The sequence below is a fragment of the Haliotis rufescens genome, unplaced genomic scaffold (genome assembly GCF_023055435.1).
Source record: "Haliotis rufescens isolate VD_foot unplaced genomic scaffold, xgHalRufe1.0.p SCAF_18, whole genome shotgun sequence".
Lineage (NCBI taxonomy): Eukaryota > Metazoa > Mollusca > Gastropoda > Lepetellida > Haliotidae > Haliotis > Haliotis rufescens.
In genome coordinates, this window is record NW_025963868.1 from 2260050 (window position 1) to 2548407 (window position 288358).

General features: G+C 41.8%; 7 protein-coding genes across 14 annotated transcripts; 3 read left to right on the forward strand and 4 right to left on the reverse strand.

Annotated features, from left to right (window-relative positions):
- Positions 1-2546: 2546 nt before the first annotated feature.
- Positions 2547-18197, forward strand: LOC124120159. 2 transcript variants are annotated; one of them, XM_046482894.2, is made up of 5 exons: positions 2547-2612; positions 8511-9787; positions 10257-10379; positions 10944-11052; positions 15031-18197. In XM_046482894.2, exons 2-5 carry the CDS (start codon positions 8635-8637, stop codon positions 15164-15166), a joined length of 1521 nt encoding a protein of 506 aa, XP_046338850.2. In that variant the 5' UTR covers positions 2547-2612; positions 8511-8634; the 3' UTR covers positions 15167-18197. The 2 variants fall into 2 exon arrangements, with proteins under 2 accessions (XP_046338850.2, XP_046338849.2); XM_046482893.2 differs by lacking the exon at positions 2547-2612 and adding an exon at positions 2626-2935.
- Positions 18198-18348: 151 nt separating this feature from the next.
- On the forward strand, positions 18349-48778 carry LOC124120168. 2 transcript variants are annotated; one of them, XR_007221826.1, is made up of 10 exons: positions 18349-18455; positions 20672-20989; positions 22687-22740; positions 25144-25355; positions 26841-26930; positions 42512-42833; positions 45838-46005; positions 46573-46742; positions 47109-47226; positions 48475-48613. XR_007221826.1 is itself a non-coding variant. In XM_046482900.2 (10 exons), the coding sequence occupies exons 1-10, from the start codon at positions 18446-18448 to the stop codon at positions 48728-48730; spliced, it is 1677 nt and encodes a 558-aa protein (XP_046338856.2). In that variant the 5' UTR covers positions 18349-18445; the 3' UTR covers positions 48731-48778. The 2 variants fall into 2 exon arrangements, 1 of the variants encoding a protein (XP_046338856.2); XM_046482900.2 differs by having other exon boundaries at positions 46573-46701; positions 48475-48778.
- A 9523-nt stretch (positions 48779-58301) lies between these two features.
- Positions 58302-116616, reverse strand: LOC124120171 (fibrous sheath CABYR-binding protein-like). Of its 6 annotated transcripts, none has more exons than XM_048398125.1 (5): positions 116501-116616; positions 113847-114086; positions 108932-109048; positions 60834-61549; positions 58302-60359 (listed from the first exon to the last, which is right to left on the reverse strand). In XM_048398125.1, the coding sequence occupies exons 2-5, from the start codon at positions 114076-114078 to the stop codon at positions 58749-58751; spliced, it is 2676 nt and encodes an 891-aa protein (XP_048254082.1). In that variant the 5' UTR covers positions 114079-114086; positions 116501-116616; the 3' UTR covers positions 58302-58748. The 6 variants fall into 6 exon arrangements, with proteins under 6 accessions (XP_048254082.1, XP_048254081.1, XP_048254080.1 ...); XM_048398124.1 differs by having other exon boundaries at positions 58302-60525; positions 60688-61549; XM_048398123.1 differs by having other exon boundaries at positions 58302-60515; positions 60555-61549.
- A 156-nt stretch (positions 116617-116772) lies between these two features.
- Positions 116773-133472, forward strand: LOC124120160 (TLC domain-containing protein 5-like). The gene is made up of 4 exons (XM_046482895.2): positions 116773-116865; positions 125290-125487; positions 129370-129465; positions 131044-133472. The coding sequence occupies exons 2-4, from the start codon at positions 125298-125300 to the stop codon at positions 131724-131726; spliced, it is 969 nt and encodes a 322-aa protein (XP_046338851.2). The 5' UTR covers positions 116773-116865; positions 125290-125297; the 3' UTR covers positions 131727-133472.
- A 9257-nt stretch (positions 133473-142729) lies between these two features.
- Positions 142730-158814, reverse strand: LOC124120152 (omega-amidase NIT2-like). The gene is made up of 9 exons (XM_046482886.2): positions 158658-158814; positions 155248-155366; positions 153370-153490; positions 152586-152674; positions 151696-151789; positions 150312-150386; positions 146947-147124; positions 146449-146504; positions 142730-145686 (listed from the first exon to the last, which is right to left on the reverse strand). The coding sequence occupies exons 1-9, from the start codon at positions 158674-158676 to the stop codon at positions 145580-145582; spliced, it is 858 nt and encodes a 285-aa protein (XP_046338842.1). The 5' UTR covers positions 158677-158814; the 3' UTR covers positions 142730-145579.
- Positions 158815-167551: 8737 nt separating this feature from the next.
- On the reverse strand, positions 167552-179956 carry LOC124125052. The gene is made up of 4 exons (XM_048398634.1): positions 179780-179956; positions 172585-172785; positions 170581-170811; positions 167552-167916 (listed from the first exon to the last, which is right to left on the reverse strand). The coding sequence occupies exons 1-4, from the start codon at positions 179883-179885 to the stop codon at positions 167552-167554; spliced, it is 903 nt and encodes a 300-aa protein (XP_048254591.1). The 5' UTR covers positions 179886-179956.
- Positions 179957-242088: 62132 nt separating this feature from the next.
- Positions 242089-246366, reverse strand: LOC124126599. The gene is made up of 2 exons (XM_048398028.1): positions 246147-246366; positions 242089-242794 (listed from the first exon to the last, which is right to left on the reverse strand). The coding sequence occupies exons 1-2, from the start codon at positions 246346-246348 to the stop codon at positions 242403-242405; spliced, it is 594 nt and encodes a 197-aa protein (XP_048253985.1). The 5' UTR covers positions 246349-246366; the 3' UTR covers positions 242089-242402.
- Between the last annotated feature and the right edge of the window lie 41992 nt (positions 246367-288358).

Sequence of the window (288358 nt, forward strand, 5' to 3'; positions counted from 1 at the left end):
GTTAGAGTTGGCCTTGGGCAACCGCTGCTTGTCGTAAGAGGCGACTGACGGGATCGGGTGGTCAGGGTCGCTGACTTGATTGATGCATGTCATCGATATCGTATCCAAATTGCGTAGATCGGAGCTCATAATGTCAGTCACTGGATTGTCTGGTCCAGCCTCGATTCTTTACAGACCGCTGTCGTGGAGCTTGAATATTGCTGATATTGCGTTAAACAACAAACAAACAAACAAACACCATTCATTACACTTGCTTGCTGGTGCCAATGGGAAATACTGTCGTCACGTGATCAGGATGCGTTTAATTCCGCGTTTCAGAAGCAGATTGTGTGCGAGATGCTCAATGCATGTCGTCACAGGTGACGAAAATTAGAAGCGCGGCCTAAAACAATATTCAAGCACCATTCACAGAATTTTAGCGCTTATTATTCGAAGATGAGTCAATGCCAGGTGGGAGCTTGGTCGCCTGGTTAGTGAACACACGACTCCATATGTGGCCTTGCAAACAGTTATAGTCTGTTTAACACAAAAACATGTTTTCACAACCTCAAGACGTGACGTAAATTTAACCAGTGAGTGACTGAGTGGGCGGGCAGGCAGGTGAGCTTCTGGGTGAGTGAGCAGGCAGGTGAGCTTGTGGGTGGGTGAGCAGGTGGGTGAGCTTGTGGGTGAGTGAGCAGGCAGGTGAGCTTGTGGGTGAGTGAGCAGGTGGGTGAGCTTGTGGGTGAGTGAGCAGGTGGTTTAGCTTGTGGGTGAGTGAGCAGGTGGGTGAGCTTGTGGGTGAGTGAGCAGGTGGGTGAGCTTGTGGGTGGGTGAGCAGGTGGGTGAGCTTGTGGGTGGGTGAGCAGGCAGGTGAGCTTGTGGGTGGGCGGGCAGGCAGGTGAGCTTGTGGGTGGGCGGGCAGGCAGGTGAGCTTGTGGGTGGGCGGGCAGGCAGGTGAGATTGTGGGTGGGCGGGCAGGCAGTTGAGCTTGTGGATGGGCGGGCAGGCAGGTGAGCTTGTGGGTGGGCGGGCAGGCAGTTGAGCTTGTGGGTGGGCGGGCAGGCAGGTGAGCTTGTGGGTGGGCGGGCAGGCAGGTGAGCTTGTGGGTGGGCGGGGTATATTGCAAGTTGTCGGTGAGATAGATTCGTTGCAGCAGTATCACGAGAGGGAGACGTGGTTTTATGTGTCCCGCGTTAGGTTTTATACCAAGAGCCTGAGGTTTATAATATCTGGCCTTATTATCCCATGCACTGAACAAATATATAATTATGAGACTCGAACCGGTAGTCCAAGGGACGCAACTCTGGGCAGTGCATGCTTTGCGTGAGTGAGTGAGTGGTGTTTGAGAGGTTGAGTGAGTGGGTGGGTGGGTGTTTGAGTGAGTGAGTGAGTGAGTGAGTGAGTGGGTGGGTGGATGGGTGAGTGAGTGAGTGGCCAGGCTCGCTGACTTGGTAAATGCATGTCATCGATCCCAATTGGGTGGATCGATGCTCATGATCGCAATCACTGGACTGTCTGGTCCAGAGTCGTGGATTTACAGACCGCCGTCATATAGCTGGAATATTGCTGAGTGCGGCGTTAAACAACAAACAAACAAATGCCCCAGAGTCGATTATTTACAGACCGCCGTCATATAGCTTGACTATTGCTTACTGCGGCGTTAAACAACAAACAAATACACAAAAACATGACGTAATAAGGGGGGGACATTCGTGCATCTAGAGGTAGAGAATATATCACTTCATAAATAGGGCGACAGCCATACGTCGTGAGGTGCTTATGCTATCAATCACTGGTTATAATGGTCACGTTTCGATTATTTATACATATAGCCGTAATAAGGAGAGAATAAACCTGAATGTTTTATTGTTTTCACAAGCGTCGTGATATAGCTGTAGATTGATTCAGCTAAAGGGAGTGAGTGAGTTGGGTTTAACGCCGCTTTTAACATTATTCCAGTTATATCACGGCGTGTCAGCTTAATGTGGGAGGAAAGCCCGAAGTGATGCAGGTCTCAGACCTTTACCACTTCGGTGAAACCCACGAGCACGGGAATGGTGCTGACAAACCTAGAAACAAAATCGGGGCGAACCGGGATTCGAACCCACAATCATAGGTTTCTGGCTAGCCCAATGGTCGCAACTCTGCACAGCGAATCGCGGCGCCTCAGACGACTGGGCCACCCGTGCCCCCGATACCGCTAAGTGCGGCGTAGAGCAAGACAGACGCATAGAACACCTAACTGTGCGTCTGAGCTGGTAACCACAGAAACAGCCAGTCCACGATAGCTTCACTGTCTGGAAAACCCGGTTGTTTCGATAGAATCACGGTGTGACGTCACGGCAGTTCCAGGAAGTGTTGTGTATTTTGTCTATTCACTCTTGAAACGAAAATACGTCATATCAATATTGCCTACAAAGGATTATCAATTTACTTATAGCAAAATAAACATGAACTATGTAGAAATGCAGTCACTGCACTGTTTTTCTTAATCATACACATATTTAGTGTAATTGAGTTCCCGACTGCTTGAAAGTTTCGTCAAAACGCATGCCGGGTTTTCCCCCAATCAGGTTACGTTACAGTTCCTGCATAACATCAGTCGACCGGGAGCCCATCGCTGTGATCAGGTAGGTTTTGTGTGGTTTTATTGCGAGTTATAGACCTGCCTTCCTCATGACTTGGTAGTAGCAGCATCGTGCATCTCACAACATCACCGTGTCGCCGCCTCACAAGCCTGCAGCACCGCATTGTCAGAAGCACTGTCGCTCACACGGCTAGGTCACGTCGCCACACTTGCATCGTTCGATAGGTAGAACTGGTGTACTGCTGTTGACTCTTGACAGCAGTGGCCGTGTGCTCGCTGGAGTTCGCAGACCAGGTTTGTTTACTGTACATGTACGAAAACGTCGCATCTCCCTCTATGTGCCATCTACCTTTGTGTGAAGTCTATGTAAGTATAAGATATACGAGTAATACTACAATGTGTGTGTGTGTGTGTGTGTGTGTGTCTGTGTGTGTCTCTCTGTGTGTGTTTGTGTGTCTGTGTGTGTGTCTGTGTGTGTGTGTTTTGTGTGTGTGTGTGTTTTGTGTGTATGTGTATGTCTCTCTGTGTGTGATTGGTGCGTATGTGTGTGTGTGTGCGTGCGTGTGTGTGTGTGTCTGTGTGTTTGTGTGTCTGTGTGTGTCTCTCTGTGTGTGTTTGTGTGTGTGTGTGTCTGTGTGTGTGTGTGTGTGTGTTTTGTGTGTCTGTGTGTTTTGTGTGTATGTGTCTGTCTCTCTGTGTGTGATTGGTGCGTATGTGTGTGTGTGTGCGTGCGTGTGTGTGTGTGTGTGTGTGTGTGTGTGTGTGTGTGTGTGTGTGATTCAAAGGATGTTCTGTAACCATAAGAAGCTATGCACCTTTACTCGTAAATACCCATCTCCGTAATGCTTTACAAGTACATGTATATGTAAACTTATATACAATAAAGCTGATTGGTAATATTTTTCAGAGATTGATCACGGATAGAATAATTTGTAGGTATGTAGCTATATCTGCGGTTATACAACGAACAACGAAGTGAAATCAGTGAAATCCAGATAATTCAGGAAGTTAAATTAGGATATGGTATATCTCTACGTCTTTTTATTATTTGTTTCTAATTTGACAACAGTATCATATCTACTAACTTTGACTGTCGAGTAGCAGATATTACAGATTGTGTAGCTGGATGCCGAGTTTTTTTTCTGACGTACATTTTCCTGAGATCGGAAAGGTGAAGGGTGTGCGAGAATTGCGCTCACGCGGCACTGGATCTACGTCCGGCTATAAATTACGCAGAGATGGAGAATATTAAATTTCCTATCTGGTGGTGTAAATTTAACTGCAAATATTAAACCGGTTTTAGGAAAAGACACTGCTAAGTGTTGACCGAGAATTTATTCCGCGTTGAAAAACAAGAAATTTCTCCGCTTTTTATCGTACACCCATAGAAGTACAGTGCGACGAAATACTGCCTAATATCTGAACGACATAGCCAAATAACTTTTTTTGACAGGGGGGGGGGGGGGGGGGGGAGCAAATATTTGTTCAATATCACTTGTCCCCAAATTGATTCAAATACAACTGTTGTCTATAAAAAAAATCCAGGGGGGGCAGCTGGCTATTACACTCCAAAGAAATATGTATACATGCTGCAGTTACATTTACATTTAATCTTGTATCACTTGTCCAAAGGAAAGAAATATCGTATACGACACTATAAACTTATCAATTTCTTACGTTAACAATATTCAAACAAACAGGAGATTATCAAAGGGTCATACATGTTGTGGCCTATATCTACGTATGATATCATATTGAACATTGACAAATATCCAAAGTGAAATTATTTGTGGGAAAAAATGTTTAAAAGATATGCAAAATCTACATCATAATTGAAACTGTAAATAGCAATACTTTCATAATGATTACTATATCTGGTGGGTTATGAAATAATTTGTATTAATTGATGTTGATAGCATTTAACAAAATATAGAAATAGAACATTTGAGCAGACTTTAGAAAGGGAAAGATCAATAAAAATGTTCACGAGTGCAATATTATACAAAAGCATACGTCGATTTCAAGGCAACAGCTGCAGCTTCATTATTCAAAGATAATCAGGATAATGTGCAAACTGTATAAATACGCGTAGCGGATTCTTACAAAAGTTTGCACATCGGTTTACGATTCATACCTCAATGTACCGAAAAAATACACAGTCAATGCTTATAATTAAATTCGACAACGTAAAACTTGTTTTATCTACAATAGTTTAACCAAAAACAGTTGTATATATCAAAACAGACAAAAATGACGAGATTGATAAACATTCCAGGTGAAGGAATACATACTGTGGCGTGACATGAATCAGGTGATCGTTTAATTTATGTACATATAACTTGACACGCCTACACAGTCAGTAGCCAATCAACGGAGAGTAGGATCAAAACAATGTTCATTGGACCTGTCAATTAAGGCAAGACGCGAAAAGAACTGCAACAGTCAGATTGTAACGAACCGGAAGAAATATGTCCGGGAGAAGGCGGCTGTTTCAGATAACATGGTCATATACTGCGTGATTCAAACATTACTTCCCTGATTACGGTAAAACACAGTTGGAAAAATGCCAGTTAGAAATGAAACCCGAAGACATGAAAGTTGAACCGAGGCGAGCGGGAAAAAAACAGGCGAGCGAGCCTGCACGTTTGCTGTTTCATTCATTCTCGGCCTTCGGATTCAAAGGGTAGTTTAGACAATGAATATGCATGAAAGTCGCTAAATGTCCTGTGCATGACGATACACGTGAGGAGAAAGGGAATTCCCTCGACTGTAAAATTGGGATTCCCCGACATTCCGCAGTAATAAAAGTAGTGCGCCGCGGTGGGCGTGGCTTAATTTTTTTACATTCAGTGGGAAATGAATGCAATAACACGTGACCAATTCAGCTAATCAGAATGCAGGAATTTCCATGAACACAACGAAAATTTTATTATATAAAAATTGTTGTAAAAAACCTTGTGGCATCGGTTTCTTGATTGTGTAATCAATTCCCAGAATGATGAGTACACAGCTGATGACAGGATCAGAATAACCAATGTGATCTAACAATATAGGGGCGGTGGGGTGGCCTAGTGGTGAAAGTGTTTGCTCATCACGCCGAGGGCCCGGGTTCGATTCCCCGCATGGATACAATATGTGAAGCCCATTTCTGATTTTGCTAAAAGCGGCGTAAAACCATACTCATTCACTCACTCGATCACTCACTCGAATATTTCAATGAATCATTACACTACCTTTTCATTTAACTCTGTTATACTTTAAACTGGGAGATACGCTGACGTTCGACGAAGTGAGTGAGTGAGTATAGTTTTACGCCGCTTTTAGCAATATTCCAGATATATCACTGCGGGGGACACCAGAAATGGGTTTCACCACGCATTGTACCCATGTCGGGAATCGAACCAGGGTCTTCGGCGTTACTAGCGAACGCTTTAACCACTAGGCTACCCGATCGCCCCTTCCACCAAGTTAAAGTGAGTGAGTGAGTGAGTATGATTTTACGCCGCTAATTAGCAATATTCCAGCAATATCACGGCGGGGGACACCAGAAATGGGCTTCACACATTGTACAAATGTCGGGAATCGAACCCGGGTCTTCGGCGTGACGTGCGAACGCTTTAACCACTAGGCTACCCAACCGCCCCTTCCACCAAGCGAAAGGCTATGCTTTGTAATTGAAGATGGAGAAGAAGAAGACGAATATCACGTCTTGTTAGTCCACTCTTGTTTTGTTTGTGTTTGTTTGTTTGTTGTTTAACGCCGCACTCAGCAATATTCCAGCTATATGACGGTGGTCTGTAAATAATCGAGTTTTGACCAGACAATCCAGTGATTGACATCATGAGCATCGTTCCACGCAACTGGGATACGATGACATGCATCAACCAAGTCAGCGAGCCTGACCACCCGATCCCGTTAGTCGCCTCTTACGACAAGCATAGTTGCCTTTTATGGCAAGCATGTGTTGCTGAAGATCTATTCTACCCCGTAATACATCATTTACCCTAATCATTTACCCCAGAAACAGTATCTGTACCCTAAAATCATGACTCTAATCTCCCTATGTGATGTGATTAGGTATTCAGCTATTTATGTATACCAGTCAATGATATACAAACGGAAAAAAGTAACTGCTTCATATAAAGTTCAATAAAAATATATTTATTCTGAAATTAAATAATGCATCTTTCTATACATATTCATGAAGACGTCTCCTCGATTTAACGACGTAATTCACAATTTGCACGTGCATGTTTATGGTCAGCGCACAATTTGGATGTTTGTGTGTTTGTTGGCACTCATTATACTACTACTACTACTACTACTACTACTACTACTACTACTACTACTAGTTGTTTTAACTGCATTCGTCTAAGGCGCCGCGATTCGCATTGCAGAGTTGCGTCCCTTGGACACGCCAGAAACCTATGATTGTGGGTTCGAATCCCGGTTCGCCCCGATTATGTTTCTAGGTTTATCAGCACCATACCCGAGCTCGTGGGTTTCAGTGGTAAACGTCTGAGACCTGCATCACTTCGGGCTTTCCTCCCACATTAAGCTGACACGCCGCGATATAACAGGAATACTGTTAAAAGCGGCCTTAAACCCAACACACTCACTCACTCCCTATTGCACGAGGGTTTTGAATGTGAACAGCACACAATGTTTGTTTAGCTATCCGATGCTCATAAAAAAAACATTTTTGTAAATACTTACCGTAAATAACGCTTACGCAATGGTACGGCATTGGTTCATCCTGGGAATTGATACCAGACCGCCACATAAACAGCTCGGACAATTCCTGGGTTGATACAAATTAGTGGCAGAACCGTGCGCAAATTGTTGAGGGAGCAAAACATCCGACCCCGACGTCCAGCGATACGCACAATTTTGTTTCAACGTCACCGTCCGGCACGCCTAGCTTGGTGTAAACAGCATCTGAGGTTCCTAAGACAAGACTGTGAGAGTAGACTGGTCCCAGGTGTGTCCTGGTTTCATCTAGGCAGCTCTGAGGTCGTGCAAGGGTCTACAGTCGTCCAGGAGAGACCCGTGAAGATCCGGGGTAGAATAGGTCTTCAGCAACCCATGCTTGCCGTAAAAGGCGACTATGCTTGTCGTAAAAGGCGTCATACCAGCAGACGTTAAAAGATGGTACTTGTTGTTACCCTGTCTGGCGCTCGGCACATCGGGGCTCAAACAAGGACTGGTCGGCTCGGAGTCAGTATACTGTGTCTGAGTGATGTATTCATGTTAAACTGCGGCATGGTATCTCAGTGAGCTAGCACTATAAATCGGCATCAGTCCAGACTAGTACAAGCAGCCACACGCATACATACACGTGAATGCACGTCGCTATATAAGTGCAATAATCTTGGACGTGACGTTAAACCCCATTTCACCTCACCTCACCTCTGTTAGGGCGCCGCGTTCTGTCTCTTAATACCACGTGTGGGTTTTATCAATCAATCTGTTAAGACGAATAACCAAATATCATGTTAATTTCCATCACATAACATTGACATCAATGTATGTTATGTTCTCTGTTCACAGACACTTTAATCAAGCAGGGAATATTTGACTATCTTATAAGTCGCCTTCACGGGGTTGTAAAGTGACAACTAAGTCGTACGGTTAAACGAGGGCACATCAGTGGTACGGTTAAACGAGGGAATTCTCGATTTTTTTTTGACGGACGTATTTTCGTTCATGTTTAAAAATGGGTCAGTGTGTCATACAGTGAGATGTATAAATGTGATGTAAATTAGAGTTTCTCCTGAGTACGAATCGTTGTCTTTATTTTGACCTAGTTTCTCACCGATTGAAAAGGCCTTGAATTTGCGCACCGTTGTATAGCATTAACATATGTTCAACAGTAAGTGTAAATTGTCTGCTTATGATGCGAATCGCCACGTCATGCTCCCATTCCCCTTTGATATTTCAGTTAAGGCCATGTCGAGCCACAAGGCCATCAAGGCCATTTCATTACGCTAAAGCCCTAGCTTCAGAGGATACCCGCCATCACCGAGAGCTTTACTGCGGACTGCGTCCTCCGCCACGCCCAATCAATGTCTGAGGAAACACGATCCAAAGTCATCTCTTACTCTCCTTCAAACCGTATGGTACGTCACGCCCAATCAATGTCGTCGGAGGAGACACGGCCTAAAACCTTACCTGACCTTCCGAACCGCCTTCCACATCACACCCCACCCATATCTGGGACAAGAGGACTCTCAGCCATTGCTGACTTTCAACCAAACCGCTCCCCATACCACACCCAATCAACGTCTTCAGTGGCTACAAATCCAACAGCCATGGCTGTGTATTCGCCTTCGATTCACCTCCCACGTCACATCAAAACGTCTTCAGAGGAAACACTACCCAAAGCCGTTTCCAAGTGTCCTCCAAACCTCTTTCCACATCACACTCAATCACCGTGGGAAGAGACATGCCCAAAAGATATATCTATGTTGCCTATAACCAATAACTCGATGTCTTCAGACACACGCCCACTATCCGTGGCCGCGAGTCCTCCCCCACGCCACGCTACAGCTACGCCGACAGAAGGACGCCCAACCGTCACTGACATCCCAGCCAAGGGACGTGGACGACTCACCCGCGCTGAGTCCATACAACTAGGTGACCATAACGATATATACAAGATTGCTCAGATGACAGACTTTAAGGATGCCAATATCAACAAAGTCGAAATAAACAATCATTATTATCAAGCTTACCGCAGTAAAAGCGATGGCATCTATAAATATGTGAATACAGAATCGGACTCCAGGATTGAAGTGACCAACAGATATGGTACTGCAACTGACTGTGATGATGATGATGGTGATGGTGGTGGTGGTGGTGGTGGTGGTGATGGTTCTGCTGCTGATGCTGGTTCATACAGAGGGAGACTGGGAAGGAGAGGGTGTGCGGAAGACCTGGAACACGACAGCTACGGGCCGATGAAGAAGCACAAGGCAGACCCGACGGAAACATCCCTCTTCACAACATCTGATCGTTGGCAGAAGGGTCCCGAGAGAAACATTAGGATGGGGTCCTCAACGTTCTGGGCTGACGGGACCGGTCAGTTTGGTTCTGTCAACGATGACTTTATGCATTCCCAGTGTCAACGATCACGTGATGGCTTCCTGCTACAAAGTAGCTATGAGAAACGTGAGATGACGTCAACATCAGATGGTGGTACCGTCACTCTGCAGAAATGTATGTAATAACTTGTGACCAATCTGGGTATTATTAGTTATACATAACAGTCGAGTGAGTGAGTGAGTATGGTTTGATGCCGCTTTTAGCAATATACCAGCAATATCACGGCGGGGGACACCAGAAATGGGCTTCACACAATATACCCATGTCGGGAATCGAACCCGAGTCTTCAGCGTGACGAGCGAACTCTTTAACCACTAGGCTACCCGACCGCCCCCATAACAGTCGAACCACGTAGGGTTCTGGGTTAGAATTGGACCCTAGCAACGGCGGGTATCGTTGCTCATAATATTAATCACTGGTTTGTCTGGCCCACACTCGATTATTTACAGATATCTGGAATATTGAAGAGTTGGGCGTTAAACAGCCAACAAATACATTATATATGATTCTCACAGGTTTCTTTTTTTAATTTAACGCCTACATATTCCTGGTGATTCACGATTACGCTCATTGTTGGTTCCAGGTTCCGAGTCGATCGTTTGCATAACAGACAGCGTGAAGATATTCGACAGTGATGGCGAGATGGTGCGGGAGGGGGATGTGCTGTACATAGAGTGCAAGGGAGGGTATTACGGCGTGTATGTTGGTATGTGGACCTCCAGGGAGGGTATTACGGCGTGTATGTTGGTATATGGAATTACAGGAAGGGTATTATGGCGTGTTTGTTGGTATGTTGAAAGTTTATGGAATCTAATGCGGCGTGTATGTTGGTATATGGAATTACAGGGAGGGTATTACGGCGTGTATGTTGGTATATGGAATTACAGGGAGGGTATTACGGCGTGTATGTTGTATGTGGAAAGTTTATGGAATCTAATGCGGCGTGTATGTTGGTATATGGAATTACAGGAAGGGTATTACGGCGTGTATGTTGTATGTGGAAAGTTTATGAATCTAATGCGGCGTGTATGTTGGTATATAGAATTTCAGGGAGGGTATTACGGCGTGTATGCTGGTATATGGAACAACATGGGAGGGTATTACAGCGTATGGCAAGGGCTATTCTGTAGACAGCTCGTTTTTCACTCTCTCTTGTCTCAAAATATATAGAACAATTTCACATTGTTAAGTTATCGTATATTTCTTAATTTGATAATGTTTCTTTTATGTTAACATAATTATTGCTCACAATGTTTATCAACTGCTGTAGGTCATGGCGCGGTGACGTTCGTTGAAGCAGATGGCAGGGTCACCACCAAGAGATTGGATGGAAATTTGACGTCACCAATAGCAACAGAGGGGCTTGATGGAGTTGCAGGGTAGGGGGTCTTTGTTTCTTGTTGTGCAATACTCCCGCTACACAAACCGAATTCCGGCCTTGAACACTTACCCAGCAACACATGCTGGAGGTATGAGGCGACACAATAGATCGGATCGTCGGATTGTCGAATGCATGTCATCGCACCCCAACGTCATGGATCGTTGCACATAATATCAATCACAGGTTTTCTGGTCCAGACTCGATGGTTTAAAGACCGCCGTCATAAAGCTAAAATACTGTTCGGTTAAACAAAAAACAAACAAAAACAAACGATCCAGCAGGCGAGTTGATGGCTATTTTAACACACTCAATTCTGTGTGTAACCTTGTTTTATTTATAATACCCATAAAGAATATCGCTTGTGGAAACGCTACCCTATCTACTTTACTTTTATTATTATAATGCTTGTTTTCATACAATCTGTTTTTTCTTGCAAACATTAAAAACATTCAATTCAGTAGGTTTTGAGTGAGTGGGTGAGTTGGGTTTAACGCCGCTTTTAACAGTATTACAGTTATATCAAGGCGTGTCAGCTTGATGTGGAAGGAAAGCCCGAAGTGATGCAAGTCTCAGACGTTTACCACTTCGGTGAAACCCACGAGCACGGGTATGGTGCTGACAAACCTAGAAACATAATTGGGGCGAACCGGGATACGAACCCACAATCATAGGTTTCTGGCGTGCCAAAGGGACGCAACTCAGCACAGCGAATCGCGGCGCCTTAGACGACTGGGCCACCCATGCCCCCATTAGGTTTTGAACTAATGTAAGTTGTAAATAACCACCTTGGCCAAAAAAACAGAGCAAAACAATCTAGCTACACACGGAGGTCGGATAATAATCGAATCTGGGTTTATAGCATGCTCAGCGCCATCTTGGTATGATGACATTCAGCCAGGCTGGCAGAGAGCTTGACCACCCGATCCCCACTGCTTCTCACAACTAGCACTGGTACTGTCTGAACTGACCATCTAAAGTTAGCGTCGAAAGCGATTTTCAGAAACCACTAGGCCCACAGCGTTGAAATTTTCTGATAACGGCAATACCATAATTTGACGTGGATTTGTTAATGGCATAATCAGATGATCATGTTTAGCTTTTAAATTGAACTAAAGATGCGGAGGCATCACCTCAGAAACAAAAAGGTATCGAGAGATGATATTTGTAGTAGCACGTGCTGCTCTACGAAGGGCAGGGGTCTAATTATGGTATGCAGATTTAAGTGTCAAGTGTTTAAGAATATCACATCAATCCAGCTTAAACTGTGTATGTGTATAGGTCAATGGTTTCTTTAACAACCATCATCTGGCCATTGTCGATGAGATTAACATTAATTACATTCTAGTAGTTGCTTGATCAATACGGTTTGTAGCAAATAACACAGTTTATAACATAACAGTTTTTACACAACAGAGTTAAAAGCAACAGTTGTTACACAATACAGTTAATAACATAACAGTTGTTACACAACACAGTTAATAACATAACAGTGACACAACACAGTTAATAACATAACAGTTGTTACACAACACAATTAATAACATAACAGTTGTTACACAATACAGTTAATAACATAACAGTTGTTACACAACACAGTTAATAACATAACAGTTGTTACACAATACAGTTAATAACATAACAGTTGTTAGACAACACAATTAATAACATAACAGTTGTTACACAATACAGTTAATAACATAACAGTTGTTACACAACACAGTTAATAACATAACATTTGTTAGACAACAAAGTTAATAACATAACAGTTGTTACACAACACAATTAATAACATAACAGTTGTTACACAACACAGTTAATAACATAACAGTTGTTAGACAACACAGTTAATAACATAACAGTTGTTACACAACACAATTAATAACATAACAGTTGTTACACAACACAATTAATAACATAACAGTTGTTACACAACATAGTTAATAACATAACAGTTGTTACACAACACAGTTAATAACATAACAGTTGTTACACAACACAATTAATAACATAACAGTTGTTACACAACACAGTTAATAACATAACAGTTGTTAGACAACACAGTTAATAACAAGACGGTTGTTACACAACACAGTTAATAACATAACAGTTGTTACACAACACAGTTAATAACATAACAGTTGTTACACAATACAGTTAATAACATAACAGTTGTTACACAATACAGTTAATAACATAACAGTTGTTAGACAACACAGTTAATAACATAACAGTTGTTAGACAACACAGTTAATAACATAACATTTGTTAGACAACAAAGTTAATAACATAACAGTGACACAACACAGTTAATAACATAACAGTTGTTACACAACACAGTTAATAACATAACAGTTGTTACACAACACAGTTAATAACATAACAGTTGTTAGACAACACAGTTAATAACATAACAGTTGTTACACAACACAATTAATAACATAACAGTTGTTACACAACACAGTTAATAACATAACAGTTGTTACACAATACAGTTAATAACATAACAGTTGTTACACAACACAGTTAATAACAAGACGGTTGTTACACAACACAGTTAATAACATAACAGTTGTTACACAACACAGTTAATAACATAACAGTTGTTAGACAACACAGTTAATAACATAACAGTTGTTAGACAACACAGTTAATAACAAGACGGTTGTTACACAACACAGTTAATAACATAACAGTTGTTACACAACACAGTTAATAACATATAACATTGGACATGCTGGACGTTCATAAAAAATGTGGAATACGAGGAAAAATATCTGCCACACATTGAACCCCCACTCCACTCAGAAGCCGAACCCAAGTGGAGTCTCTATGTATTTTGACACAACGAGTTGTAAATAGGTGCCGCGATAGACCTGTGAAGATACGGGGTAGAATAGGTCTTCAGCAACCCATACTTGCAGTAAAATGCGACTCTGCTTGTCGTAAGAGGCGACTAACGGGATCGGGTGGTCAGGCTCGCTGACTTGGTTGATGCATGTCATCGATCCCAATTGCGTGTATCGATTCTTATGATGTCAATCACTGGATTGTGTGGTCAAAACTCGATTATTTACAGACCACCGTCATATAGCTGGAATGTTGCTGAGTGCAGCGTTAAACAACAAACAAACAAACAAACAAACAACCAAACCATATGATGGTCCTCCTGGTTCCCGGGACATTGTCGCGCCATCATCTCTCATCAAACAGCCAGAGTGTGACTTCAAATTCACAACCACACTTTCATTACGCCAAACTTGTCACAACAAGTTCTTTGTATCCAATGACATATTAAGATGCACATATCAATGTTAGATATATGTTGTTTGTTTGTCTGTTGTTTGACGCCGCACTCAGCAATATTCCAGCTATATGACGGCGGTCTGTAAATATTCGAGTCTGGACCAGACAATCCAGTGATTAACATCATGAGCATCGAACCATGCAATTGAGGTCGATGACATGCATCAACCAAGTCAGCGAGCCTGATCACCCGATCCTAGGTATATGTACATTGTTTACACTGAGTAAACTGAATCTGAATCTACACTGAATCTAACATGTCACTACATCTAACCTTCAAGGGAGCACGGGTGGCCCAGTCGTCTAAGGCGCCGCGTTTCGCTGTGCTGAGTTGCGTCCCTTGGGCACGCCAGAAACCTATGATTGTTGGTTCGAATCCCGGTTTGCCCCGATTATGTTTCTAGGTTTGTCTGCACCATACCCGTGCTCGTGGGTTTCACCGAAGTGGTAAACATCTGAGACCTGCATCACTTCGGGCTCCATCACCTCGGGCTTTCCTCCCACATTAAGCTAACACGCCGTGATGTAACTGGAATAATGTTAAAAGCGGCGTTAAAACCAACTCACTCACTCACTCACTCACTCTAACCTTCAGCTCACTTTAAAGACAACTGGTGAGCTACAGTACCTTGGCGGTGTCTATGTTTTCTGACAACGTGTTGCTGTGTTGTAGCTATCATCGGCTGAAGCCACTCCAACGGTCGGAGACATCGCGGCGAGCAAAGGAGTTGATTGGTCACTATTACCAAGGAAGTGGTGAAGACTTCGTTTGGTTCTGTCGTTATAACGTCCCACTCGTTCCCAGGTAAACTGAGGTCGACGACGTTGACGAACACCTGTACATATAAGAACTACTTATGTTAATTCTATAACAGTAAAACACCGCATGTTACCTTATGTTTTTTAAATGTCTAACAAGATGACTTGCCAACCCGACACCGTATTGGATGGATTTCTGAATGGACGGTTGTTGTGTCGTCTTTCGTTTACGTGTATGTAAATAAACCTGTTTGTTAACCCCTTTTCATACGCGTTTGGTATCATATTGGAAATAAACAGTAGCATACCGTTCTGGCGCAAAGACGTTTGTCAAAAACATCTTTTTTTGGCGATGACTCCTGAGATCCATGCACTCTCTTGTCCAACTCGTGAAGTGGTTCCATGAAGCCGAAGCGACTAAAATGTGGATCGTGTGGTCACAATGGCTGTTGCTGAGTGGTTATGGCCTGGTTGGCAACCAGGGAGGATGTTCACGTGATCTAGTACTTACGTTCCATGCTGACCAAAGTTCTTCACCTGTATATTCGGCCTGACTATACACAGACGTTGTGTTTTATTTGTTTAACTGCCACATTGTTTGGCAGCAATAATGCAATCTGTGCTTCCATCCGCCCGCCCTTACGGCCCAAGCCTCCTGGATGATGACACACCTCCATGAAATATATATATCAAATATGTAAATGAATAATGAACTAAGGAAACCCAGAGATTAAAGGATATTTATTTAAAATCTTGGACAGCATCATCGACTCTAACAAACAAGTGCTTTTATTACAAAATGTTTAAATCAGAAATAATTATGGAAGATTATTTATCAAAAGTTAATGTTAAAAATTTCTAACGGCTCTTTCACGTTTTAGATGTTATTTTCACGACCTTTTAACAGAAACAGGGCGCTATGTAAACATTCCTCGTGAAGAAGGAATCTGTAATCTATGTAGTTTAAACTAAGTAGAAGATGAATTTCATTTCTTACTAGTATGTCCAGTGTATTTACACCTTAGAGAAAAATACCTGCAAGCTTATTATTACAGGTACCCTAATATTATTAAATTTGTTACACTGCTGTCAAACACAGAAAGAAGTATCTTACAAAATGTTTCCATGTACTTATATTATGCCTCTTTATACCAACAGAACCTTATGAAAGAATAATCTTATCTGCTTGGTATTAGGAAACTATTGTGTATATACATTAAGTACATATTTATAGATATTTGCCTTATGAATAAACTACAAACAAAAGAGTTAGAAATGGTATTAAACTACTAGGCTGTCATATGATATTGTGGGACGTGATATTACAAATGGTTTAGTATAGTTATATGTATATGAAATGATATGATGTGACATGACATGATGTGATATGATATGATAAGTGTTGTGGTGTGATATGATACATGAGGGGATATGATGCAATATGTGATGTGTATTATAGAAATTGTGTAAATACTGTTCTTTTAGTGTACATATTTTATGGCTTGCGGTCTTCCAGTGTTGAATAAATATTGATTGATTTATATGAAATAAATTGGCATGGAATGACATGGCATTATATGGTATGATATGATAAGATATGATGGGACAAGCTATGAAATTGCTAATGTGTTGTGTGATATGACATGTTGAAATGTGATATAATATAGGTGCTATATATGGTACGATGGTATGTATGGTATGTTATGATATGATAATGGTATATGAAATAATACTATATAGTATGATCTTATAATAATGATACAATATGATATGGTGTTATAGAACATGTTGTATGATATAACAAGTTGTGATATGGTAAAATAGAAATTATGAAATTACAGGGTATGGTATTGTTCTGTATGTGTGAAATTATGTGACTGCGTTGAGATGCGAGGTGGAATGACGTGAGGTGATTTGGTGAGATATGTACATAAATTGTATAAAATTGTATATTCTTCAAATTGTACTATAGGCCTGTGGCCTCTTCAGTATGTGAAATAAAGATTGAACTAAGGAAAATAACCAAATTCTTCCAAAACATAAATATACAAACACAATCAGACAAAATGTCCTACAGTAGTGAATTGTGAAAAAACAATCTTTACAGCGGCACACAATATGCCTTACTTTCCTCATCTCAATAAATGTCTTCTAAAAGCTAAACTGATTTCATCGTAAACGGCCACTCACCAAGCCACCTGACGCTACTATAGTGACTGAAGCGTTTCTAAAATAGTTACCAAGCGTCCTCCGAATATGCTTACTGAAAGACCAATCAGGAACAAAGAAACCATTGGAGACCACGTGAGCCTAAATGTGAGCTCTACGGTCATTCCAAAATGAGGGTCCTCACCTCGTCACACCAGCTGTCCAACGCTTTGTCGTTGACGTAGTTCCGAACGACTACAACCCGATGGTCTAATAGCGCCTCACCCGATCCAACGCACTTGCCATCTTCCCCGGGCAAGGGAGTTAACTGACTATAAAAGTCCAGTTTCCCCCTGCCGAACTCGGCTGCAATTATGGCTGGACTAACGAGTCTATGCATCGTCCAATCAAAATCGCGTAATGAAATAGACATCCGGTTCGTAAACAAAATGAATTTCAACGTTCAGACTTCGGTCGACTGCAGGATTTGCAAAGCATGTATACCGCCAACTGGGCGTCGACAGATATTTTTTCAAATTCTTTCATGCTTTTTAATCAAGGTGGTCACGTGATTTGATGCACTTCGCGGGATAAGACCCGTTTTATTACAATATAGATTTTGATTTTCGAGCAAACCAAACAGAATACGCGGATGACTTCAAGTACTTTGGTCAATAATATTTTGGTCAGGTATAATGACATTGTTTCAAGTTAACAACAGACAACCTCTCCACCATCACTGGCCTAACCCATTCTTGACCAACTCGTGTTATTCAGGGACAAGTCGAATAGTGGTGATGTTGGTGCTGGTGGTGCTGGAGGTAATAGTATATTTAGTCCTATTTCTTGTAGAGTTACATCCCTTAGAAGAACCAGGATTCACGAGCTAGAATCACCAACTGCCACAATCATTATCCTTGGGGTGTCAGCAACATACCAGTGTCTGTCAATTTCCCTATGGTGATAAAGACGTCAAATTGCGCTAGTTTTAATTTACCTAAAGGCTAAGCCTATCTTATCTTGAATACCAAAGTTTAATGTTCCTTTCAAGGACTAGGTTTAGGAACAAAGGTGTCACGTGGGTCACATGTGACAGGTGCGATCGTCTCATGAAAACCTGACGCCACATGCACACGTATATATAGCAAGAATGACTGCAAGGCCTTCGCAAGCCTGCTAGAATGCTGCCGGGTAAGTGATGTGTTATCAGACAGACAGACGGACAAACAGACAGACATTTAATGCAGTAAGAATAAGAATAATACAGACAATAGTTGATTGCATGAACTACGCAAGCCAAGGAAGTAATCGATTTAAGTTTCTCTTAGCCGTTGGACTTTATATAGATATAAACATGTGTTATATACAACATCAAAGTTTTCTGATAAAATAATTTCAGTAAAAGATGTTACAGTTTGAAACTTGATATACTGTTTAAGATACATATTTCTTAGCGCTGAATAACGCTCACATACAAGTAAAATATGAGATTCATCTTCAATAAAAGATATACCATTTTCTACACAATATTTACATAATCGTTCAGTGTATGGGACATGTGTGTATCTCCCCAAGTCAACTGCAAGTTTAAACTTGCTACATCTGAAACGAGTCATACATATTCTCAGATGTACTGGTATGGGGAGTGTAAAATATTTTTCTACATTTAACAGGGATTTAGAATGTTTATAATAAAAGGTATCAGATATACTGTTGATAGAACTACACCATGATTGTTGAAGGTTATCAAAAAATCTTTGCTTGATGAATAAATATCTTCACATTGCCAACATCTTGTGTTAACCACGTGTTATCTATCTGTAGCAATAAAATAGAAATATTGTTTTATATTATCACGAATTGAAACATATTAACACTTGGCCAACGTGTATTTATTTGTGAACAAATCACAACAAAACTCTTGAAATAACGTGGTAGTCCGTTGGTTAACGCGTTTGCTCGTTGAGCCGAAGACCCGAGTTTGGTTCCCAATATGAGGAGGATATGTGAAGCCCACGTCTGGTGTTCCCCGCCGTGGTGTCGCTTGAACGTTGCTAAGAGCGGTGTAAAAACCCAAAACTCACTCAATCCCAAAATCTGCCGCAAATGAAATATGTGGACTTATGTTAACATATACTTTTAAGTATATTTTTAAGTTTAATTACACTGGTGTTAAAGTTCTGAATTTACTGACAAATCATTTTCAGAAATTTCACCACAATTGACCGCCGCTAGTACGAGTATAGTTATTCCAGAACGTTTGGTTTGAGAAATTCAGGGATGTCACTTTAAAACTGTAGCGCTGTCGTCAAGTCAACGGCAAAGAGCGGGTCTTTAATCTATACTGGTTCAGTTTGAACCCAATAGGCATAACCCCGACTCCAGAAATGTAGGTCACGTGATGCAGTGAGAACCCCGACCCGTGAAGATCCGGGGTAGAATAGGTCTTCAACAACCCACGCTTGCCGTAAAACGGGATCGGGTGGTCAGGCTCGCTGACTTGGTTGATACATGTCATCGATCCCAATTGCGTGGATCGATGCTCATGATATTTATCACTGGATTGTCTGGTCCAGACTCGATTATTTACAGACCACCGTCATATAGCTGGAATATTGCTGAGTGCGGCGTTAAACAACAAACCAAACAACCAAGTGAGAACCTAATCTAAACACTCCAACGCCAGGAATGTAGGTCACGTGGTGCAGTGATAACCCAATATAGACTATCCCACGCCAGGAATGTAGGTCACTTGGTGCAATGAGAACCCAATGTACACCATCCCAAGCCAGGAATGTAGGTCAAGTGGTGCAGTGAGAACCTAATGTACACCATCCCACGCCAGGAATGTAGGTCACGTGGTGCAGTGAGAACCCAATGTACACCATCACCATCCCACGCCAGGAATGTAGGTCACGTGGCGCAATGAGAACCCTTGTACACCATCCCACGCGAGGAATGTAGGTCAAGTGGTGCAGTGATAACCCAATGTACACCATCACCATCCCACGCCGGGAATGTAGGTCACGTGGCGCAATGAGAACCCTTGTACACCATCCCACGCCAGGAATGTAGTTCACGGGGTGCATTGAGAACCCAATGTACACCATCCCACGCCAGGAATGTAGGTCACGGGGTGCATTGAGAACCCAATGTACACCATCCAACGCCAGGCATGTAGGTCACGGGGTGCCTAGTGGAGTGTGTGGGGTTGGGGTATCTCTGTGTGGTTCACACTACACCTACATTTCTTGAGTATGACTGCTGCACCACGTTTCACAAAGATATCCACATCTTCACATCAGGCACCTGAGACAGGCATGCATATAGATACAAACATATTGCTCGCTGATGCAAAGCCAGCAGTGCCTTAAAATAACATTAATGAAGCAGTTTTGTTTCCATAGCGTCCACGATGTTAGCGCTGTTTGTGGCGCCCCTGGTGGTGGTGCTGGCTTCTGCAGTCACCGTCGACCTGACCGCGATGCAGTTCGTGGGAATTGGCTACAACCTGTTGAAGGCCAACCCCGAGGGGGAGGACACGGTGCCGCGAGGGGGGATAGACCCGGGCCTTCTTCTGACCAGGAACATCTTGAAACTGACCGGGAAGGATCCACCGGAAGCCGAATTCGTTCAAGGACGTAATGTCAACGCGTCGGAGGAACATATCTACTATGGCCAGAAGTCCTACCAATCCATGCTGTCGCGCCGAGTAGACACTTCCTGTGAGAACCAGCGTAGCGACAAGCGTGATGGAGTGATAGATGATGTAGTGATGTAGCGATGTTGTGATGTAGTAACTGAGTGATACCTGAATGCGAGTGACTGAAAGGCGTGTCTGAATGCGTGTGTATGAAGAGGTATAATTCAATGTTGTGTATGAAGAGGTATATTTCAATGCGTGTGACTGAAGAGATGTATGTGAATGCGTTTGTTTTGAGAAATGTATCTGAATGCGAGTGTCTTAAGAGGCGTGTCTGAATGCGTGTGTCTGAAGGGGTGTATCTCAATACATGTCTGAAAAGGTGTATCTCAATACGTTTGTCTTAATAGGTGTATGTGAATGCATGTGTCCGAAGAGATGTATCCAAATGAGTGTTTCTGAAGAGATGTATCTCAATTTGTGTGTCTGAAGAGGCGTGTCTGAATGCGTGTTTCTGAGAGGAGTATCTGAATGCGTGTGTCGTAAGAAATGTATCCGAATGCGTGTGTCTGTACGAGATGTATCTCAATTTGTGTGTCTGAAGAGGCGTGTCTGAATACGAGTGTCTTAAGTGGTGTGTCTAAATGCATGTGTTTGAAGAGGTGTATCTCAATACGTTTGTCTTGATAGGTGTATCTGAATGCATGTGTCTGAAGTGTTGTATATGAATGCGTGTGTGGGGAGTGGTGTGTCGGAATGCGAGTGTCTGAAGAGATGTATCTAAATGCGTGTGTCTGAAGAGATGTCTCTAAATGCATGTGTCTGAAGAGGTGTGTCTGATTGCATGTGTCTTAAGTGTTGCGTCTCAATTTGTGTGTCTGAAGAGGTGTGTATGAATGCATGTGTCTGAATTGTTGTATCTCAATTTGTGTCTGAAGAGGTGTGTCTGAATGCGTGTATCTGAAGAGATGTACCTGAATGTATGTGTCTGAAGAGGTGCGTCTGAATGCATGTGTCTGGAGGTGTATCTCAATACGTGTGTCTCAAGAGGTGTGTCTGAATGCGAGTGTCTGAAGAGATGTATCCGAATGCGTGTTTCTGAAGAGATGCGTCTGAATGCATGTGTCTGAATGCATGTGTCTGGAGGTGTATCTCAATACGTGTGTCTCGAGAGGTGTGTCTGAATGCGAGTGTCTGAAGAGATGTATCCGAAGCGTGTTTCTGAAGAGATGTATCTGAATGCATGTGTCTGAAGAGGTGCGTCTGAATGCATGTGTCTGGAGGTGTATCTCAATACGTGTGTCTCAAGAGGTGTCTGAAGGGGTGATATACCCACACTCCAGTGTCTCAACTTTTATATATTATCTATCAATGACAGAACACGGCGGGCACGGGGGGCCCAGTCGTCCAAGGCGCCGCGATTTGCTGTGCAGAGTTGCGTCCCTTGGGCACGTCAGAAACCTATGATTGTGGGTTCGAATCCCGGTTCGCCCCGATTATGTTTCTAGGTTTGTCAACACCATACCCGTGCTCGTGGGTTTCACCGAAGTGGTAAACGTCTGAGACTTGCATCACTTCGAGCTTTCCACCCACATTAAGCTGACACGCCGTGATATAACTGGAATAATGTTAAAAGCGGCGTTAAAATCCAACTCACTCACTCACTCAGAACACGACGTTCATCAAATATTCATGTAAGTTGATTAACACTCTTAAAAAATTATGATAAATCAGCCTTCTTTGGCTCACTCGCAGTGCAGCAGTTTTGTCTTCTTGCAGTTGGTGGCGCAATAGGCAAGTTCCTCGCAGGCTTCTCCTTCAGCATGAGCGCAAGTAAGTACAGCTACACAGGTCCTACCTGCCTATGTAGAGGACTTTATACACCGGAGTAGTACTACAACAGACAGGTAGCTCTGTCTAACACATCGGCTACTACCACAACAGACAGGTAGCTCTGTCTAACACATCGGGTGGTACCGCAACAGACAGGTAGCTCTGTCCAACACATCGGGTAGTACCACAATAGACAGATAGCTCTGTCTAACACATCGGGTAGTGCCACACCAGACAGGTAGCTCTGTCTGACACATCGGGTAGTGCCACAACAGACAGGTAGATCTGTCTAACACATCGGGTAGTGCCACACCAGACAGGTAGCTCTGTCTGACACATCGGGTAGTGCCACAACAGACAGGTAGCTCTGTCTAACACATCGGGTAGTATCACAACAGACAGGTAGCTCTAACACATCGGGTAGTGCCACACCAGACAGGTAGCTCTGTCTAACACATCGGGTAGTGCCACACCAGACAGGTAGCTCTATCTAACACATCGGGTAGTGCCACAATAGACAGATAGCTCTGTCTAACACATCAGGGTAGTGCCACACCAGACAGGTAGCTCTGTCTAACACATCGGGTAGTGCCACACCAGACAGGTAGCTCTGTCTAACACATCGGGTAGTGCCACACCAGACAGATAGCTCTGTCTAACACATCAGGGTAGTGCCACACCAGACAGGTAGATCTGTCTAACACATCAGGTAGTATCACAACAGACAGGTAGCTCTGTCTAACACATCGGGTAGTACCACACCAGACAGGTAGCTCTGTCTAACACATCGGTAGTGCCACAACAGACAGGTAGCTCTGTCTAACACATCGGCTACTACCACAACAGACAGGTAGCTCTGTCTAACACATCGGGTAGTACCACAATAGACAGGTAGCTCTGTCTAACACATCAGGTAGTATCACAACAGACAGGTAGCTCTGTCTAACACATCGGGTAGTACCACACCAGACAGATAGCTCTGTCTAACACATCGGGTAGTATCACAACAGACAGGTAGCTCTGTCTAACACATCGGGTAGTGCGACACCAGACACATAGCTCTGTCTAACACATCGGGTAGTATCACAACAGACAGGTAGCTCTGTCTAACACATCGGGTAGTGCCACACCAGACAGATAGCTCTGTCTAACACATCGGGTAGTATCACAACAGACAGGTAGCTCTGTCTAACACATCGGGTAGTGCCACACCAGACAGGTAGCTCTGTCTAACACATCGGGGTAGTACCACAATAGACAGGTAGCTCTGTCTAACACATCGGGTAGTATCACAATAGACAGGTAGATCTGTCTCACACATCGGGGTAGTACCACAATAGACAGGTAGATCTGTCTAACACATCGGGTAGTACCACAATAGACATGTAGATCTGTCTAACACATCGGTGTAGTACCACGATAGACAGGTAGATCTGTCTAACATATCGTGTAGTAACACACCAGACAGGTAGCTCTGTCTAACACATCGGGTAGTACCACAATAGACAGATAGCTCTGTCTAAAACATCGGGTAGTATCACAATAGACAGGTAGATCTGTCTAACACATCGGGGTAGTACCACAATAGACAGGTAGATCTGTCTAACACATCGGGGTAGTACCACAATAGACAGGTAGATCTGTCTAAAACATCGGGTAGTACCACAATAGACAGATAGCTCTGTCTAACACATCAGGGAGGTACCACGATAGACAGGTAGATCTGTCTAACACATCGGGTAGTGCCACAATAGACAGGTAGATCTGTCTAACACATCGGGTAGTACCACGATAGACAGGTAGATCTGTCTAACACATCGGGTAGTGCCACAATAGACAGGTAGATCTGTCTAACACACCGGAGTAGTACCACAACAGACAGGTAGCTCTGTCTAACACAACGGGTAGTGCCACAATAGACAAGTAGCTCTGTCTAACACAACGGGTAGTGCCACAATAGACAGGTAGATCTGTCCAACACATCGGGTAGTGCCACACCTGACAGGTAGCTCTGTCCAACACATCGGGTAGTGCCACACCAGACAGGTAACTCTGTCTAATACATCGGGTAGTGCCACAATAGACAGGTAGCTCTGTCTAATACATCGGGTAGTGCCACACCAGACAGGTAGCTCTGTCTAATACATCGGGTAGTGCCACACCAGACAGGTAGATCTGTCTAATACATCGGGTAGTGCCACAATAGACAGGTAGCTCGAACACATCGGGGAGTATCCACAATAGACAGGTTGCTCTGTCCAACACATCGAGTAGTGCCACACCAGACAGGTAGCTCTGTCTAACACATCGGATCTGTGCTCTGACTACAGGGCGGTTTATCGTACACTATAGAGAACTGTATCACATTCCATGTTTATATCTTCGATCATGCCCTGGTACCAGGCTCACAGCACGCCACGGCGGAGACCAATGTGCAGAAGAACGTGTTTTACCAGAAGCAGTCGGTGTGCAACATGGGCCAGGTGCGCTATCTGGACGAGCTGGCGCAGACACACAACTTCTCAGTGACGGAGAACTTCGCGGCCGCTGTGTGTGCCCTGCCCGACACCTACAACGCCGCTGTATACATGAAATTTCTTGACACCTGGGGCACGGTAAGATGGCGCTTCCGTAACCGCGCTTTGTAACCATTGGTGAGTTAGTTTCACGCCGGTTTGTCGGCTTGATGGAGAGCAAAGGCCCATTGTGATGGAGGTCTGAGACGCCTGCTGAAACACACGGGTACGAGTATGGTGCTGACAAATCTAGACACCTAATCTGTGCGATCTGTGGCTACCCACGGATATAGATCTCCAGCACGCCCATGGCACGCAGCTCTGCAAAGCTAATTGTGTCTCGTTAGTCGACTAGGTCACCCGCACCCCATGAAGCCAAAACTTGGAGTGTCGTCAACAAACTGATTGTGATGAAGAAGACTATTCAAGACGATTCTTTGCGTATGAATACTTACCATGATCACTCCTACGAGTGAGAAAGTTGTGTTTAACACCACTAGAATGGAATTTCACTCATAACACTAGGTGTTATGACACTGTGGAAAACCTGAAGAATACTGAAACGAAATACGGGCTAGATAAACATTGTATAGCAAAGGCGTGTCTATTAAACGAATTTATGACTGGGCAAAACATCCTAACCAATCAATACCCCGCCAACAAACTGGCGTCCAATGAGATATCAATTGATGTGATACCCTGTCCCTCGATTGGCGATCAATGCGAGATCAATAAATATGATACCCCACCCTATGAATGGCAACCAATGAGAGAACATTTTGTGTGATACCCCGCCCTCCGAATGGGGACCAGTAAGGGATCAATAAATTGGATACCCTGCCCCCCTATTGGTGACCAATTACAGATCAATTGATGTAATACCATGCCCTCCGAGGTGCGACCAATCAGTGATTAAATAATATGATTCCCCGCCCTCCGAATGGCGACCAATGAGAGATAAATTAATGTGATACCCTGCCCTCCGTATGGCGACCAATGAGAGATCAATTAATGTGATACCCTGCCCTCCGAAGGGCGACCAACGAGAGATCAATTAATGTGATACCCCGCCCTCCGAAGAGCGACCAATGAGAGATCAATTAATGTGAAAATCCCGCCCTCCGAAGGGCGACCAATGAGAGATCAATTAATGTGATAACATGCCCTCCGTATGGCGCCCAATGAGAGATCAATTAATGTGATACTCCGCCCTCTGAATGGCGACCATTGATAGATCAATTAATGTGATACACCGCCCTCCGTATGGCGACCAATTAAAGATCAACTTATGTGTTACCCCTCCCTCTGACTTGGCGAGCACTGTTGCCCTCCCAAAGGCCATGATCAACTACAAAAGACTACAGTATCTGCATGTACAATACTATTCTTGCAGCATTAGGGGCGGTCGGGTAGCCGAGTGGTTAAAGCGTTCGTTCGTCACGACGAAGACTCGGGTTCGATTCCCAACATAGGTACAATGTGTGAAGCCCATTTTTCGAGTCCCTCGCCGTGATATTGCTGGAATATTGCTAATAGCGGCGTAAAACCATACTCACTCACTCACTCACTCACTCACTCTTGCAGCATGTGATAACCAAGACTGACATCGGGTACCGAACCATCACCCGGTACAAGAGTACCCTTTCAAACTTCGTTCAACACGTCATGAAGCAGGTAGGTCACAGCTACTTACTGGTGGTGTCGTAGTGGACGCAGAAGCCGTAGTCGAGCTGGTGGTCGTTTAAACACAGCGAAGATGTTGTTGTGTAGTGTGCGTTGTGTAGGTTAAGTGGATCGGTTGTGTAGATGTGGTGAGTACATAGCGTAGATGTAGTGTATAGATAGTGTAGATGTAGTGTATACATAGTGCAGACGTAGTGAGTACATAGTGTAGACGTAGTGTATACATAGGGTAGATGTAGTGTAGATGTAGTGTAGACGTAGTGTATACATAGGGTAGATGTAGTGTAGATGTAGTGTAGATGTAGTGTATACATAGGGTAGATGTAGTGTAGATGTAGTGTAGACGTAGTGTATACATAGGGTAGATGTAGTGTAGATGTAGTGTATACATAATGTAGATGTAGTGTATACATAGTGTAGATGTAGTGAGTACACAGTGTAGACGTAGTGTATACATAGGGTAGATGTAGTGTAGATGTAGTGTATACATAGTGTATACATAGTGTAGATGAAGTGTATACATAGTGTAGATGTAGTGTATACATAGTGTAGATGTAGTGTATACATAGTGTAGATGTAGTGTATACATAGTGGAGATGTAGTGTATACATAGTGTATACATAGTGTAGATGAAGTGTATACATAGTGTAGATGTAGTGTATACATAGTGTAGATGTAGTGTATACATAGTGTAGATGTAGTGTAGATGTAGTGTATACATAGTGTAGATGTAGTGTATACATAGTGTAGATGTAGTGTATACATAGTGTAGATGTAGTGTATACATAGTGTAGATGTAGTGTATACATAGTGGAGATGTAGTGAGTACATAGTGTATACATAGTGTAGATGTAGTGTATACATAGTGTATACATAGTGTAGATGAAGTGTATACATAGTGGAGATGTAGTGTATACATAGTGTATACATAGTGTAGATGAAGTGTATACATAGTGTAGATGTAGTGTATACATAGTGTAGATGTAGTGTATACATAGTGTAGATGTAGTGTAGATGTAGTGAGTACATAGTGTATACATAGTGTAGACGCAGTGTATACATAGTGTAGATGTAGTGTATACATAGTGGAGATGTAGTGTATACATAGTGTATACATAGTGTAGATGTAGTGTATACATAGTGTATACATAGTGTAGAGGTACTGTATACATAGTGTAGACATAGTGTAGAGGTAGTGTATACATAGTGTAGATGAAGTGTATACATAGTGTAGACATAGTGTAGAGGTAGTGTATACATAGTGTAGATGAAGTGTATACATAGTGTAGACATAGTGTAGAGGTAGTGTATACATAGTGTAGAGGTAGTGTATACATAGTGTAGACATAGTGTAGAGGTAGTGTATACATAGTGTAGATGTAGTGTATACATAGTGTAGATGTAGTGTATACATAGTGTAGATGTAGTGTATACATAGTGTAGATGTAGTGAGTACATAGTGTAGAGGTAGTGTATACATAGTGGAGATGTAGTGTATACATAGTGTATACATAGTGTAGAGGTAGTGTATACATAGTGTATACATAGTGTAGAGGTAGTGTAGACATAGTGTAGATGTAGTGTATACATAGTGTAGATGTAGTGTATACATAGTGTAGATGTAGTGAGTACATAGTGTAGAGGTAGTGTATACATAGTGTATACATAGTGGAGATGTAGTGTATACATAGTGTATACATAGTGTAGAGGTAGTGTATACATAGTGTATACATAGTGTAGAGGTAGTGTAGACATAGTGTAGATGTAGTGTATACATAGTGTATACATAGTGTAGATGTAGTGTATACATAGTGTATACATAGTGTAGAGGTAGTGTATACATAGTGTAGACATAGTGTAGAGGTAGTGTATACATAGTGTAGATGAAGTGTATACATAGTGTAGATGTAGTGTATACATAGTGTAGATGTAGTGTATACATAGTGGAGATGTAGTGTATACATAGTGTAGATGTAGTGTATACATAGTGTAGATGTAGTGTATACATAGTGGAGACGTAGTGTATACATAGTGTATACATAGTGTAGAGGTAGTGTATACATAGTGTAGACATAGTGTAGAGGTAGTGTATACATAGTGTAGATGAAGTGTATACATAGTGTAGATGTAGTGTATACATAGTGTAGATGTAGTGTATACATAGTGTAGATGTAGTGGATACATAGTGTAGACGTAGTGTATACATAGTGTAGACATAGTGTAGATGTAGTGTATACATAGTGTAGATGTAGTGAGTACATAGTGTAGATGTAGTGTATACATAGTGTAGATGTAGTGAGTACATAGTGTAGATGTAGTGTATACATAGTGTAGACATAGTGTAGAGGTAGTGTATACATAGTGTAGATGTAGTGTAGACATAGTGTAGATGTAGTGTATACATAGTGTAGATGTAGTGTATACATAGTGTAGATGTAGTGAGTACATAGTGTAGATGTAGTGTATACATAGTGTAGACATAGTGTAGAGGTAGTGTATACATAGTGTAGATGTAGTGTATACATAGTGTAGATGTAGTGTAGACATAGTGTAGATGTAGTGTATACATAGTGGAGACGTAGTGTATACATAGTGTAGATGTAGTGTATACATAGTGGAGACGTAGTGTATACATAGTGTATACATAGTGTAGAGGTAGTGTATACATAGTGTAGACATAGTGTAGAGGTAGTGTATACATAGTGTAGATGAAGTGTATACATAGTGTAGATGTAGTGTATACATAGTGTAGATGTAGTGTATACATAGTGTAGATGTAGTGTATACATAGTGTAGATGTAGTGAGTACATAGTGTAGAGGTAGTGTATACATAGTGTATACATAGTGTAGAGGTAGTGTATACATAGTGTAGACATAGTGTAGAGGTAGTGTATACATAGTGTAGATGAAGTGTATACATAGTGTAGATGTAGTGTATACATAGTGTAGATGTAGTGTATACATAGTGGAGACGTAGTGTATACATAGTGTATACATAGTGTAGATGTAGTGTATACATAGTGTATACATAGTGTAGAGGTAGTGTAGACATAGTGTAGATGTAGTGTATACATAGTGTATACATAGTGTAGATGTAGTGTATACATAGTGTATACATAGTGTAGAGGTAGTGTATACATAGTGTAGACATAGTGTAGAGGTAGTGTATACATAGTGTAGATGAAGTGTATACATAGTGTAGATGTAGTGTATACATAGTGTAGATGTAGTGTATACATAGTGTAGATGTAGTGTATACATAGTGTAGATGTAGTGAGTACATAGTGTAGAGGTAGTGTATACATAGTGTATACATAGTGTAGAGGTAGTGTATACATAGTGTAGACATAGTGTAGAGGTAGTGTATACATAGTGTAGATGAAGTGTATACATAGTGTAGATGTAGTGTATACATAGTGTAGACATAGTGTAGAGGTAGTGTATACATAGTGTAGATGTAGTGTATACATAGTGTAGATGAAGTGTATACATAGTGTAGAAGTGGTGTATACATAGTGTATACATAGTGTAGATGTAGTGTATACATAGTGTATACATAGTGTAGATGTAGTGTATACATAGTGTATACATAGTGTAGATGTAGTGTATACATAGTGTAGATGTAGTGTATACATAGTGTATACATAGTGTAGATGTAGTGAATACATAGTGTAGTTGTAGTGTATACATAGTGTAGATGTAGTGTATACATAGTGTATACATAGTGTAGATGTAGTGTATACATAGTGTAGATGTAGTGTATACATAGTGTAGATGTAGTGAATACATAGTGCATACATAGTGTAGATGTAGTGTATACATAGTGTATACATAGTGTAGAGGTAGTGTATACATAGTGTAGACATAGTGTAGAGGTAGTGTATACATAGTGTAGACATAGTGGAGATGTAGTGTATACATAGTGTATACATAGTGTATACATAGTGTATACATAGTGTATACATAGTGTAGACATAGTGTAGATGTAGTGTATACATAGTGTATACATAGTGTAGAGGTAGTGTAGACATAGTGTAGATGTAGTGTATACATAGTGTATATATAGTGTAGATGTAGTGTATACATAGTGTATACATAGTGTAGAGGTAGTGTATACATAGTGTAGACATAGTGTAGAGGTAGTGTATACATAGTGTAGATGAAGTGTATACATAGTGTAGATGTAGTGTATACATAGTGTAGATGTAGTGTATACATAGTGTAGATGTAGTGTATACATAGTGTAGATGTAGTGAGTACATAGTGTAGAGGTAGTGTATACATAGTGTATACATAGTGTAGAGGTAGTGTATACATAGTGTAGACATAGTGTAGAGGTAGTGTATACATAGTGTAGATGAAGTGTATACATAGTGTAGATGTAGTGTATACATAGTGTAGACATAGTGTAGAGGTAGTGTATACATAGTGTAGATGTAGTGTATACATAGTGTAGATGTAGTGTATACATAGTGTAGAAGTGGTGTATACATAGTGTATACATAGTGTAGATGTAGTGTATACATAGTGTATACATAGTGTAGATGTAGTGTATACATAGTGTATACATAGTGTAGATGTAGTGTATACATAGTGTAGATGTAGTGTATACATAGTGTATACATAGTGTAGATGTAGTGAATACATAGTGTAGTTGTAGTGTATACATAGTGTAGATGTAGTGTATACATAGTGTATACATAGTGTAGATGTAGTGTATACATAGTGTAGATGTAGTGTATACATAGTGTAGATGTAGTGAATACATAGTGCATACATAGTGTAGATGTAGTGTATACATAGTGTATACATAGTGTAGAGGTAGTGTATACATAGTGTAGACATAGTGTAGAGGTAGTGTATACATAGTGTAGACATAGTGGAGATGTAGTGTATACATAGTGTATACATAGTGTATACATAGTGTATACATAGTGTATACATAGTGTAGACATAGTGTAGATGTAGTGTATACATAGTGTAGACATAGTGTAGATGTAGTGTATACATAGTGTAGACATAGGGTAGATGTAGTGTATACATAGTGTAGACATAGTGCAGAGGTAGTGTATACATAGTGTATACATAGTGTAGACGTAGTGTATACATAGTGTAGATGTAGTGTATACATAGTGTAGATGTAGTGGATACATAGTGTAGATGTAGTGTATACATAGTGTAGATGTAGTGGATACATAGTGTAGATGTAGTGTATACATAGTGTATACATAGTGTAGACGTAGTGTATACATAGTGTAGATGTAGTGTATACATAGTGCAGACGTAGTGTATACATAGTGTAGATGTAGTGTATACATAGTGCAGACGTAGTGTATACATAGTGTAGATGTAGTGGATACATAGTGTAGATGTAGTGTATACATAGTGTAGATGTAGTGGATACATAGTGTAGACGTAGTGTATACATAGTGTAGACATAGTGTAGATGTAGTGTATACATAGTGTAGATGTAGTGAGTACATAGTGTAGATGTAGTGTATACATAGTGTAGATGTAGTGAGTACATAGTGTAGATGTAGTGTATACATAGTGTAGACATAGTGTAGAGGTAGTGTATACATAGTGTAGATGTAGTGTAGACATAGTGTAGATGTAGTGTATACATAGTGTAGATGTAGTGTATACATAGTGTAGATGTAGTGAGTACATAGTGTAGATGTAGTGTATACATAGTGTAGACATAGTGTAGAGGTAGTGTATACATAGTGTAGATGTAGTGTATACATAGTGTAGATGTAGTGTAGACATAGTGTAGATGTAGTGTATACATAGTGGAGACGTAGTGTATACATAGTGTAGATGTAGTGTATACATAGTGGAGACGTAGTGTATACATAGTGTATACATAGTGTAGAGGTAGTGTATACATAGTGTAGACATAGTGTAGAGGTAGTGTATACATAGTGTAGATGAAGTGTATACATAGTGTAGATGTAGTGTATACATAGTGTAGATGTAGTGTATACATAGTGTAGATGTAGTGTATACATAGTGTAGATGTAGTGAGTACATAGTGTAGAGGTAGTGTATACATAGTGTATACATAGTGTAGAGGTAGTGTATACATAGTGTAGACATAGTGTAGAGGTAGTGTATACATAGTGTAGATGAAGTGTATACATAGTGTAGATGTAGTGTATACATAGTGTAGATGTAGTGTATACATAGTGGAGACGTAGTGTATACATAGTGTATACATAGTGTAGATGTAGTGTATACATAGTGTATACATAGTGTAGAGGTAGTGTAGACATAGTGTAGATGTAGTGTATACATAGTGTATACATAGTGTAGATGTAGTGTATACATAGTGTATACATAGTGTAGAGGTAGTGTATACATAGTGTAGACATAGTGTAGAGGTAGTGTATACATAGTGTAGATGAAGTGTATACATAGTGTAGATGTAGTGTATACATAGTGTAGATGTAGTGTATACATAGTGTAGATGTAGTGAGTACATAGTGTAGAGGTAGTGTATACATAGTGTATACATAGTGTAGAGGTAGTGTATACATAGTGTAGACATAGTGTAGAGGTAGTGTATACATAGTGTAGATGAAGTGTATACATAGTGTAGATGTAGTGTATACATAGTGTAGACATAGTGTAGAGGTAGTGTATACATAGTGTAGATGTAGTGTATACATAGTGTAGATGTAGTGTATACATAGTGTAGAAGTGGTGTATACATAGTGCAGACATAGTGTAGATGTAGTGTATACATAGTGTATACATAGTGTAGATGTAGTGTATACATAGTGTAGATGTAGTGTATACATAGTGTATACATAGTGTAGATGTAGTGAGTACATAGTGTAGAGGTAGTGTATACATAGTGTATACATAGTGTAGAGGTAGTGTATACATAGTGTAGACATAGTGTAGAGGTAGTGTATACATAGTGTAGATGAAGTGTATACATAGTGTAGATGTAGTGTATACATAGTGTAGATGTAGTGAGTACATAGTGTAGAGGTAGTGTATACATAGTGTATACATAGTGTAGAGGTAGTGTATACATAGTGTAGACATAGTGTAGAGGTAGTGTATACATAGTGTAGATGAAGTGTATACATAGTGTAGATGTAGTGTATACATAGTGTAGATGTAGTGTATACATAGTGGAGACGTAGTGTATACATAGTGTATACATAGTGTAGATGTAGTGTATACATAGTGTATACATAGTGTAGAGGTAGTGTAGACATAGTGTAGATGTAGTGTATACATAGTGTATACATAGTGTAGATGTAGTGTATACATAGTGTATACATAGTGTAGAGGTAGTGTATACATAGTGTAGACATAGTGTAGAGGTAGTGTATACATAGTGTAGATGAAGTGTATACATAGTGTAGATGTAGTGTATACATAGTGTAGATGTAGTGTATACATAGTGTAGATGTAGTGAGTACATAGTGTAGAGGTAGTGTATACATAGTGTATACATAGTGTAGAGGTAGTGTATACATAGTGTAGACATAGTGTAGAGGTAGTGTATACATAGTGTAGATGAAGTGTATACATAGTGTAGATGTAGTGTATACATAGTGTAGACATAGTGTAGAGGTAGTGTATACATAGTGTAGATGTAGTGTATACATAGTGTAGATGTAGTGTATACATAGTGTAGAAGTGGTGTATACATAGTGCAGACATAGTGTAGATGTAGTGTATACATAGTGTATACATAGTGTAGATGTAGTGTATACATAGTGTAGATGTAGTGTATACATAGTGTATACATAGTGTAGATGTAGTGAATACATAGTGTAGTTGTAGTGTATACATAGTGTAGATGTAGTGTATACATAGTGTATACATAGTGTAGATGTAGTGTATACATAGTGTAGATGTAGTGTATACATAGTGTAGATGTAGTGTATACATAGTGTAGATGTAGTGAATACATAGTGTAGATGTAGTGTATACATAGTGTAGATGTAGTGTATACATAGTGTAGATGTAGTGTATACATAGTGTAGATGTAGTGAATACATAGTGCATACATAGTGTAGATGTAGTGTATACATAGTGTAGATGTAGTGTATACACAGTGTAGATGTAGTGTATACATAGTGTAGATGTAGTGTATACACAGTGTAGATGAAGTGTATACATAGTGTAGATGTAGTGTATACACAGTGTAGATGTAGTGTATACATAGTGTAGATGTAGTGTATACATAGTGTATACATAGTGTAGATGAAGTGTATACATAGTGTAGAAGTAGTGTATACATAGTGTAGATGTAGTGTATACACAGTGTAGATGTAGTGGATACATAGTGTAGATGTAGTGTATACATAGTGTAGATGTAGTGTATACATAGTGTAGATGTAGTGTATACACAGTGTAGATGTAGTGTATACATAGTGTAGATGTAGTGTATACATAGTGTATACATAGTGTAGATGTAGTGTATACACAGTGTAGATGTAGTGTATACATAGTATAGATGTAGTGTATACATAGTATAGATGTAGTGTATACATAGTATAGATGTAGTGTATACATAGTGTAGATGTAGTGTATACACAGTGTAGATGTAGTGTATACATATTGTAGATGTAGTGTATACACAGTGTAGATGAAGTGTATACATAGTGTAGATGTAGTGTATACACAGTGTAGATGTAGTGTATACATAGTGTAGATGTAGTGTATACATAGTGTATACATAGTGTAGATGTAGTGTATACACAGTGTAGATGTAGTGTATACATAGTATAGATGTAGTGTATACATAGTATAGATGTAGTGTATACATAGTATAGATGTAGTGTATACATAGTGTAGATGTAGTGTATACACAGTGTAGATGTAGTGTATACACAGTGTAGATGTAGTGTATACATAGTGTAGATGTAGTGTATACACAGTGTAGATGTAGTGTATACACAGTGTAGATGAAGTGTATACATAGTGTAGATGTAGTGTATACACAGTGTAGATGTAGTGTATACATAGTGTAGATGTAGTGTATACATAGTGTATACATAGTGTAGATGTAGTGTATAAACAGTGTAGATGTAGTGTATACATAGTATAGATGTAGTGTATACATAGTATAGATGTAGTGTATACATAGTATAGATGTAGTGTATACATAGTGTAGATGTAGTGTATACACAGTGTAGATGTAGTGTATACATAGTGTAGATGTAGTGTATACATAGTGTATACATATTGTAGATGTAGTGTATACACAGTGTAGATGAAGTGTATACATAGTGTAGATGTAGTGTATACACAGTGTAGATGTAGTGTATACATAGTGTAGATGTAGTGTATACATAGTGTATACATAGTGTAGATGAAGTGTATACATAGTGTAGAAGTAGTGTATACACAGTGTAGATGTAGTGTATACATATTGTAGATGTAGTGTATACACAGTGTAGAAGAAGTGTATACATAGTGTAGATGTAGTGTATACACAGTGTAGATGTAGTGTATACATAGTGTAGATGTAGTGTATACACAGTGTAGATGAAGTGTATACATAGTGTAGATGTAGTGTATACATAGTGTAGATGTAGTGTATACATAGTGTAGATGTAGTGTATACATAGTGTATACATAGTGTAGATGTAGTGTATACATAGTGTATACATAGTGTAGATGTAGTGTATACATAGTGTAGATGTAGTGTATACATAGTGTATACATAGTGTAGATGTAGTGAATACATAGTGTAGTTGTAGTGTATACATAGTGTAGATGTAGTGTATACATAGTGTATACATAGTGTAGATGTAGTGTATACATAGTGTAGATGTAGTGTATACATAGTGTAGATGTAGTGTATACATAGTGTAGATGTAGTGAATACATAGTGCATACATAGTGTAGATGTAGTGTATACATAGTGTATACATAGTGTAGAGGTAGTGTATACATAGTGTAGACATAGTGTAGAGGTAGTGTATACATAGTGTAGACATAGTGGAGATGTAGTGTATACATAGTGTATACATAGTGTATACATAGTGTATACATAGTGTATACATAGTGTAGACATAGTGTAGATGTAGTGTATACATAGTGTAGACATAGTGTAGATGTAGTGTATACATAGTGTAGACATAGGGTAGATGTAGTGTATACATAGTGTAGACATAGTGCAGAGGTAGTGTATACATAGTGTATACGTAGTGTAGACGTAGTGTATACATAGTGTAGATGTAGTGTATACATAGTGTAGATGTAGTGGATACATAGTGTAGATGTAGTGTATACATAGTGTAGATGTAGTGGATACATAGTGTAGATGTAGTGTATACATAGTGTATACATAGTGTAGACGTAGTGTATACATAGTGTAGATGTAGTGTATACATAGTGCAGACGTAGTGTATACATAGTGTAGATGTAGTGTATACATAGTGCAGACGTAGTGTATACATAGTGTAGATGTAGTGGATACATAGTGTAGATGTAGTGTATACATAGTGTAGACGTAGTGTATACATAGTGTAGATGTAGTGGATACATAGTGGAGATGTAGTTTATACATAGTGTATACATAGTGTAGACGTAGTGTATACATAGTGTAGATGTAGTGTATACATAGTGCAGACGTAGTGTATACATAGTGTAGATGTAGTGTATACATAGTGTATACATAGTGTAGACGTAGTGTATACATAGTGTAGATGTAGTGTATACATAGTGCAGACGTAGTGTATACATAGTGTAGATGTAGTGTATACATAGTGTATACATAGTGTAGACGTAGTGTATACATAGTGTAGATGTAGTGTATACATAGTGTAGATGTAGTGGATACATAGTGTAGATGTAGTTTATACATAGTGTATACATAGTGTAGACGTAGTGTATACATAGTGTAGATGTAGTGTATACATAGTGCAGACGTAGTGTATACATAGTGTAGATGTAGTGTATACATAGTGTATACATAGTGTATACATAGTGTATACATAGTGTAGATGTAGTGTATACATAGTGCAGACGTAGTGTATACATAGTGTAGATGTAGTGTATACATAGTGTATACATAGTGTAGATGTAGTGTATACATAGTGTAGATGTAGTGAGTACATAGTGTATACATAGTGTAGACGTAGTGTATACATAGTGTAGATGTAGTGGATACATAGTGTAGATGTAGTGTATACATACTGTATACATAGTGTAGATGTAGTGTATACATAGTGGAGATGTAGTGTATACATAGTGTAGACGTAGTGTATACATAGTGTAGATGTAGTGTATACATAGTGTAGATGTAGTGGATACATAGTGCAGACGTAGTGTATACATAGTGCAGACGTAGTGGATACATAGTGTAGATGTAGTGGATACATAGTGTAGACGTAGTGTATACATAGTGCAGACGTAGTGTATACATAGTGTAGATGTAGTGTATACATAGTGGAGATGTAGTGTATACATAGTGTAGATGTAGTGTATACATAGTGTAGACATAGTGTAGAGGTAGTGTATACATAGTGGAGATGTAGTGTATACATAGTGTAGATGTAGTGTATACATAGTGTAGACATAGTGTAGAGGTAGTGTATACATAGTGTAGATGAAGTGTATACATAGTGTAGATGTAGTGTATACATAGTGTAGATGTAGTGGATACATAGTGCAGACGTAGTGTATACATAGTGTAGATGTAGTGGATACATAGTGTAGACGTAGTGTATACATAGTGTAGATGTAGTGTATACATAGTGGAGATGTAGTGTATACATAGTGTAGACATAGTGTAGAGGTAGTGTATACATAGTGTATACATAGTGTAGACGTAGTGTATACATAGTGTAGATGTAGTGTATACATAGTGTAGAGGTAATGTATACATAGTGTAGATGTTGTGTATACATAGTGTAGATGTTGTGTATACATAGTGTAGATGTAGTGTATACATAGTGTAGATGTAGTGTATACATAGTGTATACATAGTGTAGACGTAGTGTATACATAGTGTAGATGTAGTGTATACATAGTGCAGACGTAGTGTATACATAGTGTAGATGTAGTGTATACATAGTGTATACATAGTGTAGATGTAGTGTATACATAGTGTAGATGTAGTGAGTACATAGTGTATACATAGTGTAGATGTTGTGTATACATAGTGTAGATGTTGTGTATACATAGTGTAGATGTTCTGTATACATAGTGTAGATGTAGTGTATACATAGTGTAGATGTAGTGTATACATAGTGTATACATAGTGTAGACGTAGTGTATACATAGTGTAGATGTAGTGTATACATAGTGTAGAGGTAATGTATACATAGTGTAGATGTTGTGTATACATAGTGTAGATGTTGTGTATACATAGTGTAGATGTAGTGTATACATAGTGTAGATGTAGTGTATACATAGTGTATACATAGTGTAGACGTAGTGTATACATAGTGTAGATGTAGTGTATACATAGTGCAGACGTAGTGTATACATAGTGTAGATGTAGTGTATACATAGTGTATACATAGTGTAGATGTAGTGTATACATAGTGTAGATGTAGTGAGTACATAGTGTATACATAGTGTAGACGTAGTGTATACATAGTGTAGATGTAGTGTATACATAGTGCAGACGTAGTGTATACATAGTGTAGATGTAGTGAGTACATAGTGTATACATAGTGTAGATGTAGTGAATACATAGTGGAGATGTAGTGTATACATAGTGTATACATAGTGTAGACGTAGTGTATACATAGTGTAGATGTAGTGTATACATAGTGTAGATGTAGTGGATACATAGTGCAGACGTAGTGTATACATAGTGTAGATGTAGTGGATACATAGTGCAGACGTAGTGGATACATAGTGTAGATGTAGTGCAGACGTAGTGTATACATAGTGTAGATGTAGTGTATACATAGTGTAGATGTAGTGTATACATAGTGTAGATGTAGTGGATACATAGTGCAGACGTAGTGTATACATAGTGTAGATGTAGTGGATACATAGTGTAGACGTAGTGGATACATAGTGCAGACGTAGTGTATACATAGTGTAGATGTAGTGTATACATAGTGTAGATGTAGTGTATACATAGTGTAGACATAGTGAAGAGGTAGTGTATACATAGTGTAGATGTAATGTATACATAGTGTAGATGTTGTGTATACATAGTGTAGATGTTGTGTATACATAGTGTAGATGTAGTGTATACATAGTGTAGATGTAGTGTATACATAGTGTATACATAGTGGAGATGTAGTGTATACATAGTGTATACATAGTGGAGACGTAGTGTATACATAGTGTATACATAGTGGAGATGTAGTGTATACATAGTGTAGATGTAGTGTATACATAGTGTAGACATAGTGTAGAGGTAGTGTATACATAGTGTAGAGGTAATGTATACATAGTGTAGATGTTGTGTATACATAGTGTAGATGTTGTGTATACATAGTGTAGATGTAGTGTATACATAGTGTAGATGTAGTGTATACATAGTGTAGATGTAGTGTATACATAGTGTAGATGAAGTGTATACATAGTGTAGACATAGTGTAGAGGTAGTGTATACATAGTGGAGATGTAGTGTAGACGCAGTGTATATATAGTGTAGATGTAGTGTATACATAGTGTAGATGTAGTGTATACATAGTGTAGATGTAGTGTAGACGCAGTGTATATATAGTGTAGATGTAGTGTATGCATAGTGTAGATGTAGTGTATACATAGTGTAGATGTAGTGTAGACGCAGTGTATATATAGTGTAGATGTAGTGTATGCATAGTGTAGATGTAGTGTATACATAGTGTAGATGTAGTGTAGACGCAGTGTATATATAGTGTAGATGTAGTGTATACATAGTGTAGAAGTGGTGTATACATAGTGTAGAAGTGGTGTATACATAATGTAGAAGTGGTGTATACATAGTGTAGAAGTGGTGTATACATAGTGTAGAAGTGGTGTATACATAGTGTAGATGTAGTGTAGACGCAGTGTATATATAGTGTAGATGTAGTGTATACATAGTGTAGAAGTGGTGTATACATAGTGTAGAAGTGGTGTATACATAATGTAGAAGTGATGTATACATAGTGTAGAAGTGGTGTATACATAGTGTAGAAGTGGTGTATACATAATGTAGAAGTGGTGTATACATAATGTAGATGTAGTGTATACATAGTGTAAATGTAGTGTATACATAGTGTAGATGTAGTGAGTACATAGTGTAGACGGAGTGTATACATACTGTGACGTAGTGTAGATGTAGTGGATACATAGTGTAGATGTAGTGTAGATGTGGTGTAGATGTAGTGTAGATGTGGTGTAGATGTAGTGTAGATGTAGTGAGTACATAGTGTAGACGTAGTGTATGCATAATGTAGACATAGGGTATACATAGTGTAGAGGTAGTGCATACATAGTGTACATGCAGTGCATACGTAGTGTAGATGCAGTGTAGATGTAGTGTATACATAGTGTAGATGTATGAAGTGTATACATAGTGTAGATGTATGAAGTGTATACATAGTGTAGATGCAGTGAGTACATAGTGTAGATGTAGTGTATACATAGTGTAGAAGTGGTGTATACATAGTGTAGATGTAGTGTAGATGTAGTGAGTACATAGTGTATACATAGTGTAGATGTAGTGTATACATAGTGTAGATGTAGTGTATACATAGTGTAGAAGTGGTGTATTCATAATGTAGAAGTGGTGTATACATAGTGTAGAAGTGGTGTATACATAGTGTAGAAGTGGTGTATACATAGTGTAGATGTAGTGTATACATAGTGTAGATGTAGTGTATATATAGTGTAGATGTAGTGTATATATAGAGTAGATGTAGTGTATACATAGTGTAGATGTTGTGTAGACGCAGTGTATATATAGTGTAGATGTAGTGTATATATAATGAAGATGTTGTGTATACATAGTGTAGATGAAGTGTATACATTGTGTAGATGTAGTGTATACATAGTGTAGATGTAGTGTATATATAGTGTAGATCTAGTGTATATATAGTGTAGATGTAGTGTATATATAGTGTAGATGTAGTGTATATATAGTGTAGATGTAGTGTATATATAGTGTAGATGTAGTGTATATATAGTGTATGCATAATGAACATGTAGAGTCTACAGAGTAGATGTAGTGTATATATAGTGTAGATGTAGTGTATATATAGTGTAGATGTAGTGTATATATAGTGTATGCATATTGAAGATGTAGAGTCTACAAAGTAAATGGAGTGAATGTGTACTGTAGATGTAGTGTATATATAGTGTAGATGTAGTGTATATATAGTGTAGATGTAGTGTATATATAGTGTAGATGTAGTGTATATATAGTGTATGCATAATGAACATGTAGAGTCTACAGAGTAGATATAGTGTATATATAGTGTAGACGTAGTGTAGATATACTGTAGATGTAGTGTATATATAGTGTGTGCATATTGAAGATGTAGAGTCTACAAAGTAAATGGAGTGAATGTGTACTGTAGATGTAGTGTATATATAGTGTAGATGTAGTGTATATATAGTGTAGATGTAGTGTACACGACGTAAGGGTTTGTTTCTGTGTTAGTCCGCGTCATCCATCACCTTTGGGGGCCACTACAATCAGTACAGCGCTTCTATCGGTGTCGACTTCGACAAGTTCTGGCTAAGTGACAATTCCAGCACACAGTTCGGCAGCTTACAGTACACCTTTAACATCGGGACCTCTGCGAGCCCAGAACCTTTGTGGTTTGAAGTGCGACCGATGGACTTTGCCTTGACCGCCGACTACTGGAAGGTCTACTCATCCTGTGGCGGCAACACCCAGCTCTCTCTCACCAAGAAGAAAACCGCCCTCCTCACAGCACTTAACGCTTACCCTACTCTCAAGAAGCAACAGATAGGCAAAGGTAGGCTATATTACACAATCTCATCCGTACAGTAAGGTGGCCCATACCCGCCACTGCTGAGATCATTTTTCACTGTATGCCTGTATATTTTATCTGGCTCAATCCATTAAAGCTCAATCTTACGGACCTGTCGATTGCCAGGGCACTGATCTGGAAGTAATTCTGGTCACACGTGGTATGCCAATTTGAAACGGAAAGTATCTGGCAAAATATAGAGGCATACAGTGAAAAAATGATCTCACCAGCGGCGGGTATGGGCCACCGTTGTACAGATCTCACCCATGAACTGTTCGTACAGATCTCACCCATGAATTATCCGGACAGGTCTTACTCATAAACAGTCCGAACAAATCTCACCCATAAATAATTCCTTCATATCTCACCCATAAATAACCCGTACATATTACACTTATAAAGAGTGCACTCATTAAAGGATTTACCAATGCAGAGGATAAGCAAGCAGATCTCGTTCAACCCATAACATTCGCTACATCTTCACTACATCGTCACTACATCGTCACTACATATTCACAACATCTTCACTACAGTATGTGTGCAAGCAGACTACAACCATACCCTACATAGCTCTACCCGTGAAGATCCGGGGTAGAATAGGTCTTCAGCAACCCATGCTTGCCGTAAGAGGCGACTATGCTTGTCGTAAAAGGCGACTATCCTTGTCGTAAGAGGCGACTATCCTTGTCGTAAAAGGCGACTATCCTTGTTGTAAAAGGCGACTATCCTTGTCGTAAAAGGCGACTATCCTTGTCGTAGAAGGCGACAAACGGGTTCGGGTGGTCAGGCTCGCTGACTTGGTTGATACATGTCATCGATCCCAATTGCGTGGGTCGATGCTCATGATGTCAATCACTGGATTGTCGGGTCCAGACTCGATTTTTTACAGACTGCCGTCATATAGCTGGAATATTGCTGAGTGCGGCGTTTACGAACGAGAAAAATCCCATATAACTTAACATACAGATCTCACCCAAACAGATCTCACCCAGATATATGTCAGCAAGAAAGAGTTCACCCATACTGTTCTTGCCCATACATACTTCACACATACAGATTTCAACCAAAATATATCTCACCAAAACATATCTCACCCATACAGTCAGTCATATAGATCTCACCCATACAGTCAGTCATATAGATCTCACCCATACAGTCAGTCATATAGATCTCACCCATACAGTCAGTCATATAGATCTCACCCATAAAGAATTCACCAGAAGCTCACAAAATATTGTCAATAATTAGTACGTATCTCAGTGTGAATTGTACCCTCAAACAGTATTTAATGTCAGAGGAAGGAACAGTTATCCCATCAAACCTGTCACATGTCAGCCATTGGATCCCGTTGTAATAATATTCCAATATTTTGGGACACTATTCCGATACTTTTGCGAGAGTTCGCTATTCAACATGACGATGGCTACCTTGCCTGGCCTGCAGTCAGGAGCTTCCCAGTGAAAGAACGGATGGGCTGTTTTCAGCTCTGTTTATAGCTCCTATTAGAGCCGTTTACTTCTCTATTTATAGCTCTGTTTACATCTCTATTTATAGCTCGGTTTACAGTTGTTTACAGCTCTATTTATAGCTCTGTTTACAGCTCTATTTATAGTTCGGTTTACAGCTGTTTACAGCTCTATTTATAGCTCTGTTTACAGCTGGTTACAACTCTATTTATAGCCCCTTTTACAGCTGTATACAGCTCTATTTAAAGCTCATTTTACAGCTGTTTACAGCTATTTTAACAGCTATTTTACAGCTCTATTAATAGCTCTGTTTATAGAACTGTTTACACCTCTGTTTACACCTCTCTTTACCGATATGTTTAAGCTTTGTTTACAGCTCTGTTTACGGATCTTTTAATCTCTGTTTATAGCACTGTTTACAGCTGTTTGCATCTCTGTTTACAGCTCCGTTTCCGTCTTTGTTTATAGCCGCGTTTTCTGTTTATAGCTCTGTTGACATCTTTATCTATAACGACTTACAGCTGTTTACACCTCTGTATACAGCTCTGTTTACAGATATGTTTAAGCTTTGTTTACATCTCTGTTCACAGATCTCTTAAAGTTCTGTTTATAGCACTGTTTACAGCTGTTTGCATCTCTCTGTTTATGGCTGTGTTTTCACCTCTGTTTATAGCTCTGTTTCCGTCTCTGTTTATGGCTGTGTTTTCACCTCTGTTTATAGCTCTGTTGACATCTATGTTTATTACTGTTAACATCTGTTTACACCTCTGTATACAGCTTTGTTAACGTCTCTGATTATATCTCTGTTTGCAGCTTTGTTTGCGTCTCTGTTTATGGCTGTTTACGGCTTTGTTTATAGCTTTGTTTTAATATGGGTTTATAGCTATGTTTACATCTCTGTTTATAGCTGTTTGCATCCCTGTTTATAGCTCTGTTAACATCTCTGTTTATAGCTGTCTACAGCTCTGTTTACATATCTGTTTATAGCTCTGTCTACATCTGTTATTACAGCTATGTTTACATCTCTGTTTATAGCTGTTTGCATCCCTGTTTGTGGCTCTGTTAACATCTCTGTTTATAGCTGTCTACAGCTCTGTTTACATATCTGTTTATAGCTCTGTCTACAGCTCTGTTTACAGCTATATTTACATCTCTGTTTGCAGCTATGTTTACGTCTCTGTTTGCAGCTATGTTTACGTCTCTATTTATTGCTGTTTACAGCTCTCTTTATGGCTCTGTTCACATATCTGTTTATAGCTGTGTACATCTCTGTTTACATATCAGTTTATAGCTCTGTCTACATCTCTGTTTACAGCTATGTTTACATCTCTGTTTACGTCTCTATTTATATAGCTCTGTTTACAGCCACATTTCAGTTTACAGCTATAGTTACGGGTCTGTTTATAGCTCTATTTACAGCTCTGTTCACTCTGTCGCCGCTATGTAAGTGTAATACCTTGAACGTGACTTCAAACCCAATTTAACCTGTCTCAAGGTTAGTTGTGTGTCTTTGACTCTGACAGATATCGACCTGAGAATACCGCTGATTTGGCCCCTGGGGACATACGGCTTGATGCAGCCCAAGACTGGCTGCCCCACCGGTGGAGCATCATGGGCCGAGGGCTGGAACTATGAAGACTTGGAAAACACCTTAACCTTAAACCACGCCTCCTCCGGCATACACCTCAGAGGTGAGGGCGACGTCCGTGCTTGTAACGTTGTTCCTTTAACTAGTTAAGAGTGAGTGAGTTGAGTTTAACGCCGCTTTTATCAGTATTCCAGTTATATCACAGCGTGTCAGCTTAATGTGTGAGGAAAGCCCGAAGTGATGCAAGTCTCAGACGTTAACCACTTCGGTGAAACCCACGAGCACAGCTAATCGCGGCGCCTTAAACGACTGGGCCACCCGTGCCCCCTTAACTAGTAAAGAACACACAGCAATTGATAGCTTTTTCTTGTCTAATAACATGACTCCGCAACACTGTTATTTTCATTTTCGGCGCAGCAACGGTGCGAATTATATATTATGAGCGATACGTGACGGTTAAATACGACTTAATGATAATTATTCTTGTTTATCACATAATGATATAACCGAAGGCCATGTCAAAATGTACAGATAACTTAAATAAAAATGAAAACTCGTTGTATCAAAGCTCATTTGCTCATTGTCACTCCTCCATGTTCGAGATAACTGGATACAGGTGAATTTCTGTACCTCTGGTAGACGGGTTTCATGTTGATAACACATGTTCCAGGAAGCTTTCCTGACAAAGGGAATTTCAAGTACTACTTCTGTATGAAGGGCAAGCCGAAGGTCAGTGACTGGGACATGGACTGGCCATCCGGGGACTACTGCATTCTCAAGTATGGGAACTGTCCTTCAGGTAGATATACTGCATTCTCAAGTATGGGATCTGTCCTTCAGGTAGATATACTGCATTCTCAAGTATGGGGATTGTTCTTCAGGTAGATATACTGCATCCTCAGGTATTGGTAGTATTGGAACTGTCTACCAGTAGACATACTGCATTCTCAAGTATGGGGACTGTTCTTCGGGTAAAGAAACTGCATTCTAAAGTATTGGTAGTTTTGGAAATGTCTACCAGGCAGACATACTGCATTCTCAAGTATCAAGTATCAAGTAAACAGAGTGGTTTATCTAGGACAAAGGACATGGATAACTATAAACAGAGGGGTTTATCTAGGACAAAGGACATGGGTCACTATAAATAGATGCGTTTATTAAGGACAAAGGAGATGGCTAAAAATATTGTTTCCATACATGACGCAGGTTTCAAAGATGGCTACATCCAGCTTGACGACAATGACGTTCCCAACATAAACAAACATGGCGGCACACTGCCCGATGGCAGTTTTGGCAAGAACACGCGGATCGACTTTTGTTGCAGGTAAAAATCATTCTTAACTGTCTGAGCTCTGGTCGCGTCTCAAAGATAAAAAGTTCAATGCAAACCGAGAACACCCTGACTGCAGGGGGTTAACTCCACACACTACACCAGGACCATGCACTGCACCAGGACCATGCATCAATCTTTATTGTTCTTTACGTCATGCGCAATGCACTGGAACGAGCGCAATATAAGCGATTAATTCTTTTTTGTTTCATTCGGCATGCGCAATGCACTGGAACGAGCGCAATATTAACGATCAATTCTTTATTGTGCAGAGTTGCGTCCCTTGGGCACGCAAGAAACCTGTGATTGTGGGTTCGATTCCCGGTTGGCCCCAATTATGTGTCTGGTTTTGTTTGGGAATAATGTTGCAGGCTGGCAGGAATTCAATTCACACTTGACAAGTAGATAAGAAACAAGTCAGGTCGTAAAAGGCATCGAATCTCCCTAGTGTCGCTCTTGTATAGGTACGGGGCGGTCGGGTAGCCTAGTGGTTAAAGCGTTCGCTCGTCACGCCGAAGACCCGGGTTCGATTCCCGACATGGGTATAATGTGTGAAGCCCAATTCTGGTGTCCCCCGCAATGATATTGCTGGAATATTGCTAAAAGCATACTCACGCACTCACTTGTATAGGTACGGCCAGACTTCTAGAAACTGTCGCATCACAAAACTTCTCAAACTGGCGTGGGTCAAAAACCTGTCGTGTGTGTCCTAAGTTGCAGATACCATCTGCATGTCCCCCTGTTTTCCCCTTTGTTGCCCACTGCTCAGGGGGCACGGGTTGTCCGGCCGTCGCAATTCACGGTGCAGAGTTTTGTCAGAACTCAGTTACGCCAGAAACGTATGACAGTGGGTTCGAATCCCGGTTCGCTCCGATTATGTTTCTAGGTTTGTCAGCACCATACCACTGCTCGTGGGTTTCACTGAAGTGGTAACGTCTGTGACCTGCATCACGTCAACTGCATCATACTCCCACGTCAAGCTGACAGGCGTGATATAACTGGAATACTGTTAAAAGTGGGGATAAACCCACCTCACTCACTCTCTCATGTTTCATGTTCTTCAGAGACGGGGGCGGTCGGGTAGCCTAGTGGTTAAAGCGTTATCTCGTCACGCCGAAGACCCGGGTTCGATTCCCGACATGGGTACAATGTGTGAAGCCCTTTTCTGGTCTCCCCCGCCGTGATATTGCTGGAATATTGCTAAAAGCGGCGTAAAACCATACTCACTCACTCACTCTTCAGAGACGACGCGTTGCCAACCAACCCGATGTACTTGCCCACAGAGAAGCCCTTCTTCCTGTTTCTGTACAACCGGGAATGCCAGAAGGTGCAGGGCATGACGCTCAGGCAGGAGTTCCTCATCTACGACACCGAGGACACCACAACTCGTGACCACTACGGCGGTGCTCACCCCGCCATCTTCTATACAGGGCGCAAGCCTGGGGTCCACTTCTGTTACTACTCTCCCCCACACTACAGCGGCCCCATCATCGGGTGAACGGCTGTGACAGAACATGATCCTGTGGAATAAATGCTTATATTGGAAGCAAACCTGGACTCCATTTTTGGTGTCACCCACCACTGGGTGGTAGCGATGGATAAATTATGGAATACTGTAAGGGACATTCTCGCGATCTCGCATTCTCGCGATCTCGACCTTTGGAAACGAGCTTAATATACCCAAAACACGAGAATGCGAGAGCGCGAGATTAGGCCAAAATGTAGAAACCATCGGAGAATGTCCCTTACAGTATTCCATAATAAATAGAGGGTATTAAATGAGTGCTCGTGTCATTCTATGTTTACGAGACGAGTGTCTATATTGCGGTATCTCCCGAGCGAGAACGGTGATGTGAGGTGAAATTGGGTTAAACGTCGCGTTCAAGATTATTGCACTTATGTAGCGACGTGCATGCACGTGTGTGTGTGTGTGTGGCTGCTTGTACTCGTCCGGACTGATGCCGATTAATTGTGCTAGCTCACTGGGATACCGTGTCGCTGTTTAACATGAATACCCCACTCAGACACAGTATACTGACTCCGAGCCGACCAGTCCTTCTTTTAGCCCCTTAATGCCGAGCGCCAGACAGGGTAACAACAAGTACCATCTTTTAACGTCTTTTGGGATGACGCGACAGGGGATCGAAACCCGGACCTTCCGCTCTCCTGGCGGACGCTCTACCACAAGACCACGGAGGCGGTCCGAGCGAGAACGAGTGTCGTAGACATAGTATGACATGAACACTAAATAAAAAATTCTATTTATTACCAAAGATGTCTAGATACAGAGACGAATTTTAGTGTTTACCTATAAGGACAGCAAGTCGCAACAGCCTCGTAACCACAATTTGTCGAATGTTTCCGTCATCCGGACGGCATTGTTGACGTCAATGGAATCTTGCTGTGACGTGAGGTCGGAATGACATCACACTAAACACGTCATAGCTGAAGATTGTTGACGTCATTTGACAATTATTGTTTTTTTAAGAAGGCGGTCGTGATCAGTGCATTTTTTCTGAAGGGGTGATCAAAGGGATTAAGAAATAATGGGTAATAAAGAAATTATTACACTAGCTTCTGTGTCATTCGGATTTTACGAAGCTCGTGTAAGAATTCATGTATGACCCTTGTTCTCCCCCGGGAAATACAAGAATTCTGACACTCGTTTCGTAAAATCAGCATGACATACTTGCTCGTATAATAATCTCTATAAATTAAAAACTGCCGGGCAAAAGAGAGTATATACCACCTGACCACACCGACCCCCGATGGTGATGTATTTTATATGGTTTCCAAGGAACCCATGGAGATCCGGGGTAGAATAGGTCTTCAGCAACCCATGCTTGCCGTAAAAGGTGACTAACGGGGTCGGGTGGTCAGGCTCGCTGACTTGGTTGATGCATGTCGTCGATTCCAATTGCGTGGATCGATGCTCATGATATTACTCACTGGATTGTCTGGTCCAGACTCGATTATTTACAGACCGCCGTCATATAGCTGGAATATTGCTGAGTGCGGCGTAAAACAACAAACAAACAAATGGTATCCAAGGTGATATTTCATGCATCATATCAAAGAATATCTCACAACCTGCGACAATTTTGAACCCAGTAACGTTTGTAATTTCTTGGTCAAATCCTGTTTTCAGTGCATACGTGCATATGTCTACTCACCAATTTCTTTAAGCTACAGTGTCAGGTGTACGTAAATTTAATTTGTTATCAAAAACACAATATGCCATTAATTCCTAGAGCATGGTACCAAATCAACACTTTACCAAACGCCGAGGATCGCCTTTGTCATTACTTTTTTTATGTTATGCAGGTTTGAGACAACAGAAAAACGTCAGGTAATGATACAATGTTTACAATGGTATAAAATAACTGGTGACATTCTATTCACGAGTACGATTTAACGCCGCTTCACGCATTGTGGGGAATTGAACCCGGGCCTTGGTCGTGACGAGCGAACGCTTTAACTACTACGCTACCTCAAATATAAAGAGGGGCGGTCGGGTAGCCTAGTGGTTAAAGCGTTCGCTCGTCACGACGAAGGCCCGGGTTCGAATCCCGACATGGGTACAATGTGTGAAGCCCATTTCTGGTGTCCCCCGCCGTGATATTGCTGGAATATTGCTAAAAGCGGCGTAAAACCAAACTCACTCACTCACTCACATATAAAGATGCTAACTCAAGACATGTCCGGAAAGTAGAACTACTTCACTTACTGATGGCAACACCACTGTCCCTCCATCGTAGGTGTAGGTTCTTGTGCAGAGTTGCATCCCTTTGTTGCTAGGATCTGTCAGGCGAGGGTTCGAATCCTGATTTAACCCTGATTCCGATGTTTGGTGTGACAGTACCATGCCATTGTTCGACGGTCTCCTAATGTGTGAACGCGTGTGACGTGACACAGTTGATAACTGATAAAAACCTATAAACCCACTAAGGAAGTCACAAAATACAATGATCATCGACGCTTTTTTGACCTACAGATACGCAACCTTGTTATCACTGCACGAATGTCAAAACACTATCAGTCCATTCAATTACTATGGGGGCGTGACAAGTCATTGCGTCTGGACCTGGTAGATCTCCACAAGTTTGGCGTGTACCCTAGTCGCAGTTACTCAGTCTACCCCAAATAATATGGCAGAATAATTACTTGATCAGTTGTGGGATTCGAACCGGGATTCGAACCCACAATCATAGGTTTCTGTCGTTTCTGCACAGCGAATTGCGGCGCCTGAGAAATTAAGTAGATGCAATCTAAAACATACAGATACATTGGCGTGTCGACTGTCTAAAACATACAGATATATTGGCGTGTCGACTGTCTAAAACATACAGATATATTGGCGTGTCGACTGTCTAAAACATACAGATATATTGGCGTGTCGACTGTCTTAAACATACAGATATATTGGCGTGTCGACTGTCTAAAACATACAGATATATTGGCGTGTCGACTGTCTAAAACATACAGATATATTGGCGTGTCGACTGTCTAAAACATACAGATATATTGGCGTGTCGACTGTCTAAAGCATACAGATATATTGACGTGTCGACTGTCTAAAACATACAGATATATTGACATGTGGACTGTCTAAAACATACAGATATATTGATATGTGGACTGTCCAAAACATAAGGAAATATAGACATGTGGACTGTCTAAAACATACAGATATATTGACATGTGGACTGTCTAAAACATACAGATATATTGACATGTGGACTGTCTAAAACATACAGATATATTGACGTCTGGACTGTCTAACGTTTGAACTATCCCCATGTTAATACATTTTAGGGGAGTTTGATTCAACTCGACGTAAAGTACGGCGTCAGTGACAGTTAACACATAGAAGTAGCGGAGTCGTGCTTTCTCTCAAGCAATAGCATTGGGTAATATTTTCGCCGAAAGAAGCGTTCTTACAATCCCTGTTATAAACACATTTTCAACAAATATTCCGACGAGTTGGAGGACAAGCTTTGGTGACTCCTGTTGTGTGGAAATAGTGAGTGAGTTGGGGATAACGCCGCTTTTAACGGTATTCAAGTTATATCACGGCGCTGACAAACCTAGAAACATAATCGGGGCGTACCGGGATTCGAACCCACAATCATAGGTTTCTGGCGTGCCCAGGGGACGCAACTCTGCACAGCGAATCGCGGCGCCCTAGACGACTGGGCCACCCGTGTCCCCAGTTGTGTGGAAGAATCACATCATCTTCAGGCTGAAATTAACCGCGTGATCAAAAGATTTAGACGTTTATCGCTAGGAAAAAGGAAAATCCTAGAGAAGCGCAGTTTGCAAGCTCTGTGTATACTGTCAGTTATATTCATTTTCGCCGGAATGACTTGTTCTCAGTAGAACACTTGTAGCTATCTCCGTTAGTTAATCATTGCGATATTTCTTGATTCTGTATATAGTGGCGAGGACAACAGATGAATATTTTAACGATTGCTTAAGATACACAAGGACAGGCGAAGACTGCAGACACCAAGAAGGAGAAAGGAAAACATCCGCTTCCCCCTCCAGCTGGGACGCGAGGAACTTGTAGAATTAGTGATGACAGGTATTTGACATTGAGAATTAAAAACAATATAATAAGTGGTCTTTTCAACACTTACATGATAAGGGAATTTAGGCTAAAATGTACCAAAACATTATCCTGGAGGTTTTCATGAAGCATTCTTTTAATATTTGAAGATAAGGAAATATTTGAACCCAGCTTATTTACTTTAATGTGTGGATGTGGTCATATATTGCAGGTAATAGAAAGAAAATAAGCCAATTCTCAGTCCCAGGAAAATGTCCAACAATTTTTCAAAGTCTTTTCTTAAAGTCCATTTTATGCACATGTGGGTATTTCCCGCATATTCTCACAATCCTCACTTCGATTACCTGTACCTTTTCTCCCAATGCCGTCATATCTTTCCCGCTGTTTGATGCGATCCTACACCGCGAGATCTGACTTGGTTGTTGTTCAGGGAAATTTGACAGCAAATCACGACATGAAACAAATTCTTCAACCTAAACTTCTTCCAATCGTTGACCTGTTTCAACAGGACAACGTTCCATCGCACACAGCTCGTGTCACGGTAGGCTACCCTCATAATGCCAACATCAACGGTTTGCCCTGGCCGTCGAGATCTCCAGATCTCAACCCGAACGAACACCGCTGGGATGAACTCGATCGACGTGTACGTCAAGTCGGACAACTTCTTCTTGTCGGTTATGGGTGCACGGGTGGCCCAGTCGTCTCAGGCGACGCGATTCGCCGTGCAGAGTTGCGTCCCTTGGGCACGCCAAAAATCTATGATTGTGGGTCCGAATCCCGGTTCGCCCCGATTATGTTTCAAGGTTTGTCAGCACCGTGCTCGTGGGTTTCACTGAAGTGTTAAACGTCTGAAACCTGCGTCACTTTGGGCTTTCCTCCCACATTAAGCTGACACGCCACGATATAACAGGAATACTGTTAAGAGCGGCGCTAAACCAAACTCACTCACTCTTGTGATTTATAAAATAGACAAATACAATTACTGACACAAATATGTCGAGCGGAAATTCCAACTCAACTACTACGAGTCACGTCCAGCAAGCAGGCGTATCCTGCTCGCGGCGGTTCATACAGGTGCAGTCGTAAAAACAAGATTGACTTACAGTTCTTATTGCTCTTATGTCGCCTCTGCTTCGGCAATTGCGGCTTCTCGGCCCATCTGTGGGCCTCAGGAGTGTGAGTAGAGTACATATACCTATGGGAGTCAATCTCATTAAAATCAGATCTCAGTTCTCGCTACCGCTAAACAAAGATCTGAGGACATCCCATCCCTTTCATCCGACCAATCAGAGCGACGCTTACCAATCATGAAAGTGACAGTCGGAATGTGATTTCTAATCAAGCAGGCTCGATAACTGTAAAACGGGGTATTCCGAACCATAGTTACGGGCTTAACGACTAAATCTAAACGATCTAGACCTTATATTAGCCATTCGAGAATGTTCTTTTGTTCAGGTTTCAAATTTTTAAGCGAGAATTTGTCAAAATATGTTTCGAATCGTAGTCGCCAGTATGAAATTAGTTCTGTAAAGAACGAGAAAGCTGCCTTCTGATTTGCTAATGTCGACTTCTTGTCAGTAATTTCATTGGTCGGTCAGAGTTCGCGAAAGGTCGTTCTGACGTGACCCGCAATGGGATGTCCTCAGATCGTTGTTTAGCGGTTGCGAGAACTAAGATCTGATTTTAATGAGATTGATTGGGAGATTTAGTGTTGATAATTATATATTGTATGTATTGATAAGATTTCCATTTTCGTATTGACATGATTTGTTTTTTTGTTTTCTTGAATTGATAGAATTTCTGTGGCTGCCCTGTTAATATGGGTTCAAGTAGCTGCTGACCTTCTCTCCCAGTTAGTTTGGCCTTCGCTATTGCATCTCTTGGTTTTAGGAGATCTACCACAGATAGCGGATCTAACTGCAATCCTTATTTTTTAACGAGCCCGGGCTTGACATTCCACAAACAAGTGAGCAGTGGATTCAGGGTGATTGCAAGATGGGCATACTTTGTCATAGTGCTTCTTGTGACCGAGTCTGAGGCGTGAGATGCCTGCTTCAACTGTCCTTTTATTTGAGTATGAGTTTGGGTTGAATTTGGTAAAGCCATCTGCCGATCTTACTTGCGTCCCAATTGGTTTGCCACTTTTGGTCTATGGAGGCTTAAAATGTTAATGTTGCTTTTTATATCTAGTTTACCGAAGGGAATGGCTGTATCTCTGCTTTGTCTAGAGCTGGAATCGCCAATGTGTCTGCTTTTTTCATTTCCATAAATATCTATGTGAGACGGGATCCAACACAGCTCCACCTGTTGCCCTTGTTCCGATAGTTTTGTATTTTCGCTTTGAATATTATTGACTGTGTTTTGGCTAGAGTTTGAGACTCTGCCGCTGATGACTTGAAGTGCATTTAGCAAGTCTGATAGGGTGAATGCCTTTGCTGCCGGTAGTCCCGGTATATTGCTTGATGAACTGCCTCCAATATCAGCATTGACTACTGACTGGCCATCGTGCAGGTGGACCGAATGGGCTTGACGTATGGCTCTATGGATATGGAAACAGCAGTGTTGTTGAAAGGATTCTTGGATCCATCAGTGTATGTGTGTGTACTCTAAGCACTTTTAAAACCCAAATAGAAAGTAATCATAAATTTACCCCTTCTTATATTCCCTGAATCGAAGTACAATACAGTGTTTTAAAAATTACGCCACTTATTATTTTAGCTCAAGTATAACTTATTTCTAAAAGGTTTCATTATAGACACCCCAAACTGTCGCTGTAGTTTTCAGTGTGAAAATGTGTATCACTACTTTAGAGAATGTGCATTTTTTCAAACTGCAAGAAATATAATGTTTAATAGCATAACTGAAATTTGTATAAAAGCTAGTTCCTGATATGTCGATGTTGTTATACGGGATGTAGTTGTTTCACTCTGTCCATAAGTATATGGACTGGACTAAACTGTGTAAGTACATAGAAGACCGTTTTCTGCTGCTTCTCCCTATACATACCCTGTCTGTTGTACATAACTCAGTTGTGTTATTATATAACGCCGACCATGTTATTATTTTGGGAGCGGGATACATAAGTTGTGAAAACGTGTGCCAGCCCTTTTCCTTCGGAATAACATGGTGATGACAAAGAGACGGGAATTTGATATTCTGGGGCAGGGGAAATCTTTCATTGTATCGAACACAAATTGCTCCCAAACATTCTTTAAAAGTTGATTGTTTCAGAGTGTTGAAAAAAAAGAAATTGCATGCCACAAAAATTACATTGTTGCGGGTGTTTTTCTTGAAAAAAATCAGGCTGATAGTTGTAAGTTAAAACAAATGTAGCTGAAAAAATATCTAATCTGGATACCAAATTCCAGCCCCTCCTCCCCTCAAATATCCAATGGTTGGCCCCTACATTGCCCTTAGCATGAAACTGCTGAAACAGTTTATTTTGCATATCACCTGACCGGACTTTGCTCGTTTGTAAACAAACGCGCTTATTCTGCAGAGCAAGTTATCCTTGTGGAAGCCGTTCAGTGCCTTTTGCATGGTTATATAGATATATTAGATATGCCATTACAGTGATCGTATCGCTTTCTCGCCATGGGGCTTCAACGACCAACGGAAGCACAGGCTGAATTCGCAAATGGAAATAGTTATTCACGTCTTTGGATATTTTTTCAATGAAAGCCAACCATTTTGATACATTGTGTAGTCTCTTTAAAAACGAAACAGATGCACAATATATGTAATGTGTTGAATGGACTTTCTTCCGTCATTTTCTTTCTTAAAATGTCAATGAGTAATATGTAGAAGAGATTGCCGGGCCAAGGAAATGTCGGGTAATACTAAAAATGGATTGCAGAATCATAAAACGAAACGTGCGTATCTGGGCAAATATATTACAAGTAGAAACAAAAACTTCGACACATACATTGAATTTTAGATCAAAACTAATAAACAATGACTAAAGCGTAACATAAAAAGTGTGACCTAGCTGATTTTGTGTTATCGTTTACTGATGATGAGAGTTGTGGAACTTGTATAGTAAAAAGACTGCAGTATTTACAGGCTGCCGTGCTACAGCTGTAATATTACTGATTGTGACGTAACATATTCCCTCATTCGCATCACACAAATTCAACCTCAGCCCACGACGACATCCTACCCAACATTCACTTTGTTGGTCATGACAGGTGAGGTGAAATTGGGTTTTAACGTCGCGTCGAAGATTATTGCACTTATACAGCGACGTGCATGTACGTGTGTGTATGTGTGTGGCTGCTTGTACTAGTCCGGACCGATGCCGATTTATAGTGCTAGCTCACTGAGATACCATGCCGCAGTTTAACATGAATACCCCACTCAGACACAGTATACTGACTCCGAGCCGACCAGTCCTTGTTTTAGCCCCTTAATGCCGAGCGCCAGACAGGGTAACAACAAGTACCATTTTTTAACGTCTTTTGGTATGACGCGGCCGGGGATCGAACCCCGGACCTTCCGCTCTCCGGGCGGACGCTCTACCATTAGACCACGGAGGCGGTCTCGGTCATGACAGAGATCATCAGGTGCTAAGGAGCTCCTGTCAGGCTGGCGCAACACCATGTAGAGTGTGTTGTAGAGGAGTGTCAAGGGGACTTCGGGGAGCGAATAATTCAATCACTCTGCTGAAGGCAAATCTATTCCTACAGCTCAAGTCTTCTGGGGAAAACCCATTTATAAGAAGTACGATGAAGTGATGCTGAATACTTTGACTGGCCAGTCGGTCAGTTCGTTATGTTGGTGTTGTGATACATGATAGTCTCAACACCAAGGACGAGACAGGAAAATGTCCCCTTTAGGTCCACAAGATCTGAATAGCCCACAAAATCAGTGAAGCCTTTAGCAATCGTTACAGGTTAAATGCATGGGAGAATCTTTGGAGATATAGTTGGAGTCCAACAGTCATGACGAGTCAAGGACTAACTGAATGTCCATTCATTGTAGACATTATTATGGACATTCTCGTACCAGAGGTCCATGGCCTCCAAGTGTAGGGCTGAAAAGGGTCTGTTAGCCACCTGAACATGTCTGATAATTTCAATTATAGCAATCGATCAAATATTTTTTAAACGTATTTTTCACATTTCCTGTGGGGGCACGGGTGGCCCAGTCGTCGCTATTCGATGTGCAGAGTTGCGTCCCCTGGACACGCCAGAAACCTATGATTGTGGGTTCGAATCCCGGTTCACCCCGATTATGTTTCTATGTCTGTCAGCACCATACTCGTGCTCGAGGATTTTCCCAGAAGTGCTATACGTCTGAGACCTGCATCACTTCGGGCTTCCCTCCAACATTAAGCTTAAACTGGAATAATGTTAAAGGCGGCGTTAAAACCCAACTCTTACTGATGTAATCGCGTTTACAGTGCTACCTGTACAAGAGAATCCCTAAAGTCCTTGTTTCAACGTCCCTGGATAATGAATGATGCATAATGTGTGGCAACACAGTGTCGACCAAAACAGAATCAAGTATATACAGGTTATTTATTGTACACAAGCATACATTCCGATTTTCGCCATTCATTCAATATACATTCACATCGGTTATACAGTTTCATGTCACTGAACGTGATGCATTTTTGTTTCCTGAAGGATGTACAGGCATGTTGGCATACAACTTCAGGTTGAAAAAAAACAAACATATTTACAATTATCTGAAGCTTGTACGCGGCTACCTTAAACAAGGAGACAACTCTGGTGTTCAGTGCTACAGATAGGGTTTCGTGGCAAAATTAATAACAGATCACATTACTTTAACCGTAGCAAAAGTATCACCTTCAACAAATCCCATATTTTAACGATCTTAAGGAATAACATGCTTAAACGAAACAAGAGACAATTTGGAAAGGAGTCTGTGAGAGAAAGAGATTGTAATACTGAAGATTTTCACATGTTCACAGCTTGTGTGTAGTTCATCCCTGTTCAGCGGCAGGAGCCTGTTCAGCTGCTGGAGCCTGTTCTGCCTGGACTGTTTGTTCACTCTCAGGTTTGCTCTCTTCTACTGCTGGTGCGGGTGCGGGTGCGGGTGCGGATTCAGTTACAGGTGTTTCCTCTGCTGCCGGCGCAGGTGCTTCTTCTGCTGCTGGTGCAGGTGTTTCCTCTGCTGCCGGTGCAGGTGTTTCCTCTGCTGCTGGTGCGGGTGCTTCCTCTGTTGCAGGTGCAGGTGTTTCCTCTGCTGCCGGTGCGGGTGTTTCCTCTGCTGCAGGTGCAGGTGTTTCCTCTGCTGCCGGTGCGGGTGTTTCTTCTGCTGCCGGTGCAAGTGCTTCCTCTGCTGCCGGTGCAGGTGCTTCCTCTGCTGCCGGTGCAGGTGCTTCCTCTGCTGCCGGCGCAGGTGCTTCCTCTGCTGCTGGTGCAGGTGCCTCCTCTACTGCCGGTGCAGGTGCTTCCTCTACTGCTGGTGCAGGTGCTTCCTCTGCTACCGGTGTAGGTGCTTCCTCTGCTGCCGGCGCAGGTGCTTCCTCTGCTGCTGCTGGTGCAGGTGCTTCCTCTGCTGCGGGTGCTTCCGCTACTGCTGATGCAGGTTCTTCCTCTGCTGCCGGTGCGGGTGCTTCCTCTGCTGCTGGTGCAGGTGCTTCCTCTGCTGCCGGTGCGGGTGCTTCCTCTGCTGCTGGTGCAGGTGCTTCCTCTGCTGCCGGTGCGGGTGCTTCCTCTGCTGCTGGTGCAGGTGCTTCCTCTGCTGCCGGTGCGGGTGCTTCCTCTGCTGCCGGTGCAGGTGCATCCTCAGCGGGTTTATCCTCAGTCACTGGTGCTTGTTCAGCAGCAGGTGCTTCAGCTGCCTGTTCTGATGGTGTTTCCTTAACTGCAGGTGCTTCTTCTGCTGGTGTTTGTTCAGCTGCAGGTGCTTCCTCAACGGCTTGTGCAGGTGCTTCCGTGGCTGAAAGTGTTTCTTCTGATGCTGCTGCTTCCTCGGCAGGTTTCTGTTCAGCTGCGGGTGCTTCTTCAGATGGCTTTTCCTCAGCTGGTGCTGGTGCTTCTTCAACTGCAGCTGCGGGTGCTTCCTCTGCTGCAGGTGTGGACTCTACTGGTGCTGCCTCTTCTGCCTTTATTTCTTCCTGGACTGCAGGAGCTTCCTCTGCTGCAGGTGCGGGTGCTTCCTCTGCTGCAGGTTTGTCCTCAGCAGCAGGTGCTGGTACCTCCTCAGCAGCAGGTGCTTCCTCAGCTTTAGGTGCAGGTGCCTCCTCAGCTGCCGGTGCAGATGCCTCCTCAGCTGGTTTCTCTTCAGCTGCTGGTGCAGGTGCTTCCTCAGCTGGTTTCTCTTCAGCTGCTGGTGCAGGTGCTTCCTCAGCTGGTTTCTCTTCAGCTGCTGGTGCAGGTGCTTCCTCAGGTGCAGCAGGTGCCTCTTCTTGAGCTGCAGGTTCTGAAGTTTGTGCAGGAGCCTTTGTCACTTTGCAGGTGCAGATTTCACATACAGATTTCTCTTCAGCTGCTGGTGCAGGTGCTTCTTCCTCAGCTGGTTTCTCTTCAGCTGCTGGTGCAGGTGCTTCCTCAGCTGGTTTCTCTTCAGCTGCAGATACTGGCGCTTCCTCAGCTGGTTTCTCTTCAGCTGCTGGTGCAGGTGCTTCCTCAGCTGGTTTCTCTTCAGCTGCTGGTGCAGGTGCTTCCTCAGCTGGTTTCTCTTCAGCTGCTGGTGCAGGTGCTTCCTCAGCTGGTTTCTCTTCAGCTGCTGGTGCAGGTGCTTCCTCAGCTGGTTTCTCTTCAGCTGCTGGTGCAGGGGCTTCCTCAGCTGGTTTCTCTTCAGCTGCTGGTGCAGGTGCTTCCTCAGGTGCAGCAGGTGCCTCTTCTTGAGCTGCAGGTTCTGAAGTTTGTGCAGGAGCCTTTGTCACTTTGCAGGTGCAGATTGCACATACAGATTTCTCTTCAGCTGCTGGTGCAGGTGCTTCCTCAGCTGGTTTCTCTTCAGCTGCTGGTGCAGGTGCTTCCTCAGCTGGTTTCTCTTCAGCTGCTGGTGCAGGTGCTTCCTCAGCTGGTTTCTCTTCAGCTGCAGATACTGGCGCTTCCTCTGCTGCAGGTGCAGGTGCTTCTGCTTGTTTTTCTTCTGTTTGTTGGACAGATTCTACAGGAGCTGCCTCTTCTGCCTTTATTTCTTCTTGTACAGCAGGTTCAGCTGGAGCACTTTCCTCTTTCTGCTCAGTTTGTGTTTGAGCTTCAGCTGTTGGTTCTGATGGTGCAGCTGTTGGCTCTGCAGCAGGTGTTTCTGTTGCAGCTGGTTCTTCGGCCTTTTGTTCCTCTGTAGATTCTGCTGGCTTCTCTTCAGCAGCAGGTGCCTCTACCTTAGCTTCTTCCTGAGCTGGTTCTGCTGGTGCCTGTGCAGCAGGTGCCTCTTCTTGAGCTGCAGGTTCTGAAGTTTGTGCAGGAGCTTTTGTCTTTTTGCAGGTGCAGATTGCAGGTACAGATTCTGCTTTTGACTCCTCTGTAGGTGCCTCTCCGGCAGGCTCAGCCGCTTGTTCTTGAGAAGCAGGTGCCTCAGCACTTTCAGTTCTTTGAGCAGAGTCTAATGATGCAGCAACAACATCATCGGTAACTTCACGTACACCTAGAGGAGTAGACAGATCACGTCCTTCTGTCAGTAAAGGTGCTGACTCTACTGCTGTAGCCATTGCGACACAGGATTTAGGGTATGCCGTGTGTGATGTAGTTTCCTCAGATACAATCAGGTTAAGAGCACTTTTTGGCTTGTCTTCCACGGCAACGTCCTCTGCGACTACAACAGGTTCTGAAAAAAAAAGATGTCGTTTCATACATCAAAGATCAATCAACCAATAAAAATAATAGATCAATGGCAGTGTATTTTTTATTACAACAAACTATTTTAAAGTGATTAATCTTATACAATGATCACACTTGCGTTGATCTAAATAGTCAACAATGTTTTAATGTAAAAGTGCATCATTTTTCAAACCTTAAAATTCAAATGTCTCGTTTGGTTTGGTTTGTTTCTTTGTTGTTGTTTAACGCTGCACTCAGCAATACTGCAGCTATATGACTGCGGTCTGTAAATAATCAAGTCTGGACCAGACAATCAAGTCATCACAAGAATCGGTCCACGCAATTGGGATACGATGACAACCAAGTCATCGAGTCTGACCACCCGATCCCTTAGGTCGCCTCTTACGACAAGCAGTCTGTTGGGAACTTGTTTAGTTTCTTTCACTGGGCCACCCGTGCCCCCGACGGCCTGCGAACCCAAACGTGCGGGACACTGCGCACCAGTACGGAAGTATTACATTTCATCCAGGTTTCATATGGAATGGTATATGTGACTTCATTACTTAACATTTCTTCTAGGTTTGATAAGGGATGGCTTATGTCAATGTGACTAGTTTTGAAGTATTACATTAATTACGTTTAGGTTCCAGTATGTAAGTATTACATTATGTCTGACCCGTGAAGATCCGGGGTGGAATAGGTCAACCCATGCTTGCCGTAAAAAGGCGAGTAAGCTTGACGTAAGAGGCGACTAACGGGATCGGGCGGTCAGGTATTGACTTGGTTGATGCATGTCATCTTATCCCAATTGCGTGGATCGATGCTCATGCTCAATCACTGGAGGGTCTGATCCAGACTCGCTTATTTACAGACCGCCGTCATAAAGCTGGAATATGGCTGAGTGCGGCGTTAAACAACAAACAAACAAACAAACAACAGTACGTCTAAGTTTGATGAGGAATGACTTATGTCCATGTGAATACTATGGACCTATTACAGTACGTCTAGGTTTGACAAAGAATGAATTCTGTCTCTTTGACTAATTGCGCAACGTGTAAACGTTGGTTGTTGACTACCATAACAGAGGCACAAGTTCAAATACACAATTCTCCCACTGGAACAAAGACGTAGTTAATGAAGAACGGACGATGGCTTCTTCATTGTAAATTATTAATACACAGCAACCAAAATTCTACAAAACTTTGGGTTGTTATGAACTCACGACTAATGAAAGGTCATTGTAATGCATACTAAATATTCCCCCAACACAAAAGTATGGACGTTTGCCAAACACATTATGTAAAAATCAAACGTTCCAAAGCCGAACTCGCCCTGCCTGTTCTAATGCCCGTGTATACATGCCAAACTGTAAGGTAAAACGCATCAACGCGATATGTCAATCGTTTCCCCAAGTCTGCAATGCATATACATGCACTTCTTAATGGTAATCGGTGAAAGGAAACGGGCTATTTCACAGAAAACGGATCTTTATTAACTTAACACCCTAACTTGATACCCAGACTAAATATTTTCTACGTTCATCTCATTATTCCAGCTGCACCCACTCCCGGTGGAACGTGTGTGAGAATCAAGCAGTTAATGCTTTCTGGAATATGACCTGACTGACTGACTGATATAGGAGATTTAACGTGCGCTTTCCGACTGTAGCGTATTTCGCACACGGGCCTGGCCGGGCCATTTAGTGTATTCCGAAAAGGGTGAAAGTGGTGTGTGCAACCCAAGAGGGGTCTTTTAGGGGTTGCTTATATTGAATTTTTTGAATTTTTAAATTTGGAATAAATGCCGAAGTGGGTGGAGGAGGGAACTAAGGGTGAGGTGTGTGGTTGTATGTTTATTGGATTTTGCATTGGTAGGTTAATGAGTTTTTAGATGCGCTTAATTAGATCTGTTTTGATTAGGAATACGCCTAGGGCCTTGAAGTTTTCTGGTTTATGGAATATGACCAAATCTGGTAGATAGATATAGGAATGATTAAGCTCTGAAATGAGAGCGGCTCTGGGACGAAGGTCAGATCCCCGTCTCATTCCTTGACTACTCGTTGGAAAGGGCAAAGTAACAACACACGGCGGTGGCGTCGTCAATACAAACCAACATCGCCGTCAGCATCTGTAAATAGCATCTCAAGTGTTATTTCAGGCTTGGCGAGATGCTGGAGTTACGTCTGATAGCGTACAAACTTCACATTCCACAAAAGCCCAACGCTTTGTTGTTATCTTTTTGTTCAACAGTCAGGTCTACATGATATCATGTGACACATCTGGAGAACGCGGGTCACAGTGACTTCGGATATGTACACTTGTGTCCTGGGATGCGTGTGGACATGACACTGAGGGTCAGCGCGCAGGATATGAGTCAACGCTATCACATGCCAAGCTGGATGGGCAGGAAGTATGTCCCAGCCTCCTTGTTCGTTTGTTTGTTTGTTTGTCTGTTGTTTAACGCCGCACTCATCAATATTCCAGTTATATGACTACGGTCTGCAAATAATCGAGTCTGGTCCAGACAATCCAGTGAAGGGAATGAGCATCGATCCACGCAATTGGGATACGATGACATGCATCAACTAAGTCAGCGAGACTGACCACCTGATCCCGTTAGTAGCCTTTTACGACAAGCATAGTCGCCTTTAACGGCAAGCATGGGTTCCTGAAGACCTATTCTACTCCGTTTTTCACTGTTCAATTCAGTCAGACACGCATGTTATTCACCAACAGTAGCTGGTGAAATATCTGGGAAGCATTGCAGAGAATACAGCTGACAAACTTGGCATAAATAATCTACAATGTACTTATTATTTCCGGATCTATCAGTGTGGGGTGTGAAACAAACAATTCAATCAGTATAACTTAGTAGGCCTCTCAGTCCGTATTCTCAGTACAAGCAGCTTATGTGATAAATAATTATACATAATCGTAATTGCCTTTACAAAAGTGTATAAACAAAATACAACGCACTGCTAACCTCTCGTCAGTAGCCTATAACTTGTCTCTAGTGATTACATAACATAAGGCGTTCATGTATAATTAATTAATTTATCCTTTTGACTTAAATATCGACTATTCCAAAAGCTGAATCTACAATTCAGATAGATAAATAAAGAATAGCCTTTGTGTATCAAAACAAATCAAAATAATTCATCTTTCTTCAAAATTTGAAACAAAAAGAAGTAATTGTTGACAAAGTTCAGCTGTTTTAAAATGTTTTGTTTAGAGAGTACTCAACAGAGGTAAATTACGATATCACATGCCGTTATCAGTTATCAATGACCGACCGACCGACATTCCCGTATACCACTTGAGGCAAGGAGCGCTCTTTATCGCCTCAAGTGTACGCATCGCACATTGTGGCTTCGAGACTACCAGTGACGTCACAGTCACGTGGCTAGGTCCCGCCCCTCTACACCTTTAGTTGTGAATGAACTGCGTCGTTTCAATCGTCAATGTTCATAACATAGAAGTATATCAAATACTTCTCTATTAACGAAACCAATTGCCCGTGTGGTAACTGTCACCAAGTAAACTACGTCTAAATATTCACGGACATCTTACAAGTAGTTCACCACTTGTATTAAGTTGAAATTACCAAAGTCTTAGCAATAACAGGTCTGGTACATAATTAACATTTTTTAGGATTGTGTGATCTTCACAGAGCCATGTGCATACCAAAGGTTCGCGTTAACTATTACAAGGAGCTTCAAATAGCTGACTGAGAACTATCAGCCCCACGACAGGTTACCCCTGTTCTGGGCCACCCTGCCCCGAGAGGCGATCTATCTATATTCCCAGCTTCGGGAGAACTACCAGCTAGACGGGATACATTTTCGCAGAACATCTCCGTGTACTTGATAACACATATCTTCTCTGATTGTACCAGAATGTAGTAGATTTAATTGCAAGGGTTTATCTATGTTCACTGGTATACTAGCGCCTCTGAGACCTGCTCCTGTCCCAGGGCTGGGGTTAAAAGCTATAACAGGGGCACTAGGGGAGTATTATATACATGACTTATCTTACATCAAAGTCGGACACAACCATGAAATAAGTGACGACTCGCGCACATACCATGCCGCTTTCTAACGTGTCTGTTAATGGTAAGACTGATATGTAAGCGCACACGCTTGCCAAGAACGTACAAAAAAAAAAAATACATGGAAACAATCATCAATAAAACTTAATTTGAAAATATAAAGTTTCGGTGTTAAATGATAATTAAATGCATATAATCATACAATCAGATTTAGAATAGTGCATGTCCAAATCTTTAGAATACATTTGCATCAAACATGTTCATTCTTGGGTCGTTGCAAAGCATCCCCGACTGCACCCAACACATCAATAGTGGAGAGCAATCATACAGAAATGTAAGTGAAGGTTATATTTATAAAAAGAAGTATCAGCAATTCTTAGTCAGAGAGTAACAGCTGCGGAATGTGAATCTGATATACGCGAGGAATTTATTGCCGCATCGATATCAAAGGCGATAACGTTTCCAGCATACTTGAACAAGCACAAGCATCATTGGAAAACGCGTAAATAGTTTGTTCATAGCCAAAAAATAAAATTGAAATTAAAAAACAAGATCTAATGGTAATATCCAGGATTTGTGTGGAGTTTCTACATACCTAACAATCAATAAGAAATACTTTTAAAAAGTTAACTAAGAATGCACCAATCAAACATCAAATAAGTCCTATAAAGATACAAAGTTACTTATTAAAGTGAAATTTCTACAATAAAATGGAATAAGAAAGTTAAGCAACGTACCTTCTAGCACAAGATGTCTGTAGCCTGAACTATGAGAGCCCTAAAAGTAGCGTAGTTACTAAAGTCACACAAACTGGGGCTGACAAGTCACAAAGTGGACAGCACAAATCCCAAACACTGAAATGAATCGGCGAGGTTTCTGATAGACTCAAACCTACTCCTTATTATATGTTTCACAGCGGCAAGGTAAATCTCATCTCAGTTCCGGCGTGTTGCACGACCTTGTCCAGGTGAATTAAACACTCAGTGCTCTTCTAGGTTTAGCTCTCAACTGTTTGACAGTGAGACCGTACGAGCTTATATACCTGAAATTATGCATCTACGTATCGCATAAATTGTCTTTGGCAAATTAAAAGATGGCACACAGGCGTCGCGCACTTGCCTGTTCTCCCTGTCGATAAAAGTGGACTGGTCCAGCAGTCGCGTGCCACCTGTCCAATTTAGCTACCTAACCCCTCCCTCTCTAAAGTGCTCCGTTATCGAACACAATCGTGACCCACTTTAAACAATAACTATTAGATCGTATAGTTGTAATTGTCATTCATAAGGGCAGAGCAGTTTCCTGCCATATTTAAGCAATTGTAGGCTGGACAAGTGGGAATTGTTTTCTAATGTAGGTGCGACTGGCCCCCATGTAAAACGTATGAGGGACACGGGTGACAGGTTATGTTGTGACGGCCTGCTGCCTTCTAGGTTTGGCGTGACGGTGTCATGCACACTGCCTAACGTGCCGCTGGGGTACGGCCGCTGGGGAAGGGTTCCGAAGGGGCGGGGGAGATGTGTTTGGGCTACAAGTCTTTACCAGGTGTAATGAAAGTCGGTCACGTAGGGAACTTGGTACAAGGGCTGTTTACAACATGTTCCTCGCGTTGCTATTTCACAGCACACTGGTAAAATCGTGCAGAGTCGCCGTGCTTTCCTTGGAACTGCCGGCGTAACTGCACTTAATCTGTTGTTTAAATATACTCGCCATCTTTTTGACAAGCTCTCTACATCAACATTATAACACCACAGGATGTCAAAACAGTTATTTATACACAAATATGTTGTTTATTTTTAAATGATACTTAAATCCACCACAAACAATCAAAGTACTCGAGAGACGAGTAATGATACGACAGCAAAAAAACTATTTACCGTAACGAGACACAAAATGTACCGCTCGGAAAACAAGCACTCATGCAGGACAGGGTAATTGAAAAGTTAGTGAGATTTTTCATGAAACATTTACTTGGCAATTAGAAGCTTTAGTGTCAAGGAAGACGAGGCTGACGCGGATTTCAACTATGTTCTGTCAGTATGGCGTTACGGCACAGGTGCTGGTACTTTCATCAAGCAACGCATTGTTTTTGACATATAATGTGACCAACCATGAGATAGCGGGCCTTACGGGTGAACAATAACATTTTTACTTTTCATTATATCTTAAAAATACAGTATCTTCGGAACACAAAAATACTATCCACAAACTTAAATTCATAGTTATTACAGAGATACATGACATCAAATGGCGATCTCAACTGAAGTTGACGTGAAACGTCTTTATGCCGTCATGGCACAATTGTATTCAAACACTCATAAGGTCCCTTGAGTGAGTATTAATGAAAGGTAATCTCAGAAAATATTGCCTGATACAGTGTGCTACTCCAATGTTTATGCCATGTATTTACTAGTTGTTGTTATACACGTCCTCTCTCTCGCCTATCTCGTGTGTCGTAGCTTATTCTTTACACTGGAAGGTGGGGTGAGGTGAAATTCGGTTTAACGTCGCGTCCAAGATTATTGCACTTATATAGCGACGTGCATGCACGCGTGTGTGTGTGGCTGCTTGTACTAGTCCGGACTGATGTCGATTTATAGTGCTAGCACACTGAGATACCATGCCGCAGTTTAACATGAATACCCCACTCAGACACAGTATAGTGACTCCGAGCCGACCAGTCCTTGTTTTAGCCCCTTAATGCCGAGTGCCAGACAGGGTAACAACAAGTACCATATTTTAACGTCTTTTGGTATGACGCAGCCGGGGATCGAACCCCGGACCTTCCGCTCTCCGGGCGGACGCTCTACCACTAGACCACGGAGGCGGTCCTTACACTGGAAGGCATTCTGGCAGTCGAAAATAAACACGTAGTTTATGGTATAAAATAAACCAAATGTCCTTTTACACGATAACAGATTATACTTTCCCAACAACTATTTACACCATACAACTGGACGTGTTGTATCCCGAAATTTCACTTAATCTGATCCTTGTGGAAGAAACAAACTGTTCGGGTTTTTTGGAGCGTGTGCAACCCAGATACGTTCACACTTATGATGAAACGTCAGGTGACACCGAAGTGTGGTGTGTGGTGTGTGTAAATGTGACTTGGGCTTAGGTCTTCATAAATGCATAAATCGGAGAAGAAATAATTACTACAGCCTACACACACCTGTAGCACCAACACGAACATACACACTCGCGTTCAAAGTGGTAAATTATAACATAAATGGTTCAAATCTATCCCATCGCCTTGAACACCTGCCCGAGTAAGCACAGAAGGTCTTTAAGAAGACTCTAAATGCATTCTCGCAATGTTTATAAATTAATATTACCATACATCGAACCGAATTAATTTGGATAATAATGACAGCTCCTATATTGACGCGGGAGATGGTAGGTGTATGTAATTTCACCTACACACCACCGCGTGATGAAGGCAGAGGCAGCAGCAGCAGCAGCTATCTGTATGACTCACTCTGTGGATGTCGCTGACAGTGATATCAGGCTGCTCCCACCCCAACACGGATATGTAATAGTCCGTCGTATATCGGTCAATCTATGTACAATCAAGGAGACTTTATCAATGAGGCGAACCAGCTAAGACCGGCCAGTTGAGGACGAGACCAGTCCAGTGTTGTGTATCTCGTCGTAAGTGTGGCAGCGCAGTTTAAATAAACAAGGTCAAACGTAAACCTATCTACGCATTTGTACCCCGCTGTAAAAGTGGGTCGAGGTATGACATTCAGAAAACATAGACGGTTACTGTGTCTCTCTACGTATTCATTTCACCAAACTTTGCTTGGCGGGAAACTATATGGCAAGTAAAACGAAAACCTATACAAATTTAATGGTTTCTCTCAAACAAACGTTCTTGCTAAATACAATCATATAAAATATTTGGTAAATGTACATCGCTGGCTCTCCTTATGAAAGTGGGAGATGGGTGAACGTTGTTTTACGCCGCTAAGAATTTCAACTCTGTCACGTCGGTTTGTGACCAGCGAGGTTCTATATACACCGGACCTAGCTCTCATAACAAACAGACCAGAGAAGATCCGAGGTAGACTAGGTCTTCGTGCAGCAACCCATGCTTGTCGTAAAAGGCGACTAACGGGATCGGGTGGTCAGGCTCGCTGACCTGGTTGATGTACGTAATCGTATACCAAATGCGTGGATCGATGCTCATGATGTCTATCACGGGATTGTCTGGTCCAGACTCGATTATTTACCGACCGCCGTCATATAGCTGGAATATTGTTGAGTGCGGCATAAAACAACAAACAAACCAACAATTATAACAAACATGGGGCAGCGAGGCTCTATACGCAGGTCACATGTCCAGGGTTCCTTGGACTCAAAGTCAAGCACATTTTAAGCACTTTTGAAGGAAAAATGTTTGTTTTCAAGGACAACTTTTATTCATCAAAAGTACACCCTGAAAGCACAATAGCACACAAGTGGGTTATATTTAGCATTTTAACTGTAGTTTAGCAATAAAATCTCAACATAAACACATAAATTATGAAGCCGACTTTCTGTCCTTATTCCGTAACGGGTCAGGGGGTGGGGTCGGGGGGTGGGGTGATATAACATTTATGACTTTGTTTCGTATTTGGGCCCTTCTATGTTAAAACGAGTGAGTGAGTTGGGTTTAACGCTGCTTTTAACAGTATTCCGGTTATATCACGGCGTGTCAGCTTAATGTTGGAGGAAAAGCCCGAAGTGATGCAGGTCTTAGACGTTTACCACTTCGGTGAAACCCACGAGCACGGGTATGGTGCTGACAAAACCTAGAAACATAATATGGGCGAACCGGGATTCGAACCCACAATTAGAGATTTCTAGCGTGATGTGAAAACGACAGAATAAAGCACTTTTGATCAGACATGGTTCAATTCAAGCACTTTTCAAATCTGTGCGAACCCTGCATATCGCAACAACCCGTCCTCATTCATGTCGGCCTGTGTAACAAGCATAGTGGACAGGGGGGTCCATTGTGTCTCTTATTCACCACAGGGATTTAATGACATGAGCTCTTCCACTGCTCAATCAAAACTGATCAATCCGACTTCGTAAGAAAACAATGAAACGTCGTGTCGTGAAATCAATCAATGACTGTCAACGCCAATCATTCTTTAAGACACAACGCCCGAGGTGAGAAATGCCAACGACGGTAAGAGAGTGATGCTGCACGGTGCTGACGCGGCCCGGACTCACCCACGGGAATTTAGGAGCGGGGTGAGATGAGCGTGGGAGTCTGGTGACACAATCGTACATCTAGTACAAGAGTACTTCATCTTAGCCTTCACGTTACAGAAAAAATGACGACTGAGTTATGTGATGTCGCATAGAGATTGCGAGTTTATGTACACAGTCAAAGACGCTTAACACATACCAACAACCAAGTGACAATTACCACTGATCAGCGTCAACACTGCCCGACAAATTTCTCCAAGAGTCAAGGTGTTTTCGGTTTAGAGATCAGTTTAAGACAAATTAGTTTAAGTTATATTTACAGCGAAGATAGACAAAACAAAATATCTGACCGAGTTAACATGTTTCATTAATTGTGAAGAGGTGCTGATGCACCAAGATGCATTTGTCAATGTCCCCGCACATGACTGCTGAATGTCTGTCTGTTATTTGTTTATTGTTGTTCAACTACGTCATATTCCAGCTATATGACAGCAATCTGTAAATAATCGCATCTGGACAAGACAATCAAGTGATTGGTATCACGAGCAAAGATCCACGCAAATGGGATACAATGACATGCATCAACCAAGTCAGCGAGCCTATCCACCCGAACCCGTTGTAACATTGTCGCCTCTTACAACAAGCATGGGTTGCTGAAGACCTATTCTAACCTGGATAAACACACGTCTGACCGAGTTTATTTCATTAATTGAGAACAGGTGTTGATGCACCAAAAGTCGATGTGAGTATCTGCACAGAACTGCTAAGCAGGAGACATTAAGTGAGTGAGTGAGTCAGTGAGTCAGTGATATCACGGCGTGGCAGGTGAGAAAATTCAAGAGTGACCCAGACGACCACTTTCGTTAAAGCCAAGAGCCAATAGTTTAGTGCCAAAAAAACAATACCTAAACATCAATACGAATCTAGGAATTTAACCCACAATCAACTGATCCTGGCATGACTAAGGGGCAAAACTCTACACCGCCCGAGGGATAACTTCAGCTCAATTAGATAAAGACATAAAAAGACAGTGATGACGAATGCCCTACTCGTACCTTTACCTGTCACGTTATGCGTACACTTGACTTGACACTTCACATGAATTATGCAATCATCAGTCGATAGCAATAGTGACACAGTACTGGAACAAGTGGGTCATCTGTCCGCCACTGAGTCGTGGAGTTCACCACCCGCCAAGAATACATCACAGAGGCTGCATTCAAGGGCCTGAGAAAGTTCCCGTGGCCCGTGGTTTATGGACAGTGTACAGTGTACAGATAAGCTGCGTATTTGCGTAAAATAAAATTTAAAAAAATAAAATTAAATAAATAAATAAATAAATAAATAAATAAATAAACCCAATTACTTTCAATTAACTTGCGTACAGAATTGATGCATTAAATGAAAAACCAAAATGTATAGAAACAGCATGCGGAAATATCCAATGAAGCTTTTTCAGCATGCGTACAATGGAGCTAATTTCCGAAACACAATTACGAGCTAATTTACTTTCCGAGTCAAGCCTAAAGTTAAAACCCTTATATACATCTAAAAGTAAAACATTATTTATTTTTCTTTTGAAATCTAAAAATGTTAGTTCATTTTGGGAAAAACCCAATAGAGTGGTGAATAGATAGTGAACAAATATTGGTTACCCAATGAAAATGCAATAACCCAATTAAAATAGAAACCTTCGAGTATTGTTCCAAAAAGTTATCTGGAGCTCTGTCAGTACACTGAATGTTCACTGGCCATCAAACAACATGCACTTGCAAGATCCGGGTTAGAACAGGTCTTCAGCAGCCCATTCTAGCCGTAAAAGGCGACTATGCTTGTCGTAAGAGGCGACTAACGGGATCGGGTGGTCAGGCTCGCTGACTTGGTTGATGCATGTCATCGCATTCTAATTGTGAGGATCGATGCTCATGTTGTCAATCACTGGATTGTCTGGTCCAGACTCGATAATTTACAGTCCGCCGTCACATAGCTGGAATACTCCTGAGTGTGGCGTTAAACAACAAACAAACATACACTTGCCTAAATCTCTTGTTGTTAAAATATACATGGACGCTATCCAACCCTCAATGCTGTACATGTCGCTGTGCTCTGTTGCCTCACGTTCAGTACAATAGTCTGCTTGTCCTAAACATTATAATATATATAAGAGAGAAACCGCACACATGTAGTTCAAATAAATGTGTCGAGTAATGATGGTCGGTTGGTTGTTTTACGCCGCACTCAGCAATATTCCAGCTATATGACGGCGGTCTGTAAATAATCGAGTCTGGACGACAATCCAATGATTGATATTATGTGCATCGATCCACGCAATTAGGATCGATGACATGCATCAACCAAGTCAGCGAGCCTGACCACCCGATCCCGTTAGTCGCCTCTTACGACAAGCATAGTCGCCTTTTACGGCAAGCATGTGTTGCTGAAGACCTATTTTACCCCGGATCTTCACGGGTCGAGTAATGATGGAAAAAATCTCTTTCTCTATATTAATAAATGCACGGATGATACACTGTGACAGTCAACCCCCGGCTATTAACTTGCTTGTCCGACATGTAATTCTACCGTACACAGGCTTCAGACACTTGTTGCTTAATTTGAATTCCTGCTGGCGAACTATTATACAGCAGAGAGTTCATCGACGAGGTGGCTTACTTGAGGCCATCACCGAAATACTACTTCCTCCAAGCCTGCTAAACGTAGGGAAATAAGACTTGGAAAGGTTTGTCAGGCTGTGCCCTGGGCCCACTTGCATAAAGCGATCTTAACGCTGAGATGATCGTAACTCCCATACTTTAACCTAGGCTTACGATAGTCGCAGCGCTAAGATCGCTTTGTGTAAGGGGCCCTGTTCTATAAGTGCACTTCGATGCAACGGAAGAATAACCTCATAACAGTTGAAAACAAATAATTCACGTAATGTTAACGAAATTTTGTTCCATATGAATTAGATCCATCACTTGATTAAAACACCCAAACACAAATGTTGGGGTCTTTTGCGTCAGTATCCTCTCATCGGTGTTTGTGAAACGAGTCGTAGAAAATCTGTTTGTCTTAAAAGCATGGGTAATGAGTGAGTGAGTGAGTATGGTTTTACGCCGCTTTTAGCAATATACCAGCAATATCACGGCGGGGGACAACAGAAATTGGCTTCACACATTGTACCCATGTCGGGAATCGAACCCGGGTCTTCGGCGTGATGAGCGAACGCTTTAACCACTAGGCTACCCAACCGCCCCTCATGGGTAATGTGGGGTTTGTGGAACTTACAGGTCAAAGTGTTCGTTAGCAAGGGGAAAGGCAGGTATTCTATTTCGAACAATTTAGACTAACATGTAACCCCCGAAATAAACCTATTTGTGAGTGAGTATGGTTTTACGCCACTGTTAGAAATATTCCAGCAAAATCCCAGTTGGGGACACCAGAAATGGGCTTTACATATTCTACCCATGTCGGGAATCGAACCCGGGTCTTCAGCGTGACGAGCGAACGCTTTAACCACTAGGCTACCCCACCGCCCAAAATATACTTATGTGTAAGCTTAGATACAAGTGATGCTACAAAGGAACCATCGAGTACATAGTAGCTCTCAAGACTGAAAGGAGGGTTGAGGTCAGGGTGGGTTTGGGCCCTGGGTGGGGTTGACGAGAGGTGGGGTTGACGAGAGGTGGGGTTGACGTCTGGGCGGCGTTTCGGTCTTGGTGTTGTAGAGGTCAGGGTTGGGTTGAGGTCGGGTGGGTTGAGAAGGGGTGGACATAAAGTCTGGGCGGCGTTTGGGTCTTGGTGTTCTTGAGGTCAGGGTCGGGTTGAGGTCGGGTGGGGTTGAGAAGGCATTGGTCCGGTGGCGCTAAGGTCATGTGAGTTTCATTCATGTCAGTCTGCTGGTCCATTACACAACACAGGTCCGCCAACTACGTGCGTTGTCAGGATCATCATATAATCAATGTGGATGAATCAGAGCAACTCGGCGGTGGCGGCAGTAACTTTAGCCAGGCTGATAGTATACTGCATGTTTCATGTCATGTATATCCGTCGGTTACCATTGATTCATATCAACATCATAAATTGTTCTGGCCCAAAACAAGCTCGATAAAACATGTTTAACAATACCAATCCACACACAAGCTATGTGACACGAGTAATTACAAACAAGACCTCCACCTCCCCACAAAATACTTGCTGCTCGTACCAATAAACACACATACATTTATTTCTTTTCACGAACACAGGTACAATTTATGTACAAGCTTGTAGTTACCTTCGCAAAAACATTCTTGATGTCATTAAATTTCCAATAAGAGGCACATCCAAATTGAGACATGTGACAAACAACTGACAGTTCAATAGGCCTGAGTATCATAAAGTACATAGATTCAAGGCAAGTCTCGTTGATTCATCTTGCTTGCTCCATTGGATCACTGCCATTTGAGGTCAGAGTCAAATCTCAAAGCAATACCTCGTCAAAGGCCATTTGTACGCTGCTATGCAAACATGCGAGGTGAAATGGTGTTTATGGCACCTATATAGCGACTGCATGTACGTGTGTGTGTTTGTGTGGCTGCATGTACTAGTTCAAACCAAAGTTGCAAAGTACATCTCAATCACGAAATACTCTTAAACTTAAATAGGCATTGATAGAACTATGACCATATTAACAACTCACAGAGAGCTTGCATGACCACTAAATGAACATAAACTAGTGACACTTCTTCCACAACCTGTCAGAGCTGTCGCCAATTGTCAGCCACACTCAACACTTGACATGCAGTTGTTAACGTGCTGTTGTTAACGTGCAGTTGTTAACGTGCGCAGAGTAAACGGGAGGATTTGGGGAATGACCTTTAAATAACCAGCCACATAAAATAATCTTGACAAAAATGTGTTAAAGCGCAAGGTTTAATAAACAGAAGCCCGAGTTTGTAACCTGATCAAACTGCACAGTGAGCTGGTATAGTGCCTTGTCTGTACCAGCCAGCATGGACACCTTCAAAGTGGTGAACTACAAGCATGTTCTCGCTAGGCTTCTGACAGAAATAAACAAATGACTAACAAATCATGACGTCATGTTTCCTCCAATCCATGTTATGTTGTTAATTTTCACATTTCTTAAACAGGAAATGTGTGACCATTAGTGTCGAAATGTGAATATTCATCACATATGTGCTTGACATGGCCGTTTCCTGGTATGGAAATTTGTGAAAATTGTTAAAAAATTTCGATCGAACATATTTGACACTATAGTTCACAAACGGCTGATGACACTTGTGTCGAACTATGTTGCCAATTGGGTAATGGTAATGATAATGATGATGATGATGATTATGATCATTTAATACAGCTTGCAATTACGTGTCACGGTAACATATACGCATAATCTAAGCCATATGCATATATCCATACACAGACCACATTGACGGCAGGTGAACAGATCCAATATAATGAGATTGAGCAATATGTTTTATAAATATAAGTATCTATATAAATTGCAAAACAATATGCAAGCGATAGGTGTAAGTGAAACACCAATCGATTTCATTTATCTCGCTCAGAGCACGCAATTGCGTCATAACATGTAAACATCCCCTAATTTCGTGGCAAGCATGTCGACATGCCTTCAATCCCATCCCAGAAATCTGACCATGTACCGACAACGAAACATAAGTGACCTGCGTCAGCCAACCAGTCTCAACAACAGACTAACCCGAATGTTGTGTCGCATCGACGACGCCAGGTTTTTGCTTGGATAGGAGTCCGCCCATTTTGGTCGTTTCTGGATCGGTAAATGCTCAGATGAAGTCGGCTGTGCTACGTCACTGAGCGCTGTACATCGCGGGAAGGGTAGAAGTCGGGTATGATTGCACGCTCTCTCCACACGACCTTCGCTATAGTGCTGTGTAGTCGGATCAGACAGATAGATACATGCATGTGCAGGAAACACAACCCTCCAGTAACAGCTGGCTCCTAATGATTAATCGCTCTACAGCAGACTGCGGAATACCGTCTATAACTGGGATAAGAACACTTCTAATGATCCCGTCATAAGACGATGATTTCATAGCTTTATAACAAGGCAATCGGCAAATGCAGATGATTTGAGTAAAGGTTAGTTCGTAAGAAAACAGCGTCTGGGCCCTGACGCAATCGTGCAAGTATGGCGAGAAGGCGATTGTTAGGAGTGCAGTATAGATCACTGATAGGGCTATGAGTCAACAATGTCTGGTATGTCTACGTTTGCTTCATACCATTCCGAATCATATCCACATCTGTACCAGTGCAACAATTAAGTTAGTGTGGGATTCAACACATAGCTACTTTAATAGATAAACGATAACTATAATAACCCCAGGTCTACAAATGACACTGAGGCACATTGCGCATGAGAATTGCTGGGAAAAGTCGTGAAATAAAAGTATAACCAAAAAAATATGATCGGGTGAGGTCATTGTAAAGATAAATATGATGAGGATGATGAGGAGGATGATGGTGATGATGATGAGGATGATGATGAGGAGGATGAGGATGATGGTGATGATGTGGAGAAGAATGATGTTGACGATGATGATGATGATGATGATAACGGTGGTGGTGAATATATGAATGACATTCTGACAATATTACTTCTATATTGAACAACATGGCTGCATGTCGCCGATGAGCCAGACATACATGCACACTGACACGCCAGTAGACAAATACTCATTGTTAATATATTATATCATCGTCAATAAATTATATTTTTTTCGTGAGCAGGTCAACCCCTCGAAGAGTGAATGATTCACTTAGTGAGATTAATATGTTGCGACGCATACATGTCGCCTGCAGACAGGATTCGCACGAGACAGCTGCCTCATTCAAGGTAGCTCCGGGGGTCACCTGTGTCACAGTAGGTTTTTAAAGTAGCACATATCGGCGGGATTGTCAGTGAGTCACGTGCATGTTGTGATTTGTCATTACATTAGACAGTGACGAATTCAAATTAAGGTTAGCAGTGAGCTGTGTGACTAAAAGCTATAACCGTTACATTTGCATATGTAGCTTAGGGTAGTTACCGTTAGACTATACAGCAATATAGGTTGAATGGCAAACAGTATTGTAATGCTTACTTAGTACATTTTTATTTTTTAAACTATTTAGGCAGTATTATATAATCACGAATGTCTAGTACCTTACGGACCGACCATTTCATATGTTTTTGGGTTAGGGGTTAGACGTGAAAAAGAAATGTCCCTGAAATGCTTGGAAAAAGTAATTATGTTTCATACTGTTGAAGAATTTATATATATTATCTGCCACAAAAGTATATAGTTGCAAGATATAGTTGTTTATAAAGAAAATAAACTATTTAGGCTCATAGGTTTTGATTTAAAAAACAAAGGTTTTGCAGCTGTAGTCTCAAAACAAAGTTGATACAGCACACTGTAGCTACATAGCTTTTCCGGTACTGATACATGACCAAACAAATTATTTGTTTGAACAGCCTACAGAAAATTGCGTCTAGTCCAGACCATACCAGGTATGTCGTCCAAGTGCATGTTCACACAACGTCTGATGACAATATCGGGCTTGAGATTCACACAGCCAAATATTCCAGAACAGAACCATTACATGCCCATTCCAGGTCTGACGTTTTACGCGTGACCTTGCCTAGTCTGACGTTCACACACGTGACTACACCAGGCCTGACGTTCTTACAAGTGACTGCATCATGTCCGACGTTCCTTCAAGTGACTATACCAGGCCTGACGTTAACGCACGTGACAGTACCAGGACTGTGGTTCACACACGTGACTACACCAGGCCTGACGTTCTTACAAGTGACTGCATCATGTCCGACGTTCTTACAAGTGACTGCATCATGTCCGACGTTCCTTCAAGTGACTATACCAGGCCTGACGTTAACGCACGTGACAGTACCAGGACTGCCGTTCACACGCGTGACTACACCAGGCCTGACGTTCTTACAAGTGACTGCATCATGTTCGACGTTCCTTCAAGTGTCTATACCAGGCCTGACGTTAACGCACGTGACAGTACCAGGACTGACGTTCACACGCGTGACTACACCAGGCCTGACGTTCTTACAAGTGACTGCATCATGTTCGACGTTCCTTCAAGTGTCTACACCAGGCCTGACGTTAACGCACGTGACAGTACCAGGACTGCCGTTCACACGCGTGACTACACCAGGCCTGACGTTCTTACAAGTGACTGCATCATGTTCGACGTTCCTTCAAGTGTCTATACCAGGCCTGACGTTAACGCACGTGACAGTACCAGGACTGACGTTCACACGCGTGACTACACCAGCCTGACGTTCTTACAAGTGACTGCATCATGTTCGACGTTCCTTCAAGTGTCTATACCAGGCCTGACGTTAACGCACGTGACAGTACCAGGACTGCCGTTCACACGCGTGACTACACCAGGCCTGACGTTCTTACAAGTGACTGCATCATGTTCGACGTTCCTTCAAGTGTCTATACCAGGCCTGACGTTAACGCACGTGACAGTACCAGGACTGACGTTCACACGCGTGACTACACCAGGCCTTACGTTCATACATGCGATTATACCAGGCCCAGTGTTCATACACGTGGGGTACCAAGGGGTCCATATGAAGGCTTAGGTTTGACACATCGGGACATAATAATCCGAAGTTTCCTACACGGAGTCAATAGTGCCATGCCAGACGGCCACACGCATTACCACATCAGACCTGACAACCCTGCAGGGACATGCGATAACACAGGCACTCAGTGATCCCTGTGCTACCACTAGTGTACGACTGTATGTGGTAATAACTAGTCGTACTGTTGGACGGATACCAGTCCTGTCGTCAATCACCTACGTCAGCTATGCCTACAGGTTGTGTATATACACTGCCACGCCGGGACAATCAAGAACGACATGAAGAGGTTTATCTGACAATGTTCTCTACAGAAAGTAAACACTTACACGAGGCGTATGCTCATATCACAGGGGGCGTGTTATCATAGCTACTTCGGTTGTGTCAATACTCCACCATAAATAAAGACAGACCAATGCGAATGATTCCCTGCCTCAAAACTGAAGGGATATTTCATTAACCTCTGACAAACCATCCATCAATGCGAGGAAAGTTGAGATCAGGGCCCCTTTCCACAAAAGCCATCAGTGCGACCCGACTGTCTCAAGTAGGTGTTTAAGTATGGGAGGTACGTACGTCTGACCGCCAAGATCACTTTGCGTAACGATCCGTGAAGATTCCCATGCTTGCCGTAAAAGGTGACTATGCTTGTCGTAAAATGTGACTAACGGGATCGGGTGGTCAGGCTCGCTGACTTGGTTGATACATGTCATCGATCCCAATTGCGTGGATCGATGCTCATGATGTCGATCACTGGATTGTCTGGTCCAGACTGGATTATTTTACAGACCGCCGTCATATAGCTGAAATATTGCTGAGTGCGGCGTTAAACAACAAACAAACTTTGCGTAACTCCAGGGCAACTCCATCATTGCTGTAGTATACTACGTTCAAGTGTCACTGACTATTCGGGTCTGGATATGTGTAATCTCAGTCTTTATGTCCCTGGCCGGCACTGTTACATGCCCCAGCATCTACTGGCTCACCCTTCCTGTTGGAATACATTACAATTCGCATAAAGAGGAGGAAAAAAAACACTGACTAGACAGAAAGCAAAGCCGAAATCGGACATCGGTAACGGAAACATCCCTCATAAATAACTAACTTGGATGCACAAGGTCGTACAAGGTCGAAAGTGGCCATGATCTTAAGCTTTCCGTATTTTCTTATGATCATTTCTGTGCATTGGTCCCCGGTTCTACCAACTGCCTAGCATCATAGGCCATGCTTCAATCATTACGTATGTAGCTTCCTTAGCCATTGAATTGATAGTCCAGTCATAATACATATTCACAAATACAATGTACCTATAACATAGGGCAAACATATAGGAATCGGTTCTAAAATCAATTCCTCATGAATATGAATAACGCCCCTGCCCTGCCATCTGTTGAACTGCTTCTTACAATCACAACCCGCAAGGTCAATCGACCCGTGAAGATCCGGGGTAGAATAGGTCTTCAGCAACCCATGCTTGCCGTAAAAGGCGACTATGCTTGTCGTAAAAGGCGACTAACGGGATCGGGTGGTCAGGCTCGCTGACTTGGTTGATGCATGTCATCGATCCCAATTGCGTGGATCGATGCACATAATATCAATCATTGGATTGTCTGGTCCAGACTCGAATATTTTCAGACCGCCGTCATATAGCTGGAATATTGCTGAGTGCGGCGTTAAACAACAAACCAACCAACCAATTCAAGGTCAATCATTACTTGGGCTGAGAAAAAATCTCTTCAGCTGCACCCCAGAAAAGTGTTATTTAATTCCCTCAGTCAATATGAGAACTCCGAACAGTATATATGTGATTAATGTACGGTGTGGTTGATGCCAGGGGTTACCCAGATGATTAAATACACAGCAGCTGGGGCTCAAGCAAAGTCACATCTAGGAAGTAGGTAAACATTGAGCCCTCCTGTATCGATGAGGAGACTTGTAGCTGCCATGATTTATTAGAATTAGTGGATGGGTTGGCCTGACCCGTTGTGTTGGGAGGAGGGGACATAGTGTCCCCGGGTGTGTGTCGAGAGACGCAGGTGGCACAAGCCAGACTTGGCCACCGTGTTTATAAACTGTTAAGTCAAACACTCCGACGATCTGCCTTCAGTTTGTCACGCAGTGAAGCTTTGGCTTCGATTAGCGGCAAATTCTGTCGGTGCGTGTCTCGTCGGCGCATGGTGCAATGTGCATGATGCACTTTTTTATGAATATTCTTGGCGTCTCCGAGGCACACGAAGTCATCTTTCGTTTCAGCACTGTTTTGGATCCGTTACACTTGATGCAACCAGTTGTAGCAGATCGTCTTCGTGTTTCATATATATATTCAGATAACAACCTGTTGCCACTTTGATCGAATATTCCTGTTTACATCTGATGGGTCTGTGTCGCTAACATTTTAACACAGAAAAATGTAACTTGAGAGATCGATGTAGGGACTTCGCGAAGGATGGTCCACACAGTCTGGACCTTCCAGAAATGCTCTGCAAGTGTGCCATTTTCTTTCGATTATTGCTTCAGCATTTGGGAGTGAATTTGTTTTAAATCGCAGACAGTAATATTCAAGCTGTTATGCAGCCACCGTGATGTACATAGCCGATTTGGGATCAGGCAAGTACGATCAGTGAGTGACAGTGAGTCACGCCGAAGACCCGGGTTCGAATCCCGACATGGGTACAATGGTTTTACGCCGCTTTTAGCAATATTTCAGCAATATCACGGCGTGGGACACCAGAAATCGGCTTCACACATTGTCCCATGTCGGGAATCGAACCCGGGTCTTCGGCGTGACTAGCGAACGCTTTAACCATAAGGCTACCCGACCGCCCCCTTTCCGTTGTAGAGAAATCACTCGAATCTGTTGATTCCGAAAGTAGAATCAAATTATCTCCTTCGGAGCGGAGCTCGTTGTTTCTACTACCGGAATCAACAGATTCGAGAGATTTCGCCATTACGGAATGCCCAAGGGAACGTCCGTATGCTATAACGAACACGGACATTGACGTTACTGATCACTCCGACATAGAACTGTAGCGCAAGCACGTTCCACTCATAGAACGAAGGAACAGACGACCTGACAAAGCTGACATGACACGTCACTTGATGAGACAAACATGTTATTTGACACAAGGGGACACACGCTGTGTATTTTGTATTATCTTATTTTCCAAGAAAAAAACCAAATATCCTCTATATATTTCAAACTTCATCGGTAATATTCAGCAAATATCTTACTAGCTACGAGGAATAACAGATTTTCTGTCTCGGTGAAAAAATGTGTAAATCCTGAATATTTTTTAAGTCATTTAGTGACAAGGGTCTGCTAATCCGGAAGTCCGAGGTCCAGTAGTTCATCCTATAATATCCCATATTCGATATTCTAAGAAGAAAGATCGTGCCTAATAACTTTCCGATATTTACCCATATGCATTTTTGCAATTTTTAGCACTGATTGTCAGTTGATTGGTTGTTTAAAGCCGCACTCAGCAATATTCCAGCAATATGACGGTGGTCTGTAAATACTCGAGTCTCGACCAGACAATCCTGTTATTGATATAATAAGCATCGATCTACGCAATTGGGATACGATGACCTGCATCAACCAAGTCAGCGAGTCTGACCGAACGATCCCGTTAGTCGCCTCTCGCAACAAGCATAGTCGCCTCTTACGACTGTTGGAGACCAATTCTCATCCGGCTCTTCGCGGATGTTATGTTATAATTGCATGTCCTTGAACATAATAACAATGAACAAGAAGTTTATATACCCATATTACAATCCTAACCTTAAAACGACACTACACGAAGAGGACGTCCAGGGGGGAATAATTAAATATCATCTACGGATACCGCCACATGGCGATGACATTGTTCTGCAACAAACCAGAGAGCCGGCCCTAGATCCCCGCTACAGAACCCAGTCCTACATGTATACATACACACGGTGATGCAACACGTACCACGCAGACCAGTGAATCATACAACAACCTATACGTCCTTGGTAGGTACGGTAATTGGACCTTGGATGTGAACATGTCAGTTTCGATGTCAGTACATGAGCGATCCCGTCATCTGTTGTTGTACGGCTATCATATATCCACATGACTAACACCCACATCTGACGTTTCAACAGTCTCTGCACACAAACTGACACCGATTTGTGGATCAGGAACACTGTTATGTCATGGATGTCTGGTTGGTTGGTTGGTTGGTTTGTTGTTAAACGCCGCACTCAGCACTATTCCAGCTATATGACAGCGGTCGGTGAATAATCGAGTCGTGACCAGACAATCCAGTGATTGACATAATGAGCATCGATCCACGCAATTGGGATCGATGACATGCATCAACCAAGTCAGCGAGCCTCACCACCCGATCCCGTTAGTCGCCTTTTACGACAAGGATAGTCGGGCCCTCGCTAAAAAAGCACGACCATGTGTTCTGTGATATCCAGGACACTCTAGTTTCTGTTTGTCTCCGTTTCGTGTTGTTTATTGCCGCACTCAGCACTATTCCAGCTATATGACAGCGGTCGGTGAATAATCGAGTCGTGACCAGACAATCCAGTGATTAACATAATGAGCATCGATCCACGCATGGGATCGATGACATGCATCAACCAAGTCAGCGAGCCTGACCACCCGATCCTGTTAGTCGCCTCTTGCGTACGGACATGGGGTAGACCTATTCTACCCCGGATCTTCACGGGTATCCAGTTTCTGGCTGCATCACGACTATTATCAATTCTTGCGTACTACACGCGTTTGGGATTCTGACGATACGTACTGACAGAACTGATCATTCCTCCTATGAAAGTTACAATAACCATATGTATTTCGTTTTTATTGATGTAATACTATCTTTGGCCTAAAGCAAAATCGATATTTCACCGTCCCCATTGCTGTTTGTTTCACCGAGATACATCAGTAGGACAATACTTACTAAAAAGAGGATAGAGTGAGTGAGTGAGTGATTTGGGTTTAACGCCGCTTTAAGCAATATTCCAGCAATATCACGGCGGGGGACACTAGAAATGGGCTTCACAGCTTTGTACCCATGTCGGGAATCGAACCCGTGTCTTCAGCGTGACGAGCGAAGGCTTTAACCACTAGGCAACCCCACCTCCCCTCAAAAAAAGAGGATAGAATTGAGCCACTGGCACTCTAGAAAATATCAACTTTTACAAGTGGCCTTATGAGACAAATGTGTTCAGTGACAAGAAAGGTCAAATATCCGTACAGTTTAGCTGATGTAATAATATTAATGCGTGTACTTCTATTGCGCCGGACTCCACACTCACAACACATGCTCAGAGCGCTGACAGTATTACCCCGTAGGTCAATGGATCAGTGTGGACTTGATTACAATTCTCAGGACCCGTGAAGATCCGGGGTAGAACAGGTCTTCAGCAACCCATGGGTTCGGTGGTCAGGCTCGCTGACTTGGTTGATGCATATCATCGATCCCAATTGCGTGGATCGATGCTCATGATATGAATCACTGGATTATCTGGTCCAGACTCGAGTGCGGCGTTAAACAACCAACCAACCATTCTCAGCTCCCCGGGAAGTATACAACTCAAGCTGCCAATGAGGCGTCAGAAGGTTGACTGCCACATTACAATATGTAATCGTTGTAATCTTTGCGTTACAATGTGGAGTAGCTGTAAATGGTAAGCACATCCGTCCAACTTCCTCCATCCTACTGGACGTGTAACAAAAGGTACCCTGAGACAAGCTACTTGCATGCAGATGACCTGCGTCTCAGAATGCATCGTGACTTTTCTACGCATCAATGGCAAAGGGATATTCAGCGTTTCAGTTTGATAGTCATAATAAGTCGCATTACGGGATTAAAAACCTTGTTGGTACAAATTTATATGATGAAACCATCCTTCATTGAAGCCAAAATGCTTGTCCTGTGAAACATGAGATCGACTGTTTTAGTTCATAATGCGGGAAACACTTGTTACATGTGGTTTTGAAACAATTCTTTTTTGATGTGTTTGTATGCAATGAAGGAAACACGTGCGTCAGAGAGAGATAGAGAGAGAGAGAAAGAGAGAGAGAGAGAGAGAAAAAAAAAGAGAGAGCTAGAGAGAGAGAAAAAAGAGAGAGAAAGGAGAGAGAGAGAGAGAGAGAGAGAGAGAGAGAGAGAGAGAGAGAGAGAGAGAGAGAAAAGAGAGAGAGAGAGAGACTTATCATAAATGATTGCAGACATCCTGCTTGCCAAATATTCATCAGCACTGGTGATAAACCAGGAACTATATAAGTACTCAATTGTTGACATGAAAGCTGTCCTGAAAGTAACACTTTTCTATTCGAAACAATGGAGCCTCTCGCCGGGCTAACGCAATGCTTGACAACATAACATAAGGTCGGTTTCGTGACAAATTTCACCACTCGGGCAATTCAACTTGAAACGTGTTTTTTAACCATTGCAGTGTCAGCGAGAATGGCAAATATGATTTTCCCAAAGTCAGCACTTCTTGCAGCTGGGTAACGGAGTGCTACGGTGGGGATTGAATGGGGTGACCCCGCGACGTGCAAGTTCCCGTGAGGGTGCCCAGGTAGGTGGATGTTTATCGGGGCAAGTCGGTTAATGGGTGACATAAGGCTACACTTGCCCGGCACGAGCACACATGTGTCTCCGTCGTTACCACACACAAAAACAATGCCTGACAATATACAATACGTATGTAATGTGTGTCAAGGTCTAGGGCTATTTGTTCACTGGAGGCAGACACTTGGGACAGAGCGTGGCGATTACTCAACCCAGAGCGCGCCATTAAGAAGTTGACATCAAATAATGCCTTCACGCCTTCTTTCATACAAACATGTTCATTTTGCAGCGTTTCATAATGCGGACTGTCAGTACAGTTCTGAATGTAAATATGCCGGACCTTCGGGTCGGATTCGCCAAAGATTGTCATAGATTTTTAGAAATGTGCATGAAACCTTATATAATCAGTAAAGAGTGAAGGGCAGTTGGTCATGTTAACTTCTGCTACAGCCTGCACACCCTACCAGCCGGCACACATCTCGACTGTCAATGACTTTATCATCCCCCTGTTCACAGACACGCTGATCAAACAACATTATATATTGAAAGGACAAGACATGGTAAGGCCTGTGTGGACCATCAGATATGCACAAATAAAGAAATCACTGTAAAAGTTCTCAGATGTGGTCGTATGAATAAGAATCAGACCTTGTTCATTTCAAATATTGCACTTTTGGACTCACTGTGTAAGTAAGTGAGTGAGTGAGTGAGTCGGGTTTAACGCCGCTATTAACAGTATTCCAGTTATATCACGGCGTGTCAGCTTAATGTGGGAGGAAAGCCCGAAGTGATGCAGGTCTCAGACGTTTACCACTTCGGTGAAACCTACGAGCACGGATATGGTGCTGACAAACCTAGAAACATAATCGTGGCGAACCGGGATTCGAACCCACAATCATAGGTTTCTGGCGTGCCCAAGGGACGCAACTCTGCACAGCGAATCGCGGCGCCTCAGACGAGTGAGCCACCTGTGTCCCCGTGTAAGTAAGGCCAATATGTATCAATAACGTTGAATTAAAGGATTTAAGGAACAATTTTCTAATATTTGAACATGGACTAGTCTTTGACCCAAGCTGATTTTCTAAGATGTACATACAACAGTGCAAACATAATTACAAATTCAAACTTAGATGTTCTTTTGAGGCCCATTTCACTCATTTTAGACATTGATATGTATCTGGTCATGTCCAAAACTTGCAAGTTCAAGAAAGACAAATGCTAGCGTCAGTCATTTGACTATGCGTGTCAGATCATTTTCATACATATACTTCCAGTTGACCAAAAGGTTTTTGTCCGAATTTATTCTTTAAAAACGTTTACACGGGTGATATAGCTGAAAAGAGCTATGTACTAAACTTATCTACCAGATGAACAGATGTATGTATATTGTTTATTGTTAAACTGCTGATGGCTCTGTTGGGATTCCGGTTCAGGGTGCCGTTGTACAAGCGATCTTACGACACTGGGCCCCGTTCCTCAAAGCGATCTTAGCGCTACGACGATCGTAAGCCTATGTTAAAGTATGGGACTTAAGATCACCTTAGCGCTAAGATCGCTTTGAGGAACGGGGCCCTGGTGATCCTAACTCCCACACCTTAACACAGACTTAGCGCTAAGGTTGTTTTTAACAACGGCGCCCAGGGCCTCGTTCCACTAAGCGACCTTAGCTCAACGACTACCATGGGTTTTTGTTAAAGTATGGGAGTTAGGATCATCTTAGCACTAAGATCGTTCTGTGGAACGGGGACCAGAGCTCGTGCCCATGTAGTACTCTATGTATGTCGCAAGAGGGAACTAACGAGGATTGGGTGGTTAAGTATGTAATCTGTCTGACAATGTCACCGTGCCCCCGACGGCATCGACCGTTGTTCGTGCTGTCAACTACTGGTTTGCCTGGCCTGGGCCCCGTTCCACAAAGAGATCTTAGCGCGAAGTGGATCGTAAGCCCCATACTTTAACATAGACTTACGGCAGTCGTAGCGCTAAGATCGTTTTGCGGAACGGGACCGTGGGCTTAATTATTTACAGACCGTTGGTACAGCTGGTGTACTCTTGACTGGTGGCGTAAAACAATATTCACTCACTCAGATCTAGCACACGAGAAATACGGTGTGTTTAATTACATTTTTTCATATTGCAACATACATATTGGCAAAGGTTGATCTGCTGAAGAAAAGGAATAACATCAATTGTTTTGAGGTTTTTTCATACTGAGTGAGTCACATTATGGAAAGGTTGCATAGTAATGTACTCAAAACATTGAGAGCAGGTGTCTGGGCCATATATCATCCTTGCAAAGTAGGTAGTGATAAGCGGTCCCATTCATACACGTTAAATCTAAGTCAAGTTGATTAACCGTTGGTAGGTTTTTGAAACAGCCATTGAATATAATCATGAATAAGAGGTCTCCTGACTTTCAAAATGACATGAGGTCAGACGGGCTGCAATATCTCATAGACACGTCATTTTGTCAGGTACAGAACGTGTTCAGTCTAGGTCAGGCTACAGTTTCCTCTAGACATGTCATTTTGACAGTCTAGGTCAATCAGACAGGCTACACTATCCTCTAGATACGTGATTCTGTCAGTCTTGGTCAATCAGACAGGCTACAGTATCCTCTAGACACGTGATTCTGTCAGTCTACGTCAATCAGACAGGCTACAGTATCCTCTAGACACGTGATTCTATCAGTCTAGGTCAATCAGACAGGCTACAGTATCCTCTAGATACGTCATTCTGTCAGTCTACGTCAATCAGATAGGCTACAGTTTCCTCTAGATACGTGATTCTGTCAGTCTACGTCAATCAGATAAGCTACACTATCCTCTAGATACGTGATTCTGTCAGTCTACGTCAATCAGACAGGCTACAGTATCCTCTAGATACGTCATTCTGTCAGTCTACGTCAATCAGACAGGCTACAGTATCCTCTAGATACGTCATTCTGTCAGTCTACGTCAATCAGACAGGCTACAGTTTCCTCTAGATACGTGATTCTGTCAGTCTACGTCAATCAGACAAGCTACAGTGTCCTCTAGATACGTGATTCTGTCAGTCTACGTCAATCAGACAGGCTACAGTATCCTCTAAACACGTGATTCTGTCAGTCTACGTCAATCAGACAGGCTACACTATCCTCTAGACATGTCATTTTGACAGTCTAGGTCAATCAGACAGGCTACACTATCCTCTAAACACGTGATTCTGTCAAGTCTAAGTCAATCAGACAGGCTACAGAATTTCCAAGACACATCATTTTGTCAGGTACAGAACGTGTTAGTCTAGGTCAGGCTACAGTATTTCCAAGACACGCACTCAGTAATATTCCAGCTATATTCAGTGAGTATCATCCAGCTCTTGCGTTTGCTGTCGGGCTTGACTTTGCCGTGATGACAAGTCGGCCCTTGTCACCTCGTCTCATATACATATTTTGGTTTGGTTTGTTGTTTAACGCCGCACACTGTGGCGGTCTGTAAATAATCGAGTCTGGACCAGACAATCCAGTGATTAATATCATGGACATCGATCCACGCAATTTGGATCGATGACATGCATCAACCAAGTCAGCGAGCCTGACCACCAGATCCCGTTAGTCGCCTCTTACGACAAGCATGGGTTGCTGAATACCTATTCTACTCCGGATCTTCAAACAATATCAGCTATTCATAGCATGAGCCACAATCCACTCTACCAGGTAAGGTGCAACACTATCACCCATCAGTTGTACCATTGTCACGCATACCTTGACAAGGCCCAAAGCAGGGAGCTGAGGTTATGTGGCTGGAGAGCGAGTGAGTGACTTGGGTTTAACGCCGCTTTTAGCAGTATTCCAGTTATATCACGGCGTGTCAGCTTGATGTGGGAGGAAAGCCCGAAGTGATGCAGGTCTCAGACGTTTACCACTTTGGTGAAACCCACGAGCACGGGTATGGTGCTGACAGACCTAGAAACATAATCGGGGTGAACCGGGATTCGAACTCATAGGTTTCTGGCGTGTCCAGGAGACGCAACTCTGCACAGCGAATCGCGGCGCCTTAGACGACTGGGCCACCCGTGCCCCCTGGCTGGAGGGGAACACGTCGAGTCTGTACATGATTAAGTGTATGTATAATTTCACTTTATTCTGAGATAATAAATTCGACATATCAATGTCAAGTATAGGTTTCGAAAGCTGTCTGCACTTGACATATTTGTTCCACCTACGGAGAATAACAGTATGCATGGTGTGTTTCTACTGTCAACAAACAATCAATCACCGGTAACAGATAGCACGATGGATAACGCATGTCATACAGAATGCTGCAAACATGGGGTGCTAAATATTTACTTTTCTGATCAAAGAATATATTAATATATTTTGGGGCTGCATTGTTGTGCATTAAATTCAATGAACATTGACTTCTATTTCTGTTTTATTTTTGACGTCTTGCACCCATGTCTTTGACAACAGAGTTGACGTTATACCGCATGGTTCACTGAATCTCGAACTTCACAACACCCACTTGTTCTGAAGTGATTAACTAGTTATAAACCGATGTTTATTTCAGTTGATGATTGTTACACAGTGGTTATGGGTGAGTGAGTGAGTTGGGTTTAACGCTGCTTTAAACAGTTATTCCAGTTATATCGCGGCGTGTCAGCTTAATGTGGGAGGAAAGCCCGAAGTGATGCAGGTCTCAGACGTTTTGGTGAAACCCACGAGCACGGGTATGGTGCTGACAAACCTAGAAACATAATCGGGGCGAACCGGGACTCGAACCCACAATCATAAGTTTCTGGCGTGCCCAAGGGACGCAACTCTGCACAACGAATCGCGGCGAGTGGACGCCTGGGACACCCGTGTCATCCAGTGGTTATGGAAGCTGGTGGGAACGCATCTTAAACATTTTATATTGAAGCAGTAAACGGAAACTTCACTTCGATATGTATGTCAGTTCAGACCCGTGAAGATCCGGGATAGAATAGGTCTTCAGCAATGCCGTAAAAGGCGACTATGCTTGTCGTAAAAGGCGACTAACGGGATCGGGTGGTCAGGCTCGCTGACTGGGTTGATGCATGTCATCGATCCCAATTGCGTGGATCGATGTTCATGATATCAATCACTGGACTGTCTGGTCCAGACTCGATTATTTACAGACCACCATCATAAAGCTGGAATATTGCTGAGTGCGGCGTTAAACAACCAACCAGCCAACCATAAGATCGTGTTAACCATAAGTGATTTTGTCCTATCCTGCCCGGTGTAGGACCTACAGTGTAAGGTACATTATCATAGATAATGTATCACCTTTATTTACTTTACCCCTACAACACCTAGCAGACACTGTGTAGACAGCTAACCCACATTATAAGTCAGCAACACCCAGTAAACATGCAAGACGCAATAACTCGTTACGAATTTGAGACGCAATAATAAAAACCTGACAGAATGTTCTACTTGGCACACACGGCAGAAAATAACACCAGCCCCAGCAGTAACCCATCTAAACATCATTCCAATACACGGCAGAGATGCGGTGAACAGTTCTCGCTCACAATCACGCATTTTACCAAGGTAGAAGCTCATTGCTTAGTTCTTGCCAACAACACACCTTAATACTCTCAACAGAATTATTTCTGGATGAAAGACGTAAGAACAATTTCCCCACTATTTTATCTCGCGTCCCACCTCCGACTATGCAGGGTCCGTTGTTCTAGACATTATAGCTATTGCTTTCTTCTCCTCTGGATGCTCGACGGTGCGGCCATGAATGTTGCGACCAGATGTAGTGTAACCCGCTTCCAGGCAGCGGACCTTAATATTGTTACGAATGTTTATTGACCATTGTTTCCACGGTCGGGAGTGCTTTTTGACACAAACAAGGTCTGTATTGTTTTACAGAAGATATAGGCCCTGGCTCCGTCCGACCATTTGAAGATAAATGCACCCACCTTAATGCGCTGGTACCCACTGAGCTTAATCAACAACACTGACATATCAAACGGGAGTTGCAGGTAATTAGCCTCAACTTTAATTAGAGACAGAAATATTCCAGCTGTATGACGGCGGTCTGTAAATAATCGCATCTGGACAAGACAATCCAGTGATAAACATCATGAGCATCGATCTACGCAGTTGGGATACGATGACATGCATCAACCAGGTCAGCGAGTCTGACCATCCGATCACGTTCATCGCCTCTTACGACAAGCATAGTCGCCTTTTACGTACAGTGTGTTCGAGTGCAACGTTGGGACGTCGCGTTGGTCATATTGAAACATGATCTATCATATAACCTTTATACTTTACAACAAGTTGAGAGTGTGTGTATTTGTACGTGTTTGACACTACTGAAGTACTTTCACATGATTTTCTCTCGCAGTAATGTTTACACACAGAATATCAAGTATGATGTTTGCCCACAATGTCTGCCGACAAGCTACAAGAACAAATCACTACAGATGTAGAGTACAGAGTACAGGCTATAGGAGAACATATTACTTCTTCAAGCCAAACAAAAAGTACTTCGAATCATCGCTCAAGCAGATTTCATCTGTTATTCCCAGCCTGCAAAACACACCGAGTAAAACATGCATACAGTGTTGTTGCACGACAAGTACCAACTCGAAACACTTTTTTATTATATGTTTCTAATCACATTCTGCATCCTAGGATACTTATTTTGAATCATGAGACGTGCGTTGCACTAATCAATTACGTTTATTGTTGGTCTTATCATTCACATGGATGAAGAAAATGGCGTTACAAGATTAAGTAAACACTCTTCAGTTTAGAAGGAAACACTAGTCTGCCTATTCGCGGGCATTCAGTGAGTATCATCCAGCTCTTGTGTTTGCTGTCGGACTTGACTTTGCCGTGATAACGAGTCGGCCCTTGTCACCTCGTCTCACACACATATTTTGGTTTGGTTTGTTGTTTAACGCCGCACTCAGCAATATTCCAGCTATATGATGGCGGTCTGTAAATAATCGAGTCTGGGCCAGACAATCCAGTGATTGTCATGGGCATCGATCCACGCAATTGGGATCGATGACATGCTTCAACCAAGTCAGCGAGCCTGACCACCCGATCCCGTTAGTCGCCTCTTACGACAAGCATAGTCGCCTTTTACGGCAAGCATGGGTTGCTGAAGACCTATTCTACCCCGGATCTTCACGGGTCCCGAGTAATTATGGATTATCAGTTAAGAGTTCATAAACTGTGTTCCGAGCTAACATTCAACATTAATTCACGATGGAAAGAGATGAACGGTAATTCCGAGTAGATTATTCTGTATATTACCATCAGTATACATCACTCTCAAGCGAGTGAGAAAACAACAGAACTCATACTATAGAAGCACGAAGTGAAAGGACATTCTATTTCAGTTTCTCGCGTAAGGTTCGTGAAGAAAAAGGCATGTTTATATGATATTTAGATTTACAAGGTTGTAACTCGAGATCATGAAGGTGCGAGGGAAGACTGCATGGAAAAAGACATTGACAGCACAACTTAAACAGTGGTGGTTATCTCATCAACGAGAACCGAGCCGCATGCTGAAACAGATAGAACGTCACATACGTAAGCTCCGAGTGTTGGCATAAGCCTGTATGGAAGTTATCAAGCCACGTGTTGCGCGCTGGACTGGTCTCAACAATAATACACCCATCTTGATTTCGTATCAAAGGCCAGTCTATTTGGAAAATTAGCCCAAAGGCCAAGCTCGTCTTGATGACTTGCAGGCGAAGTCCTACGGTCGGGGAGGCTGATATTACCCTACCTTGCTTTCCTCGGGGATTGGCGGGGAGACCCTGTCACCACTTATCTCGTACAGATGAAAATGTCTTATTCACGTAATCCACATTTTGAGGAGATAGACTGATTTATCATTTGTGTATCTGAAAAACTGTTTGCTATCAGTATCCTAGCAGGTTCGGGTCTGAAATCTAAATTAGTTTTTTTCCTTAAAATGAAGCCAAGCTGTCTTCGGTAATGATGATATTGCTATCCCAAGAGCTTGACACAGAGAAATGTGTAAAATAGCACATGGAGACTATTTTAGAAGTACATGTAGGATATATTAGCAGGAAAATCGCTCCTGGAATTTGTGATGCAGGAACATGACTTGTGTCTCACTCTGATGACGAGCCTATAAGATTGTGTTATGGGATGAAGTTATGTCGCCATTAACCAGCCTGCACTCTGTACAGGTTTAGATATCCGGCATGTGGACGTGGTTGAGCCACTGAGTAGAGACAGGACAATGCGGAGACTGGTGTATCAATGGTGGTTAGTTTTAAAGTTCACTGTCTCACTCAGTGTCAGACTGACCTGTGTGTGGATGTCACGCCTTATACACCGACCAGTTCACAAACAGGGCCAGTAGTAGACATTATAATAACACCATGAACGCAACAGAGTAGAAGGGAAGTTTTACTAACCATGTGGATTTAATTTGGTTATATACACTAATTTTACCGCTCGGGAATGTTGTGTCAGAAACTTGGGTAATTCAGGTGTATTTTCCTGCAGTTTTATGACATCAAAGTACGACAATCTTCTTACAGGTCCAAGATCAGATTTAGTGTATTCGTTGATTTAGGCCTTCAGCCTCAGTACTCCAGTCAAACCAATGGTTGATAGTAGCATGGTCGACGTGCTCTGTTAGTCGGCTCTTTCCGCAGGCGTCGTGTATTTGTGGCCTATTCTGGCCCGAAATGTTCTCAGAGGGATTTATATTTGATACAAATAAAAACAAGTCCCCAAGTATCCCGTCGTGTATACAAAGATACGAGATGGTGAATAAAAAGGAACCCCGCGCGGACTTTCGTCTGGCAAAAGATTCAGAGGAATTTATAGCATGATGACGTGCACATCTTCCAGAATGCTATCAATTAGAGAAGGGCCCTGGTACAATGTTTGGCAATCGTTATGCCGCAGGTAGGAACCCGGATCTAGCCCTGCGAGAGATAGGGAAATATGTGCACACACAAGTCATGACCAATGGTGCCAGTCATTACAACGGAGCACTCAAGTTGAAGATTCCCTGCGGGTATGCAAAAGACAAACAATATGGAGTTGGTAGACGAAATTCATCAATATCAGAAAATGCAGCTGGAGTAGGGTCGCCTTGTGCTTGAAGCGTTCACTCGTCACCCGAAGATCCGTGTTCGATTTCCATATGGGTACCATGTGAATATCTCATTGTATTAGTAGCCCTGTTGTCATATGTCTGATATTGCTAAAAGTGGCGCCAATCCACATTTGCGTATCAGAACACGCATGCGCGCGCACACACAGAAAAACAACATAGATTTTCTGATGCACAATTACTACACGCCTCGAACACATCTGTATACCCGTGAAGATCCCGGGTAGAATAGGTATTTAGCAACCCAAGCTTGCTGTAAAGGGCGACTATGCAAACAAACAAGCATAATTACTCGGAGCTCGAAAGTTAATCTAAAAAAAAAAAGGAATTTATCGGCCCCAAACCAGATGAAAATGACAGTACAAATTCCCAACTTGAATTACAAAATTCCCAATTCCTCAGACTTCATAAAATACGAATATTAAGAAAAGTGAAGTTCTAAAAATATCACATTATTTTCCCAGTTTGCCTGCCAAGGGCACTGAGTTTGGAATTATATATATATTCCTGCTCTAAATATTTCACGTCATCAGTTTATAGTAGCCTATAAAGAAAGATCATTGAGTCAAAAGTCAAGGTACTGCATCGCCAACAACATATATGAACAGCCTTTACACGGTCACGAGGCGTCCTTCCACGTACTCCAGATTACAACACAGCGTGATGTATTGAAGGACTTATTTGAAAAGGTCTAAAAGGTCTATTTGATAGTGATTCATAATCACATGCTCTTGATATAGTCGGAATCGCACAATCGACTGTTTTTAGCAAAGATTTCTTATGAAAATGGAAATTATCTCTTTTATTCATAGAAAGTGACCTTGTGGTCAGTGAAACGTTTTTCCCATAGCCAGTAAAGCCAGCCGACGTCCATGTAAGCTACCACACGTTCCCTGACTCCGTGCCGTCACATACTGCCTTGTGGCCCAGTCACGGGGAATGCTGAATCAAATGTCAGGTTGCTCGCCTTCGTTCATCCTCGATTATACTGTGTACTTATCATAAACACCCTGGTTTTATTCGCTGCCATATCATTTGGGTCCAATTCAAATGGCGCGGTGCTAAAAACAGCACTCCAATCAAACTACTCATGAGAGAGATACCTTCAGTGGCAAGTTACTGATAAGAGACATAGAGGTGGTGACGTCACTTCCAAAACAAAGCTACGGTGGTGAGAGGGTGCAGGGTCTGTACCATAATGGAATGGAGACATAGAATCCATTGACCAGAGTCCTAGATTTATCACTGCATCAGGAATTAGTACACGAGCGTACAATGAACACAGTGATTTAGCCGCTAAGGTCCATCTTTAACTTCTTGCCAGTACCAGTTGGGACCGCATCCGTGGTCCAGTGGATAGAGCGTACGTACCGTATTTCCTCTAATAGACGCCGAGCCTCCAATAGACGCCGGGCCTCTAATTGACGCCGGGTCAAAGGCCTGTCCGAAATAAATAGAAGCCCGGGCGTCTAATAGAGGAAATACGGTATATCCGGTGAGAGGAAGGTCGGTGGTGGTTCGATCCCCAGCAGCGTCATATCAAAAGACGTTACAAAAGATGACACTTGTTACCCTGCCTGGCTCTCAACAAAGACTGGTTGGCTCGTAGTTAGTGTACTGTGCCTGAGTTGGGTATGATACCCTGGTATCCATGTTAAATTGCAGCACGGCATCTTAGTGGGCTAGCAGTAAAAAAACACACAAAAAACACGCCGCTAAATATGTGCAATAATCTTGAACGCAAAACTAAACTCCATTTTACCCCACTAAGTACCAGTTGAACATGTCATTACAAATTACTTACAGAAGCTAGTTATTATCATGGACCTATGACTGGTACACATGGTACAGATGATATTTGTTTTTATCCCGTAATAAGAAATTAAATTACTGATAAGATAACTATGAAAACGGGTTATCTATTGTTAAGATGAAGTTCCACTATCTGTGATCACTCTTATCAACATATCGATTACACCGCTCCCTGGAATTATTCGAATAGTATTCAACATAGATAGCTCGCGCGTGCAGAACTGTTACAACATGTCGAGGTATCCTCTCAATATTACACTCCAGACTCGGACTCTGCTGAACTTTGTGTGGGTAATTAAACACCGGTGTGCGCCAAGGCAAGACTGTGTCATCTCCCCGGGGCTAATGTCACACGGTCACTAGGCAGCCAAGTGACCCAGTGTGTTGACTTAAACGATATACTGGAGGGTATGATAAATCGATAATGTGGACTATACCCGTCCCCGACCATCAATGGTGTTGGTGCAGCAGTCAAAGCCGAACATACATTCACATAGAAGTTTCAAATACAGGAAACCTTCATGGACAGAGAACACACACACACATATCATACATACAGAGAACACACTACACAGGGAACAGGTGGACACAGAACATACAAACACGGGGAACACGCGTACACAGAGAACATACATACACAGTGAACCATGCCGACTGTACCAATATGTTGGCCGGATGTGGGACATACAGGGAAAACAGCGATCTCATTTTGTATATAATATTATATAACCCTCATCCCTGACTCATTCTATTCCGGCGACAATGACAAATTACTGGAGCAGGGCGGCATGTTACCAGTTTACATTACGTATATCAAGAATGATGCATCATAGTTTTAAAGAATCATCCATCGATCATAGTTTTTATGAATAAAGGGTTTCTCTGTGAAGTGCATTTGTTATAAAACAATCTTCAACTCCACATTATATGATCGCCCAGATATACAATATTTATTAACAATTTCAGTGTAGTTAGTAATTGAACTTGTATCAGTTGTCCTGGATGGACATTACTTCACAAGTCACAGTTTCTTCTGAACACATTACTCAATCCAGTGATTGTCATACAGTACACACATTTACCTCCTGGCCACGTAGACACATTGCAAAACGACGATATCTTTTTTTTATGACGAGATTTCTACGAAGACTGTTATCGGCAACAGTTAAGTACAAACACAACGTGTGATTCGAAACGTATACAGTTAGTATCGTGTTGAATCATACACAATCAAATTCACAAGGTCAGCGCAGCTCCAGGACCTCGTGGGCACTGCATGTATCATATACAGGCTGAAGACCCGTGAAGATCCGGGGTGGAATAGGTCTTCAGCAACCCATGCTTGCCGTAAAAGGTGACTATGCTTGTCGTAAAAGGCGACTAACGGGATCGGGTGGTCAGGCTCGCTGACTTACCTGATGCATGTCATCAATCCCAATAGCGTGGATTGATGCTCATGATATTAATCACTGGATTGTCGGGTCCAGACTCGATTATTTACAGACCGCCGTCATATAGCTGGAATATTGCTGAGTGCGGCGTTAAACAACAAACCAACCAACCAACAGGCTGAAACATGGTGCGTCATAAACGCATTTCCACCCGGACACCGCGTGTATCAAAAAGTACATACTAATAAATGACACCGCTGTTCGGCTACGTAGCTGGTGTAAGGGAGAAATGTCAAGCAGCACTGTTCTGTTTGTGTACCCCAGCGTCCAGCTATCTACAACCGACTGCTATATGATTCATGTTGTTAGATGAGCGAGTCTCACATGAGCGTTCCAAAACAAATGTCATGTAAATGGCAGCGGGCTGTAGCTAGATGCAATCAGTGTTGTAGCGTATGCTCTGTCCCTGACACTTCTACATGTTCAACATGCCCAGCGCCACGCTGAATGAAACATTAGAAGTGTCTGTCTGTGGGTGCAAGGCTTATGGCATCTATAGATTGGTACAGTTCCAGCCTTGGTCAGGATGCTCTAGACAAACTGGCAAGAGCGGCTCTCAAACTCAAAATCAGTTGTTTATGCCCGAAATCTGTTAACACACATACCGTATTCGACGTAATAAGCGCCCCGCTCTAAAAAGCGCCCACGGCGATATTTGCAAATATATTGACTCGTGAACAATCCCAATTAGCACCCTTTCCGATTGATCAATGTACACAATACTTATTTATTCGCGGATAATTAAATTCTGGAAAAGTATATCTCTCGTATATAAACATTTCAGGCTGTCAGCATAAACCACGAAATTTATCTTTCAACTCTGTTTTTTTTTCAAAAACATAATATTCTGATAAGAGCCGCCTATTACTAATTTTGAGAGCGCCCTGGGCGCTTATTACGTCGAATACGGTATTGGTATTTATTACCTCTCCGGTGGTTGAGAATTTGGTTTGGTAAACACATCGCGCCCTGTGTTACATGTACTTAATCGAGTCTGGGACCCGTGAAGATCCGGGGTAGAATAGGTCTTCAGCAACCAATGTTTGTCGTAAAAGGTGACTATGCTTGTCGTAAGGGGCGACTAACGGGGTCGGGTGGTCAGGCTCGCTAACATGGTTGATGCATGTCTCCGTATCCCAATTGCGTAGATTGATGCTCATGTCAATCACTGGATTGTCTTGTCAAGACTCGATTATTTACAGACCGCCGTCAAGAGCTGGAATATTGCTGAGTGCGGCGTTAAACAACACAAATAAACAAACTAATCGAGTTTGGGTGGTGGGTAGCGTGGCCACAGAGGGCCAAACACGCAAATTCAGGGCCCCGTTCCACAAAGCGATCGTAGCACTGCGACATTCGTATGTCTATGATTAAGTTTGCGAGTTACGATCAACTTGGCCATACGATCGCTTTGGGGAACCGGGCCTTGGAGATCTTTTATTTATATAACATTTTTCACGCAACCTTCTAAAATGAACAACTATGTTGCACATGCTTAGCTGTTGAAAAAACATGGCGAACAATTGGTTAAAAGAAGAAATCATCGGAAGTTGTCCTTTCAGGGACATCTGAATTTCATCTTTTAAACGTCCAAAAAAGTGTGGAAACATTGTGACAAAACCGAAATGTGTTATAATCAGCCTTGAACCGCAATCTTTGAACTCACTCACTCTAACTAACTGCATGTGTCGAAACGATGTAAGGCTACAGTCTAATGTTTGCTACAATTTTAAGCGTATTATCTGTAACTCTTCAAACACCACGAACAGGTGACCTTTCACAGAAAATCAGCATCGCATTGTCTTCAACATTCCGCCGCAGCCAAAGATAGGAATAGTAGGTGGTGAAAAATAGCGGTGGGTGTTTTTTTCTAAGTAGTTGGATACAATCGCAATAGGCCCACAACGTATAATAGCAGACCAAGTATCGGTTGCTAAACAGGACCCCTGGCCAACCCTTGGATTTTACGACTGCTTCTGTAAAAACGTTGATCACCCAAACTCGCTCATCTGTTCCAATTTACTAACAAATTATCACTTCAGCGAATTTTCTTCAGCCACATTTATCAGTAGACATTATATCAAACCAATATGTCTATGGTGAACTCCTCTCTGCAACCTCCTCTATTAAATGCCATCTGACAGAATAAACAGGAGCCAGAGGTTAATGTGCCATTGTATTGTTTAAGCTGAATGCATGATACAACCACAGCCATGCTCTGGCAGATGTGTTAAACCCAACCGTAATGGCATCCATCTGCATCGCCTTGCGGTCCGGTGCAATATTCCTACCACAGCTCATTGATAAAACAGAGCCCTCACTCTAACTGGGTGACATGGTTTATGCATCAGAATGACTCAACCCCCAAATTGTATAGGTTTACAGTTATTTCAATAACCTATTACTTCTATATGAAGGCCGCATTATCAATTTCAGCAAGGTGGGAAGACAGCTGTGCTGTGAGTCATGTGGTTTATTAGACCTTGTTTATTATCAATAATATGTTTGTGTGAGCAGGAAAATAGGACACACCAGGCAACTAGGATACAAAGCAGATAAGTCAATAAATACACAATAAAGACAAACGCTTACTTGGGAAGCAATAATTAGTCAGTGTGCAGGGGTTGAGTGAATGTTATTTTATGCCTCAGTCAGAAAAGTTCAGGTGAATATAATAGAATATCATAATTATCAATAGAGGCACACACATAGATGATTTTTTTTCAGTAATTCTCACTGAGCATTTAAACGCTTACTAATGCTAATTGGCTGGCTTGTCCCAAACGTTTTCATTTATTGCAGAGTCCGAAAGTCCCATAGTAACATGACATCATAAATGAAGATGAAGTCATCTACTGTTGAAAAGGTCTTCAGCAACCCATGCTTGCCTTAAAAGGCGACTATGCTTGTAGTAAGAGGTGACTTACGGGATCGGGTGGTCAGGCTTGCTGACTTGGCTGATACCTATCATCGATCCCAAATGCGTGGATCGATGCTCATGATATTAATCACTGGATTGTTTGGTTCAGACTCGATTATTTACAGACCGGCGTCACAGAGCTGGAATATTGCTGAGTGCAGCATTTAACAACAAACCAACCAACCAACCAATAATGTAATGTCAGGTTGTTCCAACAACTGGTCAACTATGCTGTTCCGTTTCCACTCCGGTCAGGAAACCCACATCTCTCTTCATCTTCTCAGAAGAAATTGGTGATGTAAATTATAAAGAATAACCAACTCGCAACTCAGAATTACAGATTATCTGTTACTCTTGAATAAATGCTGAATGTTCCTCAGTAATTGTCCCAGAAATGCTTGAAAAAAATATGCATGTATTAGGGCTGGGACGAGTCCAAATGTACTACCCGGGTACCTGCTGTTGGTCTCAAGAAATAGGTACAAATGACCGATTGGGAATAGTTTGACCGTAGCCATGGCAAAAGGTATTTAGATACTCCTATACAACGATCTGGTCATGCATACACTGAAGTTGACTGGAGTTTTATGTCTATTCAAACATATAAAGTCAGAAGGAATGCGTGTATAGTCAGAGAGAAATGCGAACATTAGTCACTTATAGTGTAAGTACTAACCATGGGTTTGGGTAGTCATGTGGGTACTGGGTACTGCTTAGGAACCACCCGACCCGAGTACCCGAGTACCCGAGTTACCTGTCCCAGCCCTTGTATGTATACATCAGAAAGTTGAAAATGTAGTGTATCTGCCACAGTGTAGTGCCACAAAAAATACATTGGTGCAAGGTCAGTTTTTTTTCTAAAAAAGAAATATTAACGCCCATAATTTTAATTTAAAAAATATCTGATTTTGCAGGTGTAGCTGAAAAAATATCTAGACTCAACATTTCATCTGTGATAAACGTGACCGTAGTACGTACCCATGAATTTGTTTATCCCGAATTTTGTTAATACAGACAACTTTATTGGGAACTCTACTGTCCAGATTAATGAGGTCTCACTGTATAAACAAAAGACATTAAGTCTATCAACATTGCAACAATGGTTGACAAGCATGTGTCTCTGACCTTATATGGTGTGTCACATAGTGTTTCATAGCCCAAACCCACGTTTTGGCACTGTTTTCAAAAGATGTTAGTGTTAATATATAATCTATTGTCAGCTGAGCTGACTGAAAGAATCAAGCCTAAGTCTCCGACTGTTGCAAATACAAAAGTTCAGTTAATTTCCAATAGCATTCTGTCAGTGTGCTCTAACAGTAACATGAACGATGCCTCATTAGAATGTAACATCAAGGATATAGATTACCTCTGTGGAATTATTCAGATATCTATGGAAGCAGAGCTACAGAAAAGCAGCGTATTTGCATAAAATACCCCTTAAAAATATTGAAAACCCAATTACTTTCAATTAACTTGCGTACAGAAACGCATGCATTAAATGAAAAACTAAAATGTATATAAAAACAGCTTGGGTAAATACCAAATGAAGCTTTTTCAGCATGCCTACAAAGGAGCTAATTTCCGAAACAATTACGAGCTAATTTACTTTCCGAGTCAAGCCTATATATACAGTTATATACATCTAAAACATTTCATTTTTTTTAAATCTTAAAATCTTCACTAATTTTGGGAAAAACCCAATAGAGTGATGAATTGATGAGTGAGAAAATATTGGTTACCCAAAGAAAATATAATAACCCAATTAAAATAGAAACCTTAGAGTAAAAACTCTATTGCTCAAAAACTTATCTGGAGCTCTGTACGGAAGCAATGATACTACTCACATCTACGTAGAAGATACTCACATCTACGTCTATGATATTATAATCTAGGTAGAAGACAGTATCATCTACTAATACGGTACATCAAATTATCGACTTGTGTAACAATATTTTCTCGAGTAACTAACAGTCTCAGGTTAGTTGTACATAATCTCTGGCTTCATTAGTCACGACCAACTTGTTTGACTTCCTTCCTTGAAATGTCTGTATTCGGGTACTATCTAAACTTTGAATAAAGTAAATCTACATTTCAATGTGTCGAAGATAATTAAAGAAGGACACACGCCGCACTCTCTCACAACCATAATAAAGAGAGGAGAGCACAAAATGTTCTCCAAACTACAAACAATCAACTATAGGTCATTATTCAAAACTTTAGCAAAATTATATATCAACCTTAACATGGTTTAAGTCGGAGGAATAACTCGATTGTGTTGATTCTCATGATTTCTCCATTACAGAAATTATTAGAGGTAAGAGGTAAAACGTGACGATGAAGGGGTGAGAATCACTCAAACTATAACAAATTTGAGAAACTAATACTCGCGATTGTCCTATGAATCACTGAGCGTCATTGTGCAGTCGTTTTAATTTAAGTGCTGAAATTTGAAATTTGAAATGAACTCAGTATGTTGCAAAAGGCCAAATGAAAATAGATGGCCAACATTCTCCCTAACATTTAATCAAATTAACAGTTTTTAAGTTGGTTGGTTGGTTTGTTCTTTTACGCCGCACTCAGCAATATTCCAGCTATAAATAAATAATCGAGTCTGGACCAGACAATCCAGTGATTGACATCATGAGCATCGATCCATGCAATAGGGATCGATGAAATGCATCAATCAAGTCACCGAGCCTGACCACCCAATCCCGTTAGTCGCCTCTTAGGACAAGCAGTTTTTTAGCAATCACCTTCATTCATAGATGAAAGTATTGTCTAAGTAGATAATTTCCTTTTAGACTGTGGCACTAATACACTTCCATAGAAATGTATGAATCATTTTTCTGCAACTTTTTATTAATCAAATCGAATACACCAGATCCATCCTCCGGTTGTAGTGACCTGGCCAGTTTTGTGTGACACTGACCTCATAAATATCGACAGATTTTGCTGACTATGAAACCGGATCTGTGTTTCCATGACATATATATTTAAGTACTGATTGATTGTCAATATTGATCCAAAATCTACATCTAATGTTGAAAACATGAAAGAGGATATGCTTGCATGGATGTGTATCAGACCCACAAAAATGGACTGACTTACATATACTTCTGATCCCCAGCCCCGTTCCACAAAGCGATCATAGAGTCTATGCTAAATAATGGGAGTTAAGATCACATTAGCGCTACAATCGCTTTATGGAACAGGGTCAAGTTCCAAATATTTTGGATATATAACTATAACAAGTAGTACAAGTAGTAGTCGCCCCGTGAAGATTCCGGGGTAGAATAGGTCTTCAGCAACCCATGCTTGCCTTAAAAGCCGACTATGCTTGTCGTAAAAGGCGACTAATGGGTGGTCAGGCTCGCTGACATGGTTGATACATGTCATCGATCCCAATATCGATGCTCATGATATTAATCACTGGATTGTCTGGTCCTGACTCGATTATTTACAGACCGCCACCATATAGCTGGAATATTGCTGAGTACGGGTTAAACAACAAACCAACCAACCAACAAGTAGTAGACAATTACATACACGACAGATATATTTTCCCCAGAATTTAAATTCCCGTGTTTAAGGGTGCATATAACCCACGTGTGCGTATTATACACGAGTAAATAAGTCTTGTGTACATTGATCAATTGGAAGGGTGCTAATTGGTTTTGTTAACTAGCTAATATATTAGCAAATATCGCCGTGGGTGCTTATTAGAGCGGAGTGCTTATTACGTCGAATACGGTAACCATAGTCTTATTTCTGAGAAAAGGTACAAAAATGTTGGTTCCTTTATAGCAATTGGAGACATCACTCAGTGAGCCTATCGTTGACATAATGTCACATAAACTTAAAAGAGTTTGTGACATTTGAACAATTGAAGTATCTTCAAATATTTGTCCCTGTCCCCAAAAAATCGAACAACTGGACTGAGCTAGCCAAGCAGCATGGTTCAATAGGGATAACTCTCAATGAGACCTCTCAGAGATGTAATAAACTGTGTAATCAAGGATAGGGTTGAACAGACATATTTCTGAAAGTAAGACACTTGTCATTCCAGTATCGTAAATCACCTTATCATACCTCCATGTCAGAATGATGAGGTCTGATTGATTCAGGTCATCTTGATAAAATACCATGTATCCTGCCTTGGAGGTAAATACATTTCTCAGTGGGAGATTAAACCTCTTATACCCCGCCATGAACAAGACAGGCTGCCTGTGGATTTCTCAGCGGGAAAATAAATCCCTTACACCCCACTTCAAAGCAAAAAGTCAAATGCTTTTTCCGAGTCAATGAAAGTTATGTGCCATAGCACAAGTTAACCTAAGCTCAATTGAACAGCTGTTTTTCTATCAAGTTTTAATTTGTATTAATTTTTTTAGAATGCAGACTAAAACATGTTAGTAAGAAAAATTAGTTGTAGCAGTATCAATCGGGGTACATGTGGTTTTATGCGTCGTGCCTCTGGAGGCGTGTGGTATGTACCCCCAGGGATACTGCAACAACTTAAAATAATAGTTACCGTATTCGATGTAATAAGCGCCAAGGGCGCTCTCAAAATTAGAAATAAGGGGCTCTTATTAGAATATTATTTTGGTGAAAAAAAGCTGAAAGACAAATTTTGTGGTTTATGCTGACAGCCTGAAATCTTTATATACGACGGATATATTTTTCCAAAATTTAATTGCCCATAATTAAGGGTGCATATAACACACGAATGCGTATTATACACGAATAAATAAGTCTTGTGTACATTGGTCAATCGGAAGGAGTGCTAATTGGGATTGTTCACGAGCCAATATATTAGCAAATATTGCCGTGGGTGCTTATTATAGCGGGGCGCTTATTATGTTGAATACGGTATATTACAAGATTTCATCCTGCATCTCAGATGCCATAAGCTACTGGTAATAAGGGCGAAATTAGGATGATAAATTGAGTTAATCAGATTGAAGTGTATTTCCGGGAGCAGGGTATTAGTCATCCAAAATATTGACACTGACTCCACAAACACGACTATTTCTAAGAAGAAGCACAGCTGCTATACATGTACATATTGATATCAATCATTATGTTCTGGCTGTTAACTTGGGTGCTGACACCACTCTAGCACAGTGATACATGTAAACATACAGGATCAGATTCAAGGGCACGCTCACAGTTGTAACTTAGCCCTACATCTGTATTTCCATGGTTAGCATTTGACCCTCTCTCTTACCCAGAGTTCCATGCAGCCAGCATAGTACTTCTGCCGCAGGCCAGCGCCATGTGACGATGTGTCACATCATACACCGTCCATTCAAGATATTGCATATGTTTTTAATCTGTTTTATTTTTGACAAGTCTCATATCTAGATAAACATATGTCCAAAAATGGTTAACTTTCATTGAGAAAATATCCTAAATCGTGAAAAACTATTTCTATTTGCGTAGTTATCCTATGTTTACATTGCTTGTACGGCTCCACATACTGTCATCGAAGCCCTACGGAGAGCTAGCTATACGGTCACTTTGATGAATAAATATGTATTGTCATGCAACTCACTGTCGCAGTTGTAGTAGCATATCTATATAATTATGCAAAACAATATGTCAAGTGCCCCTAAATACTTGCATTAGTCTGTTCTATTCTAATATCTGAAAAAGCGGGTTTGTTTACAACAAGAGAAAAGTCCGGTCACGTGATATGCAAATTAGCCTGTGGCAGTGGTGTTATGCTAAGTCACCACTGCACCGGAGTGTGCATTTGACCCTCACCTCTCAAACAAAATGAGTAAATGAGTGATTTGAGCTTAAACAATACTTTTGAACGATACTTCTTGTGAACTTAATGTTGGAGAATACCTGAAGTGATGCATGGGCTGACAGACCTAGAATCATATACCCGTTCACATGCCCCTCTATACATATGTGTGTAGAAATACATACCGTATTTGACGTAATAAGCGCCCCGCTCTAATACGCGCCCACGGCGATATTTGCTAATATATTGGCCAGTGAACAATCCCAAATAGCACCCTTTTCGATTCATCAATGTACACAAGACTTATTTATTCGCGTATAATACACACTTGTGCACCCTTAATTATGGGCAATTAAATTCTGGAAAAAATATATCTGTCGTACATAAACATTTCAGGCTGTCAGCATAAACCACGAAATTAAATTTATCCTTCAATTCTGTTTTTTCCCACCAAAATAATATTTTAATAGGAGCCCCCTATTTCTTATTTTGAGAGCGCCCTGGGCGCTTATTACGTCGAATACGGTATGTGAGTATACTTGTCATGTGAACGCATTTACTCATGTGTGTATATTTACACCAGGAACAAATTTGCAACATGTCTGGAGCAGGTGCAAAAGTAAATATAAATTTGCACTGTGTGTATGTGTTGCAATGTGAACATAAGAGGATGATCTAATTAATATCTGTTCTTTTGCCGACACAAAACAAATTGTCAACTTTTATGTGTATATACAGAGTTGAGCAGACAGTGTTTTCTTCTGGTTTCAATGAGTCATAACTTTGTGTACAAATTAAATCAAACACATGTTGCTTCATGCGAATATTTTCTGTGAAACAACTCTCTTCTCACTCAACTTTGATTGGAAAACAACCTGTTTTGTGTTGAAAGTTGTAAACAGACTGACGAATACATATGCCTTACCAAATTTACAACTTCATTTTCACACCTAAGTTGATTTCCATGTGAACGCATAGTAAATTTACTCATACACACGTATGTATAGTTACACATGTAGAAAATTTCTTAAGTAAGTAAATTTGTGCATGTGAACTAGGTTATACTGTAAATCCTGAAATTAATGCGTCTCCAAAGAATGCGACCACTGGACCCTAGCTAAAAATGCGACTCAATATGAATGCGACACCCCCTCCTCTCAAGCATCAGTGGATATCTATCTAAAGATGTCCTCAGTCAGGTTTAGAATCCTCACCTTAATCCAACCTTACATTAATCCAATCACACACCAAATAGCACCGCTTATTAGCGCTGAGTAGAGTACTTCCACAAAAACAATACATGCGTGCTGGCTCGTGTCGGCCTTTGACGCAGTCGCAAAGAACAAAGGGTAGCGTCTGTCTGGACTTGCAGGTGTGATCAGTGATGACATAAGTGAGTAGAACTCTTGTCTTGACCCCAGCAGTGACAATTCACAGGACGTAATTAGTGTTTGAATGACATGGTTTATATACTTTATATACAAGTGCTGCTCAATAAACAGTGGTGTGGAATACATCAGCGTATGTCTAAATTGGTATTTTTGCAATCCAAAATGTCTTATTGTTGATGTAAATGTGATTTTTCGCATTTAATTCACGCTCGCGTTAATTTCAAGATTTACAGTATATAAACAAGTGTGAATCCTGGATTAGGGCGAGTTCCACAAAGGGATCTTAGCACTCCATTGTCGTAAGTGTATGTTAATATATGGGAGTTACGATCGTCTGAGCGCTGTGGAACAGGGCCCTGACCCCATGATCAAACAATTCCTAAAGGTGCAACTCTTCACAGTGAGATGATCAAAGCATTTGCCTATAACTGTAAGCTTGTCTGTACACCAGGAGGTTGGTGGCGTGGAAGATAATGTGTGTTTCTCACCTGTCTGTTGGAGAGCTCCCTCCCCCTCACTGACGTCATCTTGTTCTGACGGTGGAGGGGCATGTTTCTCCTTCAGTCTGTCAAAGTAGGTAACATCAGGCAGCCGCTGGATCTCAGCTGAAGGATGAGAAACATATCTAGTTGTGTGCATGTTGTGTGGGAAGGATGAGAAACATATCTAGTTGTGTGCATGTTGTGTGGGAAGGATGAGAAACATATCTAGTTGTGTGCATGTTGTGTGGGAAGGATGAGAAACATATCTAGTTGTGTGCATGTTGTGTGGGAAGGATGAGAAACATATCTAGCTGTGTGCATGTTGCGTGGGAAGGATGAGAATCATATCTAGTTGTGTGCTTGTTGTGTGGGAAGGATGAGAAACATATCTAGTTGTGTGCATGTTGTGTGGGAAGGATGAGAAACATATCTAGTTGTGTGCATGTTGTGTGGGAAGGATGAGAAACATATCTAGTTGTGTGCATGTTGTGTGGGAAGGATGAGAAACATATCTAGCTGTGTGCATGTTGCGTGGGAAGGATGAGAATCATATCTAGTTGTGTGCTTGTTGTGTGGGAAGGATGAGAAACATATCTAGTTGTGTGCATGTTGTGTGGGAAGGATGAGAAACATATCTAGCTGTGTGCATGTTGCGTGGGAAGGATGAGAATCATATCTAGTTGTGTGCTTGTTGTGTGGGAAGGATGAGAAACATATCTAGTTGTGTGGCGGAAGGATGAGAAACATATCTAGTTGTGTGCATGTTGTGTGGGAAGGATGAGAAACATATCTAGTTGTGTGCATGTTGTGTGGGAAGGATGAGAAACATATCTAGTTGTGTGCATGTTGTGTGGGAAGGATGAGAAACATATCTAGCTGTGTGCATGTTGCGTGGGAAGGATGAGAATCATATCTAGTTGTGTGCTTGTTGTGTGGGAAGGATGAGAAACATATCTAGTTGTGTGGCGGAAGGATGAGAAACATATCTAGTTGTGTGCATGTTGTGTGGGAAGGATGAGAAACATATCTAGCTGTGTGCATGTTGTGTGGGAAGGATGAGAAACATATCTAGTTGTGTGGCGGAAGGATGAGAATCATATCTAGTTGTGTGCTTGTTGTGTGGGAAGGATGAGAAACATATCTAGTTGTGTGGCGGAAGGATGAGAAACATATCTAGCTGTGTGCATGTTGTGTGGGAAGGATGAGAAACATATCTAGTTGTGTGGCGGAAGGATGAGAAACATATCTAGTTGTGTGCATGTTGTGTGGGAAGGATGAGAAACATATCTAGTTGTGTGCTTGTTGTGTGGGAAGGATGAGAAACATATCTAGTTGTGTGCTTGTTGTGTGGGAAGGATGAGAAACATATCTAGTTGTGTGCTTGTTGTGTGGGAAGGATGAGAAACATATCTAGTTGTGTGCTTGTTGTGTGGGAAGGATGAGAAACATATCTAGTTGTGTGCTTGTTGTGTGGGAAGGATGAGAAACATATCTAGTTGTGTGCTTGTTGTGTGGGAAGGATGAGAAACATATCTAGTTGTGTGCATGTTGTGTGGGAAGGATGAGAAACATATCTAGTTGTGTGCTTGTTGTGTGGGAAGGATGAGAAACATATCTAGTTGTGTGCTTGTTGTGTGGGAAGGATGAGAAACATATCTAGTTGTGTGCATGTTGTGTGGGAAGGATGAGAAACATATCTAGTTGTGTGTTTGCTGTGTGGGAAGGATGAGAAACATATCTAGTTGTGTGCTTGTTGTGTGGGAAGGATGAGAAACATATCTAGTTGTGTGCTTGTTGTGTGGGAAGGATGAGAAACATATCTAGTTGTGTGCTTGTTGTGTGGGAAGGATGAGAAACATATCTAGTTGTGTGCTTGTTGTGTGGGAAGGATGAGAAACATATCTAGTTGTGTGGCGGAAGGATGAGAAACATATCTAGCTGTGTGGTGGAAGGATGAGAAACATATCTAGTTGTGTGCTTGTTGTGTGGGAAGGATGAGAAACATATCTAGTTGTGTGCTTGTTGTGTGGGAAGGATGAGAAACATATCTAGTTGTGTGGCGGAAGGATGAGAAACATATCTTGTTGTGTGGCGGAAGGATAATAAACATATCTAGTTGTGTGCTTGTTGTGTGGGAAGGATGAGAAACATATCTAGTTGTGTGGCGGAAGGATGAGAAACATATCTAGTTGTGTGGCAGAAGGATGAGAAACATATCTAGTTGTGTGCATGTTGTGTGGGAAGGATGCATACAGGCAGGCTTAAAGTTCAATCAGTTCACTTTCTTCTTTAAACTTTTGTTTAAACGCTGTTCAAGTTTTAAGATTCCCATCACATTTCACAAAAATGCCAAATGATCTTATCAAACATTCTTCAAGAGAACGTGAAGGGTCCTTATTTCACTAATCTTCAAAGTGTGTCGCTAGTCCTGCTTGAATGAAACAAAAATAGTTACTATGTTTTCATTTCCCTTCAGTTTTATTCAGTACCAATTTGGCCATTGAGAACTGGTTCAGAATTATCGCCTATCTCATTAAAATAAGATCTTTGTTCTCACTACAGCTAAACAAAGATCTGAGGACATCCCATTACGGGCCACGTCAGACAGACCTTGCCGAAACTTTGACCGACCAATGGAATGACCAATCAGAAGGCAGCTTTTTCGTGCTTTACGACACTAATTTCAAATACGCTTCGAAACATATTTTGACAAATTCTCGATTACAAATTTGAAACCTGAACAAAAGAACATTCTGGAATGGCTAATAGATGGTCTACATTGTATGGATTCAGTTGTTAAACCCGTAACTATCGTTCGGAGTTAAAGTTTTCGAGGTTGCATGATTAGAAATCACATTCCGACTGTCACTTTCATAATCTTGTAAGCCATGCTCTGATTGGTTGGATGAAAGGTCGTTCTGACGTGACCCCTAATGGGATGTCCTCAGATCTTTGTTTAGCGGTAGCAAGAACTGAGGTCTGATTTTAATGAGATTGGAATTATCGCCATCAAATACAACTCGTCAATGAGGACTACCACAGCATAATTTCAATCTCACTAAATCAGATCTTAGTTCTCGCTACCGCTAAACATAGATCTGAAGACATGCCATTGCATGTTGCGTCTTGCCACTATGACCTTACATCTGAACAATCGATGCGTAGCGTACCAGATCAGGAAAGTGACAGTCTAAATGTTTTTTCTAATCATGCAATCATCGTCTATCTCTGTTTTCAATGTTATAAACATTTGAAACGGAAGAGACATTCATGCCCATGGGAAGTACTGCCAAACAATCTCAGCCATCTATTAGACATTCCAAAGTTTTCTTTTGTTCAGTTTTGAAATTTTGAATCGATATACGTGTATATATATATATTAAGCGTAGTCTGGAATGGAAGTAGACAGTTAGAAACTAGTGCCATTAAGCTCAAAGAAACTGGCTAATGTCAACATCTTATTTTTCATTTCATTGGTCTGTAAAAGTTTGCGGAAGGTCCTTCTGACGTGACCTGTAATGGGATGTTCTCAGGTCTTTGTGTTGTGGTAGCGAGCACGGAGATCTGATTTTAATGACATTGACACAATGGTCACAGGCTAGTGGACGAGTGTGAATTTTAAAGGCTGCCAACAGAAGGTTTTGAGAAGAACAATATCAGTAAAACATCTGAAAATGTGCCTTACACACTCAGTATTAAGATTCAGGTTACTTTGATATAGGTGTTTTTTCAAACAGTTCTCAGACAGAAATGACTTCACCCAAGAATAAGAAAAACATTACCGTATTTGACGTAATAAGCGCCCCGTTCTAATAAGCGCTCACAGCAACATTTGCTAATATATTGGCTAGTGAACAGTCCCAATTAGCACCCCTTCTGATTGATCGATGTACACAAGACTTATTTATTTGTGTATAAGACGCACTCGTGTGTTATATGCACCCTTAATTATGGGCAATTAAATTCTGGAAAAATATATCTGTCGTACATAAACACTTCAGGCTGTCAGCATAAACCACAAAATTTATCTTTCAAATCTGTTTTTTTTCCACCAAAATAATATTCTAATAAGAGCCACCTACTTCTAATTTTGAGAGCGCCCTGGGCACTTATTACGTCGAATATGGTATGTCATTAAATATTGGATGATGTCATACATGCAGGCTTCATTCAGTTTAGAATCCTACAATCTGCTTCGTCCGCCAGCAGTATCAAGTCTACCCAGGACCATGCGTTGGCAGATATATATGACCACATCACTGCGTTGATAGAGTAGGTTGTTTGACTAGGATGTGTCCAAATTTACTACCCGGGTACCCACACCCCTATTACCCGACCCTACCCAGGTACCCGCTGTTGGTGTCAAGAGATAGGTACAAAATGTCCGATTGGGAATAGTTTGACAGAAACCCTGGCAGAGTGTATTTAGATACACGTATAAAACGATGTGGTCATGCATACACTGAAGTTGACTGACGTTTTAGCTTTGTTCAAACATATGTAAGTCAGAAGGAACGTGTTCATAGTCATGAAGAAATGAGAACATTAGTGACTTAAAATTGTAGTGTAACAATGTAGTTATATAGTGAATTTTTGTCATGAAACAATATTTCATGTGATGTGGGGGATTTTAAGACAAGCCCAGATATGCATGTTGCTTAACACTGCATTCAGCAATATTCCACCAATGTGATGATGGCCTGTTCATAATTGAGACTGGCCCTGATAATCCAGTGATTGATATAAAGATTATAAAGGGGGGGGGGTATTTTATGCAAATACGCTGCTTATCTGTAGCTCTGACATTTGAAGGGGATGCTACATTTTTCCACTCAGCTTTCTGCAGGATTTTATTGATGACATTGGTGTGTATGTGTGTGTACTATTTCTTTCAAACAAGGGAATATTCAGACTAACTCACCATTTCTCTCGACAAGTTTTTCCTCCAGGTAGACTGCTGCAAATTCATACACATTGTCCGGCATCCCCCTGATGATGCTGCGTGCCATACGCTCCAGGTAATACTGGAAGCCGTGGGGCAGCTTATTCCGCCAGTACAATTTCTCTGCAACGTTCATGGTGCCAGCGGGTGATCCTCGTTGATTCGGTGAATGTATTCTATGTTTATGGTGCTCACTATAGGGAGAACTCATGGTAGAATCTGTTGAAGACAAAGTACATGTATTTAATCAAACATTGGCAATAGTCATGATTAACATGCAGAGGGGGCTGTGAAAGTATTGGGGTACAGATGCTTTTCCCCGGACACCTAACATTTTCGACGTAATAAGCACCCAGAGCGCTCTCAAAATTAGAAATAGGGGGCTCTTATTAGAATATTATTCTATTTTGTTTTTTAACAGAGTTGAAAGATAAATTTCGTGGTTTATGCTGACAGCCTGAAATGTTTATGTACGACAGATATATTTTTCCAGAATTTAATTGCCCATAATTAGGGTGCATATAACACATGAATGCGTGTTATACGCGAATAAATAAGTCTTGTTTTACATTGATCAATCAAAAGGGGTGCTAATTGGGACTGTTCACTAGCCAATATATTAGCAAATATTGCCGTGGGCGCTTATTACGAAGAATATGGTATATCTGCCACGTTTGTTTAATGCTTCTAATATACCACATTTGACGTAATAAGCGCCCAGGGCGCTCTCAAAATTTGAAATAGGGGGCTCTTATTAGAATAAAATTTTTCTTGACAAAAAAGACAGAGTTGAAAGATCGTAAATTTCGTGGTTAATGCTGACAGCCTGAAATGATAGAAAAGAAAAGTCTGTGTGTATTATACACGACAGATATATTTTCCAGAATTTAATTGCCCATAATTAACGGTGCATATAACACACAAGTGTGTATTATACACGAATAAATAAGTCTTGTGTACATTGATCAATTGGAAGGAGTGCTAATTGGGATTGTTCACTAGCTAATACATTAACAAAAATTGCTGTGGGCGCTTATTACGTTGAATACGGTAGTCACATGCAACTGCGTTTACTATTTGCAAAAACATAAGTAGAAACATTCCTTTGCTTTCATTTGTATGGTTTACTATGAGACCTCAAAATAGAATGTCAACTCAATCAATAAACATTGAAAATTGAACATCACAAAAGTACTTGAATATAGAAGTTTCATAATGGTGTGTAACAACCTTATCAACGACTCCCATCGGGGCCACATTTCAACAAACCAAACATCATTATTAACTTTGGTGTGGGGATGGGGCAGGGGAGAGGGGCAGCAAAAAAGGGCATCTGAAAAACTTTCATTACTAAGGAAGGAGCTTGTGCACATCCCCACTTCCCTTACCACAAAGCAGAAGGTGAAGGTAGGTGCTTGGACGATACACCAACTGTGCAATCCGATACGTATCACAATACCTTAATTGTTCACGATCTGATATGTATTATGACACTTGCATGTACACTTTTCTGTGGTGTGTAAGCCATTGCACATTGAAGGTTTACAGTCGATAATGTCAAGGATGGTACAATGAATGAAAATATTTATCTTTTCACGACTAATATTTTTCACTACAAATTGGTGTTTGGTTTAACAGTTATTAAAGTAAACATGTAAGGTAAGAATCAATGTTTTTTACTTAGTGTGTGACTGTGATCAAGAAGTAAGAAACCACCAACGCATCTGTGTATCAAGCCCACTACTCGTGGTCGGTAAACTGCATTCTTGACAAAGTAGAGACAATTTATGGATAATTTGTCCATAAACTCTCTCTACTTTGTCATCCGTCAACTTCTAAGTAATGCCTATCAAACAATTAGTAAGAGGGTGGGCGCCATTTAGTGTTGTTCCATTTTATCAATGACCAAGGTTGAAACCGTTCTTACTACAGTAAGACTTCCGCCCATATCCCATATCCAAAAATAAAATATAATTAAAAGGATTGAGCAGCGCAATCGACATATATTACTTTTGGAGGGGGGATACAGGTGGAATTCGAAAGCTCGGAGGTTCACACACTTTAACCAGCACTTTTAAATCGTTCACACTTCAATGAACCCATCCAAACTGGCGTTCAATTCTTAATTTTTTTAAAGTGAATTGTGATAATTTTGGCAATGTTCATTATTCCTTTATATACACAGTAGTATACTTGGTGACAGAAATAAACAAATATTTTGTCGATTATTGTGTAATCAATACACAAAAAAGCTTTGTCATTTACAACTTGACAGATATGAAAAAGAATTTGGTCAGAAAATGCTTGTGCATTGTGGATTTTAGACTATGAACATGTCAATTTCTTTGAAAATATTGCAATAAAAATACTGTTTATACTGCGAATTGTGTTGGTAGGGATAGAAGGTGTTCTGAAAATAAAGGATATATCGTAGCGAGTCGCATTAGGCCGTGAAATAACACTGTCAATTGTGAGTGGGGGAGTCATGAGAGTTGGGGTGTTATTTTGAGTTTTGAATATGCCGCCTAAATAAGCTATCTGCGGGATTATGACAATGAATGATGACTCGCAAAACAAATTCAACCACACAAGTGCGCAGTCTTCTAGATAAATGGATGTAAATACACACTTACCATCATTGATTCAGAGGTGTGGGAATTATCACCACAATATTTGTATCTGTGTTTCCAGGTTAACGCCCGTTATTGACAATGACGTCACAATATTTTATAGACCAGCAGCGAAAATGTGTTTCTTAAAAAACAATAATATTATTACAATGTTTTCAATAAACATAAGGTTTCAATATTAAGTAGACCTTGGTAAATTTAAACATCTGTAAATAATAAATTTTGATAAAAACTGTTGGGATGCTCATTTTCGACCAACCAATGAGTCAAGCAATCTTAATCAGTGTTTGCAAAATGGCAGCCTCCATATAGAAAACAAACTTGTTGCTTTCACGACAGCTTGAGCGGTATTTGGTTTTAATCTACAGGTAATGCCAAGCATGACACCATATTTGCTTCATAGAATGTCCACTTTGTCATTCACGTCTCTTCACTGATCTTAAATTGATTAACCATAAGAATAGAACTATATTCAATGAGCCGATGGCCGAATGTAGAACTGCAGATTCCAAAGCTGAAAACGGTGTTATTGCAAATCAAATGGCCGTTTTAGCTGATAATTATTGTCGCTGTTTAAGGCTACACTGTATGTCGAGTCTAGTTCTACGCTTCACATACGACGTTAAAAAACCTGCAAACTTTGAAATGGCAAATAAACTAGCTGAAGGTTCCCTACTCCCTCCACTAGATAGGCTAGTAAGAGATCCTGTTATTTTGAAACAAGTTGGCTACATTTATGCAATGATAAGACCCAATGACAAACGCAGTATTTTCACCTTAAATTAACTTAATAAATAAATGAAGTTAACTGTTGCCATGGCCTACAACCACTGCTTTGTCTAGCCTAGATTCAGTGATCAGATTGGTAATATGACTTGGCGAGATGTTGCTGTAAATATGTTTATATCCCCATGTGACATGTTTTTTAACCTCACCTCTTTTTGAGCCCCTAAACAATACATAACCACATGCTAAATAACGTAATCAAGGTAGACGCTTCAAAGCCCACTGAAGACATGAAAGTTTGCCACTGAAGTTATGTTATAAATCATGCTGCACGAGGTAAGATATTCAATATGTAATTTTTCTTTTTTGAAGTTCACGCGATATATCAGCTTTTCCATTGGGCGAGAGGTCGGTCACATGACTGCGAAACTGATGCTAAAAAGTGTATGAACAACACATTTTGACGTTCATACTTTAATCACGAGATTCTATTCTTGAAATAATGTAAACACTGACGCACTGCTTCCACTTTCCTGGGGAAACCCCTGGAATTCCCTCAAAGACTAAATACAGAAGTGTTGTTTCTGATTTAAAGTCTTTGATCCTAGCATTTTAACATACATTGGAATAAGTCAGAGAGTTTGACTGCATGTCTGTTCAAGAACATACTCGCCTCGACCTATTCTAGTAAATCAAACGAAGAAATGTACATCCACTACTTGATCTGCATCTAGAAATGACAGGGACAGTCTACAGCAATCTATAAATTCACCTCAGAACCTATTTGGCACATCTTTATGATCACCTTTCAATGACTGGCCAATTTATCAATGATGACTAACACTTGTAATTGCTACAGGTTCATTATATAACAACTTCTGAAATCTCTCCCATCAAGTTTATTAAGTCGGCCATTTTGATGTCCTGTATTTGGTGTCAATATTTTATGACGAGTGGTCAATGTCACTGACTTTTGTAAAGGAGATGCTCCTGTAGAGCAAGTTGAGCATACATTCACTCATGTCACCTCTCCTTTTTATGAAGTATTTTACTCTGTTACAGTGTTGTATGGCTATCAGTGTAAACAAGTCTCAAGCACAAAATGAAATTGTATAATACATCACTCGAGGTATAAAATAGTGCTATAAAAATTGTAAAAATTGACCTTCACTTTGTGTGAGTTCCTTCATAGAGTGGGGGCCAAACATTGTATGAATGTTATCGAAGTCAATTCTTCAATGAAACATACCTCCAAACTTACTTCTTCACTTATGCACATTTTGATTAAACATTATCTGATTATAATTTTGTATCTGAACAATCGTATACACCGATGATGTTCCGGTTGCTGTTTGTAAACTTCATGTCTGTAATGTCATGTGACAGATCATGTTTTTGATTTGAGTAATGGAGGGTTGATGCATGTCATCGGTCCCAATTACTTGGATCGATGCTCATGATGTCAATCATTGGATTGTCTGGTCCAGACTCGATTATTTACAGACTGCCGTCATATAGCTGGAATATTGCTGAGTGTTGAGTTAAACAACAAACAAAGAAAAGAAAGAGTAATGGACGGTAACAAGATGGCACCTGACTATAAAATAATGTGAGGAGAGCTGTGTGGTACAGAGGCAGCCAGGGATGAACATCTATAGTTTTATGTATGGCCAGTTGCTGATAACAGGGCATGGTGTGATCTCAGCTGATGTCCGTGGCTGATAACAGGTGACATGTTAGGTCTGAATGATCAGGTAAACTCTTTTATCATCCAAAACTGGCTCCCACAGGAGATATCGCTTTGATGAGATCAAGCGATATCTACACTGTAGATATCGGTGCAATGAAATTACATCACAATGCTTTGCAGACCTTTGTGCAACACTGGTTACCATGATGTCACAATCAAATGACATCACTAATGGCTCTGCTACTGAAGCTGTTAGCAGTACTTTTTACACTGAAGACACTGCTAATTACTGTCTACAAATTGAAAAAGTTTGAAGAATGATGTTGGATGATAAATAAAATCTCGCCCGAGTGTCTTTTGATATCAAATATATCAACACTCGTTGATATATTTGATATCAAAAGACACTCGGGTGAGATTCTCTCGGGCATGTAGTTAAGCCCTACATTATGTACATGATATATACATCGACTCAGTGACACGGTGAACTCAAGTAGGGAACTATTATTCCTTCTTTAACATAAACTCTATTATATGATTGTTAGTTTGGGGTTGACTGTACTGCTAGTACTTTAGTACTGACTAGAGAATAATGAAGGCAGATAGTAGAAAGTGGAAAGCACAATGAGACTGTGCCTGTTATGTACAAGACCGCCTCTATGGTCTAGTGGTAGAGAGTCCGCCTGGAGAGCGGATTGTCCGGGGTTCGATTACCATTCGCGTCATACCAAATGATGTTTAAAGATGGTACATGTTGTTACCCTGTCTGGTGCTCGGCATTAAGGAGCTAAAACAGGGACTGGTCAGCTTGGTGTCAGTATACTGTGTCTGAGTGGGGTATTCATGTTAAACTGCGGCATGGTATCTCAGTGAGCTAGCACAATAAATCGGTATATGGTATCACGGCTGGGGACACCAGAAATGGGCTTCACACATTGTACCCATGTTGGGATTCGAACCCAGGTCTTCGGCGTGATGAGCGAACGCTTTAATCACTAGGCTACCCAACCGCCCCAAATAGCCAGTGATTTGGACATTTTCATGACTTTGTCAACTTATGATAGGACATGCTCTGTCATAACCAAATTTGTTCTAAATCTTCAGATTTTGTTATTATGACAAATGGTCACTGTCCTAGAAAATGAAATGATCTGAATCCCTAAATATCCGCAATGTGCATATTGAAAAAGTGCTGATTTAAGCCAGTTGGTAAATCTCAGTAACCATGACGATGACATGTTGTAGTGCCTGTCTGTATTTCCACAATATGCCTTGTGTTGCATGGTTCAGAAAATGTAAATATAATATACTTGTATTGTGCCCAAGAGGTCATTAAGCCTTCTTCTTCACAGTGATTTAATATTAAAATTCAACTTTTGTGATATGATACTGAGGTATTTTTATCATGAAGGCTTTTTAAACAACTGCTGTAACCATGGTAACTTGCTTCCATGTTTAAAGTCGTTCTTTCTTGTTTTTCATGAAAATGTTTGCTACTGTTAAAATATTTGGTTGATGTTAAATATAAAGTTATGTCATTAGATTTGGAGATTCCAACCATAAGGATGTTGTCATCCCCTTCTTTACGTGATGAAATACACCACACAGGGATTTAACGTATTCAACGTAATAAGCGCCCAGGGTGCTCTCAAAATTAGAAATAGGGGGCTCTTATTTGAATATTATTTTCGTGAAAAAAACAGAGTTGAAAGATAAATATTGTGGTTTATGCTGACAGCATAAAAAATGTTTATGTATGACAGACATATTTATCCAGAATTTAATTGCCCATAATTAAGTGTGCACATAAGACATGAGTGGGTATTATACACCAATAAATAGTCTTGTGTACATTGATTAATCGGAAGGGGTGCTAATTGGGATTGTTCAAGCCAATATATTAGCAAATATCGCAGTGGGCGCTTATTAGAGCGGGGCGCTTATTACGTGGAATACGGTATATAGGATTCCAGACTAAGCTCCCTTGACAGTCAACTTGGGAACAAAATCATTATTTTGTTGAAAAATGGAATTTTCTCAATCTCATTAAAATCAGATGTAAGTTCCTGCTTCCACTAAACAAAGATCTGAGGACATCCCATTACGGGTCACGTCAGAACAACCACTGAAACGAATACCAAGAAGACGATATCAGCCAATGAGAAAGCAGCTTTCTCAAGCTTTATGGCACTTGTTTCAATCTGGCGACTTCCACTTCAGACTACGCTGGAACAAAACAAATGAATATTCCGGAATGTCTAATATATGGTTGAGATTGTATAGCAATTCTTCCCACGTACTGTGCAACGCCTCCTCCGTTCACATATTTATCCCATGGAAGCGAGAGATAGACGATAATTTTGACGGAATGAACCATACAGGCCGTAACTATCGTTTGGAATACCCCGTGTTAACGTTTTCAAGGTTGCATGATTAGAAAACACATTTTGACTGTCTTTTTCATGATCAGGTAAGCAACGCTTTGATTGGTTGTATGAAAGGTCGTTCTGACGGGACCCCTAATGGGATGTCCTTAGATCTTTGTTTAGCGATAGCAAGAACTAAGATCCGATTTTAATGAGATTTGAATTTTCTTAATGTACTTTCATGAACTGAGAATGATTGAATTCCAATTGAATTACAGGGTTGGAAAATATGAAATGAACTTTTTTCGCTTGTCCTCCAAAATGATTAATTATCTGCTTTAGACATGACAGGGATGCCGTGTATTTCATGGTAAAACTGGTAGTTCGCAAGGAAAGGCTATTAGTCCACTTTTAATTCTTCTAGCTTCTGACTAGTTGGGGGGGGGGGGGGGGGGCACGGGTGGCCCAGTACTGTGCAGAGTTACGTCCCTTGGGCACGCCAGAAACCTATGATTGTGGGTTCGAATCCCGGTTTGCCCCAATTATGTTTCTAGGTTTGTCAGCACCATACCCGAAGTTGTAAACGTCTGAGACCTGCATCACTTCGGGCTTTCCTCCCACATTAAGCTGACAGGCCGCGATATAAGCAGAATAATGATTATTAAAGCGGCATTAAACCCAACTCACTCACTCACTCACTGACTTGTGGACTTATGTTAATTTTGAACCCTGAAGTCGGAATGTCTGCCTCTGAGTAGGTTGAGGTAAATCCTGGTCATTCCTGGATCATATGCATAGTCCTGCGAAACATGCGTCATGTGAATCACATCAACAGTTAAAGTGCAGACATGACAAGCGCAGTTTTAAGATAATTAATGTACATTGCAATATTTATTTATTATGGCTATAACATGATACCACTGTTTATTACATTGCAGATTAAAATGATAAGCAGTTAATTAAGTGGCATCTGCATATTTAGGATTTCTTCATCATTTTAGAATAACTGGCAGTAATGGTGATGTACATATCAATGATGTATTATGTATATGTTTTAATCACGGATTCCATGTGTTCTGTATCTGTATCAGATGTACGCAGGGGTAAACTGTCAGGCCCATTAAGCCTTTGTGTTCACAGTGCCATGAGTTCATTGACAGGTCAGTTTTGAGTGAGAGTGTTTGGTTTAACAGCTAAGATCTGCATTACTTTGAGACCCGTGAAGATCCGGGGTAGAATAGGTCTTCAGCAACCCATGTTTGCTCTAACAGGCAACCCATGCTTGTCGTAAGAGGCGGCTAACGGGATCATGAATTGGTTCATGCATATCATTGTATCCCAATTGCATGGATCAATGCTCATGATGTCAAACTTTTATATGGTATATCGAAGTAACAGGGTAATCCTTCTTCTATATGGTATAGGGGGCGGTCGGGTAGCCTAGTGGTTAAAGCGTTCGATCCTCACGCTGGAGACCCGGGTTCAATTCCCGACATGGGTACATTGTGAGAAGCGCATTTCTGGTGTCCCCTGCCGTGATATTGCTGGAATATTGCTAAAAGCGGCGAAAAACCATACTCACTCACTCTATTTGGTATATTAAAGAACCAGGATAATCCTTCTTCTATATGGTATATTAAAGTACCAGGATAATCCTTCTTTTGTATGACATATTAAAGAACAAGGGTAATCCTTCTTTTATATGGTATATTAAAGGAACAGGGTAATCCTCCTTTTATATGGTATATTAAAGGAACAGGGTAATCCTTCTTTTATATGGTATATTAAAGTACCAGGGTAATCCTTCTTTTGTATGGTATATTAAAGGAACAGGGTAATCCTTCTTTTATATGGTATATTAAAGTACCAGGGTAATCCTTCTTTTATATGGCATATCAAAGTACCAGGGTAATCCTTCTTTTATATGGTATATTAAAGGAACAGGGTAATCCTTCTTTTATATGGCATATTAAAGTACCAGGGTAATCCTTCTTTTGTATGACATATTAAAGAACAAGGGTTATCCTTCTTTTATATGGTATATTAAAGTACCAGGGTAATCCTTCTTTTATATGGTATATTAAAGGAACAGGGTAATCCTTCTTTTATATGGTATATTAAAGGAACAGGGTAATCCTTCTTTTATATGGTATATCAAAGTACCAGGGTAATCCTTCTTTTTTATGACATATTAAAGAACAAGGGTAATCCTTCTTTTATATGGTATGTTAAAGTAACAGGGTAATCCTTCTTTAATATGGCATATTAAAGTACCAGGATAATCCTTCTTTTGTATGACATATTAAAGAACAAGGGTAATCCTTCTTTTATATGGTATATTAAAGGAACAGGGTAATCCTTCTTTTATATGGTATATTAAAGGAACAGGGTAATCCTTCTTTTATATGGTATGTTAAAGTAACAGGGTAATCCTTCTTTTGTATGGCATATTAAAGAACAAGGGTAATCCTTCTTTTATATGGTATATTAAAGTACCAGGATAATCCTTCTTTTGTATGACATATTAAAGAACAAGGGTAATACTTCTTTTTTATGGTATATTAAAGTACCAGGGTAATCCTTCTTCTATATGGTATATTAAAGTACCAGGATAATCCTGATTTTGTATGACATATTAAAGAACAAGGGTAATCCTTCTTTTATATGGTATATTAAAGTACCAGGGTAATCCTTCTTTTATATGGTATGTTAAAGGAACAGGGTAATCCTTCTTCTATATGGTATATTAAAGTACCAGGGTAATCCTTCTTTTGTGTGGTATATCAAAGTACCAGGGTAACCCTTCTTTTATATGGTATATTAAAGTATCAGGGTAATCCTTCTTTTATATGGTATGTTATAGTAACAGGGTAATCCTTCTTTTATATGGTATATCAAAGTACCAGGGTAATCCTTCTTTTATATGGTATATCAAAGTACCAGGGTAATCCTTCTTCTATGGTATATTTAAGTACCAGGGTAATCCTTCTTCTGTAGGATATTTCAAAGTACCAGGGCAGTCCTTGTTCTGTATCCACTGAAAAATGACAGTATGTTCATAAGTTTGGGCTGTGAGATTGATGAGGGATACCAAGTGTTGCACCTTTCCTATGGAGACAGCATGAGGACAGACTGTGTGGCCACAGCCTGCGAAGATTGGTGTCTGCAGGCGCCAAAGTTGCAACTAAAACGGTCATCAATGCGACCTAACTTTGATTTTGTCAACTATAAAATACTGAGAGGTCGCCACATGGATACCTTTATCTTGTGGTGACTGAAGTTTAATTGGTCAAATTAGTAGACACAAAAACAAATACCTTGATTGACATCTGTTATGCCGCTTTCTGGATCGCCAGTTTTTCCGATTGCAATGGAATTCGTATAACCATGATAACCGCATTCTTCGTCTGTGTCAATGAACATTTTGATTACACCACCGAAAGTTGTGAGTGAAAACAATGATGCTAGTTACTCAGGAACTAGTAATAGTGATGGTTGATATGATTCCAAGCCAACGGACGCATATAAAGACATGGAGAAGCCATAAAACTGGTGACAGTCGAAAGTAAATCATAATTCTTAATTGTGGAAAGAAAATTAAACTAAGAATGGCTTATGAACTATGTGTGGCTCACGTACGAATCGGGGCGGTCGGGTAGCCTAGTGGTTAAAGCGTTCGCTCGTCACGCCGAAAACCCGGGTTCGATTCCCGACATGGGTACAATGTGTGAAGCCCATTTCTGGTGTCCCCCGCCGTGATATTGCTGTAATATAGCTAAAAGCGGCGTAAAACCATACTCACTCACTCATGTACGATTCCAGGACAAATGCCATGACTTGTACATATTTTTATAGGAATTTGATTAAAATGCCTTTAAGAGATAATTTCAAATGTATTTGGGTACCTATAATATTGGCCAGATTTCTTGATTTTACCTGTGGCTACCTAGAATAAAAGTATTTGTAGCCATATGGCTACTTTAACTTTGAAGCCTGCTTGTGTGTTTCAGATGTGACGATGACGCTGTTGCTGGTGCTGTGCTGCCTAGGGTTGTGGACGCTGTTGTACCTGCTGCTGTGTCGACTCAACCCTGGGCGGCGCTGTGAGTGGCACTGTCGCTCTGTCACCGCCATCCACGCCCTCCTCATCACCTCACTAGCGGCCTGGTGCAGCTTCATCCAGGGACCCTGGCCTTTCACCCATGCAGGTTGGAATGATAACTTAAATACTCACCATCAGAAACAGTCCGTCACTCCGTCAGAAACACACTCCGTAAGAAATACACTCTGACAGATATATGCTCCATCAGAAACACACTCCGTCAGATATACACTCATTCAGAAACACACTCCGTCAGAAACTCTCCGTCAGATATACACTCTGTCAAAAAAACACCTGGTCAGAAACACAATCCCTCAAAAATGCTCCTCATCAGAAATACGCTTCCTCAGAAATACGCTCCATCAGAAATACGCTCCATCAGAAATACTCAGTAATAAACTCCCTCACAAACACACTCCATCAGCAATATGCTCCATCAGAAACACTCCTTCAGAAACACACTTTGTCAGAAATACACTCCGTCACAAACACAGACAGTTATTACTTAGCATTACACTCTGTAGCTGAAATAGTGCAGTGTCTCACCCTGTAGCTGAAATAGTGCAGTGTCTCACCCTGTAGCTGAAATAGTGCAGTGTCTCACCCTGTAGCTGAAATAGTGCAATGTCTCACCCTGTAGCTGAAATAGTGCAGTGTCTCACCCTGTAGCTGAAATAGTGCAGTGTCTCACCCTGTTGCTGAAATAGTGCAGTCTCACCTTGTAGCTGAAATAGTGCAGTCTCACCCTGTAGCTGAAATAGTGCAGTGTCTCACCCTGTAGCTGAAATAGTGCAGTGTCTCGCCCTGTAGCTAAAATAGTGCAGAGTCTCACCCTGTAGCTGAAATAGTGCAGTGTCTCACCCTGTAGCTGAAATAGTGCAGAGTCTCACCCTGTAGCTGAAATAGTGCAGTGTCTCACCCTGTAGCTGAAATAGTGCTGTGCCTCACCCTGTAGCTGAAATAGTGCAGTGTCTCACCCTGTAGCTGAAATAGTGCAGTGTCTCACCCTGTAGCTGAAATAGTGCAGTGTCTCACCCTGTAGCTGAAATAGTGCAGTGTCTCACCCTGTAGCTGAAACAGTGCAGAGTCTCACCCTGTAGCTGAAATAGTGCAGTGTCTCACCCTGTAGCTGAAATAGTGCAGTGTCTCACCCTGTAGCTGAAATAGTGCTGTGCCTCACCCTGTAGCTGAAATAGTGCAGTGTCTCACCCTGTAGCTGAAATAGTGCAGTGTCTCACCCTGTAGCTGAAATAGTGCAGTGTCTCACCCTGTAGCTGAAATAGTGCAGTGTCTCACCCTGTAGCTGAAATAGTGCAGAGTCTCACCCTGTAGCTGAAATAGTGCAGTGTCTCACCCTGTAGCTGAAATAGTGCAGTGTCTCACCCTGTAGCTGAAATAGTGCTGTGCCTCACCCTGTAGCTGAAATAGTGCAGTGTCTCACCCTGTAGCTGAAATAGTGCAGTGTCTCACCCTGTAGCTGAAATAGTGCAGTGTCTCACCCTGTAGCTGAAATAGTGCAGTGTCTCACCCTGTAGCTGAAATAGTGCAGTGTCTCACCCTGTAGCTGAAATAGTGCAGTGTCTCACCCTGTTGCTGAAATAGTGCAGTCTCACCTTGTAGCTGAAATAGTGCAGTCTCACCCTGTAGCTGAAATAGTGCAGTGTCTCACCCTGTAGCTGAAATAGTGCAGTGTCTCGCCCTGTAGCTAAAATAGTGCAGAGTCTCACCCTGTAGCTGAAATAGTGCAGTGTCTCACCCTGTAGCTGAAATAGTGCAGAGTCTCACCCTGTAGCTGAAATAGTGCAGTGTCTCACCCTGTAGCTGAAATAGTGCTGTGCCTCACCCTGTAGCTGAAATAGTGCAGTGTCTCACCCTGTAGCTGAAATAGTGCAGTGTCTCACCCTGTAGCTGAAATAGTGCAGTGTCTCACCCTGTAGCTGAAATAGTGCAGTGTCTCACCCTGTAGCTGAAACAGTGCAGAGTCTCACCCTGTAGCTGAAATAGTGCAGTGTCTCACCCTGTAGCTGAAATAGTGCAGTGTCTCACCCTGTAGCTGAAATAGTGCTGTGCCTCACCCTGTAGCTGAAATAGTGCAGTGTCTCACCCTGTAGCTGAAATAGTGCAGTGTCTCACCCTGTAGCTGAAATAGTGCAGTGTCTCACCCTGTAGCTGAAATAGTGCAGTGTCTCACCCTGTAGCTGAAATAGTGCAGAGTCTCACCCTGTAGCTGAAATAGTGCAGTGTCTCACCCTGTAGCTGAAATAGTGCAGTGTCTCACCCTGTAGCTGAAATAGTGCTGTGCCTCACCCTGTAGCTGAAATAGTGCAGTGTCTCACCCTGTAGCTGAAATAGTGCAGTGTCTCACCCTGTAGCTGAAATAGTGCAGTGTCTCACCCTGTAGCTGAAATAGTGCAGTGTCTCACCCTGTAGCTGAAATAGTGCAGAGTCTCACCCTGTAGCTGAAATAGTGCAGTGTCTCACCCTGTAGCTGAAATAGTGCAGTGTCTCACCCTGTAGCTGAAATAGTGCTGTGCCTCACCCTGTAGCTGAAATAGTGCAGTGTCTCACCCTGTAGCTGAAATAGTGCAGTGTCTCACCCTGTAGCTGAAATAGTGCAGTGTCTCACCCTGTAGCTGAAATAGTGCAGTGTCTCACCCTGTAGCTGAAATAGTGCAGTGTCTCACCCTATTGCTGAAATAGTGCAGAGTCTCACCCTGTAGCTGAAATAGTGCAGTGTCTCACCCTGTAGCTGAAATAGTGCAGTGTCTCACCCTGTAGCTGAAATAGTGCAGAGTCTCACCCTGTAGCTGAAATAGTGCAGTGTCTCACCCTGTAGCTGAAATAGTGCAATGTCTCACCCTGTAGCTGAAATAGTGCAGAGTCTCACCCTTTAGCTGAAATAATGCAGTGTCTCACCCTGTAGCTGAAATAGTGCAATGTCTCACTGTACTGATTACTGTACAGCAATTACGATGGCAGTAAACAATAAAGTGGTTGTACAATATTCAATGGCAATATATTATATGATGGTAGTAGTCATTATCTGATACAAAAATACAGTGGTGATAGCAAAAGTCAGTGATATTAAAATATATTCACCCAGCGGTGACAGAATCAAGCTGCTGAGATGGGCAAGGCAGGGAGTAAGGGATGATGAGCTATCCTCACATGAAAGCTGGTTCCAACGTGCTCTTGTTCCCTCATACAGTCTAACCAGCTGCTGGAAATTTCTATACAGTGACCTCACAAGTCTAGCAACACTAGAAAATAACACAACTTTCAGTAAAATACTATCAACATCCATGGTACACCGAACTGGAAGTTAACAGACCACACTAGCATCTAAACAGTAATGACTGATCACTGTCCAAACACAATGCAATAAGCGTCTTCCGAATCTCAACAGAAGCAATGCAACACAGCCACAATCATTGCCAAACAATATAATACACTGCCATTTAATATCAGATGGAAGTTTTCTTCAGTGAATCTGCTAAGTGAACATTGTATGTGAATGTATTGTTAGAAGTCTTCTGACATTGAATCATTCCCAGGAGTACCGTATTCGACGTAATAAGCGCTCCGCTCTAATAAGCACCCTCGGCGATATTTGCTAATATATTGGCAGGTGAACAATCCCAATCAGCACCCCTCCCGATTGATAAATATACACAAGACTTATTTATTCGCATATAATACGCACTCGTGTGTTAAATGCATTCTTATTTATGGGCAATGAAATTCTGGAAAAATGTATCTGTCGCATATAAACATTTCAGTGTGTCAGCATAAACCACGAAATCTATCTTTCAACTCTCTTTTTTCCACCAAAATAATATTCTAATAAGAGCCCCTATTTCTAATTTTGAGAGCGCCCTGGGCGCTTATTACGTCGATTACGGTATATATTCCAGTTCCTAAGTATTCTTAAACCCCCATCGATGCATGACGCTTGTCAGAGTTACATCCTCGTGTTTGTCTACCACAGGAGGCCCGAACACCCCACTCCAGTACCTGACCACGTCCATCTGCCTCGGCTACTTCATCTTCGACTTCTCCTGGTGTCTCTACTTCAAAACCGAGGGTTCGTTTGTTGTTGTTGTCAAGGGGAGATAAATTTTTTTGAGATTACCTCCCTTTATTATCTTTGAAAGGATATTGTTTACTCCGATACTACACTATGATGTCGTCTGAGGAACCCTTCATAGTAGGTTGTGCCAGGTAAAGCCCGAGTGATCTTTGACCACCCAGTCTAAATGACAAATATGTGATTTTGAGCCAATCAGATGTCAGCTTTCTATAACAAATTGGCTTCATTTCACCACTAGTCGAACCTAGTTATCTCAAACACTGTTATCTCGAATGTACCGATATCTCGACCCTGTTCTTCGGTCCCAACTACCTCATTAGATGAGCCGTCCTACCTGTAGAGAGGGGCGGTCGGGTAGCCTAGTGCTTAAAGCGTTCGCTCGTCACGCCGAAAACCCGGGTTCGATTCCCGACATGGGTACAATGTGTGAAGTCCATTTCTGGTGTCCCCTGCAGTGATATTGCTGGAATATTGCTAAAAGCTGCCTAAAACCATACTCACTCGAATGCCCAGATATCTCGGAGTTACAACATGGTTCCGTTAGGTTCAAGATAACGGGTTCAACTGTACCTCGGTTTGAAAATTTCGATCCATGCAGGAGACAAATTATATCCCATTTTGAATGTAAATGTCACAGAGGTCAGAAACCCATTAACATCCAGTTTAGAATAGGTCAACCCATGCTTGTCGTAACAGGCGACTAACGTGATCGGGTGGTCAGACTCGCTGACTTGGTTGGTGCATGTCATTGTATCCCAATTGCGTGGATCGATGCTCATGATGCCAATCACTGAATTGTCTGGTCCAGGCTCAATTATTAACAGACCGCCGTCATATAGCTTTTTCATAAGTCTTAGGGAAAAACATATATTTCTACATCTTCCCGAGGCAAGAGAGTTAACTGACTTTAAAAGTCCAGTTTCCACCCTTGCCGAACTAGGCTGGAATTCCTGGGCTTGATCGTAGCGCCACCAGTGGTTATTATGAGTTATGTCCCTTCTGAGCCTCTCCTATGGACCATTCCCATCCCATTACTTGAAACAAAATGGCGGCGCCAGTCAAGACGATCTGATCGATAATCAAGATCTATATTGTGATAAAACGAGCCTAACATCGCAAAGTGCATCAAATCATGTGAGCACCTTGATTAAAAGCATGAAAAGATTTAGAAAATATCTGTTGACAACGAGTTAGCGGTGCACATGCTTTGCAAATCCTTCAATCGACCGTAATCTGCACGACAGTTTACGAACCGGATTTCGATTTCGGTGCGCGATTTTGATTGGACTATGCATAAACTCGTTAGACCAGCCAAAATGTAACTCCATAATACCCGCCTAGTTCGGCAAGGGTGGAAACTGGACTTTTATAGTCAGTTAACTCTCTTGCCCCGGGAAGATGATATTTCTATGAGAACCAAAATATCTTTCTTTTTATTAATTTTCTTTTAAGTATGATAACAGCTATTGTTAACATCATTATCCCTCTTTACAGGCAAATATTATGCATGACATCCGGTTATTAATAATATACCATTCCATGCTTGGTTACCATAGTTACCTCATGTTTCAGGGCCAGCAATGATGGCCCATCATGCTCTCAGTATATTTGGGCTGACCGTCACCCTGGTGGCAGGGAAGTATGGCACCGAGCTGGTCGCCACCATCTGTGGCGCTGAACTCACCAACCCCTTGTTGCAGCTCCGCTGGTTTCTCCGTGAGACGGGACAATATCACACGATCGTTGGAGAAATTGTGGACATATTGTTCATGGGGACCTTTGGCATGCTGAGGATCGGGGTGGGGTCAGTGCTTTTGTACAGCTACTTCCAACAGCCTACTGACTTCTTCGGCCGATTAGGCGGCGTGTGCATATACGCGATTGGTTGGGTGTTCTGGATAGCCATTGTTCAGTATGCCATCAAGAAATACACAAAACGGTGGAATGCATGGAAGAGAAAAAGGAAAAACAATGGCAGCTCTGTTGTTTCCAAGTCAGATTCGAGACATGAAACGTTGTCAGGTAACTCTGAAATGACACAGACAGCAGATATATTAGTTGGTCAGAAGGTATGTTCACACTCAGAATCACTGGAAGACATTCCGTCTCAGGGAGAGCTGAAGAAACCTAACGGGTACTTGCGGGTCGGAAAGCCACTGCCGCCATCGCCAGAAGGAAGTGACGGGATCATCAACGGAATTGTTCACAGTCACATATCCTGTCTGGTGCCCGAGGCGGACAAGAAAAACGTGTGACACACTTGCTTGTTGTCTCTGGACCTTGAACAGGACTACGTCGACCATTCAAAATCAACTCAGAAGCAACATTTGTTGAGGAACCTTTACAGGAATTTCCAAGTATTTTTGACTAATTTTTTGGCTGTCATTTTGTAACATGAATGTTTTTTTATATGTGTATGAATTATGCTCAAATTGGATTATTGCCAGCATTATTGATCTCCGACACATTGGGATCAAATCTTTGACAACTATTGACTGAAAGGAGTGATGTTTCTTACTGTAATGCTTCATGTAACCGTGAAACCCTTTCAGTTAGACTGCCTTAACTCGGGTTTAAGACGGTGTCTCTGCATGGCTCCAGCTCATGGGAATGACCCCTCTGGTATAATGTCAGAGGTAAGTACGATCTGGGCAGAGTCATTACGACATTTTGCACCAAATTCCACCAATACGATAAAAAGGCCAAAAAATAAATAGCCAGTTATATGGTCTACCGTAGTTAATAATTACACTATCTGCCCAAAGCCTAAGACCTGCCTCGCTTTCCTTGCACTTCAAGCTGACACGCCGTAAGATAACAGAAATACTGTTGAGGGCAGAGTAAGGCACTATGTGTATTGATGCAGGCATGCTTGTGCCTGAAACTAAGGACTTGTGTCGAGGTGAGCCGTCCTACCTGTAGAGAGGGGCGGTCGGGTAGCCTAGTGGTTAAAGCGTTCGCTCGTCACACCGAAGACCCGGGTTCGATTCCCGTCATGGGTAAAATATGTGAAGCCCATTTCTGGTGTCCCCCACCGTGATATTGCTGGAATAATGCTAAAAGCGACGTAAAACCAAACTCACTCACTCACTACCTGTAAAGATGCTACTGTGATTCTTGCCTGTACCCTCAGTCTCAATGTCATTGCTACAGAAGTGGACAGTAGTTTATTGTGTAATTCTTTTAATGATTTGAAAAGAAACGTGGCAAAATAAATTTTAAGTTTTGCTTTAAAATATTTCATCCCACCGAATGCATCATTATGTGTTGAGTCCTGTGTTGGCCCTGAAAAGACTTTTTTTTTTTAAAGACCAACCTAGTAGGGCTGGAATGTGTCCAAATTTACTCCCCGGGTACCCACCCCTCTATTACCCGACCCTACCCGGGTACCCACTGTAGGTCTCTGGAGATGTCTCAAAATGTCTGATTTGGAACTTTTTAGCATAGCCATGACAAAACGTATTCAGATGCATGTATTAAACAATCTGGTCATGCATACACTGAAGTTGACTAAGTTATTTGTATAATCAACCATATTCAAAGTCAGAAGGAATGGGTGCATAGTCAGAAAGAAATGCGAACATTAGTGACTTGTAGTGTAACCGAAGAGTTCCAGATAATTTTTGTCATTAAACAATATATCACGTGACTAACCCTTGGTCCGGGTAGTCCTGTGGATACCCGGGTCCTACTCAGTACCCATCCTACCCAGGTACCCAAGTTACCCGTCCCAGCCCTACAACCTAGATTTGTTTGCCAAAATATCTGTAAAAAAGGAAATTTAAAACATTTCCCAGTGACGATGACGGGCATCCTCTGAATATATGGTTATCTCACGATTACCAGTATTACAATATTTGATACAAAGTATTGTTCACAATCGCACTTCACAGTTGACTGTGTTGATTTGGTTGGTTTGTTGTTTTACGCCACACTCAGCAATATTCCAGCTATATGACGGCAGTCTGGAAATAATCGAGTCTGGACCAGACAATCCAGTGATTAATATCATGAGCATCGATCCATGCAATTGGGATCGATGATCTGCATCAACCAAGTCAGCGAGCCTGACCACCCGATCCCGTTAGTCGCCTTTTACGACAAGCATAGTCACCTTTTACGGCAAGCATGGGTTGCTGAAGACCTATTCTACCCCGGAATCTTCACGTGTCTGACTGTGTTGACAAATGAAGGGACATATGTGACAAGGTGTATACTGCTTGTAAACTGCCACCTACAACAGTCACACACTTACCTCACTTCAATAGCAGTAGATTTTGTTACATAATTTCCCTGATATCAGATGTTATTTGAGGCTTGAAGATGAATAACTTCAGTAACACTAGGTATGGTATAAGCAGCTGAATATTGCAGTGTTGATACTTGACAAGCTGATTGCCACGTATAGAACTTCATCTGCAAGGGTGTCCCAGTCGTCCAAGGCGCCACAATTCACCATGCACAGTTGTGTCCCTTAGGCAAGCCTGAAACCTGTGATCATGGGTTCAAATCCCGGTTCGCCAAGATCATGTTTCTAGGTTTGTCAGCATACCAGACTCAATTATTTACAGACCGCTGTCATATAGCTTGAATATTGCTGAGTGCTGTGTTAAACAACAAACCAATCAACCAACCAACTGTACATGCGCACATGATTTACTGCTCATCTCGTGTTATGATCATGGCAGCAATAGGAGTTTGTATGCTTCTTTATGTAGGGAGGCCCTTTCCCAGGTTGATGGTACAGAACTGTTTATTTGGTTACATACTAGTTTGAACAAGCACTATATTTTCAAAAGTTATTGCCTGAGAACCAATTCTTTTATTTTTTTAAGCCTAATACTTCCTAGTTTAGGAGTTCAGGGACCGGTCATTAGCGGGGGAGGGCTGTCAGAGGTTTTTGATGCATTATGCACAGAAAATAATGACCCTCCCCTAATTCTTGTGATATTTTGGATGACCCTCCCCATGTCCTTGTAAATATTTTTCCTAACCCTGAAAAGACAAAATGTATACCGGTAAGCACTTTTATTATATAGCGACTGTAATAAATGACTGGTCCCTGACTTCAGGTTTTCCCCTGGTTGCAGTAGTTCAGTGGCAACTACTATGTGATAATTATGTCTCTAATGTTTTTTATTTTTTAAAGAAATATTGTAGTGTGCTGTAATGGCAGTGTATTGAAATTTGTTCGAAATTTGTATATAAACATATTTTAAAGTTTGGTGTTTTTTGACAAATGCGTTAGTTACTTTGTAATATATATTTCTATGATATGTGTTAGATTTCTTGAAGAATCTTGATATTTTGTTAATATATTCTTATACAAAATGGAAGCGCTCTGTACAACTGTTTACACTTGTCAGTGTTGAGTCTTTTGACTAAATGAACAAACTTACGAAACACAAACATGGTGGTCATGTGGTGTTGATCAGTTTGATGGACGGGTTAATCAATTGAACTGGACAGTCAAAAATAAATATTGATCTGCCTTTGTTTAATCTGTTGTTTGCCTGCAAAAAAGCTGAAAACTTGGTCATGTGACCTGAGAAAGTATTAACTTACATGTGGTTAAAGTGTATGCTTGTCATATCAAAGGCCATCTTCCCAAGGCGTGTCCATCAGCCTATATCTAAACCTAGTTCCTACTCTAGCCACATCAAGGCCACTTTTCTAGGCTTGACCCTGGCGCCACCTCGCGTAATAACGAGTTGTGCACCTTGTAATGAAAACGTGTTATCCAATCAGAGCGCTAGTCTTATCTCGTATAGCTTCACGAAGATGGCGACTACCTAGTCGATCAGATAACGAAAACATTCGCGATTTCATCCCTGACTCAAAAACATAGGCAATTGTTGGGGGATTTAAAAGATGAAAATGACATTTTCGTGTGAACAAAGACAGGCAGCGGTGAATCACTCTCATACGAAGGTGTACCAGTCGTGGATGTTGATTTTGTGAAACGTCCTCTGATTGGACTATCGATGTGTGTGATAGTCCAATCATATTTAGCACAGGAAAGTAGGCTTGATGTGGAAAGGGTGGAAATAAGACTTTGATAAAAAGGCTGGTGGACGCTCTTGCCTCGGGAAGATGGTCAAAGGCTTGGGTTCAGTTTTTGAGCTGTTCACAGTTTAACGGACAAAGACATTGTAGAAATACCAGTATTGCTGAATGTGATGCAAGTCTTTAGCCACTTACTGGCACACAACAGAAGGTAAGGAAATTTGGAAGATTTTTAGATAGTTGACAGTTGTATTGTGTGTCCAAACTTTGTACATTTCAGTATCACAGTATGTATTCAATCTCTTCATTCAGCTATTGCATCTCAGACCTTCACCAAATTTTCAACAGTGCATTTAAACAAATATTTAAAGGGATTATTACTTTAACAATATTGTTCCCAGGTTCATTCACAAGTAGATGAACAATAGATCTTCTGCCATGTTTCTCTCTAGTTTGTACTTGCTTCGATATATTGTATACATTATAGGACATGTGTAGCCTGTATAATTTGATACGCGACTTACTGAATGAAATCCATGTCATTATTTTAGTTGCTGCCTGAATTATTCTGTCACTATTTTTGGTATGGGCCTATATTTGAGGGAGATGGTATGATATGCACTGCCTGAATTATTCTGACAATATTTTTAGTATGGCCGTATATTGGGAGAGTATGGTATGATATGAGCTGCCTGAATTATTCTGACAATATTTTTAGTATGGGCCTATATTTGGAGGGGATGGTATGATATGCGCTGCCTGAATCCTTCTGACAATATTTTTAGTATGGGCTTATATTGGGAGGGGATGGTATGATATACGCTGCCTGAATTATTCTGACAATATTTTTAGTATGGGCCTATTTTGGGAGGGAGCTGGTATGATATGCGCTGCCTGAATTATTCTGACAATATTTTTAGTATGGGCTTATATTGGGAGGGGATGGTATGATATGTGCTGCCTGAATTATTCTGACAATATTTTTAGTATGGGCCTATTTTGGGAGGGAGCTGGAATGATATGCGCTGCCTGAATCCTTCTGACAATATTTTTAGTATGGGCTTATATTGGGAGGGGATGGTATGATATACGCTGCCTGAATTATTCTGACAATATTTTTAGTATGGGCCTATTTTGGGAGGGAGCTGGAATGATATGCGCTGCCTGAAGTATTCTGACAATATTTTTAGTATGGACCTCTGAATTATTCTGACAATATTTTTAGTATGGCCCTATATTGGGAGAGTATGGTATGATATGAGCTGCCTGAATTATTCTGACAATATTTTTAGTATGGGCCTATATTGGGAGGGGATGGTATGATATGCGCTGCCTGAATTATTCTGACAATATTTTTAGTATGGGCCTTTATTGTGAGGAGGATGGTTTGATATGTGCTGCCTGAATTATTCTGACAATATTTTTAGTATGGGCCTATATTGGGAGAGGGTTATGATTGCTTTGTGTGTGGGGAACAGGGTACCGTATATACTCTAAACTAGGGCAGATGTGTGCTTTACTTGTCGTGCTGTACAAAGTGTTCATTGTGCATACACTCCCAATACTCAGGTCTGTTGGGATCTTATACATTCTTCTGTACAATGTTCACGCTGTCTTGTTGAACATCATCGCCTTACACACTTGATCTCATGCATTAGACTGAGGCCAAGTCTTCTATAGCACAGCGAGTTGCTGCACATGTCTGCCTCTCTCAGACATGCCAGAAACCTATGATCGTGGGTTCGAATCCCATAATTACCCCGATTGTTTCTAGGTTTGTCAGCACCATACCCGTGTTCATGGGTTTCACCATTGTGGTCAAGGTCTAGGGTACACATTACTTCACATGAAACTTTTGGTGTCAAGTAATTTTCACAATGTCCTCCCATTACTTCCGGGCAGGCTGAAGTACCAGTATGTACTGCTATTGAACAAACGTCACTGCACCATGTTCCTCTGATGCAAAGAAGGGGCAGTCAGGTAGCCTAGTGGTTAAAGCGTTCGCTCGTCACGCCGAAGACCGGGGTTCAATTCCCGACATGGGTACAATGTGTTAAGCTCATTTCTGGTGTCCCCCGCCAATATATTCCTCGCATATTGCTAAAAGCGACGTAAAACCATACTCACTCACTCACTCTGATGCAAAGTCCTAGCTGTGTACTGCTCTAATCAAACTGTCCACCATTTACTGGTTGCCAGTTCATCCCTCTTACACAGAACTCCAGATAAGATTCGTATTTGTGTAAAAATACAAAATAAATTACCACTACCAAATTAGTATTAAGGTGCTTGCGAAAGAGTGCACATGATGAATTTGAAAAATACCCAATATTATTACAACACTGCATGATTACCCAAATAAATCACAACTATCAAATTAGTTTGAGATGCTTGCGAAGAAATGCAGATGAAGAATTAAAAAAACAACAATGTTATTACAACACTGGATGATTACCAAGTTACCAATTTGGACTTGCATCCATGTATTTCTTAAAGATCCTCATTTACCGATCGAATGCAGTATTCTACGTTATAACCGCCCAGGGCGCTCTCAAAATTAGAAATAGGGGGCTCTTATTAGAATAAAATTTTGGTGAAAGCATTGAAAGGCCGTAAATTTCGTGGTTTACGCTGACAGCCTGAAATGATACAAAAGAAAAGTCTGTGCGTATTATACACAACAGATATATATTTTCCAGAATTTAATTGCCCGTAATTAAGGGTGCATATAACACACGAGTGTGTATTATACACGAATAAATAAGTCTTGTGTACATGGATCAATCTGAAGGGTGCTAATTGGGATTGTTCACAAGCCAATATATTAGCAAACATCCCCGTTGGCGCTTATTAGAGCAGGGCGCTTATTACGCCGAATACGGTACATGAAGTCTACTGTAGTGAATAATACATTAAAAGGCGTTACATCTCTCTTATTCTTGCTCTTGTGAGTTTATGCAAAATGTTAAGACACCTAAGACACTTCTGTTAAGACAGAATTCTTTTTTTCAAACCTTCTCATTGGTGTAATAACAGCCAATAGACTGGACCAAGGGAGTGAAAATATATTGAAACCAAAGAACACCAAAACCCAATGATAACATCAAGTACATATTCAATGGTTTAAACAGCTATCTGGAGCCCTGTTGCAGGAACACTTCTAGAAATCAAGTCAGATGTTGATAGGTAAAATTTTGCAGCTGCATGTGCTGACCTTTGACCTTTTCTGTTAAGCCTGCCAGTCATGTGACATCATCCTCGATGGTGCAGGGTATTGTCTTCATTCCATCATAATACCCTGGACCCGATCACCACTTAGTTTCAACTTGGAAGTGACGTCACTGTCTCCATCTCTTCTATCGCTAAATGGGCATCGAATTTCCCTTGCTCCTGAGAGTACTTTCATTGGATGGAGCATTGCGCTATACAAATTAGTTTTTTAAACAAAGCTATGGTAGTGTTTGTTTGTTGTTTAACACCGCAATTAGCAATATTCCAGCTATATGATGGCAGTCTGGAAATAATGGAGTCTGAACCAGACAATCGAATGATTGACATCATGAGCAACGGTCCAAGCAATTGGGATTCAGTGACATGCATCAACCAAGTCAGCGAAGACCACCCAATCCCATAAGTCCCACACAGTCGCCTTTTATGCCAAGAATGGGTTGCTTAAGACCTGATCTAACCCGAATTTTCACGGGTCCTGTGGTAGTGAATGGGTCTTCTGCATATTGGAATGGGGATAAACTACCCTGGATAATCGAGGTTGGTGAGAAATATACAAGTATTGTGATATCCATGTTAGCCTTGTATTGAGTGATAATGTGTATATATCTGCCAGTTTGTTACACTGTTTATACTTACACCCTTGTGATGCTAGATGCTGTGTATATCGGATGAAACCTGTCAACTGTGTGCTCGTCTACTGTTATTTATTAAAATAGTATTCCTGAATATCTAGTTTGTAATTGTTGACGTCCGTGGTTTGATCCCAGGCTGGGTCATACCAAAAGACGTTTAAAAGATGGTACTTGTTGTTACCCTGCCTGTTGATCGACATTAAGGGCATAAAACAAGGACTGGTCAGCTCGGAGTTTGAGTTGGGTATTCATGGTAACTGCAGTGGCCTCAGTGGGCTGGTACGATTAAACCGGCACTTGTCCGGACTAGTACAAGCACCCACACAACAAACATGCATGCATGTCACCATATATACGAGTGCAGTAATCTTGAACGCAGTGCTGATCTTCATCCCACCTCACCTTAAATGTAAGCACCCTAACTCACCTGTGACCTAAAAGATGGTGCTCACTCCGTCGACCACTTGATTAAGTCTTCAAGAGGCATAAAAGTTGAAAGTACCTATGGATAACCCTTGTATTAGGACATTGCATGGTTACATTTTGCCCAGGGGCGGTGGGGTTTCCTAGTGGTTGAAGCATTCGCCCGTCTTACCGAAGACCTGGGTTCGATTCCCCACATGGGTACATGGGTCTGTGAAACCTATTTCTCGTGTCTCCTGCCATGATATTGCTGGAATATTGCTGAAAGTGGCGTAAAAATAATCATCACACATCATCCATTACTTAAGGTGAAGACCGCCTCTGTGGTCTAGTGGTAGAGCGTCCGCCAGGAGAGCCAGAAGGTCCGGGTTCGATCCCCGGACGCGTCATACCGAAAGACGATAAATGATGGTACTTGTTGTTACTCTGTCTGGCGCTCAGCATTAAGGCGCTGAAACAAGTACTGGTCGGCTCGAAGTTACTGTGTCTGAGTGGGGTATTCATGTTAAACTGCGTATCTCAGTGTGCTAGCACTGTAAATCAGCATCAGTCCGGACTAGTACAAGCAGCCACAGACACACACATGCATGCACGTCGATATATAAGTGCAATAATCTTGGACGCAACATTAAACCCAATTTCACCTCCTAAGGTGAATGTAAACAGGTTCATGTCTTCATTAGTGAAGGGAGGTGTGGCCCAATCGTCTGAAGTGCTGCAATCAGTAGTGTTGTGTCCCTTGGGCACGCCAGGAACCAGTTGTTGTGGGTTCAAATCCCGTTTCAGCCGATTGTTTCCAGGTTTTGTCAGCACCATAACCATGCTCGTGGGTTTCATAAAAGTGGTAAACATCTAAGACCTGCATCACGACGGGTTTTTCTCCCACGTTAAGCTGATTTGCGGTGATATCACTGGAACACTGTTCAAAGCGACATTAAACCCAACTCACTCACTCACTCATTAGGTTGTTGGCCAGACTCGACTTTTTTCTCATTGAAACAATTTTCCTGTATTCAGATATTTGAGTGGTACATCCCACCACCACCCTATCCGTGATTTGACTGAAATACAACTAAGAGGGTTAAAATAAAACCTCACTCACTCACTCACTCACTCACTCACTGTGCTAAGATTGCTTTGTGAAACAGGTCTGCGAGTTATCAAGGTCTCATGTTTCTTCCGAGTTCAATGACAGGGTAAGGTCGAATTGTGATCCAAGTTTATTTGTGTCAACACACATCACACAGCTGCACCACTGGTACTGCAGTCGACATGTCCGACACACTGACCCTAAATCATTGGGAGAATTGTACAGGTAATAGTAAAGGGTAACAAGTTTCTCCCAAATTTTCTAAATATTAATCTCAACAACAAGAGAAGCAATCTCATAAAAATCAGGTGATTTACTACTATAATTTTCCCCACATACTCCTTTTACTCCAATCTCATTAAAATCCGATCTAAGTTCTCGCTACACCTAAACAAAGATCTGAGGACATCCCATTACAGGTCATGTCAGATCGACCTTGCGCAAACTTTGACCGACCAATGGAATGACCTATCAGAAGGCAACTTTCTTGTGCTTTACAGCAAAAATTTCAAATTGGCGACTACGCTTCAAAACATATTTTGACAAATTCTCGATTACAAATTTGAAACCTGAACAAAAAAACATTCTGGAATGGCTAATAGATGGTCCAGATTGTAAGGATTCAGTCGTTAAACCCGTAACTATCGTTCGGAATACCCCATGTTAAAGTTTTCACATTCCGACTGTCACTTTCATAATCTGGTAAGCGACGCACTGATCGGTCGGATGAAAAATCGTTCTGACGTGACCCCTAATGGGATGTCTTCAGTTCTTTGTTTAGCTGTAGCGAGAACTTAGGTCTGATTTTAATGAGATTGATTTTACTCCAGTGTGTGGATATCAGAGGACACCTACATAGGCAGTTGTATGACGAGGTTTTACTCTAGAGTATAGTATAGGATAGGATTAAACACACTGGTATGGGTTCTCAATGCACTAGGGAGAATCATCCTGACACTAGAGAATTTCATCCCCGGGACATATACACCCTGTGGTTTCCAGGCCCATGGCTTCTACGCCTAAAAGAGAATACAAAGGTTGTGTTGTGTGTGGACAATCTGGATGGATAGTGCAAATCAGAATTTCAGAATCCAGGTGGTAAAGAAATGAAACACAATCCTTTGATATGGTTGACATCTGAGTGGGTCAAGAACAGACCCATGTTTTAGACTGGGCTGGCAAACATTGACTGGGTTCACCTCTCACACCCACCCACAGAGATGTCCTCCGATCTTCACGAAGAGAGTGAAGGATCTGATTGCAATGAGATTTCAAGTGATATAGTGTTCACCATGTTCACAATCTCATTAAAATGAGAACATCCCATCACAGGTTACGTCAGAACTACCTTTCATCTGATCAATCAAAGCATCGTTAACCAGATCATGAAAGTGACAGTTGGAATGTGTTTTCTAATCATGCTACCTCGAAAACGTTAAAACAGGGCATTCCGAACGACAGTTACGGCCCGTACGACTGATTCCGTCAGAATTATCGTCTATTTCTCGCTTCCGTGAGATAAACATTTGAATGGAGGAGGCGTTGCACAGTACGTGGGAAGCACTGCCATACAATCGCAACCTTAATTAGACATTCTGGAATGTTCGTTTGAAAGTCGGTTGAAACGAGTGCCATAGAGCTTAAGAAAGCTGCTTTCTCATTGGCTGATATCGACTTCTTGTTATTCGTTTCAGTGGTCGGTCAAAGTTCGCAAAAGGTTGTTCTGACGTGACCCGTAATTGGATGTCCTCAGATCTTTGTTTAGCGGAAGCGAGAACTTAGATCTGATTTTAATGAGATTGCAATGTACACAAAAACACACCAGCAGATAGCCCTGACTCGCATGACTGAAAGATAATCAAGCAAACACCCGCAGTGAGTTGTAAGCACCAGCTGAAAGGCCACAGTAGCCATAAGGCTTCATTTATTTTCATAAGAGCACGTCACTATTCAATGTCACAGCAATCTACAATCTCAGTTATGGAAAAGATATATTGCACACAAAGACAGAAGAGTTGGAAAATCCCTACGCCCCCCGACAAATCAGTTTGACATCCAGCACGGGTGTAAAACAAGTTGAATTTGGAAGACGGCAGATCTGGAAGAGTTATCATAATTCATCAAACAGCATTCAGCTCCTTCCCAGGGTGTGACACCTTCATGACCCTCCCGGTATCATTGCTGCCACCAGTGTACAAGTGGCCATTACAAAAATCTTGAACTTTGCCCTGTATCCCCAAATGTAGTGATTGTATATTTCTGTAGGCCTTGGCTTTCAGAATGCCATCACAGTGACTTGGGAAAAGGCTTACGACTGACTTACAACACCAACTACATGATACCGTATTCGACGTAATAAGCTCCCACTGTGCCTTTCAAAATTAGAAATAGGGGGCTCTTATCAGAATATAATTTTGGTGAGAGAAAAAACAGTTGAAAGATCGTAAATTCCGTGGTTTGTGCTGAAAGCCTGAAATGATACAAAGAAAAGTCTCTGCGCATTTATACACGACAGATATATTTTCCAGAATTTAATTGCCCATAATTAAGGATGCATATAACACACAAGTGCATATTATAGTCTTGTGTACATTGATCAATAGGAAGGGGTGCAAACTGGGATTGTTCACCAGCCAATATACTAGCAAATATCGCCGTTGGCACTTATTGGAGCGGGGCGTCTATTACGTTGAATACAGTAGTTGGAAAGGACTTGAAATTGAAATGGAAGCCAGGATTAAACTCAAAGTGCAGGAAATGACGTTTTAGGGTTGAGGAGTTCTAAAGAATTTGAGCACCTGGGCAACTCAATTGCGGCCTCCAACATTTAGTTTAGGGCGAGTAACTTTTGAAAGGGGCAAGCCCTGCTGGCTACATACGAATTTGTTGGCAAATCTAACATGCATGCAACTCCATGAAGGGTTGTGGCCAAGGGTTTGTCAACCTATCGGGTAATACTGAAAGTGGGCTCACCAAACACAGAAGTGGACAATGACATGATAAGTAACTGAGAATGAAAAAAAAGAAAATCTTCCGTCTACATTCAGATGTAATCACCACATGTAGTTTTAGGATTGATAACATGCAAAGTAATATGCAATCATTCACAAAAATTCACAAAATGACAAACATTAGAAACAATCAAACATGAAATCATGTTACTGGATCTGTGACATATCCTACATAAAAACAGACCTCACCCAACCCCACCTCACCTCTAACCCACCCCACCATAACCCTACCTCACCCTACCCCACCACAATTCTACCTCACCCTACCCCACCCAAACACAACCCGACCTCACCCTATCCCACCACAACTCTACCTCACCCTATCCTACCCCACCACAACTCTACCTCACCCTACCCTACCTCAACACAACCAGACCTCACCCTACCCCACCACAACTCTACCTCACCCTACCCCACCACAACTCTACCTCAACCTACCCTACCTCAACACAACCAGACCTCACCCTACCCCACCACAACTCTACCTCACCCTACCCCACCACAACTCTACCTCACCCTACCCACCTCAACACAACCCGACCTCACCCTACCCCACCACAACTCTACCTCACCCTACCCCACCACAACTCTACCTCACCCTACCCCACCACAACACAACCCGACCTCACCCTACCCCCTCACAACTCTACCTCACCCTACCCCCTCACAACTCTACCTCACCCTACCCCACCTCAACACAACCCGACCTCACCCTACCCCACCACAACTCTACCTCACCCTATCCCACCTCAACACAACCCGACTTCACCCTAGCCCACCACAACTCTACCTCACCCTACCTCACCTCAATGCAACTCTCCCTCACTTCAACCCTACCTAACCCCACTCCACCTCGCCACAAACCAAACCAATGGCAACCCCACCCTTCTCCCCCCAACCCACCTCCCCCCACTTAATACACTTCAGCTGCCAGCCTGACTCATGTACTTCAGTCTGACACAACACCACAAGTAGACCTCTTGTGCATAAGTTAATCTAAAAATCAAAACCTTGAAATATCAAAAGAACATGTTATATTTATCATCAAGATTTAAAACATCTTGTTCATTCAGTATAAGTGAAAGACCTTCTGCATACATGCCACCTGTATTCTGAGTAACAGTGTACCGTATTTCCTCTATTAGACGCCCGGGCTTCTATTTATTTCGGACAAGCCTTTGACCCGGCGTCAGTTAGAGGCCCGGCTTCTATTAATACCCCCATTTCACTATGAAAGGGATCATAAATTGTATCAATTGATCGACTCGGCGTCTATTAGAGGCCCGGCTTCTATTAATACCCCCATTTCACTATGAAAGGGATCATAAATTGTATCAATTGATCGACTTGGCGTCTATTAGATGCCCGGCTTCTATTTTTTGCACTGAACAACTGACCCGCCTTCTATTAGAGGCCAGCGTCTATTAGAGGCCCGGCGTCTAATAGAGGAAATACGGTAATCACTGTCCTTGTACAATGAATGCTTCAGTTGAAGATACAAAACACACAGCAAAGAATGTCACTACATTCATCAGTAAATCTATCTCAAACCCCTACCCCCTTCCATAACACAGCCATGACACACTAGCCTACAATACAACAGTTGTTTGACAATGTATCATGACACGTCAGTCCATCCCCAACCCTCAACAGATAATGAGATGTGCTGCCTGAGAGAGAGATATATTCCACCCCCTGCTGTGTGATACACAGATTTATTCCACCCCATCCAGGTCGGAGAGATCTTCCACCCTGTACATGTCCTCCCTCTTCTGACTGTGCACGGGGATCTGCTGCCGTACCTCCATCGCATAGTCCACATCTGAAACACAGGAGGAAATCCAGGATCCAAACTTTCTAAGAGTTCATATAGGGGTCTCATGGACCCCATCTTCCTGAGGCAAGGGAGTTAACCGACTTGAAAAGTCCAGTTTCCACCCTTGCCGAACTGTGCTGAAGTTTCTGGGCTTGATCATAGCGCCTCCAGTGGCTATTACGATTTATATCCCTTCTATGTCCCTCCTATTGACCAATCAGATTCCATCTCTTATATCACTTGCATTTGCTTCAAATGAAATGGCGGCCCCCAGTGAAGACCTTCTGATCGATAATCAAGATCTATATCATGTATATTGTAATAATCACGTGAGCACTTTGATTATAAACGTGAAAAGACTTGGAAAATATCTGATGGTACACATGCTTTGCAAACCCTGCAATCAACCGAAATCTGCACGCCAGTTTACGAACCTGATGTCAGTTTTGTTACGTGATTTGATCGGAATATGCACAGGCTCGTTAGTCAAGCCAAAATATTATTCCACAATTCCAGGCTAGTTCAGCTAGGGTGGAAACTGGACATTTATAGTCAGTTAACTCTCCATCCTCGGATAGATGCTTGGACCTCTTGAAAACCCTTACTTTTGAAATGATGGTCACTTTTTTTGTAATGACAAAATTTCTGCTAAAATATTTTAACTTTGCAATCAATTGGCATTTGTTACACCGGTAGTTTGCTGTAGTTTTGTATTTGTACAGACTCCCATCTGTCTGAGTGAGGTATCCAGCAGGGGAGCTACAGTACCTATTTCTGCGTAGACCACTGCCTCCTGGTGCTCAGTAGTAGCCACAACCTCACCCCTGAAACATACATTACAACCTCAATATCTCAACACAACCTCAATGTCTCAACACAACCTCAATGTCTAAACACAACCTCAATATCTAAACACAACCTCAATTTGTAAACACAACCCCAATACCTCAACACAAGCTCAATATTTGAAAACAACCTCACCCCTGAAACATACAACACAACCTCAATATCTTAACACAACCTCAATGTCTAAACACAATCTCAATATCTAAACACAATCTCAATATCTGATCACAACCTCAATACCTCAACACAACTTCAATATTTGAAAAACAACCTCAACCCTGACACATACAACACAACCTCAATATCTAAACACAACCTCAATGTCTAAACACAACCTGCTTCAAGCAGAGTCCCCCTTTAACTGACTTGTAATAACATAACTGAAACACTGTTCAAAGCCCTGTAAATCCCGACACTCACCAAGGACTGACGACGCTGCTGTGACCCCAGGCGACGTACGACGCCTTGTCATCCCTGGCTGGAGAGATGGTGGCGACGTATAACTGGTTGTCAAGGGCACGTCCCCTCTGAAGCAACTCCCAGTGGGCGGGGCCGGTGGTCATGTTGAAGGCCCCAGGGTAGAGCAGCAACTTGCAGCCTGGGATTACAACGCAGATTAAAACACAGATTACAACACAGATTACTATGCAGATTACAACACAGATTACAACGCAGATTACAACACAGATTACAACACGGATTACTATGCAGATTACAACACGGATTACAACATGGATTACAACTGGGATTACAATGCAGATTACTATGCAGATTACAACACAGATTACAACACGGATAATAACATGGATTAAGACATGGATTACAACACAGATTATAACGCAGATTACAACACGGATTACTATGCAGATTACAACACGGATTATGACATGGATTACCACACGGATTACAACGCGGATAATAACATAGATTACAACACGGATTACAACATGGATTACAACACAGATTACAACACGGATTACAACACGGATTTTAATGCGGATAATAACATAGATTACAACACGGATCACGACATGGATTACAACACAGATTACTATGCAGATAACAACACAGATTACAACACTGATTACTACACAGATTATGACATGGATTACAATGCAGATTACAGTGTAGATTACAGCGTAGATTACAACACAGATTATAACACGGATTACGACATGGATTACAACACAGATTACAACATAGATTACCACACAGATTATGACATGGATTACAATGCAGATTACAGTGTAGATTACAGCGTAGATTACAACACAGATTATAACACGGATTACGACATGGATTACAACACAGATTACAACACGGATTACGACATGGATTACAACACGGATTATGACATGGATTAAAACTCAGATTACAACACGGATTATGACATGGATTACAATGCAGATTACAGCGTAGATTACAACACAGATTACAACTTGGATTAGGACATGGATTATGACATGCATTACAATACGGATTACAACACAGATTACAATGTTGATTACAACACACAATTGATGCTGCCAGTCATCAAAGCTATTTCTTCTCAATTCCACAAGATAATACGTAGCCGTAAAAATGCAATTATGCTTGTCGTACGAGGCGACTAACAGGATCAAGGGGTCAGACTCGCTGAGTAGGTTGATGCATCGCATTGTATCCCAATTGTGTAGATCTATGCTCATGAAGTCAATCACTGGATTGCCTGGTCCAGACTCAATTATTTACTGACCACTGGAATATTGCTCAGTGCGGCATTAAACAACAAACAAACAAACTCCTTCAACAGCAGTAAGTTATCACATCTGGACAGGCAAACTAGTGGTTGACAGCATGAGCACGCTGCTGGGACTCGACCACACACTACCAGGCAGGTCACCCACTGTAACCAGCTGATACTCAACAGTCAGCTCTCACAACACTGCTGGGACTCGACCACACACTGCCAGGCAGGTCCCCCACTGTAACCAGCTGATACTCAACAGTCAGCTCTTACAACACTGCTGGGACTCGACCACACACTGCCAGGCAGGTCCCCCACTGTAACCAGCTGATACTCAACAGTCAGCTCTCACAACACTGCTGGGACTCGACCACACACTGCCAGGCAGGTCCCCCACTGTAACCAGCTGATACTCAGCAGTCAGCTCTTACAACACTGCTGGGACACGACCACACACTGCCAGGCAGGTCCCCCACTGTAACCAGCTGATACTCAGCAGACATCTCTTACAACACTGCTGGGACTCGACCACACACTGCCAGACAGGTCCCCCACTGTAACCAGCTGATACTCAGCAGTCAGCTCTTACAACACTGCTGGGAAATCTACATCCGAGAATAGACACAAGCGTGGGATTCTATTTTTCATCCAAAATCATTCTTCCAATTTTTTCAGTTTGTAATCAATAACAAGCAGTACCGTATGTGTAAAAAATACAGCTAACTAGCTTCAGTGGCCTAGTGATGTCATTTGATTGTGACGTCATGGTAACCGATGATGTCACAATGACCTGCAAAGCATTGTTTTGTTTCTTTGTTTGTTATTAACACCGCACTCAGCAATATACCAGCTATATGATGGCGGTCTGTAAAATAATCAAGTCTGGACCAGACAATCCAGTGATTGATATCATGAGCATCGATCCACGCAATTGGGATCAATGACATGCATCAACCAAGTCAGCCAGCCTGACCACCCGATCCTGTTAGTTGCCTTTTACGACAAGCATAGTCGCCTTTTAGGCAAGTATGGGTTGCTGAAGACCTATTCTACCCCGGAATCTTCACGGGTCGCAAAGCATTGTGGTGCCATTTCATTGCTGCACTTTATACTAGAAGGGATTGTAGGAGATATTGTGTGACCTAACCTAGGCTATATCTCCCTTGTAAGCCTGTTTCAGATGACAAGGGGTGTCATGCTTGGCAATTGTATATCAATTCATTGTGATGTATTTACTGTTCAACAGTTCAAGGAGAGGGGAATTTATGTAAAAAAAATGGTATTAAAAGCAAAATCAGAAGTTACACACTTCTGAACAGCTAAAGCATACACACAATAATTGCATACACATTGCGTGTTTGTTTGTTTGTTTTTGTTTGTTGTTTAACGCCACACTCAGCAATATTCCATCTATATGATGGCAGTCTGTAAACAAGAAGCCCATAGGGCCTGTATCGCTCACCTTGATATTTACGAAATCATGACAAAATATACATCTGCATTGTACATGTATATAATACTGCAAATATTTCGTACATTTGACTCTGTCAGCATTTAAAATGTGTGGATGGCAAATCTGACAGCATGAACTTGTATTTCTCCAGATACAAATGTAGCATAAAGATCTGAACCATTTCCTCTTTCCCCTTGGGGGGGGCAGTCCTTCCTTTTGTACAATTTTGAATTCTCACCACCGGAGAACGCTTCCAACCAAATATGGTTGACATCTATCTCTTAGTTCCAGAGAAGAAGTCTTTTAAAACAATATAGCCAAATTACCCCTATTTGGCCCCGCCCCTCATCCCCTTGGGGGGTCAGCCCCACCATTTGTACAATTTTGAATCCCCACCACCTGTCCTCCAGAAAGTTCAGTGATTGACATCACGAGCATCAATCCACGCAATTGGGATACGATGACATGCATCAACCAAGTCAGTGAGCCTGACCACCCGATCCCGTTAGTCTCCCTTACGACAAATTTGTAATTGAAAGGACTTAACTGTATGTTTTATATTAAGAAATACTATTGTTTACTTACAAAGGATAAATGCCAACATACCTCTCTGGGCATACAGCAAGGCCATCTCAGGGAAACGGATATCGTAGCAGATCCCCAGCCCGATCTTACAGAAAGCTGCAAAAAATAAATGTGTTCTCTCCCAAATTAAGAAGTTGCATTACATTTGTATAATGTTTTGATGAGTGAGTGAGTGAGTGAGTTGGGTTTAACGCCGCTTTCAACAGTGGTCCAGTTATATCACGGCGTGTCAGCTTAATGTGGGAGGAAAGCCCGAAGTGATGCAGGTCTCAGACGTTTACTACTTCAGTGAAACCCACGAGCACGGGTATGGTGCTGACAAACCTAGAAACATAATTGGGGAGAAACGGGATTCTTAAACGGCGCCTTAGACGACTGGGCCACCCGTGCCCCCATGTTTTGATGAAGACATGATAACAAAACAGTTCTTGTGAAAACATGATGGACAGGGATGGTGGATAACGTATATTAAACAACATATGAAAATGTTTGACTTTTGTCTTGGCCATCGTTTGAGAAAGCGTATTCTTGTTTTAACACAGTGTCCAACTAGATAAGTCAGGTTAACTGTATATGTAAATTGAATACCAGCTGATCTGAGACACAGAGCAACAGATAAGCAGCGTATTTGCGTAAAATACCCCCCAAAACTATTCAAAACCCAATTACTTTCAATTAACTTGCGTACAGAAATGCATGCATTAAATGAAAAACTCAATTGTTTGAAAACAGCACGTGTTAATACCCAATTAAGCTTTTTCAGCATGTGTACAACAGAGCTAATTTCTGAAACACAATTACAAGCTAATTTACTTTCCGAGTCAAGCCTATATCTAGAACCGTTATATACATTTAAAACATTATTTCATTTTTTTCTAAATCTCCAAATGTTTACTCATTTTGGGAAAACCCAACAGAGTGATAAATAGATGAGTAAAAAAATATGTAAAATGTAATGACCCAATTAAAATACAAACCTTTGAGTAAAAAGTCAATTGCTCAAAAAGTTATCGAGTTCTGTGACACCACGCACCAGAATTCAAAGTGCCATGATATTAACCACATGTGTAATTAGAGGGAAAGTCCATGAAAATTGACAATAAGCCAAACTACTCATTTTTTTGTTGACATATTTTATCATCAACATCCAAAGATGCAGGTGGAAAGAATTCCAAGAAAGTATGTTTAAATTTGACTTTAAGTCCAATTTCTAAACATACCAAAATCATTCTTGAAAAGGGTCAGAAACTCCTACCCAAACCAACACATAACAGCAAGTGAAGTTTTCCTTTTTGTAGGCAACATTTAGGTCTGCTAGACTCATGCATGTAGCAGTTCAACAGGTCAAAAGGTTGGACAGAGCTATGCCAAAGGGAGGCAACTGAGAAGCACATATTGCACATACGTGTATTGAAGAACGTCAGCTGGTTGCCGGGAGACAGGACTTCAGATTCTTGGAAGGTGATTTTGCCGGGGACGTCAATATCAAACAGATGAACCTGGGAATGAAAACAAGAAATCTCAGTCTTCATGGTCCATCCATCAACAGAGATTTCATTCTTGATTCCATCATGATCTCACCATATGGTCACATGATCTCACCATCTGGTCACATGATCTCTCCATCTGACCAGATGGTCACATGACATCTCTATTTGACCACATGATCTCACCATCTGGTCACATGATCTCACCATCTGGTCACATGATCTCACCATCTGGACACATGATCTCACCATCTGGTCACATGATCTCTCCATCTGACCAGATGGTCACATGACATCTCCATTTGACCACATCTCACCATCTGGTCACATGATCTCACCATCTGGTCACATGATCTCACCATCTGGTCACATGATCTTACCATATGGTCACCAGATCTCACCATCTTGTCACATGATCTCTCCATCTGACCAGATGGTCACATGACATCTCCATTTGACCACATGATCTCACCATCTGGTCACATGATCTCACCATCTGGTCACAAGATCTCACCATCTTGTCACATGATCTCTCCATCTGACCAGATGGTCACATGACATCTCCATTTGACCACATGATCTCACCATCTGGTCACATGATCTCACCATCTGGTCACATGATCTCACCATCTGGTCACATGATCTCACCATATGGTCACATGATCTCCCCATCTGGTCACATCATCTATCCACCTGACCACATGATCTCTAAGTTACATGTTCAGTATTTGGGGGAACCTTTCATTACCTGTTAAGTATTAAGGGGACCAATACTTGTTCATGGAGTGATCCCTGACTCTCACCTCACCTTTCTATGTTTAGCTATGAGTGATCCCTCGGGGTTATACACAGTGCAAGTGTTGTAGTAGTTGCCGTTCTCTTCCTCGGGGATTGAACCTGGCCAATAGAAACACTGTATCAAATTTCAAGCAGCAAAGTAACACCACATATACCACAAACTCTCTCAACAATAATAAAGATGGCCTAACTCATGGCCTGCCAGGAACCAGTCTCTGTAAGAACAACTGCTGCAGGTGACACATCTGTTACCATGTCATTAGGAAATGAAATACTCATAACACTTGTCAAGAGTACTAATAATACTGCCATACATGTCCAAAGTACTTATAATACTCCCATGTATCTCCAAACTACTATAATACTGCCATGAATCTCCAAAGTACTTATAATACTTCCATACATGTCCAATGCTCTATAATACTGCCATGTATCTCGAAAGTACTATAATACTGCCATACATGTCCAAAGTACTATAATACTGCCATGTATCTCCAAAGTACTATAATACTGCCATACATGTCCAAAATACTATAATACTGCCATGTATCTCCAATATACTATAATACTGCCATACATGTCCAATATACTATAATACTGCCATACATGTCCAATATACTATTATACTGCCATACATGTTAAAACCTAGCGCCCCTAGCTTGGGTTGTATACTCCCCAGAGAGTTGAGAATGATAAAACTGGAATGCAAACGGATCCACTGAAAATGAATTAAGAGGTACTCTATTTTTCATCTGTAAATTGTGAATAAAACAATGAAATAACATGTGCCTCACCTCCCACCACAAAGACGTTGTTTTCCTTGGCTGCTTTAGACAAGGCATCAGTGGAGGGTCCGGGGATTGCCTCGGCGTACTCGGGGAAATACTTGGTGCCGTACGGGGAGTTGAAACATTCCTAGTGGAAACAGAAACAATATCCACTGCTTCATTCACTTCTACATAATAAGATACTCCAAACTAACATCAGTCACATCTATGCACAGTAAAATAACATGGATCAAGGGTACTGACTGAATCTTACCGGTAGTGCCACAACCCTTGCTCCACCACTGACTGAATCTTACCGGTAGTGCCACAACCCTTGCTCCACCACTGACTGAATCTTACCGGGAGTGCCACAACCCTTGCTCCACCAGTGACTGAATCTTACCGGGAGTGCCACAACCCTTGCTCCACCACTGACTGAATCTTACCGGGAGTGTCACAACCCTTGCTCCACCACTGACTGAATCTTACCGGGAGTGCCACAACCCTTGCTCCACCAGTGACTGAATCTTACCGGTAATGTCACAACCCTTGCTCCACCACTGACTGAATCTTACCGGTAGTGCCACAACCCTTGCTCCACCACTGACTGAATCTTACCGGGAGTGTCACAACCCTTGCTCCACCAGTGACTGAATCTTACCGGGAGTGTCACAACCCTTGCTCCACCAGTGACTGAATCTTACCGGTAATGTCACAACCCTTGCTCCACCACTGACTGAATCTTACCGGTAGTGCCACAACCCTTGCTCCACCCCTGACTGAATCTTACCGGTAATGTCACAACCCTTGCTCCACCACTGACTGAATCTTACTGGTAGTGCCACAACCCTTGCTCCACCACTGACTGAATCTTACCGGTAGTGGCACAACCCTTGCTCCACCACTGACTGAATCTTACCGGTAATGTCACAACCCTTGCTCAACCACTGACTGAATCTTACATGTGCCACAACCCTTGCTCCACCACTGACTGAATCTTACCGGTAGTGCCACAACCCTTGCTCCACCACTGACTGAATCTTACCGGTAGTGCCACAACCCTTGCTCTACCACTGACTGAATCTTACCGAGAGTGCCACAACCCTTGTTCCACCACTGACTGAATCTTACCGGGAGTGCCACAACCCTTGCTCCACCACTGACTGAATCTTACCGGTAGCGCAACAATCCTTGCTCCACCAGTGACTGAATCTTACCGAGAGTGCCACAACCCTTGCTCCACCACTGACTGAATCTTACCGGTAGTGCCACAACCCTTGCTCCACCACTGACTGAATCTTACCGGTAGTGCCACAACCCTTGCTCCACCACTGACTGAATCTTACCGGGAGTGCCACAACCCTTGCTCCACCACTGACTGAATCTTACCGGTAGCACCACAACCCTTGCTCTACCAATGACTGAATCTTACTGGTAGTGCCACAACCCTTGCTCCACCACTGACTGAATCTTACCGAGAGTGCCACAACCCTTGCTCCACCACTGACTGAATCTTACCGGGAGTGCCACAACCCTTGCTCCACCACTGACTGAATCTTACCGGTAGTGCCACAACCCTTGTTCCACCACTGACTGAATCTTACCGGGAGTGCCACAACCCTTGCTCCACCACTGACTGAATCTTACCGGTAGCGCAACAATCCTTGCTCCACCAGTGACTGAATCTTACCGAGAGTGCCACAACCCTTGCTCCACCACTGACTGAATCTTACCGGTAGTGCCACAACCCTTGCTCCACCACTGACTGAATCTTACCGGTAGTGCCACAACCCTTGCTCCACCACTGACTGAATCTTACCGGTAATGTCACAACCCTTGCTCCACCACTGACTGAATCTTACTGGTAGTGCCACAACCCTTGCTCCACCACTGACAGAATCTTACCGGTAGCGCAACAACCCTTGCTCCACCACTTGCAGCTTCCTTGATGAGTTTGGCTGCCCTGGCCAGATTGTCTGACTTGGACACCCCAACTGCAAGTTGTACGAGGGCAAGGCGGAATTCTGCAAATACATCACATACAAATATCAGTAATCGTATAAAACCTCAAACTATTCTGCTCTTTTCCTAGTACATGGTAAGTAGTTGATACAAGCCAACTCATGTCACACCCATGGCAGGTTCTGGCCCTGGCAGGGGGCACGGATGGCCCAGTCGTCTAAGGCGCCGCAATTCGCTGTGCAAAGTTGCGTCCCTTAGGCACGCCAGAAACCTATGATTGTTGGTTCGAATCCCGGTTAACCCGATTATGTTTCTAGGTTTGTCAGCACCATACCCGTGGGTTTCACCGAAGTGGTAACCGTCTCAGACCTGCATCACTTCGGGCTTTTCTCCCACATTAAGCTGACACGCCGTGATATAACTGGAATACTGTTAAAAGCGGTTTAAAGCCAACTCACTCACTCACTCACTCTGGCCCTGGCAAACTCATGTCCAGTACATGTCAACCCATGTCACACACATGGCAGGTACTGGCCCTGGCAAACTCATGTCACACCCATGGCAGGTACTGGCCCTGGCAAACTCATGTCTCACCCCTGGCAGGTACTGGCCCTGGCAAACTCATGTCACACCCATGGCAGGTACTGGCCCTGGCAAACTCATGTCACACCCATGGCAGGTACTGGCCCTGGCAAACTCATGTCACACCCATGGCAGGTACTGGCCCTGGCAAACTCATTTTCCACTACATGCCAACTCTCTTGATCCTGATGCATATAAATACATCTGCCATGGAGTCATGAGTTATGCCAGAAACTCTTGTTCTTCAGATTTTCAGTTGAGATTTTTCCATGTAGGTTTCGAGAGTATAACTCTATCACAAGAGTATGGTTGAGATTCAAATAATACTAACATGTTTTCCTGACTAACCATCTGGTCAATCTTGCATACCAAGAGTATCAAGAAATTTCTAGACTTTTTGGCACCAAGAAACATATTAAAAAGTATCATTAATCGACTTTCAATCAATGGCCGACCCCCTGGTGATAATTTGCAATAACTTGAGTATTTTCACTAGACCTGTAACAGCTGGAATGAAATTATTGATGAGCTAAAGGTCTTTGCTTCACTATTTTACTGTTATCCTTTGTTAAACATTTCCAATAACAAAATTCAATGTGAAATTCTGAGTTACTGAATTTCATAAAATGTTTGAATTCCAAATGTATATACATGTATATCCAAATACCCTTGTCATAGCTCTGTCTCTCCTATATATAGAGACGAGTTACTAGCCACGTCATTCGGCAGCCATATTCAAGTGTGTAACTGACTGTAACCATGGTAACTGTAGAATATTATTACTGCATGCTACTGGGTGCTGTAGACATGGTAGAAGCATGTGGTTTTTGTTTACATTACAGCAGTGTCACGCCCACTGTGTGTGAACTACGTCAAACCCTCTGTGTGTGAACAACGTCATGCCCACTGTGTGTGAACTACGTCACGCCTACTGTGTGTGAACTACGTCAAACCCTCTGTGTGTGAACAACGTCATGCCCACTGTGTGTGAACTACGTCACGCCTACTGTGTGTGAACTACGTCACACCCTCTTTGTGTAAACTACGTCAAACCCTCTGTGTGTGAACTACGTCACGCCCACTGTGTGTGAACTACGTCACGCCTACTGTGTGTCAACAACGTCACGCCCACTGTGTGTGAACTACGTCACGCCCACTGTGTGTCAACAACGTCACGCCCACTGTGTGTGAACTACGTCACGCCCACTGTGTGTGAACTACGTCACACCCTCTGTGTGTGAACTGTGTCACGTGTTACGTATCAATGTCTGTGGATCACGCCATCATCAGCAAATGACTGAACCTTACCAACAGCTTTTTGTTGTCATTTGCTTCTGCCCAATGTGACTATATGTTTATTTTACTGAGTTGTGGAAACTATGAAGGGTTGTATATTACAAATTGGCAATGAGTGAGTAAGAGTTAATTGGGTTTAATGCCACTTTTAACAGTATTCCAGTTATATCGCAGCGTGTCAGCTTAATGTGGGTGGAAAGCCAGAAGTGATGCAGGTCTCAGACATTTACCACTTCGGTGAAACCCACGAGCACGGGTATGGTGCTGACAAACCTAGAAACATAATCGGGGCGATTCGAACCCACAATCACAGGTTTCTTGCGTGCCCAAGGGACACAACTGCACAGCAAAAATGCGGCCCCTTAGACAACTGGGCCCCCCATATATTGGTGACAAGGATGTAAGTAGAAGTAAAGTCATCTCAGATCAAGTGAGGGTGACATCGGACTGTGTTGATCAGCATGAAGAATAGTCCCGGAACACTGAATGTTGGGAACATTACTTTGAAGTGAATGAGATAATGGACGAAAAGAAGAAAAAGGCAATCGTGCTGAGTGGCTGGCAGTAAAATTTATACATCAATTAGGAATGTAGTTGACCCAGCAAAGCCAGGAGATGAAGGACTAGAGGTATTAGTGAGGTATCACATAAACCCCCAACTGTCTGATATACATCACACAGGCCGTAGGAAGGTTGGCGGGTCAATGAGTTTGTGGCTAAACTTAGGAAACGGTGTGAATAACTAATACATATACAGTAAGTACGGTTATAGCGAACTCAAGGGGACTACTAATTTTCGTTTGTTATAACCATAGGTAGTTATAAGCATATATACAGCATAACTACAGCAAATAGTCGGGACCAAAAAAGTAAGTTTGTCATATCTGTCAGTTCGTTATAAGCATGTTCGTTATAACTGTAGTTTACTGCCCTCTGAATCATTCACCTGATGAAAGAGTATGCATACACTCCAAAACCTTGTGTTCTTCATAATAAAGAGGTTGACATCAATATACATGTACTCTCTCTCTTATTCTCTTGACTACCTTCATTCATCCTACGTCCTCTTTCTTCAGACTTATGAACTAAACTCGTAAGCCACCACATGATGGCTAGATAGATGGATTCCTAAAGTAAACATAATGCACTAGCTTCTATTACACATCCCAGACATTCTAGTCACTTTTATGAATTAATTTCTACACAAGACGAAGTTGAAATTAAAAGGTCTGACCTCAATGCCCCATTAGACTTTGACCTTTAACGCACAACTTATCACCACCTCGTCAACTCCAACAAACAAGTAAAACTTCCCATACGTAAACTTTGCTCTTCACATGTTCAATGCTATGATCTGCTCAAGGTAAGAATAACATTCCAATTCTAGATTCTGTCGCTAGGAATATTACTGTTATCATTAATTGACATTAAAATCAGACTAAACACCACTCACACCGACACAGATTTCTACTTACTGGAAGCCATTGTTAACATCTATGTAAATTACAACGGATAAAAATAGCGCCCTGTTGACATGTATCCCTTGTCCTGAAGAGCATCAACACTCCGCCATGTTGTTCTTGATCATGTGACCAGATCATGTGACTCTTAATGCACGGAGGATGTATAAGCTGGTTCCCGGCTCCCTATGCGCGTCGTCCACCTGCCCCAAACTAGGAACCGGTATTTATAATCTAAGCCATTTAAGGGGCCATGCAAACGCGAATCAGCTCGTTTATTTGTCCCATCCTACTTAGTCCAGTCGGTCTCCGTTTCTATACAAGCTGGTTCCCGTCTCCCTATGCGCTACGTCATAATATAAGAGCACATGTTTAGGTCTCACAAAGATGCACTGAGTACAATCGCTTTTCAACCTTTCATCCCTCCAAAAAAATCGATAGAATAATCACCAAACTCCAAACAGGACACACCAAACTAAATAACCACCTTCTAAAACTAAAAAAACACGCAAACGGGAAGTGCCCACACTGCACTCACCCAGAAACAATAGACCACGTACTACTACATTGCACCCACTACCACACCCACCGTACAACATTACAAACCAACCTAAATCCAAATAAAGCTCTTACCTTAGAAGCAATCCTAAACCCTCAAAATAAAATAGAAAACTTCAAAGCCCTAGGCATTTACCTAACCAAAACAGACCTAATAAACCGTATCTAAAAATTCACTAAACCACCAACACTAAACATCTAAAAACAACAACTCACCCCCACACACTCCCTTAGTCCCAACCACTCCCCCAAGGCATGTCTTCCAAATCTCAAAATTTCAAAATTTTATATAAGCAACCACTAAACCCCCCTCCTTGGTTGCACTCTTCTCGCTTCCCCTTTTATATCACTAAATGGCCCGGCCGGGCCCGTGTGCGAAATACGCTCCAGTCGGAAAGCGCACGTAAAATCCCCTAATATAAGTAAGTAAGTAAGTAAGCGAATCAGCTCGTTTATTTGTCCCATCCTACTTAGTCCAGTCGGTCTCCGTTTCTATACAAGCTGGTTCCCGTCTCCCTATGCGCTACGTCATAATATAAGAACACATGTTTAGCTCTCACAAAGATGCACTGAGTACAATCGCTTTTCAACCTTGGTCGCTCACAAGATTTATGTCCAAAAATGCCACATAAGATAAACGTATATATATTCAAGAACTATAATGTTATAGAAACGGTGATATGGATGGAATAGACACTTCAAGTGTGTTCTTGGAAACCGTTACAGCTGACTACCCCGAATCTAAAATTATTTTGCTCGGAGACTTAAAGGGGCACTGATCTAACGCAATTCCCCGGGACTGGTTGTTGCCTTTGTTATTGTTTTTTCCCAGTGAGTACCCGGATGTATAGCAGAAATCTAGACTAGTTCGCGACCTCTGCTGCGCCATTCGTAAGCGCATTAGTCACTTGTATGGGTAGTAATAAGGGCGTATGGTCACATTGATCAACAAAATGAAATACAGTTTTCGAGATAATAAGGAAATGTAGGTATCTTTGTGGGTAGCATCGGTAATGGTGACGAAGTTTTGATAAGACGCTTGCTTGGTAATTTTGCGATTTTCGTTTACACTATTTTGACTTGCAACACAAAGTTAATATTTCACCTGAGCATTGCTTTTATATAGTGTGTATATTTTTTTACTGTCAAAATGTGTAACATTTTCAAATTTATTAAACGCCTAAATATTCAGTTATTTTACAAAGTGACTGAAAAACATTTCCATCTGTATTATTATGATAACGAATTCCAAACATTTTGATGTTTAATGTCATCACCAAGAGACTGAAAATGTTACGTTGAAAAGTACATTTCTATGTTGTTTGGCTTCTAATCCTATATAATAATCAGTTGTGATGTTTGTAGGCCCTTTTAATCGTCTTATTCAATCTGGACACATCTTTTAGTCAAAATGACTGAAATATTTACACATTTTACAAATTGCCTGAGAGAATCACGTTTTACAAATTGACGGTAATATATACACGCTTACAAAGGAAAAGGCCTGTGAAAACAACGTCTATCGCGCATTGAAGAATTTCCCAACCAAGACGTAGAGAAACAAGGACGAATCGGTTCAATGTTACAGCAAATGAAGGAAAACAAAATGCAAATACCATAATTACAACCTACCAAATTTATGTGTATAAATTTTAGGCAGCTTCCTTGTTCCAGGAATGTATCCATGAATATCCACACAAAGGAACAATATCCCAATCGTCTGCAGCTGTACAAAAAAACTTATTCGATGTCACGTGTCTCTGTAACAATCACATATTTTTAAAAATATATATCGTTTGGGGATATTTTAACCCGTGTCCGTTTCTCAACTGATCACTTGGATTGTTTCAGGTGTTTCACATAGGTGTCAAGTCTCAAGGGGCAGCTGAGAAAGCCCACGTGACAACTATTTCCATAACGTCCATAGTTCCTAAAAAATCCATTTAAGTGATAGATAACAATGATCAATCAATCAACGTATTATCAGTTAACCCTTTGAACAAAGTATGTTGTTTTTACATCGGCACTTCACGCCATGATATGAGTGTATTCCCTTTGTTTTAGTAAACCTAGACATGTAAACACTCACTTTTGACATATCCACTGTGCAAAATAACAGTGATTAATCAATCAACGTATTTTCTGTTAATCCTTTGATGACTAGGAACGATCCGTTGATTTACAAAAAAAAGTAAATGAACTGATCATTCACCTCTTGCTGGTCTGCCACGTGCATATTACATAACACACATTTCACCTCACTTCAAACCTGGATTTAGATTGAATAATTACCCCAGACACAATAAATGCCAAATGGGAACCTTTGTCAGGTAATCTAAGTGGTGCTCCCACTAATTGTACCTGTAATAAATTCATTAACTGAGCATCAAGTGAATGACGACAAATACACAAGTGTAGGGGTTATACGAGAAAACGTGAATGACAACAAGGGAGTAAATATCGTATTATCGACGCAATCCGAAATCCGAAAATACTTTCACTGCATGGATACTTTTTTTTAGTATTAAACTATAACCATCTGGGGTATTTCCAAATGACGACATCCGATGAGCTCTGCCGTTCTTTTTGTCTGTTTGTTTAGGCTGAAGAAATTAATTAACATGCGCCCTTTGTCGAAATCTTTATAGATCCCGGTTAACCAATCAGTGTTTATGCAAAAATGCGTAAAACAAATATTGCCTCCAGCCTCCAAGTTTATTTAGCTGTCCTTGCAGACGGTAGCCCAGTCTCTGGTCACGCTCAGTTGCGTTGCGTATCATCCGGGTACTCACGGGGGAAAAAACAATAACAAAGGCAACAACCAATCCGGGGAATTCCGTTAGATCAGTGCCCCTTTAAGCTGGCAGACCTCTGTTGTACTTCTGACACACATTGAATGGCAGACTCTTCAATGATACTGATGGTTGGTTTACTTCTGTTACTCCAGTCTGCCAACAGAGGGCGCTGGCATAACGTGAGATTGGTGTTACTCACAATGAGTGAGTGAGCTGTGTGTCACGCCGCTTTTAACAGTACCGTATTCGACGTAATAAGCGCCCCGCTCTAATAAGCGCTCACGGCGAGATTTGCTGATATACTGGCTAGTGAACAATCCCAGTTAGCACCCCTTCCGACCCCTATTCGCATATAATACGCACTCCCTCCCCTATTTGCGTATAATACGCACTCGTGTGTTATATGCACCCTTTATTATTTGCAATTAAATTCTTGAAACATATATCTGTCGTAAATAAACATTTCAGGCTGTCAGCATAAACCACGATATTTAGCTTTCAATTCTGTTTTTTTCACCAAAATAATATTCTAATAAGAGCCCCCTATTTCTAATTTTGAGAGCGCCCTGGGCGCTTATTACGTCGAATACAGTATTCTCCTTATAGCACGGCGTGTTCTCTCACAGTAGGACTAGGGGCGTCTGTCTAGAATGGAAGTCAATACCTTACATAACGTACCAATGAGAGATATTCCCCTGAAACAGACGCCTCCAGTCCTGGTGTGACAGAACAATATCTTTAATGAAACACAAGCAGGTTTTAGACTAGGATATTCAACCATAAACTAAATATTTACTCTTCAAGCGACTGTACAGAAATACGTTTCAAAGGGTAGATTTTACTGCACCTTTACTGACTTTTACTGCACCTTTACTGACTTTTACTGCACCTTTACTGACTTTTACTGCACCTTTACTGCACCTTTACTGCACCTTTACTGCACCTTTACTGACTTTTACTGCACTTTTACTGCACCTTTACTGACTTTTACTGCACCTTTACTGCACCTTTACTGATTTTACTGCACCTTTACTGACTTTTACTGCACCTTTACTGCACCTTTACTGACTTTTACTGCACCTTTACTGACTTTTACTGCACCTTTACTGACTTTTACTGCACCTTTACTGCACCTTTACTGACTTTTACTGCACCTTTACTGACTTTTACTGCACCTTTACTGCACCTTTACAGACTTTTACTGCACTTTTACTGACTTTTACTGCACTTTTACTTTTACTGCACTTTTACTGACTTTTACTGCACCTTTACTGCACTTTTACTGACTTTTACTGCACCTTTACTGACTTTTACTGCACCTTTACTGCACCTTTACTGACTTTTACTGCACTTTTACTGACTTTTACTGCAGTTTTACTTTTACTGCACTTTTACTGACTTTTACTGCACCTTTACTGCACCTTTACTGACTTTTACTGGACCTTTACTGACTTTTACTGCACCTTTACTGACTTTTACTGCACCTTTACTGACTTTTACTGCACCTTTACTGCACCTTTACTGACTTTTACTGCACTTTTACTGACTTTTACTGCACCTTTACTGACTTTTACTGCACCTTTACTGACTTTTACTGCACCTTTACTCACTTTTACTGCACCTTTACTCACTTTTACTGCACTTTTACTGACTTTTACTGCACCTTTACTGACTTTTACTGCACCTTTACTGACTTTTACTGCACCTTTACTGCACCTTTACTGACTTTTACTGCACTTTTACTGACTTTTACTGCACCTTTACTGACTTTTACTGCACCTTTACTGACTTTTACTGCACCTTTACTGACTTTTACTGCACCTTTACTGCACCTTTACTGACTTTTACTGCACCTTTACTGACTTTTACTGCACCTTTACTGACTTTTACTGCACCTTTACTGACTTTTACTGCACCTTTACTGACTTTTCTTTGAAGGCTTTCGAAAGTCCAATACAACTTCCTTTTAGAAAGCTTAAATCCAGTGGGAATAAATGGGAACTTTCTACGATTACAAGTATCGATGGACTCTAACTTAACATCATGTGTTCGAATGAAGGATGGTCTTTCTTATTATTTCGCCTTTAATTTCGGCACCCGTCAGGGATGTGTTTTCAGCCCAATACTTTTTGTATAATCTTTGTAAATAACTCACAGTAATGTTGATAAAACATGGTGGTCAAGGCATATGAATTAGAAGTGAGGCACCACGTCTATTTGCATCACTATACGCAGACGATGTATCGCCTGTTATGGACAGTGCTTTAAAGCTATAAAACAATATAAATGTTCTTGAAACTTTCTGTGTATCCACTGGAATGGAAGCTTATTTAAACGCACCTAAAATTATTGTGTTTCAACTAGATGGAATATTTAAACGCTATAGAAAAGGTATTTCAAAGGGGGGGGGGAAATTAAGTTGTGAATTGTTATAAATATTTAGGAACAGTCTTCACCCCAATTTGTTCATGGAGTAAGACCTTTAGTTCCAACAGCTCAAGCAATGAAATCAATCAGATTCATCAACAGCTATTAAAAGATAAATGGATACCTATCATTTCAAGATGCATTTAAAATAGTTGACGGTGTTGCCGTTCAGATCTTGTGGTACGGAGCTGAAGTTTGGGGAACATAGCACAACAAATTAAATGATAATGTCCAAATATCCTTCTGTAAACGGCATCTTCGTCTCTATAAGAATGTATATATGAAGATGGTACTAAGGGAGTGTGGCAGACTCCCTCTGCAGTCTAGGTGAGGTGAAATTGGGTTTAACGTCGCGTCCAAGATTATTGCACTTATATAGCGACGTGCATGCACGTGTGTGTGTGTGTGTGGCTGCTTGTACTAGTCCGGACTGATGCCGATTTATAGTGCTAGCTCACTGAGATACCATGCCGCAGTTTAACATGAATACCCCACTCAGACACAGTATACTGACTCCGAGCCGACCAGTCCTTGTTTTAGCCCCTTAATGCCGAGCGCAAGACAGGGTAACAACAAGTACCAGCTTTTAACGTCTTTTGGTATGACGCTGTCGGGGATCGAACCCCGGACCTTCCGCTCTCCGGGCGGACGCTCTACCACTAGACCACGGAGGCGGTCTTCCCTCTGCAGTCTATCTATATGACAATAGCAGGAAACTATTGATGCAGACTTCATCACCTTGACTCTCACAGATGAGAGAACGCCTCCGTGGTCTAGTGGTAGAGCGTCCGCCCGGAGAGCGGAAGGTCCGGGGTTCGATCTTCTGTAAAAGACGTTAAAAGATGGTACTTACATGATGGGATGTTTTTGTGATGACCTGTGCGGTTTGTATGGCGATTGCTGCCACGACGTCACCTTGATGCTATAGAAGGACCTGGATGTTTCCATGCACAACTACATCAGCTGCATCGCTGTGGCTGGACCCGTGAAGATCCGGGGTAGAATAGGTCTTCAGCAACCCATGCTTGCCGTAAAAGGCGACTATGCTTGTCGTAAAAGGCGACTGACGGGATCGGGTGGTCAGACTCGCTGACTTGGTTGATGCATGTCATCGATCCCAATTGCCTGGATCGATGCTCATGATATCAATCACAGGATTGTCTGATCCAAACTCGATTATTTACAGACCGCCGTCATATAGCTGCGGCGTTAAACAACAAACCAACAACCAACCAACAAGACTACTGTGTGTGAACTACGTCACGCCCACTGTGTGTGAACTACATCAAACCCTCTGACTTCACGGGGTTTGTTGTAGGTGATACATTCAAATTGTCAGATATGGCTGTAAACAACCACGACACGAACTTTCTTTCGTCAGGTAATGTCTGGTTTCGGGCATTTCACCCACGTTACAAGCTGCCCGGACTCTGTTAATCCCTGTACTGATGCGTGTGTAAACGTCTCTGGATTTCATCTCGTCTACACCACGGATGGTCAAGTGTACAGGAACCCCTACTTTGCGGCCTGTAATAACACACCATCTTGGGAAGCAATAACTGAACCACTCTTGCCGAACATTATCCCATTTCCATGTGACTTTAACACCCGACAAGGTCACCGCGAGTGAGTGAGTTGGGTTTCAACAGTATTCCAGTTATATCACGGCGTGTCAGCTTAAGATGGGAGGAAAGCCCGAAGTGATGCAGGTCTCAGACGTTTACCACTTCGGTGAAACCCACGAGCACGGCCATGGTGCTGACAAACCTAGAAACATAATCGGGGCGAACCGGGATTCAAACCCAAGATCATAGGTTTCTGGCGTGCCCAAGGGACGCAGCTCCGCACAGCGAATCGCGGCGCCTCAGACGACTGGGCCACCCGTGCCCCCAACGAGGTAACAGGATCACATGGTTGATGCATTTCATCGTATCTCAATTGCATTATGTAAAACACGCAGATCATTCTGTTTCGCACCAACGGTACTACACTATGTAAACAGCTATAGAAGCGAGACACCCTTTCCATAAGCATGAGTTTACATTCTACGTTTCCGGCAGTTTATAAATCAATATGAATATTGAAGATACCAGTTGTTCTCGAAAAGGTAAGCCCATCCTTCCCCACGTCGGTCCTTCTACACGCTTGCAGCGACGGTTTGTTCTAGTTTATCAACATTGTACATTACACAAATGAAACGTCATACATTATACACTCAGAGCTGTCCACTCTGCTGTTGGTTTTCAATTGGTGTGCAGTAAACATAGTGACAGAGCACCAAAGAAGCATTGCAACTTTTCATTCACTTGTTCCAGGGGCGGTCGGGTAGCCCAGTGGTTAAAGCGTTCGCTCGTCATGCCGAAGATCCGGGTTCGACTCCCGACATGGGTACAATGTGCGAAGCCCATTTCTGGTGTCTCCCGCCGTGGTATTGCTGGAATATTGCTAAAAGCGGCGTAAAACCACACTCACTCACTTGTTCCAGTCTGCGCTGAGCAGTGGTAGAGTTCATTCCTTTTGAAGGTGACCAGGTACAAATCATCTGACATGATGTCGGCCAGGAAGTGGGTGAGCGAGTATGGTATTATGCCGCTTTTAGCAATATTCCAGCAACACCACGGCGGGGGACACCAGAAATGGGCTTCGCACATTGTACCCATGTCGGGAATCGGTCCCGGGTGACGACCGAACGTTTGGCTTTCCCACCACCCAAGGACAGGTACTACATGCCACGATATATAGTGTAGTTAGATGACATGGGCGTCACAGATCAACATGTCAGCTGTTGTTTATTGTTAAATTAAATGATGATATTGAATACTATCGGCTTGTCATCTCAGAGCAATGTCACATTAAGTCTACCAGCTGAACACTCCGGGCGCCAGCAAGACAGGTAGAACATAATATATGGTCCAGTGAGATGACACGGACGTCGGAGCTCCAGACGCCAACAGGACAGGTAGTACATTATATATGGTCCAGTGAGATGACAAGGGCGTCACAGCTCCGGACGCCAACAGGACAGGTAGTACATTATATATGGTCCAGTGAGATGACACGGGCGTCACAGCTCGGACATCAGCAGGACGGGTTGTACATGATATATGGTCCAGTGAGATGACACGGGCGTCACAGCTCCGGACGCCAGCAGGACTTCCAGTAACATGGTGGCGGGCTGCCCGCACAGTCCGCAGGAGACCCGGTGCTGGACAGACTGTACGTGTAACACGACTCTCGACTGCCCGGCTGCTTCTTGAACATCACACAACGTTGTTTCCTGGAGCAGGCCACAGCACACGCCAGCCTTGATTTCCTTCTTGTCACGTTCAGCTCAGCGACCAGCACGCTGGAGGACAGTTGCTCAAAGTTCGTGATGGCGATGTCGTCTGCTTCGCGCCCCACTTTTGCGCATGCGCTAGGTGTTTTCATGTTTTTTTGCGGCGATGTTGCAGGCGGTGTTGGGGGAGGTGGAGGTGATGTTGGCGGCATATCCCCTGGGAGAACAACATGCATTAAACATCACAATAGGAACAAAATATTTATATTGACATGGGACAGAATTACTGTGTTTACCTTGTGTCATCTGTGCATGTTAATGTGGGGCTGGGATGAGGAGGAAGCTGCATCCCTCAGCCGTACCTACACCCACTGGTTTCACGTTCGAATCCTAGTTTCGCCCAAACTATGGTCCTTGGTTTATCAGCACCACACTCGTGTCCTTCATCAACATCAACGACCTGCTTGCCTGCAGTGATTGGACTGAAATACACACTCTCATGCTTCTCATTCGAACAGGGGCGGTCGGGTAGCCTAGTGGTTAAAGCGTTCGCTCGTCACGACATCGATGCCCGACATGGGTAAAATGTGTGAAGCCCATTTCTGCTGTCCCCCGCCGTGATATTGCTCGAATATTGCTAAAATGCGGCGTAAAACCATACTCACTCACTCATTCGAACACAGTTATATTACATTACCTTTTGTCGCCTCTATTTTCATATTCGCTTCAACATACTGCTGCTTACCCCGAGAATTACCATCCTTCTAGAAGATTTACTCGTTTATTAATCAGTACGGATATTATGACGTCATACTGTTAGATATGACGTCACTTACAATCAGAATTACCCTACTTATATGGTATATTATATACTGACGACGATTATTTCTTTTATTACCCACGTGGTGATGATACAGGTGGTAAGATACTAAATCCGTACGTCACACGTGTGTCCAACGAGGTTGACCTTGTTTTATCCGTTTTGATTGGATAACCGTGACCTCTGTCACACCGAGACTACTTTTTTCATTCATAAACAATCGCGATACGTCATTCATTTTGCAACTAAAAGGCAGAACTGAAGAAATTCATGAGAGCAAGAGATATTTACAATCACTTTATTAAACCAAACAAGATAGTTACACGCATCAAATTCGGTTTTCATTCTTATATAAGTTATGCATAGAACTTCTACAGACATTATATATAATCGAGCTATATCCATTTACAAAAGTAGTCCGCTTCTGTGGGCCTGGCTAAAGTGTTTACAATCATTGGGAAATGAATACAATAACACGTGACCAATTCAGCTAATCAGAATGCAGGAATTTCAATGAACCCAAGGAAAATTTAATTATTCTTCATTGTTCTTTGCGATGTATCGCGTAGCTATCTTATACAAGAACAGACAACGCGTCAGAGAAGGTCTGCCAGGTGTTCAGGGGTTTATAACTTTTACAGACATACAATCGCTCTCTGAAAGTCCTCGGGTGCCAAAGATGTCAAATTACAAGTTACATTACAGTAACTGTCACTTCTCACTTACAAATTGACTACGACTACGACCACTACAAATATACAACCACTTCTACATCCACCACCACCACCACCACAGCAATCTCTTCTACACTTACCACTACCACAGCTGCCCCTTCTAAACCCAGCAGCACCACCACAGCAACCACTTCTACACCTACCACACCCACAGCTGCCACACCCACAGCTGCCACTTCTACACCGACCACTACCACAGCTGCAACTTCTACACCTACCACACCCACAGCTGCCACTTCTACACCGACCACTACCACAGCTGCAACTTCTACACCTACCACACCCACAGCTGCCACTTCTACACCGACCATTACCACAGCTGCCACTTCTACACCGACCACTACTACAGCAACCACTTCTACACCTACCACACCCACAGCTGCCACTTCTACACCGACCACTACGACAGCAACCACTTCTACACCTACCACTACCACACCTACCACTTCTACAGCTACCAGCACTACAGCTACTACTTCTACACCTACCAGCACCACAGCTACCACTTATACACCTACCACCACCACAGCTACCACTTATACACCTACCACTACCACACCTACCACTTCTACACCTACCAGCACCACAGCTACTACTTCTACACCTACCAGCACCACAGCTACCACTTCTACACCTACCAGCACCACAGCTACCACTTATACACCTACCAGCACCACAGCTACCACTTATACACCTACCAGCACCACAGCTACCACTTATACACCTACCAGCACCACAGCTACCACTTATACACCTACCAGCACCACAGCTACTACTTCTACACCTACCAGCACCACAGCTACCACTTATACACCTACCACTACCACACCTACCACTTCTACACCTACCAGCACCACAGCTACCACTTCTACACCTACCAGCACCACAGCTACCACTTATACACCTACCAGCACCACAGCTACCACTTCTACACCTACCAGCACCACAGCTACCACTTATACACCTACCAGCACCACAGCTACTACTTCTACACCTACCAGCACCACAGCTACCACTTATACACCTACCACTACCACACCTACCACTTCTACACCTACCAGCACCACAGCTACCACTTCTACACCTACCAGCACCACAGCTACCACTTATACACCTACCAGCACCACTGCTACCACTTATACACCTACCAGCACGACAGCTACCACTTATACACCTACCACAACCACAGCTACCACTTATACACCTACCACTACCACACCTACCACACCTACAGCTGCCACTTCTACACCGACCACCACACTTTCCACTTCTACACCTACCACAACATTTGCCACTACTGCTACTGCAATAAAACAAAGAAAAATACCTGCTGTTACTTCTTCACACACAACTTTGGCTTTTTGGCCACTCGTCACGGCTCGCCACTTTCCGTCCCAGTCCGTGACTGCTCGCGTGTATCCGGTAGAAGAGGCAAGAGGCGAATGTATCCATCGAGGCGAGACCACAAGCCATCGGTTGCTCTTGTAGAACCAGTTCCAGGTGTCGGGGGATTCTCGGACCAGGCCCAGCCATAGAATGAGAGGACGGCAGCCCATCCCTATTGGACAGAAGCACTTTATATGAGGAGCCGGTGTTTTGTTGTAGTAGTAGTCTTTATTCAAGTTTATTGTAGGCCATAGGCCCATGATACAAACGGTAAGTGTACAGTGGAAGTTCGAGGATAACATTTATGTATTTAACAATGATTGTCTAGGAAACATGGCTTTAACGGTGTTTTGTTATTGGGTGGTGGGGTAGCCTAGTGGTTAAAACGTTCTCTCATCCCGCCGAAGACCTGGGATCATTTTCATAGTGACAGAGCACCAAAAAAGCATTGCAACTTTCCATTCACTTGTTCCAGGGGCGGTCGGGTAGACATTGGTGCAATGTGTGAAACCCATTTTGTTCCCCGTTGTGATATTGCTGGAATATTGCTAAAAGCGGCGTAAAACCATACTCACTCTTTTGTTATTCTTGGAAAAGTTAGGGACAGAATGTGAATATTGGCGCCAAATGGTCATGACTATATATTGGTCGTTGCCTTCAACTTTTGCTTCAAGGTTGGTCCCAGTAATACCTGTCAGCGGGGCGGCGAGGTAACCTAATAGTAAAGCGTTCGCTCCTCACGCCGAAGATCAGGGTGCTATTCCACATGGGTACAATGTATGAAGCCCATTTCTGGTGTTCCCCGCCGTGATATTGCGGGGCAATTGATACAAGCGGCGTAAAAGCATACTTACACGTACCGTCAACGACACGAAAAGGTTGAAAAAACTCATTGCAGATGCATTGTGTTTGAGTATTATCAGAAAATGATCAATATTGCCGTATAATGAAAGACGGGACGCCAGCAAACAGATAATGCTTCTCAACGGCAAGCAACACACAACGTCCCATGCCATCGGACCACGTGGCCCTCTATTCTTCTTGTACCCAGCCCCAACGGGCTGGAGTGAGTGAGTGAGTGAGTGGGTATGGTTTTACGCCGCCTTTAGCAATATTCCAGCAATATCACGGCGGGGGACATCAGAAAAGGGCTACACACATTGTACCCATGTCGGGAATGGGACCCGGGTCTTCGGCGTGACGAGCGAACGCTTTAACCACTTGGCTACACGACCGCCCCTCAACGGGCTGAAAGGAAGCGGAGACGAAATCGTATTTTCGGCAATGGAGTCAAGTACTTAAGTAAGCTCAGTGGCACACTCGTTGTCATGGTACTCATCACAGCAAGAACCAGTATTCCCTCCGTTGTGTGCAGTATACTATGTAGAATGACGTAAGTGAGTGAGTATGGTTTTACGCTGCGTTTAGCAATATTCCAGCAATATCACGGTGGGGGACACCAGAAATGGACTTCACACATTGTACCCATGTCGGGAGTCGAACCCGGGTCTTCGGCGTGACGAGCGAACGCTTTAACCACTAGGCTACCCGACCGCCCCTGTAGAATGACGTAAGTTTTACTGCATCACACCCCTACGTTATATTACAGGATAATTGGACGCTTAACATTGCTGTTCTAATTTTCCCGAGTTGTTTTGTTAATCTCGAGAATTCCCGAGATACTATATCCCTCGTGTCAGGGCCCTTGAATAAAGACTTGCTGACTTCACGATATGGGATGTATTGGAATGACGGGTAATTTCAGGGTTTTCTGGAATTTCTTTACTTTAAAAAAAATAAAATTACCCACCATGCCACTGATATCAACAGTTTTCATCACGGAGCTAATCCCAATTTCCTCAGACAAGATAGACATTAGCATGACGACAGCATATCCCTTTTGTCAATGTTTTTACTGAAGGTGAAAAGAAATTGTTATTCGTACCTCGAATGCCACAGACTCCCCCAACAAGCCAGTTCTGTTCTTCTTTTGTCCCAAGTTCGACAACTCTTGTGTCTTCCGCCTCACATCGACTGACAGCCTCCTCCAGGGTGTCGTCTACGTCGTAGAAGTGGTAGCACTTGTTGGTGGTGGAGTCGTAGAAGTGCCGGGTGGCGGCCGGGTGTTGTGGGCAGTTGACTGGACCTATGACGACACCCACACCTGGGATCACACGGCATGCAGCGTGATATATACTGTGTCATTGATATCACGAGGCATGTACCGTGATATATATCGTAACATTGATGTAACACGGCATGCAGCGTGATATATAGTGTGTCATTGATGTAACACGGCATGCAGCGTGATATGAACTGTGTCATTGATGTAACACGTCATGCAGCGTGATATATAATGTGTCATTGATGGAACACGGCATGCAGCGTGATATATACTGTAACATTGATGTTACACGGCATGCAGTGTGATATATACTGTATCATTGATGTAACACGGCATGCAGCGTGATATATACTGTATCATTGATATCACGAGACATGTACCGTGATATATAGTGTAACATTGATGTAACATGGCATGCAGCGTGATACATACTTTGACACTGACATCACGAGGCATACAGCGTAACATAAACTGTAACATTGACACAATGAGACCATGCACCGTGATATATACTGTTATATCAACGTCATGAAGCGCGCAACACGATATATTCTAAACCTTTCCATCGCGAGGCATACAAAGTGATAAAAAGTGTAACATTGACTTCACGAGGTATTCAGCGTGATGCATAATGTAACTTTGACGTCACATTACTGTAATATTACGTGCAGCGTGATACATCCTGTATAATTGACATCACGAGACCATGCAGCGTGATATATAGTGTAACATTGACAGTACGAGGCATTCAGCGTGATACATACTGTAACATTGACATCACGATACGTGAAGCGTGATATATAGTGTAACATTGACATCACACAACATGCAGTTTGATATATACTGTAACATTGACATCACGATTCATGCAGCGTGATATATACTGTAACATTGATATCACACAACATGCAGTTTGATATATACTGTAATATTGACATTACGATTCACGCAGCGTGATATATACTGTAACATTGATATCACACAACATGCAGTTTGATATATACTGTAATATTGAAATCACGATTCACGCAGCGTTGTATATACTGTAACATTGATTCGCACGGGATTCTGAATGATAAATACAATAACATCGATATCACACAGGATGCTGGCTAATACATCCAGGGACAGCGCCAGTTCAAGGTACCCTATATCAACGTGCTCCCCGTGCTGGTACATATTACCTTTTGTCCGAGCCACGAATGACCACAACAGGACCATGCACACACCCACCCTTGACCAGCACGACATCGGCAACATCTTACTGAATCAACGTCTCTACGCCTCTACGACAGCGCCACACGAATTAAAGCTCACAATAAAAGCTTGCGCGTTAATTATACAGTCCCGTGACATTAGACGAACATCATGTGTGTGTTGACAGGTGCCCGTGTTCACACCTGAGTGTCTGATAGCCCGTCTCATCTAAAACACATGTGTTAACCATGCCATGGGCGAAATATGTTGTTTTTTTAGTTCATATGAATCTCATCGTTACCGCGAGAACTGGTTGTTGTTGACATTGACAACTGAACAAACCAGCGAGGACATGGCGCCGTTGTACAAAGCGATCTTAGCGCTAAGGTGATCGTAACTCTCATACCTTAACATAGACTTTAGACAGTCGTGGGTCTAATGTTGTTTTGTACAACGGCGCCCTGAGGTGAATGGGTAGATTTGGGTACCTCCAAAATTCCACTAAACGATAGCCCTGTTTACCCCAATAAAATGCACTAAATGTCTGCTACAAACTACATTCTTACAGGTTCTTGCGACAGATGGGAGTGTTGTATACTATGTCTGAGCGGTATCCCTGTTCAACTGCGTCATGGTATCAAAGTAGGCTAGCACTGTAACACTTGCATTCGTCTGGACTAGTACATTCAGCCACACACGCGTGCATGCACATCGCAGTATCAGTGTAATAATGTTGAAAGGGAAGTTAATCCTCATCTCACCTCACCTCACCTCACCTCACCTCATCTTCACCTAATCTCACCTCACCTCACCTCACCCCACCTCACCTCACCTCTCCTCACCTCACCTCACCTTCTGAAGGTATAAAACATTCAACTTGCGAGCTTTCGCTTATGACGAAACACGTACGTAGGTACCCGTGGTCAGTGTGATGGTGTCGGCAAGGTGTCGGTCGAGCCTATGCAAAGGTCACATACGACTCAAACACGTCTACTGGCTCAATATTTAACGATATTTCTCAATCTAAGCTCACGTACTTCCTGGTTATTATTTCAGTTTTTAATCAATATGCTGTAAAAATCCCCGAGCCTTGATGTGGATGTTCCTGCCCGTCACCTGTCTCCCCACAGATGTCAGCTTCCCAGACTCCATCCCACAGACAAGTCATTTTGCCAGACTCACAGCACAGCACAGCGCGACGCACAACGGACAGCAATATCACGGGCCAGGCGTGACAACCGGTGTTTTCTTTGGGAAGTGGGTATTCCAGATACGCAACGGGTTTCAGCGATTTCTTATAATGCAGTCTCGTCGTGCTTAGAACCGCGGAACGGTAAACAGTGCAAATACATCCTAAACACCTAATCTGGAACTAGTTTGTGTGGAGTTGTGACGAAGTGAAGGTGCAGCAGACATTTATATCAGCATCTGCTAGTCGACGTTTGAAAGTGACGTTCCCCTTACAGGGCGCGTGACTGAGTGATTGGAGATCCATCCGCACACTGGAATTCAATAACAGCATGGAACCGGTGGATTTTCAGCTTCGTTTCTTGTTAAAATAAATATTTGTTAGTATTAGTTTTATCGTCTAAATTGTGTAACTATATCTTCTATTGCAATAGCCCGATCGAAGGCTGAAGGGTCTGAGGAGATTTCCCCTTGCCTACACGCGCCCTGCATTGGTATTGGGACCCGTGGAGAGCCGGGTTGGAATCTTCAGCAACCATACTTGCCGAAACAGGTGACCGTGCTTGTTGTAAGAGGCGACTAACGGGATCGGGTGGTCAGGTTCGCTGACTTGGTTGATGCAGGTCATCGTATCCAAATTGCTGTTGTAGGGTTTTCTTCTTTTCAATATGTGCATATTTTGCACAAACGTAGATGCAGAGGTAAGGCCAAAGTAAAAGATTTTTTTTTTGTCGTTTTCAGGATTCGTTTTTAATTAATATGCGAATTAGAAAGCTTGTCAAAGGATAGTACAAAAATGTGGTGGATATGCCATCTTGGGTGACTGAAACAACCATTCTTGAAGTTGGAAGATATCAGCCTTTTCCACGCAATCTTAGCCATATTTGGTCACGCACAAGTGGTCACTTGCAAGTGAGAAAAAGACAAAAAGCTGCACTACTAAGCGGTCAGTCATATGAACACTTCAACATGTCAAATAACGTGCACGAAAATATAAAATCCGCCATGTCGTAAAATTTAACATTACGCGTTGGCCAAAGATAATCTTAATTCTAACATCGTCCTTGGCGATACACAGAGATGATACACCCATCGGACACACAGCGGAGACACCCAGCTGATGCACACAGCTGATACACACAGCTGGTACACACAGCTGACAAACGCAGCTGATACACACAGCTAACACACACAGCTGACACACACAGCTGATGCACAGAGCTGATACACACAGCTGATACACACAGCTGGTACACACAGCTGACACACGCAGCTGATACACACAGCTAACACACACAGCTGACACACACAGCTGATGCACAGAGCTGATACACACAGCTGATACACACAGCTGACACACACAGCTGATACACACAGCTGATACACCCAGCGGACACACAGCAGACACACACAGCTGACACACACAGCTGATGCACAGAGCTGATACACACAGCTGATACACACAGCTGACACACACAGCTGATACACACAGCTGATACACCCAGCGGACACACAGCAGACACACACAGCTGATGCACACAGCTGAAAAAAACACAGCTTGTACACACACCTGACACACACAGCTCATGCACAGAGCTGATACACACAGCTGATACACACAGCTGATACACACAGCTGACACACACAGCTGACACACACATCTGATACACAGCTGATACACAGCTGATACACAGCTGTCACACAGCTGACACACACAGCTGATCCACACAGCTGATACACCCAGCAGACACACACAGCTTACACACACAGCTGATACACACAGCTGATACACCCAGCGGACACACACAGCTGACACACACAGCTGGTGCACAGAGCTGATACACACAGCTGATACACACAGCTGACACACACAGCGGACACACAGAGCTGATACACAGCTGATGCTTAGAGCTGAAACACACATCTGACACACACAGCTGACACACACAGCTGATGCTCAGAGCTGACACACACAGCTGCACTTCTAAGCGGTCAGTCATATGAACACTTCAACATGTCAAATAACGTGCACGAAAATATAAAATCCGCCATGTCGTAAAATTTAACATTACGTGTTGGCCAAAGAGAATCTAAATTCTAACATCGTCCTTGGTGATACACAGAGATGATACACCCAGCGGACACACAGCGGAGACACAGAGCTGATGCACACAGCTGATACACACAGCTAACACACACAGCTGGCACACACAGCTGATGCACAGAGCTGATACATACAGCTGACACACACAGCTGATGCACAGAGCTGATACACACAGCTGATACACACAGCGGACACACAGCTCACACACCCAGCTGATGTACACAGCTGATAAACACAGCTGGTACACACAGCTGACACACACAGCTGATGCACAGAGCTGATACACACAGCTGATACACACAGTTCACACACACAGCTTACACACACATCTGACACACACAGCTGATACACAGCTGATGCATAGAGCGGATACACACAGCTGATACACACAGCTTATGCACGTAGCTGACACACACAGCTGATACACCAAGCGGACACACAGCTGACACACACAGCTGATACACACAGCTGATGCACACAGCTGATACACACAGCTGACACACAGCTGACACACACAGCTGATACACACAGCTAATCCACACAGCTGACACACACAGGTGATACACACAACTGACACACACAGCTGATACACACAGCTGATACACCCATCAGACACACAGCGGACACACCCAGCTGATGGATGCACTAAGCTGATACACACAGCTGGTACACACAGCTGACACACACAGCTGACACACACAGCTGATGCACAGAGGATGCACAGAGCTGATACACACAGCTGGTACACAAAGTTGACACCCACAGCTGATGCACAGAGGATGCACAGAGCTGATACACACATCTGATACACACACCTGATGCACACAGCTGACACACAGCTGATCCACACAGCTCACACACACACCTGACACTAACAGCGGATGCACACAGCTGATACACGAAGCGGACACACACCTGACAAACACAGATGATGCACACAGCTGACGCACACACCTGACAAACACAGCTGATGCACACAGCTGATACACCAAGCGGACACACAGCTGATACACACAGCTGACACACACAGCTGATACACCCAGCGGACACACAGCTGATGCACAGAGCTGACACACAGCTGACACACACAGCTGATACACCCAACGGACACACTCAGCTGGCACACACAGCTGTCACACACAGCTGACACATACAGCTGGTACACACAGCTGATACACACAGCTGACACACACAGCTGACACACACAGCGGACACACACAGCTGATACACACAGCTGATGCACACAGCTGACACACACAACTGACACACACAGCTGATACACACAGCTGATACACAAAGTTGATACACAAAGTTGATACACACAGCTGACACACACAGCTGACACAATCTGCAGATACACACAGCTGATACCAACAGCTGATGCAGAAAGCTGATAGACACAGCTGATACACACAGCGGACACAGTCTGCAGATACACACAGCTGATACAAACAGTTGATGCAGAAAGCTGATACACACAGCTGATACACACAACTGATACCAACAGCTCATCTACCACATCAATATACATGTCAGTGAGCGTATTAATGCCTACAGAGTCTTTGTTAAACCCAGGCGTGAACAAAGGGTGACTTTACTTCCCATACGCCATTTGTGGCAGCATGTAGATAACATAGACAGATAACAGTAAAATACTGTATAACTATCAACGACGCCCGACACACTTCTCCATAAAATACGTGTCTAATTCCACAAACCAGCCGCACAGAAAGTAAATCATCTCCCTATATGTATATGCTATACGTCATATCTCGTCATATACGTCATGTCCACTGCTCGCACGAGATGTCTGCTTATGGGGCGGACGTATAGAAGCATGATCCCAAACTACCTGGGCCTTGAGTCGGCGGCGTGTGTATCTTAAAGAGGAGTAACACCAACCGACCTTGGCCTTGAGTCGTCTGTATCCTAAAGATTCATTACACCAACCTACTTATGACAGCGGCGGGTGTATCTTATAGAGGCATAACGTTAACCTACCTGGGCCTTGAGACGGCGGCGTGTGTATCTTAAAGAGGAGTAACACCAACCCACATGTGCCTTGAGACGGCAGCGTGTGTATCTTAAAGAGGAGTAACACCAACCCACACGTGCCTTGAGACGGCGGCGTGTGTATCTTAAAGAGGAGTAACACTAACCCACACGTGTCATAAGACGGCGGCGTGTGTATCTTAAAGAGGAGTAACGCCAACCTACCTGGGCCTTGATTCGGGTGTGTCTTAAAGATACATCACACCAACCTACTTGTGACGGCGGCGGGTGTATCTTATAGAGGCATTACGTTAACCTACTTAGGACTTAAGACGGCGGCGGGTGTATCTTGAGGAGGAGTAAGGCCAACCTATCTGGGCCTTGAGACGGCGGCGGATGTATCATAAAGATTCATGACACCAACCTACTTGTGGCGGCGGCGGGTGTATCTTAAAGAGGAGTTACGCCAACCTTCTTGTACCTTAAGTCGGCGGCGAGTGTATCTTTTTGAGGCATAACGTAACGTCAACCTACCTGGGCCTTGAGTCGGTGGTGGCCGTGGTCGTGGAGGGCCAGCGCCACGTGGTTGACCATGCGTGTACGACGTGATCAATAAGAACAGAAGCGGAACACAGGGCATGACGTAATTAAGCACGCAGGCGCAGTTGACTCCAACTCTTACTCTCAACTCCGTGCTGTGTTAAGCTGTGTTCTCACTGACGCCTTTTAAGCCGTCTGAACCTACATGGGTTTAACTAATCAGAAATACTCTTGTCGATTCAGTTCTTATATTACTAAATATATATACATGGCCTGCCTTCGTGAAAGTTGCTAATGTTGACGGATGTTTTCTTGTAGTGTAGTCGACACACAATGACTCTAACATGCATTTTTGAAACACAAAACTTCCACCATGAACACATAGACACGTGGACATTAACGACCACATTGATTTCTGGGGTATTTGTTACACGTAACATCCCCTAAGTATTATGTCAATCGTACAGCCGTGAGTGGAAGATAAATAAATGTATTGAAACCAACCGGACCAGATATCTTATTTTTATAGGAAGTCCTAGCAAATTTGATTTCAATCCATCAAACACCTCTTTGTCTTCTAGTTCAAATTTTCAGATCACATCCGTGGTCTTGTGGATAGAGCGTCTGCCAGGAGAGTGGAATGACGTTGGTTCGATAATAACCTTAACTGCACATTGGCAATGTCACACACACCTTACGAATGCTATATCTGGGGAGAAATCGGGCACCAGAACAGGAATCACACCCCAGTATCATCACAAACAGATCTTAGTGCTCACTACCGCTACACATAGGCCTCTGGACATCCCATTACAGGTCACGTCAGTACGACCTTTCATTTCACCAATGAGAGCGCGTAAGTGAAAGTCCGAGTGTGTTTTCTAATCATGCAGCCTTAGGTTAATATACTATATAACGGCAACACCAGATACTATCCAGTCTCTATCATTAACACGGGGCATCTCTTGCTTCAATTAAATAAAAATTTGAAACGGAAGAGACATGCCATAGACCGGGGAATATACTATCATACGATATCGGTCATTTATGACATTCCAAATCTTGAATCGAGAACTTTGCCAAAATAGTTTTCCAAGCGTTGTCTGGATTGGATGTCCACAGTTTGACAATTGTGCCGTAAAGCTCGAGAAAGCTGCTTTCTGATTGGCTAACGTCGACTTCCTGTTAGTCATTCATTGGTCAGTCAAAGTTCTGACGTGAACTGTAATGGGATTCCCACTGATGCTTTTTAAGCTGTAGCGAGCACAAAGATCTTATTTTATGAGTTTGATCATAACCCCTAATGGTTATACCTTCTGTGTTTTTAAATTTGAGATAGTCTAACCGTAGATTTGATACCTCTTATTTTACTTTGGAACCACGTCTATCTCCATTCTACCATGACCACAAGAGCGGTTTGAAAATTGTGCTCTCTTGGAACGCGTATGTATTCACTGGCCAATAGGCCAACCATCTTAGAGAACGCCGAAAAGGGGTCACAGACAGGGACAAACATAAACAAGTGTTACTCCAGAGCAGGATCAAATACTTATATTCTCAAGCATTCTGTGGTGTCATGGTCATAATTACAGTCAGGTTTCAAATCACAATAACCACATCGGAAAAAGTTTATTTGAGGCCTCGCCGTCATCGCCGATGCTTATACTATTGAACAGAACTTCTTTCTCAATCTTTGTCGGTATTGATATATCAGGTGTGCAACACGACTGGGATTGTAAAACCTGATCATAGGGAGCCCGATCCCTGCTACCCAAGGGCCAGACCCGTCATTTGTAGCAACAACTTACCTGCCACAACTGTCTGAGGCAGCCTGCAGCTCCATAACAATTATATTAATACTGCACGAAATGAAATGTCCAATAGTATCTTGAAAACCACTTTGTAAAACGTCAAGATCGTTATGCTTATTTGTGGACAAAGATTCACTCTTTCAGTGTGTGTGTGTGTGTGTGTGTGTGTGTGTGTGTGTGTGTGTGTGTGTGTGTGTGTGTGTGTGTGTGTGTGTGTGTGTGTGTGTGTGTGTGTGTGTGTGTGTGTGTGTGTGTGTGTGTGTGTGTGTGTGTGTAAGCTTGTACTAGTCAAGACTAATGCCGAGTTATCGTGCTAGCTCACTGAGATACCATGCAGCTGTTTAACATGAATACTCCACTCAGACACAGTATACTGAGCCGACCAGTCCTTGCTCTTGCCCCTTAAGCGCCAGGCAGGATAACAACAAGTACGATCTTTTAACGTCTTTTGGTACGACGCGGCCAGATTCAACATGCCTACAGTGCTTTTATTGCCGTTTCATTTCCTTTGCATCATCAGCATCAGTTAAGATCAAACGTGTGTGTGTCAAAATGTTCTTTTTTTTAAAATTATTTTACATGTTGTGTAAAAGCTGTAGATACCTCTCTCTCTCTCTCCCACACAGTATACAGTTCTTGTTTTATCAACTTTATGCTGAGCGCCAGGCAGAGAAAACTCAAATTTCAACTTTTAACGGGTTATTTTCGGTATGACGCGGCTGGTGTTCGAACCACCTGCCCTCCTTTCTAGGGGTAAACGCTCTATCGACACAAAGGCGGTCGCATAAACACACATTTGACTAATAAATAAATCCTTCATGCAAGTGACAAATCAATATATACCCTCATATGACTGTTGTTCCTCAGGCAATAATCAAACATACACTTAGTTACGAGAATACGATATCGTATTAAATTTGAATTTACAAATACAACATCATAGTATTATGTCCGTGTAAAAAATAATTCTATTATGAGATGAGATACAAAGTAAACTGTCAGTGATGGTCAGAAATATAAGGTTCACTGTCGGTTAAACTGAATAGAAATAAATATTGATTATGAAACCGTAACTGAAAATGTGAGAATACTTTACAAGGACAGAATATGTCCCTGTTATAGCGCTCGTTGGCTTTGTGGATAACCGTTGAACACCGTTGTGTGTGTGTGTGTGTGTGTGTGTGTGTGTGTGTGGATCAGTGTCAGAGAGTAACCTCTCAAATGAGTAAAGGGTTAAATAAGTGGATCACTGAAAAACAGTCCTGTCATGCATTGTGGCCAAAGTGAAAAGGTCATAATCACCGTCCAACAAATAATCTACAACCTAAAAAAGACAGAAAACATAGAATCACAGAGCACACACCTTGCATTCTAATCAAACACCCTGTGTCATCATATTATCTACATAAGTTCAGAATCAATGGCACAAAATTCCCTTTTGAAAATGGTTCAGTCTGTCTGCCAGGTTCATTAGAAAAACAATGCAGACGCTTGTTTTATAAAACATTACTCGTCAGTAAATTGAGAAAATGTAATGAAATACGAGGTCATTAACATACACATGACATGTCCGAGACTAGAGGTTACTGAGATAATTATTCTTTTAACATTTCAAGGTTTCTCAGTGTATGAAATATTGTCATAATTCAATTCTAATCCCGAAGTCAGATTACGAATACAGCGGCTGCATACGGATACAATTTCCGCAACAAGAAGTAACACGAGCTGTGAAACTTACTTATGAATATTTAACTAAAAATTACAAAACGAAACTGCCGCGAAACACAATGTAGTGTAACGATTTCACTTTGTCGTCCATTGCCTCTACGTTAGATCAGCTACATACGAACTTGCTACAAATAGCCTATTTAATCTGACATTACCAACAATGTCGGCTGAATTCAGACCAACTTCTCATCTGGAATCCGCTGATGAAATCCTCCCTTCTCATGACGAAGGACAAGGGATCCTGGATGAAAACAAGCCAAGGGAGTTCGAATCCATTGATGAAACTACTGCTGGTAGTTACGCTAGCACCGACCACAGAAATCCTGTTTCTGTTGAATATAACTACATTGACGATGTCAACCCAGCCTCTGATTATCAGGCTATTGAAAGAAGCCAATCAGAAGCTAATGACTATGAATGCATTGCTGGAACCAACCCTGCGTATAATTACATTGAAGTAATAACCGAGCCACGTACGGTAAGAGTTGAAATAGTTTAAAAGTCTATGTGAAGTTTGGCTGTGTGATGTTTTCGGTTCATTTTTTAGATAAATGTTATTTTTATATTTGCAGGTTTTATTGAGTAACCAATAACATAAACCAATAAACAACACAAAAGAAGAAATTAGCATTGTCAGTAATTTCAAAATCCAACGAAAGACATCATAGCCATGGAACAAAATCCCAGAAACAGCGTGTAACAAAGTCATTATGACATCACTGACATTGAACAGAGAGTAACAATATTCCTTTGTTAATTTCAGCTTACGTCTAAGTGTAAGAAGACCATTCTGTTTCTCGTTCCCATATTTGCCAGTGTGATAGTGAACATCACAGTTGGGTGCTGCACATCCTTAATGTTTTTTCCCCTGGTCGACTTAAGAGGAGATTCCAGTGAAGCCGGACGGACGGTCCCTGAAGATCTGATCACATTTTGTGTGTTTTCTGGACTGGCAGGTAATTGATTTAAGATAAATGAGTGATTATTGTTCACGTGGCTCTGTGCATTTATTCAGCAATAGTATAGCGGGGAATGTCAGAAATGGGTTTCACACATTGTACCTGGATGGTGTCTCGAAACCGAGCCTTCGCATTGACGAGCGACTGCTTTAACCATACCATCTAAGATATTTTTACCTTGGTCACCAACGTCATATCGGTGGTTTTGATTTTCGTGAGTGTATTTATTCATGACTTACATGCGTATCATGTCCAGATAATAAAAAAACATATTGTCACATTTTGCATTAAGTCACAAATAGTGTAACTTTATGTTGCACATCTGTGGTGTGTTTCAGCTTATGATCAGATACGGCTTCCGGAAGGTCGCCCTGGGCGGAAGTGTTCTTCACATTTGCTCATCTGGCTTTTCGTCATTAACAACCACAGCCGATATCTTGGCTATCCTATTTGTCATCATGAGAGGTCTGTCAAAATCTTTAAAATATTTTCAAAGTGAATCTTGTAGAGGTTATTTTTTGTTTCCTAAGACATAGGCAACTAAACATACAAGCGATCTTTCATACGAGTACTATTTGCTGAAGACGCATTTTTATACATATTTGAGTAGTGTTTTTAAGGGCAGATACATCCAAACGCTTATACGATGCGAGTATTTTCAAATGCAGTTTGGTGGCCCACTCACTCACTCAAATGCAATTATTTGTCAAAGACAGTAAGTGTAGAATAAGGTATGGAATCTTTTATTGAAAGCAACTTCTATTATCTGATAATCTCTTTTTTTGTTGACAAACCTATAAGTTTTGGATAAAGAATATATTCATATATTTTCGGCGCTCGACTACAGAAGCAGTACATAACGTTATCAATAATTTGTCTTGGGTATTTGACCTTGATGAAGGCCTTACGAAATCTTTGTCAGGTTTTGCTGTGGGTCTTCTTCGGACGATTGGCGTTGTAGCTACCGTGGACCACCTCTACACTCGTCCAGCTCTCGCTCTTGTTATCAGCCACACCAGCTTCACCGTTGGGAACATCATTGGTTTCACTCCCCTCGCGGTCGGCCCTTCTCATGGATGGGACTTGTCTCATACCATGAAAGTGTTTGAGATATCTGCTATTATAGGACTTATTGCTAGTAGTTTTCTGCAGAAGAACTCACAGGCCAAACAGAATGCGTCCAAGCTGTTCAAACACCCACCATTTTATTTCCTCCTCTCGATAAGACTTGCAGCGTCTGTGGGTAGGTTTTCAAATGCATTGCTAAACTTGAATCATATTGAACGGGGAACCCAGTGCTCTGGGGCGCTCCAAAGCGATGTTCACAGCTCTATCCTAATCTGCCACTGCCCGCAGCAGATTGGTTCGAAAAGCAGAATTTCCCCAAACTAGGGCGTCTTGGATGTCTGACCCTGACATTGAACTTGGTATATCAACTGAATCTAACAAATAACAAGGGTTGATAAAAGTAAATATTATATGTCGTTATTGAATGGAAAACTGTTCCATAATATTAATATATTTTGAATGTGGTCGGTCCCTAATCTTAAGACGATTTTATACAAATGAGCCAGACCCATTTAGTTACTGAGTCATGTAATTCATATTTGTGTGCTATTATTAATAATTTATGTCTGTCTTACAGGGTTGTCTATCAGCATGATAGTTATCCGCATCAATAACTGGTCCATTGTCACTCAGTTTGTTGTGCTGGTTGTACTGGTTATCATCCGAAATTTCCAAAAGGAAAAGCTAAACAAGTCAGCTCTTTTATTGATGGGAATATTGGTCCTTGTTCTCGGCGTTGTCAGCATGGCGCTTGGTATTTCTTTGGCTGTATCCATCCTGCTTGGAGCTGCTACAGGTGGGTTAAGCAATGAGTGTACCTGGAATACAAAGCGGTGTTAAACTCACTTACTCACACTCACACTCACACTCAAGTTTTGTGATAACTCCCTTAAGCATTCCTGTGTTTTGTCTGAAGGTAACTGAAGTGAGTGAGTGAGTGAGTATGTTTTTATGCCGCTTTTAGCAATATTCCTCCAATATCACTGTGGGGGACACCAGAAATGGGCTTCACACATTGTTCCCATATGGGGTATCAAACCCGGGTCTTCGGCGTTACGAGCAAATGCCTTAACCACTAAGGTACCCCACCACCCAATGTAGCTGAAGACTTACTGACTTTGTATTCATTTTGCAGCTCTATCTCAAATAATGCTGCCATTAGCGTTGGTCAACACTACGGGAAGAAGCAACTTGAAACTGGCCCTCCCAGTGCTGGACTGCTTTGAGGTGATGAGAGGACCTATAGGAATTCTAGGACTTATCAGTAGCCTCCCCCGCCTGCGTAAGTAGTGTTCTGTGTTACCTTCAATTTCATTCACCTAAACACTGTTACACTGTCATCAAACATTACTTAATGTTTAAACAGACGCTTTTGCAGGTTAATGTTTCTGAAATATAGGTCAATATTTATTTTTAAATCCACCTCTTTCAATGAGACAAAACATAATATTTTATTTTACTAAGAAATAAATGTTCACACATGAAGATGAAGACATATGTCATTCCCATAATTTATGAAGTAACTCGATGCCAAAAGGTTATTTAACTAAAGGGACAAAAGCCACATCATTTCTTGTGTCAATTGACAATGTGTATAATACTATTTTCCGAATATCGCGACAATTATTTCATGATAATTTACACATATGCATGTAGAGCCCATGTACAAAGTTAATACATTCACACGACGGCCATATCAGTACTATCGACTAGAAATGATCACCTTTTCTATGAATCCAGTGGATATACGTTGTAACCACAAAAGATAATAGTGTCGCGACTGTCTCAGAAAAGTGTTTAACACAAACAACACAAACATGATCACTGTTAGTTAAGCTTTCTATATTTAACATTTTAGCAAATGGTGCCTTTTATATTGGGGGAGTGTCCCTGATCATTGCCGGAGTTGGTGCCATCATTGCATGGGTGCTGATAAAACGCTGGACCCCTCTCAGTGATGAGTCGGAGGAAGAGGACCATGTTGAGGACCGTGTCGAGGAGGCAGAGGACCATGTTGAGGACCATGTTGAGGAGACAGGGGATCATGTGGAGGAGGCAGAGGACCATGTAGAGGAGGCAGAGGACCAGGTTGAGGAGACAGGGGATCATGTGGAAGAAGACCATGTTGAGGAGATAGAGGACCATGTTGAGGAGGCAGAGGACCAGGTTGAGGACCGTGTCGAGAAGGCAGAGGACCATATTGAAGAGGCAGAGGACCATGTAGAGGAGGCAGAGGACCATGTAGAGGAGGCAGAGGACCAGGTTGAGGAGACAGGGGATCATGTGGAAGAAGACCATGTAGAGGAGACAGAGGACCATGTTGAGGAGACAGAGGACCATGTTGAGGAGGCAGAGGACCGTGTTGAGGAGACAGAGGACCATGTTGGGGAGACAGAGGACCATGTTGAGGAGACAGAGGACACTGTTGAGGAGACAGAGGACCATGTTGAGGAGACGGAGGACCATGTTGGGGAGACAGAGGACCATGTTGAGGAGACAGAGGACAATGTTGAGGAGACAGAGGACCATGTTGAGGAGACAGAGGACCATGTTGAGGAGACAGAGGACCATGATGGGGAGACAGGAGACCATGTTGAGGAGACAGAGGACATGGTAGACGAAGCAGAGGACACCGGTCAGATGAAGACAGAGGACCCTGGCAATTGATGAAGACAGCATGAAAACTGTCAATATAGGCTCTGTATGTTGCCATATCACAGCCCATGATGAAAACAGTACCTGTAGTTATATTTTCGTGTTACTACATGTTGTCATAGGTATAGTTTTCAGCGAGAAATGATCTTAAAAGTGAGAGCCAGCTCATTGTACGTCCTTCCACTATAACCGCTAGGTGACGCCTTTGCAAAATACTTATTGTTACATAAAAGAAGATTCTGTTGTGCGTTCATAGATCTTAAGTCAGCGTTCGATTCAGCGTGTAGGACAAGTTTATTTTACAAACTCTTCATAGGTAATGTTAATGGTAAAATATTTAGAATACTTAAAAATATATAGGAAATATTAGATCTTGTATATTTGTTAATGGTGGCTACACAGATTTCTTCCATTGCCAGTAAGGTGTACGACAGGGATGTGAGTTATCTCCCTTTCTCTTTTCATTCTTTGTAAATAATATTGTTGATTTTCTTAGTTCAGACGGGCAACATTATATCCAATTAGGAATGATTTAACTTTTTATTCTAATGTTTGCAGATGATATGGTCTTATTTGATAGTACAGTCGTGGGGTTCCAAAGACACCTCGACAAAATGATGATTTATTGTCATAAATGGAAATTGTCTATTAATTTATGCAAAAGTAAAGTAATTGTCTTTAGACGTCGTGGTCGCCTTCGAAGATATGAAAAGTTTTGGTTTGGCACTGACATTATAAAATTGTTCCTACTTATAAATATTTAGGTGTTCATCTTTCATCATCTGGTAGTTGGTACTTTACACAGAAGACACAAGCACTGCCATCTCCTCGCTTTAAAATCAGGCTCTTTTACTTTTACAGATATTTGATGTCAAATTACTACCTGTTCTTCACTACTGCTCAGAGATATTGGGCTTTCACTCGTCCCAAGATGTTATTAATGTACATGATAGATTCTGTAAGAATATTTTATCCCAATATATGGGAGACTTATCCCCAATATAGTTGCTTGTGGTGGGCTTGGACGTTATTCACTTAAAGTCAATCAACATGTTCGTATTGTCAAATATTGGCTGCGACTTGTATCACAAAAAACTAATATGATCCTGAATCATGCATATTCATATCAATACAATCTGGCAGAAAAGGGAATATATTGGTGGGCATTAAAAGCAAAACATTATGCTTTTGGCCATGTTTGGGATATTCAAAGAGTAAATCATATTGGTTTTATTAAAACTTTAAAACAATATGTATTGATATAGATTACCAACAGTGGTCTAGCAGTTTAAGAACTTACTCAAAACTTTCTTTTTATTTTTGTATTTAGCAATATAATGTACATGTATTTGGAAATTATCTAGATTGTAATCCAGTAAGTGCCTATCGTATTGATTTGAGTAAATTTAGATGTTCTGGTCAAACTTTGCTATTGAAGATGGAAGGAAGTACAATAAACCTTCAGCTAAGAGACTATGTCCATTTTGTTTAAGACCTTTAGTGGAATCTGAATATCATTTTTGTTTACAATGTCCATACTATGACAGTTTGAGACGTAATGTTCTACCTTATTATTTTTACACAAATGTAACTTTTGATAAATTTGTAACTCTCTGTACATCTTAAACCCCATGCCTAATTAATGCTTTAGCTACATTTATATTTCTTGCTTTTAAAAGCGTAATAACTTTCTCATTGGCGCTGACATTGTCTAATTTTTATATCATGTATTGTATAATGGGCTGGTGGCCCCTTTACTGAAATAAAGCTCTCTCTCACCCTGGCAGTTGATGCACCCCTATTTGAGTAAACCAGTGTTACACGGGTAGATTGTTAAACGATAGAAACGCTTCACAATAACATGACCATAATAACTATCTCACAGACACGAAGACATCTCCATTGGTAACTTTGTCGAAAAAAGTCAATTATTATTGTTCACAAAGTTAATTCGACTACAATGAAAATATTGGACATCTTCGGGTTGGTGGTTAACGCTGTAACTTAATAAAATACTTTCTCGTAATCCAGGATAAGTTGAACCAACTCACAAAACGCGTTTGAGACAGAGGCGGTACACAGAATATGGGCAAACATATTTGGTTTGTTACAGGTAGAGAGTATGTACGTGCAAGCCACACGATGAAATTGACTAAGCTCACGTGTACACACGTACTGATTATAAGATTATAAAGAGGTCGGTGGGACAAACTGATACAGAAACCGCAACCGAATGTGAAGACTAGTGCTATGAATATCCAGTTATCTCAATATAAATCCAGTTAGCAATATAACGTTTACGGTATGCTGAAGCCCATAAAAATCACTTGGGATTAATGAAGGAGTATGTCATTGAGTCAACTATCAATACTTCAAGGTCTCAACCTTCATTAGACCGCCTCCGTGGTCTAGTGGTAGAGCGTCCGCCAGGAGAACGGCATGGTATCTCAGTGAGCTAGAACTATAAATCGGCATCAGTCCGGACTAGTACAAGCAGTCACACACAAATATACACATGCATGCACGTCGCTATATAAGTGCAATAATCTTGGACGCGACGTTAAACCTCATTTCACCTCACGACCTCACCTGTTCAGCCAAACCGAAAAACTGTGACCACAGAGCCGGAAATATACACACGAATAACACGTTCCACAGTCGAAATGCTGATACAAGTTATGAAACAGTCTCTATACCAACATGTATACCGCTTGTTTAAAGCATATTCATAGACATTATACCAATACACTGCAGTGTAAATTGTTTCTGAATTAAGTGATTCATGAGTTGGTGCAAGTGTGAATAAAGTATTGGTTGGTTTTGTCTCTAGATTAACGCCATACACGGCAATATGTCAGCTATATGATGGGGTCTGAAAATCATTGAGTGTGGACCAGACAATCCAGCAACGTCCCTCGCCGTCGGGGTACCATGACATGCAATCAATAATGTATAACATTATACATAGTTAACATTCATAGAAACTTGTAGCATGATGTAGAATAAGTTTGTTTCAAAGTCGTTTTGCTTACACCGAGGTGACTGTCAGGTTGACGCATTCCAAAGTATCTCAGTTGATTAACAGATCGTGCTTTCTGACAACACCCAAACGCTCTTTCTTGCACATGTCACGCAACTGTCATTGTGTGTAATATCAAGAGCTTTGATAACTTACACTTTTAATATTAACTTGTAAAAGGAACACATTCATTCATTTACTCAAGGTGATTTATCTAGTATAGTACAGAAATCTCATTACATGTCACTGTTTCTGGTGGCGAAACGGCTACTGTTGTTCGGGCACAGAGAAAAGAATGAAACAGTAAGTTTCATTTTACAGCATGACAAGTTCCAACTAGAAAGTATCAAAAGAGTTGATAAAATAGCAAGACTTACATAGAAAAGTTGGTGGTGTTTTTCAGGGTGATTTATCAGTAAATAAATGATCACTTTTGATTCCATGCACATTATTATATAACATTGAACACCTTGAAAATTCGTAATGAATGCAATACAAAATCTCCAGATACTCATGGTGTTTACAGCTACAACCATTTCAGACAATACTCGGCAGGTATACTACTGGTAAACCAAGATAAGTCCGCCCACTGGCGCGTACCGTTGTGAAGAAAGGAGTAGCGGGTGGTCCGTGACAAGTAGCCGGATATGTGCGTGTCCTGTCTCGACGAACAACGAGTTCTAGTGGCGAGTTCCATAGCACATAATAGAACGTGCTGACTCTGAAAACGGGGACAGCAAATTTGCATAGATAACAACAATCGAGACGTCTCGTTACAATGAAGGGAATTCATTTGCTAAACAAATGGAATACTTTTTTTTACCCAGGAGAGCAATACTGAGTAGTGTCATGTCATTCATCAAATGATAATGAAAGTTGAGGGGAGGTGAAATGGGGTTTAACGTCGCGTCCAAGACTATTGCACTTATATAGCGACGTGCATGTACGTGTGTGTGTATGTGTGGCTGCTTGTACTAGTCCGGACTGATGCCGATTTATAGTGCTAGCTCACTGAGATACCATGCCGCAGTTTAACATGAAAACCCCACTCAGACACAGTATACTGACTCCGAGCCTACCAGTCCTTGCTTTAGCCCCTTCATGCCGATCGTCAGACAGGGTAACAAGTACCATCTTTGAACGTCTTTTGGTATGACGTGGTCGGGGATCGAACCCCTCAAATCGATTAAATAAGTGTCTGATATTAACGGCTATTTAAGGAAGCTGCTCTACCACATACATGTATAACAATCGTCTTCCATGCTATTTTAGTGACAACTTGTTCCTGGGGAGAAGGACGAAACCTTATGATTTATTCTGTGCTCACTTATGAACCCTTCCCTGATATAATTACAATAACAAAACAAATTATTTTGAACACACGAAACCTGAATAATTAGAACAGAAGTAAAGCATACCCACACGAGTTACAATCCTAAATATATTAATTATATTTAATGTATGGAGTCTGACAGTCCAAAACGCCACAAGCACATATAACTGGGCACCTAACTCGGAACTCCCACCGGGGGCAGAAGGACAGTTAACTGTTTTCTATGGCAATTACGATATACAGTATTACATGCTACATTTATTTTTGCGGTTTAAGAAACAGTTTTGAAGTGTAGTTACTAGTTTCATATTTGTAAATACGTCCTCAATGTGTATACGACAAATTGTTAGGTCAATATGCTAATCGTTTTGGTTGACATTGATAACTGGTGACCACATGACTACATGAGTTGTAGAACCGCGATACTAATTTAGTCAACAATTTTTATCCGTGTGTTTGTACTTTCCGTCTTACAAAGACGTGGTAGTTTTCTTGTTTTATGTGTTTGATGTCTCTGTGTTTGGTGAAATTTTCCACTGCATGCAATGCACCTACAACACCTTAATCAACTGCTTTTTCCTTTTGGACCCATTTGATAAAATCTTTATATGCCTTTCCTATTCAAGATATCTTGTAGTCAGTTCTTATAACTCCTCCTCCGTGGTCTAGGGGTAGAGCGCCCGCCCGGAGAGCGGAAGGTCCGGGGTTCGATCCCTGGCCGCGTCATACCAAAAGACGTTAAAAGATGGTACTTGATGTTACCCTGTCTGGCGATCGGCATTAAGGGGCAAAAACAAGGACTGGTCAAGTCGGAGTCAGTATACTGTGTCTGAGTGGGGTATTTATGTTAAACTGCGGCAGGGTATCTCAGTGTGCTAGCACTATAAATCGGCGTCAGTCCGGACTAGTACAAGCAGCCACACAAACACACACACGTACATGCACGTCGCTATATAAGTGCAATAATCTTGGACGCGACGCTAAACCCCATTTAACCTCAACCCACATCTTATAACAGACTCAGTTTGGGCGCTGTTTAAATCATAATCGACCGTCTGTCAAAATGTGCATATAACCTTTTCATTATGGTTGCTGCAGACAAGAGATTCAGTTTTCAAGCCATACTTCGTTAGACATGTTTTAAATACCAACCGAAACTTGTACAGCTTGACGCACGTGACTTTACACGCCGTCTGCCCAAACAGGAGTCATGTAACAAGTTCACAACTTTGCTTTTAATACATCTTGAGGAAATGGGGTAAATGAAGTTTAAAGTTGTTCTGGATTATTCATGTGCTTTCACAATCCATGATCGATACCAGAAGTAATATCTAGACGGGTATTGCATATTGCGGAAGGATTTCAGGTTTTAAGTCGTGTTTTTTTCTCAAAGTTGTATCATCTCTGAAATGCATTTAGGTTGCTCATTATGCTGGCTGTAGGCATGGAGATTCAATCTGGCGTGAGGTTGTAGCAGGCTTGTGTTTTACCAAACCGTAGGTGATCACACTGGAAGTGCATGGTGGTACGGCTGGTTCTGCTTCTGATTAAGAATTTAATTAAAAGTACTTTTGAAATTGTTGAAACAGCTTATTAAAAAAGACCAATACATGGTTGAAATTGCCTGCCCGTCCACTTTTGAAGAGTAGCGCTTTTTCTTTCGCGAACAAAAACATGGTCTAATTCAGGTTCGATTATACCACTTGCGGACCAATCCGAATGCGGGATTCTGGATCAGTGGACATAAAAATATGACACGTCCTTGTTATCTAGGATATGTTGCACCGTTTGTCACTACTAACACTACAAAACACTTGTTAGTTTATTGTTTAACGCCGCACTCAACAATATTCCAGCTTTATGACGGCGGTCTGTAAATAATCGAGTCTTGACCAGATAATCCAGTCATTTTTATCATGAGCATCGATCCATACAATTTGGAGACGATGAAAAGCATCAAACAAGTTAGCGAGCCTGACCACCCGATGCCGTTAGTCGCCTCTTACGACAAGGATAGTCGCCAGTTACGGCAAGTATGGGTTGATGAAGACCTATTCTAACCCGGCTCTTCACAGGTCACTAGTATTGATTTGCTTATCCGCTCATTCTGGAGCTGTTTCATCTTCCTCGGTTGGAAACGCCCTACTCTCCATTTCTAGCAATGGATCAGTTGACCTGGGAAGTATGCCACGAGTTTCACTTAATAATATTTCAATCTTGATTCAGTTTAAAGCCACACGCTGATATAAATAGCCCGCAAGGTGGCGGTGTTTCAGTTTCGAAAACAGTGACTTGCGATCTAAACACAACCGAATGTCGAGAGGAGCTCGATCACCATTGACCGTCAAACTCCGTATCAACTTGAATGGCAAACCTTGGGTACCACAACTGGCTCCATAATCAGACATAAGTCGATACAGTTTCTGTAGTTTGATCACAAAAAATCGAATCTGTCGTTTTTGAGTGCCTATCTTAAGTGCGGAGCTTTTTTAAGGTTGTGCTATTAGGTAGCACATCACATGTGGACAATGTGATGAATTCCTGGTCAAATTACAACGTACTGTAGGTTTACGGATGAACAACAGTATAACAACAGTTTCAGAAAACATAACAGCAAGGATACAAAAATACGAAATTGACGTTAGTAACGTCAGTATTAGCGACTAGATTTTTATTTAAATCTACAACATATTGGGGTTTTTGTGTAGGTTTTGGTCACTTGCATTGAATATTAATAATCAGATTCAAGTAACAGACATTCTTTTTTCAAATAGTGTTTACAAATAAAGATAGTGCACACAAGCCTAAATTGGGAGTTTGTTCCGTGGCATTCGTCAATTCATTTTATGGTCGTTATTGTGAGAATGTTAGTGATTTGGACGACGAGTCTCGCGAAACCAAAATATGTGTTCATGCGGAGAGAGAACACATGCATGGCATTCGTAGGTTTTTGGACTATCTTGAAAATAATGTTTGAATCCATGTTCACGCACAGATAGAAATACTGCTGTGAACAACTGTTTGTCTGACATCGTCTTGAAGTATGTAATGCAAATAATACTTGACATGCCTCATAAGGAATCACACAGGGAATTAAAATCTGTGTCACAGGACCCGCGAAGTTTAGTTTCAGGGGGTGACCAGGCACTCGAATGTGTGTGTGTGTGTGTGTGTGTGTGTGTGTGTGTGTGTGTGTGTGTGTGTTTGTGTGTGTGTGTGTGTGTGTGTGTGTGTGTGTGTGTGTGTGTGTGTGTGTGTGTGTGTGTGTGTGTGTGTGTGTGTGTGTGTGTGTGTGTGTGTGTGTGTGTGTGATCAGTGTCAGAGAGCAACCTCTCGAAATATTCCCTTAGGAGTAAAGGGTTAGATAGCCGTGAACATTATATGAGCGGATCACTGAAAAACAGTCCTGTCCTGCATTGTGTATGTGGCCAAAGTGAAAAGGTCATAATCACCATCCAAAAAATAATCTACAACCTAAAAAAGACAGAAAACATAGATTCACAGAGCATACACCTTGCATTCTAATCAAACACCCTGTGTCATCATATTATCTACATAAGTTGAGAATCAATGGCACAAAATTGCCTTTTGAAAATGGTTCAGTCTGTCTGCCGGGGTCATGAGAAAAACAATGCAGACACTTGTTTTATAAAACATTACTCGTCAGTAAATTGAGAAAATATAATGAAATACGATGTCATTAACATACACATGCCATGTCCGAGACTAGAGGTTACTGAGATAATTATTCTTTTAACATTTCAAGGTTTCTCAGTGTATGAAATATTGCAATTATTCAATTCTAATCCCTAAAAAATCTAAAGGTTTTTAATTGCGTGGATCGATGCTCATGGTGTCAATCACTGGATTGTCTGGTCCAGACTCGATTATTTACAGACCGCCGCCATATAGCTGTGATATTGCTGAATGCCGCGTTCAACAACAGACGAACAAACAACGCTTTTCAAGTGGATGATCCATGACACGCCTTAATATGGTAACATTAACGTTTTTAGTATTTTCTTTATATATAGAAAACAATCTAACGGAATGATACTAGCAGTCATACCGAACTCAGATTTCGAATACTGTGGTAGCATCCGGCTACAATTTCCGCAACAAGAAGTAACACGAGCTGTGAAACTTACTTATGAATATTTAACTAAAAATTACAAAACGAAACTTCCGCGAAACACAATGGAGTGTAACGATTTCACTTTGTCGTCCATTTCCTCTACGTTAGATCAGCTACATACGAACTTGCTACAAATAGCCTATATAACTCTGACATTACCAACAATGTCGGCTGAATTCAGACCAACTTCTCATCTGGAATCCGCTGATGAAATCCTCCTTTCTCATGACGAAGGACAAGAGATCCTGGAAGAAAACAAGCCAAGCGAGTACGAATCCATTGATGAAACTTTGTCTACTGCTGGAAGTTACGCTATCAACGACCACAACAATCCTGTTTCTGTTGAATATAACTACATTGACGACGTCAACCCAGCCCCTGATTGTCAGGCTTTTGAAGGAAGCCAATCAGAAGCTAATGACTATGAAAGCATTGCTGGAACCAACCCTGCGTATGATTACATTGAAGTAATAACCGAGCCACGTACGGTAAGAGTTGAAATATTGTTTTTAAGGGAAAGGTTTCAGTTTATGTGAAGTTTGGCTGTGTGATGTTGTCGGTTCATTTTGGAGATAAATGTTATTTTCAGATTTGCGGGTTTTATTGAGTAACCAATGTAAACATAACCCATGAAACAACATGAAAGAAGAAATTAGTATTGTTTCGTAGACATGGAACAAAATCCCAGAGACAGCGTGTAACAAAGTAATTATGACATCACTGACATTGAACAGAGAGTAACAATATTCCTTTGTTAATTTCAGCTTACGTCTAAGTGTAAGAAGACCATTCTGTTTCTCGTTCCCATATTTGCCAGTGTGATAGTGAACATCACAGTTGGGTTCTACACGTCCTTAATGTTTCTTCCTCGGGTTGACTTAAAAGGAGATTCCAGTGAAGCCAGACGGACGGTCCCTAAAATACTGATCACATTTTGTGCGTTTTCTGGACTAGCAGGTAATTGATTTTAAGATAACTGAGTGATTATTGTTTACGTGGCTCTGTGCATTTGTTCAGCAATAGCATAGCCGGGAACGTCAGAAATGGGCTTAACACACGTGTGGTGACTCGAAACCGAGGCTTCGGATTGACGAGCGACCGTTTGTAACCATCTAATAAATTCACCTTGGTCACCAACGTCATATCGGTGTTGTTTTGTTTTTGCGCGAGTGTATTTATTCATGACTAACATGCGTTTCATGTCCAGATAGAAACTACATATTGTTACATTTTCATTTAGTCATAGATAGTGTAACTTTCTGTTGCACACCTGTGGTGTGTTTCAGCTGCTTCCTGTGCGCCGCTTATGATCAAATACGGCTTCCGGAAGGTCACCCTGGGCGGAAGTGTTCTACTCATCGTCAACAACTTTTCGTCATTAACAGCCACAGCCGATATCCTGGGTATCCTATTTGGCATCATGGGAGGTCTGTCAAAGTCTTTAAAATATTTATATGGATTATGCAAATTAGACATATTTCCCAAACCGGGATTGTTTAGGACGTTTTGTATGTTGTTTTCGGGACCTTTTATAAATACAGTGTTGCGAATAAATTCTGTTGCAATTTGTTCCAAGTTGAGTGCAAAAATGGCCTAGATTGCCTGGACTACTTGTAGAGTTTTTTGTTTGTTTCAGACGACATATATGTTTGCCACTAAACATACACGCTATTTTTAGGCCTAACGTAAGAACGCTATATTCACCTTACCTTTCGCACTGCTGTTTGTAATAAACTATGCATATTTTAAAAGGATTGTTCTGTGTATCCATGTTGGACTGAATGTGACAAAATGGAAATGCGGGTAGTATTTGCTGAAGACTTGACGTATTTTAGTAGACATTTGAGTAGGGCAGATACATCCAAACGATTATGCGAGTATTTTCAAATGCAGTTCGGTGGCCAACTCACTCACTCACTCAAATGCAGTTAATTGTCAAAGACAGTAAGTGTAAAAGGTATGGATTCTTTTATCGAAACCAACTTCTGCTGATCACTTGCCTTCTGGACTCATAAGTTTTAGATATAGAATATGTATATATATTTCAGGCTGTCCACTACAAAAGGAGAACATAAGGTTATCAATAATTTGTCTTGGGATATTTGACCTTGATAAAGGCCTTACGAAATCTTTGTCAGGTTTTGCTGTGGGTCTTCTTCGGACGATTGGCGTTGTAGCTACCGTGGACCACCTCTACACTCATCCAGCTCTCGCTCTTGTTATCATCCACACGAGCTTCACCGTTGGGAACATCATTGGTATCAATGCCATGGTGGTCGGCCTTTCTCCTGGATGGAACTTGTCTCATACCATGAGAGCGTTTGGGATATCTGCTGTTATAGGACTTATCGCTAGTAGTTTTCTGCAGAAGAACTCACAGACCCAGCAGAATGCGTCTAAGCTGTTCAAACACCCACCGTTTTATTTCCTCCTCTCGATAAGACTTGCTGCCTCTGTTGGTAGGTTTTCAAATGCATTGCTAAACTTGAATCAGGGTGAACGGCTAACCAAGTGCTCTCAGGTGTTCTAAAGCGATGTGCACAGCCCCGTTCCTTATGTGCCACAACCTGCGCCTGATTGGTCGAAAACCAGAATCCTCCCCCCCCCCCCCCCCCCCCCCCCCCATCCCAAGCTAGAGTGTCTTGGATGTCTGACCTTGACATTGACCTTGGTAATTCAACTGAATCTAACAAATGACAAGGGTTGATAAAATTTAATATTTTCAGTCGTTATTGAATAGATATCTATAATATTTGCTGAATTTGGTCGGTCACTTATCTTAAGACGACTTTATAAATGAGCCAGACCCATTTAGTTGTTGCGTCATGTAATTCATAGTTGTGTGCTATTACCTTATAGGATTATAGGAATGTTGTTCGTATCTCATAATAGTACTCATGAATTTATTTCTGTCTTACAGGGTTGTCAATCCTTCTGCCAGAAATCGTCATAATCAGCATCATATCTATGCGCATCAATGATTGGCTCATTGTCATTTGTCTGTTCGCCAGTCAGTTTTTTGTGCTGGTAATAGTGGTTACCATCCAACATTTCCAGAAGCAAAAGCTAAATAAGTCTGCCCTTTTATTGATGGGGTTTTCGGTCGTAGCTGTCGGCCTTGTCATGATGGCACACCAGAGGGAGGTTGGTAGGACTTGGGCTGTCATCTGCCTGCTTGGAGCTGCCACAGGTGGGTTAACTTATGAATGTACAATGTACCTCGTATATTCCATGCACACACTATGTATTCATCCTGTTGTCAGGCGCTGTGCAGATTAGTGTCCGTTAGGGGCGCACGGTTCATAATGTTTCTAGGTTTGTCAGCACCATACAATGCTTGTGGGTTTCACCTATGAGATAAAAAACCTAACACCTGCATCACTTGGGCTTTCCTCCCACATCAAGCTGTGACGCCAGGAAATACCTGGAATAAAAAGCGGTGTTAAACCAAACTCACTCACTCACTCACTCACTCATACTCTAATTTTGTGATATCTCTCTTATGTAGTCCTGAGTTTTGTATGTATCACGGTATGTTTCTATGCCGCTTTTAGCAATATTTCTGCAATATCACGGTGGGGGACACACATTGTACCCATGTGGAGAATCCAAGCTGGGTCTTCGGCATGACGAGCGAACGCTTTAACCACAAGGCTGCCCCAACGCCCAAGACTTACAAACTTTGTACTATCATTTTGCAGCTCTCTTTCGAATAATGCTGCCATTAGCGTTGGTCAACACTACGGGTAGAAGCAACTTGAAACTGTCCTTCCCAGTGCTGGGCTGCTTTGAGGAGATTGGGGGACTTATCAGCAGCTCCTTCCTGAGTAGGTTATGTTCTGTGTTACTTCAATTTAATTTACCTAAGCCAGTCACACTGGAAACAGTGCCACAGTGGCTTTAAATGAAGAAAGCACTTTTACACTGTCATCAAACAATACTTAATGTCTATATCTGTCTGTTAGCATCAACACTGTTGTGTAGCGGGTGAAATCGTTGATACGCATGCACTTCGTATGTAAATCAGTTATTTATATGTAATATATAATCGATGTAGTTCATCAGCTGGAATACAGATTGATTGAGCTTCGTATGGATACTTTTTAAAATAATATCCATTTCTGAAAAGAAGTAACAGGTTTCTTTTTTAAGGGTATGAATAAATTACCAAATGACTGCTCAGGCGTCAATCTGAAAATCAGTATAACATTGAATTAATCATTTCATATAATTTGTGGAGAGCAACTGTTAATCGGAAGTCCCCTTACAGTTCCGTACGACAATATTATGATGAAAAATAACAACTTTTACCATGTCAGTGTAGCAACGTTTTTTACTAATTCCCCACTCATTTAGAGATGTGACACATCGTTCATTATCTTATTCACAGCTCTTTCTGGACCACTCTCCCTTGAGATGATGCAGGTGAGCTTCTGTTTGTATGTTCCATATATTTTCAGTACACTTTCACTTTTTAATGCTTTTTGTTCGTTGTATCCGTACTAATTTGCTCTGGGAGACATGTACGTGTAGCGTCTTCCTTACCGAGCCATAAACGTGCATCGATTATGAATCCGCTTTTGCAGGTTAATGTTTCTGAAATATAGGTCAATATTTATTTTCGAATCCACCTCTTTCAATGACACAAAACATAATATTTTATTTTACTAAGAAATAAATGTTCACACATGAAAATGAAGACATATGTCATTCCCATAATTTATGAACTAACTCGACGCAAAAATGTTATTTAATTTAAGAGACAAAAGCCACTGTGACATCATTTCTTGTGGTACATTAATTGACCATGTGTATAATACTATTTTTCGAATATCGCGACAATTATTTCATGATAATTTACACATATGCATGTAGATTCCATGAACAAAGTTAATAAATTCACGCGAAGGTCATACCAGTACTATCGACTAGAAATGATCACCTTTCTATGAATCCATAGTGTCGCGACTGTCTTAGAAAAGTGTTTAACATAAACACCACAAACATGATCACTTTTAGTTAAGCTTTCTATATTTCACATTTCAGCAAATATCGAAATATCCCCAGCAAATGGTGCCTTGTATTTTGGGGGAGTGTCCCTGATCATTGCCGGAGTTGGTGCCATCATTGCATGGGTGCTGATAAAACGGTGGACCCCTCTCGGTGATGAGTCGGAGGAAGAGGACCATGTTGAGGACCATGTTGAGGAAACAGAGGACCAGGTTGAGGAGGTAGAGGACCATGTGGAGGACCATGTTGAGGAGGCAGAGGAACATGTTGGGGAGACAGAGGACCAGGTTGAGGAGGCAGAGGACCATGTTGGGGAGACAGAGGAACATGTTGGGGAGACAGAGGACCAGGTTGAGGAGACAGGGGACCAGGTTGAGGAGGCAGAGGACCAGGTTGAGGAGACAGAGGACCATGTTTGGGAGACAGATGACAAGGTTGAGGAGACAGAGGACCATGTTGGAGAGACAGAGGACCATGCTGAGGAGACAGAGAAACATGTTGGGGAGACAGAGGACCATGTTGAGGAGACAGAGGACCATGTTGAGGAGACAGAGGACCATGTTGAGGAGGCAGAGGACCATTTTGGGGAGACAGAGGAACATGTTTGGGAGAGAGAGGAACATGTTGGGGCGACAGAGGACCAGGTTGATGGAGACAGGGGACCATGTTTGGGAGACAGGGGACAAGGTTAAGGAGACAGAGGACCATGTTGGAGAGACAGAGGACCATGCTGAGGAGACAGAGAAACATGTCGGGGAGACAGAGGACCATGTTGAGGAGACAGAGGACCATGTTGAGGAGGCAGAGGACCATGTGGAGGAGACAGAGGACCATGTTGGGGAGACAGAGGACCATGTGAAGGAGACAGAGGACCAGGTTGAGGAGGCAGAGGACCCTGGCAATTGATGAAGACAGCATGAAAACTGTCAATATAGGCACTGTATGTGGCCAATGAAAACAGTACCTGTAGTTATATTTTCGTCTTACTAGGTATCATAGGTATAGTTTTCAGCGAGAAATGATGAAGTGGGAACCAGCTCAATGTGCGTCCTACCACTATAACCGCTAGGTGGCGCCTTTGCAAAATACTTATTGTCACATAAAAGTAGATTCTGTTGTGCGTTCATAGATCCTAAGTCAGCGTTCGATTCAGTGTGTAGGACAAGTTTATTTTAAAAAACTCTGGATAGGTAATGTTAATGGTAAAATATTTAGAATACTTTAAAATATGTATGAAAGTTTCAATCTTGTATATTTGTTAATGGTGGCTATACAGATTTCTTCCATTGCCAGTAAGGTGTACGACAGGGATGTGAGTTATCTCCCTTTCTGATTTCATTCTTTGTAAATAATATTGTTGATTTTCTTAATTCAGACGGGCAACATAATATCCAATTAGGAATGATTTAACTTTTTATTCTAATGTTTGCAGATGATATGGTCTTATTCGATAGTACAGTCGTGGGGTTGCAAAGACGCCTCGACAAAATAAACATTTATTGTCATGGATATTGTCTATTAATTTAAGCAAAAGTAAAGTAATTGTCTTCAGACGTCGTGGTCGCCTTCGAAGATATGATGTTTTGTTTTGGCACTGACATTATAGAAATTGTTCCTACTTATAAATATTTAGGTGTTCATCTTTCATCATCTGGTAGTTGGTACTTTACACAGAAGACACTAGCACCGCCATCTCCTCGCTTTGAAATCAGGCTCAGAGGATTTTATGAAACTTCCTTATGATGTACTTTTACAGATATTTGATGTCAAATCACTACCTGTTCTTCACTACTGCTCAGAGATATGGGGCTTTCGCCCGTCCCAAGATGTTATTAATGTACATGATAGATTCTGTAAGGGTATTTCATCCCATTATATGGGAGACTTGTCCCCAATATAGTTGCTTGTGGTGGGCTTGGACGTTATTCACCTAAAGTCAATCAACATGTTCGTATTGTCAAATATTGGCTTCGACTTATATCTAAAACAACTAATATGATCCTTAGTCATGCTTATTCATATCAATACAATCTGACAGAAAAAGGAATAAGTTGTTGGGCATTAAAAGCAAAACATTATGCTTTTGGCCATGTTTGGGATATTCAAAGAGTAAATCATATTGGTTTTATAGATAATTTTAAAATAAGATGTATTGATTTAGATAACCAACAGAGGTCTAGCAGTTTAAGAACTTACTCAAAACTTTCTTTTTATTTTTGTATTAAGCAATATAATGTATTTGAAAATTATCTAGATTGTATTCCAGTAAGTGCCTATCGTATTGATTTGAGTAAATTTAGATGTTCTGGTCAAACTTTGCTTATTGAAGTTGAAGGAAGTACAATATACCTAGAGCTAAGAGACTATGTCCATTTTGTGTAAGACCTTTAGTGGAATCTGAATATCATTTTTGTTTACAATGTCCATACTATGACAGTTTGAGACGTAATGTTCTACCTTATTATTTTTACACGAATATAACTTTTGATAAATTTGTAACTCTCTGTACATCTAAAACCCCATGCATAATTAATGCTTTAGCTACATTTATATTTCTTGCTTTTAAAAGCGTAATAACTTTCTTATTGGCGCTGAAATTGTCTAATTTATATATCATGTATTGTATAATGGGATGGTGGCCCCTTTACTGAAATAAAGCTCTCTCTAACCCTGGCAGTTGATGCACCCCTATTTGAGTAAACCAGTGTTACACGGGTAGAATGTTAAACGATAGAAACGCTTCACAATAACATGACCATAATAACTATCTCACAGATACGAAGACATCTCCATTGGTAGCTTTGTCGAAAATAGTCGATTATTATTGTTCACAAAGTTAATTCGACTACAATGAAAATATTGGACATCTTTGGGTTAGTGGTTAACGCTGTAACTAAATTAAATACTTTCTGGTAATCCAGGATAAGTTGAACCAACTCACAAAACGCGTTTGAGACAGAGGCGGTACACAGAATATGAGCAAACATATTTGGTTTGTTACAGGTAGAGAGTATGTTCGTGCAAGCCATGACGATGAAATTGTCTACGCTCACGTGTACACACGTACTGATTATGAGACTATAAAGAGGTCGGTGTGACAAGCTGATACAGAAACCGCAACCGAATGTGAAGACTAGTGCTATGAATATCCAGTTATCTCAATATAAATCAAGTTAGCAATATTACGTTTACAGTATGCTGAAGCCCATAAAAATCACATGGGATTAATGAAGGAGTATGTCATTGAGTCAACTATCAATACTTCAAGGCCTCAACCTTCATTAGACCGCCTCCGTGGTCTAGTGGTAGAGCGTCCGCCCGGAGAGGGGAGGGTCCGGGGTTTGATCCCCGACCCCGTCATACCAAAAGACGTTTAAAGATGGTACTTGTTGTTACCTTGTCTGGCGATCGGCATTAAGGGGCTAAAACAAGGACTGGTCGTCTCGGAGTCAGTATCTGAGTGGGATATTCATGTTAAACTGCGGCATGTTATCTCAGTGAGCTAGCACTATCAATCGGCATCAGTCCGGACTAGTACAAGCAGCCACACAAACACACACACGTACATGCAGCTCGCTATATAAGTGCAATAGTCTTGGACGCGACGTTAAACCCCATTTCACCTCCCCTCAACCTTCATTATTATTTGATGAATGACATGACACTACTCAGTATTGCTCTCCTGGGTAAAAAAAAGTATTCCATTTGTTCAGCAAATGACTTCCCTTCATTGTATTGAGACTTCTCGATTGTTGTTATCTATGCAAATTTACTGTCCCCGTTTTCAGAGTCAGCACATTCTATTATGTGCTATTGAACTCGCCACAAGAACTCGTTCGTCGAGACAGGACACGCACATATCCGGCTACTTGTCACGGACCACCCGCTACCCCTTTCTTCTCAACGGTACGCGCCAGCGGGCGGACTTATCTTGGTTTACCAGTGGTATACCAGCCGAGTATTGTCTGAAATGGTTGTAGCCGTACCATGAGTATCTGGAGATTTTGTATTGCATTCATTACGAATTTTCAAGGTGTTCAATGTTATATCATAATGTGCATGGAATCAAAAGTGATCATGTTTTTTACTGATAAATCACCTTGAAAAACACCACCAACTTTTCTATGTAAGTCTTACTATTTTATTAACTCTTTTGATACTTTCTAGTTGGAACTTGTCATGTTGTAAAATGAAATTTACTGTTTCATTCTTTTCTCTCTGCCCGAACAACAGTAGCCGTTTCGCCACCAGAAACAGTGACATGTAATGAGATTTCTGTACTATACTAGATGAATCACCTTGAATAAATGAATGAATGTGTTCCTTTTACAAGTTAATATAAATAGTGTCCGTAATCAAAGCTCTTGATATCACACACAATGACAGTTGCATGACATGTGCAAGAAAGAGCGTTTGGGTGTTGTCAGAAAGCACGACCTGTTAACCCACTGAGATACTTTGGAATGCGTCAACCTGACAGTCACCTCGTTGTAAGCATAACGAGTTTGAAACAAACTTATTTTACATCATGCTACAAGTTTCTATGAATGTTAACTATGTATAATGTTATACATTATTGATTGCATATCATGATATCCCGACGGCGAGGGACGTTGCTGGATTGTCTGGTCCACACTCAATGATTTTCAGACCGCATCATATAGCTGACATATTGCTGTGTATGGCGTTAATCTAGAGACAAAACCAACCAATACTTTATTCACACTTGCACCAACTCACGAATCACTTAATTCAGAAACAATTTACACTGAATGACAGATAGCAGTGTATGGGTAGAATGTCTATGAATATGCTTTAAACAAGCGGTATACATGAAGGTATAGAGACTGTTTCATAACTTGTATCAGCATTTCGACTGTGGAACGTGGTATTCGTGTGTTTATTTCCGGTTCTGTGGTCACAGTTTTTCGGTTTGGCTTAACAGGTGAGGTGGTGAGGTGAAATTGGGTTTAACGTCGCGTCCAAGATTATTGCACTTTTATAGCGACGTGCATGGACGTGTATAAATGTGTGTGGCTGCTTGTACTAGTCCGGACTGATGCCGATTTATAGTGCTAGCTCACTGAGATACCATGCTGCAGTTTAACATGAATACCCCACTCAGACACAGTGTACTGACTCCGAGCCAACCAGTCCTTGTTTTTGCCCCTTAATGCCGAGCGCCAGACATGGTAACAACAAGTACCATCTTTTAACGTCTTTTTTGTATGATACGGTCGGAGATCGAACCCCGGACCTTCTGCTCTCCGGGCGGACGCTCTACAACTAGACCACGGAGGCGGTCTTGGCTGAACAGAGATTCAACTGTAAATATTATATAATAGTTCCTTTGAATCTGCATCATATAGACAAACAGTATGCAAACGTTTTGAGAACGGCTGACATGTTGGTCCTATATATTTTATAGCCGATAATTTCCAATCTCATTAGGCTCTACCCGGTGATAACTAATGAATGATTAAGCCGGAGGTTATACGCCGCTTAGAGCATTTCTGTCAATACTTCAACCCTGCCACGGCTTCAAACAGTGAGTGAGTATGGTTTTACGCCGCGTTTAGCAATATTCGAGCAATACGACGGCATGACGAGCTAACACTTTAACCACTGGGCTACCCGATCGCCACTACGGCTTCAAACATCTTTCAGTGATCTATTCATATAAGTTTCACAGCCAGTGTTACCATGTAGAGGATTAGACGTCACAGGCCAAAACATTTTTCAAATATTATGTTCTTGAGATTTGCTATATGTGGCCTAAGTGAAAAAGATATTTCCGTAAAAAATAATCTACAACATGAAAAGAGACAAAACGTATATTCACAGGATACACACGCTATACCACCCTGCACTCTAATCACACACACTGTGTCATTATTGTATCCACATAAATTGGCAATCAGTAGCCTATACTGTTTTTCGAATATGGTTACAATGGGACGAGGACTATGTTTTTACAATGTTCCTGCAAGGGACTCCAGGAATAGGACTCGCACATTGTACCCATGTATGGAATGGAACCTGGGTTTTCGGCATGACGAGCAAGAAAGATCTGTTTTAAAAGATGACATTTCAATGGGTTTTTTCCTGTTTACAAAACAATGTTTTCAATTTATATTCCTTGAAAAACGACAATGATTTCAAGTGGACGATCGTTGACAAGCTTAAATATACTTTTTAAATATTTCCTTAAATGAGATAAATATGAAACAGGATCACTCACACAATAATCAACATCAAATTGGATAACCTTTACTCAGTCAAACAGGTGGTCGCATCAAAGTACAATTTCCGCAACATGAAGGTTTTGAAACGTTACTTATGAACATTTAACTAAAAACTACAAAACGAAACTTCACACAAATACACAACAGTGTAACGACTTCATTCTGTCGTCCATGACCTCTACGTTACCTCAGCTATAGACATATGGTCTTGTTTATAGACTTGCTGACATTACCGACTTATCATCAGGACTCCGATGATGACATCTTCCCTACTCATGACGGATTAAAGATATCAGAGGAACACAAGCCTAGCGAGTACGAGTCCATTGACGTAATTGAATATCACGACACTGACGACATCAAACCAACCCCTGGTTATCAGGCGAAGAAAGACAATCAGAAGCCATGAATGCATTATTTGAACCAACCCTGTTAATCATTATATTGAATTAAGGATTTGAAGGATTTGAGGTTTGACTTATGTTTTCGGTTCATTTGGGAGATGAACATTTTTTTCAAATTTGAGGTTTTATTGAGTAACCAATCAAAACATGACCCATGGGACAATAAATAAGAAGAAATCAGTGTTGCTAGTGATTTCAAATGCAATGAATATGCATCCAGGAAACAGAAAGGTACCAGTGTGTAAGGAAGTCGTAATGTCATCACTGACATTGAACAGATATTAACACTATTTTTTCGTTAATTTCAAACTACGTCTAAGTATAGGAAGACAATTCTTTTTCTCGTTCTAAAATTTACCAGTGTGATACTGAACATCACAGGTGGATTCAGCACGTCCCTCCTGTTCCTCCCCCGGATCTTCTTACGAAGAGAATCCAGTGAAGTTAGGAATATGGTCGCTGTTCAAAGCACATCAAGAGTGTTTTCTGCACTGGCAGGTATTTTGCGTTTGAGCGTGATCATGGTTTATGCCGCCTTGTGTAAATGTTCTGGAACAGCATTGCGGGAACATCATAAATGGGCTTCACACATTGTACCCTTGTGGTGAATTGAACCCAGGTCTTCGGATTGAGGAGTGACCGATTCAACCATAGTCACCAACATATATCTGTCTGTTCTTGACATATCATGAAGTGCATAACAGGCATAATATGTATAGAAACAACATAGTGTTATGATATTGCATTTAGTCACAAACCTTACGTTGCACATCTGTGGTGAGTTTCAGCTGCTTCGTGTTCACCGCTTATGTCTTAATATATAATGCATTCAAACATTTAATTAAGAATACGTTTTACCCTAGGCATAAGCTGGGCATTCAATAGCTGGACCAACAACGTACAGCGTGACTGATGCCATTTCTCGCCAATACAAAAAAGACGGAGATAGCTCGCCTTTGAAATTAGAGTGACCTCCCTTTCCCAATAATAATGACTGATAATGCGGTTTCGCCGTAACACTAACCCACATGTGCCTTAAGACGGCGGCTTATGTATCTTAAAGAGGAGTAACACTAACCAGCATGTGCCTGAGGACGGCGAAGTGTGAATATTAAAGAGGAGTAACACTAACACACACGTGCCTTGAGACGGTGGCCGGTGTATCTTAAAGAGGAGTAACACTAACCCACACGTGCCTTGAGACGGCGGACGGTGTATCTTAAAGAGGAGTAACACTAACCCACATCTGCCTTAAGACGGCGGCGTGTGTATCTTAAAGAGGAGTAACACTAACCCACATGTGCCTTAAGACGGCGGCTTATGTATCTTAAAAAGGGATAACACTAACCAGCATGTGCCTGAAGACGGCGGAGTGTGAATTTTAAAGAGGAGTAACACTAACCCACACGTGCCTTGAGACGGCGGCCGGTGTATCTGAAAGAGGAGTAACACTAACCCAAACGTGCCTTGAGACGGCGGACGGTGTATCTTAAAGGGGAGTAAAACTAACCCACATGTGCCTTAAGACGGCGGCGTGTGTATCTTATAGAGGAGTAACACTAACCCACATGTGCCTTAAGACGGCGGCTTATATATCTTAAAGAGGAGTAACACTAACCAACATGTACCTGAAGACGGCGGAGTGTGAATTTTAAAGAGGAGTAACACTAACACACACGTGCCTTTATACGGCGGCCGGTGTATCTTAAAAAGGAGTAACACTTACCCACACGTGCCTTGAGACGGCGGACGGTGTATCTTAAAGGGGAGTAACGCTAACCTACATGTGCCTTAAGACGGCGGACGGTGTATCTTAAAGGGGAGTAACACTAACCCACATGTGCCTTAAGACGGCGGCGTGTGTATCTTAAAGAGGAGTAACACTAACCAACATGTGCCTTAAGACGGCGGCGTCTGTATCTTAAAGAGTAGTAACACTAACCCACTAATGCCTTAAGACGGCGGCGTGTGTATCTTAAAGAGGAGTAACACTGGCGAAACCGCATTATCGGTGTTTTGAGAAGGGAGCTTACTCCGTTTGCCTAATCGAAAGTTCGAGGTGGGCCCACATTCGAAACTAAACGATCTTGTTGGTGAGGATATGTACTACATAAACAAACCCGCGTTACGAACTGCTATTTTGACTTTTTAAAATAAGTCTTTTGACTTATAATTAGATTAAAATGTACAAATGCGATGACCATACAGCAGAACTCACTTCTACGAACATCGCCCAACTAGGTCGTGGGGTCATTAATATTCATAAGTTATTCCCTTTATGGAACAAGTTCTCGGAAAAGTTTGAGGCTTGTATCATGTCCGAGATGAATTCAAGTGTAGACATATTTTCAGGCTTAATTCGCCACCAAAACTTATACTGGAAAAAGCAGAATGAGTGGTATTGCCTCTGTAAATTTAATTTGAAGTAGATCTAAGCTTCTTGCTTTGTAACTATTTTTACAAAACTAGTGTGGTCAGCTATGATAACGTTATTCAAACTTCAAAGATTTTGTGTGCCTTTCGTGGAATTAACGTCACACTAAATAATTCATAAAGATATTTCCCATCACTATTACAAAATGAGAAATATATATAATGTCACATACCCATGCAAAGTAATGACAAATGTGAGCCCACTAGCCTAAATGACTTAGTCAACCCAATGAAGCCCAGCGATTTACAAATGTGGGCCCACCTGTTTCGATCACTATTAGACGGGAAAAATGTGGGCCCACATTTTAGAAAATGGTTATCATCACTAAACCAATCTTAGAAGATGTACGGATAGAAACATAAATATATAATGCATTCAAACATTTAATTAAGAATACGTTTTTTCCTTAGGCATAAGCTGGGCATTTAAAAGCTGGAACAACACCGTACAGCGTGACTGACGCCATTTCTCGCAAATACGAAAACAACGGATATCGCTCCCGTTTCAAATTAGAGTGACCTCCCTTTCCAAATATGAACAACTGCGGTTTCGCCGTAACAATAACCCACATGTGCCTTAAGACGGCGGCGTGTGTATCTTAAAGAGGAGTTACACTAACCCACACGTGCCTTGAGACGGCGGCGTGTGTATCTTAAAGAGGAGTTACACTAACCCACACGTGCCTTGAGACGGCGGCGTGTGTATCTTAAAGAGGAGTAACACTAACCCACACGTGCCTTGAGACGGCGATGTATCTTAAAGAGGAGTAACACTAACCCACACGTGCCTTGAGACGGCGTGTGTATCTTAAAGAGGAGTAACACCAACCTCCTTGTGACGGCGGCGGGTGTATCTCAAGGAGGCATAACGTTAACCTACATGAGCCCAAAGAAGGCGGCGGGTGTATCTTAAAGTCGGCGACGGGTAAATTTTTAAGAGGAGTAACGCCAATCTGTCTTGGCCTTGAGTCGGGTGTATCTTACAGATTCATAACACCAACCTACTTGTGGCGGCGGCGGGTGTATCTTATAGAGGCATACGGTTAACCTACTTGGGCCTTAAGGCGGCGGCGGGTGTATCTTAAAGAGGAGTAACGCCAACCTATCTGGGCCTTGAGTCGGGTGTATCTTAAAGATTCATAACACCAACCTACTTGTGACGGCGGCGGGTATATCTTATAGAGGCATAACGTTAATCTACTTGGGCCTTAAAGCGGCGGCGGGTGTATCTTTAAGAGGAGTAACGCCAACCGACATGGGCCTTGAGTCGGGTGTATCTTAAAGATTCGTAACACCAACCTACTTGTGACTGCAGCCGGTGTATCTTATAGAGGCATAATGTTAACCTGCTTGGGCCTTAAGGCGGGCGGCGTGTGTATCTTAAAGAGGAGTAACGCCAACCTTCTTGTACCTTGAGTCGGCGGCGGGTGTATCTTTTTGAGGCATAACGTAACGTCAACCTACCTGGGCCTTGAGTCGGTGGTGGCCGTGGCGGTGGAGGGCCAGCGCCACCTGGTTGACCATGCGTGTACGACGTGATCCATAAGAACAGAAGCGGAACACTGGGTATGACGTAGATTAAGCACGCAGGCGCAGTTGACTTCAACTCTTACTCTCAACTCCGTGCTGTGTTAAGCTGTGTTCTCACTGACGCCATTTAAACGGTCTGAACCTACATGGGTTTAAACAATCAGAAATACACAATGACTCTAACATGCAATTTTGAAACACAAAACTTCCACCACGAACACATAGAAACTTGGACATTAACGTCCACATTGATTTCTGGGGTATTTGTTACATGTAACATCCCGTAAGTATTATGTCAATCGTACAGCCGTGAGTTGAAGATAAATAAATATATTGAAACCAACCGGACCAGATATCTTATTTTTATAGGAATTCCTAGCAAATTTGATTTCAATCTATCAAACACCTCTTTGTCTTCTTGTTCAAAGTTTCAGGTCACATCCGTGGTCCTGTGGATAGAGCGTCTGCCAGGAGAGTTGAATGACGTTGGTTCGATAATAACCTTAACTGCACATTGGCAATGTCACACACACCTTACGAATGCTATATGTGGTGATAAATCGGGCACCTGAACATGAATCATACCCCAGTGTCATCACAAACAGATCTTAGTGCTCACTACCGCTACACATAGGCCTCTGGACATCCCATTACAGGTCACGTCAGTACGACCTTTCATTTCACCAATGAGAGCGTGTAAGTGAAAGTTCGAGTGTGTTTTCTAATCATGCAGCCTTAGGTTAATATACTATATAACGGCAACACCAGATACTATCTATCATTAACACGGGGCATCTCTTGCTTCAATTAAATAAAAAATTGAAACGGAAGAGACATGCCATAGACCGGGGAATATACTGTCATACGATATCGGTCATATATGACATTCCAAATCTTAAATCGCGAATTTTGCCAAAATAGTTTTCAAAGCGTTGCCTGGATTGGATGTCCACAGTTTGACAATTGTGCCGTAAAGCTCGAGAAAGCTGCTTTCTGATTGGCTTACGTCGACTTCCTGTTAGTCATTCATTGGTCAATCAAAGTTCTGACGTGAACTGTAATGGGATTCCCTCTGATGCTTTTTAAGCTGTAGCGAGCACAAAGATCTTATTTTATGAGTTTGATCATAGCCCCTATTGGTTATACCTTCTGTGTTTTTAAATTTGAGATAGTCTAACCGTAGATTTGATACCTCTTATTTTACTTTGGAACCGCGTCTATCTCCATTCTACCATGACCATAAGATCGCTTTGAAAATTGTGCTCTCTTGGAACGCTTATGTATTCACTGGCCAATAGGCCAACCATCTTAGAGAATGCCGAAAAGGGGTCACAGTCAGTAATTACAGTCAGGTTTCAAATCACAATAACCACATCGGAAAAAGTTTATTTGAGGCCTCATCGCCACCGATGCTTATACTATTGAACGGAACCTCTTTCTCAATCGGTATTGATATATCAGGTGTGCAACACGACTGGGATTGTAAAACCTGATCATAGGGAGCCCGATCCCTGCTACCCAAGGGCCATACCCGTCACTTGTAGCCACAACTGTCTGAGGCAGCCTGCAGCTCCATAACAATTATATTAATACTGCACGAAATGAAATGTCCAATACTATCTTGAATACCACTTTGTAAAACTTTTTTATGGACAAACATTCTCTCTTTCAGGGAAAAAACATGACCTGTTTTCTATACCATAGATTTGGGGCCAGCGCATTCAATGACCAATGTAACAAGATGCGCTGAACTGTTTTTTTAGTGTATATATTTGGAGGTAGGGTGAGGTGAAATGGGGTTTAACGTCGCGTTTGAGATAAGTGCACTAATATAGACCGTGCGTGCGTGCGTGCATGCGTGCGTGCTTGCGTTCGTGCGTGTGTGTGTGTGTGTGTGTATGTGTGGAAGCTTGTACTAGTCCAGACTAGTGCCGAGTTATCGTGCTAGCCCACTGAGATACCATGCAGCTGTTTAACATGAGTACTCCACTCAGACACAGTATACTGACTCCGAGCCAACCAGTCTCTGCTCTTGCCCCTTAAGCACCAGGCATGATAACAACAAGTACGATCTTTCAACGTCTTTTGGTATGACGCGGCCAGATTCCACGCGCTACAGTGCTTTTATTCATTTCCTTTGCATCATCGGCGTCAGTTTAGATCAGACGTGTGTGTGTCAAAATGTTGTCATTTGTAGCAACAACTTACCTGCCACAACTGGTTGGGGAAGCCTGCAGCCCCGTAACAATCATATTAATACTGCAGGAAATGAAATGTCCACCAGTATCTTGAATACCACTTTGTAAAACGTCATGATCGTTGTTGTCCTGTTTTTTATACCATAGATTTGGGGCCAGCGCCTTCAATCACCAATGTAACAAAATACACTGAACTGTTTATATATTTGGAGGTGAAGTGTAGTGAAATGGGGTTAACGTCGCGTTTGAGATAAGTGCACTTATATAGAGCGTGTGTGTGAGTGTTAGTGTGTGTGTGTTAGTGTGTGTTAGTGTGTGTGTGTTAGTGTGTGTGTGTGTGTGTGTGTGTGTGTGTGTGTGTGTGTGTGTGTGTGTGTGTGTGTGTGTGTGTGTGTGTGTGTGTGTGTGTGTGTGTGTGTGTGTGTGTGTGAACACACCGTGAACATTATGTGAGTGGATCACTGAGTGCCAGACAGAGAAAAATCAGATTTCAACTTTAAACGGTTATTTTCGGTATGACGCGGCCTGTGATCGAACCACCCGCCTTCCTTTCTAGGGGTAAACGCTCTATCGATACAAAGGCGGTCGCATAAACACACATTTGACTAACAAATCAGTCCTTCATGCAAGTGACAAATCAATATATATCCTAATATGACTGTTCGTCCTCGGAAATAATCAAACATACATTTAGTTACGAGAATACGATATCGTATTAAATTTGAATTTACAAATACAACATCATAGTATTATGTCCGTGTAAAAAAGAATTCTATTATGAGATGAGATACAAATTAAACTGTCAGTGCATGCTCAGAAATATAATAGAATAGAAATAAATATTGATTATGAAACCGTAACTGAAAATGTGAGAATACTTTACAAGGACAAAATATGTCCTTGTTGTAGCGCTCGTTTGCTTTGTTGATTTCCGTTGAACATCCACCGACAATCTGTAAGATACGTTTGATCAATTATTTGTTTGTTGTTTGTTGGTTGTTAAACGCCGCACTCAGCAATCCAGACAATCCAGTGATTGATATCATGAGCGTCGATCCAAGGTAGTTGGGATACAATGACATACATCAACCAAGTCAGGAAGCCCTACCACCCGATCCCGTTATGCGCGTCTTACAAGCATAGTCGTCTTTTACGACAAGAATGTATTGCTGAAGACCTGTTCTAACCCGGATCAATTATCAATTACACAGCATCACATCCTAACTCACAATTAAAATGTCAGAAGAAAGCAAGTGTCTGATCATGACTTTGGATTCTGGTGGAGTTAACTCATCAGTGCTGTAAAGGAATCGATCCAACTATTGTTTTTGGGATTTTGTATCTTCAATAATAACCATGCTGATTGTGATGATCTCGCTGACACTGATAGAGGTGCAACAGCCAAACTTATACTGGTCAAGGTGAAAAAATCTACCACCTTAATTCATCAGGATTCCGCTGAAGACGACCAATGTCCCATAGATCACGAGGACTGCTGATTATCAAAGCCTCCAAAAATTAAAATAACGATCAGTGATGCATTCTGCAGTCAACAAGGAAACTATCCAAATCGATTAGATGAGGTGAGGTGAGGTGAAACACGTCCAGGATTATAGAACTTACGTAGCGACGTACATGCACGTGTGTGTGTGAGAGTGTGTGTGTGTGTGTGTGAGTGTGTGTGTGAGAGAGAGAGAGTGTGTGTGTGTGTGTGTGCGTGTGTGTGTGTGAGAGAGAGAGAGAGAGGGAGAGAGAGAGGGAGAGAGAGAGAGAGAGAGAGAGAGAGAGAGAGAGAGAGAGAGAGAGAGAGAGAGAGAGAGAGGCTGCTTGTACTATTCCGAACTGATGCCAATTTATAGTGCTAGCCCACTGAGATACCATGCAACAGTTCAATATGTATGCCCCACTCAGACACAGTATACTGACTCCGAGCCGACGAGTCCTTGTTTTAGCCCCTTAATGCTGAACACCAGACAAGGTAACAACAAATACCATTTTTTAACGTTTTTTTAGTATGACGCGGTCGGGGATCGAACCACTCAAATCAATTAAATAAATCTCTGATATTAACGGCTATTTAAGGAGTGAGTGAGTGAGTGAGTAGGGTTTTTACGCCGCTTTTATCAATATTTCAGCAATATCACGACGGGGGACACCAGAAATGGGCTTCACACATTGTACCCATGTCGGGAATCGAACCCGGGTCTTCGGCGTGACGATCGAACGCTTTAACCACTAGGCTACCCGATCGCCCCGGCTATTTAAGGAAGCTGCTCTACCACATACAAGTATAATAATCGGCTTCCATGTTATTTTAGTGACATCTTGTTCCTGGTGAGAAGGACGAAACCTGATGATTTTATTCTGTGCTCACTTATGAACCCTTCCCTGATATAATTGCAATAAGAAAACAAATTATTTTGAACACACGAAACCTGAATAATTAGAACAGTAGTAAAGCATACCCACATGAGTTAAAATCCTAAATATATTAATAATATTTAATGTATGGAGACTGACAGTCCAAAACACCGCAAGCAAGCAAATAACTGGGCACCAAACTCGGAACTCCCAACGGGGGCAGAAGGACAGTTAACTGTTTTCTATGGCAATTACAGTATACAGTTTTACATGCTACATTTATGTTTGCGGTTTAAGAAACATTTTAGAAGTGAGTTACTAGTTTCATATTTGTAAATACGTCCTCAATGTGTATGCGACAAATTGTTAGGTCAATATGCTAATTGTTTTGGTTGACATTGATAACTGGTGACAACATAACTACATGAGCTGTAGAACCACGATACTAATTTAGTCAACAATTTTTATCCTTGTGTTTGTACTTTACGTTTTACAAAGACGTGGTAGTTTTCTTGTGTTATGTGTTTGATGTCTCTGTGTTGGGTGAAATCTTCTACTGCATGTAATGCACCTACAACACCTTAATCAACTACTTTTTCCGTTTTGACCCATTTGATAAAATCTTTATATGCCTTTCCTATTCAAGATATCTTGTAGTCAGTTCTTATAACTCCTCCTCCGTGGTCTAGTGGTAGAGCGTCCGCCCGGAGAGCGGAAGGTCCGGGGTTCGATCCCCAGCCGCGTCATACCAAAAGACGTTAAAAGATGGTACTTGTAGTTACCCTGTCAGGCGATCGGCATTAAGGGGCAAAAACAAGGTCTGGTCAAGTCGGAGTCAGTATACTGTGTTTGAGTGGGGTATTCATGTTAAACTGTTGCATGGTATCCCAGTGTGCTAGCACTATCAATCGGCGTCACTCCGGACTAGTACAAGCAGCCACACAAACACACAAACGTACATGCACGTCGCTATATAAGTGCAATAATCTTGGACGCGACGCTAAACCCTATTTCACCCCACATCTTATAACAGACTCAGACTCATAATTCACCGTCTGTTCCAGAAGTGCATATAACCTTTTCATTATGGTAGCTGCAGACAAGAGATTCAGTTTTCAAGCCATACTTCGTTAGACATATTTTAAATACCAACCGAAACTTGTGTAGCTTGACGCACGTGACTTTACACGCCGTCTGCCCAAACAGGAGTTATGTAATAAGTTCACAACTTTCCTTGTTATACATCTTGAGGAAATGGGGTAAACGAAGTTTAAAGTTGTTCTGAATTAGTCATGTGCTTTCACAATCCATGAACGATACCAGAAGTAATATCTAGACGGGTATTGCATATTGCGGAAGGATTTCAGGTTTTAAGTCGTGTTTTTTTCTCAAAGTTGTATCATCAAATCTGAAATGCATTTAGGTTGCTCATTATGCTGGCTGTAGGCATGGAGATTCAATCTGGCGTGAGGTTGTAGCAGGCTTGTTTTACCAAACCGTAGGTGATCACACGCATGGTGGTACTGCTCGTTCTGCTTCTGATTAAGAATTTGCAAGTACTTGTTGAAACAGCTGATTAAAAAGACCAATCAATGTTTGAAATTGCCTACCTGTCAGCTTTGGAAAAGTAGCCCTTTTTCTTTCGTGAACAAAAACATGGTGTAATTCAGGTTCGATTATACCACTTGCGGACCAATCAAAATGTGGGATTCTGGATCCGTGGACATAAAAATATAACACGTCCTTGTTATCTAGGATATGTTGCACCGTTTATCATTACTAACACTACAAAAACACTTGTTAGTTTGTTGTTTAACACCGCACTCAACAATATTCCAGCTATATGACGGCGGTCTGTAAAGAAACGAGTCTGGACCAGACAATTCAGTGATTTTTATCATGAGCATCGATCCAAACAATTGGGATACGATGACCACCATCAAACAAGTCATCGAGTCTGACCACCCGATCCCGTTAGTCGCCTCTTACGACAGGAATAGTTGCCAGTTACATCAAGTATGGGTTGCTGAAGACCTATTCTAACCCGGCTCTTCACGGGTCACTAGTATTGATTTGCTTATCCGCTCATTCTGGAGCTGTTTCATCTTGCTCGGTTGGAAACGCCCTACTCTCAATTTCTAGCTATTGATCAGTTGACCTGGGAAGTATGCCACGAGTTTCACTTAATAATATTTCAATCTTTATTCAGTTTAAAGCCACACGCTGATATTTATAGCCCGCAAGGTGGCGGTGTTTCAGTTTCGAACATTAACTGGCGATCTAAACAAAACCGAATGTCGAGAGGAGCTCGATCACCATTGACCGTCAAACTTCGTATCAACTTGAATGGCCAACCTTGGGTACCACAACTGGCTCCATAATCAGACATAAGTCGATACAGTTTCTGTAGTTTGATCACAAAAAATCGAATCTGTCGTTTTTGAGTGTCTGCCTTAATTACAGTGGGCCGAGCTTATTCAAGGTTGCGCTATTAAGTAGGACAGCACATGTGGACAATGTGATGTATTCGTGGTCAAATTACAACGTACTGTAGGTTTACGGATGAACAACAGTATAACAACATTTTCAGAAAACTAAACAGCAAGGATACAAAAATACGAAATTGACGTTAGTAACATCAGTATTAGCGACTAGTTTTTTTAAAAATCTACAACCTATTAGGGTATTTTGTGTAGGTTTTGGTCACTTGCATTGAATATTAATTATCAGATTCAAGTAACAGACATTCTTTTTTCAAATAGCATTTACAAATAAAGATAGTGCACACATGCTTAAATTGGGAGTTTGTTCCGAGGCATTCGTCAATTCATTTTATTGTCGTTATTGTGAGATTGTTAGTGATTTGGACGACGGATCTTGTGATGACGCCGCCAACAAGGCTGTGTGTATCACGTTGTTGAAAACAATTGACCAGGAAGAAGATTATCACGACATTGATATTATTTGCAGACGCTCGTCATGGAAGGAGGAAATATGTGAGCGACATTGTTGCTTTGAGTTGAGAAACCAAAATATGTGTTCATGCGGAGAGAGATTACATGCATGACATTCGTAGGTTTTTGGACTTTCTTGAAAATAATGTTTGAATCCGCACAGATAGAAAAACTGCTGTGAACAACTGTTTATCTGACATCGTCTCGAAGTATGTAATGCAAATAATACTTGGCATGCCTCATAAGGAATCACACAGGGAATTAAAATCTGTGTCACAGGACCCACGAAGTTTAGTTTCACGGCGTGACCAGGCACTCGAACGCGTGTGTGTGTTGTGTGTGTGTGTGTGTGTGTGTGTGTGTGTGTGTGTGTGTGTGTGTGTGTGTGTGTGCCAGAGAGTTACCTCTCGAAAGATTCCCTTAGGAGTAAAGGGTTAGATGGCCGTGAACATTAAATGAATGGATCACTGAAAAATAGTCCTGTCCTGCATTGTGTATGTGGCCAAAGTGGAAAGGTCATACTCACCGTAAAAAAAAATAATCTTCCACCTAAAAAAGACAGAAAACATAGAATCACAGAGCACACATCTTGCATTCTAATCAAGCAATCTGTGTCATCATATTATCTACATAAGTTGAGAATCAATGGCACAAAATTGCCTTTCGAAAATGGTTCAGTCTGTCAGCCGGGGTCATTAGAAAAACAATGCAGACGCTTGTTTTATAAAACATTACTCATCAGGAAATTGAGAAAATATAATGAAATACGATGTCATTAACATACACATGAAATGTCCGAGACTAGAGGTTACTGGGATAATTATTCTTTTAACATTTCAAGCTTCCTTAGTGTATGAAATATTGCAATTATTCAATTCTAATCCCTTAAAAAATCTAAAGGTTTTCAATTGCGTGGATTGGTGCTCATGGTGTCAATCACTGGATTGTCTGGTCCAGACTCGATTATTTACAGACCGCCGTCACATAGCTGGAATATTGCTGAGTGCGACGTTTAACAACAAACAAACAAACAAACAAACAAAGGTTTTCAAGTGGATGATCGATGACTCGCCTTAATATGGTAACATTAACATATTTAGTATTTTCTTTATGTATTGAAAATAATATAATGGAATGATAATAGCAGTCATACTGAAGTCATATTTCGAATACTGTGCTAGCATCCGGCTACAATTTCCGCAATTAGAAGTAACACGAGCTCTGAAACTTATTTATGAATATTTAACTAAAAACTACAAAACGAAACTTCCGCAAAACACAATGTTGTGTAACGATTTCACTTTGTCGTCCATTGCCTCTAAGTTAGATCAGCTACATACGAACTTGCTACAAATAGCCTATATTACTCTGACATAACCAACAATGTCGGCTGAATTCAGACCAACTTCTCATCAGGAATCTGCTGATGAAATCCTCGTTTCTCATGACGAAGGACAAGCGATCCTGGAAGAAAACAAGCCTAGTGAGTACGAAGCCATTGACGAAACCAAGTCAACTGCCGGTAGTTTCGCTAGCACTGACCACATTAATCCTGGTTCTGTTGAATATAACTACATTGACGACGTCAACCCAGCCTCTGGTTATCAGGCTATTGAAGGAAGCCAATCAGAAGCTAATGACTATGAATACATTGCTGGAACCAACCCTGCGTATGATTACATTGAAGTAATAACCGAGCCACGTACGGTAAGAGTTGAAATTGTGGGATTTTAAGGTTTAAAAGTATATTGAATGATTGACTGTTTATTTTTTCGGTTCATTAGGAGATAAACCTTCTTTGTGTCTTTATGAAACCTGTGGAAATGTAAGTCATAAAATATAATACATAGCACTACATACATGTGTAAATGGTAATAGTATCAACAAAAGATGCTGGAGTTCAGGTTTTCGTGATTTCTTCTGTTTGAAACATAGCGTTTCAATAATATTACACCCTTAGCATCGCGCTGGCACTTGTGATCTGTCTCCAAGAGAGTGGTCCAAAACAGCTGATGTGGACATTATGCTCTCATTGCAATGCCCACGGTTTCTCATTGGGCTGTTAAGAGGTATCATCAGAGATATTCTTAAAAAATCCAACGAAAGACATCAAAGACATTGAACACAATCCAGGAAACGGAACGGTGCCAGTGTGTAACGAAGTCGTAATGTCATTACTGACGTTGTACTGATGTTAACACTATTTCTTCGTTAATTTCAGCCTTTGTCTAAATGTAAGAAGACCCTTCTTTTTCTCGTTCCCATAATCGCAAGTGTCACAATGAACATCATGGCCGGGTATTACACATCCTTCTTTTTCCTTCACCGGATCGTCTTTGGAAGAGATTCCAACGAAGTTAGAGAGATGGTTGCTGAAGTATCAACCACGTTTAGGCTGTTTTCTGCACTGGCAGGTATATTGCGTTTAAGATCAATGCATGATTATGGTTTACGCCTCTTGTTGCAACTGTTCAACATCAGCACAACAGAGAGCTCAGTGCACCATGCTCAGGAACGTCATGTCTATCTGTTGTCGTCTTATTTTTGGGCTAAGAGTAATCAATGCCGAACATGCGTAACATATCCAGATAGAACCTACATATCGTCATATCTTTCATCGAGTCACAATAAATGTAACTTTATCATTGTACATCTGTGGGGTGTTTCAGCTGCTTCCTGTGTCCAGCTTATGTCCAGATACGGCATCCGGAAGGTCGCCCTAGTCGGAAGTGCACTACTCATCTGTTCCTATGTCTATTCGTCATTGGCAACCACAGCCGATATACAAATGGCTATCCTATCAAGCATCATGGGAGGTCTGTCAAAGTCTTTAGAATATTTTCAGCTTTACTGCTTTTTCTTTGTTTTTCAGAAACAGATCTCATACAACCATGACATAGGCAGCTAGCGATATTTCCGTGAACGTTCTCCTTTAGGGCTAAATCAAGTCAGTGAGTGAGTTGGGTTTAACATTGCTTTTAACAGTATTCCAGTTATATCACGGCGTGTCAGCTTAATGTGAGAGGAAAGCCCGAAGTGATGCAGGTTTCAGACGTTAACCACATCAGTGAAACCCACGAGAACGGGTATGGTGCTGACAAACCTAGAAACATAATCGGGGCGAACCGGGATTTGAACCCACAATCATAGGTTTTAGGCGTGCCCAAGGGACGCAACTCTGCACAGCGAATCGCGGCGCCTTAGACGACTGGCCACCCGTGCCCCCGGTTTAATCAAGAACTTTGTGTACACCTTACTGGTCACACTGTTATTTGTAATGAACTATTGACATTTTAAAAGAAGTTAATCCGTGTGTCCACATGGGACTGAATATGGCAAATGTAAATGTTGTCATACGAGTAGTATTTGCAAATGACTTGACAAATTGTATTATACATTTCAGTATATTAAGTTTTTTAGTTTATTTAAAGTCAGATATATCCATTTCTGAATGTTTATACACAATGGTCATTTTCGAGATCAGTTGGATGGCCCTCTCACTCAATGCACTTAATTGTACGTGTAATGTAGGGTAGGGCATCAAATATATCAAGATTCGTTCAGAAATTAATGTGTCTTGATTTCTGTCATCTGGTAATCACATTTCGGTTAAATGTTGAAGAGATTTTATGTGGTCGAATACGAGAAGGGTTGATAACGTTATTAATAAATTATCTTAGAATGTTTGTAAACGCCTAACGAAATATTTGTCAGGTTTTGCCGTGGGTCTTCTTCGGACTATTTGTGTTGTGGCTACAGTCGACTACCTCTACACTCGCCCTTCTCTCGCTCTTGTCATCAGCTACAACAGCTTCATCTTTGGGAACATCATCTGCATCATTGTCATCATCATCGACAAGATTCAGTATAACCACAGTAGTCGGGCCTGTTCTGACGCGATGAGGGTGTTTGAAATAACTGCTGTGATGGGACTTGTCGCAGGTTGTTTTCTACAGAAGAACTCACAGACCCAGCAGAATGTGCTCAAGCTGTTGAAACACCCACCGTTTTATTTCCTCATTTCGATAAGAGTCATTGCGTCTGTGGGTAGGTTCTCAAACGCATTTCTAAACTTGAATCAGCGTATGGATGAGTGATCTTGACCTTAACAAATAACAGGGTTTGTTGAAAGTAAATGTTATTTGTCGTTATTGAATAACATCTTGGGACGGGTGAAAGCCCCATATCCCTGAATGTAATAGGTGCTGTGAGCGTACAGAATTGTCGGTCCATGTCTGATAAGAACAATTTTGTTTATTTCTTTCAGGGTTTTCAATCCTTCTACCAGAAATGATCATCTTCATCAACCACACCCTATTCCATTCTGGGCACAGTTTCATGAGCTATATGTGCGTCCTCTTCGCCAGTCAGTTTATTGTTCTGATTGTACTTGGGATAATTTTACAGAAGAAAAATCTTTTAACAATGGGGATATTGATCACAGTTGCTGGCCTTGTCACCTTGTCATCAACCCACCAGATGGCTGAGCTTGAAATGGCCTTCTCTATCCTCCTTGGCGGTGTCTTTGGTAGGTACCCTAATGAGTGTACCCCATATACTCTATACACGTTCTGTGTATTCGCCCTGTTTTAAGGCACATGGGTGGCAGAGTCGTCTAAGCCACGGCAATTCGCTATGCGGAGAAGTGTTTGTGTCTGAATCCTGGATTCACTCTAATTATGTCACTAGGTTTGTTAGCACCATACACGTGCTCGTCTGCATCACTTCGGGCTTTCCTCTCAAGTTCACGAACCGTTATGAAACTGAAATACTGTTAAAAGCGGTGTTAAACCCAACTCGCGCAGTCACTCACACTTTAATTCTAGTTTTATGCAGTACTGTGCTTTGTCTAAATGCAATCACTGTGGTGGAGGCAACTGACGACTTACAGACTTTTGATTTGTATTCATTTTCCAGCGTTCTCTCAAGTAATGATGCCACTGGCGTTGGTCAAAACTGCGGGTAGAAGCAACTTGAAACTGGCCCTCCCAGTGCTGAGCTGCTTAGAGAACATGGGAGGACTTATCGGCAGCTCGCTCATGGGTAGGTAGGAAGTGTTCTTTCGTAGGCAAAGGAGTTAACTGACCACAAAAGATCAGTTTCCACCCTTGCCGAACTATGTTTGATCGTAGCGCAACCTTTAGCTGTTACAAATCCCTTCTGTGTCCATGCTATTGACCAATGAGATTCCACCTCTCTTATCACCAATATTTGCTTCAAACAAATTGGCGGCGCCCAGTCAAAACGATCTGATCGATAATCAAGATGTTTTAATGTTATAAAACCAGTCTTACCTCGCGAAGTGCGTCAGAACACTTGAGCACCTTGAAAAGAAAAGAAAAGAAAGAAAAGACCTTGAACTTACCTGTCGACGCCCAGTTGACAGAACACATGCTTGCAAATCCTCCAATTGACCGAAATCTGTACGGCAGTCGCCATGTTGTTTATCGATAGGCGATTTTGATTGGGCAATGCATCGTTAATACAGCTAAAATGTAACTACATAATTCCAGCCAAGTTCTGTAAGGGTGGAAACTTGACTTTAATAGTCAGTTAACTGTGTTCTGTGTTACTTCAGTTTGATTCACATGTACAACTGGAAACAGTACCACAGTGACAAGGTCAAGATCATACACTGTCATCAAACATAACGTAATGTCTGTGTTACATCAACAATGTTGTGTAGCTGGTGAAATCGTTAATAAGCATATGCTTCTTATATAATCACTGAATCATTTATATGTTGATATGGTGAGTGATGAGTGAGCTATAACGCTACTTTTAGGACTGTTAGTACAGCAAAAGTACGGCGAGGGACACCAGGAAAGGGCTTCATTGTACCCACATTTATGTGTAATGTATAATCTATGTGGTACCTCCGCCGGAAAAAAATATTGATTGGTTGAGCTTCGTTGTGATACAATTTTAACTTTTTAAGCTTTGTCAAAAATGTAATTGAATGACTACTATATGAAAAAAACATAATGTTGAATAACCTCTCACTACGTTTCTAGAACAATGTGCTTTACATAATTCCTCTGCTGCCTTTTCACGCATTCCTGGTGAAGTATTTGAACATAAGGGGTAGTGTGGTTTCATGCGTATTTAGAGATGAAACACAAAATTCAGTATCTCATTTTACGTATAGAAACATCAACCTTGGCTTGGCTTCTGGGTCTGTGGTCCAATAGAATGCTACTGTAACATGTATAATTACAATATATTTGCTCTCTTCAATGATTTTTATGCATGATGTACCAATGTAACAAATGTTATATTTGGGATGATACTTTCTTTGTAAAGTACAGATTCTCGTACTTTATGGGGTTGAGTCCCGTCCGGGATTCGAACCCACACTGCCAGAGTGAGGCACCAAATCGCCAGCACACAAAGTCAGCGATCTGCGCTCAACCTCCAAAAGTACGAGAATCTGTACTTTACTCAGAAAGTGTCATCCCAAATATAACATTTGTTACATTTGACCACTTTCTAAATGGTATTGTGTGTTCATGATGTACCAAATTAATAAATTCACATTATATCGATACTATCGACTATAAATAACTCTCTATGAGTCAAGTGGAAAAACGTGGTATTTATGAGCGCCAGTATCTGAGGAAAGTGTTTTACACCAACACCATCAAACATGACCACTGATAGTTAAGCATTCTGTTTGTGTTTGCCCTTTCAGCGACAACTTCTGCAAGTGGAGCCTTGTATTTTGGGGGGATGTCCCTGATTATTGCCGGAGTTGGTTCCATCATTGCGGGGGTGATGATAAAACGTTGGTCCCCTCTCAGTGATGAGGCAGAGGTCGAGGACCATGTTGAGGACCGTGTTGAAGACCGTGTCGAGGACCATGTCGAGGACCGTGTTGGAGACCGTGTCGAGGACCGTGTCGAGGACCATGTCGAGGACCATGTTGAGGACCATGTTGAGGACCATGTTGAGGACCGTGTCGAGGACCGCGTCGAGGACCATGTCGAGGACCGTGTTGGAGACCGTGTCGAGGACCATGTCGAGGACCATGTTGAGGACCATGTTGAGGACGGTGTCAAGGACCATGTTGAGGACCGTGTCGAGGACCGCGTCGAGGACCATGTCGAGGACCGTGTTGGAGACCGTGTCGAGGACCATGTCGAGGACCATGTTGAGGACCGTGTTGAGGACCATGTCAAGGACCATGTTGAGGACCGTGTCGAGGACCGCGTCGAGGACCGTGTTGAGGACCATGGAGACAGGGGACCATGTCGAGGACCGAGTCGAAGAGGAGGTAGAGGACCATCCCTGGCAATTGGTGCACCCCTATAAGAGTAAACATATGTTGCACAGGTTGAGTGTTACATGATATAAACCATCGTGAATTACTTGATCATTTAAAATATATCAGAGATAAGAAGAAATCAATACTGGTTACCTTGTCGAAAATAGTACTGCGAGTTGTAGTATTCCAACACTGTAAATAACCATGATATCAGCCTTTCAATGCTGGTTGTCTTAAGGCTGTAACTAAAATGAAACTATGTCTTGTTGTTTGTTTTGTGTGTTTGCTTGTTTGCTGTAAAACGCCACACTAAGCAATATTCCAGCTCTATGCCTGCGGTCTGTAAATGATCAAGTCTGGACCAGACAATCCAGTGATTGACATCATGAGCATCGATCCGCGCGAGGCTGACCACCTTAGTTGTCTCTTAAGACAAGCATAGTCGCCTTTTACTGTAAGTATGGGTTGCGGACGACCTATGCTACCTTGTATCTTCACGTTTCGAAACTATGTCTCAAATGGGTTGAAATTCAAAGAGTACTTGGAGTTTTGTAATGGATTCACAACGATATTTCAAGATTGTTCAATGGTAAAAATAAGGAACATTATTATTATGTACTGATATATCGCCTTAAATCACACTACCAACTTTCCTTTGAAAGTCAGAAGCTCTTTTGATACATTCTAGTGTGAATGTAGTGGGTACCAGTGCGATTAAAATGAACTTACTCAATTTTCTGTCAGTAAAATAGCAACACTAGTATTGTTGCCATCAGACACAGTGACTTGTAATTAGATGTCTTCTATACCAGATAAATCATATATAAAAATGTGTTTCCTTTATATGTTGATAATTATTTTCCGTTGTCAAAGTTTATGATAGCATGCTAAATAACAGTTCGATTATATTTGAAAGAAAGAGTGTTTGGGTGTTGCCAGAAAGCAAGGCGAAAAAGCCAATCTGACTTTTACCTCGGTACAAGCGAGTCTAAAGAGTTTGAAACAAATATGATGTGAACTATATATATTGTTTAACATTAGGAGATACGATTCTATGCAACAAACAAAAACTAACGTTTTATGCAAATTGTGTGATGGCCAATAAACTCGGTGATTTGCAAGCCGCTTCCTACAGCTGACATATTGCTGAATGAATTCTGTCTTAGCGCAAACGGGCATACCTAAAATAATTGTCAACTCGTTGCGTGATGGTTCACACATATTTCTGCAGATAAAACAGATATTTCAGATGCAATCTGGACATGCGGAACTATACAGTAGATTGAACACATTTAACCGTGTATTGGGTATATTTATGGATGCAAGTTGTCGAGGACCGTGTCGACAAAGCAGAGGACCATGTGGAGGACCATATTGAGGAGACAGGGGATCATGTAGAAGAGGTATAGGGCCATGCGGAGGAGATAGAAGACCAGGTTGAGGAGGCAGAGGACCATGTAGAGGAGATAGAGGACCATGTTGGGGAAACAGAGGACCATGTTGAGGAGACAGAGGAACATGTTGAAGAGATAGAGGACCATGTTGGGGAGACAGAGGACCATGTTAAAGAGACAGAGGACCATGTTAAGGAGACAGAGGACCATGTTGAGGAGACAGAGGACCTTGTTGAGGAGACAGAGGACCATGTTTGGGAGACAGAGGACTATGTTGAAAAGACAGAGGACCATGTTAAGGAGACAGAGGACAATGTTGGGGAGACAGAGGACCATGTTGAGGAGACAGAGGACCATGTTGGGGAGAAAGAGGACCTTGTTGGGGAGACAGAGGACCATGTTTGGGATACAGAGGACCATGTTGGGGAGATAGAAGACCTTGTTTAGGAGACAGAGGACCATGTTGGGGAGACAGAGGACCATGTTCAAAACACAGAGGACCATGTTCAAAAGACAGAAGACCATGTTGGGGAGACAGAGGACCATATTTGGGATACAGAGGACTATGTTGAAAAGACAAAGGACCATGTTAAGGAGACATAGGACCTTGTTGAGGAGACAGAGGACCAGGTTTAGGAGACAGAGGACCATGTTGAGGAGACAGAGGACAAGGTTGAGGAGGCAGAGAACCATGTAGAGGAGACAGAGGACCATGTTGGGAAGACAGAGGACAATGTTGGGGAGACAGAGGACCATGTTGAAAAGACAGAGGACTATGTTGAGGAGACAGAGGACCATGTTGGGGAGACAGAGGAACATGTTGAAAAGACAGGACCATGTTGAGGAGACACGGGACCATGTTGGGGAGACAGAGGACCATGTTGGGGAGACAGAGGACAATGTTGGGGAGACAGAGGAACATGCTGAGGAGACAGAGGACAAGGTAGAGGAAGCAGAGGACCATGTTAGGGAGACAGAGGACCATGTTGAGCAGGCAGAGGACATGGTAGAATAAGCAGAGGACACCATTGAGATGGAGACAGAAGACCCTGGCAATCGATGAAGACAGCATGAAAACTGTCAATATAGGCTCTGTATGTGGCCAAATCGCAGCCTATGATGAAAATAGTACCTGTAGTTATATTTTCGTGTTACTACATAATGTCATAGGTATAGTTTTCAGCGAGAAATGATCTTAAAAGTGAGAGCCAGCTCATTGTGCGTCCTACCACTATAACCGCTAGGTGGCGCCTTTGCAAAATACCTATTGTTACATAAAAGTAGATTCTGTTTTGCGTTCATAGATCTTAAGTCAGCGTTCGATTTAGTGTGTAGGACAAGTTTATTTTACAAACTCTGGATAGGTAATGTTAATGGTAAAATATTTAGAATACTTAAAAATATATATGAAAATGTAAAATCTTGTATATTTGTTAATGGTGGCTATACAGATTTCTTCCATTGCCAGTAAGGTGTACGACAGGGATGTGAGTTATCTCCATTTCTGATTTCATTCTTTGAAAAAAATATTGTTGATTTTCTTAATTCAGACGGGCAACGTAATATCCAATTAGGAATGATTTAACTTTTTATTCTAATGTTTGCAGATGATATGGTCTTATTCGATAGTACAGTCGTGGGGTTGCAAAGACGCCTCGACAAAATAAACATTTATTGTCATAAATGGAAATTGTCTATTAATTTAAGCAAAAGTAAAGTAATTGTCTTCAGATGTCGTGGTCGCCTTCGAAGATATGAAAAGTTTTGGTTTGGCACTGACATTATAGAATTTGTTCCTACTTATAAATATTTAGGTGTTCATCTTTCATCATCCAGTAGTTACTTTACACAGAAGACACAAGCACTGCCATCTCCTAACTTTAAAATCAGGCTCAAAGGATTTTATGAAACTTCCTTATGATGTACTTTTACAGATATTTTATGTCAAATTACTACCTGTTCTTCTCTACTGTTCAGAGATATGGGGCTTTCCCCCGTCCCAAGATGTTATTAATGTACATGATAGATTCTGTAAGAATATTTTATCCCATTATATGGGATATTTGTCCCCAATATAGTTGCTCGTGGTGAGCTTGGACGTTATTCACTTATAGTCAATCAACATGTTCGTATTGTCAAATATTGGCTGCGACTTGTATTTTAAAAAACCTAATATGATCCTTAATCATGCTTATTCATATCAATACAATCTGACAGAAAAAGGAATAAATTGTTGGGCATTAAAAGCAAAACATTATGCTTTTGGCCATGTTTGGGATAGTCAAAGAGTAAATCATATTGGTTTTATGAATAACTTTAAAATAAGATGTATTGATATAGATAACCAACAGAGGTTTAGCAGTTTAAAACTTACTCAAAACTTTCTTTATGTTTTTGTATTAAGCAATATAATGTATTTGGAAATTATCTAGATTGTATTCCAGTAGGTGCCTATCATATTGATTTGAGTAAATTTAGATGTTCTGGTCAAACTTTGCTAATTGAAGATGGAAGGAAGTACAATATAACTAGAGCTAAGAGACTATGTCCATTTTGTGAAAGACCTTTAGTGGAATCTGAATATCATTTTTGTTTACAATGTCCATACTATGACAGTTTTAGACGTAATGTTCTACCTTATTATTTTTACACAAATGTAACTTTGCAACTCTCTGTACATCTAAAACCCCATGCATAATGAATGCTTTAGCTACATTTATATTTCTTGCTTCTTACTGAAATAAAGCTCTCTCTCACCCTGGCAGTGTTACACGGGTAGATTGTTAAACGATAGAAACGCTTCACAATAACATGACCATAATAACTACCTCACAGATACGAAGACATCTCCATTGGTAACTAATAATAGTCGATTATTATTGATCACAAAGTTAATTCGACTACAATGAAAATATTGGACATCTTTTGGTTAGTGGTTAACGCTGTAACTAAATCAAATACTTTCTGGTAATCCAGGATAAGGTGAACCAACTCACAAAACGCGTTTGAGACAGAGCCGGTTCACAGAATATGGGCAAACATATTTGGTTTGTTACAGGTAGAGAGTATGTACGTGCAAGCCATGACGATGAAATTGACTACGCTCACGTGTACACACGTACTGATTATGAGACTATAAAGAGGTCGGTGTGACAAGCTGATACAGAAACCACAACCGAATGTAAAGACTAGTGCTATGAATATCCAGTTATCTCAATATAAATCCAGTTAGCAATATTACGTTTACAGTATGCTGAAGCCCATAAAAATCACATGGGATTAATGAAGGAGTATGTCATGGAGTAAACTATCAATACTTCAAGGTCTCAACCTTCATTAGACCGCCTCCGTGGTCTAGTGGTAGAGCATCCCCCGGAAATCAGAAGGTCCGGAGTTCGATCCCCGACCACGTCATACCAAAAGACGTTAAAAGATGGTACTTGTTGTTACCCTGTCTTGCGATCGGCATTAAGGGGCTAAAACAAGGACTGGTCGGCTCGGAGTTAGTATCTGAGTGGGGTATTCATGTTAAACTGCGGCATGGTACCTCAGTGAGCTAGCACTATAAATCGGCATCAGTCCGGACTAGTACAAGCAGCCACACAAACACACACACGTACATGCACGTCGCTATATCAGTGCAATAATCTTGGACGCGGCGTTAAACCCCATTTCACCTCCCCTCAACCTTCATTATCATTTGATGAATGACATGACACTACTCAGTATTGCTCTCCTGGGTAAAAAAAAGTATTCCATTTGTTCAGCAAATGAATTCCCTTCATTGTAACGAGACGTCTCGATTGTTGTTATCTATGCAAATTTGCTGTCCCCGTTTTCAGAGTCAGCACGTTCTATTATGTGCTATGGAACTCGCCACTAGAACTCGTTGTTCGTCGAGACAGGACACGCACATATCCGGCAACTAGTCACGGACCACCCGCTACCCCTTTCTTCACAACGGTACACGCCAGTGGGCGGACTTATCTTGGTTTACCAATATTTAACCTGCCGAGTATTGTCTGAAATGGTTGTAGTCGTAAACACCATGAGTATCTTGAGATTTTGTATTGCATTTATTACGAATTTTCAAGGTGTTCAATGTTATATCATAATGTGCATGGAATCAAAAGTGATCATGTTTTTTACTGATAAATCACCCTGAAAAACACCACCAACGTTTCTATGTAAGTCTTACTATTTTTTCAACTCTTTTGATTCTTTCTAGTTGGAATTTGTCATGCTATAAAATAAAACTTACTGTTTCATTCTTTTCTCTGTCTCCAAACAACAGTAGCCGTTTCGCACCTGAAACAGTGACATGTAATGAGATGTCTGTACTATACTAGATAAATCACCTTGAATAAATGAATGAATGTGTTCCTTTTACAAGTTAATATTAATCGTGTCCGTTATCAAAGCTCCTTGATATCACACACAATGACAGTTGCATGACATGTGCAACAAAGAGCGTTTGGGTGTTGTCAGAAAGCACGACCTGTTAACCCACTGAGATACTTTGGAATGCGTCAACCTGACAGTCACCTCGGTGTAAGCATAACGATTTCCAAACAAACTTATTTTACATCATGCTACAAGTTTCTATGGATGTTAACTAAACTAATGTCCAAAAAAACGATACCACGTGTTTGAAAAGACATTACAAAACAACTAAACGATACAGACATTTCAAATTGGTATATGGCTTGTGAGTAATGTTTTCACAGTATGTGTACAAAAATTCATTGTAATCAATCCTTTACAATCATGAGGACAGACATGTAAAGACGCGGGGGGTCCAAAGTGAAAATTTCATTTGAACACAGTTGATGAGTCAAGTGTGGAAAATGTCACAACACACGTCTCAAAGTCACGTTAGTACCGGGTATGTCCACCGTGAGCGTCAATACACGCTAGTACACGTCTACGGGCTGATGACATCAGACGTCTGATGACGTTGGGGGGGATGCGTTGCCATTCATGGAGGAGGCATTGTTCCAATTCCTGGAGGTTAACTGGAGTCACAGGGCGATTCTTGACTTTGCGGCCGAGAATGTCCCACATGTGTTCGATTGGGTTCATGTCCGGTGAACATGCCGGCCATGGTAAAACGTGAATGTTGGCGTTTGCTAGGAAGTTCTGGGTCAGCCTTGCCATGTGAGGCCTCGCATTATCGTGCTGGAAAATGATACCATTCGGCTGTTGTTTGAAGAATGGCACCACAACTGGTTGTAAGATGTCATCACGATAACGCTGTGCATTCAGGTTTCCTCGAATAACGACGAGTCTCGTTTTGACGTCACCGCAGATTCCACCCCAAACCATTAAACCTCCGCCTGACTTGATGGATGCAGTTCGGTGCCAAACGTTCACCTACTCTTCGGTACACACGCTGCCGGCCGTCGTTCCTGAAGATGCAAAATCTGCTTTCGTCAGAGAGCATGACACGTGCCCAGTTCCACCGTTGCCACCGTCGAAGTCGCCTGGCCCATATCCGTCTGTTGGTGTCGGTGTTGTGGTGTCAGGAACTCTCCGCGGTAGGGGCGACATGCTCGGATACCATGTGCCCGCAGTCTCCTGTACACGGTTTGTCGACTTATCACGTGTCCCAGTGCCGTCCATTCCGTTAACGTCGCCGTTACGAAGCAGTTCCGAAGGTGAAGTACCCGGATGTGGCGGTCTTCAATAGGCGTGGTCACCCGTGGTCTCCCGGTTCTCGGCCTGTCTGCTGTCCGACCTGTTTGACGCAACCGCTGCATTAACCTGATGACGGTTATGCGCGCGCATCCTAACCTTTTGGCGACGTCGCGGTGCGTAGCTCCCTGTTGGAGCATTCCTACGGCTCTCTTAGTCGCTGTCAAACGTGGCATTTCTTTTGTGTGCTTTTTGTTGCTGTGATCCCAACGTGTCAGGTCAGCAGTTTTATACAGAAGATATGCACGTGCATTTCGTGTTACGAGACGGAACGTCATTTGGGAAAATTGCACGCTTTTTTCTCAATTGATCAAATGTTCCCGGTTTTATCGACCGAATGCGTTTGGTTTGGAACGAAAATTAACACTTCATAATAAAATATTTAGAAACATGTGTGGTATCGTTTCTTTTGGACATTAGTTTATATATAATGTTATACATTATCGATTGCATGTCATGGTACCCCGACGGCGAGGGACGTTGCTAGATTGTCTGGTCCACACTCAATGATTTTCAGACCGCATCATATAGCTGACATATTGCCGTGTATGGCGTTAATCTAGAGACAAAACCAACCAATCACTCATGAATCACTTAATTCAGAAACAATTTACACTGAATGACAGGTAGCAGTGTATGGGTAGAATGTCTATGAATATGCTTTAAACGAAGCGGTATACATGTAGGTATAGAGACTGTTTCATAACTTGTATCAGCATTTCGACTGTGGAACTTGTTATTCGTGTGTTTATTTCCGGTTCTGTGGTCACAGTTTTTCGGTTTGGCTGAACAGGTGAGGTGGTGAGGTGAAATGGGGTTTAACGTCGCGTCCAAGATTATTGCACTTATATAGCGACGTGCATGCACGTGTATATATGTGTGTGGCTGCTTGTACTAGTCTGGACTTACAGTGCTAGCTCACTGAGATACCATGCCGCAGTTTAACATGAATACCCCAATTTCCAGCAACATGAAGGTTTTGAAACCTACTTATGAACATTTAACTAAAAACTTCAAAACAAAACTTCACACAAACACACCACAGTGTAACGACTTCATTCTGTCGTCCATGACCTCTACGTTACCTCAGCTATAGACAGACTTGCTGACATTACCGACTTATCATCAGGACTCCGATGAAGACATCTTCCCTACTCATGACGGATAAAAGATATCGGAGGAACACAAGCCTAGCGAGTACGAATCCATTGACGTATTGAATATCACGACATTGACGACGTCAAACCACCCCCTGGTTATCAGGCGAAGAAAGCCAATCAGAAGCTGTGAATGCATTGTTTGAACCAACCCTGTTTATCATTATATTGAAGTAAGTATTTGAAGGATTTGAGGTTTGACTTATGTTTTCGGTTCATTTAGGAGATGAAATTGTTTTTCAAATTTGAGGTTTTATTGAGTAACCAATCAAAACATGACCCATGGGACAATAAATAAGAAGAAATCAGTATTGCTAGTGATTTCAAATGCAATGAATATGCATCCAGGAAACAGAAAGGTACCAGTGTGTAATGAAGTCGTAATGTCATCACTGACATTGAACAGATATTAACTCTATTTCTTCGTTAATTCTAGCCTACGTCTAAGTATCAGAAGACAATTCTTTTTCTCGTTCCCATATTTGCTGGTGTGATACTGAACATCACAGGTGGATTCAGCACGTCCCTCTTATTCCTTCTCCGGATCTTCTTAAGAAGAGAATCCAGTGAAGTTAGAGAGATGGTCGCTGTTCAAAGCACATCAAGAGGGTTTTCTGCACTGGCAGGTATTTTGCGTTTGAGAGTGATCATGGTTTACGCCGCTTTGTGTAAATGCGGGAACATCAGAAATAGGCTTCACACATTGTACCCCTGTGGTGAATTGAACCCAGGTCTTCGGATTGAGGAGTGACCGATTCAACCATCTAAGCCAAGTGCACCATAGTCACCAACGTATATCGTTCCGTTCTCGACATATTTTAAAGTGCATAACAGGCGTAATATGTCCATATAGAAACAACATAGTGTTATGATATTGCATTTAGTCACAAATAGTGTAACTTTATGTTGCACATCTGTGGTGAGTTTCAACTGTTTCGTGTGCGCCGCTTTTGATCAAATTCGGCTTCCGGAAGGTCGCCCTGGGCGGAAGAGTTCTTCTCATGTGTTCCTCTTCTTTGGCATGTCTTCTCGTCTTTGGCAACCACAGCCGACGTGCTGGTTAACCTATTCGGCATCAGGTCCGTCAAAATCTTTGAAAACTTAGCTACTTAACATAGGCAACTGATACATGCAACTAAACATAAACATACAAGCATTACTGACAAGAACTTTCGTTATCTTGTAATCACTTTTCTGACAAACTTTTTGGATCTATGTACGGTTTGAAAGTTTACGATCATTTAGAATATGTACATTTATGTAATGTGATCGACTACAAAACGTCAGGTTTTGATGTGAGTCGTCGGACGATTGGTGTCGGGAGAATTTGGACGCTGTCGGGACAGATTCGGTCGTTTCTTACCATGCGGAAGATACAAATCGGATCAGATTCGGATTGAGAACGGGAGAATCGGGACGAATTCGGCTGGGAACGGCTTAATCGGGACGCTTCCTGAACAATATCTGATTATTTGTGAACTTCTCGCCACGAATCACAGGTTCTTGATCAGACTTTTGACAAATATTAATCGGGAATTAATCAAGGACGGCAGTAAAAATCCTGAATGTCTGATTGAGCCCTAAGATTGTTATTAAATGAACCGATCCTTTCAAGAAGTTTACATTTATATACATAATAGGTTGCCGTGAGTAGAAGATAATTGAATATTGTTTCGTAGGTGGACACACTCTTTTTCATCCAAATAATTCTGTGGTTTAGCAACTTTCAATTATCATATCATTTGTATTCACTTTCATCTATTTACAAAAACTGACTCAAAATGGAATGACAGTTGGACAGTAAAACACATAATGTTGTAATGTTTCCGGCACTCCACATCTGTCACATTTATTACTGGTCTTGATACTAATTTTATGTAAATATCTGTTACATGGAAATATGCTCTGAAGAACTTTGAATTGTAGTTGTCTTATAGTTGTTTTCAATTACCAAATCGCTGATATTTTGTGTATAAATCAATATTTAAACTGATGTGGCTGACGAAATACGAATACCAATACTTTGCTTTTGCTAAGCTACTTTTGATATAACTACTCCATTCATTTTAGGGGTCTCATCAACATTATCTGGATAAGATAAATCTTAAAGATAAGTATGCTGTCCAACTGCCCCTAGTACAGCGTTTCTATAAATCCTGCATTTATGATTGCCGATGACGATATCGTATCTGTGAAACAGGTATTCCTTGGTATGGAATTGACCGGCATCGTCAAATAATTGTCAGATGTGTTCCTGAGCTGCCTAAGTCCATGCCCACATGTTACATGTCCTCAATTGTTACGAGGTAACAGGATCACATGGTTGATGCATTTCATCGTATCTCAATTGCATTATGTAAAACACGCAGATCATTCTGTTTCGCACCAACGGTACTTCACGATGTAATACACACATATCTTTCTGTTTCGCACCAACGGTACTACACTATGCAAATGGCTATAGAAGCGAGACACCCTTTCCATAAGCATGAGGGTACATTCTACGTTCCCGGCAGTTTATTAATCAATATGAATATTGAAGATACCAGTTGTTCTCGAAAAGGTAAACCCATTCTTCCCCACGTCGGTCCTTCTACACGCTTGCAGCGACGGTTTGTTCTAGTTTATCAACATTGTACATTACACAAATGAAACGTCATACATTATACACTCAGAGCTGTCCACTCTGCTGTTGGTTTTCAATTGGTGTGCAGTAAACATAGTGACAGAGCACCAAAGAAGCATTGCAACTTTTCATTCACTTGTTCCAGGGGCGGTCGGGTAGCCTAGTGGTTAAAGCGTTCGCTCGTCACGCCGAAGACCCGGGTTCGATTCCCGACATTGGTACAATGTGTGAAGCCCATTTCTGCTGTCCCCCGCCGTGGTATTGCTGGAATATTGCTAAAAGCGGCGTAAAACGACACTCACTCACTCACTTGTTCCAGTCTGTGCTGAGCAGTGGTAGAGTTCATTCCATTTGAAGGTGACCAGGTACAAATCATCTGACATGATGTCGGCCAGGAAGTGGGTGAGCGAGTATGGTTTTATGCCGCTTTTAGCAATATTCCAGCAACACCACGGCGGGGGACAGCAGAAATGGGCCTCGCACATTGTACTCATGTGGGGAATCGGTCCCGGGTGACGACCGAACGTTTGGCTTTCCCACCACCCAGGGACAGGTACTACATGCCACGATATATAGTGTAGTGAGATGACATGGGCGTCACAGATCAACATGTCAGCTGTTGTTTATTGTAAATTTAAATGATGATGTAAATATTCCTGGTAAATATTGAATACTATCGGCTTGTCATCTCAGAGCAATGTCACATTCAGTCTACCAGCTGGACACTCCGGGCGCCAGCAGGACAGGTAGTACGTGACCTGAGATGACACGGGCGTCACAGCTCCGGACATCAGCAGGACGGGTTGTACATGATATATGGTCCAGTGAGATGACACGGGCGTCACAGCTCCGGACACCAGCAGGACGGGTTGTACATGATATATGGTCCAGTGAGATGACACGGGCGTCACAGCTCCGGACGCCAGCAGGACTTCCAGTAACATGGTGGCGGGCTGCCCGCACAGTCCGCAGGAGACCCGGTGCTGGACATTGTATGGATCTGAAGTGTGGGGTTACCGAAGATATGAATGTTTAGAAAGAATTCACCTACTGGCATGTAAAAAGTTTCTTCGCGTTGGAATAGCAACACCAAATAATATGATATATGGAGAATGTGGAAGATACCCACTTTACATTAATTCACAAATAAAGTGTTTAAAATATTGGTTTAATATCATCCGTATGCCAGAACATCGGCTTCCGAAAAAAGCTTATAACATGCTCTTTCATTTAGATAGTATCGGTAAGGTTACATGGGTATCGCATATTAGGACACTATTATTCTCACATGGATATGGGTATATATGGCTTAACCAATCTGTTGGTGATCAACATTTATTTCTAAATGATTTTCGTAAAATAGCAATAAATATGTTCTATCAAGGGTGGCAATGCAACTTGGAAAATAGTTCACGTTATGATTTGTACAGAACATTTAAGACTCTATTAGAGCCAGAAAAATATCTATCAGTTTTAACAAATAGTCACCTAAGAAATGGATATATTAAATACAGACTTGGCTTGTCAAAACTTATGATTAACTATGGACGGAATATATCACTTGAAAGAATACAAAAAATTTGTCCATTCTGTAACTCTGCAATAGAAGACGAAATACATTTTACCTTTGAATGTCCTTATTATGCAGAATTACGTACTAAATATATACCAGAATGTTTCTTATCTAAGACAAGTAGAATAGCTTTTGTTTCTATTTTGTCATCGAATGATGCCGATGTAATGTTTAAACTGTCTTTATTTGTAAAACATGGGATGGAACTACGAAATAACATGTTGAGTGGAAATTCATAATTTTAATTACCTCACCCTAGAAAGTCCTCATGATTATCACCGATTGTTAAATGAATGTTATATTTATATAATTTTTGTTGTATCTCCCAATCTGTAAATTCTCACCCACTGTATTTATCTGAACTTGTATATGGGCCGATGGCCTTTGATACAATAAACATCTTTGACTTTGACTTTGACAGGCTGTACGTGTAACACGACTCTCGACTGCCCGGCTGCTTCTTGAACATCACACAACGTTGTTTCCTGGAGCAGGCCACAGCACACGCCAGCCTTGATTTCCTTCTTGTCACGTTCAGCTCAGCGACCAGCACGCTGGAGGACAGTTGCTCAAAGTTCGTGATGGCGATGTCGTCTGCTTCGCGCCCCACTTTTGCGCATGCGCTAGGTGTTTTCGGTTTATTTTGCGGCGATGTTGCAGGCGGTGTTGGGGGAGGTGGAGGTGATGTTGGCGGCATATCCCCTGGGAGAACAACATGCAATAAACATCACAATAGGAACAAAATATTTATATGGGCAGGTCATTATAGAATAGGTCTTTAGCAGCACATGCTTGCCCTAAAGGCGACTATGCTTGTCGTAAGAGGCGACTAACGGGATCTGGTGGTCAAGCTCGCATGTCGCTGAATGTCATCGTTCCCAATTGCATGGATCGATGGTCATGATGTCAATCACAGGATTTGTCTGATCCAGACTCGATTATTTACACTCCGTCGTCATATAGCTGGAATATTGCTGAATGCGGCGTTAAACAACAAACCAACAACAACATGCTGTGACTGAGTGTCCACGGGAGTATTCCAAGCCGGAGACCACTGACGGGATCGGGTGGTCAGGCCCGCTGGATTGATGCTAATGATATCAATCACTGGATTGTCTGGTCCAGACTCAATTACTTACAGACCGCCGTCATATAGCTTGAATATTGCTGAGTGCCGCGTTAAACAACAAACAAACAAACAAACATCAAAGACTTCACGGGGTTTGTTTTGTTGGCACCACTTTGTTGTAGGTGATACAATCAAATTGTCAGATATGGCTGTAAACAACCACGATACGAACTTTCTTTCGTCAGGTAATGTTTGGTTTCGGGCATGTCACCCACGTTACAAGCTGCCCGGACTCTGTTAATCCCTGTACCGATGCGTGTGTAAACGTCTCTGGATTTCATCTCGTCTACAACACGGATGGTAAAGTGTACAGGAACCCCTACTTTGCGGCATGTAATAACACACCACCATGGGAAGCAATACCTGAGCCACTCTTGCCGAACATTATCCCATTTCCATGTGACTTTAACACCCGATAAGGTAACAGCGAGTGAGTGAGTTGGTTTTACGCCGCGTTCAACAGTATTCCAATTATATCACGGCGTGTCAACTTAATATGGGAGGAAAGCCCGAAGTGATGCAGGTCTCAGAAGTTTACCACTTCGGTGAAACCCACGAGCACGGCCATGGTGCTGACAAACCTAGAAACATAATCGGGGTGAACCGGGATTCAAACCCAAGATGATAGGTTTCTGGCGTGCCCAAGGGACGCAGCTCCGCACAGCGAATCGCGGCGCCTTAGACGACTGGGCCACCCGTGCCCCCAACGAGGTAACAGGATCACATGGTTGATGCATTTCATCGTATCTCAATTGCATTATGTAAAACACGCAGATCATTCTGTTTCGCACCAACGGTACTTCACGATGTAATACACACATATCTTTCTGTTTCGCACCAACGGTACTACACTATGCAAATGGCTATAGAAGCGAGACACCCTTTCCATAAGCATGAGGGTACATTCTACGTTCCCGGCAGTTTATTAATCAATATGAATATTGAAGATACCAGTTGTTCTCGAAAAGGTAAACCCATTCTTCCCCACGTCGGTCCTTCTACACGCTTGCAGCGACGGTTTGTTCTAGTTTATCAACATTGTACATTACACAAATGAAACGTCATACATTATACACTCAGAGCTGTCCACTCTGCTGTTGGTTTTCAATTGGTGTGCAGTAAACATAGTGACAGAGCACCAAAGAAGCGTTGCAACTTTTCATTCACTTGTTCCAGGGGCGGTCGGGTAGCCTAGTGGTTAAAGCGTTCGCTCGTCACGCCGAAGACCCGGGTTCGATTCCCGACATTGGTACAATGTGTGAAGCCCATTTCTGCTGTCCCCCGCCGTGGTATTGCTGGAATATTGCTAAAAGCGGCGTAAAACGACACTCACTCACTCACTTGTTCCAGTCTGTGCTGAGCAGTGGTAGAGTTCATTCCATTTGAAAGTGACCAGGTACAAATCATCTGACATGATGTCGGCCAGGAAGTGGGTGAGCGAGTATGGTTTTATGCCGCTTTTAGCAATATTCCAGCAAAACCACGGCGGGGGACAGCAGAAATGGGCCTCGCACATTGTACCCATGTCGGGAATCGGTCCGGGTGACCACCGAACGTTTGGCTTTCCCACCACCCAGGGACAGATACTACATGCCACGATATATAGTGTAGTGAGATGACATGGGCGTCACAGATCAACATGTCAGCTGTTGTTTATTGTAAATTTAAATGATGATGTAAATATTCCTGGTAAATATTGAATACTATCGGCTTGTCATCTCAGAGCAATGTCACATTCAGTCTACCAGCTGGACACTCCGGGCGCCAGCAGGACAGGTAGTACGTGACCTGAGATGACACGGGCGTCACAGCTCCGGACATCAGCAGGACGGGTTGTACATGATATATGGTCCAGTGAGATGACACGGGCGTCACAGCTCCGGACGCCAGCAGGACGGGTTGTACATGATATATGGTCCAGTGAGATGACACGGGCGTCACAGCTCCGGACGCCAGCAGGACTTCCAGTAACATGGTGGCGGGCTGCCCGCACAGTCCGCAGGAGACCCGGTGCTGGACAGACTGTACGTGTAACACGACTCTCGACTGCCCGGCTGCTTCTTGAACATCACACAACGTTGTTTCCTGGAGCAGGCCACAGCACACGCCAGCCTTGATTTCCTTCTTGTCACGTTCATCTCAACGACCAGCACGCTGGAGGACAGTTGCTCAAAGTTTGTGATGGCGAAGTCGTCTGCTTCGCGCCCAACTTTTGCGCATGCGCTCGGTGTTTTCAGTTTTTTTTGCGGCGATGTTGCGGGCTGTGTTGGGGGCGGCGATGTTGCAGGCGGTGTTGGGGGAGGTGGAGGTGATGTTGGCGGCATATCCCCTGGGAGAACAACATGCATTAAACATCACAATAGGAACAAAATATTTATATGGACATGGGACAGAATTACTGTGTTTACCTTGTGTAATCTGTGCATGTTAATGTGGGGCTGGAATGAGGAGGAAGCTGCATCCCTAAGCCGTACCAACACCCACTGGTTTCACGTTCGAATCCTAGTTTCGCCCCAACTATGGTCCTTGGTTTATCAGCACCACACTCGTGCCTTTCGTCAACATCAACGACCTGCTTGCCTGCAGTGATAGGACTGAAATACACACTCTCATGCTTCTCATTCGAACAGGGGCGGTCGGGTAGCCTAGTGGTTAAAGCGTTCGCTCGTCACGCCGAAGACCCGGGTCCGATTCCCGACATGGGTACAATGTGTGAAGCCCATTTCTGGTGTCACCCGCCGTGATATTGCTCGAATATTGCTAAAAAGCAGCGTAAAACCATACTCACTCACTCATTCGAACACAGTAATATTACATTACCTTTTGTCGCCTCTATTTTCATATTCGCTTCAACAACTGCTGCTTACCCCGAGAATTACCATCCTTCTAGAAGATTTACTCGTTTATTAATCAGTACGGATATTATGACGTCATACTGTTAGATATGACGTCACTTACAAACAGAATTACCCTACTTATATGGTATATTATATACTGACGACGATTATTTCTTTTATTACCCACGTGGTGATGATACAGGTGGTAAGATACTAAATCCGTACGTCACACGTGTGTCCAACAAGGTTGACCTTGTTTTATCCGTTTTGATTGGAAAACCGTGACCTCTGTCACACCGAGACTACTTTTTTCATTCATAAACAATCGCGATTCGTCATTCATTTTGCAACTAAAAGGCAGAACTGAAGAAATTCATGAGAGCGAGAGATATTTACAACCATTTTATTAAACCAAACAAGATAGTTACACGCATCAAATTCTGTTTTCATTCTTATATAAGTTATGCATAGAACTTCTACAGACATTATATATAATCGAGCTATATCCATTTACAAAAGTAGTCCGCTTCGGTGGGCCTGGCTAAAGTGTTTACAATCATTGGGAAATGAATACAATAACACGTGACCATTTCAGCTAATCAGAATGCAGGAATTTCAATGAACCCAAGGAAAATTTAATTATTCTTCATTGTTCTTTGCGATGTATCGCGCAGCTATCTTATACAAGAACAGACAACGCGTCAGAGAAGATCTACCAGGTGTTCAGGGGTTTATAACTTTTACAGACATACAATCGCTCTCTGAGAGTCCTTCGGTGCCCAAGATGTCACATTACAAATAACACTACAATAACTGTTACTGAGGACATTTCTCACTTACAAATCGGCTACGACTACGACTACGACTACGACTACTACAAACATATAACCATTTCTACACCCACCACCATCACAACCACCACCACAGCAATCTCTTCTACACTTACCACTACCACAGCTGCCCCTTCTAAACCCAGCAATACCACAGCAACCACTTCTACACCGACCACTACCACAGCTGCCACTTCTACACCTACCACCACCACACCTACTACGTCTACACCTACCACCACTACCACAGCTGCCCCTTCTAAACCTAGCAACACCACCACCACAGCAACCATACCTACCACAACCACAACAACTACATCTACTCCTACTACCACAACAGCTACTATTTTTACACCTACCACAACAGCTACTACTTCTACACCTACCACCACAGCTACTACTTCAACACCTACCACCACCACAGCTATCACCACAGCTACTACTTCTAGACCTACCACCACCACAGCTACTTCTACATCTACCACCACCACAGCTACCACTTCTACATCTACCACCACCACAGCTACTACTTCTACATCTACCACCACCACACCTACTATTTCTACACCCACCACCACCACAGCAATCTCTTCTACACTTACCACTACCACACCTACCACAACCACAGCTACCACTTCTACACCTACCGCAACCACAGCTACCACTTCTACATCTACCACCACCACAGCTACCACTTCTACATCTACCACCACCACAGCTACTATTTCTACATCTACCACCACCACTCCTACCACTTATACACCTACCACAACCACAGCTACCACTTCTACACCTACCACCACCACACCAACCCACTTCTACATCTACCACCACCACACCTACCACTTATACACCTACCGCTACCACACCTGCCACTTCTACACCTACCACCACCACTCCTACCACTTATACACCTACCACAACCACAGTTACTACTTCTACACCTACCACAACCACAGAAACCACTTCTACATCTACCACCACCACACCTACTAGTTCTACATCCACCAACACCACAGCTACCACTTCTACACCTACCACAACCACAGCAATCTCTTCTACACCTACCACCACCACACCAACCACTTCTACATCTACCACAACCACACCTACCACTTCTACACCTACCACCATCACACCTACCACTTCTACATCTACCACCACCACACCTACTAGTTCTACATCCACCAACACCACAGCTACCACTTCTACACCTACCACCACCACAGCAATCTCTTCTACACCTACCACCACCACACCAACCACTTCTACACCTACAACAACCACACCTACGACTTCTACACCTACCACCACCACACCTACCCACTTATACACCTACCGCTACCACACCTACCACTTCTACACCAACGACCACCACTCCTACCACTTATACACCTACGACCACCACTCCTACCACTTATACACCTACCACAACCACAGCTACTACTTCTACATCTACCACCACCACACCTACCACTTCTACACCTACCACCACCACACCAACCACTTCTACACCTACCACTACCACACCTACCACTTCTACACCTACCACAACCACTCCTACCATTCTACACCTACCACAACCACACCTACCACTTATACACCTACCACAACCACAGCTACCACTTCTACACCTACCACAACCACACCTACCACTTCTACACCTACCACCACCACACCAACCACATCTACACCTACCGCTACCACACCTACCACTTCTACTTCTACCACCACCACAGCTACTACTTATACACCTACCACCTACACAGCTAACACTTCTACACCTACCACCACCACAGCTACCACTTCTACATCTACCACTACCACACCTACCACTTCTACACCTACCACACCCACAGCTGCCACTTCCACACCGACACCACCACAGCTACTACTTCTACACCTACCACCACCACACTTACCACTTCTACACCGACCACTACCGCATCTACCACTTCTACACCTACCACAACATTTACCACTACTGCTACTGCAATAAAACAAAGAAAAATACCTGCTGTTACTTCTTCACACACAACTTTGGCTTTTTGTCCACTCGTCACGGCTCGCCACTTTCCGTCCCAGTCCGTGACTGCTCGCGTGTATCCGGGAGAAGAGGAAAGAGGCGATTGTATCCACCGAGGCGAGACCACAAGCCATCGGTTGCTCTTGTAGAACCAGCTCCAGGTGTCGGGGGATTGTCGGACCAGACCCATCCATAGGATGAGAGGACGGCAGCCCATCCCTATTGGACAGAAGCACTTTATATGAGGAGCCGGTGTTTTGTTGTAGTAGTAGTCTTTATTCAAGTGTATTGTAGGCCATAGGCCCATGATACAAACGGTAAGTGTACAGTGGAAGTTCGAGGATAACATTTATGTATTTATCAATGATTGTCTAAGAAACATGGCTTTAACGGTGTTTTGTTATTGAGCGGTGGGGTATCCTAGTGGTTAAAACGTTCTCTCATCACGCCGAAGACCTGGGATCATTTTCATAGTGACAGAGCACCAAAGAAGCATTGCAACTTTCCATTCACTTGTTCCAGGGGCGGTCGGGTAGACATTGGTGCAATGTGTGTCCCCCGTTGTGATGTTGCTGGAATATTGCTAAAAGCGGCGTAAAACCATACTCACTCTTTTGTTATTCTTGGAAAAGTAAGGGGCAGAATGTGAATATTGGCGCCAAATGGTCATGACTATATATTGGTCATTGCCTTCAACTTTTGCTTCAAGGTTGGTCCCAGTAATACCTGTCAGCGGGGCGGCGAGGTAACTTAATAGTAAAGCGCTCGCTCCACACGCGGAAGACCAGGGTGCTATTCCACATGGGTACAATGTATGAAGCCCATTTCTGGTGTTCCCCGCCGTGATATTGCGGGGATATTGCTACAAGCGGCGTAAAAGCATACTTACTCATACCGTCAACGACACGAAAAGGTTAAAAAAACACATTGCAGATGCATTGTGTTTGAGTATTATCAGAAAATGATCAATACTGCCGTATATTGAAAGACGGGACGCCAGTAAACAGATAATGCTTCTCAACGGCAAGCAACACACAACGTCCCATGCCATCGGACCACGTGGCCCTCTATTCTTCTTGTACCCAGCCCCAACGGGCTGGAGTGAGTGAGTGAGTGAGTGGGTATGGTTTTACGCCGCCTTTAGCAATATTCCAGCAATATCACGGCAGAGGACATCAGAAAAGGGCTACACACATTTTACCCATGTCGGGAATGGAACCCGGGTCTTCGGCGTGACGAGCGAACGCTTTAACCACTTGGCTACACGACCGCCCCTCAACGGGCTGAAAGGAAGCGGAGACGAAATCGTATTTTCGGCAATGGAGTCAAGTGCTTAAGTAAGCTCAGTGGCACACTTGTTGTCATGGTACTCACCACAGCAAGAACCAGTATTCCCTCCGTTGTGTGCAGTATACTATGTAGAATGACGTAAGTGAGTGAGTATGGTTTTACGCCGCGTTTAGCAATATTCCAGCAATATCACGGTGGGGGACACCAGAAATGGACTTCACACATTGTACCCATGTCGGGAGTCGAACCCGGGTCTTCGGCGTGACGAGCGAACGCTTTAACCACTAGGCTACCCGACCGCCCCTGTAGAATGACGTAAGTTTTACTGCATCACACCCCTACGTTATATTACAGGATAATTGGACCTTAACATTGCTGTTCTAATTTTCCCGAGTTGTTTTGTTAATCTCGAGAATTCCCGAGATACTATATCCCTCGTGTCAGGGCCCTTGAATAAAGACTTGCTGACTTCACGATATGGGATGTATTGGAATGACGGGTAATTTCAGGGTTTTCTAGAATTTCTTTACTTTAAAAAAAAAAAAAATTACCCACCATGCCATTGATATCAACAGTTTTCATCACGGAGCTAATCCCAATTTCCTCAGACAAGATAGACATTAGCATGACGACAGCATATCCCTTTTGTCAATGGTTTTTACTGAAGGTGAAAATAAATTGTTATTCGTACCTCGAATGCCACAGACTCCCCCAACAAGCCAGTTCTGTTCTTCTTTTGTCCCAAGTTCGACAACTCTTGTGTCTTCCGCCTCACATCGACTGACAGCCTCCTCCAGGGTGTCGTCTACGTCGAAGAAGTGGTAGCACTTGTTGGTGGTGGAGTCGTAGAAGTGCCGGGTGGCGGCCGGGTGTTGTGGGCAGTTGACTGGACCTATGACGACACCCACACCTGGGATCACACGGCATGCAGCGTGATATATACTGTATCATTAATGTAACACGGCATGCAGCGTGATATATACTGTGTCATTGATGTAACACGGCATGCAGCGTGATATATAATGTGTCATTGATGTAACACGGCATGCAGCGTGATATATAGTGGGTCATTGATGTAACACGGCATGCAGCGTGATATATACTGTATCATTGATGTAACACGGCATGCAGCGTGATATATACTGTGTCATTGATGTAACACGGAATGCAGCGTGATATATAATGTGTCATTGATGTAACACGGCATGCAGCGTGATATAAAGTGTGTCATTGATGTAACACGGCATGCAGCGTGATATATACTGTGTCATTGATATCACGAGACATGTACCGTGATATATAGTGTAACATTGATGTAACACGGCATGCAGCGTGATATATACTGTGTCATTGATGTAACACGGCATGCAGCGTGATATATACTGTGTCATTGATGTAACACGGCATGCAGCGTGATATATACTGTGTCATTGATATCACGAGGCATGTACCGTGATATATATCGTAACATTGATGTAACACGGCATGCAGCGTGATATATAGTGTGTCATTGATGTAACACGGCATGCAGCGTGATATAAACTGTGTCATTGATGTAACACGTCATGCAGCGTGATATATACTGTGTCATTGATGTAACACGGCATGCAGCGTGATATATACTGTAACATTGATGTTACACGGCATGCAGTGTGATATATACTGTATCATTGATGTAACACGGCATGCAGCGTGATATATACTGTATCATTGATATCACGAGACATGTACCGTGATATATAGTGTAACATTGATGTAACACGGCATGCAGCGTGATACATACTTTGACACTGACATCACGAGGCATACAGCGTAACATAAACTGTAACATTGACACAATGAGACCATGCACCGTGATATATACTGTTATATCAACGTCATGAAGCGCGCAACACGATATATTCTAAACCTTTCCATCGCGAGGCATACAAAGTGATAAAAAGTGTAACATTGACTTCACGAGGTATTCAGCGTGATGCATAATGTAACTTTGACGTCACATTACTGTAACATTACGTGCAGCGTGATACATCCTGTATAATTGACATCACGAGACCATGCAGCGTGATATATAGTGTAACATTGACAGTACGAGGCATTCAGCGTGATACATACTGTAACATTGACATCACGATACGTGAAGCGTGATATATAGTGTAACATTGACATCACACAACATGCAGTTTGATATATACTGTAACATTGACATCACGATTCATGCAGCGTGATATATACTGTAACATTGATATCACACAACATGCAGTTTGATATATACTGTAATATTGACATCACGATTCACGCTGCGTGATATATACTGTAACATTGATATCACACAACATGCAGTTTGATATATACTGTAATATTGACATCACGATTCACGCAGCGTTGTATATACTGTAACATTGATTCGCACGGGATTCTGAATGATAAATACAATAACATCGATATCACACAGGATGCTGGCTAATACATCCAGGGACAGCGCCAGTTCAAGGTACCCTATAACAACGTGCTCCCCGTGCTGGTACATATTACCTTTTGTCCGAGCAACGAATGACCACAACAGGACCATGCACACACCCACCCTTGACCAGCACGACATCGGCAACATCTTACTGAATCAACGTCTCTACGCCTCTACGACAGCGCCACACGAATTAAAGCTCACAATAAAAGCTTGCGCGTTAATTATACAGTCCCGTGACATTAGACTAACATCATGTGTGTGTTGACAGGTGCCCGTGTTCACACCTGAGTGTCTGATAGCCCGTCTCATCTAAAACACATGTGTTAACCATGCCATGGGCGAAATATGTTGTTTTTTTAGTTCATATGAATCTCATCGTTACCGCGAGAACTGGTTGTTGTTGACATTGACAACTGAACAAACCAGCGAGGACATGGCGCCGTTGTACAAAGCGATCTTAGCGCTAAGGTGATCGTAACTCTCATACCTTAACATAGACTTTAGACAGTCGTGGGTCTAATGTTGTTTTGTACAACGGCGCCCTGAGGTGAATGGGTAGATTTGGGTACCTCCAAAATTCCACTAAACGATAGCCCTGTTTACCCCAATAAAATGCACTAAATGTCTGCTACAAACTACATTCTTACAGGTTCTTGCGACAGATGGGAGTGTTGTATACTATGTCTGAGCGGTATCCCTGTTCAACTGCGTCATGGTATCAAAGTAGGCTAGCACTGTAACACTTGCATTCGTCTGGACTAGTACATTCAGCCACACACGCGTGCATGCACATCGCAGTATCAGTGTAATAATGTTGAAAGGGAAGTTAATCCTCATCTCACCTCACCTCACCTCACCTCACCTCATCTTCACCTAATCTCACCTCACCTCACCTCACCTCACCGCATCTCACCTCACCTCTCCTCACCTCACCTCACCTTCTGAAGGTATAAAACATTCAACTTGCGAGCTTTCGCTTATGACGAAACACGTACGTAGGTACCCGTGGTCAGTGTGATGGTGTCGGCAAGGTGTCGGTCGAGCCCATACAAAGGTCACATACGACTAAAACACGTCTACTGGCTCAATATTTAACGATATTTCTCAATCTAAGCTCACGTACTTCCTGGTTATTATTTCAGTTTTTAATCAATATGCTGTAAAAATCCCCGAGCCTTGATGTGGATGTTCCTGCCCGTCACCTGTCTCCCCACAGATGTCAGCTTCCCAGACTCCATCCCACAGACAAGTCATTTTGCCAGACTCACAGCACAGCACAGCGCGACGCACAACGGACAGCAATATCACGGGCCAGGCGTGACAACCGGTGTTTTCTTTGGGAAGTGGGTATTCCAGATACGCAACGGGTTTCAGCGATTTCTTATAATGCAGTCTCGTCGTGCTTAGAACCGCGGAACGGTAAACAGTGCAAATACATCCTAAACACCTAATCTGGAACTAGTTTGTGTGGAGTTGTGACGAAGTGAAGGTGCAGCAGACATTTATATCAGCATCTGCTAGTCGACGTTTGAAAGTGACGTTCCCCTTACAGGGCGCGTGACTGAGTGATTGGAGATCCATCCGCACACTGGAATTCAATAACAGCATGGAACCGGTGGATTTTCAGCTTCGTTTCTTGTTAAAATATACTTTTGTTAGTATTAGTTTTATCGTCTAAATTGTGTAACTATATCTTCTATTGCAATATCCCGATCGAAGGCTGAAGGGTCTGAGGAGATTTCCCCTTGCCTACACGCGCCCTGCATTGGTATTGGGACCCGTGGAGAGCCGGGTTGGAATCTTCAGCAACCATACTTGCCGAAACAGGTGACCGTGCTTGTTGTAAGAGGCGACTAACGGGATCGGGTGGTCAGGTTCGCTGACTTGGTTGATGCAGGTCATCGTATCCAAATTGCTGTTGTAGGGTTTTCTTCTTTTCAATATGTGCATATTTTGCACAAACGTAGATGCAGAGGTAAGGCCAAAGTAAAAGATTTTTTTTTTGTCGTTTTCAGGATTCGTTTTTAATTAATATGCGAATTAGAAAGCTTGTCAAAGGATAGTACATACATGTGGTGGATATGCCATCTTGGGTGACTGAAACAACCATTCTTGAAGTTGGAAGATATCAGCCTTTTCCACGCAATCTTAGCCATATTTGGTCACGCACAAGTGGTCACTTGCAAGTGAGAAAAAGACAAAAAGCTGCACTACTAAGCGGTCAGTCATATGAACACTTCAACATGTCAAATAACGTGCACGAAAATATAAAATCCGCCATGTCGTTAAATTTAACATTACGCGTTGGCCAAAGATAATCTTAATTCTAACATCGTCCTTGGCGATACACAGAGATGATACACCCATCGGACACACAGCGGAGACACCCAGCTGATGCACACAGCTGATACACACAGCTGGTACACACAGCTGACAAACGCAGCTGATACACACAGCTAACACACACAGCTGACACACACAGCTGATGCACAGAGCTGATACACACAGCTGATACACATAGCTGGTACACACAGCTGACACACGCAGCTGATACACACAGCTGACACACACAGCTGATGCACAGAGCTGATACACACAGCTGATACACACAGCTGACACACACAGCTGATACACACAGCTGATACACCCAGCGGACACACAGCAGACACACACAGCTGACACACACAGCTGATGCACAGAGCTGATACACACAGCTGATACACACAGCTGACACACACAGCTGATACACACAGCTGATACACCCAGCGGACACACAGCAGACACACACAGCTGATGCACACAGCTGAAAAAAACACAGCTTGTACACACACCTGACACACACAGCTCATGCACAGAGCTGATACACACAGCTGATACACACAGCTGATACACACAGCTGACACACACAGCTGACACACACAGCTGACACACACATCTGATACACAGCTGATACACAGCTGACACACAGCTGACACACACAGCTGATCCACACAGCTGATACACCCAGAAGACACACACAGCTTACACACACAGCTGATACACACAGCTGATACACCCAGCGGACACACACAGCTGACACACACAGCTGGTGCACAGAGCTGATACACACAGCTGATACACACAGCTGACACACACAGCGGACACACAGAGCTGATACACAGCTGATGCTTAGAGCTGAAACACACATCTGACACACACAGCTGACACACACAGCTGATGCTCAGAGCTGACACACACAGCTGCACTTCTAAGCGGTCAGTCATATGAACACTTCAACATGTCAAATAACGTGCACGAAAATATAAAATCCACCATGTCGTAAAATTTAACATTACGTGTTGGCCAAAGAGAATCTAAATTCTAACATCGTCCTTGGTGATACACAGAGATGATACACCCAGCGGACACACAGCGGAGACACAGAGCTGATGCACACAGCTGATACACACAGCTAACACACACAGCTGGCACACACAGCTGATGCACAGAGCTGATACATACAGCTGACACACACAGCTGATGCACAGAGCTGATATACACAGCTGATACACACAGTTCACACACACAGCTAACACACACAGCTGGAACACAGTTGATGCACAGAGCTGATACACACAGCTGATACACACAGCGGACACACAGCTCACACACCCAGCTGATGTACACAGCTGATAAACACAGCTGGTACACACAGCTGACACACACAGCTGATGCACAGAGCTGATACACACAGCTGATACACACAGTTCACACACACAGCTTACACACACATCTGACACACACAGCTGATACACAGCTGATGCATAGAGCGGATACACACAGCTGATACACACAGCTTATGCACGTAGCTGACACACACAGCTGATACACCAAGCGGACACACAGCTGACACACACAGCTGATACACACAGCTGATGCACACAGCTGATACACACAGCTGACACACAGCTGACACACACAGCTGATACACACAGCTAATCCACACAGCTGACACACACAGGTGATACACACAACTGACACACACAGCTGATACACACAGCTGATACACCCATCAGACACACAGCGGACACACCCAGCTGATGGATGCACTAAGCTGATACACACAGCTGGTACACACAGCTGACACACACAGCTGATGCACAGAGGATGCACAGAGCTGATACACACAGCTGGTACACAAAGCTGACACCCACAGCTGATGCACAGAGGATGCACAGAGCTGATACACACATCTGATACACACACCTGATGCACACAGCTGACACACAGCTGATCCACACAGCTCACACACACACCTGACACTAACAGCGGATGCACACAGCTGATACACGAAGCGGACACACACCTGACAAACACAGATGATGCACACAGCTGACGCACACACCTGACAAACACAGCTGATGCACACAGCTGATACACCAAGCGGACACACAGCTGATACACACAGCTGACACACACAGCTGATACACCCAGCGGACACACAGCTGATGCACAGAGCTGACACACAGCTGACACACACAGCTGATACACCCAACGGACACACTCAGCTGGCACACACAGCTGTCACACACAGCTGACACATACAGCTGGTACACACAGCTGATACACACAGCTGACACACACAGCTGACACACACAGCGGACACACACAGCTGATACACACAGCTGATGCACACAGCTGACACACACAACTGACACACACAGCTGATACACACAGCTGATACACAAAGTTGATACACAAAGTTGATACACACAGCTGACACACACAGCTGACACAATCTGCAGATACACACAGCTGATACCAACAGCTGATGCAGAAAGCTGATAGACACAGCTGATACACACAGCGGACACAGTCTGCAGATACACACAGCTGATACAAACAGTTGATGCAGAAAGCTGATACACACAGCTGATACACACAACTGATACCAACAGCTCATCTACCACATCAATATACATGTCAGTGAGCGTATTAATGCCTACAGAGTCTTTGTTAAACCCAGGCGTGAACAAAGGGTGACTTTACTTCCCATACGCCATTTGTGGCAGCATGTAGATAACATAGACAGATAACAGTAAAATACTGTATAACTATCAACGACGCCCGACACACTTCTCCATAAAATACGTGTCTAATTCCACAAACCAGCCGCACAGAAAGTAAATCATCTCCCTATATGTATATGCTATACGTCATACCTCGTCATATACGTCATGTCCACTGCTCGCACGAGATGTCTGCTTATGGGGCGGACGTATAGAAGCATGATCCCAAACTACCTGGGCCTTGAGTCGGCGGCGTGTGTATCTTAAAGAGGAGTAACACCAACCGACCTTGGCCTTGAGTCGTCTGTATCCTAAAGATTCATTCCACCAACCTACTTATGACAGCGGCGGGTGTATCTTATAGAGGCATAACGTTAACCTACCTGGGCCTTGAGACGGCGGCGTGTGTATCTTAAAGAGGAGTAACACCAACCCACATGTGCCTTGACACGGCGGCGTGTGTATCTTAAAGAGGAGTAACACCAACCCACACGTGCCTTGAGACGGCGGCGTGTGTATCTTAAAGAGGAGTAACACTAACCCACACGTGTCATAAGACGGCGGCGTGTGTATCTTAAAGAGGAGTAACGCCAACCTACCTGGGCCTTGATTCGGGTGTGTCTTAAAGATACATCACACCAACCTACTTGTGACGGCGGCGGGTGTATCTTATAGAGGCATTACGTTAACCTACTTAGGACTTAAGACGGCGGCGGGTGTATCTTGAGGAGGAGTAAGGCCAACCTATCTGGGCCTTGAGACGGCGGCGGATGTATCATAAAGATTCATGACACCAACCTACTTGTGGCGGCGGCGGGTGTATCTTAAAGAGGAGTTACGCCAACCTTCTTGTACCTTAAGTCGGCGGCGAGTGTATCTTTTTGAGGCATAACGTAACGTCAACCTACCTGGGCCTTGAGTCGGTGGTGGCCGTGGTCGTGGAGGGCCAGCGCCACGTCGTTGACCATGCGTGTACGACGTGATCAATAAGAACAGAAGCGGAACACAGGGCATGACGTAATTAAGCACGCAGGCGCAGTTGACTCCAACTCTTACTCTCAACTCCGTGCTGTGTTAAGCTGTGTTCTCACTGACGCCTTTTAAGCCGTCTGAACCTACATGGGTTTAACTAATCAGAAATACTCTTGTCGATTCAGTTCTTATATTACTAAACATATATACATGGCCTGCCTTCGTGAAAGTTGCTAATGTTGACGGATGTTTTCTTGTAGTGTAGTCGACACACAATGACTCTAACATGCATTTTTGAAACACAAAACTTCCACCATGAACACATAGACACGTGGACATTAACGACCACATTGATTTCTGGGGTATTTGTTACACGTAACATCCCGTAAGTATTATGTCAATCGTACAGCCGTGAGTGGAAGATAAATAAATGTATTGAAACCAACCGGACCAGATATCTTATTTTTATAGGAAGTCCTAGCAAATTTGATTTCAATCCATCAAACACCTCTTTGTCTTCTAGTTCAAATTTTCAGATCACATCCGTGGTCTTGTGGATAGAGCGTCTGCCAGGAGAGTTGAATGACGTTGGTTCGATAATAACCTTAACTGCACATTGGCAATGTCACACACACCTTACGAATGCTATAGCTGGGGAGAAATCGGGCACCAGAACAGGAATCACACCCCAGTATCATCACAAACAGATCTTAGTGCTCACTACCGCTACACATAGGCCTCTGGACATCCCATTACAGGTCACGTCAGTACGACCTTTCATTTCACCAATGAGAGCGCGTAAGTGAAAGTCCGAGTGTGTTTTCTAATCATGCAGCCTTAGGTTAATATACTATATAACGGCAACACCAGATACTATCCAGTCTCTATCATTAACACGGGGCATCTCTTGCTTCAATTAAATAAAAATTTGAAACGGAAGAGACATGCCATAGACCGGGGAATATACTATCATACGATATCGGTCATTTATGACATTCCAAATCTTGAATCGAGAACTTTGCCAAAATAGTTTTCCAAGCGTTGTCTGGATTGGATGTCCACAGTTTGACAATTGTGCCGTAAAGCTCGAGAAAGCTGCTTTCTGATTGGCGAACGTCGACTTCCTGTTAGTCATTCATTGGTCAGTCAAAGTTCTGACGTGAACTGTAATGGGATTCCCACTGATGCTTTTTAAGCTGTAGCGAGCACAAAGATCTTATTTTATGAGTTTGATCATAACCCCTAATGGTTATACCTTCTGTGTTTTTAAATTTGAGATAGTCTAACCGTAGATTTGATACCTCTTATTTTACTTTGGAACCACGTCTATCTCAATTCTACCATGACCACAAGAGCGGTTTGAAAATTGTGCTCTCTTGGAACGCGTGTGTATTCACTGGCCAATAGGCCAACCATCTTAGAGAACGCCGAAAAGGGGTCACAGACAGGGACAAACATAAAGAAGTGTTACTCCAGAGCAGGATCAAATACTTATATTCTCAAGCATTCTGTGGTGTCATGGTCATAATTACAGTCAGGTTTCAAATCACAATAACCACATCGGAAAAAGTTTATTTGAGGCCTCGCCGTCATCGCCGATGCTTATACTATTGAACAGAACTTCTTTCTCAATCTTTGTCGGTATTGATATATCAGGTGTGCAACACGACTGGGATTGTAAAACCTGATCATAGGGAGCCCGATCCCTGCTACCCAAGGGCCAGACCCGTCATTTGTAGCAACAACTTACCTGCCACAACTGTCTGAGGCAGCCTGCAGCTCCGTTACAATTATATTAATACTGCACGAAATGAAATGTCCAATAGTATCTTGAAAACCACTTTGTAAAACGTCAAGATCGTTATGCTTATTTGTGGACAAAGATTCACTCTTTCAGGGAAAAAACATGACCTGTTTTCTATACCATAGATTTGGGGCCAGCGCATTCAATGACCAATGTAACAAGATGCGCTGAACTGTTTTTTTAGTGTATATATTTGGAGGTGAGGTGAGGTGAAATGGGGTTTAACGTCGCATTTGAGATAAGTGCACTAACATAGAGCGTGTGTATGTGTGTGTGCGTGTGTGTGCGTGCGTGCGTGCGTGCGTGCGTGCATGCGTGCGTACGTGCGTGTGTGTGTGTGTGTGTGTGTGTGTGTGTGTGTGTGTGTGTGTGTGTGTGTGTGTGTGTGTGTGTGTGTGTGTGTGTGTGTAAGCTTGTACTAGTCAAGACTAATGCCGAGTTATCGTGCTGGCTCACTGAGATACCATGCAGCTGTTTAACATGAATACTCCACTCAGACACAGTATACTGAGCCGACCAGTCCTTGCTCTTGCCCCTTAAGCGCCAGGCAGGATAACAACAAGTACGATCTTTTAACGTCTTTTGGTACGACGCGGCCAGATTCAACATGCCTACAGTGCTTTTATTGCCGTTTCATTTCCTTTGCATCATCAGCGTCAGTTAAGATCAAACGTGTGTGTGTCAAAATGTTCTTTTTTTAAAAATTATTTTACATGTTCTGTAAAAGCTGTAGATACCTCTCTCTCTCTCTCCCACACAGTATACAGTTCTTGTTTTATCAACTTTATGCTGAGCGCCAGGCAGAGAAAACTCAAATTTCAACTTTTAACGGGTTATTTTCGGTATGACGCGGCTGGTGTTCGAACCACCTGCCCTCCTTTCTAGGGGTAAACGCTCTATCGACACAAAGGCGGTCGCATAAACACACATTTGACTAATAAATAAATCCTTCATGCAAGTGACAAATCAATATATACCCTCATATGACTGTTGTTCCTCAGGCAATAATCAAACATACACTTAGTTACGAGAATACGATATCGTATTAAATTTGAATTTACAAATACAACATCATAGTATTATGTCCGTGTAAAAAATAATTCTATTATGAGATGAGATAGAAAGTAAACTGTCAGTGATGGTCAGAAATATAAGGTTCACTGTCGGTTAAACTGAATAGAAATAAATATTGATTATGAAACCGTAACTGAAAATGTGAGAATACTTTACAAGGACAGAATATGTCCCTGTTATAGCGCTCGTTGGCTTTGTGGATAACCGTTGAACACCGTTGTGTGTGTGTGTGTGTGTGTGTGTGTGAATCAGTGTCAGAGAGTAACCTCTCAAATGAGTAAAGGGTTAAATAAGTGGATCACTGAAAAACAGTCCTGTCATGCATTGTGGCCAAAGTGAAAAGGTCATAATCACCGTCAAACAAATAATCTACAACCTAAAAAAGACAGAAAACATAGAATCACAGAGCACACACCTTGCATTCTAATCAAACACCCTGTGTCATCATATTATCTACATAAGTTCAGAATCAATGGCACAAAATTCCCTTTTGAAAATGGTTCAGTCTGTCTGCCAGGTTCATTAGAAAAACAATGCAGACGCTTGTTTTATAAAACATTACTCGTCAGTAAATTGAGAAAATGTAATGAAATACGAGGTCATTAACATACACATGACATGTCCGAGACTAGAGGTTACTGAGATAATTATTCTTTTAACATTTCAAGGTTTCTCAGTGTATGAAATATTGTCATAATTCAATTCTAATCCCGAAGTCAGATTACGAATACAGCGGCTGCATACGGATACAATTTCCGCAACAAGAAGTAATACGAACTGTGAAACTTACTTATGAATATTTAACTAAAAATTACAAAACGAAACTGCCGCGAAACACAATGTAGTGTAACGATTTCACTTTGTCGTCCATTGCCTCTACGTTAGATCAGCTACATACGAACTTGCTACAAATAGCCTATTTAATCTGACATTACCAACAATGTCGGCTGAATTCAGACCAACTTCTCATCTGGAATCCGCTGATGAAATCCTCCCTTCTCATGACGAAGGACAAGGGATCCTGGATGAAAACAAGCCAAGCGAGTTCGAATCCATTGATGAAACTACTGCTGGTAGTTACGCTAGCACCGACCACAGAAATCCTGTATCTGTTGAATATAACTACATTGACGATGTCAACCCAGCCTCTGATTATCAGGCTATTGAAAGAAGCCAATCAGAAGCTAATGACTATGAATGCATTGCTGGAACCAACCCTGCGTATAATTACATTGAAGTAATAACCGAGCCACGTACGGTAAGAGTTGAAATAGTTTAAAAGTCTATGTGAAGTTTGGCTGTGTGATGTTTTCGGTTCATTTTTTAGATAAATGTTATTTTTATATTTGCAGGTTTTATTGAGTAACCAATAACATAAACCAATAAACAACACAAAAGAAGAAATTAGCATTGTCAGTAATTTCAAAATCCAACGAAAGACATCATAGCCATGGAACAAAATCCCAGAAACAGCGTGTAACAAAGTCATTATGACATCACTGACATTGAACAGAGAGTAACAGTATTCCTTCATTAATTTCAGCTTACGTCTAAGTGTAAGAAGACCATTCTGTTCCTCGTTCCCATATTTGCCAGTGTGATAGTGAACATCACAGTTGGGTGCTGCACGTCCTTAATGTTTTTTCCCCGGGTCGACTTAAGAGGAGATTCCAGTGAAGCCGGACGGTCGGTCCCTAAAGTTCTTATCACATTTTGTGTGTTTTCTGGACTGGCAGGTAATTGATTTAAGATAACTGAGTGATTATTGTTCACGTGGCTCTGTGCATTTATTCAGCAATAGTATAGCGGGGAATGTCAGAAATGGGTTTCACACATTGTACCTGGATGGTGTCTCGAAACCGAGCCTTCGCATTGACGAGCGACTGCTTTAACCATACCATCTAAGATATTTTTACCTTGGTCACCAACGTCATATCGGTGGTTTTGATTTTGCGTGAGTGTATTTATTCATGACTTACATGCGTATCATGTCCAGATAGAAACAACATAATGTCACATTTTGCATTTAGTCACAAATAGTGTAACTTTATGTTGCACATCTGTGGTGTGTTTCAGCTGCTTCGTGTGCGCCGCTTATGATCAGATACGGCTTCCGGAAGGTCGCCCTGGGCGGAAGTGTTCTTCACATTTGCTCATCTGGCTTTTCGTCATTAACAACCACAGCCGATATCTTGGCTATCCTATTTGTCATCATGAGAGGTCTGTCAAAATCTTTAAAATATTTTCAAAGTGAATCTTGTAGAGGTTATTTTTTGTTTCCTAAGACATAGGCAACTAAACATACAAGCCATCTTTCATACGAGTACTATTTGCTGAAGACGCATTTTTATACATATTTGAGTAGTGTTTTTAAGGGCAGATACATCCAAACGCTTATACGATGCGAGTATTTTCAAATGCAGTTTGGTGGCCCACTCACTCACTCAAATGCAATTATTTGTCAAAGACAGTAAGTGTAGAATTAGGTATGGAATCTTTTATTGAAAGCAACTTCTATTATCTGATAATCTCTCTTTTTGTTGACAAACCTATAAGTTTTGGATAAAGAATATATTCATATATTTTCGGCGCTCGACTACAGAAGCAGTACATAACGTTATCAATAATTTGTCTTGGGTATTTGACCTTGATGAAGGCCTTACGAAATCTTTGTCAGGTTTTGCTGTGGGTCTTCTTCGGACGATTGGCGTTGTAGCTACCGTGGACCACCTCTACACTCGTCCAGCTCTCGCTCTTGTTATCAGCCACACCAGCTTCACCGTTGGGAACATCATTGGTTTCACTGCCCTCGCGGTCGGCCCTTCTCATGGATGGGACTTGTCTCATACCATTAAAGTGTTTGAGATATCTGCTATTATAGGACTTATTGCTAGTAGTTTTCTGCAGAAGAACTCACAGACCAAACAGAATGCGTCCAAGCTGTTCAAACACCCACCATTTTATTTCCTCCTCTCGATAAGACTTGCAGCGTCTGTGGGTAGGTTTTCAAATGCATTGCTAAACTTGAATCATATTGAACGGGGAACCCAGTGCTCTGGGGCGCTCCAAAGCGATGTTCACAGCTCTATCCTAATCTGCCACTGCCCGCAGCAGATTAGTTCGAAAACCAGAATTTCCCCAAACTAGGGCGTCTTGGATGTCTGACCCTGACATTGAACTTGGTATATCAACTGAATCTAACAAATAACAAGGGTTGATAAAAGTAAATTTTATATGTCGTTATTGAATAGAAAACTGTTCCATAATATTAATATATTTTGAATGTGGTCGGTCCCTAATCTTAAGACGATTTTATACAAATGAGCCAGACCCATTTAGTTACTGAGTCATGTAATTCATAGTTGTGTGCTATTATTTATAATTTATGTCTGTCTTACAGGGTTGTCTATCAGCATGATAGTTATCCGCATCAATAATTGGTCCATTGTCACTCAGTTTGTTGTGCTGGTTGTACTGGTTATCATCCGAAATTTCCAAAAGGAAAAGCTAAACAAGTCAGCTCTTTTATTGATGGGAATATCGGTCCTTGCTCTCGGCGTTGTCAGCATGGCGCTTGGTATTTCTTTGGCTGTATCCATCCTGCTTGGAGCTGCTACAGGTGGGTTAAGCAATGAGTGTACCTGGAATACAAAGCGGTGTTAAACTCACTTACTCACACTCACACTCACACTCAAGTTTTGTGATAACTCCCTTAAGCATTCCTGTGTTTTGTCTGAAGGTAACTGAAGTGAGTGAGTGAGTGAGTATGTTTTTATGCCGCTTTTAGCAATATTCCTGCAATATCACTGTTGGGGACACCAGAAATGGGCTTCACACATTGTTCCCATATGGGGTATCAAACCCGGGTCTCGGCGTTACGAGCAAATGCCTTAACCACTAAGCTACCCCACCACCCAATGTAGCTGAAGACTTACTGACTTTGTATTCATTTTGCAGCTCTATCTCAAATAATGCTGCCATTAGCGTTGGTCAACACTACGGGAAGAAGCAACTTGAAACTGGCCCTCCCAGTGCTGGACTGCTTTGAGGTGATGAGAGGACCTATAGGAATTCTAGGACTTATCAGTAGCCTCCCCCGCCTGCGTAAGTAGTGTTCTGTGTTACTTTAATTTCATTCACCTAAACACTGTTACACTGTCATCAAACATTACTTAATGTTTAAACAGACGCTTTTGCAGGTTAATGTTTCTGAAATATAGGTCAATATTTATTTTTAAATCCACCTCTTTCAATGAGACAAAACATAATATTTTATTTTACTAAGAAATAAATGTTCACACATGAAGATGAAGACATATGTCATTCCCATAATTTATGAAGTAACTCGATGCCAAAAGGTTATTTAATTAAAGGGACAAAAGCCACATCATTTCTTGTGTCAATTGACAATGTGTATAATACTATTTTCCGAATATCGCGACAATTATTTCATGATAATTTACACATATGCATGTAGAGCCCATGTACAAAGTTAATACATTCACACGACGGCCATATCAGTACTATCGACTAGAAATGATCACCTTTTCTATGAATCCAGTGGATATACGTTGTAACCACAAAAGATAATATTGTCGCGACTGTCTCAGAAAAGTGTTTAACACAAACAACACAAACATGATCACTGTTAGTTAAGCTTTCTATATTTAACATTTTAGCAAATGGTGCCTTTTATATTGGGGGAGTGTCCCTGATCATTGCCGGAGTTGGTGCCATCATTGCATGGGTGCTGATAAAACGCTGGACCCCTCTCAGTGATGAGTCGGAGGAAGAGGACCATGTTGAGGACCGTGTCGAGGAGGCAGAGGACCATGTTGAGGACCATGTTGAGGAGACAGGGGATTATGTGGAGGAGGCAGAGGACCATGTAGAGGAGGCAGAGGACCAGGTTGAGGAGACAGGGGATCATGTGGAAGAAGACCATGTAGAGGAGATAGAGGACCATGTTGAGGAGGCAGAGGACCAGGTTGAGGACCGTGTCGAGAAGGCAGAGGACCATATTGAAGAGGCAGAGGACCATGTAGAGGAGGCAGAGGACCATGTAGAGGAGGCAGAGGACCAGGTTGAGGAGACAGGGGATCATGTGGAAGAAGACCATGTAGAGGAGACAGAGGACCATGTTGAGGAGACAGAGGACCATGTAGAGGAGGCAGAGGACCATGTTGAGGAGACAGAGGACACTGTTGAGGAGACAGAGGACCATGTTGAGGAGACAGAGGACCATGTTGGGGAGACAGAGGACCATGTTGAGGAGACAGAGGACAATGTTGAGGAGACAGGAGACTATGTTGAGGAGACAGAGGACCATGTTGAGGAGACAGAGGACCATGATGGGGAGACAAGAGACCATGTTGAGGAGACAGAGGACATGGTAGAGGAAGCAGAGGACACCGGTCAGATGAAGACAGAGGACCCTGGCAATTGATGAAGACAGCATGAAAACTGTCAATATAGGCTCTGTATGTTGCCATATCACAGCCCATGATGAAAACAGTACCTGTAGTTATATTTTCGTGTCACTACATGTTGTCATAGGTATAGTTTTCAGCGAGAAATGATCTTAAAAGTGAGAGCCAGCTCATTGTACGTCCTTCCACTATAACCGCTAGGTGACGCCTTTGCAAAATACTTATTGTTACATAAAAGAAGATTCTGTTGTGCGTTCATAGATCTTAAGTCAGCGTTCGATTCAGCGTGTAGGACAAGTTTATTTTACAAACTCTTCATAGGTAATGTTAATGGTAAAATATTTAGAATACTTAAAAATATATATGAAAATGTTTGATCTTCTATATTTGTTAATGGTGGCTACACAGATTTCTTCCATTGCCAGTAAGGTGTACGACAGGGATGTGAGTTATCTCCCTTTCTGTTTTAATTCTTTGTAAATAATATTGTTGATTTTCTTAGTTCAGACGGGCAACATTATATCCAATTAGGAATGATTTAACTTTTTATTCTAATGTTTGCAGATGATATGGTCTTATTTGATAGTACAGTCGTGGGGTTCCAAAGACACCTCGACAAAATGATGATTTATTGTCATAAATGGAAATTGTCTATTAATTTATGCAAAAGTAAAGTAATTGTCTTTAGACGTCGTGGTCGCCTTCGAAGATATGAAAAGTTTTGGTTTGGCACTGACATTATAAAATTGTTCCTACTTATAAATATTTAGGTGTTCATCTTTCATCATCTGGTAGTTGGTACTTTACACAGAAGACACAAGCACTGCCATCTCCTCGCTTTAAAATCAGGCTCAAAGGATTTTATGAAACTGCCTTATGATGTACTTTTACAGATATTTGATGTCAAATTACTACCTGTTCTTCACTACTGCTCAGAGATATTGGGCTTTCACTCGTCCCAAGATGTTATTAATGTACATGATAGATTCTGTAAGAATATTTTATCCCAATATATGGGAGACTTATCCCCAATATAGTTGCTTGTGGTGGGCTTGGACGTTATTCACTTAAAGTCAATCAACATGTTCGTATTATCAAATATTGCCTGTGACTTGTATCACAAAAAACTAATATGATCCTGAATCATGCATATTCATATCAATACAATCTGGCAGAAAAGGGAATATATTGGTGGGCATTAAAAGCAAAACATTATGCTTTTGGCCATGTTTGGGATATTCAAAGAGTAAATCATATTGGTTTTATGAATAACTTTAAAATAAGATGTATTGATATAGATATCCCAACAGAGGTCTAGCTTTAAGAACTTACTCAAAACTTTCTTTTTATTTTTGTATTAAGCAATATAATGTATTTGCAAATTATCTAGATTGTAATCCAGTAAGTGCCTATCGTATTGATTTGAGTAAATTTAGATGTTCTGGTCAAACTTTGCTATTGAAGATGGAAGGAAGTACAATAAACCTTCAGCTAAGAGACTATGTCCATTTTGTGTAAGACCTTTAGTGGAATCTGAATATCATTTTTGTTTACAATGTCCATACTATGACAGTTTGAGACGTAATGTTCTACCTTATTATTTTTACACAAATGTAACTTTTGATAAATTTGTAACTCTCTGTACATCTTAAACCCCATGCCTAATTAATGCTTTAGCTACATTTATATTTCTTGCTTTTAAAAGCGTAATAACTTTCTCATTGGCGCTGACATTGTCTAATTTTTATATCATGTATTGTATAATGGGCCGGTGGCCCCTTTACTGAAATAAAGCTCTCTCTCACCCTGGCAGTTGATGCACCCCTATTTGAGTAAACCAGTGTTACACGGGTAGATTGTTAAACGATAGAAACGCTTCACAATAACATGACCATAATAACTATCTCACAGACACGAAGACATCTCCATTGGTAACTTTGTCGAAAAAAGTCAATTATTATTGTTCACAAAGTTAATTCGACTACAATGAAAATATTGGACATCTTCGGGTTGGTGGTTAACGCTGTAACTTAATAAAATACTTTCTCGTAATCCAGGATAAGTTGAACCAACTCACAAAACGCGTTTGAGACAGAGGCGGTACACAGAATATGGGCAAACATATTTGGTTTGTTACAGGTAGAGAGTATGTACGTGCAAGCCACACGATGAAATTGACTAAGCTCACGTGTACACACGTACTGATTATAAGATTATAAAGAGGTCGGTGGGACAAACTGATACAGAAACCGCAACCGAATGTGAAGACTAGTGCTATGAATATCCAGTTCTGTCAATATAAATCCAGTTAGCAATATTACGTTGACAGTATGCTGAAGCCCATAAAAATCACATGGGATTAATGAAGGAGTATGTCATTGAGTCAACTATCAATACTTCAAGGTCTCAACCTTCATTAGACCGCCTCCGTGGTCTAGTGGTAGAGCGTCCGCCAGGAGAACGGCATGGTATCTCAGTGAGCTAGAACTATAAATCGGCATCAGTCCGGACTAGTACAAGCAGTCACACACAAATATACACATGCATGCACGTCGCTATATAAGTGCAATAATCTTGGACGCGACGTTAAACCCCATTTCACCTCACCACCTCACCTGTTCAGCCAAACCGAAAAACTGTGACCACAGAACCGGAAATAAACACACGAATAACACGTTCCACAGTCGAAATGCTGATACAAGTTATGAAACAGTCTCTATACCAACATGTATACCGCTTGTTTAAAGCATATTCATAGACATTATACCAATACACTGCAGTGTAAATTGTTTCTGAATTAAGTGATTCATGAGTTGGTGCAAGTGTGAATAAAGTATTGGTTGGTTTTGTCTCTAGATTAACGCCATACACGGCAATATGTCAGCTATATGATGCGGTCTGAAAATCATTGAGTGTGGACCAGACAATCCAGCAACGTCCCACGCCGTCGGGGTACCATGACATGCAATCAATAATGTATAACATTATACATAGTTAACATTCATAGAAACGTGTAGCATGATGAAGAATAAGTTTGTTTCAAAGTCGTTATGCTTACACCGAGGTGACTGTCAGGTTGACGCATTCCAAAGTATCTCAGTTGATTAACAGATCGTGCTTTCTGACAACACCCAAACGTTCTTTCTTGCACATGTCACGCAACTGTCATTGTGTGTAATATCAAGAGCTTTGATAACTTACACTTTTAATATTAACTTGTAAAAGGAACACATTCATTCATTTACTCAAGGTGATTTATCTAGTATAGTACAGAAATCTCATTACATGTCACTGTTTCTGGTGGCGAAACGGCTACTGTTGTTCGGGCACAGAGAAAAGAATGAAACAGTAAGTTTCATTTTACAGCATGACAAGTTCCAACTAGAAAGTATCAAAAGAGTTGATAAAATAGCAAGACTTACATAGAAAAGTTTTGTGGTGTTATTCAAGACGATTTATCAGTAAAAAACATGATCACTTTTGATTCCATGCACATTATGATATAACATTGACCACCTTGAAAATTCGTAATGAATGCAATACAAAATCTCCAGATACTCATGATGTTTACAGCTACAACCATTTCAGACAATACTCGGCAGGTATACTACTGGTAAACCAAGATAAGTCCGCCCACTGGCGCGTACCCTTGTGAAGAAAGGGGGATCGGGTGGACTGTGACAAGTAGCCGGATATGTGCGTGTCCTGTCTCGACGAACAACGAGTTCTAGTGGCGAGTTCCATAGCACATAATAGAACGTGCTGACTCTGAAAACGGGGACAGCAAATTTGCATAGATAACAACAATCGAGACGTCTCGTTACAATGAAGGGAATTCATTTGCTGAACAAATGGAATACTTTTTTTTACCCAGCAGAGCAATACTGAGTAGTGTCATGTCATTCATCAAATGATAATGAAAGTTGAGGGGAGGTGAAATGGGGTTTAACGTCGCGTCCAAGACTATTGCACTTATATAGCGACGTGCATGTACGTGTGTGTGTATGTGTGGCTGCTTGTACTAGTCCGGACTGATGCCGATTTATAGTGCTAGCTCACTGAGATACCATGCCGCAGTTTAACATGAAAACCCCACTCAGACACAGTATACTGACTCCGAGCCTACCAGTCCTTGCTTTAGCCCCTTCATGCCGATCGTCAGACAGGGTAACAACAAGTACCATTTTTTAACGTCTTTTGGTATGACGTGGTCGGGGATCGAACCCCTCAAATCGATTAAATAAGTGTCTGATATTAACGGCTATTTAAGGAAGCTGCTCAACCACATACATGTATAACAATCGTCTTCCATGCTATTTTAGTGACAACTTGTTCCTGGGGAGAAGGACGAAACCTTATGATTTATTCTGTGCTCACTTATGAACCCTTCCCTGATATAATTACAATAACAAAACAAATTATTTTGAACACACGAAACCTGAATAATTAGAACAGAAGTAAAGCATACCCACACGAGTTACAATCCTAAATATATTAATTATATTTAATGTATGGAGTCTGACAGTCCAAAACGCCACAAGCACACATAACTGGGCTCCTAACTCGGATCTCCCATCGGGGGCAGAAGGACAGTTAACTGTTTTCTACTATGGCAATTACGGTACACAGTATTACATGCTACATTATTTTTGCGGTTTAAGAAACAGTTTTGAAGTGTAGTTACTAGTTTCATATTTGTAAATACGTCCTCAATGTGTATGCGGCAAATTGTTAGGTCAATATGCTAATCGTTTTGGTTGACGTTGATAACTGGTGACAACATAACTACATGAGCTGTAGAACCACGATACTAATTTAGTCAACAATTTGTATCCGTGTGTTTGTACTTTCCGTTTTACAAAGACGTGGTAGTTTTCTTGTTTTATGTGTTTGATGTCTCTGTGTTGGGTGAAATCTTCTACTGCATGCAATGCACCTACAACACCTCAATCAACTAGTTTTTCCGTTTGGACCCATTTGATAAAATGTTTATATGCCTTTCCTATTCAAGATATCATGTAGTCAGTTCTTATAACTTCTCCTCCGTGGTCTAGTGGTACAGCGCCCGCCCGGAGAGCGGAAGGTCCGGGGTTCGATCCCCAACCGCGTCCTACCAAAAGACGTTAAAAGATGGTACTTGTTGTTACCCTGTCTGGCGATCGGGATTAAGGGGCAAAAACAAGGACTGGTCAAGTCGGAGTCAGAATACTGTGTCTGAGTGGGGTATTCATGTTAAACTGCGGCATGGTATCTCAGTGTGCTAGTACTATAAATCGGCGTCACTCCGGACTAGTACAAGCAGCCACACAAACACACACACGTACATGCACGTCGCTATATAAGTGCAATTATCTTGGACGCGACGCTAAACCCCATTTCACCTCACCCCACATCTTATAACAGACTCAGTTTTAGCGCTGTTTAAATCATAATTCACCGTCTGTTCCAAAAGTGCATATAACCTTTTCATTATTGTTGCTGCAGACAAGAGATTCAGTTTTCAAGCCATACTTCGTTAGACATGTTTTACATACCAACCGAAACTTGTACAGCTTGACGCACGTGACTTAACACGCCGTCTGCCCAAACAGGAGTTACGTAGGTAACAAGTTCACAATTTTTCTTTTAATACATCTTGAGGAAATGGGGTAAATGAAGTTTAAAGTTGTTCTGAATTATTTATGTGCTTTCACAATCCATGAACGATACCAGAAGTAATATCTAGACGGGTTATGCATATTGCGGAAGGATTTCAGCTTTTAAGTCGTGTTTTTTCCTCAAAGTTGTATCATCTAATCTGAAATGCATTTAGGTTGCTCATTATGCTGGCTGTATGCATGGAGTTTCAATCAGGCATGAGGTTGTAGCAGGCTTGTTTTACCAAGCCGTAGGTGATCACACTGGAAGTGCATGGTGGTACGGCTGGTTCTGCTTTTGATTACGAATTTACAAGTACATTTAAACTTGTTGAAACAGTTTATTAAAAAAAGACCAATCAATGTTTGAAATTGCCTACCCGTCATGGTCTAATTCCGGTTCGATTGAACCACTTGCAGATCAATCAGAATCTGGATCAGTGGATATCAAAATATGACACGTCCTTGTTATCTAGTAAATGTTGCACCGTTTGTCACTACTAACACTACAAAACACTTGTTAGTTTGTTGTTTAACGCCACACTCAACAATATTTCAGCTATATGACGGCGGTCTGTAAATAATCGAGTCTGGACCAGACAATCCAGTGATTTTTATCATGAGCATCGATCCATACAATTGAGATACGAGGACAAGCATCAAACAAGTCAGCGAGCCTGACCACCCGATCCCGTTAGTCGCCTCTTACGACAAGAATAGTTGCCAGTTACGGCAAGTATGGGTTGCTGAAGACCTATTCTAACCCGGCTCTTCACGGGTCACTAGTATTTATCTGCTTACCCGCTCATTCTGGAGCTTAATTGCAGTGGGCGGAGCTTATTTAAGGTTGCGCTATTAAGTAGCACAGCACATGGCCATGTGAACAATGTGATGTAATCGTGGTCAAATTTCAACGTAGTCTAGGTTTGCGGATGAACAGCAGTATAACAACAGTTTCGGAAAAAATAACAGCAAGGATACAAAAATACGAAACTGACGTTAGTAACTGAAGTATTAGCAACTAGATTATTTTTTTAATCTAGAACCTATTAGGGTTTTTTGTTTAGGTTTTGGTCACATGCATTGAATATTGATAATATCACACAATAACCAGATTCAAGTAACTGACATTCTTTTTTCAAATAGTGTTTACAAATAAAGATTGTGCACACATGCCTTAATTGGGAGTTTGTTCCGAGGCATTCGTCAATTCGTTTTATGGTCGTTATTGTGAGATTGTTAGTGATTTGGACGTCGAGTCTTGTGATGACGCCGTCAACAAGTCTGTGTGTATCACGCTGTTGAAAGCAATTAACCAGGAAGAAGATTATCGCGGCATTGATATTAGGACAGACGCTCGTCATGGATGGAGGAAATATGAGAGCGACATTGTTGCTTTGAGTTGCGAAACCAAAATATGTGTTCATGCGGAAGTAGAGAGATTACATGCATTGCATTCGTAGGTTTTTGGACTATCTTGAAAATAATGTTTGAATCCATGTTCACGCACATATAGAAATACTGCTGTGAACAACTGTTTATCTGACATCGTCTCGAAGTATGTAATGCAAATAATACTTAGCATGCCTCGAAAGTCAGGGAATTAAAATCTGTGTGTGTGTGTGTGTGTGTGTGTGTGTGTGTGTGTGTGTGTGTGTGTGTGTGTGTGTGTGTGTGTGTGTGTGTGTGTGTGTGTGTGTGTGTGATCAGTTCCAGAGAGTGACCTCTCGAAAGATTCCCTTAGGAGTAAAGGGTTAGATAGCCGTGAACATTAAATGAGTGGATCACTGAAAAACAGTCCTGTCATGCATTGTGTATGAGGCCAAAGTGGAAAGGTTATAATCACCATCCAAAAATAATCTACAACCTAAACAAGACAGAAAACATAGATTCACAGAGCACCCACCTTGCATTCTAATCAAACATCCTGTTTCATCATATTATCTACATAAGTTGAGAATCAATGGCACAAAATGGCTTTTTGAAAATGGTTCAGTCTCTCTGCCGGGGTCATTGGAAAAACAATGCAGACGCTTGTTTTATAAAAGATTACTCGTCAGGAAATTGAGAATATTAATATTATAATATAATAAAATACGAGGTCATTAACACACACATGACATGTCCAAGACTAAAGGTTACTGAGATAATTATTCTTTTAACATTTTAAGGTTTCTCAGTGTATGAAATATTGCAATTATTCAATTCTAATACCTAAAAAATCTAAAGGTTTTCAATTTGCGTGGATCGATGCTCATGGTGTCACTAACTGGATTGTCTGGTCCAGACTCGATTATTTACAGACCGCCGTCATATAGCTGAACTATTGCTGAGTGCGGCGTTAAACAACAAACAAACAAACAAAGGTTTTCAAGTGGATGATTGATGACTCGCCTTAATGTGGTAACATTAAGGTATTCAGTTGTTTCTTTATGTATAGAAAACATTATAATGGAATGATAATAGCAGTCGTACCGAAGTAAGATTTCGAATACTGTGGTAGCATCCGGCTGCAATTTCCCCAATTAGAAGTGACACGAGCTGTGAAACTTACTTATGAATATTTAACTAAAAACTACAAAACGAAACTTCCGCAAAACACAATGTAGTGTAACGATTTCACTTTGTCGTCCATTGCCTCTACGTAAGATCAGCTACATGCGAACTTGCTACAAATAGCCTATATTACTCTGACATTGCCAACAATGTCGGCTGAATTCAGACCAACTTCTCATCTGGAATCCGCTGATGAAATCCTCCTTTCTCATGACGAAGGACAAGAGATCCTGGAAGAAAACAAGCCAAGCGAGTACAAATCCATTGATGAAACTATGTCCACTACTGGTAGTTACGCTAGCACCGACCACAGCAATCCTGTTTCTGTTGAATATAACTACATTGACGACGTCAACCCAGCCTCTGGTTATCAGGATATTGAAGGAAGCCAATCAGAAGCTAATGACTATGAATGCATTGCTGGAACCAACCCTGCGTATGATTACATTGAAGTAATAACCGAGCCACGTACGGTAAGAGTTGAAATAGTTTAAAAGTCTATGTGAAGTTGATGTGATGTTTTCGGTTCATTTTGGAAATAAATGTTATTTTCAGATTTGCGGGTTTTATTGAGGAACCAATGTAAACATAACCCAATAAAAAACACAAAAGAAGAAATTAGCATTGTTTGTAATTTCAAAATCCAACGAAAGACATCATAGACATGGAACAAAATGTGTAAAAAAAAGTCATTATGACATCACTGACATTGAGTAACAATATTCCCTCGTTAATTTCAGCTTATGTCTGAGCGTAAGAAGACCATTCTGTTTCCCATTCGCATACTTGCCAGTGTGATAGTGAACATCACAGTTGGGTTCTTAATGTTTCTTCACCTGCCCCACTTCAGAGGAGATTCCAGTGAATCCAGATGGACGGTCCCTAAAGCTCTTATCACATTTGGTGTGTTTTTTGGACTGGCAGGTAATTGATTTAAGATAACTGAGTGATTATTGTTCACGTGGCTCTGTGCATTTATTCAGCAATAGCATAGCCGGGAACGTCAGAAATGGGTTTCACACATTGTACCCGGATGGTGTCTCAAAACCGAGCCTTCGCATTGACGAGCGACTGCTTTAACCATACCATCTAAGATATATTCACCAACGTCATATCGGTTGTTTTGATTTTGCGTGAGTGTATTTATTCATGACTAACATGCATATCATGTCCAGATAGAAACAACATAAAGTCAAAATTGCATTAAGTCACAAATAGTGTAACTTTATGTTGCACATCTGTGGTGTATTTCAGCTGCTTCGTGTGCGCCGCTCATGATCAGATACGGCATCCGGAAGGTCGCCCTGGGCGGAAGTGTTCTTCACATTTGTTCAACTGGCTTTTCGTCATTAACAACCACATCCGATATCTTGGCTATCCTATTTGGCATCATGAGAGGTCTGTCAAAATCTTTAAATATTTTCAAAGTGAATCTTGTAGAGGTTATTTTTTGTTGCATTTCTTTCATACGAGTACTATTTGCTGAAGACGCATTTTCGTACATATTTGAGTAGTGTTTTTAAGGGCAGATACATCCAAACGCTTATACGATGCAAGTATTTTCAATTGCAGTTCGGTGGCCTACTAACTCACTCAAATTCAATTAATTGACAGTAAGTGTAAAATACGGTATGGAATCTTTTATTGAAAGCAACTTCTATTATCTGCTAATCACTCTTTTTGTTGACAAACCTATAAGTTTTAGATAAAGAATATTTTCAAATATTTTAGGCGGTCGACTACAAAACGAGTACTAGCGTTATCAACAATTTATCTTGTAATATTTAACCTCGATAAAGGTCTTACAAATTTTTTGTCAGGTATTGCTTTGGGTCTTCTTCTGACGATTGGCATTGTAGCTACCGTGGACCACCTCTACACTCGTCCAGCTCTCGCTCTTGTTATCAGCTACATCAGCCTCACCGTTGGGAACATCATTGGTATCACTGCCATCGCAGTCGGCCTTTCTCATGGATGGGACTTGTCTCATACAATGAGAGCGTTTGAGATTTATGCTGTTATAGGACTTATCGCTAGTAGTTTTCTGCAGAAGAACTCACAGACCCAGCAGAATGCGTCCAAGCTGTTCAAACACCCACCGTTTTATTTCCTCCTCTCGATAAGACTTGCTGCATCTGTGGGTAGGTTTTCAAATGCATTGCTAAACTTGAATCATAATGAACGGGGAACCCAGTGCTCTGGGGCGCTCCAAAGCGATGTTCACAGCTCTATCCTAATCTGCCACTACCCGCACCTGATTGGTTCGAAAACCAGAATTTCCCCAAACTAGGGTGTCTTGGATGTCTGACCCTGACATTGAACTTGGTATTTCAACTGAATCTAACAAATAAGAAGGGTTGATGAAAGTAAATACCATTTGTCGTTATTGAATGGAAAACTGTTCCATAATATTAATATATTTTGAATGTGGTCGGTAATCTTAATCTTAAGACGATTTTATACAAATGAGCCAGACCCATTTAGTTACTGAGTCATGTAATTCATAGTTGTATGCTATTATTATTAAAAGTACTCATGGATTTATGTCTGTCTTACAGGGATATATATCAGCGCAATCTTCAATGATTCGTCCATTGTCACTTTCATTGTCACTCACTTTCTTGTGCTGGTTGGACTGGTTATCATCCAAATTTTCCAAAGGGAAAAGCTAAACAAGTCAGCTCTTTTATCGATGGGAATATCGGTCCTTGCTCTTGGCGTTGAAAACATGGCGCTTGGTGGTGCTTTCGGTCCACCCTTCCTGCTTGGAGCTGCTACAGGTGTGTACCGCTTATGTTCAGGCGCCGTAATTCGCTGTGCAGAGTAGTGTCCTTTAGGTGCGCAGTAAATCTGCCCTCGTGGGTTCATAAAGTTTTAGGTTTGTCAGCACTGTCCAATGCTCGTGGGTTTCAATTAAGAGATAAAAACCTAACACCTTCATCACTTGGGCTTTCCTCCCACATCAAGCTGACACACCGTGATATACTTGGAATACAAAGCGATGTTAAACCTAACTCACTTACCCACACTCAAGTTTTGTGATAACTCCCTTATGCATTCCTGTGTTTTGTCTGAAGGTAACTGAAGTGAGTGATTGAGTGTGCTTTTATGCCGCTTTTAGCAATATTCCTGCAATATCACTGTTGGGGACACCAGAAATGGGCCTCACACATTGTTCCAAAATGGGGAATCAAACCCGAGTCTTAGGCGTTACGAGCAAATGCTTTAACCACTAAGCTACCCAACCGCCAAATGTAGCTGAAGACTTACTGACTTTGTATTCATTTTGCAGCTCTATCTCAAATAATGCTGCCATTAGCGTTGGTCAACACTACGGGAAGAAGCAACTTGAAATTGGTCCTCCCACTGCTGGGCTGCTTTGATGAGATGGGAAGACTTATCAGCAACCTCGTCCTCCTGGGTAGGTAGTGTTCTGTGTTACTTCAGTTTCATTCACCTAAACCAGTCACACTGGAAACAGTGCCACAATGGCTTAAAAAAGAAAAAAAGCACCTTTACACTGTCATCAAACATTACTTAATGTCACGCCCTGATATAACTGGAATACTGTTAAAAGCGGCGTTAAACCCAACTCACTCACTCACTCACTCACTCACTCACTAACTTAATGTGTATATCTGTCTGTTTGTCAACAATGTTGCGTAGCGGGTAAAATCGTTGAAATGCATGCACTTCGTATGTAAATCAGTTATTTATATGTAATATATATTCGATGTTGTTCATCAGCTGGAATACAGATAAACTGAGTTTCGTATGGATACTTTTAAAATAATTTCCATTTCTGAAAAGAAGTAACAGGTTTCTTTTTTAAGGGTATGAATAAATTACCAAATGACCGCTCAGGCGTCAATCTGAAAATCAGTTTAACATTGAATTAATCAATTCATATACTTTGTGGAGAGCAACTGTTAATTGGAAGTTCCCTAACAGTTCTGTACGACAATATTATGATGATAAATAACAACTTTTACTATGTTAGCAACGTTTTTTACTAATTCCCAAATCATTTAGAGATGTGACACAGCGTTCATTATCTTATTCACAGTTCTTTCTGGACCACTCCCCCCTCGAGATGATGCAGGTGAGCTTCTGTATGTATGTTCCATTTATTTTCAGTACAATTTGACTTTTTAATGCTTTTTGTTCGTTGTATCCGTACTAATTTGCTCATTCCCATAATTTATGAACTAACTCAACGCAAAAAAGGTTATTTAATTAAAGGGACATAAGCCACTGTTACATCATTTCTTGTGTCACATTAATTGACAATGTGTATTATACTTTTTTTCGAATATCGGGACAATTATTTCATGATAGTTTACACATATGCATGTTGATTCCATGTACAAAGTTAATTAATTCACATGAAGGTCATATCAGTACTATCGACTAGAAATGATCACCTTCCTATGAATCCAGTGGATATACGTTGTAACCACAGAAGATAATAGTGTCGCGACTGTCTTAGAAAAGTGTTTAACACAAACACCACAAACATGATCACTGTTAGTTAAGCATTTAACATTTCAGCAAATATCAAAACTTCCCCAGCAAATGGTGCCTTGTATTTTGGGGGAGTGTCCCTGATCACTGCCGGAGTTGGTGCCATCATTGCATGGGTGCTGATAAAACGCTGGACCCCTCTCAGTGATGAGTCGGAGGAAGAGGACCATGTTGAGGACCGTGTCGAGGAGGCAGAGGACCAGGTTGAGGAGACAGAGGACCATGTTGGGGAGACAGAGGGCCGTGTTGGGGAGACAGAGGACCGTGTTGAGGAGACAGAGGACCATATTGAGGAGACAGAGGACCATGTTGAGGAGACAGGGGACCATGTTGAGGAGACAGAGGACCATGTTGAGGAGACAGAGGACCATGTTGAGGAGACAGAGGACCAGGTTGAGGAGACAGAGGACCATGTTGAAGAGACAGAGGACCATGTTGAGGAGACAGAGGACCATGATGGGGAGACAGGGGACCATGTTGAGGAGACAGAGGACATGGTAGAGGAAGCAGAGGACACCGGTCAGATGGAGACAGAGGACCCAGGCAATTGATGAAGACAGCATGAAAACTGTCAATATAGGCCTTGTATGTGGCCATATCGCAGCCCATGATGAAAACAGTACCTGCAGTTATATTTTCGTGTTAGTACATGTTGTCATAGGTATAGTCTTCAGCGAGAAATGATCATCAAAGTGAGAACCAGCTCATTGTGCGTCCTACCACTATAACCGCTAGGTGGTGCCTTTGCAAAATGCTTATTGTTACATAAAAGTAGATTCTGTTGTGCGTTCATAGATCTTAAGTCAGCGTTCGATTCAGTGTGTAGGATAAGTTTATTTTACAAACTCTGGATAGGTAATGTTAATGGTAAAAAATTTAGAATACTTAAAAATATATAGGAAATATTAGATCTTGTATATTTGTTAATGGTGGCTACACAGATTTCTTCCATTGCCAGTAAGGTGTGCGACAGGGATGTGAGTTATCTCCCTTTCTCTTTTCATTCTTTGTAAATAATATTGTTGATTTTCTTAATTCAGACGAGCAACGTAATATCCAATTAGGAATGATTTAACTTTTTATTCTAATGTTTGCATATTATATGGTCTTATTCGATAGTACAGTCATGGGCTTGCAAAGACGCCTCGACAAAATGATGATTTATTGTCATAAATGGAAATTGTCTATTAATTTATGCAAAAGTAAAGTTATTGTCTTTAGACGTCGTGGTCGCCTTTGAAGATATGAACAGTTTTGATTTGGCACTGACGTTATAGAACTTGTTCCTACTTATAAATATATGTTCATCTTTTATCATCTGGTAGTTGGTACTTTACACAGAAGACACAAGCACTGCCATCTCCTCGCTTTAAAATCAGGCTCAAAGGATTTTATGAAACTTCCTTATGATGTACTTTTACAGATAGTTGATGTCAAATTACTACTTGTTCTTCACTACTGCTCACAGATATGGGGCTTTCGCCCGTCCCAAGATGTTATTAATGTACATGATAGATTCTGTAAGAATATTTTATCCCATTGTATGGGAAACTTGTCCCCAATATAGTTGCTTGTGGTGGGCTTGGACGTTATTCACCTAAAGTCAATCAACATGTTCGTATTGTCAAATATTGCCTGCGACTTGTATCTAAAACAACTAATATGATCCTTAGTCAGGCTTATTCATATCAATACAATCTGACAGAACAAGGAATAAGTTGTTGGGCATTAAAAGCAAAACATTATGCTTTTGGCCATGTTTGGGATAGTCAAAGAGTAAATCATACTGGTTTTATGAATAACTTTAAAATAAGATGTATTGATATAGATAACCAACAGAGGTCTAGCAGTTTAAGAACTTACTCAAAACTTTCTTTTTATTTTTGTATTAAGCAATATAATGTATTTAGAAATTTATCTAGATTGTATTCCAGTAAGTGCCTATCGTATTGATTTTTAGTAAATTTAGATGTTGTGGTCAAACTTTGCTTATTGAAGATGGAAGGAAGTACAATAAACCTCGAGCTAAGAGACTATGTCCATTTTGTGTAAGACCTTTAGTGGAATCTGAATATCATTTTTGTTTACAATGTCCATACTATGACAGTTTGAGACGTAATGTTCTACCTTATTATTTTTACACAAATGTAACTTTTGATAAATTTGTAACTCTCTGTACATCTAAAACCCCATGCATAATTAATGCTTTAGCTACATTTATATTTCTTGCTTTTAAAAGCGTAATAACTTTCTCATTGGCGCTGACATTGTCTAATTTTTATATCATGTATTGTATAATGGGCCGGTGGCCCCTTTACTGAAATAAAGCTCTCTCTCACCCTGGCAGTTGATGCACCCCTATTTGAGTAAACCAGTGTTACACGGGTAGATTGTTAAACGATAGAAACGCTTCACAATAACATGACCATAATAACTATCTCACAGATACAAAGACATCTCCATTGTTAACTTTGTCGAAAATAGTCGATTATTATTTTTCACAAAGTCAATTCGACTGCAATGAAAATATTGGATATCTTTGGGTTAGTGGTTAACGCTGTAACTAAATCAAATACTTTCTGGTAATCCAGGATAAGTTGAACCAACTCACAAAACGCGTTCGAGACAGAGGCGGTACACAGAATATGGGCAAACATATTTGGTTTGTTACAGGTAGAGACTATGTGCGTGCAAGCCATGACGATGAAATATACTACGCTCACGTGTACACACGTACTGATTATGAGACTATAAAGAGGTCGATGTGACCAGCTGATACAGAAACCGCAACCGAATGTAAAGACTAGTGCTATGAATATCCAGTTATGTCAATATAAATCCAGTTAGCAATATTACCTTTACAGGATGCTGAAGCCCATAAAAAACACATGGGATTAATGAAGGAGTATGTCATTGAGTCAACTATCACTACTTCAAGGTCTCAACCTTCATTAGACCGCCTCCGTGGTCTAGTGGTAGAGCGTCCGCCCGGAAAGCAGAATGTCCGGGGTTCGATCCCCGACCACGTCATACCAAAAGACGTTAAAAGATGGTACCTGTTGTTACCCTGTCTGGCGATCGGCATTAAGGGGCTAAAACAAGGACTGTTAAACTGCGGCATGGTATCTCAGTGAGCTAGCACTATAAATCTGCATCGGTCCGGACTAGTACAAGCAGCCACACAAACACACACACGTACATGCACGTCGCTATATAAGTGCAATAGTCTTGGACGCGACGTTAAACCCCATTTCACTTCCCCTCAACCTTCATTATCATTTGATGAATGACATGACACTACTCAGTATTACTTTCCTGGGTAAAAAAAAAGTATTCCATTTGTTCAGCAAATGAATTCCCTTCATTGTAACGAGACGTCTCGATTGTTGTTTTCTATGCAAATTTGCTGTCCCTGTTTTCAGAGTCAGCACGTTCTATTATGTTCTCTGGAACTCGCCACCAGAACTCGTTGTTCGTCGAGACAGGACACGCACATATCCGGGTACTTGTCACGGACCACCCGCTACCCCTTTCTTCACAACGGTACACGCCAGTGGGCGGATATATCTTGGTTTACCAGTAGTATACCTGCCGAGTATTGTCTGAAATGGTTGTAGCCGTAAACACCAGGAGTATCTGGAGATTTTGTATTGCATTCATTACGAATTTTCAAGGTGTTCAACGTTATATCATAATGTGCATGGAATCAAAAGTGATCATGTTTTTTACTGATAAATCACCTTAAAAAACACCACCAACTTGTCTATGTAAGTCAACTATTTTGATACTTTCTAGTTGGAACTTGTAATGTTGTAAAATGAAACTTACTGTTTTATTCTTTTCTCTGTGCCTGACAACAGTAGCCGTTTCGCCACCAGAAACAGTGACATGTAATGAGATTTCTGTACTATACTAGATAAATCACCTTGAATAAATGAATGAATGTGTTCCTTTTATAAGTTAATATTAATCGTGTAAGTTATCAAAGCTCTTGATATCACACACAATGACAGTTGCATGACATGTGCAAGAAAGAGCGTATGGGTGTTGTCAGAAAGCACGACCTGTTAACCCACTGAGATACTTTGGAATGCGTCAACCTGACAGTCACCTCGGTGTAAGCATAACGATTTTGAAACAAACTTATTTTACATCATGCTACAAGTTTCTATGAATGTTAACTATGTTAAATGTTATACATTATTGATTGCATGTCATGGTACCCCGACGGCGAGGGACGTTGCTAGATTGTCTGGTCCACACTCAATGATTTTCAGACCGCATCATATAGCTGAAATATTGCTGTGCATGGCGTTAATCTGGAGACAAAACCAACCAATACTTTATTCACATTTGCACCAACTCATGAATCACATAATTCAGAAACAATTTACACTGAATGACAGATAGCACTGTAGTGGTAGAATGTCTATAAATATGCTTTGAACAAGCGGCATTCATGTAGGTATAGAGATTGTTTCATAACTTGTATCAGCATTTAGACTGTGGAACGTGGTATTCGTGTGTTTATTTCCGGTTCTGTGGTCACAGTTTTTCGGTTTGGCTGAACAGGTGAGGTGGTGAGGTGAAATGAGGTTTAACGTCGCGTCCAAGATTATTGCACTTATATAACGACGTGCATGCACGTGCATATATGTGTGTGACTGCTTGTACTAGTCCGGACTGATGCCTATTTATAGTTCTAGCTCACTGAGATACCATGCCGCAGTTTAACATGAATACCCCACTCAGACACAATGTACTGACTCTGAGCCGACCAGTCCTTGTTTTATGCCAAGCGTAGCAACAAGTACCATCATTTAACGTCTTTTTGTATAATAAATCGATCCCCGGACCTTCCGCTCTCCGGGCGGACGCTCTACCATTAGACCACGGAGGCAGTCTTGGCTGAACAGAGATTCATCTGTAAATAATATATATATAATAGTTCCTTTATAGACAAACAGTATACAAATGTTTTGACAACGGGTGACATGTTGGTCCTGTATATTTCATATCCGATAATTTCCAATCTCATCAAGCTCTAACCGATGATAACGAATGAATTATTAAGCCGGAGATTATACGCCGCTTTGGGCATTTCTGTCAATATTTCAACTCCTCCACGGTTGAGAATGGTTTTACGCTGCTTTTAGCAATATTCCAGCAATATCACTGTGGGGGACCACAGAAATAGACATTGAAACCATGTCGGGAATCGAACCCGGGTCTTCGGCAGGACGAGCTAACGCTTTAACCACTAGGCTACCCGACCGCCCTCACGGCTTCAAACATCTTTCAGCGATCTATTCATATAAGTTTCATAACCAGTGTGCCCATGTAGGGGATTCGACGTCACAGGCCAAAACATTTTTCAAATATTATGTTCCTGAGATTTGCTATTTGTGGCCTTAGTGAAAAGAAAAAAGAAAACATATATTCACAGGATACACACGCTATACCACCCTGCACTCTAATCACACACACTGTGTCATTATTGTATCTACATAAATTTACAATCAGTAGCGAATATGGTTACCATGGGGTGAGGATTATGATTTTACAATGTTCCAGCAAGGGACTCCAGGAATGGGACTCGCACATTGTACCAATGTATGGAATGGAACCTGGGTTTTCGGCGTGACGAGCAAGAAACATCTGTTTTGAAAGATGACATTTCAATGTTTTTTTTCCTGTTTGCAAAACAATATTTTCAATTTCTATTCCTTGAAAAACGACAATGATTTCAAGTGGACGATCGTTGACAAGCTTAAATATGGTGTGTTACATTCACTTTTCAAATATTTCCTTAAATGAGATAAATATGAAACAGGTTCACTCACAGAATAATCAACATCAAATTGGAAAACCTTTACTCAGTCCAACGGGTGGTCGCATCAAAGTACAATTTCCAGCAACATGAAGGTTTTGAAACTTACTTATGAACATTTAACTAAAAACAAAACAAAACTTCACACAAACACACCACAGTGTAACGACTTCATTCTGTCGTCCATGACCACTACGTTACCTCAGCTATAGACAGACTTGCTGACATTACCGACTTATCATCAGGACTCCGATGATGACATCTTCCCTACTCATGACGGATAAAGATATCAGAGGAACACCAGCCTAGCGAGTACGAATCCATTGACGTAATTGAATATCACTGACGACACCAAACCAGCCCCTTGTTTTCAGACGAAGAAAGTTAATCAGAAGCCATGAATGCATTGTTTGAACCAACCCTGTTTATCATTATATTGAACAAAGGATTTGAAGGATTTAAGGTTTGACTTATGTTTTCGGTTCATTTAGGAGCCTGCGGCGGGTGTATCTTAAAGAGGAGTAACACTAACACACAAGTGCCTTGAGACCCCGGCGTATGTATCTTAAAGAGGAGCAACACTAACCCACACGTGCCTTAAGACGGCGGCGTGTGTATCATACGGAGGAGTAACACTAACCCACACGTGCCTTGAGACGGCGGCGTGTGTATCTTAAAGAGGAGTAACACTAACACACATGTGCCTTGAGACGGCGGCATGTGTATCTTAAGAACGAGTACCACTAACCCACATGTGCCTTAAGGCGGCGGCGTGTGTATCTTAAAGAGGAGTAACACTAACCCACACGTGCCGTAACACGGCGGCGTGTGTATCGTAAAGAGAAGTAACACTAACCCACATGTGCCTTAAGAGGGCGGCGTGTGTATCTTAAAGAGGAGTAACACTAACCCACACGTGCCTTGAGACGGTGGCATGTATATCTTAAGGAGGAGTAACACTAACCCACACGTGCCTTGAGACGGCGGCCAGTGTATCTTAAGAGGAGTCACACTAACCCACACGTGCCTCAAGACGGCGCGTGTGTATCTTAAAGAGGAGTAACACTAACACACATGTGCCTGGAGACCCCGGCGTATGTATCTCAAAGAGGAGTAACACTAACCCACACGTGCCTTAAGACGGCGGCGTGTGTATCATACGGAGGAAAAACACTAACCAACACGTGCCTTGAGACATCGGCGTGTGTATCTTAAAGAGGAGTAACACTAACCCACACGTGCCTTGAGACGGCGGCGTGTGTATCTTAAAGAGGAGTAACACTAACCCACACGTGCCTTGAGACGGCGATGTATCTTAAAGAGGAGTAACACCAACCTTCTTGTGACGGCGGCGGGTGTATCTCAAGGAGGCATAACGTTAACCTACATGAGCCCAAAAAAGGCGGCGGATGTATCTTAATGAGGAGTAACGCCAACCAACCTTGGCCTTGAGTCGGCGGCGGGTATATTTGTAAGAGGAGTAACGCCAATCTGTCTTGGCCTTGAGTCGGGTGTATCTTAAAGATTCATAACACTAACCTACTTGTGACGGCGGCGGGTGTATCTTATAGAGGCATAACGTAACGTCAACCTACCTTGGCCTTGAGTCGGCGGTGGCCGTGGCGGTGGAGGTCCGGCGCCACCTGGTTGACCATGCGTGTACGACGTGATCAATAACAACAGAAGCGGAACACAGGACATGACGTAATTAAGCACGCAGGCGCAGTTGACTCCAACTCTTACTCTCAACTCTGTGCTGTGTTAAGCTGTGTTCTCACTGACGCCTTTTAAACCGTCTGAACCTACATGTGACAGGGTTTTACCAATCAGAAATACTCTTGTCGATTCAGTTCTTATATTACTAAACATATGTACATGGCCTGCCTTCGTGAAAGTTGCTAATGTTGACGGATGTTTTCTTGTCGTGTAGTCGATGACACTAACACACAATGACTCTAACATGCGTATTTGAAACACAAAACTTCCACCATAAACACATAGAAACGTGGACATTCACGACAACATTGATTTCTAGGGGTATTTGTTACATGTAACATCCCGTTAGTATTATGTCAATCGTACATGCCGTGAGTGGAAGATAAATAAATATATTGAAACCAACCGGACCAGATATCTTATTTTTTTAGGAAGTCCTTGCAAATTTGATTTCAATCCATCAAACACTTCTTTGTCTTCTAGTTCAAATTTTGTGGTCACATCCGTGGTCTTGTGGATAGAGCGTCTGCCAGGAGAGTTGAATGACGTTGGTTCGATAATAACCTTAACTGCACATTGGCAATGTCACATGCACCTTACGAATGCTATATCTGGGGAGAAATCGGCACCAGAAAAGGAAACATACCCCAGTGTCATCACAAACAGATCTTAGTACTCACTACCGCTACACATAGGCCCTGGACATCCCATTACAGGTCACGTCAGTACGACCTTTCATTTGACCAATGAGAGCGCGTAAGTGAAAGTCCGAGTGTGTTTTCTAATCATGCAGCCTTAGGTTAATATACTATATAATGGCAACAACAGATACTATCCAGTCTCTATCATTAACACGGGGCATCTCTTGCTTCAATTAAATAAAAAATTGAAACGGAAGAGACATGCCATAGACCGGGGAATATACTATCATACGATATCGGTCGTTTATGACATTCCAAATCTTGAATCGCGAACTTTGCCAAAATAGTTATCAAAGCGTTGTCTGGATTGGATGTCCACAGTTTGACAATTGTGCTGTAAAGCTCGAGAAAGCTGCTTTCTGATTGGCTAACGCCGACTTCCTGTTAGTCATTCATTGGTCAGTCAAAGTTCTGACTTAAACTGTAATGGGATTCCCTCTGATGCTTTTTAAGCTGTAGCGAGCACAAAGATCTTATTTTATGAGTTTGATCATTACCCCTATTGGTTATACCTTCTGTGTTTTTAAATTTGAGATAGTCTAACTGTAGATTTGATACCTCTTATTTTACTTTGGAACCGAGTCTATCTTCATTCTACCATAACCATAAGGGCGCTTTAAAAACTGTGTTTTCTTGGAACGCGTATGTATTCATTGGCCAATAGGCCAACCATCTTAGAGATTGCCGAAAAGGGGTCACAGACAGGGACAAACATAAACAAGTGTTACTCCAGAGCAGGATCAAATACTTATATTCTCAAGCATTCTGTGGTGTCATGGTCGTAATTACAGTCAGGTTTCAAATCACAATAACCACATTGGAAAAGGTTTATTTGAGGCCTCATCATCACCGATGCTTATACTATTGAACGGAACCTCTTTCTCAATCTTTGTTGGTATGCGTTTTGAAATATTGATATATCAGGTGTGCAACACGACTGGGATTGTAAAACCTGATCATAGGGAGCCCGAACCCTGCTACCCAAGGGCCATGCCCGTCATTTGTAGCAACAACTTACCTGCCACAACTGTCTGAGGCAGCCTGCAGCTCCATAACAATTATATTAATATGGCACGCAATGAAATGTCCACCAGTATCTTGAATACCACTTTGTAAAATGTCATGATCGTTGTTGTGCTGTCTTTTATACCATAGATTTGGGGCCAGCCCATTCAATCACCAATGTAACAAAATGCGCTGAACTGTTTTTTTAGTGTATATATTTGGAGGTGAGGTGAGGTGAAATGGGGTTTAACGTCGCATTGAGATAAGTGCACTTATATAGAGCGTGTGTGTGTGTGTGTGTGTGTGTGTGTGTGTGTGTGTGTGTGTGTGTGTGTGTGTGTGTGTGTGTGTGTGTGTGTGTGTGTGTGTGTGTGTGTCTGTGTGTGTGTGTGTGTGTGTCTGTGTGTGTGTGTGTCTGTGTGTGTCTGTGTGGAAGCTTGTACAAGTCCAGACTAATGCCGAGTTACCGTACTAGCCCACTGAGATACCATGCAGCTTTTTAACATGAACACTCCACTCAGACACAGTATACTGACTCCGAGCCGACCAGGCCCTGCTCTTGCCCCTTAAGCGCCAGGCAGGATAACAACAGGTACGGTCTTTTAACGTCTTTTGGTATGACGCGGCCAGATTCCACGCGCTACAGTGCTTTTATTGCCGTTTCATTTCCTTTGCATCATCAGCGTCAGTTTAGATCAGACGTGTGTGTGTCAAAATGTTGTTTTAAAAAACCTATTTTACATCTTCTGTAAAAGCTGTAGATACCTCTCTCTCACACAGTATACAGTTCTTGTTTTATCACCTTTATGCCGAGCGCCAGACAGAGAAAACTCAAATTTCAACTTTAAACGGGTTATTTTCGGTATGACGCGGTCGGTGATCCAACCATCCGTCCTCCTTTCTAGGGGTAAACGCTCTATCGACACAAAGGCGGTCGCATAAACACACATTTGACTAATAAATCAGTCCTTCATGCAAGTGACAAATCAATATGTACCCCAATATCAATGTTGTTCCTCAGTCAAAATCAAACATACATTTAGTTACGATCATACGATATCGTATTAAATTTGAATTTACAAATACAACATCATAGTATTATGTCCGTGTAAAAAAGAATTCTATTATGAGATGAGATACAAAGTAAACTGTCAGTGCATGCTCAGAAATATAAGGTTCACTGTCGGTTAAACTGAATAGAAATAAATATTGATTATGAAACCGTAACTGAAAATATGAGAATACTTTACAAGGACAGAATATGTTCCTGTTAGAGCGCTCGCTGGCTTTGTGGATTACCATTGAACACCCCACTGACAATCCGTACGATACGTTTTATCAAATATTTGTTTGTTGTTTGTTGGTTGTTAAACGCCGCACTCAGCAATATTCCAGCTTTCTGACGGTGGTCTGTAAATGATCAAGTCTGGACCAGACAATCCAGTGATAGATATCATAAACATCGATCCAAGGTAGATGGGATACAATGACATACATCAACCAAGTCAGCGAGCCTGACCACCCGACCCCGTTAGTCGCCTCTCACAAGCATAGTCGTCTTTTACGACAAGCATGTATTGCTGAAGACCTGTCCTAACCCGGATCTGCAACAGCCAAACTTCTTCTGGTCAATGTGAAAAATTCTACCACCTTAACTCATCAGGATTCCGCTGAAGACGACCAATGTCCCAGTGATCATGAGGACTGCTGATTATCAAAGCCCCCACAAATGAAAATAATGATCAGTGATGCACTCTGCATTCAACTAGGAAACTATCCGAGACAGTGACTTCAAATCGATTAGGTGAGGTGTGGTGAGGTGACGTGAAATGCGTCCAGGATAATAGCACTTACATAGCGACGTACATGCACGTGTGTGTGTATGTGCGTGCGTGTGTGTGTGTGTGTGTGTGTGTGTGTGTGTGTGAGTGTGAGTGTGTGTGTGTGTGTGTGTGTGTGTGTGTGTGTGTGTGTGTGTGTGAGTGTGTGTGTGTGTGTGTGTGTGTGTGTGTGTGTGTGTGTGTGTGTGTGTGTGCGTGTGTGTGTGTGTGTGTGTGTGTGTGTGTGTGTGCGTGTGCGTGGCTGCTTGTACTATTCCGGACTGATGCCAATTTATAGTGCTTTCCCACTGAGATACCATGCCTCAGT

Coding starts and splice junctions, on each gene's coding strand:
- LOC124120160 (XM_046482895.2), top strand. CDS start 125,298: ATGACGCTGTTGCTGGTGCTGTGCTGCCTAGGGTTGTGGACGCTGTTG. Junction 125,488..129,369: donor CTGGCCTTTCACCCATGCAG/GTTGGAATGATA, acceptor TGTCTACCACAG/GAGGCCCGAACACCCCACTC. Junction 129,466..131,043: donor TCTCTACTTCAAAACCGAGG/GTTCGTTTGTTG, acceptor CTCATGTTTCAG/GGCCAGCAATGATGGCCCAT.
- LOC124125052 (XM_048398634.1), bottom strand. CDS start 179,885: ATGCCCTGTGTTCCGCTTCTGTTCTTATTGATCACGTCGTACACGCAT. Junction 170,812..172,584: donor GGGAGTCTGTGGCATTCGAG/GTACGAATAACA, acceptor TCTGTCCAATAG/GGATGGGCTGCCGTCCTCTC. Junction 167,917..170,580: donor GTGTGAAGAAGTAACAGCAG/GTATTTTTCTTT, acceptor TTGTTCTCCCAG/GGGATATGCCGCCAACATCA.
- LOC124120152 (XM_046482886.2), bottom strand. Junction 152,675..153,369: donor CAACGTCTTTGTGGTGGGAG/GTGAGGCACATG, acceptor TCTATTGGCCAG/GTTCAATCCCCGAGGAAGAG. Junction 145,687..146,448: donor AGTGGTCTACGCAGAAATAG/GTACTGTAGCTC, acceptor CCTGTGTTTCAG/ATGTGGACTATGCGATGGAG.
- LOC124120171 (XM_046482904.2), bottom strand. CDS start 114,078: ATGAGTTCTCCCTATAGTGAGCACCATAAACATAGAATACATTCACCG. Junction 109,049..113,846: donor AAAACTTGTCGAGAGAAATG/GTGAGTTAGTCT, acceptor CTCATCCTTCAG/CTGAGATCCAGCGGCTGCCT. Junction 61,550..108,931: donor GGGAGCTCTCCAACAGACAG/GTGAGAAACACA, acceptor TTTTTTTTTCAG/AACCTGTTGTAGTCGCAGAG.
- LOC124126599 (XM_048398028.1), bottom strand. CDS start 246,348: ATGGGTCTGGTCCGACAATCCCCCGACACCTGGAGCTGGTTCTACAAG. Junction 242,795..246,146: donor GTGTGAAGAAGTAACAGCAG/GTATTTTTCTTT, acceptor TTGTTCTCCCAG/GGGATATGCCGCCAACATCA.
- LOC124120159 (XM_046482894.2), top strand. CDS start 8,635: ATGTCTGAGGAAACACGATCCAAAGTCATCTCTTACTCTCCTTCAAAC. Junction 10,380..10,943: donor GTATTACGGCGTGTATGTTG/GTATGTGGACCT, acceptor CAACTGCTGTAG/GTCATGGCGCGGTGACGTTC. Junction 11,053..15,030: donor GGGCTTGATGGAGTTGCAGG/GTAGGGGGTCTT, acceptor GCTGTGTTGTAG/CTATCATCGGCTGAAGCCAC.
- LOC124120168 (XM_046482900.2), top strand. Junction 20,990..22,686: donor GCGCCGAGTAGACACTTCCT/GTGAGAACCAGC, acceptor GTCTTCTTGCAG/TTGGTGGCGCAATAGGCAAG. Junction 47,227..48,474: donor CGGATCGACTTTTGTTGCAG/GTAAAAATCATT, acceptor CTCACTCTTCAG/AGACGACGCGTTGCCAACCA.